Source organism: Erpetoichthys calabaricus, chromosome 9, assembly GCF_900747795.2.
Source record: "Erpetoichthys calabaricus chromosome 9, fErpCal1.3, whole genome shotgun sequence".
In the NCBI taxonomy this organism is placed as follows: Eukaryota; Metazoa; Chordata; class Cladistia; order Polypteriformes; family Polypteridae; genus Erpetoichthys; species Erpetoichthys calabaricus.
In genome coordinates this window covers 185,699,387-185,987,744 of record NC_041402.2, presented here as the reverse complement: position 1 = coordinate 185,987,744, position 288,358 = coordinate 185,699,387, and the positions used below count along the sequence as shown (strand labels likewise).

The 288,358-nt window shown below is 44.2% G+C and overlaps 1 protein-coding gene across 1 annotated transcript; it reads left to right on the top strand.

The window, feature by feature from the left end:
* Positions 1-54,221: 54,221 nt before the first annotated feature.
* On the top strand, positions 54,222-286,667 carry lamc3 (laminin, gamma 3). Its single transcript, XM_051932256.1, has 28 exons — positions 54,222-54,642; positions 137,062-137,366; positions 150,113-150,243; positions 150,834-151,000; positions 167,240-167,428; positions 168,476-168,593; positions 168,823-168,921; positions 173,530-173,666; positions 175,807-175,926; positions 188,723-188,903; positions 195,469-195,585; positions 199,708-199,922; positions 207,377-207,565; positions 215,395-215,631; positions 222,208-222,361; positions 229,299-229,441; positions 235,478-235,656; positions 242,158-242,299; positions 244,406-244,623; positions 244,741-244,817; positions 245,419-245,553; positions 252,528-252,666; positions 258,057-258,203; positions 262,889-262,991; positions 263,467-263,669; positions 266,256-266,393; positions 273,902-274,001; positions 285,966-286,667. Exons 1-28 carry the CDS (start codon positions 54,276-54,278, stop codon positions 286,214-286,216), a joined length of 4,701 nt encoding a protein of 1,566 aa, XP_051788216.1. The 5' UTR covers positions 54,222-54,275; the 3' UTR covers positions 286,217-286,667.
* The last annotated feature ends 1,691 nt before the right edge of the window (positions 286,668-288,358 follow it).

The window sequence follows — 288,358 nt, the reverse complement described above, 5'->3', positions numbered from 1 at the left end:
GCTAGGATTCCCACATGGTTACCAGCAAAGCATGCTGGGTGTTGTAGTCCCAGGAGGAGATGACGGTTTATTCGTGTTGGTTACTTCCCCAAGACCATGGATGGCAGTCTACCCAGGCTAGGATTCCCACATGTTTACCTGCAAGGCATGCTGGGTGTTGTAGTCCCAGGAGGCTGCCCAGTTGAGGTCTGTGTGGTCAGCCAGGATGAACTGTGGGAATCCCTGCTCTATGGGGCTTCAGCCTTACCCGGGAAGTGCTTCCAATCCCCAGTTTCATGTTCCCAGAAGCACTCCCGAGGGTGGGCTAAAAGGAGCAGCCTCGCTTCAGTCTGAGAGCCAGAGTTGGGAGGAGGGAGATGAAACTCGCTGGAGGAGTGGAAGAGAAATGATAGTGTTGCTGAGAGTGAGAGAGAATTGAGGTTGTGGTGTGGGGAACGATTACTGGAGTAAGAGTTTCACACAACAAAAATCCTTTGTTAATAGCAAACTTATGTCCAGTCCTGTTGTTTTGGTAGTTTGGGAAGCTGCAGCGTCCCCTAGGGGCTACATCACATAAATGTGCCTGAGTAACAACTGGCTTATCCAAGTTAAAACGTTTAAAATTAGATATTGTCAGACGTTAATAAAACAAATTATTAATCTCTATGTTAGATTTTACTCTCCATGACAGTGTTTTATTCTGCCCTTTTTTGCTAATTGTTGCTACGTTTTGTCTTAGACGTTTTAGCTGGTAATTACATTTCATTAGTTGGTGTCTATTGTTTTGTTTTAGTTCAGTTAATTATCTTTTGCATTTTTGATTTAGGTCAGCTAGTCAGTTCAGGTGACATCCTTACGGTTCAGCCAAGATGAAAACAAAGAAGGCAGCAAGCAGCATTCAGTTCTAAAAGACAAGACAAGAAGTAAAATAGAAAATAAAACAACATTGAAAAATATATGTAACTAACTGTAAATTCTCACAGTGGATGAACAGGAATGTTTTTGCAAGGTTAAAAGTAAAGCACTATGGTGATAATGTGAACACGATGGTACAAAATCAAGGGCATAAGTTTGAGATATCGGATCAGGAGTTGAAAAAATATTTCAGGGAGCATGGGGCAGCGTAGTCTGAGGCAGGTGAGGATCGATCATCTAAAATTCAAAATGTTTTAAAAAATTCATAGCGTGAAATGAAGCAACATTCCTAACCCTGAGATGATGTCTTCAGATTCACTAACTGTTAATGAGAGGAGGTTTTACAATTTTACTCAAAAGTTTGGTGTTGTGATTAGGGGTCACAGCCGTTAAAAAAATGAGTGTGATACCAGCTCAAAGGGCCATAAAGGAAGGGCCAAAACCTCAGCAGCCTGCCCAAGGAGCTAGCTTTAAAACCTTTAACTGCAGGCCCCCGACCTAGCAGACCCCAAACAAGGTGAGCTGTCAGCAGTTAGTCAAAGCCCCACAAGAGGAATGATGACCTGAAACCCTGGGCCTATGTACAAAAAGCAAACTTTCTAAATAAATCTTTGTCTCCTGAACTCCTGTCACTCCAACTAACTAACCTCCACAGAGTCAGCATCATATATGGGGGGAGCCATCCATGTCGCCACCCAATCTGTGCTACGTAACAAGGAGCATAAAGTGCTTAATCCAGCAGGGAAGGCGCAATGTACAAAGAATCTCTGCAGAACAACATTCAAAGTACAAAACATTCTTATTATGGTCCACTAATGTGCCTCTCAAATGAAAATACTGTGAGTTGTGTATCTATCTATAATGTACCATCACAGTCACTGGCATGGGGGAATGGCTCCACTACCCCCACAAAGTGGTTAAGGTCTCCGGAATCTATCTATCTGTCTATCATATAGCGCCTTTCACCTATCTATCTATCTATCTATCTATCTATCTATCTATCTATCTATCTATCTATCTATCTATCTATCTATCTATCTATCTATCTATCTATCTATCTATCTATCTATCTATCTTGCATTTGAACTGCAGACAGAAAATGAGATGGAATTAGTGACAGCGCCCCCTCTCTGCTTCAGGTGGTATCTATCATATCGAAAATAAAACCATAATAATTGTAATGCAGAAATGCAAAATCCTAAATTCTAGACAGACTTGAGATCTTCAAACTTGTGTGACATACTGCTTGTAAAGTAAACTTTTCTCTGTGCTGAGTGATGTTATGAAACATTCATTTAGCTAACGGTAATATAGTAAAACAGTATGCTTTTTAAAGTCATTTAATAGGAAGCTGAAAACATTTGTTAATTGTAAGCAAGAAAATTTAATTTTCAAGTAATCATATAATGAATTGTATTCTTCATATAATTTATTGTATTTTCCTTGTATATGATTAAATTATGGATAAGGAAAATGAATTACTGAAGATGATTTGTAGAAAAATGTATTTAGTACAATATCCTATTAAGGCTGAATATTTTTAAGAACCAAAAGAAAGAACAAAAACATTTGTTCAGACTCACAGACTGCTTACTAGGCAGATTTCTTGTTAGAAGGCTGGTGGAATGGGCTGCATTTCTGTACGGGTGATTTTCTTTTATCTTTTCTACATTAATTGTGTCATGGCGCCTTTATGTTAGACTAGCTGTACTGTTCATCTAAGACGTGTAGAAACCTAAGCAATCAAAGTAGACCTCAGCGTTAGTGTTGGCAGTGCACCATCTATTCCGAATATAGTTGGGAATGTGTGTAGTGATAAAATGCATTGCATTTGTTGTTCCAACAGATGGTGCATCAGTAACATTTGTAGTAATAAAACTGATGCACTGACTGTTGGAATGACAAATGCAATGGATACATCTCTGCTATCCGCCATTTGGTATGGGATTTGTAAAAGCAGTTTGTGATGAGCCATCTGTTGGAATGACACAACCCATGCATTTTATCACAAGAAATGTTTGTGATGTGCCATCTGTTGGAATGACACAAGCCATGCATTTTATCACAAGAAATGTTTGTGATGTGCCATCTGTTGGAATGACACAAGCCATGCATTTTATCACTAGAAATGTTTGTGATGTGCCATCTGTTGGAATGACACAAGCCATGCATTTTATCACAAGAAATGTTTGTGATGTGCCATCTGTTGGAATGTCAGAGACATAGCAGCTGGACAGATACACAGACATCCTATCCATCCATCCATTATCCAACCTGCTACATCCTAACTACAGGGTCACAAGGGTCTGCTGGAGCCAATCCCAGCCAACACAGGGTGCAAGGCAGAAACAAACCCCGGCAGGGTGCCACCCCACCGCAGACACAGACATTTATCCTTTAATTAAGGTGGTTAGGAAAGCATTGAGCTTTATCCGTGCCATGTTATGTGTAAAGCTGAATTTGCATTTGTGTGATTGTTTAGAGTGCAAGTCCACACCTTTGAATCTGTCTCCAGAATCTGTGCAGATTCCCCATGTGTACTGTGGAAGACCACAGGCTGTGTTTCATTCCAAAATTTGTCCCCTTAGGGAAATTTATTTAGTGGTCACCTATGCCTAATTCCACCCCTAGAGCACCCTGCTTACTGACATTGTGCCAAACTTGTGCCCCACCAGAATACCAAGAGTTTAGAATACACACCCCCACCCCCTAATTATGTTAGACTTGCCAGTCTTTCTGCTAAATTGGTAAACTTTTCAGATTAATGGTTTTTTCTGAGACTGCACTGTGCCTGGCCAATGTGTTGCAATTCAGAGAAAAACTGCTGTGACATTAACATATAATAATGAAACGTTTTGAGACTTCAGTGCTTTTATTAGCTTATTTTTGCTCAAAGAGTGCATATCGTTATCTCTACCTGGGTCTGCGGCTGGCAGGTCACTCAGCACATCTTCATTAAAAGCCTCAATATGTGAAATATCCCGTGGTAATGTGGGAAGTCGCGTTGGCTGAACCCTAAAATCTTACTGGGGTGCTACAGAACATACAATAAATCCGACATGGAGAATGTTCTCAGTTAAGATATGCATACTTTGCATTACAGTGGTGTGAAAAACTATTTGCCCTCTTCCTGATTTCTTATTCTTTTGCATGTTTGTCACACAAAATGTTTCTGATCATCAAACACATTTAACCATTAGTCAAATATAACACAAGTAAACTCAAAATGCAGTTTGTAAATGGTGGTTTTTATTATTTAGGGAGAAAAAAAAATCCAATTGTCCATAGATTGTGTCGTCACGACTTTATTTATGGGCAGTCCCTCAGGTGCGCTGCGAAAGAAAATTTTTGGACTTAGTGCGCCGCAACTCGAAAAAGGTTGCCTTTCGCTGAACTAGAGCCATGTAAAGAGCAAGAATCAACTGGCACTTGGTGATGGCAAACAGCACTGCAGTGTGGCACAACAGTATTTTATATTTAAGAGACCAAAACACATACGATACAACCAGAGATACACTAACATGAGCAGCACTACAGTACAACGATTGTGTTCCAAGAAAATAAAAACCAATCAAACTAAAACAAAAAACACAACCACCCACCCCCCTTCTTCTGCTACTCAAACCAGAGAGCTGAGTGGCAATGTGAGTCCCCTGGACTTTCTCATATGGATATTTGAGGAGTAAACCACTAGACAGGGCCGTCTTAACAGCAGTGCACTGAGGCCCCTACCTACAACATACATGGATTAGCAAGGGACCCCTATGCTCGTGGGGCCCCCAGGCATCTGCCCAGCATGGCCATGCATTAAGACGGCCCTGATCCAAGACAATGATTATCTTAAATATAAATGTCTACACGTGGAAGTGTGTGTGTCTGTCTGTCCGGTCCAGAAGTGAATCAGAAGTGAGACCAGCATATTGGCAAAAAGAAACCTCCGAAGAAAGAGTCACTCGCTTAGCCACAAATACAGAAGTGAGACCAGCACATTGGCAAAACGAAACCTCCGAAGAAAGAGTCACTTGCTTAGCCGCTAACACACAAGCGAGGCCAGCACATTGGCAAAACGAAACTTCCTAGGTGCTCGTTCCTTTCAATTACCTGATATCTCTACATTTCAATATTCTGACAATTTCAGTAGTTTCTAGGACCCCAGGCTTACACAGCTAGTATTTTTAAATTATGTGTATTGTCACAAACAGACACAAGAGTCATAAAAATAGGTTTGGAGCTGCCACCCGTATAATATTCTCTGGCTGCAAATGGTTAAATTGCTAGCACTGATGTGCTCAGAACGGAGCTCTTTTGAAATGCATGAGGAGACCCAAATCACACAAGTCCCACAAACACTTCCAAAAATGCCAACTAGAGGGGGAAATCCCATCAAAAAACTCTGGCTAGACACAAAAAGGGCCTTGTAGAATCTTTATAAAATAAAAGATTTATTCTTCACAAAAATTGTTCTTCAATGACAATGATTAGGTGGCCATGATGACTAGGCCATGGAGGGCAATATAGCCTGGAGATCGGGACACCCCCTACTCTTTACTGAGGATGCCCAGGGATCTATAATGACCACAGAGATTCAGGACCTTGGTTTTACGTCTCATCTGAAGGGCGGCATCATATTTACAGCACATTTCCCCCATCATTGCACTGGGGCATTGGCATTCACAGTCAGACCTCAGGGTAAGTATCCCCTGTTGGCCTCACCAACACCTCTTCCAGCAGCAACCCAAGCTTCTCCTAGATGGTCTCGCATCCAAGTCCTGGCCGGGCCTGAACCTGCTTAGTTTCAGGTGGATGACCTGTTCTGAAGGTGGTATGGCATTCTAATTAATGCTAAGAGTCAGGATCCTCGGTTTTACATCTGATCCAAAGGATGGCATCATTGTGACAGCAAAGCGTCCATGTCACTGCACTGGGGCATTGGGATCCACTCACAGACAATATGCTAAGTGCCACCTGCTGGCCTCACTATCTCCATTTCTAGCAGCAACCCCACGCTTTCCCTAGAAGTCTCCAATCTTGAAGAGCGGTGGCTAAGAGACAGGAGCAGGGCTCACGGGGTCCGGTGTTAAATACCTGGATTGGTGAAGAGGAACCTAGCTAGTTTTGTAAAGGTTGACTACACTTCTTGGTGGGCATCTCTGATTACTGAGCAGACTGGTGCAGGTGAGCAGCAGAGACATCGTTTTTAGTGGCTTGAGGATTGCTTGAGTGGACGTGATTTTAGCTTTGTTTTTACGGATGTTCTATTTGCTGCTTGGTTATTGGATTTGAACCATCTGCAGGAATTGGAATTATTTATGAACATATTTATTTATTATAATAAAAGGAGTATTGTACTATTTTGCACTTTGTGTGTTATTGAAAATTTGAAACGCTCTACTCTTGTTGTTATGTGTCCTCATAGCCCGGCTCATCCCGGTCATGACTATCAACGTTCCTGGGTTTAAGTGGGACATGGCAGCCTCTGTCACACTGATTGGCAGGCGACTTCAGAGAACACGGGGTTGCCAGGTGTCTGAAACGTGTCCAGCCTTCACTTCAGATGGGACCTGCCCCTCCGGTAAAGCCCAAATTAACACTGACCACCGTTGTCGTCGCCGCCGCGCCACCCTTCAAGCTGGCGAGTTCACAGCAGGCAATGAGGTTTCAGATCTTGGCGTGCTTCCAGCATCGATTAACGATATTTTTTATGTTAATGTATACAGAAGCCCAGAAAATTATTCATATCCTACATGATCTGCAAGTAAGAGTCGATTTAGCATGAAAATCCAGATGTACTTTGAATTTGAATAATAAGAAGCAGAAAGACGCAAAACGTTTCATCAGCCGGCGCTGGGTGTCAACCGTTGCCTCCGTTTGCTTAGTGGGTTGGGGTAGTGCCGAAAAAAAAAAAAAATCTCACCAGACATGACAGATGCATTTAGAGGATGGTGCGTGGCTCTGCTAGGAAGGAAGATACGACCCCCTTGCCCCACATGTGATGCCCACGTGGATGAGCCGCCCACTGCCCTTCCTACGCTTAACCACTTTATCTTGGCCTCAGGGTGCTTCCACCATTTAAAGTGCCTTAACAACCATCAAAATCGTTTTAGCATTATAGACGGAGATTCAAAACTTACGATATGTTAAAATGAGATTTTTTTTTTTTTTTTCCTCAGATGATCTACAGCGTTCCGCATGTCAAATCAAAAGGAACAAATTGACTATCTTTAGACTGATTGCCATCAGGGAAAAAATCCAAATTGTGGGCTGTCAGAAGGCTTCCTTCCCTCTGTAAATAGGAGGCTGTGTCTCACCTGAGTTTGTTGATGGACTCCAGCTGGAAACTCGCCTGCTCCTAATTAATTTGTAAGTAGATATATACATTACATTTCAATTTTTTTTAATATATAAAAATAAATATTTAATTTATATACATTGTGGACCACCAAGTCACCCTACCCAACACAGACAGGCAGACACAAGTTCAAGTTCAGTTGTTCATTCCCTTTGCTCCCCTCTACTCATCACAGCACAGCACAGTACACAAGTAGGACAACACAGACCTTTCTTCCTTTCTTTCTCTGCCGCCTCCACCCCTCCCTCTTCCAGCAAGCTTTGTCCACCTTCTCCCGACTCTGTGAGGTGGCCCCTTTTATAGGGCACTCGGAAGTGCTGCAGCTTCTCCCAGATCCTCTTTGGGTTGTGGTGGAACTGCTGCAACTCAGGGCTCAGAAACTGTCCAGGCGCCCCATGATGGTGGCCACGGGCCCCAGCAGGGTTAAGCTTCTAAGCTCCAAACCCATGGCCCTGCTGTAAGCTGGGGGGTGGGGGGGGGGGGTGTTGCCCTCTCATGTTTCGGAGAAGGTATTGCCCTCTTCCCTCGTCCTTCCATCACAGGGGCGTTGCCCGACCATCCGCCACATTTAATGGTGACTTGGAATCCATTAGATTATTTAATTATTAATTATTTTTAATTTATAATTTAAATAATCTAATTTACAATAGAGAAATATCTCTCTATTATAAATAAAAAAATCTTGGGAGGGAGAAGAGACGTGATCTTCTTGGAAGAAAATTTGACATACCGTGAGACAAGGCAGTGAGACAAAAGGACAGCTGCTGTACAGGCTTTTAAATGATCGACGTGCAGCGCGACAAGCAGAACACGCAGCTCGGCAGCAAGCCAGCAAATGATCCGACCACATCTCCTTAGTGTAAGTTCACCCACCGCCTTCACAATGCGAGCGGCAGAGGCGCAAAGTGGCAAAAGGACAGCTGCTGTACAGGCTTTTAAATGATCGACGTGCAGCGTGACAAGCAGAACACGCAGCTCGGCGGCAGCTGCAGCAAGACAGAAGCTGATCCGACCGCATCTCCATAGTGTGCGTTTAGCCCCACCCCACAACGTGAGCAGCATTATACATTCCGCAAGAAAGAGATTTAACCACACCCGGGGCCGGAAATAAAGTACAAAGAGTAGATGACAAAGTTGATAGTCGTAAAGAATTCAAAAATGTTGGTGCGATACACATGCAGAGCAGGTTAGAGATAATGGCAGTACAAAAATTCCAAAGTCTCCAAAAAATGAAAGTAAAGATCTCATTAGCGCAAACTAAAGGAAATTATTACTCGGTGAAATAACGGAACAGTGAAAAGACATCGAATATATTGTTCGGATTTAAACTTTAAGTCGGAGACTTGCAGATCGTCTCATTCGTGGATGCCAGCGAGAATTTAAAAATGACAAAAACATTGTTATGGTATGAAGTCCCGTGAGCCGGAGACTTTTAACATGAGATTCTTTCAAGTCACGCCCTACTTACAACCATTTTCAAACAAGACCACAGTCATCTAACCTCAGTTGTGTGAATGCTTTCGTCAGACACACTTCCTGTGCTCTCAGGTCTTATAAATTTTATCAGGACAACAACTAAGTGAACAAGAAAGAGCATGGACAAACATTTGAAAAAGTCATTTTTTTATTAGAGAGAAAGAAAACGATATTCACTCACGGGCAGTTATACGTTGCGTTGTCACGATGTAAGTCCAAACACGGAAATCAAAATTCAATGTGATCTTGAAGAAAAGTTAATTCCAAATATTGTTTTTACTAAAGTTTTAAAGTAAAAGTGAAAATAATGAATATGTAACAATTCCCATGAAAATAACAATCTCTTTAAATTGTATATCCGGTGGGCAAGCGAAGCAAGCAGGGGGCAGAGCCCCCTAGTTTTTCTAAAATAATTTCTTTTTCCAGATACTGAGAAATGTATTCATGCATTTGTTTCCAGTGGCGTTGACTACTGCAATGCGTTACTCACTGGCTGTTCAAAATGTTCTTTATGCAGCTTTCAGTTCATTCAAAATGCTGCTGCAAGATTCATTACAAGAACTACAAAGTACAAACACATAACTCCAGTTCTCAAGACCACCATGGTTCAAATCCCATTAATGACATTGCTTTCCTTTTCCGGTTCTTCTCTGGTGGCATTTTGCACTAAAAATAACAGTGGGAGGTCAAGCTTTTAGTTACAGGGCCCCTAAACTGTGGTGTGGTCTGCCTGCTACTATAAGAGATGCCCCTTCGGTCTCAGCTTTTAAATCCCGGCAGAAGACTCACAACTTCAGTTTCACACACCCTGACTAGAGCTGCTGATTAACTGTACAGACTGCATCTCTGTTGTTAGTCATTAGCCCTAAAACATAAGCAATGTGATAGTTCTAATTTGTTACTAAGCCACACTGTTCTGTTTCTCTTCTCGGTACTCAAATGTGGCACTTGGTGCCACTGCCCACCTGCCAAGTTGTTTTGCCTGCCTAAGGTAAAGTCATCCCTGATGGAGGATCACAGGAATCATGGGGTAGAGGGGTCCTTTCATCGGATTGGCTGTCTCAGCTGCGGAATGGCCAATTGGGGGAGTCAGCTTGATGGCCGATGTCTCCAGGACTCTAAACAAATCCATATCATATTATATGATATCATCTACCGTTAAATTCTGCTCCGTACTTGTAATATTTTTATTTTTATACTGTATTGAGGATTTGTTCTGGTCTGTGTATTGTATTGTATTGACCCCGATCTTTTTGACAACCACTCCACGCCCAACCTACCTGAAAAGGGGTCTCTCTTTGAATTCCCTTTCTCAAGGTTTCTTCCATTTTTTCCCTACAAGGGTTTTTTTGGGAGTTTTTCCTTGTCTTCTTAGAGAGTCAAGGCTGGGGGGCTGTCAAGAGGCAAGGTCTGTTAAAGTCCATTGCGGCACTTCTTGTGTGATTTTGGGCTATACAAAAATAAATTGTATTGTATTGTTTTGTACCTTCCACTCCTTTTCTGAGCTGTTGAGTGAGAGATCCTTTTCCCACTGTAAGACATTCATTCAGTTACTTTAAATGTCTCTGGTTAAGTCATCATTTTCTAGCTTTCTTCAGGACAGGCCACACACCTGTCTCAATATGGCTGCCGAGTTGTGCTTCTCAGTGGGGTCTTCTTTTCAGTCCATGGTGTGTGAGATTCTCCTTCAACATGACAGTGAGAGAGAGAGAAGGAGGAGTAAAGCAACTGAATTTCTACATTCTTTGTCCAGATCCTTACACCAATAGGACGTCATGCTACAGAATGGCCTCTGATTCAAACCAATCCCAAACAGCCATACTTCAGATCAGTGGGGGGCACACAGTACCTTTCACACCTGCCCCCAAAACCATTTGTTGAGCTGATGCTTGCCAGCTGGGTAGTCATGCTTTCCTGTGGGGGTTGATTGAGAGGGTCCTGCAGGGAATCAGTTACTGGCCAAACTGGTTTTAGGCACTCGACCCTGTCATAAAATGACAAAGACTTGGGCCTGAAACTACCACCACAAGGCCTGCCCATCTAAATTCCACATATTTTGGATGTAGCATCAACTTTTTTAAAGGTTTGTTCACTCCTTGGAAATTACAGTTTTTTAGTATTTTTTTTTCTTTTAATATAATTTTTAGAATTGCTGTGAAGAGGAAGGAAGGAGCCGGACATGAAACGTTAACTTTTTTATAAGTCGGGAAAATTTCAATTTTGAAATACCAGTGCTCGCCTTGAAAATGGAAAAAGTCGTCTTTGGGCAGTCTAAATGCCAAGCGTGTCATCTGCCATAATGATGAATGTGGCTCCATTGTTAAATGTTACGTCTGATTACCGAAGTCAATTAACATTTGCATGCCCGATCACACTAACGAATTGTCCATCTGAAAGAGCTGGGAAGGGCCAGCCGCCTTTGTCCGTGTCCCGTCACTGTAAGTTACGGATGATCTTCTCACTCCAGTTTGTTACTTCTGTTCATCCAAAAGACCATCCAGCATTTCCTCTTAACCCTTTGTTTTATATAGTGCCTTTCTAGGTGAACGCCATTATGGAAGTACTTGACACAAGGTAAGAACCAATCATGGGGGGGACCATCACAGAGGGTCACAAAAATAATAATAATAATAACAATAACAATAATCTCTCTATTATAAAAAAAAATCTTGAGACGAAACAAGACTTTTTTCCCTGCGACAAGACGTGATCTTTTGAAGAGAGACAGAGAAACTCATTGATGTCCCGCAAGACGTTCAAGTCACGTCATACTTACAGCCTTTGGAAACAAGTCCCGTGAGACGGTGACTTTTGCAAGTCACGCCCTTCTTACAACCATTTTCAAGCAAGACCATGGTCATCGAACCTCTCAGTTGTTGGAATGCTCTTGGCAGACACACTTCCTGCACTCTCAGCTCTTAAGTGAGATGAGACTTTGTGCTAAGAGATTTAACCATGCCGGGGCTGGAAATAAAAGACAAAGAGTAGATGACAAAGTAGAACGTTGGCGCGATACACATGCAAAGCAGGTTAGAGATAATGGAAGTACGAAAATTCGAAAGTCTCAAAAGAACTGATAGTAAAGATCACATTAGCGCAAACAAACGGAAATTATTACTTGGTTAAATAATGGAACAGCGAAAAGAGATCGAATAGTGTTTGAGGATATCTGAGGAAGAAGAGAGACAAGGCAGTGAGACAAAAGGACAGCTGCTGTCCAAGCTTTTGAACGTTCGAAGCACCGCACGAGATGAAGATCACACAGCATGGCAGCCGCAGCAGCAAGCAATCCAGCAGCTGATCGAGCAAAGAGGAGGTAAAAAAAACAACTATTTGTTTCCCGTTGTATCACCATGGCACTGGGTGGCAGTGAATAGTTGCCAGTCAGCTGGCAAACTACAGCAGATGTAGTAAGGGTGACAGCAAGAAGGGTGCTTGGCGTGACATCTGGAAAGAGGAAGGAGGAAAAGGAAACCTGGTGGTGGAATGAGGAAATACAGGAGAGTATACAGAGGAAGAGGATGGCAAAGAAGAAGCGGGATAGTCAGAGGGATGCAGAAAGTAGACAAGAGTAGAAGGAGATAAGGCGCAAGGTGAAGAGAGAGGTGGCGAAGGCTAAAGAAAAGGCGTGTGATGAGTTGTATGACAGGTTGGACACTAAGGAGGGAGAAAAGGACCTGTGGGCTAGAGGGACCAAGCTGGGAAAGATGTGCAGCAGGTTAAGGTGATAAAGGATAAAGATGGAAACATACTCACGAGAGAGGAGAGTGTGTTGAGCAGATGGAAAGAGTACTTTGAGTGGTTGATGAATGAAGAGAATGAGAGAGAGAAGAGGTTGGATGATAGTGGAGATAGTGAATCAGGAAGTGCAACGGATTAGCAAGGTGGAAGTAAGGACAGCTATGAAGAGGATGAAGAATGGAAAGGCCATTGGGCCAGATGACATAACTGTGGAAGCATGGAGGTGTTTAGGAGAGATGGCAGTGGAGTTTTTAAACCAGATTGTTTAATGGAATTTTGGAAAGTGAGAGGATGCCTGAGGAGTGGAGAAGTGGACTGGTGCAGATATTTAAGAATAAGGGGGATGTGCAGGACTGTAGTAACTACAGGGGGATAAAATTGATGAGCCACAGCATGAAGTTATGGGAAAGAGTAGTGGAAGCTCAGTTAAGAAGTGAGGTGATGATTAGTGAGCAGCGGTATGGTTTCATGCCAAGAAAGAGAACCACAGATGCAATTGTTTACTCTGAGGATGTTGATGGAGAAGTTTAGAGAAAGCCAGAAGGAGTTGCATTGCATCTTTCTGGACCTGGAGAAAGCAAATGACAGGGTGCCTTGAGAGGAGCTGTGGTATTGTATGAGGAAGTCGGGAGTGGCAGAGAAGTATGTGAGAGTGGTACAGGATATGTACGAGGGAAGTGTGACAGTGGTGAGGTCTGTAGTAGGAGTGACGGAGGTGGGATTACATCAGGGATCGGCTCTGAGGCCTTTCTTATTTGCAATGGTGATGGACAGGTTGACAGACGAGATTAGACAGGAGTCCCCGTGGACAGTGATGTTTGCTGATGACATTGTGATCTGTAGCGAAAGTAGGGAGCAGGTTAGGAGACCCTGGAGAGGTGGAGATCTGCTCAAGAGAGGAGAGGAATGAATGTCAGTAGGAACAAGACATAATACATGAGAGGGAGGTCAGTGGAATGGTGAGGATGACTGGAGTAGAGTTAAATACTTGGGATCAACAGTACAGAGTAATGGGGATTGTGTAAGAGAGGTGAAAAAGAGAGTGTAGGCAGGGTGGAGAAGAGTGTCAGGAGCGATTTGTCACAGACGAGTATCAGCAAGAGTGAAAGGGAAGGTCTACAAGACGGTAGTGAGACCAGCTATGTTATATGGGCTGGAGACGGTGGCACTGACCAGAAAGCAGGAGACAGAGCTGGAGGTGGCAGAGTTAAAGATGCTAAGATTTACATTGGGTGTGACGAGGATGGACAGGATTAGAAATGACATTAGAGGGTCAGTTCAAGTTGGACGGTTGGGAGACAAAGTCAGAGAGGCGATATTGCGTTGGTTTGGACATGTGCAGAAGAGAGATGCTGAGTATACTGGGAGAAGGGTACTAAGGATAGAGCTGCCAGGGAAGAGGAAAAGAGGAAGGCCTAAGAGAAGGTTTATGGATGAGCTGAGAGAGGACATGCAGGTGATGGGTGTAACAGAACAAGATGTACAGGACAGGAAGATATGGAAGAAGATGATCCGCTGTGGCAACCCATAACCGGAGCACATGAAAGAAGAAGTTATCAACGCTAAAGGTGGGGTTTAGGAGGAGCGACCGTGTCTCCTTGGGGTGCGTTCAGCCCCCCTCTTCACAACAGCGCATAGCACTGGCATGGGGGGAAGGGGTTGGCGAGCGAATAGCACATTTTATTTATATAGCACCTTTCCTCTGCTCACAGAAATTCACAATGAGCATCAGGGAAAAAGAACAAAGAAACATCAAATATACAGAATAATACCAGCATAATAACACTAAATAAAAATAAGTACAGAAAACACAAAGCTTTGAATGAGAATGAGAGACCATTGTTAGATATCAGCCAGAGTTCCTCCCCAGGCTTGGGTTTCAATCGTCGTTCATGTTTGAGTTATATTATTATTTATGTTCATGTTACTTTGGTGAATTATTTGCATTATGCCTTATTTTTGGGTTTTTTCTCTAAGCATTTCTTATCAGCCTTGTGTTTTATGGGTGACTCCCCAAGAGGGCGAGGCCACCTGCCCATCACTGCCAGGGACGGCCTCCATTCATTATAAATGCACAGGGTTTCCCACAGTTCCTGGCGGTTCTTTACACTTCACATTTTACATTTATTTGCTTGGCAGACGCTTTTATCCAAAGCGACTTCCTAAGGAGGTAAACATTATCGAATAACTTTAGATTAGGGCAATTGCACTGCAGTACGTAATAAGCAAGTTTGGTAAGTTGCAGTAAGTTCAGCAAATGTACAATAGGACAGATAACAAAAGTCAATGACCACAAGTGAAAAGTTGTAATAACTAATAACTTTACATACTTTGATTAACAAACTATAAATCAATTGAATTAATGTAACAACAAATTAACCAACAGTATGAAAGATCACAGAAAATGTTTTTTTCTTTCTATCAATTCATCAGATATTCCCAGAACGTCGCTTCTTAAATACATTAAGGGAGTCAGCAGTACGGAGGGAGGTGGGCGGCCCGTTCTGCCAACTGAGAACTCCACAGGAAAAGAGTCTTGATTGAGACGTGATACCACGCAGAGGTGGCATCACCAGACGCTGTTCACTGGCAGATCTGGGTGGGAGAGAAGGAGCAGAGCACCTCACCAGTGTCACCATTTATGCAGGTGCCAACCCACTGACTATTCTGTGGGCAAACATCAGGGATTTGAACTTAATGTGTGCTGCTACAGGTAGCCAATGTAGCGACCTGAAGGGAGGAACGCCATGTGCCCGTCTCAGTTGGTTAACTCTTTCAGGGCTTTTTTTTTTTTTCTTTTGCCCCAGGGCTGAATATTTTTCTAAAAAAACTCAGTTTTCTAAAAAGCACTCAAAGCAGTGGTTTCACACATAAATCAACATAAAATACTTATTAATGACAAATGTCACAGTTTTATGTTCCATGAGCCGCTACAGCAGGGGTCTCCAACACGTCTGGTACCTCGCCAAAGAGTTAATGAATCCTGCATAAATTTGAAAACTTGATTAGTCAAATTAGGGGTGGGCGATCTTTCCAAAAAATCATATCACGATCCTTTTAACACAAAATCACGATCCACAATCTGAATTGCAATCTCTCTTTTCAATGTGGCATACACTTAAGAGAATATCCGGACTCAAACTCAGCAAGACCTAAGTATCCATCCATCCATCCATCCTCTTCCGCTTATCCGAGGTCGGGTCGCGGGGGCAGCAGCTTGAGCAGAGATGCCTAGACTTCCCTCTCCCCGGCCACTTCTTCTAGCTTTTCCGGGGGAATCCCAAGGCGTTCCCAGGCTAGCCGGGAGACATAGTCCCTCCAGCGTGTCCTGGGTCTTCCCCGAGGCCTCCTCCCAGTTGGACGTGCCCGTAACACCACCAGGGAGGCATCCAGGAGGCATTCTGATCAGATGCCCGAGCGACCTCATCTGACTCCTCTCGATGCGGAGGAGCAGCAGCTCTACTCTGAGTCCCTCCCAGATGACTGAGCTTCTCACCCTATCTTTAAGGGAGAGCCCAGACACCCTGCGGAAGAAACTAATTTCAGCCGCTTGTATTCGCGATCTTGTTCTTTCGGTCACTACCCATAGCTCATGACCATAGGTGAAGGTAGGAACATAGATTGACTGGTAAATTGAGATCTTTGCCTTGCGGCTCAGCTCCTTTTTCACCACGACAGACCGATGCAGAGCCCACATGACTGCGGATGCTGCACCGATCCGCCTGTCGATCTCACGCTCCATTCTTCCCTCACTCGTGAACAAGACCCCGAGATACTTGAACTCCTCCACTTGAGGCAGGATCTCACTCCCAACCCTGAGAGGGCACTCCACCCTTTTCCGGCTGAGGACCATGGTCTCGGATTTGGAGGTGCTGATTCCCATCCCAGCCGCTTCACACTCAGCTGCGAACCGATCCAGAGAGAGCTGAAGATCACGGCCTGATGAAGCAAACAGGACAACATCATCTGCAAAAAGCAGTGACCCAATCCTGAGTCCACCAAGCCGGACCCCCTCAACACCCTGGCTGCGCCTAGAAATTCTGTCCATAAAAGTTATGAACAGAATCGGTGACAAAGGGCAGCCCTGGCGGAGTCCAACTCTCACTGGAAACGGGTTCGACTTACTGCCGGCAATGCGGACCAAGCTCTGACACCGATCGTACAGGGACCGAACAGCTCTTATCAGGGGGTCCGGTACCCCATACTCTCAGAGCACCCACCACAGGATTCCCCGAGGGACACAGTCGAACGCCTTTTCCAAGTCCACAAAACACATGTAGACTGGTTGGGCGAACTCCCATGCACCCTCCAGGACCCTGCTAAGGGTGTAGAGCTGGTCCATTGTTAAGACCTAAGTAACACTTTATTTTAAATATCAAACAAAGTTGAATTCAGTTGTTCTCTCGTTCGCTAGCTAAGCGGAGTTAAGGAACACGCCTTGAAGCTGGCGAGTGAGTGAGGAGGCCCCCCCCACCCGCTGCGTGTTTCTTGGATTTTCACAAATAAATCGGTACGGCAAGTGAACTATGATACATAGCAAAATGAGAGAAGTCGCAAAATCAACCGGAATGTTCAAGCAAATTATAGAAAAACAAAAGAAGGAGAAACCGCCCACTGCGGGAGACTGACTCCGCCCCTTCTGTTTCCTCCTCTGTAAAAGCCAAGGTTCTCCTGACATAAGGTTGTCTAATTCCGGACAGAGCAGACCGCAGAATGGCGCTCCCACCCAAATACGGACAGGACTACTACTGAGCCTTGAACCTGGCTGACTGCTTTACGTCGCTGTTTGTTTTCTAGGTGCCATCATGCACCTGCATAAATTATTCGGACTTGGTAAAAGATTAAAAGGGCTGACTCGGTTTGGCAAATTGAGCACGATCTTTGGAACGGGTGTGTGTGGGGGTGTGTGAGGGTCCGTCTTAGTGAGTCAAGTGACAAATCGGAGAGGTGCCCCCTTATCGAATTGAGTACAGTTGTCTGAGCCAATGAGGGGGGACAGGGGTGTGTGTCCCCTTTGTGAATCAAGCGACGAATCAGAGAGGGGGGGTGTCCCCCTTGGTGAAACGAGTACAGTTGTCGGAGCAGGGGGGTCCCCTTAGCAAATCAAGCCATGAATCGGACTAGGAGTAATCCCTTAGTGAATTGAGTGCAGTCATCGCAGCCAGTAAGGGAGGGGGGGGGGTTTACCCTTTAGTGAACTGAGCACTGTCATCATAGAGGGGGAGTCCCTTTTAGTAAATCGAGCAACAAATCGGAGGGTGGGGGGTGACCCCCCCCTTAGTGAATCAAGTGCAGTCATCAGAGCCGGGTGGGGTGCCCTCTTGGAGAATTGAGTGATGAATCGTTGAGAGGGGGCGCCCCCCCCATAGTAAATCGAGTGCAGTCATCAGAGTGGGGGAGTCTCCTTTTGTAAATCCTGCAAACAAATCGAAGTGGGTGGTGATTCCTTAGTGAATTAAGCGAAGTCATTACAGCCGGAGGGGGATGGGGGGGGCACCTTGGTGAATTGGACGAGGAATCGGAGAGGGGGATTGCCCCCTTAGTGAACTGAGTTGAATCTGTGGAGCTAGGGGGTTCCCCCTTGGTGAATTGAGTGATGAATCCTATGGGGGGGGGTGCCCCCTTAGTAAACTGAATGCAGTATTTGGTGCCATTGGGATGCCCCATAGTTGAACCAACAAGGACATCTGAGCCTTGCCCCCTTAGTGAATTGAGTGACATATCAGAGAGTGGGGGATGCCCCATTAGTAAATCAAGTGCAGTCGTTAGAGTAGAGGGTGAATCAAGTAATGAATCATAGATTTGGGGGGGGGGGGGTCTCCTTAATGGTTTTAATGCATTTGTCGAAGCAGTAACTCGATGTGATCCACTACCAGTACAAACAATGGCAACACGTGATCAGCCCGTGACAGAAATGTTAACAAATTTCAGATATCTGAAAAATCAGCTGCCCACCCTTGAGTTTATACAAAACAAACTGAGAGGCTGGCATAAAGGCCACACCTTCCTTGGCATGGCAAGAAAATGGGCATCTTGCAGAGTACCCTGGGTTAATAACACTGGGAGTTGGCATCACAGGCAGTTCAATGTGTTTATCTTTCAACCAAATGCTCTCTTAAATTTCTTGTGTTGTGCTTCAAAGGAAATGAACATAATAGGGCCAACATAATTACGTTTAGCTTTCATTTAAAATTCAGCAGTTGAAGCAGATGGCACAAATAGACAAATGTCTATGTTTTTATATGTAGGAAGAAACCAGGTCAGGCAGCAGAAGCACGGGTGAGAGCCTCTCACTGGGATGACACGCCAGCGCTGTTTTACATTTGAGACATTACGTTTCACCTGAACTGTCTTTTAATGGAGGCTGGCCCAGTGGCGGGGCACTCGTTTCCAAAACATAAAAAAAAAAAAAAAGTTGGGACAATTTGCAGATACAAGTAGACAATTTTAAATGAAAACAGTACAAAGGCAAGTTATGTAAAATTTAAACCAACCCACTGCACTTGTTTTGTTAAATGTACACTGAAAACGCCCCACAGGAGTGCGTTTGCTGCCCTCTCACATCACCTTTACTTATGCAGGTCTTTGAACTCCATTTCTAGATAAGTAGGGACAGCAAATAAAAACAGAAAGCAGTGATGTGTAAATGCTCTTCTCCCCGTGTTCACAGCCAAAGCCCATAGCACATGTGTGGAGAGACCCGAAGATGGCCATTTACGGACGCTTCCCATCCAATCTAATGAAGCTTGAGAGGATCTGCCAGGAAGAATGGAATAAAGTGTCCAACTCCAGGGGCATAAAGCTTGTAGAGACTTACCAGGAAGAGCAGAAGATAAAATTCCTGCCGAAGGGGCTACAAACAAGGTACCGAATTAAGAGTCTGAATGCTTTAAGCAATGAGAGATTTCAGTTTTTGATTTTTAACCATTTTGCATACCTTTCTGAAAACACGTGTTCACTTCGCCATTATGGATTATTGAGTATAAATGGGTGGGCTAAAATGCTAAATGTATCCATTTAAAACCAAATCTCCAACACAATGCAGTGTGCAGATAGTGAAGGGGTCTAAAGACTTGTATGTCAATCTTTCCTTTCAGTGGCTGGTGTGACCCCCTTGAACAGAAATCACTTCAGCTTAACTTTTCCGGTGTGTCTTTTGATCAGACCTGCACATCGGCTTGGAGGAATTTTTGCCTTGTCAACACCAACAAAGAAAAAGGTTTGGGGTAGCCGCCCCGTATATAGTAGGTAGCTGTAGCAGGAAAAGAAAGCGAGTTCAAAAACAACTGTCTTTTATAAAGCAAAATGGCAGGTTTAATGGGGAGACAGAAGAAGTGATGTCATCGGGGGGTGGAACCGGAAGTGATGTCATCGGGGCACACACACACAACCACCCCTCCCCATACAACCCCGGCCTCCTTCGGCACACACCTACAGCCGAAACAGGAAGTGATGTCATCAGGGCCTCTGGACCGGAAGTGACATCATCAGAGTCAGGAGGAATTTCCTGTAATTGGTCTGCAGAGGGCGGCACGGTGGCGCAGTGGTAGTGCTGTTGGCTCGCAGTAAGGAGACCCGGGTTCGCTTCCCGGGTCCTCCCTGCATGGAGTGTGCATGTTCTTCCCGTGTCTGCATGGGTTTCCTCCCACAGTCCAAAGACATGCAGGTTAGGTGGATTGGCGATTCTAAATTGTCCTTAGTGTGTGTGCTTGGTTTGTGGATGTGTAAAGTGCATGTGTCCTGCGGTGGACTGGCACCCTGCCCGGGATTTGTTCCTGCCTTGTGCCCTGTGTTGGCTGGGATTGGCTCCAGCAGACCCCCGTGACCCTGTGTTAGGATTCAGCGGTTTGGAAAATGGATGGATGGTCTGCAGAGGAAAGGGGAAAAGGGTTAGTACACATCGCCATCCCTTGGTCTGGCATGGAATTACTCTCCTTCAGGTTCTTTAGCTGCCTCCCATGCACGCGTGTGTGTGTGACAGCCTCTTCCTCATTGCACAAATGCTTCAATTCAGGGATGTCGGTGGGTTTCCTTTGCATGAACTGCTTGCTTCAGTTCCATTCACAATACTGTATTTATATGGGATTAAGGTCAGGGCTTTGACTCGGCCATTCCACAACATGAAGTTTCTGCAGCTTTAGCCCTTCTTAGGTAGAATGACTTGTGTGCTTAGGGTCGTTGTCTTGCTGCTTGCTGTATGACCCACTTTCTCCTGAGCTTCAGTTCACGCATGGATAGGCTAACATTTTCCTGTAGGATTTGCCAGTATAATTCAGAAGTCATTCGTTCCATCAATGAGGGCTAGACGTGCTGGTCTTGAGACAGCAAATCACTTCCAAACACCGGTGGATTGGCCACCATTTGGTTTCACAGATAAGGTTTTTATGCTGGATGGAGTGCTTGCTTTACACCAGACATAGACACTTCTCTCATTCAAGCCATGAAGTTGTTATTTGGACTCCTCCATCCACACAACAGCCTTCTAACTTTTCCACATTGTCTTAGCAAAACATGAGGGTGGGCAGCAGTGATCTTCTTTCTCTTACAGCTCTGTCATGCACCCCATTGTTATTCAGTGTTCTGATGGTATGAACAATACAAGATCTTTATACCCTTAGATGTTATCCTGGGGTTCTTTGTGACCCTCCTGGAGTATTACATGCCTTGTTCTTGAGTGTATCATTTGTTGGTCGATCATCATTGCTGTTGAATGCACCCCATTTGTACAGCCGTGTCCAAAAGATTTAAGAATGACCCAAGTATTGGTTTTTGCAAAGTTTGCAGCTTCAGTGTTTTTAGATCTTTTTTGTAAGATGTTTCTATGGCAGACTGAAGTAAGGAATTACAAGAATTTTCAGATGTTTCAAGGCTTTTATTGACAATGACATGAAGTTTATGCACATAATTTGCAGTGTTGGCCTTTCTTTCTTTTTTTCAAGACCTCTGCAATTCGCCCTGGCAGGCTGGCAGTCACTTCTGCGGCCAATCCTGACTGATGGGCAGCCCATTCTTGCAGAATCAGAATTTGTGGGTTTTTTGTTTGTCCACCCGCCTCTTGACCACAAGTTTCTCAGTGGGATTAAGGTCTGGGGGAGTTTCCTGGCAATGGACCCCTACGTTTCGATGTTTTTGGTTCCTTGAGCCTCCTAGTTCTCACTTTTGCTTTAGTGCCTGGTGCTCCCATCATGCTGTTTTGTTCATTGTCGTGGTCACCAAAATGTTGTTGGATGGTTGGGGAGAAGTTGCTCTCAGAGGATGTTTTGGTCCCATTCTTTATTTATGCTGGAAAAGCCGATGATTATCATCGGGCCCTGACGGTGGACTGGTGATTCCAAACTCTTAACAAATGTTTTGGTAACCGTTTCCATCCTGGTGAGCATCCACAGTTTTGTTTCTGAGGTATTCAGAAATCTCCTTTGCACACATAATTATGTATTGTCAGGCCAGGTTGGGGAACATGCACTGGTATAGCGTGTTGCCACACCCAGCACACAATGGAACAGCCTGGGTTCTAGGTTGGCAGCAGCAGATATGAGGTCCAGTCCCACACTCTGGAAATGACCCTCTATCTGCCACAGCCAGATGTTACATGGGTGTCCCCATGACCTGGTCCAGCCACTCGGGTCCTCAACAATGAGGATCATGCAAGGCAGATCACCCTCGGGTAATCGCACCACATGGCCACAGTGCCATAACGGATGCTACTCAAAGTGCAGGTCATGTGCATTCGATGAGCAACACAAAGTCAAACCAGCGGCACCCAAGGACTCTCCGAAGAGACACGAGTCGAGTCTTCATCTCAGGTCACTGGATAGCATCCATGTCTCACAACCATATAGCAAGACAGGATTTTAAAGACTTGGACCTTCGTCCTTTTGCAAAGATATCAGGAGCGCCACACACGCCTTTCCAGCAACATCATGACCCCCCATGCTCTCCCAATCCATCTACTGACTTCATAGAAAGAGTCACCAGAGACATGAATGTGTCTAAAATATGTAGTGTAGGTGACCCAAAATGACACACCAATGAACGTCCATTATGATAACACCCCTGTGGCCCCACAATAGCCTCAGAAAGTCAGGCCGATGTTCTGGTGAATTGTAAAAAGCCTCCCAAGGAGGACCAGCGCCTGAGCTCATTAGCATGCATCCCACAGTTCCTTGCTGCCTGAGCGCTTTAATTGTAACTCAGAAACAGTCCGAGCCCCACCGTGCCTTTGATTGGATTCACACGCTGCTAGTGGAGGCGGCTTATCAAAACTTTGCATGGCTGAGTTGCCGCCTAATTTTGAATAATGCTCTTCTCGGGCACTTCATTGGCGCCACACTTTCCGGATCCCGTCCTTCTATCGAGCGAGCTCAGATGGCTCAGATCTCTGCTGTCTAATGTGTAATTTTATGAGGCTTATTTCAAAGCAATAACTTGTACATGGGTATAATTTGTTTTCCTGTTCCTCTTGGCAACAAGAACTTACATCTCGGATGATGGAGGTTAAGGCTGCTTCCTGTGGTTAATTTAGCGCCTTCTGGTTTCTCAGGCTTGGTTTGTGTTGTGAGTTCAGGTTGAAGGTAAATAATTCTGAAAAAATAAACTATGATGAGGCAGTAGACTCCGGCTTGGCATCATCCCTGGTCTCTTCGGGTTTTACTCACATGTAGTTTGATCCTGTCGGATGTCCTGCTTTGGAGGCATCAGAGTCGCTGGGCGCCTCAACTTATATCCTGTAGGCACTGGGTGAAAGTCAGGAACAAACCCTGAATGGGACACCATTGTATCACTAATCACACACTGACATTGCCGTCTTTGGGATGTGGGACATGTGATGAGGTGCTTAGCTGGTAAGACCCGCTCTGAGGAGAGGAAAGTTGAAGTTGCTCACTCCATTTTCTTACATTTGGCCTCTACTTGATGCACCTCTGATCTTTTCTTCTAAGGGGAGATACAGTAAATCTTGGATCTCTTGCTGTTTTGTGCCCACCGTCCATTCTTTATGAGATCTCAAACTACACCTGCACTCCTCTGGAGACTGATCTTGTTAGACACCTGTCTTTTATTTCTACTCCTTTGTCGACAAATACTGTAAGAACCTTAAAATTATAATCTTAAAGACTACTAGGGAGCTTTGCTTGCCAACCCCCCACCTGTGCTACGTGCCAACCATTTCACATCTCTGCCTCTCGCGTATGTCGATTTCACTTTTATCCATCCATCCATCCATTATCCAACCCGCTATATATCCAAACTACAGGGTCATGGGGGTCTGCTGGAGCCAATCCCAGCCAACACAGGGCGCAAGGCAGGAAACAAACCCCGGACAGGGCGCCAGCCCACCACAGGGCACAAACACGCACACACCAAGCACACATTAGGGACCATTTAGAATCGCCAATGCACCTAACCTGCATGTCTTTGGACTGTGGGAGGAAACCCACGCAGACACGAGGATTTCACTTTCACCAAACAACAAATCTTTTAATTCTCATGGATAGGCCTCTTCATTGGGAAGAAACACTACTTTTCCCTGATGGCAACATGAATTAGACCAGGGGTGTCCAACTCCAGTCCTGGTGGGCTGCAGTGGCTGCAGGTTTTCATTCTAACTAACTTCTTAATTAGTGAGCTATTTTTGCTGCTGATTAACTTTGTTTTGCCCTCGTTTTAATTGATGTGACTCAGACCCCTTAGTTGTTTCTTTTTCCTTAATGAGTAGCCATGCAATAATGAGACAATAAAACAAGCCGCCACATGACCAACTAACATGAAAATAAAGAAAGGTGAAGGTCTCGGTCACGTTGGGTCCTGCTCTGGCTCACCGAAACATCTTGACGGTGGTCTTAGAAAAAAAACAGAAAATCAACAATCTGCTGTGGCAGAATGAGAGCAGCGACAAGTCCTGATATTAATTAACAGCAAGAACTGGAATCTCATTAAGAAACTGGTTGGCGTGAAACTGACTGAGTCTGACGTTCCATTTAGCTGGTCATTCTGTTGGCTTGTTTCATGTCTCATTTCTGTTTGGCGGCCATTTAATGAAGAAACAAATCAATTCAGAGGAATGAATCCTTAAAAACAGGGCTGTTAAAATAAAGGGAAAGGGAGATAATTAGCTTCCTGATTAGGAAAAGGGTTAGAATGAAAAGCTGCAGCCACTGCGGCACACCAGGACCAGAATTAGACACCCCTGAATTAGATGATCTGCAAGTCTCCGACTTAAAGTTTAAAGCCAAACAATATCTACATACTTCTGTCATATTACCTATGTTCATATATTCGATCTCTTTTCGCTGTTCCGTTATTTCACCGAGTAATAATTAGCACTAATGTGATCTTTACTATCAGTTTTTTGAGACTTTCGAATTTTAGTACTTTCGTAATCTCTAACCTGCTCTGCGTGTGTATCGCGCCAATGTTTTTGAACCTCTTTATGATGTTCTACTTTGTCTTCTACTCTTTGCCTTTTATTTCCGACCCCACTTGGAGCTGAGCATGCAGGAACTGTGTCTGACAATAGCATTCACACGAGTGAGAAGTGATTGGTCCTTGGGCGTGGTGGTAAATGTCCGAGAGGAGGGTGGTACATGTCAAAATCTCTTCTCGCGGGACCTAAAACTATTTCAGAGAAAGTCTCGTCCCAGGATTTCCTTATACAGGGTGGCGCACGAAAAGCCGAACCGTCTCCGGCCTGCTAGCTCAAGCTATTATACAGACCCCAACTGCGCATTAGTAAGGAAGCTGTGAGCCAGTGGGTACAGAGGTGTGTGAAAGAGATCCGAAAGATATAATCTCTGCAACAGAGGATTGGAATAGTGGAGGCGTATGTGTCTACTGGTTCTTTTAAGGAAACGCGGGACATTTTTCGCACAGAAGTTTCCTGGCGTAAAATTACCAGCAAAGAGCAGTATTCATGAGTTGGTGACGAAGTGGCATAAGTCTGGGTCAGTTGCAAACTGCAGAAAGAATCGGGCCCTGTCAATTCATACACCTGCAGTCATAGCAGATGTTCAGGAATGGATGGCCAGAAGCCCTAGGAAATCGACACATAAATTGGCACAACAAGCAAATGTTTCGCGCAGGTCTTGTCAACGTGTGTTGCACTCACTTCAAGTGAAGCCGTACAGAATGACTTGTGTCCCAGAACTGAAGGACGACGACAAGGAGAAATGTGTATTTTATTGCACGTGGCTCCTTCAAACAATTGTAATTGGATTTTTGTATTGCATATCTTTCGTTTCGTGTACGGGCTAAGAAACATACGCCGAGGTTGGAGGCGGTTTTTCGTGCGCCATCCGGTATAATAGAGGGATTTTTAACAAGATGTTAGGTTAGGTTTAGGTTTATGTTTATTTGTCATATATAGGTTAACACAGGGTCAACATACAATGAAATGTGTATGATGAGAAAAAAGTGTCTGCCTACACTTTCAATTCATTGGATACTCGTCCATTTAGATGTTAGCCTGTTCTGCTGTCTGCTCTTGACTGATGCCTCTCTTTTCTAATTCATCACTGTTGTAGAGTGATGTGTAGTTCCACAATTATAAAGTCTGATTATCGTATGTCAAACTGAAGGTTTACTGCACTGGAGACTTCAGTCTTGCCTGGCAACTGATGCAGTTAGACATCCACCTATCGTACTCCTCCTTCTTCCATGTAGACTGATCTTGTTAGAACATAAGGTTATGGAGTCAGTCAGTCATCGTTCAACCTGCTGTATCCTAACACAGGGTCACGGGGGTCTGCTGGAGCCTATCCCAGCCAGCACAGGGCGCAAGGCAGGAACAAATCCTGGGCAGGGCGCCAGCCCACCACAGGACAAACACACACTAAGCACAATTTAGGATTGCCAATCCACCTAACCTGCATGACTTTGGACTGTGGGAGGAAACCCATGCAGACACGGGGAGAACATGCAAACTCCACACAGGGAGGACCCGGGAAGCAAACCCAGGCCTCCTTACTGCGAGGCATCAGCACTACCCACTGTGCCACCGTGCCGCCCAAAGTTATGGAGTCCTAATACTATTTGGTTTTAGTGACATACAGTGCAAGATGTGTACACCTTTGGAGAATCATTTTACTCGGGACTGATCCTGTCAGTTATTTTTAAATTCTGTTCCCTTTTGCTGGTATTGGTAGCATGCTGTAATCAGCGCATGCTGCCAACCTTGCAGATGGATGCTGTTAGAAGTTCTAGTTCAAGTACTTCTACTATTATGAAGTCTGAAACATTCATTCTGCTGGGGACTGATTATGTTGACAATTCTGTCGATTGTCAGTTTTTTGTAATCCATATTCTTTGCGAAAGGAACCTGTCAGAACTTAGGCTTACGTGGTTCTGTTAAGAGTAATTCAGTCGCATGTCACATAGTGAGTTTACTACCATGAAGACCCCTCCTGTCTTTACTTTTGTGTTCTTTCTGTTTTAGAATGCAGGCTACTGTAGTTTTACTAATACTGACTGTAATTCAGTCATAAAACACTACTACAGGTTTATGCGTTCATAGAATCTTTGCCTTCCTTGGGGACTGAGCCTGTCACATGTCTTGTTCTAACTCTACTCCTTTGGCTTGAGATCCTTCTAGACTGGTGATTCCAAACGTGAGGCGCACACCCCATCCATCCATCCATTTTCCAACCTGCTGAATCCGAACACAGGGTCACGGGGGTCTGCTGGAGCCAATCCCAACCAACACAGGGCACAAGGCAGGGAGCCAATCCTGGGCAGGGTGCCAACCCACCGCAGGACACACACAAACACACCCACACACCAAGCACACACTCGGGCCAATTTAGAATCACCAATCCACCTAACCTGCATGTCTTTGGACTGTGGGAGGACTGCGCACACCCCACTGGGGGAAATTAGATTTTATTAGGGGGGCAATTCAATTAAACAATTTATAAAATGAAAAAACAGAAATTCACTGTTAAAACTAAATAGAAAAAAATAAACACATTTTAATTTTTTACAGAGACATTTTTATGTTTATGTAAACATAGAAGGGATGGTGAAGAACCCTTTAATTTATGATTTTACAACTGGCTTGAGTTGTTCTACTTAGAAATAATTTTTGCCATTAAAATAATATGAATTGTAACAATGATTATATAATTTTGCAATATAACAAAAATGTAAAATGATCAAAATATTACAGAAAAAGCTGTCATTAAAGTTATTTTATATTTCTGAATATCACTTCTCTTATTATATGTTTTCAAAACTGTATTTGCTGTATTTTCATATTACTTCATATTATATTATTTTTTGTAACAATTTCTTAGTGATTTCTGTGTCAGTACTTCAACTTTCTCCTTTCCTTCTTTTGTTTCCATGTTCTTTGGAAGCTTGTTTAGACGACATTAATGACATTATGGGCTTCCTCCACGTGAGTAGGAGTTCACTTTTTGAATATGTAATAATAAGAATGAGGTATATGTTACAGTAGGGGGGCATCATGATTTTAGAGAGTCCTAGGTCCTAGGGGCATGGCCAAAAAAAAAAGGTTGGGAACCACTGAGGTAGACCATAGGCTCATGTTGTTCTACTAAATTCATTCATATGCTGTACAGCAGGTTTCCTCCAACTGAGACTTTTCCTCTTAGATCTTAGCTTGTTTTGGAGACTGATCCTGTCAGGCAGTCAACTGTGCTCTTTTCTAGATGGACTGTGTCAGAATGTGTGCTCATGTCATTGTACCAACTCTAACTTCTAATTCAGTCAAATATCTTTCAGCAGGTTTACTCCACCAGAGACTCATCCTTTCAAATTTTGGTCTCATTTGGAGACTGATCCAGTCAGAAGTCTTTTTTTAAAATTCTACTCCTTTGACAATAGGTCCTGTTAGAACTCAGGGTCATATAACCATCCATCCATTATCCAACCCACTATATCCTAACTACAGGGTCACAGGGGTCTGCTGGAGCCAATCCCAGCCAACATAGGGCACAAGGCAGGAAACAAACCCCGGACAGGGCGCCAGCTCACTGCAGGGCACAGGGTCATGTACTTCTACTGAATTCATTCAATCATATGCCATGCAAAAGGTTTCCTCCAACTGAGACTTTTCCTTTTAGATCTTAGCCATTTTGGAGAGTGATCCATCAGGTAGTCAACTGTGCTCTTTTCTAGTTGGACTCTGTTATAATGTAGGCTCACGTCATTGTCCCAACACTGACTCTAATTCAGTCAAATGGCTTTTGCCAGTTTTTCTCCACTGGAGACTCATTCTCTTAGACTTTAGTCTTCTTAGTGGACTGATCCTGTCAGATGTTGATTTCTGTACTTCTGCTCCTCTCCCGACTGATGGTGTTCACATGTGGACTCAGGCGCTTCTACTAATCTTAGGCGTGATCCATGTGTCATACAGCAGGTTTACTCCACTGAGGAGACTTAACTTCTTAGATGGATTGATCTTGTCAGATATAATTTTTTATTCTATTCCTTTGACAATAGGTCCTGCTATACCATAGGTTCATGCAGTTCTACTAAATTCCTTCCTATGCCATACAATAGGTTTCCTCCTACTGAGACTTTTCCTTTTTGATCTTAGCCTGTTTTGGAGACTGATCCTGTCAGGTAGTCAACTGTGCTCTTTTCTAGTTGCACTGTGTTAGAATGTGGGCTCATGTCATTGTACCAACACTGACTACTAATTCAGTCAAATGTTTTTAACCAGGTTTCCTCCACTGGAGACTCATTCTCTTAGATTTTAGTCTTCTTCGTGGACTGATCCTTGTTGATTTCTATACTTCTGCTCCTCTGCCGACTGATGGTGTTCACATGTGTCCTCAGGTGCTTCTACTAATCTTAGGCGTGATCCATACGTGTGTCAGGTTTACTCCACTAAGGATTCAACTTCTTAGATGGACTGATCCTGTCAGATGTCAGACTTTTAGTCCTCCTGTTGGACTTCATTTTGCTGGCTGAATTTTCACAGCCCCTAATCTAAACTACAGTTTGTTATTTCAGAATGCAAGCACACCAAGCATGAATATAAATATACGAGTAAAAGCAGTGCAACATACAAATGCATATCCTGAATTCCCTTCTTGTAAGACTCCCAGGCTCTTTCCTTCTGAATATGGATGAACACGCTAAGGTTGTTTAACAGGTGTGTTTATGCTCCAGATGATTTTTCATTTCTAAACACAGTTTTGCTCATGGCTCAGCCTGGTGCCAACTGATTCCTCTCATGACAGGCGTAGAATTCACAATGAAGTCTTATTTTTTCATTTGCCAGACTGACCAAGCGGCTGCTTTACCTCTTCTCTGAAATGATGTGTGTGTGTGTGGAGTGCAAAAAAAGAGAACAAGACAACTGGGTATTGAGAGAAAACTGCAACGATAAGAAGAATACAATTTAGGGTTTAATGGAGCCAGTGCCTGTCCCAGTAGCCAGCTGAGAACTGACCCTGGACGGGGAGCCATCCATCACACACCACGCTCAGTCACACCATTTTCTTTGTTTATTTTAAAAGTAGCTGTGCTTTGTCTAGGAAATTTGCCTGGACAATGGGCATCGGTTATGGTGCCATGGGTTATCTGGGCGTATCCGAAGTCCAGCGTAACTAACTGAGCACTTTTCTGTATATCCATCCATCATCCAACCCGCTATATCCTAATTACAGGGAGTAACTAACATGGAGCCAATCCCAGGGCACAAGGCAGGAAACAAGTCAGTACGCAACCTTGGGGTGGGCATTGATGAGCGGCTACCTGTCTCTGACCACATTTCAACTCTCGTTTCTGCAGATTCAATCCGTAAATCATTTGTAAAATCAACAAGAACAAAATTTATTTCTGTAGCACATTTTCATACAAATGATATAGCTGAAGTGGCGGCATGGTGGCGCAGTGGTAGCGCTGCTGCCTCGCAGTTAGGAGACGTGGGTTTGCTTCCCGGGTCCTCCCTGCGTGGAGTTTGCATGTTCTCCCCATGTCTGCTTGGGTTTCCTCCGGGCGCTCCGGTTTCCTCCCACAGTCCAAAGACATGCAGGTTCGGTGATTTGGCGATTCTAAATTGGCCCGAGTGTGTGCTTAGTGTGTGGGTGTGTTTGTGTGTGTCCTTTGGTGGGTTGGCACCCTGCCTGGGATTGGTTCCTGCCTTGTGCCCTGTGTTGGCTGGGATTGGCTCCAGCAGACCCCCGTGACCCTGTGTTTGGATTCAGCGGGTTGGAAAATGGATGGATGGATGGATTTACAGTTTAACTACTTAAGTGGTTATCAATGTTCAGGAAATACCAGCAGGAAGGATTCTCATATAGCGCCTTTCATAATGAGAACTTTTTCAAAGCAATGTGTACTTTAATCATTTAGCTATGAATGCTCAAGAAGTAATGGCATCAAGAATTCTCATATAGTGCCTTTCATGATGAGAATTATATGAAAGCAATTTATTATTAAAGTGATTGGGCAGTTGTCAATATTCAAGAAATGCCAGCTTCAATGATTCTAATATAGCGCCATTCATAATCTCAACACTTTTTTCAAAGCAATTTAAACTTTAATTATGGCAGCTATGAGTGTTCAGGAGATGCCACCTTCAGGAATGCTGTTAAAATGAGAACTTCTGTATTTTGAAAGCAATTGGAATTACTTAGACGGTTATCAATGTTCCGGAAATACCAGCAGCAAGGATTCTCATATAGCACCTTTCATAATATGAACTTTTTCCGAAGCAGTTTACAGTTAAACTTATTAGGCAGCTGTGAATGTTCAAGAAGTAATGGCATCCAGGGTCCTAATATAGCACCTTTCATAATGAGAATTACATTAAAGCAATTTACTGTTAAACTGATCAGGGAGTTGTCAATATTCAAGAAGTGTCAGCTTCAAGGATTCTCATATAGCGCCTTTCATAGTGAGAATTGTTTCAAAGCATTTTATAATTAAACTAATTAGGCAGTTGTCAATATTCAAGAAATGCCAGCTTCAACGATTCTAATATAGCACCTTTCATAATCTGAACATTTTTTCAAAGCAATTTATAATTTAATTAGGCAGCTATGAATGTTCCGGAGATGCCACCTTTAAGAATGCTGGTAAAATGAGAACTTAGCAATTTGAACTACTTAGGCGGTTATCAATGTTCAGAAAATACCAGCAGCAAGGATTCTCATATATAGCGCCTTTCCTAATTCGACTAAAGTGGTTATCAGCTTTCAAGGAAGCCCAGCAGGAGGGGAGCTAATATAGCGCACTGCACCATGCACCCCAAACCCCCCCCACCCCATTCCATCATTATACCTTCTTATCTCAAATGATGTGAAAGACAAAAGGCAATCATTTGTTTATTTTTAGAAAACTTTCTTTGTTTTCTTTTCTAGGACAATTACTGTTACTTTTAGCTCGGCTTCAAGATGGCTATTGGATTAACGTAAAAGCCTCTATTGACAATTTCTCAAGCGTCTCTGTGAACTAAAATTATACAAGCAGCAGAATCGAAATGATGTTCGGAGTGTGAGCGAGAAGGCAAGGAAAAAAAAAAAAAAAAAAGAAAATCCAATGCAGAAGGCGGACGTGCTTAAGTGAAGAGCAATTACACACAACAAAGCTGCTTAAAATTCTCTTTAAAGTTGGGATCTGCTCTCATTCATCACACTCATTATCCGGCTTCATGAAATCGAATAACTCAGAACATTTAGCAGGCAGCGGTGGCTAGAAAGCAATCACGAAAAGCGTTAACCCATGGCAGTGCTTGAAAACACCGAGGCCTGGGGGGTCAGGGCCGCGAGGGGCCGCCCCTGTCATTACGATACGAGGTCGCGGCTCACAAAGCTCTCTGGAGACCCTGAGGAACAAGGAGGCCACGTTGGGAGGTCTGTCATGTTCACTTCTCGCCACCATCGCCCAAATGCCAGCCAGGACTTGTCGCCGATTCACTCCAGTTCAGTTTTATATTTTATAGGACCCTTCACGGAGTAGTGTAGGCAACAAGTGAAACGCAAATACAAAGTTTACAAAATGACTGGTGACATCATGAGAACACAATAAGGTGAAGGGACACTCATGGTATCGGTGACCTAACATTAGTGGTGACAACGGAGGAGAGGGAAACAAAAACTGCGGTCCGCAGCAGCCATGAGGAAAGTAGATAACATGGGGGATTTGGGACTGTTAGAGGTGACAAAGTCAGACACAGTGACAGTCCTGGAGACCTTCGGCCAACTGGCCATCCACCCATTGCTGGTCAATCTACTGTGAAGTCTGTGCTGGCTGTTATAGAAAATTGTATTCTTAAAATTGGTAATTTTCACGTACTAGAAACATATTATGAGCACATGAGAAAGTAAGCATTAAGATGGAAGAGTTAGGATTAAAAAGACTTATGCCGACTGTCACACACGTGTGCATGGGAAACAGCTAAAGGGCCTCAATGATCGTAATTCTACGCCAGACCAGAGGGCAGCAGAGTGTGCTGACTGTCTCTCTCTGTCTCTCGCAGACCATTCTTGGGAAATCCCGCTTGATTCCTGGCACCACTGAAGACATCACTTCCAGGACGGAGTGGTGGCTCTGAGGCTAAGGATCTGCGCTGATATCCAGAAGGTTGCCAGTTCGAATCCCTGTCACTGCCAAAAGAGATCCTACTCTGCTGGGCCCTTGAGCAAGACCCTTAACCTTCAATTCCTCCAGGGGCGCTGTACAATGGCTGACCCTGCGCTCTGACCCCAAGGGGTATGCGAAAACTAACAAATACCTAATACGAGAAATTGTATAAGGTGAAATAAAGAACAAAAAAAAATAAATAAAGTTTCCAGTGCCAAACGATGATGTCACTTCCGGTCACGAAGACGTCACTTCCGGGTCTGGTGGCAACAATGTTGTCACTTTTCAGTTTCCGGCGCCAGCGATGATCTCATTTCCGGTCATGAAGACGCCACTTTTCGGTTTTCCGGTGCCAGCGATGATGTCACTTCCGGCCACAAAGATGTCACTTTCGGTTCCGGCGCCATTGATGTCATTTCCCCTACTCTTGCTTAAAACAGTCATTTTGTCTCAAGGCTAGTCAGTTCTGCTGTATGCACATCATGCTTATTTCAGATCAACTTGTTGCAGCCAGGAAACAATATACGGGTGGCTGCCCCAAACCTTTATGATGTCCTTGACTCATTCTTAGGACACTACATATTCTTTACTAGTCGTCCCCCGCAGCTCCGCCCGTGTAGTAGTGAAACAGGACAAACTTTAAAAATCAATAAACAAAAAAGGTATCACTAGCTAAGTGGAGGTAAGGTACTCTCTAAAACGCAAAAGGAAGAGCGACTCCCCACTGCTGACGTCATGCTGCCCCCATCCCTCGGCCCGCGGCCTCTGTCTCTCAGATTCGCATGAATATATCGCTCCTGCAAGCGAACTATGATTCTTAGTGCGATGAGAGAAGTCACAAAATCAACCGGAATGTTCAAGCAAATTCTAGAAAAAATAATCTAAATCCGTTAAGTAGTTCTCTCGCTCGCTAGCTAAGTGGAGGTAAGGTATGCCCCAAGGCCCCGCCCCCTCCTCTTGGCCCGCCATCCCTGAAGAGAAGGCCATGATGAAGACGACACTATCTTGGCAGGCCTGTTTCAATATTCCTTTTAGTAGCCAAGCATCTTAAACTGAAGGTAAGCTGAGCGCCGTCTACAGATGCGAGATGCTCTGCTGCTTAGGCTGTAATGGTAGTTTTTTCTCACTCATTTTATTTTGCTTATACTTTGGTGCACACAAAAACACACAATTAAATCAGCAGCCCCTTTTTCTCCTGCCTGTTCTTTCACTGTAATTGTCTGAAGTCATAGATAAAGGACAGAAGGGGGTGCTAAAGTACCTGACCACAGAGTGCTAAGAGTATGGGATTGAAGTAATTTTCTTAATGTCCACACAGTTAAGTGTATAAAGGGGGTCTGCATAGGACCCTACATGACGAAACGAGCTTTAGAGGTTTTTTGCAATGCTGTTGCCTGTGAACATTAGATTAGATTAAATAAATGTTATTAATCCCAAGGTGAAATTCAGATGCATACAGCAGGAGACACATAAACAACAAGAAGACAGACTCGGAGGACAGATAATACAGCCAGTCCACCAATCAATCGATCGATAAATATGTAAATAAAAATAAACTTAATGAGTACATCAGGTGGAAGCATTGAATTGCCTGATAGCAGTGGGCAGAGTAAACTCCCAGAGACCCTTCTTAGCACACCGTGATGTTATAAGCCTGCAGCTAAAAGGGTTGTGAGACAGAGAGAGACAGAGAGCGCCTCCTAGAGGGGAAGGAGGGGATTTTTCACAATGGCATCCAATTTTGATAGTTTTAGGCCTTGGAACAGATCCAAGCACTTCAGATACTATGAGGTCTGATGAAGGAAAACGTAAACTTAAATGATTTTAGCACAAGGCTGCAATATTACAAAATGAGTGGAAGGTGAAAGGGTCTAAATACGCCATAAAGCGTCAGTAAAGGACAGAGTGTGGCTGTCTCTGTGTTTATGTGTGAGCGTCAGCGCCCCCTGGTTGGTGTGTCGAGAAGTGTCCAGCTGTGGTCAGGACAGTTTTAGGCTTCGGACAGATCTGAAGTCTTCAGACACAATGAGGCCCATAAATTGACGCCCCCTTTCTGGAGCCCCTCCCCTGTTTCGCTGGTGAACTGACGCCCTCATGACGATTTCAATTCCCTTTAGTTCCTACACTCAAAGGTATATTCAGCATTTATTAAACTTCTAAACTATAGAGGTCTTTCAGTTCTGCATCCCAAGCAGTTGTGTTGGTGTCACGTATTAGAAACAAATTGAACAAAGAATCTTCACATTTTGTATTTTCTAGTATACGCTTTATATCTGCGTTTGCCATGTCTCATTCATGAGACAGCACTTTTTAATACGTTAGTTACGTATATGCTGCACTCAACGGACTAACGGCTCTGTGGCTAAGGATCTACACTGGTAATCAGTTGGCTGACCCCATAGAAAAATGGGAAATGCTAAAGAAGAGGAATAAATGATGTGCTGCACTTGGTTACGGTTAACACGACATATTCTTAAAGACTCGGAATCGAATAAATCATATAATTTGTGTAAACAGTCAAAATATGCAATACTGCAGGCCAGATGTTTAGGAGCTCTTTAGAGTCCTGTCCTAGTGGTCCTCTCTGTGTTATATCATTAGTACTGTAGTATTACTGGTGTACAGTTAGGTCCATAAATATTTGTACAGAGACAACTTTTTTCTAATTTTGGTTCTGTACATCACCACAATGAATTTTAAATGAAACAACTCCGATGCAGTTGAAGTGCAGACTTTCAGCTTTAATTCAGTGGGGTGAACAAAACGATTGCATAAAAATGTGAGGCAACTAAAGCATTTTTTTAACACAATCCCTTCATTTCAGGGGCTCCAAAGTAATTGGACAATTGACTCAAAGACTATTTCATGGGCAGGTGTGTGCAAGTCCGTCGTTATGTCATTATCAATTAAGCAGTGTAGCAGTAGAGGCATGTGTCCACCTCTTGAACCCTCAGGTACCACTCCAAACACCAGGTGAAAGTACAAGATTCTTTTATTTTCTTCTTATACAGTGCACCAAGCACCCTCCACTCCACACTACTCATATAAACAATAAACTAATCACAAAACTCTCTCCTCCTTCTCCCAGACACTTTGCCACCCTACCTCCCAGCTCAGCTCAGTGTCTGGGCTTTCCCAGAGTCCTTTTATACCCCCTGACCCGGAGGTGTTCCTGCCCAACAGTCCACAGTTCCTTATTCCTTCCGGGTCAGGGTAAAAGTCCTTTTCTTCAACCTGGAAGTACGTCATCTCTCCTGCTCACGTGACCAGAATGTACTTCCAGGTTATAGGGCACATATGAGTCTACGGGCTTCCCGACAGCGACTCCCAGTGGTCCTCAAGGTATCCAGCAGGGCTGTGTATAAAAACTACATAGTCCATGAGGCCCTGCTGGAATTCGGGGCACGTCCATGCTGTTGGGTGAGCTCCTCCTGGCGGCCTGGGGGTGAAGGCCGGAATATGAAGCCGGCCATCCATCACAGCAGATAAAAGGCCTGGAGTTGATTTGATGTGTGGTGCTTGCATGTGGAAGATTTTTCTGTGAACAGACAACATGTGGTCAAAGGAGCTCTCCATGCAGGTGAAAGAAGCCATCCTTAAGCTGCGAAAACAGAAAAAACCCATCTGAGAAATTGCTACAATATTACGAGTGGCCAAATCTACAGTTTGGTACGTCCTGAGAAAGAAAGCAAGCACTGGTGAACTCAGCAATGCAAAAAGACCTGGACGTCCACGGAAGACAACAGTGGTGGATGATCGCAGAATCATTTCCATGGTGAAGAGAAACCCCTTCACAACAGCCAACCAAGTGAACAACACTCTCCAGGGGGTCGGCGTATCGATATCCAAGTCTACTATAAAGAGAAGACTGCATGAAAGTAAATACAGAGGGTGCACTGCAAGGTGCAAGCCACTCATAAGTCTGAAGAATAGAAAGGCTAGATTGGACTTTGCTAAAGAACATCTAAAAAAGCCAGCACAGTTCTGGAGAAACATTCTTTGGACAGATGAAACCAAGATCAACCTCAACCAGAATGATGGCAAGAAAAAAGTATGGAGAAGGCGTGGAACAGCTCATCATCCAAAGCATAGCACATCATCTGTAAAACACGGTGGAGGGAGGCACTGTGATGGCTTGGGCATGCATGGCTGCCACTGGCACTGGGACACTCGTGTTTATTGATGATGTGACACAGGACAAAAGCAGCCGAATGAATTCTGAGGTGTTCAGAGACCTACTGTCTGCTCAAATCCAGCTAAATGACATCAAATTGATTGGGCGGTGTTTCATGATACAGATGGACAATGACCCAAAACATACTGCCAAAGCAACCCAGGAGTTTATTAAAGCAAAGAAGTGGAAAATTCTTGAATGTCCAAGTCAGTCACCTGATCTTAACTCAACTGAGCAGGCATTTCACTTGTTGAAGACTAAACTTCAGACAGAAAGGCCCACAAACAAACTGCAACTGAAAGCCGCTGCAGTAAAGGCCTGGCAGAGCATTAAAAAGGAGGAAACCCAACATCTGGTGATGTCCAGGAGTTCAAGACTTCAGGCTGTCATTGCCAGCAAAGGGTTTTCAACCAAGTATTAGAAATGAACATTTGATTTCCAGTTATTTAATTTGTACAATTACTTTTGAGCCCCTGAAATGAAGGGATTGTGTTCAAAAAATGCTTTAGTTGCCTCCCATTTTTATGCAGTCGTTTTGTTCACCCCACTGAATTAAAGCTGAAAGTCTGCACTTCAACTGCATCGGAGTTGTTTCATTTCAAATTCACTGTGGTAATGTACAGAACCAAAATGAGAAAAAAGTTGTCTCTGTCCAAATATTGATGGACCTAACTGTACATGATATTTATATTAACGATGCATTAATTGTGGCGGAGTTTATGCCCCCGAGGAATGACGCACTCACCCTCAGAAGCTCAAAGAGGTATAAAGTAGTCGTTTGAGTCGCCCAGCTAAGACCTTCTCTGTTAGCCAAATGGTTTTGTCTGCCCATTATGGATGGCTCACGACCTCGCAGCGAGTACGAAGAGACGTTTATTACATTAGCATGATAGTTTATCCCGATTAAGCTTTTTTTTTTATTTATAATAAACTAGGAGGCTTTGCCCCCCTGCTCACTTCGCTCACCAACCCCCAATGCCTATGCTATGCGCTAGCCACTTTGCGGATCTGCCGCTCACGTGTGGGGATGCGGATGTCCAATTTAAACAGATTGTTATTTTCATGGAAATTGTTACATATGCATAATAGACCTAACTATTTTACATTACAACGAGTAATTAACCATAGTAAAAAAGAGTAAGATGTAATAAATTGAAAGTAAATTATATTTCATGTTGCGTTAGAGGTATGTGTTGCGTTATATCTTTTCATTCTGTTCGGCTTAGAAATTAATAAGCAAATACTTTTTAAACGTACACGTTTACTGTAAATCTTAAGTAAATACAATTTTTTGAATTAAATTTTCATCAATATCGCATTGAATTTTGACTCTGTGTTTGGACTTTCATTATGACAATACAACATATAACTGGCCGTGAGTGAATATCTTTTCTTTCTCTCTAATAAATAAAATGATGTTTTTTCGAATGTTTGTCCCTGCTCTTTCTTCTTTGCTTAGTTGTTGAGATCCTTGGCATGCCGGATCTCCACCACCAGCTCTTTTGTCCTGCTAATGTTAAGTTGCTGGTGGTTCTCCCTGCACTTTGACCTTCCTGTACTCCGACTCGTCTCCGTTATTCATGAAGGCCATCAGTGCCGTGTTAGGGCTGGGAGCGTGGCTGCTGATGCCCTGTTAGAGTTACAGATGTCTGTGGCAGTGGATGCGTTGCTCTTTTCCTTCAGGTTTTTTAAACTCACTGATAATTACGGGTGTCTGAAGTGTTACGGAGGTGCAGTTACCTTTGTATGTGATATAACTGCTCATTCTGATGATAAACGAATGGTCAAAAAGGCTTCTCATTATCGGCCGATTGCTAACATTTACTGAATTCTACTAAAAAAACAGACTCCGGATAGACCGGTGTGCAGTTTTATGATTTTTATTTTCTTATTCACTGAAATCAGTCTGGTTGATCCATTAATTTCTTTTACAAACTTCATACTGTCTTTCGTGATCTCCCACTTTTTAACCCGTCACCGCACTATCCATTATGGATACCGAACGTGGCTGTCTCTCCACCATTAACTGTTCCACAGCTGTTAAATAATTTAACATTTCTCATTTCAAGATGCTTTCCGTGCCTAAGGTGTCGTTGCTGTAATGGCGTGTTATAAAGGGGAGAAGATCCTCATTAACAATGTCAGCATAATTTGAAAAATGGATTCTGCTGCAGCCGTGAAGGAGTAATAGACTGCAGATGTCGGATTTGAGCCCAGTCACTGTGCATAGGGGGTGACTTTAGGGCTCTGGGGATTGTAATTACTCGCCGATTCAGGAGTTGGCGCTGTGCTCTGACTCCTGTTCTCTTCCTCCCTCTGCAGACCAAATGATTGCCAGCTAGAACATCTGTGACATCACTTCCGGTGTCCTTCTGTCCTGGACCCTCCTCTTCCTGCCGGTAGGACATGTAACCCGGCTGTTCGGCCATTTTGAAATCAATTCATTGTGGAACTCCCGTCTGTAAGCTTGTTTTCTCCTTTTCACTTATATGGGGTGTGAACACCAGGGGTCGCTGTTGCCCCGTTAGACCCAACAGACAGATGCTGACACAGGGTAAAAGCACCAAGAAGTATTCTTTTTATTCTTGAAAAAGTGCCTCCAAAGCACCACATCCACCAAGCACACAATAAACACCAAATCAATACAATAATTTTCCTCCTTTCCTCCCAGCAAGCTATAATACTATAATAATCACACAATACACAAAAATTCTCCCCCTCTCCTCCCAGCAGCTCCGTCACACTCCCTCCCATCTCCGGCTCGCTTGCTGTGTTCCCATCAGTCCTTTGTATAGTCCTTGACCCAGAAGTGCTTCTGTTATTCCTCCTATGTGACTTACTAGCACTTCCGGGTCAGCTGGAAAATTCAGGTTTTCAATCAGCCCGGAAGTACTTTGGCGCTTCCATTGTCATAGTCCATTAGTACTTCCAGGCTAGGTGAGAATTTGTTCTCCCACCAACTTCCCACAGTGTCCCCTGGTGGCACCCACGGTACCCAGCAGGGCTGTGCTGCCGAACTCCAAGTCCCATAGTGCCCTGCGGGCATCCAGGGCACAGCTGCAGTCCAGGGAAGCTGCCATCTATCATCTTGGGGGAGTCAGTGTCCTTGATAAGCAGCCTTTCCCCATCCTTCCATTACTGGGGTGTCCCGGCCTGGGATAAACTGCCAGCCATCCCTTACAGGGGTCACAACTCAACATAACTTTATCGTTGTCCCTCTAATCTCTTAGAGCACATTGGATAAACTTTGAGACCAGTTAGAAGAGAACCATGGCACACAAAATTAAACACAATATGTATGCGCTCCATCCAACACGTGGGAAGAACATCTCAGCCTAAATACTCTGTGTGTTCCCTGGTTTAGTTTTATTTTTCTTTTCTTTGATTTAAAAATTATCTTTCAGGTATTTATGTATGTTGTGCTCATATTGTTCTTGTAAGAGCCATTTTCCTTGTTCTATAAGATTCATGAATATTTCTTAGATGACAATGCATAAATAATGGGAGGTTCCTATAACCCCCTGTTGTGACGTGAGATTTTACATATAACTTGATGAATATTTTGTACTGTATACTGTATATCTTTCTTTGTAATTTAGACAAAGCAATGTAATTTAGTGTTTAAACCCCCCCCCCTTTAGGAATGGGTCTGTTTGAATTTTATGACAGGATTTGGGGGATGTGTGTTTTAAACCAGTTTGGCAAGTGTTTCTTTGCTAAAGTCATTTCTACCCCTGCAAATGGGCTAAGGTGTACTTTAACATATGGTTTGGGGGCAGGTGTTAAGATGTTCTATTTCCCCCATTGGTCTGAGGTATGGCTGTTTGGAATTGGCTTGTCTCAGAGGCCTTTAACCCTTTAACCGCCAACTCCCTAAATATTCCCCAAGCCAGGCGAAATCTGAACAATTTTTGTTTTTTTACTTTTTTACATTTTTTTTACATTTTTTACATTTATTCAAGCAGTATTGACCACTAAATGTTGTGCAAGTTGCCAGTGTATACACGAAATCTATAAATGTAACCTGAATTCTCAGCTAAGCAAAACATCTTGATACCAAACCGTGCCCTTTTCAATGGTAGATACTGTCGAAACTGTAAGCGGCCCTTCCACGACAATAAACTTTCATCAACTGCAACTGACGGTCCTGGCATGTAGGGCAACTGAAATGCTTCAAATAAATGATCAATCAAAGGACGTAGCTTGAACAAGCGGTCGCGGTTTGGATCTTTCTTATCTGGCTCGTTTCTGTTGTCATTCAAATGAAAGAATTTCAGCAGCAAAGAGAATCAGTTACGTGTCATGACAGCTGCAAAAATATGTGTTGCATACATAGGATCTGTAGACCAGTACATCTCAATATCTGGTTTTCTGATTATTCCCATCAACATCAAAATCCCAATGAATTTTTTCATTTCGTTTTCATCAGTGTCAAACCAAGCACGAACACGGGAATGTGGAGGTAAATTGGGATTTTTCTCAATAAACTGTGCTGCATACAGATTTGTCTGATGAACAAAATGTCTGATCAAATCAGGTGACACAAACAGCTCATAAAACTGCTCAGCAGTGTAATTATTTACATCAACAATAAAGCCACACGTTCCCTCAAACGAATGCAGAAAAGGTAGTTCACCACGGGCAGCAGCCCAGCTGAGATGCTGGGGATACACCCACTCAGCGCCGTCATCCGATGCGTCTTCATTCACAGTATCATGCAGCGCACGTTGCTGCTCATCACTGTCACTAAAATCTTCTTCAGAACTGCTACAATCATGATCAGAACTGTCCAAAATCGCCTGCAAAGCCTCACTTGAAGTCAGTTTACGTTTCGCCATATTCACAGCTGTTACATGCGAATCACGTCACATGACCGGCCAAAACAACCACAGACTTGTCGAAATACAACGTAGTAATAATACCCACGCCAAACCGTCAGTTATACTACTTGCCAGGCATTCATATAACCACAGGCAAATGTGCCGGATAATTCCGGCAGTATGGCGTTAGCATTAAAACAGCGGTGCCGGATATATCCGGCAGAGGGCGGTGAAGGGGTTAAGTACCATGATGTCCTATTGGCTCTCGGGATTGGACAGAACATCTATAAATGTATGTGTTTAACTTCAGTATCTCTCTCTTACCAACCAACATATGATGAAGAAGCATCTCTCTTGCTAACCTGAAGAGAAGACAATGAACAGCACAGCTCAGCAGCCATTTTGAACAGACATGTGGCTGAAAGCTGAGCATCAATGATGCCTTAACTAGAGACATTTAAGTAACCAGAAGACTGTGTGCCACCTGAACTACATATCATCATTTAATCAGGTTGTATGGTTGCCAATATTCAAATATACTTTGCATGTTGTTATTATTTATGAATATTATCAATAATACTAATACATTGTTTAAACTGTAACTTAACTTCTGCTTGTCTTTTACTACATCTAATTGCCTAAGGTTATAGATATAGAAGGGAAGGTGGGGATAAGTTATATACAATAATACCTTATAAACAGTGGTAAGTCTGTGAGATTAGGCATTCTAAGGCTATATATTAATAATACAATAGGGGAAAGTAGAGCAATATATATTACTCTACCAAGACAAAACACCCCCGTAAATAGAATCGTATTGGTATATTCTTACCATTTCTAACAGCTTGGAGTAAACATTATTCTTCAGTAAGTGACAGCCTTGCCTTGTATAAGGTGTAGAGGCATACGGTTTTTAACCGTGATTGCACGTCACCGTGCCTGGGCACTTGCTTATGTGCCAACCGGCTTACGAGCGTTTTGAGTGTGTGAAGTAAATATGCACTTAACAGCACTTTACTTAAGTACCGCACCATACGCTAAGGTGTACAGAAGAAGAAATTAAGAACCTTTAAGTATAGAAATAACTAAAGTCTTTCAAGCAAAGCTAAGTTTAAAGAAGATACATTTTTTCCTTTTTTTTTGCCTTTTATTCTACGTGTGTAACTATTTTTTCTTTTATTCTTGTGTGGACTATTTGCTTTTAACTTTCACTAAATACCTTTAAAACGAACTCTTGGACTCTGAGAATTCTTTTGACACGCGTCTTACCCGTGCCTGATGACACCTTATACTTCAACGGCTACAGTTCTGTTTAATGTATAATTTATTTCCTACTAGCTGTCCCCTGCAGCTCCACCGGCGTAGAAGTGAAACAGGACAAACTTTAAAAATCAATTAAAAAAATGTAACGATTCGTATTGAGAAGAATTTATATTGATAGCTTTCATATCCTTAGGGCCTCTTGATGTATAATATTTTTGTTTTTGCTATCAGAGGTGAGAATGTAGCTGTGATCTCTTTGCCAAAAAAATAAAAAGTTGGCAAGGTATCTCTGGCCAAGCAAAAGGAAGGTACACTTCAACGTCAAACATTGCCACTGTATCTGATCGTGTTCAGCTCTGATGAGGAGAACATACCCCGCATGGGCAGAAGAGCACGTGGCCGTGATATCTCTGCCAATGAGCTGCTACCCTCTAAAACACACGTAGCTCTGATCTCTCTCTCAAAAACGTTAAACGTTACTCCTTCACAATCTGTAGATGATAATGTCTGCTGAACAAACAGGTATCACTAGCTAAGCAGAGGCAAGGTGCGCTCCAACACGTGGCGACAGGTAGAGTGACTTGAACGGAGGGCCCCGCCCATCTCCCTACTCCCCTCCTCTCGGACCGCAGCCTGTCTCTCGGATTCGCGTGAATAAATCGGTACTACGATTCTTAGCGCGATGAGAGAAGTCGGGAAATCAACCGGAATGTTCAAGCAAATTATAGAAAAATACTCGGATCTAAATCCGTTAAGTAGTTCTCTCATGAGAAGCGGACAGACATACAGATGTTGGATTTTGTATATAGGGAGATGTACTTAACAGTCCTACCGGTAGTCCTGATGCAGTAAGGGGTGAAGAGATCTGGGGGAGTTTTTCCCCCCTGAGAAAGCCGATGACCTGTCCAACACTTCTCACAGGACAGGCAGGCACGAGATAGTCCATACATCTTAACGGGTTCGACGATCCAGGATATAAAACGCTAATCCACAGGTGGTACTGCATAGCCGGCTCCCTTTTTAAAGTTCCCGCCGGCCCTTCTTGTTCCCAGCAGCCCCTGCGCCCGTTGCAGACATCCAATCAGGGCAATACCCTTGGGGCAGGCTGGAAAATGGAGTCCATTGATCCGTAGCATGGCTACCGAGTGGTCAGAGTTATTGAACGTTATCAGTGGTTTATTGTACACCACAAACATATCAATCTGCACGCACAGCCAAACTTTACTTCTTACTGCCACCCCTCCTACTTCCTTAAGCTGCCAAGGTACACAAACAACAGAACGTGGTCACAGCTCTACAGAGATGATCCGCTCATTTTTACAAAATAAATCACCCTGCAGTAGTTCTCTCATGAAAAGCAGACAGACGTACAGACGTTGGATTTTCTATATATTGTGGAAGTTCAGCCCCCGTACACAGATAGACAGACACTACATGTCCAAAATCACACACGTTTAATGGTTATTCTTATATATAGCACCACACAATGCTCAATTAGCCAAACTCAGTCCCTTGTTTTCTCTCTCTTTCTCTCCCAGGTCTTCTGCCACCTCTCCTCGTAAGATCCGTCCTCTTCCACCCGACTCCGGCTCGTCTGATGGAGTGAGGCGGACCCTTTTGTACTGCCCCGGATGTGCTCAAGGTGTTTCCTGATGATCTTCTGACGGCACTTCCCGGTGTGGCGGAAGTGCCGCAGTCCAGGGCACCATAATCCTCCAGGGGGCCCCCTGGTGGTGGCCATGGGCCCCAACAGGGATGAACTTCTAAGCTCTGATCCCGTTGCCCCCATGCAGACCAGGGCGGCTGCCCTCTCGTGGCCCAGGGGAGGTATTGTCCCACTCCCGGTCCTTCCAGGCTTCCCGGCTGGGGATCCACAATATATAGAGAGATGTTGGATGTGTTCTTCTGTGTTCCTTGTGTTTTGTGGGTGAAACCTCCCAAGAGGCGGGGCCACCCTGAAGGACCGCCCCCAGCCTACATATTTTGACATATTACATAAACACTTGGAGAGTGTTGTTCTTGTGAGCATTGATCTTCTGGTATTATGATCGATGTTTATCAATAATTCTGTGCTCGGTCTGGTGATCAGATAGATAGATAGATAGATACTTTATTAATCCCAAGGGGAAATTCATTCAGGGCTATTAATTATTCTGGGGTTTCGAAGTACAAAGAATTTGAATTTGAGGTCTCTTGTCTGCCTACTGACAAAGTTAAACATTTGTTTACATTCTACCACGAAGCCATGTTGTTTCCATCACAGGCAGCACCAGTCAAAAGTGTTAACCGTTTCCATGGAAACCTATGGGAGTCTTCATACTTGACGGATGACAAATCCATCCCGTGTGATTTATCGCCACTTACCTTTTGAATTCCTAGTTCTGATCCCTGGCTCCCTTCTGGCAGTAACGGGAGGGGATCCTACTCCGTTGGGCCCTTAACCTGAAAATTGCTCCAGGATGGCATTACATAATAGGTGACCCTGCGCTCACACCTCCAAAAGGTCATACGAAAAGACCAATTACCAGTCAAAAAAATGAATGAAAATTGACTGGGGCTTTGGCAAAAGATCTCTCTCTGTGATTCCAGATTCTGTCCTCTGCCCATTTCTTGACTGTCACATCTTCCGGTCATTTTTATTTTTTTGTCCTCTGTCTCTCTTTAGACAGAACACCTGGCTTCTTGATTTTATTTTGCTTCTGTTTTTAGATTTTGATTACTGGATTGAGGATTTGGAGTTGTTGCTGTGGGTTGCAATTTTTTGGTTGTATTTCAACCCAAATGAAGGACCACTGGAGTAAGAGCTCCTCATCTATCTCTGTTCAGTGTGGCTCATTGTCACCAACACCTGCCAAGTCAGTACGCAACCTTGGGGTGGGCATTGATGAGCATTGATGAGCGGCTACCTGTCTCTGACCACATTTCAACTCTCGTTTCTACAGATTCAATCCGTAAATCATTTGTAAAATCAACAACAACATTTATTTCTATAGCACATTTTCATACAAATGATATAGCTCAAGTGGCAGCACGGTGGCACAGTGGGTAGCGCTGCTGCCTCGCAGTTGGGAGACCTGGGAACCAGGGTTCGCTTCCCGGGTCCTCCCTGCATGGAGTCTGCATGTTCTCCCCATGTCTGCGTGGGTTTCCTCCCACAGTCCAAAGACATGCAGGTTAGGTGGATTGGCAATCCTAAATTGTCCCTGGTGTGTGGGGGTGTGTGCCCTGTGGTGGGCTTGGCACCCTGCCAAGGATTTGCTCCTGCCTTGCGTCCTGTGCTGGCTGGGATTGACTTCGGCAGACCCCCATGACCCTGTGTTAGGATATAGCGGGTTGGACAATGGATGGATGGATATTATTTATGGAATAAAAAATGCTCAAGTCTCCTGCACAATTGTTGAATAAACAGCAGAAATACGCACTTGATCATCTCAGCACAATGCCACTCGGTGGACTGATTGACCAGACTGTAGTCATCCGATACCGAGTGGCAAATTCAATAACTACACCTTACTGTGCCATTGACTGACTCCAGGAATTTCTGGCTCTCCCTTTTTGTGCGCCGATTCTAAAATACTCACAAATATTCCCGTGACCCTGTTGGAGAATGACTGACTGACTGACTGATGTAGCTCAAAGTGCTTTACATAATGAAGAAAGAAGAAAAAGACAAAATAAATAAGAAAATAGAATTTGGGAACACTAATTAACATAGAATAAGAGTAAGGTCCGATGGCCAGGGAGGACAGAAAAAACAAAACAAAACTCCAGACGGCTGGAGAAAAAAAATAAAATCTGCAGGGGTTCTGAGGCCACGAGACCACCCAGCCAGCCCCCTCTAGGCATTCTACTGAACATCAGTGACCTCACAGTCAGTCCTCATGGTATTCAGGGTTCACATGGAAGAACTTGATGATGACAGTCATGTGGACTTCTGGCCTTTAACTCTTTTAGGGCGGATGTCGACTTTTGTCGACAGAAGGGGTTGAGGGCAAATGTCGACAAAAGTCGACATCCAGGGATAGAGGGTGACAATCAGCTGTTAATGGCGACAAAACTCATTGTCACGTCACAGGCATTCCCTCTGTGCTTGGACGAATGCTAGACTCGTTGACTCGGCAACTAATCCTTGCGTGTGCGTGAGTTGCGAAATTTAAACAAATGTAAACAAAGGCAAGATGGCATCGACATGTCACAAGGGAGCGAAGCGAGTGCAGAAAAGAAAACACTCGGCAGACAATGTTTTGCGCATTATCGCGGAGTCAGACTCTGATTTTTCAGAATCGGATTTTATTGACCGTGATCAGGAGATCGAGCAAGAGAGTGAGAAGCCGGCATCAGCTGATCGGACACCATCCGATGCCGCGTCAGCTGAGCGCATTCGCGCAGCCGATGCATCTACGGCAAGGTTCGCGTGGGAGGAATACACAGACATTGATCCGTGGGAGCTGAACTGGCTACCGGACTTCACAAGACGGCATGACTTGCTGTTGGACACGACAGATCACCAGCTGCTGAACTACTTCAGGCTGCTCTCTCCTGATGCTGCTTTTCAGCTACTGTCAGACAAGACAAACAGGTAGGCAGAGAAATTTTTTGAATCGCGGGCTGCGCTTGCATCGCATTCTCATTTTTCAAATTGGAAACCCACAACAAAAGACGAGATGAAGCGTGCTGTGGCATTACAAATAGAGATGGGACAGAACTGGTGATATAACTTCAGGGAGCATTGGTCCAAACATGCTTTGTCCCCTGGTGGCTTTGGACAGGTTATGCAGCGTGATGATAGGTACGTGATGCCGCAAAGTTTTATTCACTTCTGTAATAAACAGAAGCAAATCCCATGGGGTGAGCCAGGCTATATAACGCCATGCATAAAGTTCAGCCCCTGCTTGACATTGTGGAACCAACATAGAAACAATTTTATCAGCCTGGCTGTGATTTGTCTGTGCATGAATCTATGATAAAATAAAAGGGACATCTTTTTTTTCTGCAAATATATGCCAGACAAGCCCACAAAGTAGGGCATAAAGGATTTTGTACAGGCAGAAGTAAACACTGGTTTCTGCCTGAAAGTAATTACATATACAGGAAAGTATTTCTTTCAAAAAGAGAACTGTCCCTTGACAAGTCAGGTTGTGCTGGAGCTGCTTCAGGTCTATGAACATTTGGGTCATGTTGTGTACATTTGGACAATTTTTATACATGCCCAGAATTGTTCATGGAGCTACAGAGCAGAGGAATTGGAGCTTGTGGCACAGTGAGGGTGAACAGGAGACACATGCCAGACAGGCTGAAGAGGAAAAGAGGTGACAATACGGTTTCCTTGCGTGCAGAAAACTTGGTGTCAGTGGCATGGCACGATGGCAAACTGGTGACTTGTCTCTCTACAGTACACACTAACAATATATGTGAGAAAGTGCAGCAACAGACAATTGAAAAGTAGGCACCAAAGCAACACATATTGTAAGCAGTGCAATGTGGCAATGACTGAAATTGGCTGCTTTGAGCGGGATCAGACTTTGCAGGACTTTGCTGTGTAAAATGTATGTGATATGTATGTGAAATCATAGAGTATGCAGGCTCATACAACATGCAAGACAGTAACATTTGTCAAAAGGAAATATTTTTTGTTGATTTGATATGTTAAACAATTACTTTGTGTTCTTTTTTTAGTTTTTGGAAAAATATTCAGCCCTGGGAGAAAAGAAACAAAAAAAAATTAGCCCTAAATGAGTTAATTCATCAATGTAGGGACATCACGGGGCAGATCACCACCACAGAAAACCAGCAAAAGAGCAGAAGAGAAAGTAGGGGTTAGTAAGAATTATGGAGCCACCAGGAATGATAATAATAATTTAATGCATATACAGAGTATCAAGATTAAACTAAAATGAAGCTCTGAGAAAGCCATGTTACAGTAATGTGTTTTCAGCAGTGTTTTAACTCTTTCAGGGCAGATGTCGACTTTTGTCGAAATTCAGGGGTAGAGGACAGTAATCAGCCGTAAATGGCAAAAAAAACTCGCCGGTTATGTTTTAGTTCAACTATCTTTGCTGGAAGGAAAGTTAGCTTCATTGATGTCACCTCAATCACCTGTGCATGTGTGCGTAGCGAAGAGCAAACAACCTCTAAAATGGCATCGACATCTAGCGAGAGACCAATGCTTATACACAGAGCAAAACACTCCGTTGTCGACATTTTGAGTATTATCGCCGAATCGGACACTGATTTTGATGCAAGTGATCTGAAAACGAAAGTGAGGTATCGGCTTCAGCTGATTAGTGGTGCTGAACACGCTTGTGTAGCTGATGCGCCTACACATACAATGACAAGAGGTACAAAGCAGATTGTGTCGCACCGCCACGCGAAGACAGGCCAGGCAGCCAGCCAGCCAGCCCACCACGCATTCCTACCGGCCATCGAGCTGCCCCTACACAGCCACCAGAGATGCTGAACAGGCGTCGACAGCAGTCACAGCAACAGACGTTTGATTTACATGTGAAACCTTTGCTTTGTGTGCTTTTCAGAAAACTTAGTTGTGTGCAAAAAATATTCAGCCCTCAAAGAGTTATAGTGCTCCACCGTATTAGCCTGGCAAATTCCTCTCGGTCAGCCATTCCAGATTTGATGTGCCTAACAGCAGAAGGCCGCCTCACCACTTCTTTTAAGTTTAGCTCTTTGAATTCTAAGCAGACCCTCATTTGAAGATCTAAGGTTACGATTCGGAGTGTAAGGTGACAGGCATTCTGAAATATAAGATGGAGCAGATTATTGAAGGCTTTGTTAACCATTAGCAGTATTTTAAAGTCAATTCTAAATGACGCAGGTAACCAGTGCAGTGACGCTAAGACTGGTGTGATGTGCTCGGATTTTCTTTTCCTAGTTAAGATTCTAGAAGCCGTATTCTGCACTCATTGCAATCAGCTGACGGAATATGCAGCACAACTTCTGGTCCAGGCTTTGTTCTCGTCACCTCTGCATTACTGTAACTCACTGCTAGCAGAAGGACCCACATGTACTGTGAAGCCAATGCAGTGGCCCATCTTGTATTCAACCTGGCGAGGTGGGCACACGTCACTCCTCTCTTCAGGGCACTATATGATCTCCCTGTAGCAGGACACTTGAAGTTCCGATCCCTGATGCTTGTCTGCAGTGTAGTCAGTTGGTCGGCACCTCTGTATATGGAGACACTGGTGAAGTGCCAGCTCCTTCTCACCCACTAAAATCTGCCAGTGAACAGCATCTGGTGATGCCACCTCTGTGTGGCATCAAATCTCATTCCAGACTCTTTTCACAGATACCTCCTAGCTGGTGAAACAAGCTGCCCACCTCCATCCAAACCTCTCACGCCCTTAATGTGTTTGTTTAAGAAGCATTTGGCGACTCTCTTGTTCTGTACATTTATTTCAGATTTGTTCGTGAACGTTTTTGCTCTGTGCCTGTCTGTCTTGTTGTTCAATAGATCACTTGTGGTGATCAACTTTTGTAATCTGTCCTGCTCCTGACGTCCTTTGTCAGTCGCTTTGGGCAAAAGCATCGGCTAAACAAAGAGATGCAAATGTAACGTAAAGGATCCTGACTTCCGTTCTCTTTACAATACAATTTATTTTTTGTATAGCCCAAAATCACACAAGAAGTGCCGCAATGGGCTTTAACAGGCCCTGCCTCTTGACAGCCCCCCAAGCCTTGACTCTCTAAGAAGACGAGGAAAAACTCCCAAAAAAACCTACTAGGGAAAAATGGAAGAAACCAATCAAATAATAAACAGGGGCCGTATTTATACAAAAAGAAACAAAGATGGCTGCAGGAAGTGGCGTCGTGTCCGTGGGCTCAGAGGTGATGTCATCATGTAAGGGATGGAAGCTGAGAGTCGGCCATTTTGGCTCCTGGACTGTGATGCATGAGTTTTATTTCTCATCTTTGATTCTGAGAAAAAAGAGAGAGATAGACGTTAGTACCCTTCCGTAACCCTTCATCACGCGATCTTTTACTCACCGTAGGGTTTATTGACTGCCTCCGAAGCGCGCATGCGTGACAATATATAGAGTAGATTTTTGGGAAGGTGTTTACACCAAAAAATAAAAATTCTGTGGCTATCAACTAGATGGCAGCACCGTAGTACGTGACCAAGCTGGCTGTATCTATAGCGCCTGTATACTGAGATACGACTTATTAATACATTTATTTATATAGCGCCTTTCCCATGCTCAAGGCACGAGACTTCTCTTGTATGTCGCATTTTGACAGGCTTAATGAAAAACGACTTAACTCAAACCTCGTATTCAAACTCTTTAGGATTGGCAAGAAAAAGCAAGAATCTATACGGGCACTCAGTGCTGGCACAACAAATTGAGCTGCAACCCCATAAATCAGTTGGATGTTAATCAGATTAAGGTTCCTTCAATAAGTTGACTCTACAAATAAAATTCATAAAATTTAATGAAATGGAAGAGCAGTAATTATCTTCAAACATTTACTTATGAATCCCGTTTACTGTTTCCTCTTCAATGTATGTAAATAACGCAATATCACCATCCAATCTGTGCACGACTCCGGAGAGTGTTTATTTTTTCTAGCAATAGACTATTGAAATTTTTTTGAGCATGCTGGGATGGAAGAGTGGAAATAGTCAAGTCATAGATGGTGATGATTAGTAGAGGATGATACTGTACGTCAGTCCCGGATGGTCACTGTGGCTGCCGGTTTTGGTTCCAGTCTAGCTGCCTAATGGCAGGTCTATCAAAGCCTGTCATATTTAGGACTTTGTTGCATGTCCCTTGCAAGTAATGACTGCATAGGCATCAGCAGGTGCTGAGGGTCTTCTCTGGTGATGCTCTGCCAAGCCTCTACTGCAGCCATCTTCAGCTCTGGGGCTTGTTCTCCTCTTCAGCATATGGAAGGCCTGCTCAATTGGATTGAAACTGAGTGACTGGCTTGGCCATTTAAGAATTTCCCATTTTTTAGTTTTGAAAACCTCCTGTGTTGCCTCTTGGCTCATTATCTTGTTGTAGGATGAAGTGCCGGTCAGTGAGTTTGGAGGAATTTACCGGGACTTGAGCAGATGAGATGTTTCTACACACCTCAGAATTCATTGTGTGACTGCCGTCAGCAGTGCTATCATCAATGAAGAGAAGTGTGCCAGAACCTGCGGCAGCCATACATGCCCAAGCCATAACACCCCCAGCACCGCCATGTTTAGTTGATGAGGTGGTCTGCATTTGATTTCAGGCAGTTCCTTTTGGTCTCCACACTTTGCTCTTGTCATCACTCTGATGAGGTTTATCTTTCTCTCGTCTGCCCACAAGACCTTTGCCCAGAATTCTGCAGGCTCTTTGACATCCTTTTTCACAAACTGTAATCTGGCCATCCTACTTTTGTGGTCTGCATCTTGCAGTGTGGCCTCTGTGTTTCTGTTCATGACGTCTACTGCAGATAGTCGTCTCTGACACACACACATCAGCCCCCTGAAGTCTGTGTCTGATCAGTCACACAAGCGTTTGGTGCTTTTTTCTTGACCGTCGTGAGGATTCTTCAGTCATCAGCAGTGGAGGTCGTCCTTGGCCTACCAGTCCCTTTGTAATTACTGTGCCCACCAGTGTATTCTTTCTTCTTCGTGATATTCCAGTTCATTTTGGTCATCCTACGGTCTTCTTGACGTCTCTGATTGTTTTATTCTTGTTGTTCAGCCTCAGGATGGCTTCTTTGACTTTCAATGGCGCAGCTCGTGTCCTCATGTTGAACAGTGGTAACTCCAGACTCCAAAGGGTAGAAGCAGGTCAAGGTGTCTTATGAAGCCAGGAAACCCACCTGAGGAATCACAAACACCTGTGCGCGCCAATTATGGTGCCCTGAAATGGGGGGACTGTGTAGAAAAAGTATTGTGTGACCAAAAGGTCTGTAAATCCCCTTCAATGAAAGTCTGCAGTGTGTACTTTAATGGCAATGTCTGAAGTGTTTGATTTGGAATTTTAAACTGTGGAGCAGAGGGGTGACATCAAGATAAAATGTGTCTTTGTCCCAAACATTATGGACGGCACAGGGTCACATTCTGTTTTGTCACTCACATGGCCTGTTTTATGCTTTTCTTCTTTGCATTACATTGCGGTCAGTAAACTGTGTGCCATTCACCGTCGTAAGCGAGTCGATTATAAGACAGAGGGCCGGACAGCTCAGCTGACATGTTACCTCAAAGTGAGCCATGCTAAGCCATCAGTATTTGCCATTTGCGCCTGTCTATTTACGTATTTATTCTGAAGTCAAACTTTTCTCAAATCCCTCTGCACACATAGCACGAACCTCAGCTTATCAAGAACGACTGTCACACCTTGAGGACATTGCTTGCATGTCCAGATCAGATTTGATTCCTTTTCAAGTTCAAGTTTAGGTTCCTGCTTGCATATGAGCCTTTGAGAAAAATGACTTGCACCCTAAAGACATCCCGGCCAAGGCAGCGGTGCCATTTTTTCTCGCCGTAAAGCCCATGTGTCCCAGAGGCAGCTGGACAAACAAGTTCATGTCCGACTGATGACCACCTGTGGCTTAGGAAAATAAACGAAACCAGCTGACTGCTGACTCTCCTGCTCGTTCGCTCTCTCGCTCGCTCACTCACTCACTCCCTTTCTCTCTCTCCCTCGCTCGCTCTCTCTCTCTTGCTCGATCACTCACTCTCTCTTTCTTTCTCTCTCTCTCATTCGCCCCCTCCTCGGTCTCTCTTACTTGCTCACTCGCTCTCTCTCTCTCACTTGCCCTCTCGCGCTCTCTCGCTCACTTGTTCTCTCCCTCACTCGCTCTCTCTCACTCTCTCTCTTGCTCACTCACTCGCTCTCTCTCTCTCTCTCTCTCGGCTGCAATTCCAAACTTTAGCACGTGGCTTTTTTTCCCCTCAGCCTGAACCACTCAAGTGAGCAGAAAGTTGGAGACAGAATGAGAAGGCGCAGGCACTAGCAGGACAAAGACATTTCTGGAACCACTGGATGTCTTGGTTTACTTTTGCTTCTTTGTCACTATGGTCAATGCGGCATTCTGGCAGCTCCTACTCCTGCTGCTCCAGCTCTCCACTGTTTCAGGTGGCATGGAGTCCTGTGTTGATGAACGGGGTCACCCCCAGCGGTGCCTACCAAAGTTTGAGAATGCCGCTTTCAATAAAACCTTGATGGCATCCAACACCTGCGGCGCCCCTGCTGAGGACTACTGCAGGCAAACTGGACCAATCAGATCTTGTCACCGATGTGATGCCACAGAGGCTGCTCTCCACCATAATGCCACCTACCTGACCGACTTCCACAGTGATGAGGACCCCACCTGGTGGCAGAGCCAGTCCATGTTTTTTGGGGTGCAGTATCCCAATTCAGTGAACCTGACCCTGCATTTAGGTGAGTCCTGTTGTCTGTTCCATCTCCACACTTTGCTTTTATGTGATTTTATTGCCTGATCTGCAATTTACTGCTCTGAACATTTGTAATGGGTCCCAATTTAAGACTGATTCCTTCAGATTAGTGCTTGCATGCCACATAAGGAGCTATATAATAGTGTTTTTGCACTTGAAATAGAGTACAGGTAAGAGACTTTGATGTTGAGTTTAATAAGAATGGCACAGGACACAACTTCATAGACTGTTTGATTTAGGTGGCAGTGTGGGCATAGACATGAGTGTGCGCCAAGCATGCCAGGTGGGTTTGATTGCAGGCTAGGATAGCCGACACCATCCCATAAGCCAGGACAGAATAAGTGATTTTAAAATTAATGGATGAAGTGAGGTGTGATGGGCTGGTGCTCAGACCAAGCTTTGTTCTTACCTTGTACCTTATGCTGCTGGGATAGGCTCTGGCACCCTGGGACCCTAAAATGGATACACAGGTTATAAATGGATGGATGGATTGGTCATAATCAAAAATCAAACTCTGGTTCATTGTTTCATAATGTCTCGAATTGATTTACGTAATTCCCTCTTCATCAGCCTCCCTGAAAAATCAATACAGAAGCTAAAGGACATTCAGACCTCCGCAGCCACACAAAGCGTTCTGCTCACATCTCCCCTGTTCTCTCCCAACTTCACTGGTTACCGGTTCCATCAAAGATTAAATTCAAGACTCTGCTTCTCCCCTTCAAACCCCTCCATAACCTTTGCCCCCCTCTACCTCACTCCACTCCTAGCTCCGTGCACTCCTCGTCGCTCTCTCAGGTCCTCGAGCAGCAATCTCCTTACTGTCCCACACACCAGACTCTCCTCCCTGGGAGGCAGGCAGCTCATTCAGTGTTATGGCCCCTCTTCCTCAGTCTTTTCGACTTTGCTCATCTTTCTCCACCTTTAAATCTCAACTTAAAACTTTCCTCCTCAACGAACTATTATTATTATTATTATTATTATTATATTGTAAAGTATGAGAGGAGACTCATATGAAAACTGTGAAATATCATATTGTGAATCACATTATAAACAGCCTGGGTATGGAAGGCGCTATATAAATAATGATAGCTTGATATATTTTCAATGGTGAGATCACATATCACCTTAAGCCAAATTTAATTTGTTCTGACCCATATTGAGCAAGTGCTGACATGAAAGGAACTATATATATATATATATATATATATATATATATATAGTGGAAAGCAGCCCGGACACAGACAGGCAGACACCGATGGTTTCAAACCACACACACGTTTATTATACATATTCCCTATTTACAATACCACACACAACCCGCACCACACACCTTCAAGTCCAGGCTCTCAATCAATGCCTCTCTCTTGACCGCCTCCACTCCTCTCCTCCGAGCTATGTCCACTTCCTCCCGACTCCAGCTCACGAATGGAGGGAGGCGGCTCCTTTTATATTCACCCGGACATGCTCCAGGTGCCTCCCGATGAACTTCCGCTGGCACTTCCTGGTGTGGCAGAAGTGCCAGCTGAGCACCCGGAAGCTCTCCGGGTGTCCCTAGTATTCCTTCCGCCACGACCTCCGGGAAGTGCTGACATCCAGGGCTCTTCAGGCATCTGGGTGCCCTCTGGTGGTGACCACGGTCCCCTATAGGGTTGAGCTTCCATGTTCTGTTCCCGTGGTCCCCATACCAACCAGGACAGCTGCCCCCTCGTGGTCCGGAGGAGGCGTAATCCCTCTTCCGGTCCTTCCAGGCGTCCCGGCTGGGTGCCGTCCCCAGCTGCTCGCCACAATATATATGTATATATATATATATATATATATATATATATATATATATATATATATATATATATATATATATGTGCATATATGTAGGTATGGGGCTTGTAAGGCATTAACTGGCACTGCCCATAAATGTCATTAAAGTTATCTGTGATTTGTGCCACAGTAGCTCTTCTATCGGCTCATTTCAGGTGGGATGGCCTCTCACATTGATGAGTTTTGGCTGCCCAGAACCCCGTCAGCCATCCATGGTGTTTCTCTCCACTGTTGATAGTTGCTCACCACGGTGGACTCTGAGTCACCCCACAAGCCTTACAAATGCCCCGACCCCATCATCTGGCCATCAAGATTTGACCCTCATTAAAGTCCCTCTGGTCTTTACGCCTGCCCATACCAACTACAAGTACCTGAGGTCAGCTTACCATCTAATATGTCCCTGACCTCGACATACACCATTGTTACGAGGTAGTCAACGTCATTCCCTTCATGACCAGAATGTTCTGACTCATCAGTTGATGTAAATCGCTTCTTTTCTTCCTCGTGTTGTATCACACATTGAAATGTTTATAGACGGTGGCTGTTCTGAAAGGTGCCATGTTTTAATTCCTTCTGAGTACCACAGTGCATGCTGTGTCCACCTCATTATCTCGGTAGCCTGGGTTTGAACTTCGGCCATGTGGAGTGTTACAAGTTCTCCATGTCAGTCACCACTTGGGTTCTCCTCCCACGTTCCCCAAAACACACGTGTTTGATTAAGTGGGGACCACAGCACCTTCATCCCCTTCACTTTTTTCACGTTATTATGTGGCAGCCTTGTGCTGAAATCATTGAAATTCATTTTTCACACGTCAAACAACACTCAACCTGACAAAGCGAAAACAGGAGGTTAGAAATGTTTGCAAATTTGTTAAAATTAAAAAAAGAAAAAAAACCAAACTGAAATATCCCTTTTTTGCAAAAGTGTTCAGACCCTTTACTTCATTGAAGACCCTTTGGCAGCCATTCCAGCCTGGTGTCTTCTTGGTTCTGACATGACCGGCTTCCCATACTTGGATTTGGATGATTCCCTCCAATGAATGATCCCCCACAGCACACAAATCTCCAGATCTGTCAGGGTGGATGGAGACCACCAGTGGACGGCTGTTTTCAGATTTACTCCAGACTGCTGTCACCGTCCTGCTCCACTGACAGACTGAGGAGATCGTTTCTCCCCACACTATGTGACTCTTCAATTCCACCGGGGGGGTAAACGTTAACATTATTCAAAGTTATTGTCTGTTATACCTGCATTGTTATAACTATTTAATATTGTTTTTATCAGTATGCTGCTGCTGGAGTATGGGCATTTCCCCTTGGGATTAATAAAGTATCTATCTATCTATCTATCTATCTATCTATCTATCTATCTATCTATCTATCTATCTATCTATCTATCTATCTATCTATCTATCTATCTATCTATCTATCTATCTATCTATCTATCTATCTATCTATCTATCTATCTATCTATCTATCTATCGTTCTGTTACACCCATCACCTGCATGTCCTCTCTCATCACACCCATAAACCTTCTCTTAGGCCTTCCTCTTTCCCTTTTCCCTGGCAGCTCTATCCTTTGCACCCTTCTCCCAGTATACCCAGCATCTCTCCTCTGCACATGTCCAAACCAACGCAATCTCGCTTCTCTGACTTTGTCTCCCAATTGTCCCACCTGAGCTGACCCTCTAATGTCCTCATTCCTAATCCTGTCCATCCTCGTCACACCCAATGTAAATCTTAGCATCTTTAACTCTGCCACCTCCAGCTCTGTCTCCTGTGCCACCGTCTCCAGCCCATATAACATAGCTGGTCTCATTACCGTCCTGTAGACCTTCCCTTTCACTCTTGCTGATTCGGGAGCAGCTTTGACAAGTGTATGATATTACACAGGTGATGAGCGGTGGCTGGTGTCCTCCCGACATGATGCTAAGCTGGGTTTCACCACACCAGACTATCGTGTTTCTCCCAGTCTGAGAGTCCTTTCATTGTCTCTCTTTACAAACTCCGAGTGAGTGGACTTCTGGGTGTCTTTTAGTGAAGAGAGGCTTCTGTCTGGCTACTCTGCCATTAAGACCACATCGGTGGAGTATTGCAGGGATGGTTGTCCTTCTGGAAGTTTCTCCCATCTCCTCCCAGGGCTCTCTGTGGGTCACCAACTCTTATCAATAAAAGCCCATCAACCACAATTGGTTACGCAGCCAACTCTAGGAAGAGTCACTCATCCCGTTTAAGAATTATGGGGGCCACTGTGCTCTTGAGAACCTTCAAGTCTGCAGAAATGTTCGTTCTTCTAGCCTTCCCCAGATCTTCCCCACAACACAATCCTGTCTCCTAGCTCAGCAGGCGGTTCTGTTCACCTTGTGGTTAGGGTTAGGGTTATTTGTCATATTGTTAATGTTATGCTAGCTTCATAGCATCATCCTACTCCAGCAACTGCGAAATGCTACAGACCAGCGGACCTCCAACCACCGGGCCATGGATCATTTACTACCAGGCCGCACAGAATGAATAAAAAGCATTTTATTTTAATTTTATTTCCATTGATTTGACTATTGGAGTTTGCAGGGTGATTTATTTTGAGAAATGAGCAGCTCATCTCTGTAGAGCAGTGACCATGTTCTGTTGTTTGTGTATCTTGACAGCCACCATAATGTAGTTAAGGAAGTTGGTGGGGCAGCAGATTTATGAAGTAAAGTTTGGCTGTGCGTGCAGATCGATTTGTTTGTGGTGTCCAATAAACTGTTGATAACGTTTAATAACTGTGACCACCCGTCATTCGACAATCTCCCCATCACTTCCGTCTGTGCCTCCTTCCCACACTTGTCTCCGTCACAGCTTTGATGCCCAATAAGTTAAGGCTAACCCTCCCTAAAATGAGTCAAAAACCAAACGTCTCTGGACGTGCCCACAAAAGCCCTGAAGTCCCTGCTTCCATTTCCAACATTCTGTTTCTTGCAAAGCGGAGTTTTCTGCAGTGACAGCAACCAAAATGAAAAAGACGGAGTAGACTGGACATAAGGAACACACATTTCGTGTGTCACTGTCTCCCATCGGTACCTGAAATGAGACCGTCTCATTGCAGGGAAACCAGCTCAGGGCTGGTACGATGTTGCTTGAAATGTAATCTGTCGAGTTTATTTCAAATCTATTATTCTATAGATCACACCACACAATAAACTGTAAAAGAAGTGGACAGAGGCCTGTGAAGGACACACACACACACACAATGCTGATGTCTGCTTGACTGATGTGGTCATAGCAACAATCTGTAATAGCCATTGTAAGACGCTAGGGGTCGCTGTTGCCCCTTTAAACCCAACAGATAGACACACAGACACAGGGTAAAAGCTTGAAGAAGTTCTTTGAATTGTTTTCCTCATCAAACAGCGCTCCCTAAGCACCACCGACACCATAAACAATCACAATATTCTTCCTCTTTTCCTCCTCACCTCCCAGCAAGCTTTGTCCACCTCCACCCGACTCCAGCTCGCTTGCTGGGTTTTCAGCAGTCCTTTATATAAGGTCCGACCAGGAAGTGCTTCTGCTCTTCCTCCCACATGACTTGTCAGCACTTCCAGGTCAGATGGAGAAATCAAGTTTTTCGTCATACTGGAAGTACTTGTGAGCTTCCTTCCTCATGACTTGATAGTACTTCCGGGCTATGTAGAAAGTAGAAGTCCACAGGTCTTCCTGCAGTGTCTCCTGGCAGCATCCATGGTGCTCAGCAGGGCTGTGAAGCCAAACTCCAGATCCCGTGGTGCCCTGTGGGATTTCGGGGGCACCACTATGCTGTAGGGAAATCACCATCTAGCGTCTTGGGGGAGGAAGTGTCCCACAGTAGCTGCCTTCCCCCATTCTTCCACTCTTTGGGCGTCCCAGCTGTCCATCACACCATAAATGTTGAGAACAGGTGAAGGTGTAAGTCCAGAAATAGTTCAGACAGCCCATCTGGTAGTTGCCCATATCTGACAAGACTTCTATGCATATGTAAATATGTGAGGTGTGTGGACCACCAGGGGGCGTGCTGCTCCCCAACCCCGACACAGACAGGCTGAGACCCAAGTCTTTCCCAATAGCACACCTTTATTTAAGTGGGGAAGCGTTTTTCTTTTGCGTCCCACTACACAGCACAGTACAAAAGCACCAAATATATAACACAGTTCTTGTCCCTTTCCCTCTCTTTGTCTCCACTCCTCCTCCTCCTCTTTCTCACAAGCTTTGTCCCCCACCTGCCGTCTCTGGCTCTCTGACTGGTGGTGAGGCGGCTCCATTTATAGTGCACCCTGGAAGTGCTTCAGGTGTTTCTTGACCTTCTTCTAGCTGCACTTCCGGGGTGTGGCAGATGCGGTGCCACAAAGGACTCGGGTTGTACCTGCTGAACTCCCTGGTAGCTCCCATGGAACCCAAACTACAACTCTCAGCATGCCCTGCAAGGACCCATGGTGCCGTAGCAGCCCGGGGGCTGCCCTATAGTTTCCTGGGGAACATAGTGTTCGAAACAGGTTCTTGCCCTCTGTCCTTTCACCCAGCCGACGTCCCGACCGGGTAATGGCCCTGGCTATCTGTCACAGGGGTTACAATGATGAAGATCCATCATGAAGTCTGAAGCCGTCTCCCTGCTGCCGAACATTCCTGCCAGATGAACACCACCCCACATCTATTACACTACCATTTCTTATAACAGCTTTGATTTGAACAATAAATTAACTAGAACTTTTTACATCATGAAGGTGAACGTTGAGGGATTTCTTCAGTCTCCCCTCTGCATTTGGCCGACTAAGCAAGCGTGTCTTCTGTAACTGAAATCTCCACGTGGAACCGAGGCTGTGGTATTTCACTCCTTTAGGGGTGCAACTCCTGGACTCCCCACTGCAACTAAATCTGCACATTAGAGGCGTTCCACATCCACCGCCTCCAGAAGATCCTGGGCATCACTTGGGAGGACAGGGTGCCACACACTAAAATTCCAGAATGCTGCTCATCAACTAGCATTGAAGCCATGCAAATAGAAAGAAGTTGTCTCTGTGCAAATATTGATGGACCTAACTGTATGTAATATAATAGATACAGATAATACAGAAATGATCAGTGTAGGATAATAGTTGTTTAAGACGTGTAAACAATGACAGGTCAGAATGTTTCAAAGAATATCAAAGTGCAGTGTGTTAAATCCTTAAAGGTCAGTGTGAGATTTTCAGTTCTTTTCTACCTGCACACTCGTCTTTGCAGGACAGTGGCTCGCATGTATAAAAGTTCTGGTGGTTGAGGCCGTGTGGAAGGTCCCAGGGGGCAGCCTGGTGTTAAGGAGTCTAACAGCTTGGGGGTAAAAACTCTCCTGCAGCCTGGCAGATCTGGCTCTGATGCTGCAGTATCTTCTTTTGGATGGCAGAAGTGTGAAAAGTCCATGTGAGGGGTGTAAGGGGGTCCTGCACAATGCTGACACTGCGTTTGTAAAATGTGTCCTGTAGTGAAGGGAGAGGCACCCCAATAATGTCCTCTGCTGTCTTCACTATCCTTTGCAGACGCTTGCGGTCGGATGTATGGTGCAGTTGCCATACCAGACAGTGATGCAGCTGGTCAGAACACTCTCAGTGGTTTGATTGGAGAGATGTTGCACAACTGGAAGTGGTTCTGACGACCTTTTCCTCTGTCTCAGTACGAGAGAAAGTCAAGGGGAACGCACTCCTGATTTTTTTATTTTATTTTTGTATTTGTTTTATTTTATTTTATTTCTTAAACTTGTAACTAGCCAGATTTTTTTTTTGTGTGTGTGTGTGATGGATGTTCTGGATTAGTGAGAGGCCGAGACTTTGAACTTCAGATCTGCTCAGTTTTAGCTTATCATTCTGGTGGGACTGGGCTGTGTAGAAGAAGAAGATGGCCGGACTTTTCATTGTAAAGGTTTACCTTGAGCCCTGAAGCAGTGCCTGACAGGTTGAGCACTCCGAATTTGGACCCCTCTTTTCTTTTTTGCTCTCCTTTGAAATCGACATCTACGTGGGAGGAAAAACCTTTTAAGGTGAAGTTGCCCAAGCCTTCCTGTTTTCGTGGCCCAGGGGGTCTCCTCCCAACATCTTTTTCTAATTTCGGTTGCAACAACAGCTGGGATAACACGGCTCAGCCGCTGGTGTGTTCATTTTTAGCTCCTGTTACCAACTCTGGCAGTGGAAAAAAAAAATGAATGAATGAGTGCAACCAACAGCCGTGCCAGGCAGTAGCAGACAGAGCAGGGACATCAGAAGACATTATTGAGGAGCATTTTGTTTTATTGATAAATTGGCGAAGAATCAAGGCATCCATCCATCCATCCATTATCTAACCCACTGAATCCAAATACAGGGTCACGGGGGTCTGCTGGAGCCAATCCCAGCCAACACAGGGCACAAGGCAGGAACCAATCCTGGGCAGGGTGCCAACCCACCACAGAATCAAGGCATCGATATGGTATTAAACTGAACCCTTTGTGTGTCTGTTCATTGCAGTCCCTTAGTTACTTATTTATAAAACGGGGCATTCACAAGAAGAAGACGTTAGGCAGTGCCCTGTAATTCACCTCCATTATCCCTCGCTTTGCCTGACTGTGATTTTTTACATCACGTATGTTAGGCATTCATTCTCTCTTTACAATGAAACGATGAAGAAAGATCTGGAAGACTTTGCAGAATGAGAAATGAACTTCTCTTAATAATCAGGAGCTACATGAGAGTGTTCTTCTGGATGATGCATTGGCTACGTGTAAGTTCAGCCAGTCTGAGGTGCCTTGCTCTGATAACACAACCGGCCTCATTGCACAGTCGAATAGAAACCTCGGCGAGCCCCGGCGGTGAAGTGCCACATGTGGACAACTGTAATAGAAGCTCCGGCATCAACAGAAACGTCTGGCCGGCCTGCAAACGAACCAAACGTGTTTTATTGTCGGGGTCGTGCACAGCCCGTTCTGATCATGCAGTTTGAATATAAGATGCCCTGCGGCTCACACACCACCCCACGAAATTGAGAAGGCTGATGTGTGCTCGCCAGCTTAAGGTGGCAAGGGGGGCACATCTACCCTACACATGCATGGCTGTCTCCTGCTATGGATGATTGAGTGACGATGGCAGCACTTATTCGTGATTTCAGATTTTGAGATGAATTGTCTTGTGTTGCAAACCGCCGTCTGCCTGACAGTCTCTGAAGAAATGGAAATTATTCTGGAAATTTTAATACTGTTACAGAAACTGTGAGTGCGATGGGATAAACATCTCAAAGCTCTAATGGCATCAACACGCTAGCTGCTAGGGTCATCGGCTGATAAAAATCAATAATCTTATTGAAATAGACCTTGATGTCAAAGCCTAATGCACAGGGCACTAGAAAGATGGATGGATATGAAAGGCACTCTCTAAGATAAGGCACTGTATAATTTACATATAGACAGGTGTAAGGTGCTATATAATAAGCTGGTGTATAAGAGAGAGATACATAAGGCACAATAAAATAGAAAAGAAAGGAACTATATAATAGACAGACAGATCGATAAGGTGCTACATAACGGAGAGGGAGACGAGGTGATGGATATAAAGAGAAGGTGCTTTATAACAGAGAAATATTAAGCACTATATGAGAGAGAGATGGATATGAAAGGCACTATATGATAAGAAAGGAACTATATACTGTGAAAAGGCGCTATATAGGCGCCCGACCCGGCACAAAGACAGGGATGCACGTGTAAAAATAACAGAAATTTATATTTTCTTCAGCTGGGGGACACGTCTTCCCTGTGCCCCTCAGCCACAACACAGTCCCACAAAGCACAAAATAAAACAAAAGGCACGCTACTGGTCTTCACCACCACTCCTCCCGGCAAGTGTTGTTGTTGTTATTGTTGTTGTTGTCCTCCTCCTCTCGACTCTGGCTGTCGGAGTGGTGGCTGCTGGCTCCATTTATAGCCCACCCAGAAGGGCTTCAGGTGATAATTCACCTAATTCAGGCTGCACTTCCAGGTGTGGCTGCATTCCAGCCCACACAGACTCATTAAGCCATGCAGCTCCCCCTGGTGGTGGCCATGGAGCCCAACAATGCTGAGCTCCGAAGTCCCATGCCTGTGGCCCCGATGCAACCCAGGGGGGATGCCACCAAACGTTCCAGGGGAAGTAGTGTGTAGCTCATGGCAATTCCCCCGGATCAAATGTTGAAGGGGCGACCTGGCCAGTCATGGGCCCCGGCCATCCGTCACAATACACACCACATATGAAAAGGCAAAGGCCAATGTGCCCTCACTGCCCTGCACATGCATGGACATCTCATGCTGTGGACGATTGTGTGATGGTGGCAGCACCTGCTGCTGATTCAGATTTTGAGATGAACCGTCTTGTGTTGCAAACTGCTGTCTGCCTGACATTTGCTATAGGATTCTATCTGTCTGTCTTTTATATAGCCCCATTCCGTTTATTTGTCTGTGCGTTGTAAAAGATGCCCCGGACACAGACAGACACCGAGACACCCAGATGTCCACAACACACACGTTTTATTTCTCTTTTCTGCAACACAGCACTCACAGTCCACAAACCAGCACAATAATGGCTCAGTCCTTATCTCTGTCTTTTCTTCACCGCCTCCTCACCTCTCCTGCAAGCTCCGTCCTCTTCCACCCGACTCAAGCTCCTCGAGTGGAGTGAGGCGGCCTTTTTTATAGTTCACCCAGATGTGATCCAGGTGCTTCTTGATGATCTTCCAGCAGCACTTCCTGGTGTGGCAGAAGTGCTGCCCTTGCAGGGCTCCATAATTATGCAGGCGCCACCACGTGCCCCAACAAGGATGAGCCTCCAAGCTGCCCTCTCGTGGCCCGGGGGAGGCTGAATCCCCAGCCGTCCGCCGCAGTGTCTATTATATAGTGCCTGTCTGTCTGTTATATAGTGCCTCTCATGTCCTTTCTATCTATCTATCTATCTATCTATCTATCTATCTATCTATCTATCTATCTATCTATCTATCTATCTATCTATCTATCTGTTATATAGTGCCTTCCCTATCTATCTATCTATCTATCTATCTATCTATCTATCTATCTATCTATCTATCTATCTATCTATCTATCTATCTATCTATCTATCTATCTGTTACATAGTGCCTTATCTATCTATCTATCTATCTATCTATCTATCTATCTATCTATCTATCTATCTATCTATCTATCTATCTATCTATCTATCTATCTATCTATCTGTTACATAGTGCCTTTCCTATCTATCTATCTATCTATCTATCTATCTATCTATCTATCTATCTATCTATCTATCTATCTATCTATCTATCTATCTGTTACATATTGCCTTATCTATCTATCTATCTATCTATCTATCTATCTATCTATCTATCTATCTATCTATCTATCTATCTATCTATCTATCTATCTATCTATCTATCTGTTACATAGTGCCTTTCCTATCTATCTATCTATCTATCTATCTATCTATCTATCTATCTATCTATCTATCTATCTATCTATCTATCTATCTATCTATCTATCCATTATATGGTGCCTTCCCTATCTATCTATCTATCTATCTATCTATCTATCTATCTATCTATCTATCTATCTATCTATCTATCTATCTATCTATTATATAGTGCCTTTCACATCTATCTATCTATCTATCTATCTATCTATCTATCTATCTATCTATCTATCTATCTATCTATAATATAGTATCTTTCACGTGTCTATCTAATATGTAAGAGATGTATAATAGATAGATATGACAGGAATTGGATAAGCCAGCAGTGTGACGTAGTGGTTAAGGCTTTGGACTACAAACCCTAAGGTTGTGGATTCAAATCCCTCTGCTGATCCTGTGCTCCTAATGATTTGTAACCAATTGTATCTCACCAAAACAAGTTAATAATAACAGAGAGATATGAAAGGCACTATTTAATAGAAACATATATGTGAAAGGTACTTGAATGATTGATAGATACATTGGAAAAGCACTTTTTGTTTAGGTGACACGGTGGCGCAGTGGGTAGCACTGCTGCCTCGCAGTAAAGAGACCTGAGGTTCACTTCCCGAGTCCTCCCTGTGTGGAGTTTGCATGTTCTCCCCGTGTCTGCGTGGGTTTCCTCCCACAGTCCAAAGACATGCAGGTTAGGCACATTGGCGATCCTAAATTGTGTGTGTGCCCTGCAGTGGGTTGGCACCCTGCCCGGGGTTTTGTTTCCTGCCTTGTGCCCTGTGTTGGCTTTGATTGGCTCCACCAGACCCCCGTGATCCTGTGTTAGGATATAGCAGGTTGGGAAATGACTGACTGAGTTTCTGTTTAGTAGATATTTAAAAGAATCTAGGATTCAATGTTTAACAATAAAATGTGAAAACCTCCAGTAGGGTGAAGACTTTTTATAGGCTGTCTGTTATATAGTGCCTTTCACATCTACATTTTTCTATGTATCTATCCAATATGTAGTGCCTTTCACATCTGTGTAATTATCTCTTATATAGTGCCTTTCACATCTGTCTCTCTGTTTTTGCTTACACAGCCCTGAATTGGATTAAGCAGGTTCAATTATGGAAACAGTGGATGCATGAACTGAGTGCAGATGGCATGGTGGCACAGTGGTTAGCACTGCTGCCTCTCGGCTCCTTGAAGCTGCTTTCCTCCTGGTTCTCCATGTTCCTTTCTCAGCCCCTCAACATGCAGTTTTGACCGATCCCGAGTGTGCGCCGCCACTGACTGGCAATTCTGTTCAGAGCTTATTCCTGCTTGTACCCAAATCCTCCCGGATTGTCTGCGGCTCCCTGCAAGCGTGTGCTGAAATAAATGACAGACTGAAAGAGGTGAGGTGAGGTGATGAGACAAACTGAAGGAGTAAATGGAGCCTCGCCGATGAACACACAGATGGCCTTTATTGTGTTTAACACACAGCCTGGTCACCGGTTTTAATTGAATGCCATTTTCTTTATCTGACACAAATGTCATCATTTTTATGCATCCTTTTTCTTTCTCTCTAAGTTTTGAGTTCAACAAAATAGGAAAACTCGTACAAACATAATCAAATTTAATTAAAGTTTGCTTTTGTGAACAGAATTGCCTAAAAGGAAGCAGACAGCAGCAGCGAGTCCCTGACCCCGATGTCTGACTACGTTAAGTGAAATCGGCCGGAGGCCAGCGGCCATCTTCCACTTTCTTTGTTTTTTTATCTTTGGTGTTTGTTGAAATTCAAGTTCTGCACAGCGATAGACGCGTCCACCTTTGAATTTCTGCTGTTCATTTCAGTTCTTTCATTTATTTTTCTTTCTTTGTCCCTTTTTGTTTTGTCTCAATCATTCCCAGAGCCTTCTGACTTGGAGAGGCCCGTCAGTGCAGGGGTTTAACTGCTAACATGTAGCCTGAGGAGGCCGGTAATTAAAAATGGAAGGACGCATGTTGGTTGCATCCTGGAATCAAACAATGCTGTTTTGTCTTGTTAGAGGTCTCTATTTCTCTATTTTCACCTTTTTGTATTATTAACGTGCAGCCTTTGTCAGAAGGCCTCAAACCCCATAGACTTAGCAGTGATTCTAAGGTATTGTACTTTATAACATCTCCCCACCTTCCCTTCTACATTTGTAAACTCAGGCAATTACATAAAGTAAAAGACAAGCAGGATTTAAGTTACATTTTAAATAATGTATTATTGGTAATATTCATAAAATAATAACAGTAAGCAAAAGTACAAATGAATATTGGCAACCATACAGCCTGATAAATGCTGATGTGTAGTTTCAGGCGGCACACAGACGTTCAGTTACTTTAAATGTCTCCAGTTAAGTCCTCATTTTCTAGCTTTCTTCGTCTCAATATGGCTGCTGAGTTGTGCTCTTCAGTGTGTCCTTCTCTTCATGGTGATGGTGTGTGAGAGAGAGGGAGGGGTAAAGCGACCAAATTTATAGATTCTCTGTCCAAATCCTTAGGCCTTTAGGGACTCCCGGTGCAGAGCTTTAGTTACTTTAAATGTCTCTAGTTAAGTCCTCATTTTCTAGCTTTCTTCAGCATAGGCCGCATCTCAAAGAGAGTATTTTGAATGGGAGTGGGAATTGGCGTGTTATAATAATCCTTTTTTTATTTTTTTTATATTTATAATAATTCTATGAATCTTTGAGTCCTCCTCTTGGATTACAGTTATTATAAGAAATTCTGTATTGTTCCTTGGGCCAGGCGTTTATACAGTTCTCCTCTCCCATTTTGGACTTTTTCACATGTGCAGGCCAACCAAGCCTGATTTCTGAGCTTCTGTGCCAAGCCTGCTTTGAGTACTGAGGCCTTTTGAGAGTTTTATATACAGTGGTACCTCGGTATACGTCCGCTTTGGAATAAGTCCAACTTGGCATACGTCCTGTTTTAACGCGAAAAATTTTGCTTGGTATACGACCCTTGTTTGGAATACGACTTGTGTGCTAGAACACCGCGCGCTACCCTTGTTTACCTCTCTCGAGGCAAAGCCACGACTGCCCACAAGCGTCAGTACGCCAGTTGCTAGGGTGGAGTGGTGGCTCTGAGGCTAGAGATCTGCACTGGCAATCGGAAGGTTGCCGGTTCGAATCCCGTCAATGCCAATAGGGACTCTGCTCTGTTGGGCCCTTAAGCAAGGCCCTTAACCTGCAATTGCTGAGCGCTTTGAGTAGTGAGAAAAGCGCTATATAAATGCAAAAAATTATTAAAAAAAAAAATTATTATTATTATTCAGTGAACAACCCGCGCTATAACTCTCTGTGAATTTTCACATGATTTTGTGTTTTTTCACGTGGATAACAGAAAAACAGTGTGCTGGTGATAGCGTATCGGATTAGCGTAAAGGCAAAACTGATGCATGCCGATCTTTTGAAAAACAAGGCAAGAACGAGCCAAGAAAGTGAAGTGTTTAAAGCCAGCCATGGCTGGTTTGATCATTTTAAGAAGAAGACTGGCATTCACAGTGTTGTGAGGTATGGAGAGGGTGCCAGTGCTGATAAAGATGCTGCCAATGATTTCGTTACAGAGACTGGGAGAGAAAGAGAAAAAAAACACCAGAATTTCAGATTCCTGAAGTTTTATTGGAAGGGGACTCTCCTTCTAAACAACAACATCTCCTCCTCCTCCTCCTCCTCCTCCTCCCTTCTTTAGCACCATCCTAGTAGGCACTCGACTCTTCTCAGCAAGGTAAAGTGAGGTTAAATTTTCATTTATTCATCTAATTGCTTTAGTATTTATGTATTTTAGTGTTAAGCAGTGTTTAAATTATTTTATACAACCCCATCAATGTATAATATGCATTATTTTTTCATGAGAACGGATTAGTCATTTTCCCTTTATTTCTTATGGGAAAAATTCATTTGGTATATGTCCTTTTGGTATAAGTCCAAGGATCTGGAACAGATTAAGGACGTATACCGAGGCACCACTGTATATATATGTCTATATATTGTAAAAGATAGCTCGGCCACAGACAGACACGACACCGGAATACACACACGTTTATTCCACACACTATGTACAATATTATTTACAAATTACTCAGTCCTTGGTCCTTCGGCCGCCTCTCTTGCAAACTTTGCCCACATCCACCCGACCCGGCTCCTTTTATAATGACCCGGATGTGCTCCAGGTGCCTGATGATGAATTTCCGGCAGCACTCCCCTTGCACTGCCCTTGCACCCGGAAGCACTCCGGGCGTACACCATCCCTGGTACGTCAGCACTTCCTGGTGTAGTGGAAGTGCTGTCCTTCAGGGATCAAGGACCTTCCAGGTGCTCAGGGAAGAGAAGTGCCGCTCTCCCGGTCCCTCCTTCCTCTAGGCTTCCTGGCGGGGCAGGGTTTCTGGCCGTCTATCACACTCTATATATATATATATATATATATATATATATATATATATATATATATATATATATATATATATATATATATATATATATACAGTTAGGTCCATAAATATTTGGACAGAGACCGCTTTTTTCTCATTTTGGTTCTGTACATCACCACAATGAATTTTAAATGAAACAACTCTGATGCAGTTGAAGTGCAGACTTTCAGCTTTAATTCAGTGGGGTGAACAAAACGATTGCATAAAAATGTGAGGCTACTAAAACATTTTTTGAACACAATCCCTTCATTTCAGGGGCTCAAAAGTAATTGGACAAATTAAATAACTGGAAATCAAATGTTCATTTCTAATACTTGGTTGAAAACCCTTTGCTGGCAATGACAGCCTGAAGTCTTGAACTCCTGGACATCACCAGATGCTGGGTTTCCTCCTTTTTAATGCTCTGCCAGGCCTTTACTGCAGCGGCTTTCAGTTGCTGTTTGTTTGTGGGCCTTTCTGTCTGAAGTTTAGTCTTCAACAAGTGAACTGCCTGCTCAGTTGAGTTAAGATCAGGTGACTGATTTGGCCATTCAAGAATTTTCCACTTCTTTGCTTTAATAAACTCCTGGGTTGCTTTGGCTGTATGTGTTGGGTCATTGTCCATCTGTATCATGAATCAATTTGATGTCATTTAGCTGGATTCGAGCAGACAGTATGTCTCTGAACACCTCAGAATTCATTCGGCTGCTTCTGTCCTGTGTCACATCATCAATAAACACTAGTGTCCCAGTGCCACTGGCAGCCATGCACGCCCAAGCCATCACACTGCCTCCCTCCACCGTGTTTTACAGATGATGTGCTATGCTTTGGATAATGAGCCGTTCCACGCCTTCTCCATACTTTTTTCTTGCCATCATTGTGGTAGAGGTTGATCTTGGTTTCATCTGTCCAAAGAATGTTTTTCCAGAACTGTGCTGGCTTTTTTAGATGTTCTTTAGCAAAGTCCAATCTAGCCTTTCTATTCTTGAGGCTTATGAGTGGCTTGCACCTTGCAGTGTACCCTCTGTATTTACTTTCATGCAGTCTTCTCTTTATGGTAGACTTGGATATCGATACGCCGACCCCCTGGAGAGTGTTGTTCACTTGGTTGGCTGTTGTGAAGGGGTTTCTCTTCACCATGGAAATGATTCTGCGATCATCCACCACTGTTGTCTTCCGTGGACGTCCAGGTCTTTTTGCGTTGCTGAGTTCACCAGTGCTTGCTTTCTTTCTCAGGATGTACCAAACTGTAGATTTTGCCACTCGTAATATTGTAGCAATTTCTTGGATGGGTTTTTTCTGTTTTCGCAGCTTAAGGATGGCTTCTTTCACCTGCATGGAGAGCTCCTTTGACCGCATGTTGTCTGTTCACAGCAAAATCTTCCACATGCAAGCACCACACCTCAAATCAACTCCAGGCCTTTTATCTGCTTAATTGATAAGGACATAACGACGGACTTGCCCACACCTGCCCATGAAATAGCCTTTGAGTCGATTGTCCAATTACTTTGGAGCCCCTGAAATGAAGGGATTGTGTTCAAAAAATGCTTTAGTTGCCTCACATTTTTATGCAATCGTTTTGTTCACCCCACTGAATTAAAGCTGAAAGTCTGCACTTCAACTGCATCGGAGTTGTTTCATTTAAAATTCATTGTGGTAATGTACAGAACCAAAATGAGGAAAAAGTTGTCTCTGTCCAAATATTTATGGACCTAACTGTATATATAGGTCTAGTTTTGAATTTCAGGCCTTTTCTTGAGGTTCGTGGGCCTGATTTCACTACAACTGATGAACCCGAGTTTTCTATCGGGAGCCCAGGAGCCCCTCGGATTGCTTTAGAATTTATTCTCTATGTTTGCCAGTGGCAACTTTCTGAATTCAGTTGCTTTCTTTTGATTTTGTACCACTTGGGAGCTTGCAAATCGGCCCAAAGTTGCTTTGTGTGTGTCCGCACTTTGACCTTTTTGTTTCCAGTAAGAATTTAGCTTTCCTCGGTGCCCACTCTTTTTACTGGAGTCCTATCGGACAGGACTCGCAGGACTGCAGTAGCACCTTGGCTCTCATGCACCACTTTGGACCGGAGTTGGAGCCGATTCTCCCCCATTTCACCACGCCGGTGCCCTCTTGAAGACTTCACTCGGATGGCACCTTGCAGCTCTGAATGTCCCGACGGGCTCTCTGCTAGCATGAGCCACGGCCATGACAGACTGATCCAGACACATCCGCAGTCTGTAAAAGCACACGTGGGTTCAGTTTTGAACTTTGCCACCTCACACTGTACAAGACCTTCTCGAAGCTTAAATGTGACCCAGCTGGAATCAGCTTGGAAGCCAAGTTGAAAAATCTTTATATCGGTCGTCCAAGTTAAACAGTAACAGTGGGGCCGACTCCTTTGAAGAGACAGACAGCCTGAGAGAGCCGGTCAGGGTCGGCTGGTTCCCAGATGCATGCTAGGAAGTGGACATCTGGATTCAATTCTGGGACAGTTTCCTGTGTCTGATTAAAACGCAATGCACCAGCCTTTGGGGTCTGCTGGATGGTGATGCTGGCATTCCTTATAAATGGAGGGAGGCTTGAAACAGGAATTTCTACAGCAACATATAAAAAATGGGTCCGACATGATGTGCCCCCTAGGGACGGTGGCGGCCACCCATCTCCTCACTAAAGGTCATCTGTGTATACAGACTTGAAGACTGCCGACTGCCCCTATCTTCCTTGATCCCAGGCTTAATCTTCCTGTCTGTTTTACATTCCCGCCTGCTCTGAATTTGTGCTTCACCATTCTGTCTGATTTCTATAAAAGCGGACATACGGAATGGGTGACACCTGAAGTGAACCCAAAAATCAATTTATTGGTTTAGAAAGTGGGCTACAAGTAAAGGAGGCTTAGTAAAAAAGCTGAGCCCCCCCCCCCCCCCCCCCCCCCCCACTACTGGCAAGACACATCATGCCATGGGGACATATAGGTGCCCAATGGAGTTCTGAGGCTCTCCCGACTGAGCCCCTTGACTTTTGACTGTTAAGTGTGGCATTTCACAGGTCTTGTCCTGCTGCCTTTATTACAATACAATACAATTTATTTTGGTAGAGCCCAAAATCACACAAGCAGTGCCGCAATGGGCTTTAACAGGCCCTGCCTCTTGACAGCCCCCCAGTCTTGACTTTCTAAGAAGACAAGCAAAATCTCCCAAAAAAAACCCTTGTAGGGGAAAATGGAAGAAACCTCAGGAAAGGCAGTGAGACCCCAGTCCAGGTAGGTTGGGCATGCAGTAGGTGTCAAAAAGAAGGGGTAAATACAACACAATACACAGAATAGAACACAAGTCATCCTCAATATAATATAAAAATAAAAATATTACAATTACGGTGCAGAATTTAACAGTAGATCCATCATCCAACCCGCTATATCCTAACTACACGGTCACGGGGGGTCTGCTGGAGCCAATCCCAGCCTACACAGGGTGCAAGGCAGGAAACAAACCCCGGGCAGGGCGCCAGCCCACCACAATTAACAGTAGATGATATCCCATAATATGATTTGGACTTGATTAGAGTCCTGGAGACCTCAGCCATCAAGCCGCCTCCCCCTATTGGCCATTCCAGAGCTGAGACAGCCAATCCGATGAAAGGACCCATCTACCCAATGATTCCTGTGATTGTCCATCAGGGATGACTTTACTTTAGGCAGGCAAAACAACTTGGCAGGTGGGCAGTGGCACCAAGTGCCACATTTGAGTACCGAGAAGAGAAACAGAACAGGTGAGGGTCAGTAACAAATTATTACTATAATGTTACTTATGTTTTAGTGCTAATTTAATAATTGAGTTTAACAGATGATGCAAAGCTAAAATTTACAGACAAAAGAAAAACAATACAACGATGAAAATACGTCAAATATTAAAAGTTACATAAAACAAATAATAAGACAAGTCAAAATGTGAATGTCCTTTGGTGAACTGCTCTCAAAAGTCTTACTGGGTGGGTTTGGCCTGACGCTGTTAGCAATTCAATGCAACTAACTACATATGTCACTAACACCCACCGGCTACTTTATTAGGCACATCTTGCCAGTTACCTGGTCGGATCCCCGTTTGCCTTCAGACCTGCCGTAATTCTTCGTGGCACAAATTCAACAAGGTGCTGGAAACATTCCTCAAGGATTTCAGTCCATATTGACCTGACAGCATCACACAGTTGCTGCAGATTTGTTGGCTGCACATCCATGATGCGAATCTCCCAAAGGTGCTCTACTGGATTGAGATGTGGTGCCTGTGGAGACCATTTGAGTCCAGTGAACTCCTTGTCACATTCAAGAAACCAATTTGAGATGATCCGAGCTTTGTGACATGGCGTGTTATCCTGCTGGATGGAGCCATCAGTAGATGGGGACACTGCGGTCATAAAGGGCTGGACGTGGGCAGCAACAATACTCCCAGCCCCCACTAGGCCTAACCCCTAACTCAGACAGCAGGCTTTCTAACCTGCACAGGCCCAAAGTGCCTTTTAGAAAACAAATATCACAAAAGAGCAACCGTTTTAAAAATCCTCAAACCCAAAAACAAAACAAAGTTTGTTTTAATATTAAAATATTTATTAGAAAGAATAATAGAAACCATATGGAAAATGGGACACAAAAAACAGAACTGAGGTTATGGTACAGACAAAGGTGGGTTTTAAAGTTGGAAGGCAGGGGGAAATGATGTCATCTGGGGTGGAACCGGAAGTGACATCATAGGGCCCTGGCAGAATTTTTTTGATCTGCGGGTTGGTGGGGAGGGGTGGTAAGAGAAAGGGTCAGTGCACTCTGCCACCCCCTGGTCCGACAGGGAATTACCTTCCTTTGGGCCCTTAAGCTGCGTCCTTTGCCTCCCATAGTTTTATTTTTTTTGTTGAATTGTATTTTACATTTTTAGAGTTTTGACAATTACTGTTAATAAACCATTGCTTTTTAATATATCTCTTTACAAGTTTTGATAGAGTTCATTATTTATCTTGTATCCATAGACCTCTGCTGCAGAGTCAGTCAGTCATTACCCAACCCACTATATCCTAACACAGGGTTACGGGGGGTCTGCTGGAGCCAATCCCAGCCAACACAGGGCGCAAGGTAGGAAACAAATCCCCGGGCAGGACACCAGCCCACCGCAGGGCACACACACACACCAAGCACACACTAGGGACAATTTAGGATCGCCAATGCACCTAACCTGCATGTCTTTGGACTGTGGGAGGAAATCCACGCAGACACGGGGAGAACATGCCAACTCCACGAAGCGAACCTGGGTCTCCTAATTGTGAGGCAGCAGCGCTACCACTGTGCCACCATGCCACGCCTCTACTGCAGAGTTCTGGTATTAAATAATCTAGCAGTCAATATGTTAATTACCTGAGATCCCGGCATTGACAGGTTTCAGTGTTTTATTAACTCTGATGTTTAAAAAAAAAAAAAAGGGTTTTGTTTAAGAATTTTGATTTTTTGACTCGTGTTTAGGATTCATCTGAAAGATCGATTTGACTTCCAGGTTACGAATGGGGTACATTTCCTTTCCACGTTATTTTCTCCTGGGCCCTCATATATAACGCCGTGCGTAGAACTCACACTATAACATGACGTAAGCAGAAAAGCGGAAATGTTTGTACGCACAAAAAAATCCAGATGCATAAATCTGTACGAACGCCAACTTCCACATTCTTCCGCTACATAAATCCCGATAAGTGTGAAAAGTAACGTACGTGCACGCGCCTGCTGTCCCGCCCCAACTCCTCCTAGAATTACACCTCTTTGAATATGCAAATCAATATAAATAGCCCTTAAGATCAGCCTTCTGTGAAAAGACAATGGCAAAAGCATGGGGAAAATAGAAGAATTTCAATGAATACCAAGTGGAGGCAAAGAAAAACGTACTGTTTGTTGGTTTAAACAGGGATATAAACAACAAAAGGAAGTTGATCGAGTGACATAGCGTGTCGGAGAAACTCGAAAGCTCAAGTTCACAAAGTCGCACAGTGCCCAATATAAAAAAGTTGTCAGATATCAAAGTCGGCATGAAAAGGGGAGTCGTAGCCCACTGTCTGAGTGTCATATGAAAGCTTATTAGGGTACAGAGAAAAAAAAAAAAAGGCACACAGTGGGGAAAAAGCACAAAATGTTAACTTTAATCTCTAAATTTCCACTTTAATCATGTAGTTTATTTTGTCATTAAAGTAGAACATCATAAACTTCATCTTAAAATCGTTTAATTTACTAGTTTCTCAAATCCCATCATAACTAAAGTAGCACGTTAAATGCATTGTTTTGTATTTGATCTTCTATGTGCTCTGTGTGTGAATCACTACGTGCTTCCGGGGTTTCTCTTCCTCCAACAGGACACAAAATCCCTTACATTCGTGATATTACAGCTCTCTGAATGATTTAAATACTGAGATGTATACGTGATATCATTTTCATGATGAAAGGAGTTAAAGCTTGTTATTAAACATGGGAACACGGTGGCGCAGTGATTGTTCATGTCTCATGCAAGATGCTTGCTGTGCGACCTTCGATGAAATAATTTATTACCGAAGTACTGTCTCTTTCAAATGTACTAACCCCCAATTCCTGTCCTTACTTTTCTTTCTCCAAATACCCAATTGCTACACAATCCACTCTGTAATAGACGTTAAGCCATCTGTAAGCTTAGAACACCGATTCTTCACAACTTTTAAGGAACATCGAAAAATCTTTGTAGTACGTGTTGAATTATTCTATCCATCTGTCCTTCCAGTGTCGCGTCAGCAACAGTAAGAATACAACGCGAGGCAGGAACAATCACTGAACGGAGCGCCAGATCCTCGCTAGTTCTGCGGCACCGTGTCCTCACATGTTTAATTATTAACAATATAGATTATTTAAATGAAGTTAAAGTTTTATCTGTATAATATAATAAACATATTTTGCTGCATTTCATCTTAAAAATGATATCGTCATCATATGTAAATACGAGCTTTATAAAGTGGCGCAGGTTGTGCAATATTATAACTGTAGTGCAAGTTTGCAGTGAGGTGATTGTACTTATAAGTAAACAGTTCTACAAGGAGCACTTGATGGACTGATTGAGTGCGTTTAGAGTTCTTGGGATGAAACTGTTTGTGAACCATGAGGTCCGTACAGGAAAGGCTCTGAAGCGTTTGACATATGAGAGCAGTTCAAATAGACAGAATGGCTGAGGCAGAGTGTGCTTGATGCTGTATACTGATAATTCTGTTTCTGATCAGCTGCTGTACAGCTGTGATTCCCCACTCAGATACAGTGATATAAATACTCTGAGTGGTGCAGTGAGAGTAATATGGAAAAAGATGATCCACTGTGGTGACCCCTAACGGGAGCAGCTGAAAGAAGAAGAAGGTGCAGTGAGAGTAACAACGCTAAACCAGTTATGGTATTTAGAATAGTTTGACCAGTCTGTGGACCATTAAATTGTTACAGGTTAATTACAATCAGATGCAATAAACTAATAAACAATATGCGGTTAATTTCAGTGTATTTATAAAGCCGTGTCAGGGATGTGGATCTAAAAAAGAAAGGGTAACCACACAGGAACAGTAGCACTGCTTTGACGCTGGGTGCCGCCAGTCTGCAAAACTGAGCGCAGAACTTGCGTACGCCAGGGTTGAAGCTACCATGAAAATGTGCGTGGGTTTACGCCAAGTTTAGGTTTTATACATCGCGATTTGAGTGTGGAAACGGGCCGTTTATACATGAGGCCCCTGGTCTTTAGAATTGAAAAGCCCCTGTGTCCCCTGCAAACACAACAGCACCTTAAATGAAATTGCTGCCCCCCCCACCCCTTACAAAATCAAACCAAACGAAGCAATGCTGAAATTGGCGAGAGAATTTCACCTTCTCCTTAAATGCCTGCTGGGGCAGTTCACTTCTTTGACTTCATCATTTGGTGGTCCCACCTCTTTGGGATCCACATTAAGGAGACGGACTGGATTAAAACATTACATAGAAATGTACCAAGTCAAGTCAAGTCATTTCATCCATATAGAGTAGTACAGCATACAGTGAAACGAAACAATGTTCCTCCAGGACCAAGGTGCTACATAAAACACAGGACAATGAAGAATCCACGACACATAACATAAAGACACATCATATATAACAAGGTGCGTATGAGTCAGATGTGCAGACATGTGCAACCATGTGCAACACTGCAGAACAGAACACATATATCAGATATCAGACCGGTCCATGAGTGTTCAAGAGTCTGACTGCTTGGGGGAAGAAACTGTTACACATTCTGGTGGTGAGGGCCCGAATGCTTCGGTACCTTTTTCCCAATGGCAGGAGTATAAACAGTGAATGTGAGGGTTGTGTTGGATCATTTACAATGCTGGTGGCTTTGCGGATGCAGCATGTGGTGTAAATGTCCATGATGGAGGGAAGAGAGACACCGATGATCTTCTCAGCTGTCTGTTGTAGAGCTTTGCGATCCTTGACCGTGCAATTTCCAAACCAGACAGTGATGCAGTTGCTCAGGATGCTCTCTATGGTTCCTCTGTAGAATGTTGTTAGAGTAGCTGGTGGAAGATGGGCTTTCCTCAGCCTATGCAGGAAGTAGAGGCACTGCTGGGCTTTCTTGGGTAAAGAGCTGGTGTTGTGGGACCAGGTGAGGTTCTCTGCCAGGTGGACACCCAGGAATTTGGTGCTATTGACGACCTCCACAGTTGAGCCATCAATGTTCAGTGGCAGATGGTCACTCTTAGTCTTCCTACAGTCAACAATCATCTCCTTTGCTTTGTCTGCATTCAGAGACTGGTTATTGGCTTTACACCAGTCTGTTAACCGCTGCACCTCCTCTCTGTATGCTGACTCATTGTTGTTGATGATGACACCCACCACAGTCGTGTCACCGGCAAACTTTATGATGTGATTAGAGCTGTGTGTTGCTGCACAGTCATGAGTCAGTAGTGTGAACAGTAATGGACTAAGCACACAGCCTTGAGGGGCTCCAGGGCTCAGTGTGGTGGTACAAAACAGCAAAATTAAATAACACTTCTCTATATATATAAACTCCAATGTCTGTCTGTCTGTATGTCTGTCTGGTTTTCACTAGAGAACCACTTCACGGATTTAGATCTTTTTTTTTTCTAGAATTTGCTTGAACATTCCGGTTGATTTTGTGACTTCTCTCATCGCGCTAAGTATCGTAGTTCGCTTGTGGTACCGATTTATTTGCACGAATCCGAGAGAGACACAGCGGGTTGAGGGGCGGGGCCCTTCTCATTCATGCTCTGGCCTCGGGACACGAGCTAGCGAACGAGAGAACTATTTAACAGATTTAGATCAGGTTTTTTTCTAGAATTTGCTAGAACATTCTTGTTGATTTTGTGGCTTCTCTCATCGTGCTAAGAATCACAGTTTGCTTGCAGGAGTGATATATTTGTGCTAATCTGAGACAGAGGCTGTGGGCCGAGGGGAGGGGGAAGCGTGACGTCGGGATGTGGGGAGTCGGTTTACCTCTGCGTTTTGGAGCGTACCTTGCCTCCTCTTAGCTAGCGATAACTTTTTGTTTCTTGACTTTTAATGTTAGTGAAACAGGACAACTACGTGGGAAATGGCTAGTTAATAAATAAATGGATCCTCCTCGCCACCCTCTCTGGCCTTGGCATCACAATGGACTGTCCTCAGAAGGTTTTTTTAGTCCGAACTCCTGGTCTACCGTCCCGGGTATGACGTTAATCTGTACCCAGCCCTGCATGTAGAAGCTTCAGCCTACAAGGAAAAACCTGGGGGTTGGTGGCAGAATTAACACTCCAGCCACCACAAAAAAAAACTCCCACTGTCCCATTCCATCTGAACTGGTGTGGTGCTGAGATGTCACCTGTTGCATGGCTGCACTTGGGTCCTAACCTGGGATCCTGGTGGGTGTGGCAATGCGCTGTATCAGCGTGTGGTCCTAACCTCCCTCCATTTCTCTCTCTTGTTCAGGTCTCATTGTGTGTCTTCTATCAATGCCTTTGTTATGTGCCTTGTGTTTCTTGGGTGGTTCCCCAAGAGGTGGGACAACCTGTAAAGGTGAATGGTTTCCCACAATTCCTGGCAGTTCATCCGAATGCGCTAGGGAGTAGTGAGTGTTTAATTGAGATTTTCCTGTGCCTTGTGCTTATGGGATTTTGGACCATTTTGCTCTGTTTTTTGAATTTGCCATTGGATTTCCAGATTGTGGCTTTTCTGCCTTGGATTGCCTTTGCTGCCTTTTTGTGCTCCATGGAGCTTAAATCCATTCAATATTGAATATTTTGTTTATAATGGTATGTGGCCATCTATATTTACTTACCAGGGTTTTTTGATAGGATTTCCCCCTCTAGTGGGAAATGTTTGGGACTTACTTCACGTACTTGGGGACTCTTGAGTGTGACGCGCCTCAGCTAATGCCATTTCCCAGTCAATGAAGTCCTACTTCGACCATGCTGCCCTCTACTAGGGTGCCCCCCTCAGCCTACCAACCCTGTGGCCCTGCCACACCAGATGCCCTGTATCTACTTTTTTACTGCAGTCATTCAAATATGCCAGAAGTGTAACAGCAAAGCATTGGGAGTAATAGCATCAGGTGTAATAGAACTACAAATGAATATTAAGATCTTAGTGTGCAGTCCTAAATTAAGTCAGAAAGCTTATTGGGGATTAGTGGTAAAGGAAACATCAGCATTGAAAGAGGGTGTTGTCCTGGGACGGCTTGTTTATACTCGACAGGTGGACTGATGTGTGGACGCCATTTTCATTATCGAGTTCCTCCGATGAGAATGTAGTGCGTCACTCTCTGACGTCTCCTGTAGTCTCGCTCACTACCTCTCTTAGACGGGCCATCCTTTATGTCCAAAAGCAACTTTGGAGGCTCCTGATCCGGTGATGTTACACTCTCGTGACTGGCCCATTATTCTGATGACCGACAGCTCTGCCTAAAAGCTTTGATCCCGGGTGCTTTATCTGTGTAATCTCCTGCCGTCTTCCAGTTCCCTCTACTGTTAGGTCATAAGCTGTCTGGTCATTTATAAAACTTAAGATTGTACACTTAAGATAAATAAGAATTAAATTAGCCCTCCATTTAGAAAACCTACTACAGCATTAGTCCGTGTGAAGCCGTCCCGCGTCCCGAAGAGTGCAGTTACAAGTCATCCCAGTCCATCTGAGCAAAACACTTGCAGATTGCAGCTTGCTTTTAGTGCAGTGCCTGCAGTTACAAAATCTCTTATCTCTCCTTCCCCTCTGCTTTTCCTGGTGAGGATTGCGGTGGCAGCATGTCAAGGAAGTCATCCCAGAATTTCCTACCCCCAAGTACAGATTCCAGCTTTTCCTGGGGAATTCTCAAGCCAGCTGATAGATATAATCCCTCCAACATGTCCTGGATATGCCGCAGGGTCACCACCCAGTAGGACGTGTCTAGAGAACCTTTAGCTGGAGCTGATTTGGGGAGGGAGGTATGCTTATGACCTGCCCAGACCACCTCAGCTGGCTCTTCTTGATCCAACTCTACTCTGAGGCTCTCCCGAATCGCTGAGCTTCTCGCCCTATCATGGAGTGCCAGTCCTGCCACCTTGCAAACAAACCTCGATCTGCCACTTGTACCCACAATCTCCTTCTTTTACTACTGACCATAGGTGAGGAAGGGGATGTAGAGCGACCGGTACACTGGGGGCTTTGCCTTTAGGCTTAGTTTCAATTTCACTGCCACAGACTGGTACAGTGCCCGCAAAATGGCTGACGCTGCTCCAATCCGCTTATCGATCTCACATTCCCTTTTTCTGTCACTCCTGATCTCGATAAGCTCGAACTCCCTGCAGTAAGGTGGTAGTTCCACTCTCATCGGGCTCCTCATTTATTAAACTTTGTGTGGATTCAAGTGTGAAGATATGCACACGCCAAACAAAACAACAGGGAAAACTCATACGCCTATTAAAAAATAAAAATAAAATACAATCTGAATTTTTTAAACCCGGTGCTCACGGTTTACCCTGTACAGATTGCAATTATCTTATAAATGTGTGTTCATCAACGCCCCTCACTGCTAATCAACCTCAGTCACAATGTTGCACAACTTCATTGGTGGGTAGAGCAGCCCCCCCTCCTGACGCGTCAAGACCCCGGGACCTGCAATCAAGAGCATCCGCCTGTGCACGGCAACTGAGCCCCCGAGATCATGTGCAGCGTTACAGAGCCTCTCTTCTGTGTTCTGGGGGTCCGGGAAAAGCGCAAGGCACCAGCTTCTGAGTGGGTAACCTCTGTTACCTGGCACATGTAAATGACACCATTGCTGATTTAGATTTTTAGATTTAGACCGAATTTTATTTGTTCCTGGCGATGTGGGGGATTTTGGCTTTTTACAGAAGTTCTTTAAGTAAAAAAGTAAATAGATCAATAAATACATATGTCTGCACACTGTGATCTGAACACACACCAGAGTGACTAAAAAGCAAGAAAATTAAAACTTGGCAGTCCCAGTTCCAGTGAGGTGCTATACAGGTGTATTGCTGTTGGTATAAAGGACCCCCAGTTGTGTTTCTTGACCCTGCTGAGTGACTCGTTGGCTGAAAGTCCTCTGTGTTTGTGTGGCACAGAGAGGATGTACAGCGTTGGTCATAATGGCACTCAGTTTTGTGTTCATTCTCTCCTCCTCTACAGCCTCTAGCATGTGTCCTATAACTATCAATGCCCTTTTTAATTAGCTTGTTGATTCGGTGGTCCTCTCTTGAAGTGATGTCACCAGCCCAGCACACCACTCTGGCCATCACAGAGTTGCAGAAGATGTGGAGGATGTCACTACGCACATTACAGAAATGCAGTCTCCCAAGGGAAAAGAATCTGCTCTGCCCTTTCTTCTATAATTCCTCTGTGCTCCGAGACCAGCCCAACCTGTCATTGATGTGGACCCCCAAGTACTTGCAGGAGTGGACCACCTCTACATGTACTTTCTGAATAGTCACAGGATATGGTGTGATTAAAGTCAATAAGCAGTCCCTTGGTTTTGCTGATGTTGAGTTGCAGACAATTTCTCCAAGTTCTCCCCCCGACTCCTCTCCTCTGTCTCACCCCGCCTGCCCTTATCAGTGCACCCCCATAAGTGCAGAATCATCTGAGAATTTCTGCAAGTGACCTGACCTGCTGTTATATTTCTAGTCTGAGGTGTGCAGAGTCAGGAGAAGGTGACAGGCCTGGGCCTTGTGGTGCTCCAGTGTTGCTCACAAAGTCTCACAAACTGCGGTCAGCAGTCTATTATCAGGAATCCACAGGCTCATCCACCTGCATATCACTGAGGTGACCCCTTAACAGAGATGGCTGGATGGTATCGAAGGCGCTGGAGAAATCAAAGAATATCATCCTGACAGTGTGGCCAACTTTGTCCAGCTGAGAATAACCCTCGTGGAGCAGAGAGATCATCGCATCCTCCACTTCAGTCCTTGACTGACAGGCAAACTGCAGTGGATCCTGGTGGTCTACCACAAGAGGTCTCCTATAGTCCAGGACCAGCCTCTCAAAGGTCTTCATGATGTGAGACATGAGTGGCACTGGTCTGTGTGGCAAAGGCGTCGACCCGACACAGACTGACAACAGAGGCACTTAAAAATGAAACAAAAAGATTTATTTTCTTCAGCTGGGGGCCACGTCTTTCCCGTGTCCCTTGGCCCTAACACAGTCCCAAAACACACAAAAGCACAAAGCATAACACCACCACAAAACACTCTTTATTCTCCTCCACTCCTCCAAGGCAGCTTTGTTGTCCTCCTCCCGACTCTGGCGCGTGGAGTGGTGACCATCGGCTCCTTTTATAGCCCACCCAGAAGTGCTGCAGGTGCTCATTGACCTACTTCTGGGTTTGGCTGCATTCCCACCCAGATGGGCTTGTTAGGCTGTTCTCCTGGTGGTGGCCATGGAGCCCAACAGGGATGAGCTCCGGTGTTCCAAAATATTGGCCCCCGATGCAAACCAGGGGGGCTGCCACCAAGTGTTCCGGGGGAAGAAATAAGCTTCCCATAGCTGCTCTCCTGGATCCAGTGTCAAAGGGGCGTCCCGACCGGGCATGGGTCCTGGCAATCTGCCACTCTTTCAGGGCTGATGTCGACTTTTGTCGAAAGGAGTAGTTGACGATGGTAATCAAACTGTAAACGGGGACAAAACCAACCGTTATGTTTTAGTTGGACTCGCGTTGCTAGAAGGAATGTTAGCTTCATTGGTTTTAACCGAGATTTCCTGCGCTCCTGTGAGTAGCAAGGCGCACACAACGGCAAAAATGGCTCTGACACCTGGCGAGAGATGAAATCGGACGTGTAAAGCAAAATACCCCGTGGACAATGTTCTGCCTGTTCTCTCTGAACTGGACTCTGACTTGTCGGACTCTGATTTTGATACAAGCGATCGAAATCGAATGTGAGGTTCTAGCTTCAGCTGACTAGTCCCCTGCTAATCGTGGTGCTGAACAGATTCAAGGAGCTGACACGCCTACGGCACTGTTCGCCTGAGAGGACTGCCATTTAACAATGATAAGAGGTAGAAACTGTGACAGTAACTGCTGCTGCTGCCCCAGCCACACAAAGACAGCCTGGCAGTATGCCTGTCGCACATTCTTGGCAAACTGGCAGCCAATGCATGCAGCAACAGACGTTTAATGTTGATTTCTGTGTTAAACCGTTGCTCTTCAGAAAACTGTTTTTTGTAAAAAAAAAAATTCAGCCTTCAAAGAGTTAATCATGAGGTGAAGAGCCGCCTGCCTTCTTTGGAACAGGAACAAGGCAGGATGTCACTTTTCTGACGCCTTAGGGGCAGACTGAACAGGTGACAGAGGACACCACAAAGTAGGTCACCACAGGCCGCGAGGACCGACTCCATCTGGTCCTGCAGCTCTTCCTGTGTGTAGCTTCCTCAGTTTGTCTCCTTCAGTTATGGTCAGCCTGCACTGATGGTCGCTGCCCATTCCAGCTGGCACAGTAGGCGTTGTTGATGTAATAGGCATGGTAAGAAAAATGAAACGATTCAACTGTAGTGCCATTCATTGTTCAGGCACAGTGATATGTAGCTATCGTATAACCCTTGGGGTCCGAGTGCAGGGTCAGTTATTGTACAGCTAGGGTTGCCAGATTAGAAAATTAGAAATACGGGACACTCTTAAAATCTCCATCCATCCATCCATCCTCTTCCGCTTATCCGAGGTCGGGTCGCGGGGGCCAGCAGGCTTGAGCAGAGATGCCCAGACTTCCCTCTCCCCGGCCACTTCTTCTAGCTCTTCCAGGAGAATCCCAAGGCGTTCCCAGGCCAGTCGAGAGACATAGTCCCTCCAGCGTGTCCTGGGTCTTCCCCAGGGCCTCCTCCCGGTTAGACGTGCCCGGAACACCTCACCAGGGAGGCGTCCTGATCAGATACCCGAGCCACCTCATCTGACTCCTCTCGATGCGGAGGAGCAGCGGCTCTACTCTGAGTCCCCCCCCGGATGACTGAGCTTCTCACCTTATCTTTAAGGGAGAGCCCAGACACCCTGCGGAGGAAACTCATGTATTCGCGATCTCGTTCTTTCGGTCACTACCCATAGCTCATGACCATAGGTGAGGGTAGGAACATAGATCGACTGGTAAATTGAGAGCTTTGCCTTACGGCTCAGCTCCTTTTTCACCATGACAGACCGATGCAGAGCCCTCATCACTGCGGATGCCGCACCGATCCGCCTGTCGATCTCACGCTCCATTTTTCCCTCACTCGTGAACAAGACCACGAGATACTTGAACTCCTCCACTTGGGGCAGGATCTCGCTACCAACCCTGAGAGGGCACTCCACCCTTTTCCGGCTGAGGACCATGATCTCGGATTTGGAGGTGCTGATTCTCATCCCAGCCGCTTCACACTCGACTGAGAACCGATCTAGAGAGAGCTGAAGATCACGGCCTGATGAAGCAAACAGGACAACATCATCTGCAAAAAGCAGTGACCCAATCCTGAGTCCACCAAACCGGACCCCCTCAATGCCCTGGCTCTTAAAATCTCTCTCTATATTACTTGTGGCGGATCCGGGGGAGCAGCCTTGGGATGCACACTATGTCCCCCGGAACACTTGGTGGCAGCCTCCCTGGGTTGCATCGGGGAATGGTGGAACACTGGAGCTCATCCCTGTTGGGCTTCGTGCCACCACCAGGGGGAGCTGCACGGCTTAACGAGCCCATGTGGGCTGGAATGCAGCCACACCCGGAAGTGCAGCCTGAATTAGGTCAACGAGCACCTGGAGCACTTCCGGGTGGGCTATAGATAGATAGATAGTTTATTAATCCCAAGGGGAAATTCACATATAAGAGTGAATAAGAATTATAAGAGGAGCCAGCAGCCACCACTCGAGGCGCCAGAGTCGGGAGGACGACAACAAGGACAACAGCGACAAAGCTGCCTGGGAGGAGTGGAGGTGAAAGAAGAGTGTGTTTTGGGTGTTTTTGGGACTGTGTAGGGCCTGTGGGACACGGGGAAGACATGCCCCACGGCTGAAGACAAACAAAGCAATCTTTTAGTTTATTTTTATACGTGCCTCCGTTGTCAGTCTGTGTCGGGTCGACGCCTATATAGTGCCTTTGCCACATACTATATACAGGTAAAATTCCGTTACAATGAACTCACAGGGACCTAAAAAATATTTCGTTGTAACGAAAATTTTGTTGTAATGAGATTCTGTATTTCTTACTATAGTGCTTTCTTTAACTTGTATCCAGGCGTTTGCAATCATTTCAATAGCTTCTTTCGCGTAATCTCCTCCTGCCTACAAATTATGCTGACGAGAATTTTTCTCAGCATTTCCTTGCAATAATACACTTTCAGGGTGCGAATGATGCCCAAAACCAATGGCTGAAGCGCTGCCGTGCAATTGGGTGGGAGGAATTCAACGCGAACATTATCTAAATGTGGAAGCATGTTGTGGGCAGCACAATTATAAGTCAGGAGCCGAATCATTATTTCTTCTTCATATTGTGAGGTTTCTGAACTCTTTTGAGACCCCCCACCCAACGGGAACGACACGCTGAAGCGCGATTACAGCGTCTGTGGGAGATTTGTTTGTCCGTTGCTGGGGCAGGGCAATAAGAGGCTCCCATTGATGCAGTGAAGCGTCACAGAAGCAAATCATAAAAGATTGTGGTCGCGCTATAAGTCCCTGTCTTGCACCCCAAAAACACGAGGTTTAGTGTCAGTACTTTACAAAACCAGCTTTATTCAGCTTGAAACAGGAGCGGCACAGTTATTTATCGTAGCGTGATCTGCCACTCTGCTACACACAGACACAGCAGTCAGGCAGAGTCGTGGCCAGGTCAGTGATCAAGTAATCCTGTTACAGTATCAGCATTTACAATTTACGTGCTCCTAACCTTGCATCACCCCTCGAGATCTTTTCTGTTGTGATCTGGGGGGCTGATCGCACCCCTACAGGTTAAAAAAAAAGACTACCTTCACATCGCTCCCTTGCTGCTGGGCTTACTTGCGGCTGATCTATCGCGTGATCCGCGCGGTACTTCGCAGACTTAAAAGTCCAAAAGCACCTGTCAGTTGCGGATTGTTTGTTTGCCTTTCTCTATCTCTGGCCTTCCCTGCTCCTGATGCGCACTCCTTTGAAGAGGACGATATGTTTGCATTCTTTTAATTGTGAGACATATTTGTCATCACCGTCTTGTCAAGGAGCACATTTAAACTTTTTTGAAAAAGTGACATGTTTGTTTGCAGTGCTTGAATGACGTTCCTGTGTTCCTGTCTCTACAATCTTCTGTGCAAATCTGTGACCCAAGCATGACACTGTTTACTTTGGCAGAGAGACGCAGCATATCTGCTATTGCCCTGTACAGACGCGGAGATCGCAGAAAAAAAAAAAACAAAAAAAGAGTACGAGGAAAGTTCGAAGAAAGAAAAAAAAATGACAGTGTTTCTGTTTGGGGATCATTGTGCACAACTGAGCTGCGGCCACAGAACTAACTGCTCTGTGGATGATGATTCATTCAGGCATTTCAAGGTCTTTTGTGCACTTCGTTATAATGAAAGTATCTGCTGAATGTACTTCGTAGTAACGAGATTTCTATAGACTTGTGTCATATGGGGAAGCTGTCGGGACCATAAAAATACTTCGCTGTAATGAAAATTTCGTTGTAAAGATATTCGTTGTAGCGGAATTTTACCTGAAAATAAATGTATACATGCCCCCCCCCCCCCTAAACACCCAGACCGATCCTCTTTAATAAAATCCCTTTGTGCGTCCAGGTCTTCGTGTGTGTGTCTTCTGGTAAAGTGCGCATGCGCGGAGCACGGAGCACTGCGCGATATTACTGTCAGAGAAAGTTAGAGGCGTTTTACTGAAATACAAACCAGTATTACTGCGAGAGGAAATTAAAAGGTACACAATACAGTGACGCATATTACAGCCACATACAAGCCAGTATTACTGTCAGAGGAGATTAAAGGCATATTACCGACGCGCACACCTTTATTACCGCCAGAGAAAATTAAAGGTATTACCGACGTACAAGCCAGCGGACGTACAAGACGGTATCCTTCAATAAGGGCGCGCACAAAAAGGCGAGCCTCAAAAGGGCGACCTCAATTGGGCGCAGCGAATAAAGGCACGCGTAAATAAAGATCTGCACCTTTGTTGCTCTTCACATATTCTAGAGCCATTTGAACTAAATTATCTACGAACGCCTTTATTCGCCGCTCTCAATTGAGGTCACCCTTTTGAGGCTCGCGTTTTTGTGCGCGCCCTTATTGAATAGAGCCGTACAAGACAGTATTACTGTCACAGAAAATTAAAGACACACAATACACGGCGGCAGCCCACGAAGAACGGTCAGCTCAGCAAGTAAACATCAACAAAAGAAAGGCTGAAAGAAAGAAAAATACGACCAACAAAAAGAATGAGGTCAAAGTCCCTTGCCATTTAATATAGACTGTACCTACTAATGTTTATGCACTACTGTTCTAGCGCCCGTTATTGTAACGGGCTAAATGACTAGTATATTATATAAAAGTAGAGTCATAAGTTAAAAACATAAAGCAAGAATTTTAATGGGTTATGAGGAAAACAAAAGTAAAATAATTTGAAAATGATTTAATACAAGCTAAAAAAATTCTGTAGAAGTGAAATCATTTGAAAATAATTTATTTAATACAGACAACAGAGAAATATTCCATTCATCCATCCACTTTTCAAACCTGCTATATTTCTTAACTACAGGGTCAGGGTGGTCTGCTGGAGCCAATCCCAGCCAACACAGGGCGCAAGGCAGGAAACAAGCCAGCCCACCGCAGGACACACACACACACACCACACACACACTAGGGACAATTTAGGATCTCCAATGCACCTAACCTGCATGTCTTTGAACTGTGGGAGGAAACCCATGCAGACATGGGGAGAACATGCAAACTCCACACAGGGAGGACCCATGGCGCCCCAGAGAAATATTATTATTATTTAATACAGGCAGTTAGAAAAAGAGAGGGCAGTGACAAGTAGTAACAACACACTTTGTTGACAGTCGCCGTATGTTGCAATGCTGATCCAGAACTGCACAGCAGCGCGGCTGGAGAGCGAAGCGGTAAGAGTGTCACTGTCCTCCGCCAACCAGAGCAAGTTGCAAACAGGCAGCAAACACTCTTGTCCTCGTTACATTTGGGTTATTTTCATCAAGAGAGTCTGAGCAAAGAAAGTTTAATTACTTGGAAAGTTACAAGTAAGTACCATAAGAAGGTAGTAAAAATATATTTTTATTACGAAATTTGAAAATGAACTAAATACGGGACATTTGGGTGTCCCTGGAAGGTCAGTACGGGACAGGGGACATCCATCCATCCATTATCCAACCCGCTATATCCTAACTACAGGATCACGGGGGTCTGCTGGAGCCAATCCCAGCCAACACAGGGCGCAAGGCAGGAAACAAACCCCAGGCAGGGTGCCAGCCCACCGCAGAAAATATGAGACATGTCCCGTATATATAAGGGACGTCTGGCCACCCTATGTACAGCACCCCAGGAGTTATTGCAGGTTAAGGGCCTTACTCGAGGGCCCAGCGGAGTAGAATCCCTTCTGGCAGTAATGGGATTCAAACCAACTTTAGCCTCAGAGCCAGAAAATATGAAAAGCTGAGGGTTCGACCAAAGCCTCTTCCTTCCTCCCTCTTCCTCTTCCCTGTCGGCCTCTTAATTAAGAGAAGATTGCTGTTTTCCTGCCCACAGGGTTTGTTGAGGCTCCTGAGGTCGCTCCTCAATAATTACAACAACTGCAGTAAAAGTGAGACCTCGTTTGGTTGGTAAGTGGCATAAAACAAAAGAGTTGAGTTATTGTGGGTGTCGTGGTGACACCCGCATCTTTGTTAGAGCCGGTGGCAGGGAGGCCCTGTGTAGAGAATCCTATGTGGAATATTCCGGAGTGACTGGCAACTGGCACCATTTGTCCGGGTAGAATAGCTGTGTGCGTGTGAAGGAATATTGTGGGGTGACTCACAAATGACGTCACCTGAGACACGGTGTGTGTGTGTGTGTGCTAATCTTAATCTTGAGGTGTGAGAGCAGACCAAATTGAACATCCGTCTCCCAAATCCTCGGATGATACAATGGAATGGGGTGCACCTGAGACAGGTTTCAGGTGACAAAGCACAAGGTCCCACTTTTAATGTATTGAAATATAAATGTGATATTTCATTGTTTTTTTAACAAATGCACAGAAATTTCTAAACTCCGGATTTTGCTTTGCTTTGCTAAAAGAATGTAAATGATTTTCACACAAGGCTGCAGCCTAACAAAATGTGTAACAAGTGAAGGGGTCTGAGGACTTTGTGGAGTCGTCACTGGTGATGCATTGCGAAGGCCGTTTTAGGGAGGTGGGGGGGGGGGGCCTCGGACGCCGGTGCAGAGCTACTCGGTGTGTGTCTGATGTCGGATGTGATCTTCTTCCTCCCAAAGCCTTTTGAGGCCTTCTCTCCCCGAGGCTGGCACATGTATTACAGATAGGGCAGCCTGGAGCCGTCAACGCCCTCCCTCCTTGTGCTCTTGCATGTTGTCGAAATGCCAAGTCCTGTTGTGAACTAATTGGAAAACAAAAGAGTTGGTATGCAGACATGTTCAGGAATGAAGTTTTGTGATTTGTAGTTCACTCGGCCTCTGCTCATTTTGTTTGCCTCCCGCTGGGCTGTTGACTCGGCGGCCTCACTTCTGTCACGTCACTTCGATATATCTTGAGCGGTTTGGCCGCGTGCTTGGCAGCCAAGGATAATTATTTCTCAACTGCCCCGTGTCAAGTGAGAGAAGATCAATGAAGTAGTTGAAGTGTTGAATAAGATACTGTAGGAATTGGTCTGCACCCTGTGTGGTGTTGGTGTTTTTTTTTTGTGTGCGTGTGCATTGATCAGAATATTCATTGTCATCTACGCCAGTAGGCCCAACCAATTCATTCAGTTGCGTTCAGTTCATTGTTTGTATAACGCACTTTGCTGAGTGCAGCCTCAGTCTGCCTTAATAAGTTCACTGGTAAAATATAATTACAACACCCACATAAGGTCAAGGTCTTTTTATTGTCACATGTACAGTGAAATTCTTACTTGCATAATGGTCCTTGTAGACACAATTCACTGTAATAAAAGGATAAGTGTCTGTGTGTCCATCTGAGTGCTATGGCTCTGTCATTCCACAGGATGGCGCATTGCAAACATTTGTAGTAATGCATTTTAATATTACAAATCTTTGTGATGAGCCATGCTTTAGAAAATGCATTCCAACAGATGGTGCAACTTTATAGTAATGCATTTTTTACTATAAATATTTGTGATGATCTGTTGGAATGACAAATTCAGTGCATTTTAGGACAGATGTTTGTGATGACCCGTCTGTTGGAATGACAAATTCAATGCATTTTATTACTACTTGCGTTACAAAATACATTTCAAAAGATGTTGCAACATTTCTAGGAATGCATTTTTACAATAAACATTTGATGTGTCATCTGTTGCATTGCTTTAAATGTTTGTGATATGCCATCTGTTGCAATGACAAGTATAAAGCATTTCATTGTTACAAATGTTTGTGATGCACCATCTGTTGGAATGTCAAATGCAATGCATTTAATTACCACTTGCTTTACAAAGTGCATTCCAATAGTAGTAATGTGTTTTTTACTATAAATATTTATGCGTCATCTGTTGGAATGACAAATTCAGTGCATTTTAGGACAGATGTTTGTGATGCCCCATCTGTTGGAATGACAAATTCAGTGCATTTTAGGACAGATGTTTGTGATGCCCCGTCTGTTGGAATGACAAATTCAGTGCATTTTACGACAGATGTTTGTGATGCCCCTTCTGTTGGAATGACAAATTCAGTGCATTTTACGACAGATGTTTGTGATGTCCCATCTGTTGGAATGACAAATTCAATGCATTGTATTACTACTTGTATTACAAAATACATTTCAAAAGATGGTGCAACATTTCTAGGAATGCATTTTTTACAATAAACATTTGATGTGCCATCTGTTGCATTGCTTTAAATGTTTGTGATATGCCATCTGTTGCAATGACAAGTATAAAGCACTTCATTGTTACAAATGTTTGTGATGCACCATCTGTTGGAATGTCAAATGCAATGCATTTAATTACTACTTGATTTACAAAGTGCAATCCAATAGTAGTAATGTGTTTTTTTTTTACTATAAATATTTATGCGTCATCTGTTGGAATGACAAATTCAGTGCATTTTAGGACAGATGTTTGTGATGCCCCATCTGTTGCAGAGACAAGTTCAATGCATTTCATTATTACGTGCATTACAAAATACATTTCAATAGATGGTGCATCATTTATAGGAATCATTTTTTACTATAAATATTTGATGTGCCATCTGTTACATTACTATAAATATTCGTGATATGCCATTTTTGGAATGACAAATATATAAATCCATCCATCCATCCATTATCCAACCTACTATTTCCTAACTATAGGGTCACAGGGGTCTACTGGAGCCAATCCCAGCCAACACGGGGCACAAGGCATGAAATAAACCCCGGGCAGGGCACTAGCCCACCGCAGAAATATATAATTCACATTATTGCTATAAATGTTTGTGATGCACCCTCTGTTGAAATGACAAATGAAATGCATTTTATTGCTACATACATTACAAGATACATTCCAATAGATTGTGCAACATTTGTAGGTTGGGAGCATGCGCTGCCACACTGGGAAAGTGTGAGTTAGTTTTACGGTGGCTGGAGTACCAATCCTGCCACCAACCCCCAAGTTTTCCCTGTAAGTTGGAGGACCTTCTTGCAGCATTTGTAGGAATGCATTTATTACTACAAATGTTTGATGTTCTATTGTTTGCATTGCTATAAATATGTGTTATGCACCATCTGTTGGAATGACAAATACAATGCACAACATCCAAATTTCACAAAATGTATATCATGGACACTAAGTGGCGCATAACTGTAAATGGAAATATTTATTATGATTATTTTTTGGACATGTCTTTCAAACCAGAGGTTTTAATGGTTGTGACTTTTAAACTTTTGAAGCCTAATCTTTTTTTTATTTTGGTCTGCTTGTGGAGTTTGGGGGTCAGGCTGCCTGGGGTGAAGCCTATTCTAGACAGGATTTGGGAGGCCATGGCCTGATTTAGAGGTCATTTTTTGGTATTTTGAGTGTACTCATATTCTAACAAATGGCACCTGCCCATCACTCGACTCTGCTCAAATAGGCTTTAGCTCACCTAACATCCCTGAAATTGATTGAGCGGGTGTGGGAATCTTACAACATGTAGACTGGCACCCTGTCCAGGCTTGGTTCCTGCCTTTTACCCCACATATTAAGCCTCTGTGATCCTGAACTGAATTAGTTGGCTCAAAAAAACTTTAAAATTTCATTTACATTCCGAGACTTTGCTTAGAGTTTTCAAACTCGGAGCATTTTTTAATTGTTTTCGATTTACTTCATTAGAGGCGCGGATATAAATACATCTTCTGAAATAACCTCTCTCAAGGTAAATCTGAAACAGGAGATTAGTCACTAATAGAGGTCGCACAGAATGTTTCTCTGGCTTAAGACAGATGGTTTTGAAAACTCGCCAATGTGGTTTTTTTAAATGGAAGTTTTTGAAATTTCAGTAATCTGTACAGCATGATCTATTTAAGATATCTCAAAGAAAATGGAACTTTACCAACAAATCACCCTGAAGAATAAAGTGTGCCAATGGAAAATTGGTCCACCTGGGGCCTCGTTGCTTCTTGTGGACAGGCAGGTGGTGACAGCTTCTCATTTTACGCAGGCACACGTAAAAGAGAACGGATGGATGATGTTTAGGTGTTATTTATGTTTCTTACAAGTCAGAAGTTTACATACACTTAGGAAGAATTCTTTAGAACTCACAGATTTTTATACTGTAGGAGGCACATAAGATGGATGACCGGCCCAGCCGGGAGTCCAGAAGATCCCAAATAAATGGACAAGGCATCCTGACCGGACATGGACTTTATACCACGACAGAATAAGACAGGGTTGTGAAGGGTAAAGAGAGTCAGTTAGCCAATTAGAGACGTGGGATGATTAGGAGGCCAGAATGACCAGGCCGTGGTGGGCGATTCTTTATGATGGATGCCCAGGGGTCTTTTATGACTTCAGAGAGTCAGCACTATATATATATATATATATATATATATATATATATATATATATATATTATATATATATATATATATAGTAAGAGAGTGGATGCTTGGTGGCACTATTGCCCACCTTTTTCCCCAACAGAGAGACACACTGGGCACAGGTTTATAGCACTAAGAAGACTTTTAATATCTCCAACACACCAATAAACCACAATATTCTCTCCTCCTCTCCTCCCAGAAAGCTCTGTCACACTCCTCCCGACTCCAGCTCGCATGCTGGGTTTCCACCAGTCCTTTATATCGTCCTTGACCTGGAAGTGCTTCTATTCTTCCTCCCATGTGGCTTGCCAGCACTTCTGGGTCACTTGGAAAGTTCAGGTTTTAATCAGCCCGTTAGTACTTCGGGGCTTTCTTTGTCATAGTCCATTAGTACTTCCGGGCTAGGTGAGAATTTGTTCTCCCACCAACTTTCTACAGCGTCCCCTGGCGACACCCACAGTACCCAGCAGCGCTGTGCTGCCGAACTCCAAATTCCATATTGCACTGTGGGTATCCGAGGTACCACTGCAGTCCAGGGAAGCTGCCATCTATCATCTTGGGGGACGGTAGTGTTCTTGATGAGCTGCCTTCCCCCATCCTTCCATTACTGTGGCGTCCTGGCCGGGGTAAACTGCCGGCTGTCCATTACTATATATATAGTGTGTGTGTATGTGTATACTGTAAGGAGCAGATACCGGTGGGTCCTGCTGATGGGTTAAGGACCTTCTACGAGGGGCCCTGTCCAGCTCTCCTAGAGGAACTGCCTGTCTGTCTCCTGGAATCTCCTCCATGCCCTTGAGACTGTGCTGGGAGATGCAGCAAACCTGGCAGTGGCACATATTGATATGCCATCCTGGAGAAGTTGGACTAGCTGTGCCACCTCTGCAGGGTCCAGGTATCACCCACCTTATGCTACCAGTAGTGACACTGACCACAGCCAAATGCGAAACGAGTGAAAGAACAGATGAGGAGGGAAAAATGTCAGTGGCCTCCCTCCACCTGTTAAACCATTCATTCCTGTTTTGGGGGTCGTCTCATTGTTGTCCCCTTTAGTGCCCCTGTTGTTAATTTCATGAAGACCAAAGCAGCTGAAACAGATTAACAAGCCCCTCTGCTACTTAACTGACCAGATCAATAGCCCAGAAGTCTCACTGACTTGATGCTATACTCTTTTAGAACACTCTGGACGAGAACAGGCCATTCAGCCCAACAAAGCTCACCAGTCCTCTCCACTTATTTCTTCCAAAAAAACATCAAGTCGAGTTTTGAAAGTCCCTAAAGTCCTACTGTCTACCACACTACTTGGTCTCTTATTCCAAGTGTCTATCGTTCTTTGTGTAAAGAAAAACTTCCTAATGTTTGTGCGAAATTTACCCTTCACAAGTTTCCAACTGTGTCCCCGTGTTCTTGATGAACTCATTTTAAAGTCACCATCTCGATCCACTGGACTAATTCATCATTTTAAACACTCCAGTCAGGTCTCCTCTTCATCTCCTCTTCAACTCTTCTTCAGCTCTTTTAATCTTTCTTCATAATTCATCCCCTGTAGCCCTGAATCAGCCTTGTCGCTCTTCTCTGGACCTTCTGTTGTGCTGCTGTGTCCTTTTTGTAGCATGGAGACCCAAACTGCACACAGGATTCCAGATGAGGCCTCACCAGTGTGTTATAAATCTGAGCAGAACCTCCTGTGACTTGTACTCCACACATCAAGGCGCTATATAACCTTACAGTCTGTTAGCCTTCTTAATGGCTTCTGAACACTGTCGGGAAGTCAATAGCTTAGAGTCCACTACGACTCCTAAATCCTTCTCATAAGGTGTCCTCTCGATTTTCTGACCGCCCATTGTGTATTCACACCTCACATTTTTACTTCCTATGTGTAATTCTTTACATTTACTCACATTAAATTTCATCATCCACAAATCTGCCCAAGCCTGTCTTCTGTCCAAGTCCTTCTGTGATGAAATAACAGATTCCAAATTATCTGCCAATCCACCTCACTTGGTATCATCTGCAAACTTAACCAGCTTGTTCTTTATATTCCTCTCTAAATCATTTCTATATATTAAAAATAGCAATGGCCCCCACATTGCCCCCTGCTGGTCACCACACTTAACATCACCCAGTTCTGATGAGGTTCCTCGCACCATCACCCTCTGCTTCCTGTGTCTGAGCCAATTCTGCACCCATCTAAAAACATCATCCTGAACTGCCACTTCTTTTAATTTGATGCCCACCCTCTCATGTGGCACCTTATCAAATGCTTTCTGAAATTCAAGATCAATAACCTCATCTGCTCCACTCTGATCAGATCCTTTTGTTGCTTCCTCATAGAATTCCAGCCTGTTAGTAAAGCACGACCTCCCTCTTCTGACCCCATGCTGACTGTCCGGTCCTTGCCAGGTGTTGCTCAATCTTCTCCTTAATAATTCCTTCCATTAATTTTCCTGTGATGCCCGTTAAGTTTACCGGCCTACAGTTACTTAGATCTGCCCGGTCACCCTTTTTATATAAATGGATCATATTTGTCATTTTCCAGTCCTTCAGAATCTCTCCAGTGCACAGTGACTTCCTAAAAATATCTGTACTCGCTGGCCTCCTTAAGAACTCGAGGGTATATATGATCTGGTCCTGGTGATTTGTTTGATTTCAGCTTATTTATATGATATTTTCAGCAGTATACATATAAAGATTTTTCAGTATAACTCAGTAAACCCACTTCTCTGTGGGCTCCATGTGCTTGACCAACCTTCTCTCTACAGCCCAGTCTTGCACCTCCTCCCCATTCAGCTCCCTTTTTTGTTCCTGTGATCCACGAGACTTTGTTGGAGGAGAAGCCCTCCATGCCGCGTCACATTCCCACTAATTGTTTCTGGTGGTAAATTAGTGACAAGAGGCCCACGGTGCGGTCTCTGAACTCGCAATGCCAGCGTGCCACCTGCTGAGCTCTGCAGCCCATAATAGTGAACGAGGTTGGGATCATTAAGCATAGCTGAGGGTGCAGTGGTGGTGGTGGGGGGGATTCAGGGGGCTACATCAATCACTGATATATGAGCAGGAACAGAAACGTGGGTCAAGCGCTCGCGTTCCTCCTCACTCACTAAAGGTACAGGAGACGATGAAAATCGATGGGATGCCACATCCATTTGTCAGCCTACCGGCGAGCAGCCTGCTGCCGACACATTCCTTTTATTATTTTTTTTTTCATAGCAATTCCTTCAAAGTTGGCGATTTGCATTTTGTGTTTTTTTTTTGTTTTGTTTTGCATCTGGTTAACAGACAAGAAATTAGACTTTGATAATAAGACTTGAGGTTTATTTACATAAAATTTCGAAGTTAATAAAACATTCGGCTGCGGAGGTTACGTCAAGGACGGTGCTGCTTACCTATGTGGTGCTTTTACCGACTGCAATGTTTTTTTGCTTTCTGTGAAAATGCTGCAAATTGATCCCTGGAGTAAGCCTTGATAAATAGAGGCCAGCGTGTTTGTGGGCACACAGGCTATCAAACAAAGCTCTGAAAGCTCGGCGAAAAACTCGGCTTAAACAGCCAACAACAGATGGAACTGCGGATTTATTTATTTGTTTGTTTGTTTGTTTATTTATTTATTTCTCAAATGCCGTGTGCCTTTTCTTTTTTTTTTTCCTTTTTATGTATTTTTTTTTTCCAATTAGAAAGAGATAGGTATGAGAGATGAGAAGAAAAAGGCGCCACAGTGCTGCAAAAAGGAAATGTTAGTGGGTGGCTGCTTGTCTCCATTGACACTTTTTTTAATAAACGTAAGGCTTTAGTCCCCTGGCTTAGCACAGATCAGTGAAATTGGGGCTGCCTTTCTGTACTCCATCAGCAGACGTCTACTGTGCTGTCTGTATGTGGTGGTCCGGCTTGGCAGCGGCTGGCATACTCCTTAAACCCGGGATGATTGATTAGTCATGTACTGAGATGAGCCGGGCATTGAGGGCACTTAACAACAGCAGAGGCTGCATGGTGCGTTGTGCTTTTATTTACAACTAGCCAACCCGCGGCATACCATACGCCGCATAATCAGGCCGCTTTTTTAATGATTTTTAAGCACAGGGAAAAAATTAACATTTGAAAAATCTGGAGGAGAGGGGAAGGACGCCCATTACGCCCCATCCGTCATGCTAGTCTGCTGATTTCTCGTTCAGTAACCTGTGAGTAGTGATGGGCGGAGTGAAGCCTCACGAAGCATCAACACGTTTGAAGCAATTGTGTCGGAAATCGTATCGAAGCTTCGAAGCATTTGACACTCACCTCTCTCGTGACACCTCCTGGCCATTTTCATTAACGTTACAGAAACTTATGATACACTTCAATGACGTCTGTTAAAAGTCGTATTGCTTTTATTTTTTCGTAGCTACAGACTGACAACGAAGAGAGGGTTCGTCAGCAGCTTCTAGTGTGTGATGTCTAAAAAATATAAATATAACTAATGCCGACAGGCAGAATGCACTATACGATAGCAAGAGTTAAACAAAATAAGACGCCTCACCTCATGCATTCCCGGCTCTTTCAATTAGTATGTACTTTTGCACTGTATCATTATAATCGCTGCTGTTATTAGTATTATAATTAACCCTGATCTTTTCTTGAGATCACATTTAATAGCCTTAAATGTTTTCTTTGGTTTGTCTCAATTTAAACGGAGTAACAGAAAATAAAGGTTTATCCCTGTACTTTGCCATGATATAGGTAAGCACATTTGAGAAAGAAAATGTGAAATCCTTAAATCACAGATGTCATTATTCGATCAAGTATTAAAATCTGCAGTGCTTCGAAAGCTCGACACAGTGTCGAAACCTGAGTATCGAGCGGCCCATCACTACCTGTGAGTCACGTAGAGTTTTCATTGTTGTTTGCGATTCTGGCCGCTTTTCGCGTACTGAGTTGTTCCGGATTCACAGTTGAGAAACAGTTTTTTAATGTCTTTTAAGCACAGGGGAAAAAATGAACATGTGGCCCGGTGCATTCTTTAACTGCCTTGTGGCGCTGTAGTAGTACGGCTGCTTTGCAGTAAGGAGACAGTGGAAAATTGTGGGTTCGCTTCCCGGTTCCTCCCTGTGTGGATAGCAAATTATCCGCGACAAACAAACTGTTTTACACGCTGCAAACCAATCCGCGCCGCTTTTTCAATGTTTTTTAAGCAGAGGGAAAAAAATGAACATTTGCAAAATCCGTAACGCTGCTTTCAGTAAGTACAAGGCACACGCGTTTAATTTGTCAGCCACTTTTTGCCAGCTGTCTTTTCTGGTTTGGGCTGTTTTTGCAGTGTTACCTCTTGTGCATATTATATCTTGAAATCCTTCGAGTTGCTAATTAACTAACTAACACCCACCCACTCAGCTTGTGTGAAAAAAATGCACCCGTTCTTTCATCATTTTGTTGCAGCAATATACATTGTGTTTTCACTCAGCGCGGAGGCGCGCATTCATCTCGGATTATTACATCCTGCTAATCTGCTACACGACTGCGTTTGAAAAACCGACTTATCCCGGATGAGTTTCACCGGCATTAATGATTAGGAATCTGGTTGGAACAAAACACTGCAGCCACAGGGGTTCACCAGGACCGAGTTTCGGAAACACTGCTGAACACAGATGAAACCGACTCAGGTGAGGAGTTGGGGTGGGCAAAGTAGTTGCAGCTATTGATTATTCAGTGTTGTTTGCCTGGGTGTCTGATCTGCGTTGACTGACATGGCTATTTTCTGCGTATCCCATGGTTGTCTTCCGGCAGTGTGAATGCCTCGAGAGACAGGGCGTCCTTGTGTGGTGAGTTGTTGCAGTTTGTAGAGAGCGAAGGTAGACGCGGGCCGTGAAAAAAGGAGTGTTGGTAGGCGGGGAAACGTCTTCCGTGTTCCTGCAGGACCATCAAAGAAGACGCATGTTTGTCGCGGCGAATTGCTGTATGTAGCGTGTAAAACAGTTTGCTATGGTGCACACGGTCGTGCCTCGTAACCGAAAAGTCAACGTGGCTCAGAGGTGCATGTGTACTGTAGCCCAGCCGAACATAAATGATGTTGTTTTTTCAGAGTTGTCGCGTCCGAGTTGGTGGGCGTGGCTCTGCGAGTTGTCGTAGTATCCAATGGTCTTGGGCATCTTACTTGTCGGCGGCTTAGTGAATCCATGCCCCTTCCGGCGTGCTTTCCATGGGTGGCTACTTGTCTTCCGGCTTAGTGAATTATATATATAGATAGATACAATACAGTAATCCCTCGCTACTTCGTGGTTCACTTTTCATGGATTCACGACTTCGCAGGTTTTTAAATATAGTAGTAGTATTTCCTAGTCTAAGAACAACAAAACAAGTTCGGTGACTAAGTGCGTTGTAACACGGGCTGTGATTTGTTACATGGGAGGGAGACGACAAATCACAGCTTCCCGCTTTGTAATCGGGCCTGTGATTGGTGCTTTGACTGATGCCTAGATCCCACAGTATCTCCCCTTGTCATTTCGCTTCAAGCTTTCTCGCCGAGCGGTTTACTTTACACTGTGCTGTGTGTGATTTTTTTGTGGATTCTTTGTGTTGAACTTCGCTTCAATTTTCACCCCCTGCAATGGCTCCCAAATGGCTTTTCCGTCTGAAGAGACGTAAAATACAGTCATCGGCTGCTCAGTAAAAGTCATCATCACCTTCATCGTCATCATTTTTACTGTGCAGCATATTCATCACCATCATCGCGTCATATATACAGTAGCTACGTGTACTTCGCTATACAGTAAGTGTAAACTTATCTACCGATTTCATATTGCTTAGCAGTTGTCCCTGTTATTAATAGAGTAAAGGGTGGGTTGTAAACAATACAGGGAGGGTTTAAAAACGTCCAAATACACGTTAAATAATTAAATAAATATGGTGTCCCTACTTCGCGGAAATTCAGTTATCGCGGTCGGCCTTGGAACCTATCTCCCGCGATAAGTGAGGGATTACTGTACAGTTTATTTTTGTATAGCCCAAAATCACACAGGAAGTGCCGCAATGGGCTTTAACAGGCCCTGCCTCTTGACAGCCCCCCAGCCTTGACTCTCTAAGAAGACAAGGAAAAACTCCCCAAAAAAAACCTACTAGGGAAAAATGGAAGAAACCTCGGGAAAGGCAGTTCAAAGAGAGAGACCCCTTTCCAGGTAGGTTGGGCGTGCAGTGGGTGTCAAAAAGAAGGGGGTCAATACAACACAATACACAGAACAGGACATCCATCCATCCATTTTCCAACCCGCTGAATCCGAACACAGGGTCACGGGAGTCTGCTGGAGCCAAACCCAGCCAACACAGGGCACAAAGCAGGAACCAATCCCAGGCAGGGTGCCAACCCACCGCAGCAGAACAGAACAAATTCTCAATAAAAAATTAAACATTTTTTAGAAGTACAGAGCAGAATTTAACAGTAGATGATATCACATAATAAGATTTGGAAAATTTTAGACTCCTGGAGACCTCATCCATCAAGATGCCTCCCCCATTTGGCCATTCCATGGCTGAAACAGTGTTGGGCCAGCCAATCCGATGAAAGGACCCCTCTTTCTCACGATTCCTGCAATCCTCCATCAGGGATGACTTTACCTTAGGCAGGCAAAACAACTTGGCAGGTGGGCCATGGCACCAAGTGCCACATTTGAGTACCGAGAAGAGAAACAGAATAGGTGAGGGTTACTATCCAATTCTAACGATCATATTCCTTACATTTTAGTGCTAACGACTAACAACAGAGATGCAGTCTGTACAGTTAATCAGCAGCTCTAGTCAGGGTGTGCTAAACTGAAGTTGTGAGTCTTCAGCAGGGATTTGAAAGCTGAGACCGAAGGGGCATCTCTTATAGTAGCAGGAAGACCACTCCACAGTTTAAGGGCCCTGTAACTAAAAGCTGAACCTCTCGCTGTTATTTTATTAATCCTTGGAACCATTAGCAGACCAGCTTTATTTAAACTATACAAATGCAAACAATAATTTAACAAAAAATAATTGCAATAAAAACAGCTGCTCTACTGCGTACACGTTAAACGTCCAATCAATTAATAATCTGAAAGGTTAAAATCCACTTGGGAAGGTAAAATCTCTGGCCTGCCTGTTCTTTCCTGGTCCTCATCGGGACCCTCAGGTGTCTCACGGACGTGGCCCTCCGCATCCTGCACTCCGCCACCTCCTCCGGACCCAAACTGCCACCAAATCCAGTCTCTACACTCCACGGAGCTGGCCACCTCTATCAGTACCCGCAAGCTCCCTAAGGTGACGTGTCTTACTCTGGATGCTGCCATGCTCCCAACTGTCTACCTGCTCCCTTGGTCTGTTTGCAACTGCTGTGAGCTCAGCTCCTCCAGCTCTCCATTCACATTGTAGGTATGAATCTGAACCGTCAAGACGGGCAAGCAAAAAATCAGAACTGAGCAACGAGACTTGTGATGCCAACGTAGCCTTTTAAGATTGTTTTAACAAGATCTTCCTGTCATAAGCCCATGCTGACAATCCCAATGGCAGTGCTCCTCTGGGCCACCTCCAGTTTGAACACCCACAAGGCTACATGGGACCTATTTTGTTCCTTAATGGCTGTCAGGGTGCGCTGCCAGGGTCGGACATCTGTGCTCCATGCAGCTTCTGATTGACTTGGAATTGCTTTCTAGCTTCAGTGTTATGGCACCAGAAGTACATCCAGGTCAAGTATAAAAGAAGCCGGCTAACCTCTCTCGGCAGGTCGGAGTCAGTAAGGATGACGACAACGACAAATGTTGTTGGAGAGGAGTGGAGGATGGGAGGATGGAATTGTGTGTGTGTGTGTGTGTGTGTATTCAGTGTTAAACCTGGAAGAAGGTATCTGGAGTAATAACAGCGCCTTGATTTGAACCCAGGGCTGACTTACTGTAATTGTTTCTGGTGTTTGTATGTGTATGTGACTGTAGTATCGTAGTATTTCCCTCTATACTTACTAGGGTAAGTGTACTCGTCAAGTTCATTACCGGGTTGGTCTGCTGTTGCCCTTTAAGATTAACACACACATACATAGCTATATGCATACACACAGAAACTCAACAGTGTCCTATAAATGACACACACACAGCCGGTTAACCTGTGTCACTTTAAATCACACAAGTACTATAAGAATAACTCAACCTGTCACTCTCTCAGCACTTCAAGAGACTTACTTATTATCAGCACAGACAACATATGATGTTTTAAAGATATCTCTGACTTAAATATTACTTTTGGTCTCCAAGAATACATTTAATCATACAAAGACTCAGCATCCTTAACTATCGGCCATTTATCAGCCAAGGATGCCTTAATTTACGTCTTGTTCCCTACTGTTGGGTGGAGCTCTCACCCTCAGCCTTAATAAACCTCGCATCACGGAGCGTATGGCAAACCTCCAGCTGCACCAGGTGCTCAAATAAATCTACCTTATTACTTCAATCACTCTAGACATGAAGACAAAGCATAGAAAGTTAAAAGCAGCATGATATTTATTACAGGAATAATAATAATACCAGTGGAACAAAGAATAATAGAAAATAGGACTGATAGTAAAGTCTGGATGTATATAGTGTTTAGAAAAAGTTTAAGTAAAAATAAAGATGACAAGGACAAATCTCGCAGGCGGCTTGTGATCTCGCATTCATCGTTGTTTACGAGATGCTTTTCTGACGATCAGATGGAAATGGCCACACATTGCCGGCGCCCTCTTCTGTCGTCATTCTGTTCCCTTCTCCAGACGTCTTCATCCCTTCTTCTTCCTCCCTCCAGTGTTGCTCTTCGGATGAGGCATATCTCTCTATTATAGAAGGAAATCCTGAGATGAGACTTTTTGAAAAAGATAATTTCAAGTCACGCGAGAAAAACTTTTCAAGTAATTTCAAGTCCCGCCCTCCTCTCAACCGTTTCCTGTTAACGGCCTGCGGTCCTCTCACCTCTTATTTGTGTGAATGCTTTTGTCAGACACAATTCCTGTGCTCTCAGTTCTTATATATTTTTACATTTTCCTCACTTTAAGTTCCCAATAAAAGAAGGCGTATTATGTCCAAATCTTATTGAAAAATTTCACCCTAAGGGTTATTGACGTGAGTACACGGGCAATCCTAGCACCGAGAAACGATGAAGTCAAACGAATTAACGCCAGAAATGTCGATCGGTTACACGGCAAATTGGTTAAATGCGTATCAATAGACTCTGCTGAAACAGTTGGTGGTGATGGTGCTGAACATGAAAACATCAACTTACAATATCACATAGAATATCTACAACCGTTAACACCGTCTGGTCTTCCACCGGCCGAATTACTGTTGAAAGAAGGATGTATCGTAATGTTACTGCGTAATTTATATCTGAGTGATGGGCTGTGCAATAGGACAAGATTAGTTGTATTCAAAATTGGTCGAACAATTCTGACATGTAAAATTTTAACAGGCGACAAGAAAGGTAATGTAGTCCATCTTCAGCGATAACATGAGACACCAAAGGAGATCTTGATATGCCATTCGTATGAAAACGTTTACAGTTTCTCGTTAGAACAGCTTTTGCAAAGACAATTTACAAATCACAGGGACTAAAATTTGAAAAACTCGGTTTATGTATTAGAGAGAAATAAATGAAATTCACTCACATTGTGACAATGCAAAGTATAACTGCTAGTAAGTACAAAAACAGAATCAAAATTCAATGCGATTTTGACAAAAAGTTAATTCAAAAAATTGTTTTTACTGAAGTTTTACAGTAAAAGTGAAGGTTTAAAAAGTATTTGTGTGTTAATTTCAAAGCCAAACAGAACGAAAACGAATAACGCAATACATACCTCTATCACAACATGAAACATAATTTTCTTTCAAATTATTGCATTGTACTATTTTTTACTATGGTTAATTTCTCATTGTAATGTAAAACAGTTAAATTATGCATATGTAACAATTCCCATGAAAATAACGATCTGTTTTAAATTGTACATCCGCATCCCCACACGCGAGCGGCAGATCCGCGAAGTGGCCACCCCCCCTGGGGGTTGGCGAGTGAAGTGAGCAGGGGGCAGAGCCCCCTAGTAGTCTTTAGAAAAAGCTTATGAAAAGGTAAAGATGACAAGAATGAATGTCGCAGGCAGCTTGTGGTCGAGCACTCGTCGTTGTTCATGATGGAAATGGCCACACATTACTGGCGCCCTCTTCTGACATCACTCTGTTCCCTTCTCCTGACGTCTTCATCCCTTCTTCTTCCTCCATCCTGTGTCACTCTTTAGACGAGGCATATTTATTATAAAATTCTACTGGTGGGGTTTTTGCAAGATGTGATTGTTACATATTCTGATTTGCTGGCTGTCAATATGATGAATGAATTCACTCATCCGTTTTCCCAAACAATAAAACGTTTGATGTTGCTTAATACCTACTGGCATGTCTTCCTTTCCCATGCTGTAAACCAATTTGCCCAGGTTATAAACTAATCATTAGCCTTGGGCACCAGTATGCCTTCCTTTCTTTGTTGGAACGATGGTTTTAAAAGTGAGGTGCAACTGGGAAGAGGATATGCTTTGAGGTGTCCTGAATTTAGTTCATCTGTTGTTATCTTGAGCAAAATATAATGAAAATACAAAGCAAAATTTACAGATTTTGTACCCTACAACAGTGGCTCCCCATATTGGCCACATAAGCTCCTACATTTTTAATACAGTGGAACCTCGGTTTGCGAGTAACTTGGTTTACGAGTGTTTTGCAAGACAAGCAAAAATTTTTAATAGATTTTGACTTGATAAAGGAGCGAGGTCTTGCAGTACAAGTAGTATGTATACGCTTTGTCTGCTGAGCGTCATGTGATCACAACTGAGCTGATGGTTCTTCTCTCTCTCTCTCTCGCTGTGGGATTGTGGGCAATCATCTCCTATTCTCCGTCTGAGTTGGCGTGCCTCACTCATATACTCAACATCCGTATGCGCGTATAGTGTTTACTGCAGCATTAGCATTGTGACTGTGTGTGTGCGCGCGCGCATGTGTGTGTATGTCTATGTGCACGCGCGTGCTTATGTATGTGTGTGTGCTCGCGTGCGCGTGTGTATGTGTGTGTGCGCGCGTGCTGTGATATGCGAGTCCCCGTCTTGCACCCTAAAACACAAAGCTGAGTCTCAGTACTTTAGCAACACCAGCTTTATTCAGCTTGAAACAGCAACAGCATGGTTATTTATTGTAGCGGGATCTGCCGCTCTCCTATACACAGACACAGCAGTCAGGCAGGGCCCTGCACATTTATAATGTTCCTTGTTCCTTGTATCACCCATTGACCACAGGCGCTTATAGCATGTCCGCGATCTTTTCGGATTCGCTTTTACGGCGAACTGCTACAGCGGCAGGAGACTGCGATTGCTTTGGGACGCTCTTCCGTGTGTCATCCCGTTGGGTGGAATCCCACAAGAGTTTAGAAACTCACTCACACCAGCCATTATTCTTTTCAAAGGTAAAGTGCAGGTTAATTTGTTTTATGTATTTTTACTTTATATTTTGTATTAATCATTTTTATAGTTTTGGGTTGTGGAACAAATCATCTGAGTTTCCATTATTTCTTATGGGGAAATTCACTTTGATATACGAGTGCTTTGGACTACAAGCACGTTTCCGGAATGAATTATGCTCGCAAACCAAGGTTCCACTGTAAAAAAAAAAAAGATCTCTGCCCACGCTTGCTCTTTCACGTCTTTCATGGAAGTAAAACACGGGCAATGTAGCCATTTTCTTACATTGGGCATGCGCATCTGTGTGAGACGGGAATCGCAAGTGTCCTCCACGCTAGACATTGCATTTACGCACAGAGAACAGCCGAGGCAAGTTTGAAGAACAAAAAACAGTGAGGTGGAGAGTAACGCATGAGTAGAAGGCGAGCAAAGTAGTTGAGAAAACAAGTAGGGTCCAATAAAGGAAGATAAGCACAGACCAATCAGGGTACGATTTAGAATCTGTGTTTTTGAAAATGTACACTGCAACACTGAGCCCGTGTTATCGGAAGTTTACGGCTTTGGCGAGTCCATTTTCAGGGTAGTGTGGGCGAAAGGCAACAATGGAGACTACTGTCTGTCATTTTAAACGTAAGTGTTGCAGCGTCTACATAGCATCTAGTAGACCTTCTTTATCTCGTTTTGGCTGCCTTTTTGAAGTTAAACATTTTGGTTTTAGCTTTTTTGCGCTAATGTTTAGTCTGCGGTTTAAAGGTTTGGTGCTTTTGGATTTCCATTTTTTTTCGTTCTGTAGCTTCTAGAAAGGATTTCATTATGGTTTTCCAGGATTTCCCAGGCCAGGTAATCTAGCAATTTAAATTTATTTTTTACTGTGGCACCGTCTTACTTCCTTGTGATCACCGCCATGCTTGATGCGATTCTCTGTTACCGGTTATTTGGTTTCCAGATGTTGCGCATTCAAGTTTGGATTCCTGAAAGAAAAAAAAATCTTTGCATCATTTCATGGTATTAGTTTTGAATTTACGGGTTTTCGGCGATTATTTGTGTCCTCCGACTCTAAATTACGTGTTGTGTTTCTTGTTACGTGTACCGTTTCTGACTTGCGATTTATCGCGTTATTCTTGGACTGCGATTCTGGTCACACGTCTTGAGCTTTGTTTTTTTTTCTTTTTTAATTAATTGTCGACTTCCTGATTACGGACACGGCGTGAATTCTGACTTCTCCATGCTGTCTTCAGTTTCCATTCTTTCTCCTGGCATTGGCTCATCTCGTTTCCCAGCTTCCCTCCCATCACATCTCATTCTGGCTTCTCTTTTCAGATTTAGCATGAGGACCTTTTCTTAGTTTGAGTTATTTTTTCTCCTTCTTGAGTATTGATTCATAGTCTTCGGTCCCAATTAAGCCGATTTCTTCTTCACGTCTCTACTTGTTTTCATCGGATTTCCTTATTAACTTGCTCTGCCAATTATACTTAATCTTGAGCTATTTTAATGTGCTAAAAACCAATAAATGTTAATTGTTCAACTCTTTGTATCACCCTTTAGCACTAAATATTCTTAATTGCCTTCTTAGTTAATTAGAGTAAATGAGTGAAGTACCATTTAGATTTTTTTTTTTGTGGTTTTTCCTCATTTAATTATCAGGATTAAGGTTGGATGATGTGGAGATAGTGAATCGGGAAGTGCAACGGATTAGTAAGGAGGAAGTAAGGACAATGATGAAGAGGATGAAGAATGGAAAAGCCGTTGGTCCAGATGCCATACCTGTGGAAGTATAGAGGTGTTTAGGAGAGATGGCAGTGGAGTTTTTAACCAGATTGTTTAATGGAATCTTGGAAAGTGAGAGGATGCCTGAGGAGTGGAGAAGAAGTGGACTGGTGCCGATATTTAAGAATAAGGGGGATGTGCAGGACTACAGTAACTACAGGGGGATAAAATTGATGAGCCACAGCATGAAGTTATGGGAAAGAGTAGTGGAAGCTCAGTTAGGAAGTGAGGTGATGATTAGTGAGCAGCAGGATAGTTTCATGCCAAGTAAGAGCACCACAGATGCAGTGTTTGCTCTGAGAATGTTGATGGAGAAGTTTAGAGAGAAGGCCAAAGGAGTTGCATTGCATCTTTGTGGACCTGGAGAAAGCAAATGACAGGGTGACAAGAGAGGAGCTGTGGTATTGTATGAGGAAGTCGGGAGTGGCAGAGAAGTACGTAAGAGTGGTACAGGATATGTACGAGGGAAGTGTGACAGTGGTGAGGTCTGCGGTAGGAGTGACGGAGGTGGGATTACATCAGGGATCTGCTCTGAGCCCTTTCTTATATCCAATGATGATGGACAGGTGGACAGACGAGATTAGACAGGAGTCCCCGTGGACTGAGATGTTTGCTGATCTTTAGTGATAGTAGGGAGTAGGTTGAGGAAACCCTGGAGAGGTGGAGATCTGCTCTAGAGAGGAGAGGAATGAAGGTCAGTAGGAACAAAACAGAATACATGAGTGTAAATGAGAGGGAGGTCAGTGGAATGGTGAGGATGACGGGAGTAGGGTTGGCGAAGGTGGATGAGTTTAAATACTTGGGATCAACAGTACAGAGTAATGGGGATTTTGGAAGAGAGGTGAGAAAGAGAGTGCGGGCAGGGTGGAATGGGTGGAGAAGAGTGTCAGGAGTGATCTGTGACAGACGGGTATCAGCAAGAGTGAAAGGGAAGGTCTATAGGACGGTAGTGAGACCAGCTAAGTTATATTGGTTGGAGATGGTGGCACTGACCAGAAAGCAGGAGACAGAGCTGGAGGTGGCAGAGTTAAAGATGCTAAGATTTGCATTGGGGGTGACGAGTGATGGACAGGATTAGAAATGAGAACATTAGAGGGTCAGCTCAGGTAGGATAGGTGGGAGACATAGTCACAGAGGCGAGATTGCGTTGGTTTGGACATGTGCAGAGGAGAGATGAAGGGTATAATGAGAGAAGGGTACTAAGGATAGAGCTGTCAGGGAAGAGGAAAAGAGGAAGGCCTAAGAGAAGGTTTATGGATGTGGTGAGAGAGGACATGCAGGTGATGAGCCAGAGAGGGTTGCCCTCTAGTGTTCTGGGGGAGGTATTGCCCTGAATTTGCCCTCTTCCCCTGTCCTTCCATCACAGGGGTGTCCCAGCCGGGCAAGGGCCCCAGCTGTCTGCCACATGAGACAAATAGTCCAAGCACTATGCCAGACTAAAGACCAGGCACTGCTTATAATCTGCCTAACACCATCCCTGTGGTGAGGCATGGTGGTGGCAGCATCACGGTATTGTGGTGCAGGGACAGGGGGACTGGTCAGAATTGAGGGAAGGAAGAATGCATTCAAATACACAGAGGTCCTTAAAGAAAACCTGCTCCAGAGTGCAGACCACCTCAGACTGGGCCAATGGTTCACTTTTCAGCATGACAGTGGCCCAAAGAGTACAGCCAAGGCAACACTGGAGTGATTTAGTGACAAGTCTCAAAGCTTCCTTCGAGTGGCACTGCCAATGGCCTGATTTAGACCCCATAGAACATGTGTGGAGAGACCTGAAGATGGCAGTTTACAGACGCTTTCCCATCCAAATTCACTGAGCTTCAGAGGATCTGCCAGGAAGAATGGGATCAACTGTCCAAAACCAGGGTATGTGCCAAGCTTGTAGAGATTTACCAAGAACACAGAAAGCTGGGATCACTGCCAAAGTATTCAATTAAGGCTCTGAGAGGTTTTCATTTTTAAAAAATGTACGGGTTATTGAGTGTAGTTTGATTGTCAAAAATGTCAAATTTCTCAATTTAAACTAAAATCTACAGCACCAGAAAGTGAAGGGTCTGATGACTTTCTGAATCCTCTCCCTTGACCAAGTCATTTTAGTATTGGAGGGTGATGTGAAACGAACACATTTCTAGCCATGAGCGAAACAGCATATGGTTTTTGGGTAAATTACTCCTAAAATTTGTTTCCCGTGTGATATTTGCAACTGCGAAACGTGAAACTTAGTGAATTGAGATTTTGGGGCATTTTAAGGTGTTAAATATTCTGTATCTGAAGCTCCCGTCTTCATTCTCAGCTGCTCTGATCTTCCTGATCCTGATGGGACTCCTCAATGCTCTCCTGTGCCTCGCGCACTGCCTGCACATTCACGCCGCCTCACACCACTCCTTTAATGTGTCGCAGTAGAGGCCCCTATCGACCTCTTGAACCCTCAGGTACCACTCCAAACGCCAGGTAAAAATCCAATTATTATTTATTTTATAATAATAATGTGCACAAAGCACCCTCCACTCCACACTACTCATATTAATCAACAGTCAATAATAACCAATCCTCCTCTCCCAGACGCATTGCCACCCTTCCACCCAGCTCAGCTCGCCGTCTGGGATTTCCCACAGTCCTTTTATAGTCCTTGACCTGGAAGTGTTTCGCCCTCTTTGTCCACGTGACTAGGAACACTTCCAAGTCATATAACGATTCCATTTCTTCACCCGGAAGCACGTCGTTCCTTCCGGTCATGTGTTCATGACAGACTTCCGGGTTATAGGGCATGTAGCACTCTGCGAGCCTCCCTACAGTGGCTCCTGGAGGCCCCCATGGTATCCAGCAGGGCTGTGATGAAAAACTCCATTGTCCATGATGTCCTGCTGGAACTCGGGGCATCCCTATGTTGCAGGTAGGGCTCCATCCGGCGGCTTGGAGGTATTGGCCGGAATATATGGCCGGCAATCCCTCACAAATGGCAGAAGTGACACCACCTGTGCCTCGAAATCCAAGCCCAGGATCCAAGGATCCTCACTCTCTGCTGCGTTCCAAGGTCAAAGACTACATACCAGAATTAATGTTGCCGTGACTTTGCACATGGAGGGAAAAAGTGGAAGATGTGCTTATGGCATGCATTTCACTTGTGGTGAAATTTTCAGTTTCCCACAAATCGTTTCGCACATCAATATCCATTCATCCATCCAACTCTTCTTTCATCCAGTGCCCAAATCGTGTTGCTGCTAGTGGAGATTAAAAAGACATTCATTAGAAAATAAGACATTTGACAAAATGAGAAGAGACCCATCAGTCCATTTGTCACTCGTTTGCTTAGCTAATCGCCAAGCTGTCCCAGTATCTCCTCCCAGAAGCTTCTTAAAGGTTCTCAAGGTTTGTGCTTCAGCGCCATGTCTGCTCCAGATACCCAAAACCCTTAGTGCTCCCTGAGAAAAACTTGGATTGTGTCCTGGGAGAACAAGTAAAATCCAAGCAGAAGTGACCGGGAAGCATAGCTGAACATGTGAGGCAGCAGCACCAACCGCCGCAACGCCAAGGTTTAAATGATTTCCTGTGATATTTTTATTGTTACTGACAAACAAATCCATATAATCATTCCACCACGACAGATACATTTAACAAATAAAATTTTTAAAGCAGACGTTTAACTTGGAATGGAGATCTTCAGAACAGCTTTGGGAGAGAGAGAGCGGCTGTGGAGCTCCAGGGGGGCCAAATGCGGCTTGCTCCAATAAATTCTCGGAGCCCTCAACAAATCCACTTTTGAAAATTCTTCACGTCTTCATCCTTCACGCTGCTCCTCTGGAAATCGTATTTTTAGTTTTCACGGCAGTGGTGCCAGATGAATTTCTCTGGACGGGTGTGAGATGTGCAGATGGAAGTCTGCTCGCCTCAGCCTTGAATACAAATGACTGCCGAGGAGGCCAAGGAGCCGCACACATAAGCAAAAGCCATTTTACTCAGACAGGCTGGGATGGCAAACAGGAGTATGGAAATGGAGAAGACCGGGGACAAGAAGTGGGACAGAAACGGAATGTGCGCATTGTCCATTCAGAGTGATCACGTTGACATCCCAAAGGAGAAAACTCGCAAGTCAAAGGAAGGTGTGGGAAGAATTGAGAATCGACACGTATAAAAGGTTTTGGGTCAGCCTCCCGTATAATATTGGGCGCCACCATGTTCTGTTATTCAGGGTTGTAGCGTCTGTGGGGAATTTACCCAGAAGGCATTGAAATCTGTGCTGTGTGTGATGTCACTGGAGTGACCATTTTAAATGTCCCTGAAGACTTTGAATGCGAGTTCCGAGTTGACTCGTATGTCATTGAGTCTGTCAATGTATGAGATACTGTAACTTGTAGCTCCGTAGTCCGACACTGGCGTGCTGACCGTCTGTGCTGCTGAGACTCGGTTACCTACGGTATCCTTCAATAAGGGCGCGTAAATAAAGGCGAGCTTCAAAAGGGCAACCTCAATTGGGCGCCGCGAATAAAGGCAAACGCAACAAAATTATTTCAGAAAATTTATTAGATAAAGGCAATGATTGAACATATAAAAAGGCTAAAGCAAAAATATTAAAACATCCAATTAATTAATGCATGAACTTCTAACGAACTATTTCTGGAACAAATTTGTGAAGAAAATTTATTATTTAAAGGCAATGATTGAACGTATAAAAAGGCGAAAGCAAGAATATTAAAACATCCAATTAACTAATGCATGAACTTCTAACGAACTATTTCTAAAGCTCTCTATATTTCGTTGTTTTCTGCTCTTACTCATTGTTGTGTTACACTTGAAGCTGTAGATTATGTGCAATGCCACGTAGATATTCGAGATGCGGTCTATTTGCATAATCAAGGACAATTGATTTAATTACTCACCTCCAGTAGTCGTAGAATATTCAACAGGTATAGTCAAGCCGTCCAGACTAGTTGGGTTTGACACGGCGAACGCGACGGAGTTTGTTTAAGGTGACGATAAACGGGAAGTTGTCCAACGACCGCTGATGACAGACCTTGGATTGCTGTAGCCACGAGTTCCTGCGGTCCATCAGTAGAAGAAGTTGCTCGTTGTTTGATGTCCACTATTGCTTTCCTTGTTTCGATCTTCGCCACATCTGGAACATGGTTGTGCGTAGATGGTCTCTTGACGAATAATCCATTTTTGGTATGACAGCGAGACGAACATTTTCCAATCCTATATTCAGTGCATTTCCAGATGTGTTTCCCGTTGATAGTTTTCTCCTTTCTGAATGTGTAGCCTTCGACTACGAGTAGATCTGCACCTTTGTTGCTCTTCACATACTCCAGAGCCATTTGAACTAAATTATCTACGTACGCCTTTATTCACCGCGCCCAATTGAGGTCGCCTTTTTGTGCGCGCCCTTATTGAATAGAGCCGTTACCTACTGCTGTGCTGCCATCTAGTGGATGGCCAGTGAATTTTTTTTTGTGTCAACAGATATTGTCATAAATACAGTCCATAGTACTGTCATCGCAAAAAAGGTATAAAGCTACTGATGTGTTGAAATATCTAGACTTGCTGCAAGATGAATATCTTGATGATGATGGCAGTGATTGAGATGGCGACAATCAGTTAGCTGATGTAGAACCTGTAGGCTGTTGCGCCGATGCGGATCACTGCCCACAGGTGTCACGACTGTCAGGACCGCACTACGTGGACATTCTGAAATGAGGCACTAAGAGGAAACGGTCACCAGCTAGCACATGTGTTGGGTGCAGCAAGCGTGGGCAGCGTAAAACAAACTTGTTATGCTTGTGACCCTCTGCATGGTGCCACGCTTCCAGGGCTCCCATTCAAATGGAGACAAGTGTGATACATAATTGAGCCTTGACACAACAAAGAGGTTTGGGGCACAGCCTGCTGTACACTTGGAGGTACAAGCGCCAGTCCACTTCTTCTCCTCTCCTCAGGCATCCTCTCACTTTCCAAGATTCCATTAAACAATCTGGTTAAAAACTCCACTGCCATCTCTCCTAAACTCCTCCATGCTTCCACAGGTATGTCATCTGGACCAACGACCTTTCCATTCTTCATCCTCTTCATCACTGTCCTTACTTCCTCTTTGCTAATCCATTGCACTTCCTGATTCAATATCTCCACTATCATCCAACCTCTTAAACTTCATCTTGTGACCCAGTCTTCTTTATGTCTTATGCCCAGAGGGGACTGGGTGGTCTCGTGGCCTGGAACCCCTGCAGATTTTATTTTTTTCTCCAGCCGTCTGGAGTTTTTCTTTTTTTTTTTTCTGTCCACCCTGGCCATCGGACCTTACTCCTCTTCTATGTTAACTAATGTTGTCATATTTTAATTTCTTATTTTGTCTTTTATTTTTCTTTTCTTTATTATGTAAAGCACTTTGAGCTACTTTTTGTATGAAAATGTGCTATATAAATAAATGTTGTTGTTGTTGTTGAGACCCAATCCAATTCATGAAGACCCTCAGATTAGATACCCCAGGAGATCTGGCAATAGTCAAAGCAAAGCAATGTTGACCCACAACCAGGGCCGTCTTGACAGCATTACAGGCAAAGCACAACCACCGACTGGAATTAAAATGTAAATGGTCAATAAATAAATAATATTTATTGTATTGGTACTTCCAACAAAATCAGTGTTTAAACATTTAAAAAACATACCGTACAGCAGCATTTCTCAACCTTTAAGTATTTGCGACCCGAGTATTCATAACAGTTTTAATCGTGCCCCCCTAACGTTTTTTTGAAACCCTAATAAAATTTATTCCTATATTTTTTCCTGTCGATACACCGCTACAAGTTTAAAATAGTGAAATTATGCCACATATGGCAACATTCGCACCTCCTTTTTTGTTGCTTCGCTCCCTCCTAGGGGGGCGCGCCCAACAGTTTGAGAACTGCTGCTGTACAGTAAAGATTAATCAACACAAACGTTTGAACAATACAACATGAGCCTTGAAAAAACACAAAAATGTCAACATATAAATGATACTCAATTGGTAAACCATACAGCGTGGGACCCCCAGGCAACTGCCCAGTGTGCCCATGCGTTAAGACGCCCCTGCCCACAACTCTATGTGACCTAAAAGAGAAACTTCCACACAGAAACAACCAACAACAACAACATTTATTTACATAGCACATTTTCATACAAAAAAGTAGCTCAAAGTGTTTTACATAATGAAGAAAAGAAAAATATAAGACAAAATAAGAAATTAAAATAAGACAACACTAGTTAACATAGAAAAAGAGTAAGGTCCGATGGCCAGGGGGGACAGAAAAGACAAACAAAAAAAAAAAAAAAACTCCAGACGTCTGGAGAAAAAAATAAAATCTGTAGGGGTTCCAGGCCACGAGACCACCCAGTCCCTTCTGGGCATTCTACCTGACATAAATGAAATAGTCCTCTTTGTAGTTAGGGTTCTAATGGAAGGACTCGATGATGATGGTCATGCAGACTTCTGGCTATTAATTCTTCATTGTTGGAACATCACGGTGCTTTGAGTAGATGGTGGTGGAGCAAGCCACCCCCAAAAGGACACTGGAAAAGGAAACAGAAGAGAGAGTAGGGGTTAGTACAGAATTTAGAGCTACCATGGATAGTTATTATAATGAATTGGATATGCAGAGTATCAGGATTAAATTAAAGTGAAGTTATGAGAAGGCCATGTTGAAGTAATGTGTTTTCAGCAGTTTTTTAAAGTGCTCCACTGTATTAGCCTGGCGAATTCCTACTGGCAGGCTATTCCAGATTTTAGGTGCATAACAGCAGAAGGCCACCCGCCTCACCACTTCTTTTAAGTTTTTCTCTTGGAATTCTAAGGAGACACTCACTTGAGGATCTGAGATTACGATTTGGAATATAAGACGTCAGACATTCCGATATATAAGATGGGGCGAGATTATTTAAGGCTTTAAAAACCATAAGCAGAATTTTAAAGTCAATCCTGAATGACACAGGTAACCAGTGTAGTGACATCAAAACTGGAGAAATGTGCTCGGAAATTCTTTTCCTTGTTAGGATTCTAGCAGCTGCATTCTGCACTAGTTGCAAACGATTGATGTCTTTTTTGGGTATTCCTGAGAAGAGTGCGTTACAGTAATCTAGTTGACTGAAAACAAACGTGTGAACTCATTTCTCAGCATCTTTCAATGATATAAGAGGTCTAACTTTTGCTGTGTTTCTTAAGTGAAAAAATGCTGTCCTAGTGATCTGATTAATATGCGATTTAAAATTCAGATTACAGTCAACAGTTACCCCTAAGCTTTTTACCTCCGTCTTGACTTTTAATCCTAATGTATCCAGTTTATTTGTAATAGCCTCATAGTATCCATTATTGCCAAGCACTAAGATTTCAGTTTTTTCTTTATTTAATTTGAGAAAGTTACTATTCATCCATTCTGAAATACAAGTCAGACATTGTGTTAGTGAATCAAGAGAATCGGGGTCATCAGGTACTATTGATAAATACAGCTGTGTGTCATCAGCATAGCTGTGGTAGCTCACGTTGTGCCCTGAGATAATCTGACCTAACAGAAGTATGTAGATTGAGAAGAGCAGCGGACCCAAGATAGAGCCTTGTGGAACACCATATTGGATATCAGGTGTCTTTGAGTTGTAATTACCACAACTAACAAAGAATTTTTTCCCTGCCAGGTAGGATTCAAACCAATTTAAGACACTGCCAGAGAGGCCCACCCATTGACTAAGGCGATTTCTAAGAATATTATGATCAATGGTGTCAAATGCGGCACTCAGGTCTAAGAGGATGAGAACAGATAAATGGCCTCTGTCTGCATTTACCCGCAAGTCATTTACTACTTTAACGAGTGCAGTTTCTGTGCTGTGATTTGTTCTGAAACCTGACTGAAATTTATCAAGAATAGCAGGTTTATTGAGGTGCTTAAGAAAGGCAGGTTAGAGATGGGTCTAAAATTTTCAAGAGCAGAGGGGTCGAGATTATTTTTCTTAAGTAGGGGTTTAACTATAGCAGTCTTAAGACAGTCTGGGAAGACCCCTGTATCTAATGACGAATTTACTATGTCAAGAACATTATCAATTAGTATGTCCGATACTTCTTTGAAAAAATTTGTTGGTATTGGGTCAAGGACACAGGTGGAGGGTTTCAGTTGAGACAGTAGGACTAAAGTATTGATAATCAAAGGAAGAAAGACTGAAAGGGATGAGGAAAGAGAGAAGAGTACAAAATGATGAGTAACTGAGGAAAGAAAAAAAATGATAGAGGGACATGATAAATGGCCAAAGGATCGAGATCTGAAAAGTCAAGTGCGCAGTTACCAAAGCCAAAACACGAGATCAAAATCAAGGTTTGCCAAAAATACAACCAACGATCAAAGAGCCAGAGTAGTTAAACGTTATTTATAAAGCCCCATGCAAAAAGGTGTTTGTTTTGGAATCCATCAGCTCAGATAAGAAAGTGACCTTTCCAATCACCTTTCAATCCCAACGAGTAACTGGACAAAGATCGTGACCACCAAAGACAACAGCAAGGAGACACAAAGGCGGCCGTAGTACCCAGAGCACAGAATGGAGTGAGCCGTATTTTCACAATATAGTGGCAATAATGATAAGAAATAAAAATAACAAAGACCAAACCCAGGCTTAGCTACAAAAACTACTGGTGGGTTCATAATCTACAGCCCTCAAAACCCGTGTCAGACACACATGAGTAGGGGGTCATCTTTGGGGTTTCTCCAATAACTGTAATTCCACCCCAGGGTGCGGGTTGATGCTGTCGCTCAGGCCTTTCCTCCTTTTGCCCTCGGATGTGAGGATCATTGACCAGGCAGCACTATAATGTCACTTATGTCTCTCAACCAGAAGTCCCACCCTGGGAGCCATTTGAGAATTGACTTCACCAGAAGGAAGCAGTCAGTCTGTGGTAAGACACTTCGGTCTCAACCACGTGATGAATTCAAATCTTTTCATTCGCATCACTTCACACTGAGTAAGTCGTTGGCTGAAAGTCCTCCATGTTAGTGTGCCAGAGAGTGGATGTGTAGCCTTGTCCATACTCTGTTTTGTTTTAATTAGTAACCAAATCCCAAACACAAATCCAAATATAATGGTGAGAACATCCAGTAACCAGCAAAACAAGAAATAACACTTTGTACAAAAAGGCTTCTAATACAAGCCAATGGTCCACTGGCAGCGTCTCTCGCTGTGACCTGCTGGTTAAGGAAGAGGGAGGACACAGCAGCGGTGATGTCACGATGACCCCGCCTCCTGGGGCTCCACCCACTAAACACATGGAATGGAGGTACATTTAACAAGGTGGTAAATAGTTATTAAAAGACTGGAAAAATCTATGAATAATGATAACACTGGGGATAAGCAAATGAATGAAAGAAAGAAAGAAACCAGAAGAGAATTAATCAAATGCTGAAATGCAAAAAGAAGATCAAAGAGAGAAGATTTCAGACCAGTGAAGTTTCTGATGGTTTCCATCCCAATTTTTAATTAGTTTGAATTCTTTCTCTTTTTCTGCTGAGTGTTTCCATCTCTGGTGTGGTTTTTCTATGAAGACTAAAAAGCAACTTCTAGAATGAATGACAGTCTTTTTCTAACCATTCGTGTCTTTTATAAACTGAAGCCGGTGGTGTGACTTAGTGGCTCAAGGCAACAGGCCAGCAGAACCAGATCCCAGTGTAGCTCCAGGCTTCAAATATAATCCAGTTGTTGAAATCTGAGATAAATGTCACTCCACCATTGGAAACCCTCGAGGAGTTTAACTCCTTCCTCTCCACTCTCACCTCTCTCTCTCTCTTTATGAAGTGACCTCGGCCCCGCCCCTGGCCTGCTGTTACATTACAATACAATACAATACAATTTATTTTTGTAGAGCCCAAAATCACACAGGAAGTGCCACAATGGACTTTAACAGGCCCTGCCTCTTGACAGCCCCCCAAGCCTTGACTTTCTAAGAAGACAAGGAAAAACTCCCAAAAAAAACCCTTGTAGGGAAAAAATGGAAGAAACCTCAGGAAAGGCAGTTCAAAGCGAGACCCCTGTCCAGGTAGGTTGGGCGTGCAGTGGGTGTCAAAAAGAAGAAGGGGGTCAATACAATACGATACTAAGGCTGTCATTCAGTTCAACCTGCACTTCAAGATTTGAAAGAAAATTTTGGCAGCTATCAATGTGAAGCCCACATTTGAACACACTCCTGCCGACCTTATGGTGGCTCCGTGAAAGAGACATGTCTTCTTCCAGCAGGCCTTTCATTATGGCAGTCATCGGTGCCCAGTCTTTATGGTTTTACGCACTGCAATTGGTCTGGTCATCCTTTTTACCCAGGGATGCCTGCTGTCAGGCATGTAAGCATGAAGAGTGTCTGCCTGGTTCTCACAGAGGGAAAAATCACCGGAAAGATTATGGTTGTGACAAAGGAATTAGCCACTCTCCTCTTTCCTACTCTGGAATAGAGAAACATACGCAGGAAGACCTATGATGTTATGTCTGGAAGAATGCCTGTGGTTCTGTCCCTTCCATCTTCTCTGCTATATGAATGGGACCTTGGCCAGAAATCACTGTTCAGTGTAAACCCAGATACCAAAGGGGACAGACCTTAAGGTGGCCATGTCAAACCTGGCAATATTTTCCCATTTTTCTGTGATTTGGGAACTTTTTTTGGGGCCTGTTTTTTTTTTTTTGGGTCTACTGTGTTCACAATGGTGTAGTCGGCAGGATATTGCCAGGAATTGACAAAACTGTTGCACCTTTCAACCCTGGTGTAACAATAAGCAGACCAGCTCCGACAATTGCATGTGCAGATACCATACAATACAATACAATTTATTTTTTGTATAGCCCAAAATCACACAAGAAGTGCCGCAATGGGCTTTAACAGGGTTAGGGTTAGGGTTAGGGTGCCTCTTGACAGCCCCTCAGCCTTGACTCTCTAAGAAGACAAGGAAAAACTACGAAAAAAAAAAATCTTGTAGGGAAAAAAATGGCAGAAACCTCGAGAAAGGCAGTTCAAAGAGAGGTAGGCCGGGCATGGGTGTCAAAAAGAAGGGGGTTAATACAATACAATACACAGAAAAGGACAAATCCTCAATACAGTATAAAAATAAAAATATTACAAGTGCAGAGCAGAATTCAACAGTAGATGATATCACATAATATGATTTGGATTTGTTTAGAGTCCCAGAGACCTCGGCCATCAAGCTGCCTCCCCCAACTGGCCATTCCACAGCTGAGACAGCCAATCCAATGAAAGGACCCCTCTGCTCAACGATTCCTGTGATCCTCCATCAAAGATGACTTTACTTTAGGGAGGCAAAACAACTTGGCAGGTGGGCAGTGGCACCAAGTGCCACATTTGAGTACTGAGAAGAGAAACAGAACAGGTGAGGGTTAGTAACAAATTAGAACTATCATGTTACTTATGTTTTAGTACTAATGACTAACAACAGAGATGCAGTCTGTACAGTTAATCAGCAGCTCTAGTCAGGGTGTGCTAAACTGAAGTCGTGAGTCTTCAGCCGGGATTTGAAAGCTGAGACCGAAGGGGCATCTCTTATAGTAGCAGGCAGACCACTCCACAGTTTAGGGACTCTGTAACTAAAAGCTCGACCTCCCACTGTTATTTTATTAATACTTGGAATCAGCAGACCAGCATCTTGAGATCTTAATGTACGCTCAGGTTTGTAAGTCATGATAAGTTCAGACAAGTAAGCAGGACCTCGGCCATTTAAGGCTTTATATGTTAAAAGGAGGATTTTGAAGTCTGCCCTGGGAGCCAGTGTAAGGATTTAAGAACTGCAGTTATGTGTTCATACTTTCTTGTTCTTGTAATAATTCTTGCAGCTGCATTTTGGATAAACTGGAGGCTGTATAAAGAACAGTTTGAACATCCAGTGAACACCGCGTTGCAGTAGTCAATCCTCCTAGATGATGTGCGACTCCTAAATTTAACACTGGTGAGATAAGGACTGCTTTTCCTTACTGCAAATTGCCCAGAATCAACAGCGTACAGGATGTGATGGGGTTCTTGTAGGTTCATTTCTTTGTAGTAAGGAGATGATTTTTCAAGTCTGACAACTGTTACGGGTCAAAAAGAACAGAACTGATATCCATACACCAATGTTTTGATCTGAGGTATTTTTTGGGGAAAAAACAATCACAGTGATTCTCATTTCTAAGAAACATTGTCCTGCAATGCTGGGGAAGAACGCTAACTACATTACCAGCTGTGGGACTCCTAGCTACTCACCATACTTTCAGCTAAAGCAAGCATTCAGTCCCAAGTTGCAGAGAGACATGAAGCAAAGATACTTTATTGTAAAATTCTTTATCGATGCTTTATTTTGTTCACAGTGACGTAGTCGGCAGGATAATATCTAGACATGACAGAGCAGGTGGACCTTCCAGCCCTGGTGCAACATTTGGCAGTCCAGCTCCAGCAGTGGCAAGTACAGTGGGTGAAGCGGCAGGCAAACGTTGTTGAATCAGAGGCCTGGAGGAGAGCGGAAACCACACGGAAAAAGCAAAGGGCCCTTCATGGGTACTTGACTTCTATGGATAACTGACGACTATGCCACCATAAACAAAATAGACAACAAAAGATGAAACGTTTTGGTCCCTTAGGATGCCCCGTGTAACGTCCTGAAAAGAAATGCATGAAAACAGGGTGCAAAAGCACCAAAATCACAGGTAAAGCGACATAAAGCTTGCCAGGTTCAGTGCAGCCATCTTAAGATCTGGGCTCACTCTGAATGGTAATGTCCTGTCGAGTACCGATTTACATAGCGGCGAGGATGGAAGGCCCGGAGTCGTAGTCATTATTCCGGATGTGACATCAAAGGTTTCCTTTTGGGTGTTCCTAAATCTTAGTGGCAGAAACAGAAGAGTGGTTACTTCTTGTGTGACAGCCTTCTCTACAAGAACCCATTAGACCCTTCGGATGCTCACATGTCTGACACAGGCTTCACTTCTTATTGTAACCCACGCTGCATAAAAAGAGAGAAAGAAGGAAAAAACTTTCATCATTTTATGGTCATTCAGCAACTACGGTACCTTCTCACTCCATTGTTCAGATGCAGTGACTTGTGCTATTGAATACAATGAGGGTTTTTCTAAGAACACAATGATGTTTGAAACGGCCCATTAGCCGAGGTCGTAATTGCCTGACGAGGTGACAGGAATCATCAAACAAGGCGATCATGCACAATAGTTGAAATCCGATCAATAGCAGGAGACATTAACACTCCTACCAGGCCTCCGCAATGGAGCCCACTTATTACATTCAGAATGGCTTCCTCCCTCCTCGCAGAATCGGGCAGGAGTGCTCTGATTGCGGCCTCCCAGAACGACAGTGGGATACTTGCTTCACTTAAATGCATTTCGAATTTATTTTGTTTTCGATGGCAGCTTTCCTGAGATGTCTACAGATAAAGGAAATCGAAATTGACATTAAGACTTTGTCAGAACTGTCACCGCCACATCCTCCTCCTCCTCCTCCTCCTCACGATGGCCTGGAGGATTTCCTGATAAACAGGACGTCCCATCTGAGACGTTGTCAGCCTCCCTCACAAGGTCACAAGCGGAGCAAAGGCAGTTTGTCAGAAGGAGTTGGAGCGGTCAGTAAAGCTGGAGACGGCTATGGGCTTGGAATGGTCGGAGACGGCTTCTACGGGGCTATTAAATGAGAACTTCGAGCGCAGTGGCGGGCCGTCAGGGCCTTCAAGGCCTTCTCTGCTGGCCTAAAAAAATATCTGAATCACAAACTGATGTTAATTATATTTTGTCCATGAATACTTATTAAATAATTCCAAATAGTCTGCCCGCTTCCTTTCATAGCTTTTCCGATGGTTGTGCTGCTTCCAGTCATGTATTTTCGTATTAAAGCATTTAACCAATCACATTTCAGCCATCATTTGTTGCCAGGCAGGGTCAAAGTCAAAGAAGTCTGCCCGGAGGCCTTCACAATCCGTTCTGCAGGCCCTCTAACACAAAATAGATGTCAATTAAACCGTTGCTTCAACCAATCAGATTTTGAGTTGGTGTCACTAGGGCCCTCTAGCAGGCGTACAGCAACGTCACCGTATTCAGACCCATTGATTGGATAGGATGGTGTAATATAAAAATCTGAATGAGAGCATCATGGGGCAGCTGTACACATTGGTATGTTTGGCGGTGAGCATTCCCGTGGCCACTGCTTCTGTTGAGCGGACATTTTCAGCCCTAAAGCAAATTAAAACTTATGCCAGAAATACGACAGGGCAGGTTCGACTTTCAGCATTAGCTTCGATGGCGATAGAAAAGGACTTCGTGATGGAACTGAAGTGCACGAATAATCTGTACGACCGAGTAATTGAACTGTTTTTGAGGAAAGAGAGCAGGATGGATTTTGTTTTCAAATAATCCGAATTTTTGGTGAGTAAAATGTTGCGATTTTCCTAAATAATATTGCAAGTTTATGAGTTATTATTGATGTTTTTTATGTGTGTCGCGGCTGTAGCTGCAGTAGAAAGGAACTTGTTCACCCCTGGTTTGTCTATTCAATAAAGGCATTTATTGTGGCTATAGGAGTTATCTATCTACGATGCAACGGCTCTTTATACTGTATTTCTGCATATTAAGATGGTTTTTATAACCATAAATTAGTTTTTGAGGGGCGGGTTGATTCAGACAAAGCACTACTGAAGGCCTAGGTGTGAAATGCACGGTCCGCCACTGTTCGAGCGTATGCGTCAAGCCATGCATTGAAAACGGAGACAGGCTGCACACTGACTCGTGCATGGAAGTAAAAATTTCACTGTACTGTAGATACTTAAAAATATTGAACCTATGACAGACTCAGATCCAAGGAAGACCCCGTTCCCTCCATATTAGGCTTTATTGTGTAGACCTTAACAGTATCCCTCAAATCCCATATTCTTACCATCCTGTCAGGTACTGTAGTTAAGTACTTCATGTTGCATATGGTGTTTGTTCTGCTAATACGGTACATTCAAGTTTAGTGTGCCTTGGTGATCCTCATTATCATAGAATGATACACTGTACTGCGGTGGGCTGGCGCCCTGCCCGGGGTTTGTTTCCTGCCTTGTGCCCTGGGATTGGCTCCAGCAGACCCATGTGACCCTGTAGTTAGGATATAGCGGGCTGGATAATGGATGGATGGATGATACACTGTATGATAATTGCAAACTCAACTTCAGAATGAATATGCTATTCATTTAATATCCATATATTCAATGAATCTTTATATATAATACGGTACCGTGGCTGTCCGTTTGTCTGTCCAGGATTTTAAATCAGCTGTCGCTCTCAAACCGTTTGACCTATTGACCTGAAATTTGGTACTCATACACTACTGACGTCTACTGTCCGCTTTCGAGCCGATGATTGACCTCCAAGCTTATTCCTCTTCTTATTTTTATTTTATTTTATTGTAGAATCAACTCTCTGCAGCAGGGTGGTCGTGCGGCACATGTGTACGGGCGTCGTTCTCATTCCCTACCACCTTCACCGTCACTTCCCCTACTTCTTCATATCTTAAATCATTTTTGAGGCAGATTGAAGACTTGAGTGCCAGCTTAAGTGAAAAATTAAGAAAAACATTCTAAGTAATTGCAACACAATCACTGACTTAATCAGTTTTAACACAAAATGATGCCAACGAAAGAAGAGGGCCACTAGAGGGGGAGAACAAAGCTGGTCAGGAAGCAGTAAGCGCATCAACCTCTGAGCAAATGAATGCAAAACGTACAGAGAAAGAGTCTAAAGACTAGGAATGATCAAGTCAAATGGACTCACTGCATGTTATCATGCAATGTGCCGTTACTGGTATAATATAATGAATGAACATAATATTTGATTAACATATCTCTCTATTATAAAATCTTGGGAAGAGAGACGAGACGTGATTTTCTCAAAGAGACACTTTCACCTCCCGCGAGACGAGACTTTGTGCCAAGAGATTTAATCACACCCAGGGCCGGAAATAAAAGACAAAGAGTAGATGACAAAGTAGAACGTTGTAAAGAATTCAAAAACATTGGTGCGATACACATGCAGAGCAGGTTAGAGATTATGAAAGTACTAAAATTCAAAAGTCTCAAAAAAATGATAGTAAATATCGCATTTGCGCAAACAAACGGAAATTATTATTCGGTGAAATAATGGAACAGTGAAAAGATGTTGATCGGATTTAAAGTTTAAGTCAGAGACTTGTAGATCGTCTAATTCGTGTTGCCATGAAGGAAAAGTAGTGTTTCTTCCTAATAAAGAGGCGTATCCGCGAGAATTAAAACAGTTGTTGTTTGGTGAAAGTGAAATCCACATACGCTGTCACACTTGGGTCACAGAGCTGCACAGACACAACAGTAGATTAAAGAGACAGAAACGTTATTCAGACACTTCAAACAAACATAAGGAGCGAATCCATGTGTAGTCGGAGGGTACTGTTCTGTCTCTCAATTAAAAGAATAGAAAATCTTCCTGTTCATAGGGGCACGCCTCGGGAGCGGGACCCCCAACAGGAGCAAAGGATGTCTGGGGGAGAAAAGAGACAAGGCAGTGAGACAAAAGGACAGCCGCTGTACAGGCTTTTAAATGTTGAAAACGCCGCGCAGCAGCAGTGGCAGCTGATCGAGCAAAGAGGAGGTAAAAAAAACAACTGTATTTGTTTGCCATTGTATCACCGTTTAAGAGGGGGCTTTAGAGGAGCAACTGCATCCACTTGGGGTGCGTTCAGCCCCCCTCTTCACAAAGCGAACAGCAGAGATGCGAAGTGGCTGGCGCATAGTGTAGCCCGGAGGGATGGGGGTTGGCGAGCGAAATGAGCATAGGGTGACGCCCCCTAGTATCTATATATATATAATTCATTAAGCCGCCGACAAGTAAGACACCCATGGAAAGAACGCAGGACGGAGCCATGCCCACCAACTCTAAGACCATTGGATACGATGACAACTTGCTGAGCCACGCCCACCAACTCGGACGCGACGACTCAGAAAACACGGCGTCATTTATGTTCATCTGTGCATAGAGTCCACATGCATCTCTGATCCACGTTGACTGTTCATAGAGGCATGTTTCTCGCGGATGTGAATCGCTGTATGCAGCGTCTAAAACAGTTTGCGAGGGGTATCTCATGGGATCCTTAAAAAATCCTTTAAAACTGAGGTTAAAACACAATGAAGGAAGCAGTCTTTAAAAACCAATAAGCCTTGTGCCTCTTTTTCATTAGCGTCTCACCTGTTTCACCGATGCAGGCCCTGCAACAGTCGAGACGCTCTCTCAGCAGCTGACCTTCTCAGAGAGAACCGCAGGGTATGCTACGCCGCGGGTTGGCTAGTTATATATAAACGTCTACACGTGGAAGTGTGTGTATCTGTCTGTCCTGGGCAAGGTGGCCCCAAGTTAACAAGTCAGACAAAGAAGTAAGTAGCTGAAAGAAAGCGACACCGTCTCCAAAGTGAAACTACCGAGGAAAGATAAACGAGAGAGCGAAACTCACTTAGCCACTGATTGACAAGTGGGGCGAGCACATCCACAAAACGAAACCGCCGACTCTGCATTTCAGTTTATTTTTCTGACGATTTCAATAGTTTCTAGAAGCCTGGACTTTTTACAGCACAAGCTTACACAGCTAGTACTTTATATTACGTCTACAGAATCCACGGTGGTGTTCAGAACATTAACACAAGAATCCCTGAAGCCTACGAAAAAGTTTGTAATCCCAGCCCACCTTAAATCCCTTCACACCTCTCCATTAGCGTCTTTTGTTTTGTAAATGCGTCGATCAGCACAAGCAGCAAGCAGACTGCCGTCCCAATTGACGGAGCTCATCTCAGGCAAAAAGCTCAAGCCTTCCTTATCTGCGTGTGAGGTCCTTCAGTTGCATAGGGTAAATAATATATTGTTATTTGGGATACATGCATTTCATGTGTGTTCCGTGTCTACAATGATCTGGGTATGTGTAGGATGACAGGAAATGCGAGAAACGCAAGAAACGTTGAACAAATACCTAAAATAGAAACTTTTTTCATGTTATAGTACTAATGACAAAATTTTGACATTGAGTGTTTAATGTGTGCAGATCGAAGTCCAAATATTAAATAAACACTTTCACAAAAGTATAACAGAACAAGTGCACTTTTATTCAACAATATAACCGAAGAAAAAGATAACGGGTTAGGGGACGACGCTGACACGACCGCTTTAGTGGTACAGAACTGCTGACTCATAATCAATCAATTCGATCCTGGCCACTCTGCAGAATTAACGTTTTGAGTAGTGAGCTGCTCTTATTGTTACTATTGTACAATAAAAACATACATTTGATTTGAGTCTGTAACAGCCGCTGTAAACTTAAGGTGCTTGTTAAGGTTAGCGTTTTTTTCTTATTCAGTTTTATTCTCTGAGTCGCATTCACGCTCACCCCGATCTGACAGTGCTGTTTTCAATTAAAGATGTGCTATAAAAGAGGTGAACTCGGATGAGGATGAGGGTTCTACGTCGGAGAATGAGAACAGAAGAAACATCCCCTCACATATGAGAACAACGCAGCTGCACCAGGCGTAAATACAAAAGATGGCACCGTTTGGATTTGGGTTTTTATTGTACAATAGTAACAGTAAGAGCAGCTCCTACTCAAAATGGTCATTCTGCAGGGAGCCCAGATTCAATCCCGTGACCCCTGCTCGTTTCGCTCGCCAGCCCTCGGATGGGCGCTATGCGCTACCAACTTAACAGCACTGCCGCTCGCGTATGGGGAAGCGGATGTACAATTTGAACAGATAGTTATTTTCAAGGGAATTGTTATATATCCATAATAGAACTAAGTATTTTACATTACAGCGAGTAATTAACCATAGTAAAAAATAGTAAACTGTAATAAATTGAAAGAAAAGTATGTTTCATGTTGCGTTATACGATTTCGTTCTGTTTGGCTTTGAAATTAACTTCAGTAAAAAGAATATTTGGAATTAACCTTTCGTCAATCTCAGATTGAATTTTGATTCCGTGTTTGGAGTTACATCGTGACAACGCACCGTATAACTGCCCGTGAGTTAATATCGTTTCTTTCTCTCTAATAAATGAACCGATTTTTTCGAATGTTTGTCTCTGTGATTTGCTAATTGTCATAGAAAAAGCTATTCTAACGGGAAACTGTAAACGTTTTAATACGAATGGCATATCAAGATCTCCTTTGGTTTCTCATGTTATCGCTGAAGATGGACTACATTACCTTTCTTGTCGATTGTTAAACTTTTACATGTCAGAATTGTTCGATAAGTTTTGAATACAACTAATCTTGTCCAATTGCATAGCCCATCACTCAGTCATAAATTACGCAGTAACATTACGATACATCCTTCTTTCAACAGTAATTCGGCCGGTGGAAGACCAGACAGTGTTAACGGTTGTAGATATTCTACATGAGATTGTAAGTTGATGTTTTCATCTTCCGCACCATCACCACCAACTGTTTCAGCAGAGTCTATTGATATGCATTTAACCAGTTTGCCGTGTAACCGATCGAAAATTTTCGCATTCATTCACTTGACGTCATTATTTCTCGTGCTAGGATTGCCTGTGTACTCATTTCTTCTATTGATAACCCTTCGGGATGAAATTCTTCTCTAAGATTTGGATGTAGTAAGTCTTCTTTTATTGAGAACTTAAAGTGAGGAAGACGTAAAAAATTCATAAGAGCTGAGAGCGCAGGAACTGAGTTTGACAAAGCATTCACACGAATGGGAGTGAGAAGACCGCGGGCGTGGGCCGTGAACCGGAAATGGTGGAGAGGAGGGCGGGACTTGAAAAAATCTGTTGGCAATTGTCTTGTCTCGTCTCAAGATTTATTTTATAACAGAGAAATGTATTATTGATAATATTCATAAAACAATAACAATAATCAAAGTACATTTGAATATTGGCAACCATACAACCTGATAAATACTGATGTAGTTCAGGAGGCACACAGACTTATTTGTTATTTTAAATGTCTCCAGTTAAGTCCTCATGTTTGGTCAGCTTTCCGCATGCCTGTCTCAATATGGCTGCCAGAGCTGTGCTCCTCAGTGTGGTCTTCTTTTCACTCCATGGTGTGTGAGACGCTCCTTTATCAGATGGTACGAGAGAATAGAAAGGAGTAAAGCAAGCACATTTTTAGACTCTCTGTCCAAACCCTACAGCCAATAGGGTGTCGTGGTTCTTAAAGGCGTCTGATTTAAAACCAAACAGACAACTTTAGACCAATAGAATTGGGGTGCGACACAATGGTTTCACACCCGCCACCAATACCATCTGTTAAGGTGACCCTTGCCAGCCAAGTAGTTGGCCTCCATGGAGGAGCTGATTGAGAGGGTCCTGCAGAGAATCAATCACTGGCTAAACTGGTTTTAGGCACTTCACCCGACTCTGTTGTAAAATAACAAAGACTCAGTCCTAAGGTCTGGGGGGCTTTCTTAACCATCAAACCATTGCTGTTCTTATCAATGATATAACACCAATGTCTAAGTTACAAATAAAGACATACAGAATATTTATCAAGTTATATACAAAATTTCACATCACAACACACAGGCTACCTGGTCATGTATTTGGCTCATTTTGTTTCTCTTTATTGTTTGACTGACAATTAAATGAAAAAAAGAACCAATTAATAGGTCAGGTCAGGTTGGGGGGCATGCATTGGTACAGCACGCTTCTACACCCAAAACACATGACGAAACAGCTCAGGATCCTGGTTGGCAACCCCTCCAGGCAGACACGCGGTCCAGTCCCACCCTCCGGAAATGACCCTCTATCTGCCGCAGCCAGGTGTTACGTGGGCGTCCCCTTGGCCTGGTCCAGCCACTCGGGTCCCCAACAATGAGGGTCCTGTGAGCCGGATCACCCCCAGAGAATCACACCACATGGCCGTAGTGCCATAACTGACGCTCCCTCACAATGCAGGTCATGTGCCTCATTCAGGACTCCATGAACAACACAAAGTCACACCCAAGGATTCTCTGAAGAGACGACAAAGGAGTCCAGTCTTCATCTCAGGTCACTGAATAGCGTCCATGTCTCACAAACAGGGGGCACCAGGACTCTAAAGACTTGGACCTTCGTCTTTTTGCAGATATCGGGAGGGCCACACACCCCTTTCCAGTGACCTCATGACCCCCCATGCTCTCCCAATCCATCTACTGACTTCATAGGAAGAGTCACCAGAGACATGAATGTCACTGCCGAGGTAAGTAAACCTCTCGAGGAGGTCGACACACTCTCTGTAGACAGACATACTGCTGATGGCCGTGCCCAAGAGGTCATTAAAGGCCTGCATGTTGTTTTTTATCAGGACCCTCGCAAGCCCAGACCCTCAGACTCCTCACTCAGTCTCTCGAGAGCCCCCATCAGAGCCTCCATTGACTCCACAAAGATCACAGCATCATCCGCAAAGTCAGGATTACTGAATCTCTCTTCACCAATAGATGCCCCTCAGCTGCTGAACCCCACGATTCTGCCCAACACCCAGTCACGGGCAAGCATTGAACAGAGCAGGAGCAGAATACACCCATGACAGACCCCCGAATCAATTGAAGGAGAAACGCAGAGGTTCTGCCTCCACTCTGCACAGCACTCACAGTGCCAGTGCACAAGCCGGCCATGATATCCAGCAACCTCAAGAGGATCCCGCGAAGTCTCAGGATGTCCCACAGGGCGGCTCGATCAGCCGAGTCGAACACCTTATGAAAATCTACAAAGGCTGCAAAGAAAGAATTAAGGGGTCTGCATCTTAAATAGCAAGCCAGTTACAAATAAGGGAAAAGAAGTTAATTAGCAGGAGAAACTGGTCACTAATTAAGAAAATGGTTAGACGGGAAACCTGCAGCCAATGCGCCCCAAAGGATCAGAGTTGGACACCCCAGGTTTAGGCAGTTTATGGCCTTCCTGCAGGCGATGGCTTACTGGCTCCAAGTCCAAACATGGTCACCTCTGCCAGGCTGGTCTGACACTCCACCCACCACCACCACCATAAATTCCTCCTAAGTCCATCTGAAAGACTTGGGGGGGGGGGGGGGGGATTAATTAAGTAATCATCTAAGCACCCAATGAAGTTTACAAATAAAGACATACAAAATATTCATCAACTTACACAGTGCATCCGGAAAGTATTCACAGCGCATCACTTTTTCCACATTTTGTTATGTTACAGCCTTATTCCAAAATGGATTAAATTCTTTTTTCTCCTCAGAATTCTGCACACAACACCCCATAATGACAACATGAAAAAAGTTTACTTGAGGTTTTTGCAAATTTATTAAAAATAAAAAAATTGAGAAAGCACATGTACATAAGTATTCACAGCTTTTGCCATGAAGCTCAAAATTGAGCTCAAGTGCCTCCTGTCTCCCCTGATCATCCTTGAGATGTTTCTGCAGCTTCATTGGAGTCCACCTGTGGTAAATTCAGTTGACTGGACATGATTTGGAAAAGCACACACCTGTCTATAGAAGGTCCCACAGTTGACAGTTCATGTCAGAGCACAAACCAAGCATGAAGTCAAAGGAATTGTCTGTAGACCTCCGAGACAGGATTGTCTCCAGGCACAAATCTGGGGAAGGTTACAGAAAAATGTCTGCTGCTTTGAAGGTCCCAATGAGCACAGTGACCTCCATCATCCGTAAGTGGAAGAAGTTCGAAAACACCAGGACTCTTCCTAGAGCTGGCCGGCCATCTAAACTGAGCGATCGGGGGAGAAGGGCCTTAGTCAGGGAGGTGACCAAGAACCCAATGGTCACTCTGTCAGAGCTCCAGAGGTCCTCTGTGGAGAGAGGAGAACCTTCCAGAAGGACAACCATCTCTGCAGCAATCCACCAATCAGGCTTGTATGGTAGAGTGGCCAGACGGAAGCCACTCTTTAGTAAAAGGCACATGGCAGCCCGCCTGGAGTTTGCCAAAAGGCACCTAAAGGACTCTCAGACCATGAGAAAGAAAATTCTCTGGTCTGATGAGACAAAGATTGAACTCTTTGGTGTGAATGCCAGGTGTCACATTTGGAGGAAACCAGGCACCGCTCATCACCAGGCCAATACCATCCCTACAGTGAAGCATGGTGGTGGCAGCATCACGCTGTGGGGATGTTTTTCAGCGGCAGGAACTGGGAGACTAGTCAGGATAAAGGGAAAGATGACTGCAGCAATGTACAGAGACATCCTGGATGAAAACCTGCTCCAGAGCACTCTTGACCTCAGACTGGGGCAACGGTTCATCTTTCAGCAGGACAACGACCCTAAGCACACAACCAAGATATCAAAGGAGTGGCTTCAGGACAACTCTGTGAATGTACTTGAGTGGCCCAGCCAGAGCCCAGACTTGAATCTGATTGAACATCTCTGGAGAGATCTTAAAATGGCTGTGCACCGACTCTTCCCATCCAACCTGATGGAGCTTGAGAGGTGCTGCAAAGAGGAATGGGCGACACTGGCCAAGGATAGGTGTGCCAAGCTTGTGGCATCATATTCAACAAGACTTGAGGCTGGAATTGCTGCCAAAGGTGCATCGACAAAGTATTGAGCAAAGGCTGTGAATACTTATGGACATGGGATTTCTCAGTTTTTGTATTTTTAATAAATTTGCAAAAACCTCAAGTAAACTTTTTTCACGTTGTCATTATGGGATGTTGTGTATAGAATTCTGAGGGAAAAAATGAATTTAATCCATTTTGGAATAAGGCTGTAACATAACAAAATGTGGAGAAAGTGATGTGCTGTGAATACTTTCCGGATAGATAGATAGATAGATACTTTATTAATCCCAATGGGAAAGGATGCACTGTATGTTAGAAATCCATCTGCCACAATTTATTTTGAGGTAAAGTAGCTTTGGCAGATGAGATGGTGCTGTACATGATGGCTGGCTTGTTGGTAAAGGTAGTTGACTGAACCCTCAGTGTGTCGTGTGGCCCGTACCCAGGTGATCGTGGGTATCTGTTCAGAAACTGCCGCTTGTACCCCCAGAACACAGAGCAGTGGCACTACAATGCCTCCCGTGGTCATGTGTGCCATAGGATTGGATGTGTCAGGAGGGAGGCTGCTCTGGTTCTACTAGCCAATGAAGTGCAGCAGCTCTGTGATTTACATATGTATGAGGTTGATTAGCATAGTCCATATATGGTTGTTTCCAGGTGGCAGTCAGGCGGGGTTTGAGGCGCGTTACATTTACAAGAAGATTGTGATTTTTAACCGTACGTTGCATACAAATGTGCATACGCCTGTGTAAAGGCCAATCATGACACATACAGGCGTAGGACACACGTGATTTATTTTTCTTTTCTCTGGTGGGAAACGCCGTCCCCGTTCCCCACAAGTTTAACACGCCGTCCCAAAGCAGAATACACTTCTTTTCTTTCTTTTTCTTCTCTTTCTCCTTCACTCTCCCCCGGCAAGTATCGTCCTCCTCCTCCTGACTCTGGCTCCTCAAGTGGCTGCTGGCTACTTTTATAAGACACCCGGAAGTCCTCCAGGTGCTTGATGATGACACTTCCGGGTGTGGCAGATGCACTGCCCATATGGGCTCAGCAACAGCTACAGCACCTCCTGGCAGTGCCCATGGATCCCAACAGGGTTGCACCAAACTCCAACTCCCATGAAGCCCTGCACCGCTGCAACCCAGGAAGGCTGCCATCTAGCGTGCCGGGGGAGGTAACGCCCTGGATAGGCTGACTCCCCTGGTCCTCCCAGGCTGTCCGCCACACCTGATTTTATTTTATTTTTTTGCCGTATGCCTATTTCCATGCACGAATCCACACAAAGTTTTCTAAATGAGTCCACCAGATCCTCATCTGCCAACTCCACAGGGCTTCTCACCACAGGCTTCATGAAAGAACTGTCACGAGTACCTTCAGTCTTTTTTTTTTATTTTAAAAATTTGAGATGAAACCTTTTAATTAACGTGCTAGCGTCCCGTTGTGACAAGTCAAGCAGGCTCACCTGTCTTCTCTTCCAGTCGGAGTTTCAAAGCCGGCTGCCACTCACGCAGGTAGATGTGCACCTCTTTCCTCCCTGTTTATCCTTCAATGTCTTAGTTGCCTTTTCAATTTGATTTTCCCGGAAATGGGAATAAAAATGTGCCTTGTAATTTTGCCGCAGCTCCAAAACAAAACACAGCTGTCTTCTAAATACGCTCAGGTGTGGAGAAAAATATAAAAACTCGAGGTCTGTGGACGGCTCTGCTTTGAACGCAAAGGCCACCAGGCGTTCAGTGCATGTGAGCCCAAGGCCCTGAATGCTGGGCTACTGCCACTGTCCCGTGACTCTGTGTTTGTTGTTTAAACTCTTTTAACTACTAATTACTGTCATTAACACATCTTTCTGTCAACTGTGATCTTTTTTTTTAATTTGCATTATTTATAAAAGTATGCTTTAAAATTGTGTTAGTTAAGAAGTCATTAGCACCACGTCAGACTTGCCAGACTATGTAGCTGGCAGGCTAGTAAGACTCCACCATGACAAGGCGCCTCAGCTCCAAAGACCCCAATGCTGCTCCTGTGTACCAGTCGTGGCATTTCTTTTGACTTGTGGTGAGTTGGGGGGGGGGTATTGGGGGGGCAAGGGCCACCCACCTAATGATTAATGTTATCCACTGGGAGCTCAAATCTCCTACAGGCCATTTGTTCCCACAGCAAGATATTGTTTGCCAAATGATGTTGGTAAAGTCTTTCAGAAATTGTAGCGGTGTGGATCTTGTACATAATGTCCTCTTGTACTTTGAGTCCTTACCTTTAAGAGAGCAGAAAGGTCACTAGAGTTGTGACCCAGTCTGCTGCAGTACTTGGCTGCTGGGGGCTTCGCTAAGTGCTCTTGTGAGTTGGTCATGTAGATCTGTGCTCCTTATTGGTTTAGTCCTCAGGATCAAACTGGAAACAAGAGGGGCGGTCCCCAGGTGATGTGGTCGTGTGGCAGGAAGGGGCGGGTCTATGCGGACAGACAGTGGAAGTGACATCAGCGATCTGTTCTTTATAGGGAGGAGAAGAGAAGGCATTAGAATATAGCGCCAGCAATTATTGTTTTATATAGTGCCTTACATATCTAGAAATTATATAGTCTTATTTAACTATTTAGCTGTCTATCAATTATATAGTGCCTTACATTTCTATCTATTGATTATATAGTGCCTTTTCTATCTATTGATTATATAGTGTCTTATCTATTTAGCTGTTTATCAATTATATAGTGCCTTGCATTTCTGTCTATTATATAGTACCTTACATTTCTATCTATTGATTATATAGTATCTTATCTAACTATCTAGCTGTCTATCTATCAATTATATAGTGCTTTACATTTCTATTAATTATATAGTGCCTTAAATGTCTATTGATTATATATTTTCTTATCTATCTAGCTGTCTATCTATCTATCACTTATATAGTGCCTTACATTTCTATATATTGATTATATAGTTCCTTACATATCTATTTATTATATAGACAACTAGACAGATAAGAAACTGTCTTATCTATCAATTATATAATGCCTTACATTTCTTTGTATTGATTATATGTATCCTTACATATGTATCTGTATAAATTGTATAGTGCCTTACATATCTATCTATGTATTAATATTATATTGTGCTCTTCATATCTATCTATCTATCTATCTATCTATCTATCTATCTATCTATCTATCTATCTATCTATCTATCTATCTATCTATCATATAGTGCTTTTCATATCTATCTATCTATCTATCTATCTATCTATCTATCTATCTATCTATCTATCTATCTATCTATCTATCTATCTATCTATCTATCTATCTATCTATCTATCTATCTGTCTCCTTTCAGATATTCTTGAATTCCTGACTCCAAGTCAATGATCTCTGTTGTCTTTTTTTTTAGGAAAATCCTATGAAATTAGTTACATCCGGCTGAAATTTCACACGAGTCGCCCAGAGAGCTTTGCCATTTACAAGCGGACTCGTGACGGGGGTCCCTGGGTCCCCTACCAGTTCTACAGTGCCTCCTGCTTGAAGACGTATGGTAAAAGCAACCGGGGGTTCATCCAAGTCGGGGAGGACGAGCAGCAGGCCTCATGCACTGATGAGTTCAGTGACATCTCACCCCTGACCGGAGGCAATGTGGCCTTTTCGACTTTGGAAGGTCGACCAAGTGCCTACAACTTTGACCAAAGCCCGGTGCTCCAGGTAACCTTGCTTGTGGTCCGTCTCATTGATGACTTCGTTAGACGCTCACCACAGAACATAGCAGAGAGTCCTCACCAGTTCCACTTGTACAGATAGCACTAGAAGCAGACCTGAAGTGTGTTTTTCATGTATTTGGCACTCAGTCATTTCCGTTGTTCATTGTCGTCCTCTTATCAGCTATTTGCGTTTTTTCGGCACAGCTTCTGAACAGTTTACAGGATTTGAAAGGATTTTTCTTATTACTTAGATAACTAAAAACTCATTGTAGTATCTGTTTCATTTTCTGCAGCAGGTGGCTGGTCAGACCATGTCTATAGTACAAGCACCGGTCTGCCTATAAGTGAAGAATTGGGAGTGGGCAACAGGCATTGAATTTTGTTTAAGTGCCATCAGATGGATAACACTTAATGGCTTGTTTGAGACTTCACGGCCAGGTGCACATGCCTGTCTTGTCTGGGCTGTGGGAAAAAAAGGAGAGGGTACTGATAGTGACAGCGCCCCCTCTCACCCCGTGGTGGTAGTGCTTACCTTGGTCGAGGTCCATCCATTTTCTGCTGCTTATCTGGGTCCGAGTCACAGGGACAGCAATCTAAGCAACAACGCCCAGACGTTCCTTTTTCCCACCATTTCCTCCATATTCTAAAGGGGATGCCTAGCTGAGAGATCTTTCTATAGTGTCTTGGGTCTGCCCCGAGGTCTCCTCCTGGGTGGACATGCCCAAAACACCCATCCAGGAGGACGTCCAGGAGGCAATCTAATCAGATGGCCAAGCCACCTCAAATGGCTCCTTTCAATGCGGAGGAGCAGCAGCTCTGCTTTGATCTCCTCCAAATGTCTGCACTCCTCACCCTATCTGTAGGTCGGAGCCCAGACACCCTGCGAAGTAAACTCATTTCTGCCCCTTGTACCCGTGATGCAGCTCTTTTGGTCACTATCCACAGCTTTTGACCATAGGTGAGAATAAGAACGTAGATCGGCCAGTAAATCGTTTCAAGTGTGTGATTGAGCCCTGCAAAGGAGCGGCATACCGTTACGTGTGCTTCTTGCCTTACACTCAGTGCTGCTGGAATAATGACAGCGCAGGTATTCATGTTTCAATAAGATAAGCGTAGCATTACGGTTACTTGTTACTCGAAAAAGTATTCGGACTACGTAACACTCGTCACTTTTAATTTGTTACCCTACCGATCCTAAGATTGTGTTGCTGAGTTTTAGCATTGCACATTCAGCTCATCAAGCAATTCCTGAAATACTGAGACAGATGAATTCATCTGACAGAAGGAATGATGTGATCACCCAAGCATTTGCCTCAGAAAATTCCTCTTTGTGATCACTTCCACTCTCTTCTGCCCGTGGCTGCTGGATTTGTACGCAAAGCTAACAAAGTGCAGCGGATACAATACAATACAATTTATTTTTGTATACAAGAAGTGCCATAATGGGCTTGCGGATATGCGCAGACCACAAAATCCGTAACTGTAATCCCATTAAGGGTTAACATGGCTGCGTATTAGGTTGACTCGCGGAGAAACCTACTGTGTCATCCCAATTTGTCAGAGGCCAATATCTTGGTTTATCCAGCAAGTTTATGTTTCATTTTCCATCCATCCATCCATTACCCAACCTGCTATATCCTAACTACAGGGTCACGGGGGTCTGCTGGAGCCAATCCCAGCCAACACTGGGCGCAAGGCAGGAAACAAACCCCGGGCAGGGCGCCAGCCCACCGCAGATGTTTCATTTTAGAAAGCGGATTTCTTGAATAACTGGATTGTTAAAGTTCATGTACAGTGCTGTGAAAAAGTATTCACTGCTTTCCTGATTTCTTATTTTCTTGCATGTTTGTCACACTTTAAATATTTCAGATCTTCAAACAAATTTAAATATTAGACAAAGATAACCCAAGTAAACACAAAATGCAGTTTTTAAGTATTTTTTATTTATTAAGGAAGAAAAACTATCCGAAACTACATGGCCCTATGTGAAAAAGTAATTGCCCCCTAAATCTAATAACTGGTTGTTATTAGAAAACTAAAACATGATCTAATTTTTCAGCATCTTGCAATGTTAGATAGATAGATAGATAGATAGATAGATAGATAGATAGATAGATAGATAGATAGATAGATAGATAGATAGATAGATAGATAGATAGATAGATAGATATGTGAAAGGCACTATATGATAGATAGATAGATAGATAGATAGATAGATAGATAGATAGATAGATAGATAGATAGATAGATAGATAGATAGATAGATAGATAGATAGATGCGAAAGGCACTATATGATAGATAGATAGATAGATAGATAGATAGATAGATAGATAGATAGATAGATAGATAGATATTTGTCCCAAGGGGTAAATTTGGCTTTTTACAGAAGCTCTTTATATGCACAAATATACAAACACGCTGCAAGTATAGGCCTCACCCCAGGTACCCTAAACCTAAAATGACTAAAAAGGAATAAACATTTAAAAAGAAAACTACTGCTGATTTGGCAGCCCCCGCCCCAGTGAGGGCCGTATACAGGCGTATTGCCATTAGTATAAGGGAGTCCCCGTCACGTTTCATGACACCCTAATGTTGAGTGATTTGTTGGCTGAAAGTCCTCAGTGTTGCTGTATCAGAGAGAGGATGTGTAGCGTTGTTCATAATGACACTCAGTTTTGTTTTAATTCTCTCTTCCTCTACAACCTCCAGAGGGTCCAGAGTGTGCCCTTTTCATTAGCTTGTTGATTCGGTGGGCCTCTCCTGAAGTGAAGTCACCAGCCCAGCACAGCACACTGGCCATCACAGAGTTGTAGAAGATGTGAAGGATGTCACTTCGCAAGAGTACTGAGAAAAGCGCTATATAAATGTAATGAATTATTATTATTATTATTATTATTAATGGAAGAAGAGCCTGCTCTGCCATTTCTTCTCCAGTTCCTCTGCATTACGAGACCATTCTAACCTGTCATTGATGTGGACCGTCCTTGTAGGAGTGGACCACCTCTACATCCACTCTCTGAATAATGACCAGACATGGAGACTCTTTGGTGTGCTGGAAGTCAATGACCAGTTCCTTGATTTTGCTGTTGTTGAGTTGCAGACAATTTTCTTTGCACCAAGAAACAAAGTTCTCCCCCTGACTCCTCTCCTCCATCTCATCCCCTTTATCAACACACACCCCATAAGCGCAGAATCATCTGAGAGTTTCTGCCAGTGGCCTGACCTGCTGTTATATTTATGGTCTGAGGTGTCACAGAGTGAAGAGAGAAGCAGACCGGCCTGTTCCCTGTGGTGCTCCAGTGTTGCTTACATCCATAGCAGAATATGTTGGATTGAATCTTTCAAAGTAGCAGACCAAGCATGGCCAGAGATGCTCCTACTGCTCGCTCAAGAGCACATACTGTACTTAGGGGCAGCCCCGAGTGAAGCCATGGTGTTTCATAGCTTCTGCCTGCTCTCTCCATGTCCTCCCTGTGTTTCATCCCCATGTAATACTGCAGCGTTTCTCAACCTTTAAGTATTTGCGACCCGAGTTTTCATAACAGTTTTAATCGCGCCCCCCCCCCTAATGTTTTTTTGAAAGGAGCCACTAATACCAATTTGTTCTTTTTTAATTAATGATATATCATAGATGCATATTTTACTATACCTACTTAACTTTTATCGACATTTATCTAACTCTATATTTATTTTTCTAGTATCAGAATGTAGTTTAAGTTCATTTGTTTTGGTTTCAATAGATGTATTTTTCATATTTTTGATTCTTATTTTCTTTTTTTCACATTTTCACGCCCCCCCCCCCCCTTTTTGTTACTTTGCGCCCCCCTAGGGGGGCCCGCCCCACAGATTGAGAACCACTGTAACACTGCAAGGCTGATTCATCGTTCCAAACTGGTCCCATGTGGTGAATGCATAAGTATGCCATTAGAGTTACTGGCATCCATCCATTGCACCCCTTTCTGCCAGGACTGGTTTTGGCATTCCCAGGATCCTGACCCTGTAATAGAGGATGGAGGAGTAAGAAATGCTGCCATAGTGCCACTATTGCCAGTGTTCATGACTCCATATTGTTTTAAGGTAGACATTTTAGGTTTCACAATCAAGGATGGTGTTGAAGTGTCACCTAGTGGTCTTGATAAGGAGAATAGCTCCCAGTCTAAGGTTTGTGGGTAATATACAGCCTGAAATGTCATCCATCAAGCCAATATTATTTTTCACAGCATCTTTCAAAAGATGAATCCCCATAATGCACTCTAGAGAGTAATTAAAGTTCCCACTCCAGATGAATCATAGAAAAGTAAAGAATGAACAGATACGGTGGAGGCAGGGTGTTAGGAGGGTTGAGCTGATGGGAATCCATGACAAGAAAAAAAAATAATAATGAATAAGCATCCAGCTCATTATCTCGAGGAGACAAACAAAGCGGCAGCTTCCTCACTTGTAGCAGCAGCTTTTTCCATTAGCGTCGGAGGTCTTCTAATTTCATGTATTGTTTCTCACAGCTTCGCGCTCCAAGTCACAAAATGCCGCTCTCCAGACTGAGCCGCTCTATAAAGGGAAATGAAAATTGTTGGTCTGATGCTTTTTCTGCCCCCTGCTGTGGGTTTTGCTTGGGGCCTGCTGGTTGCCAAGTCTTAGAAAATGTTTAGCAGCATGTTGGCTTTTGGCTAAGAGGCCTTGTGAGAGGCCAAAAAGTGACAAATCCGAAAACTGTAATGGGCTACAGGGGCGCACGCATTTAAACCCACCTGTTCAGCTGGCTCTTGCTGCCCTCCTTCCTCTTTTTTTTTATTAGTTTTTAATTCACTCTGAAGATTAAATGGAAATCCTCTTTACTCAGATGGCACTTTGGTACCATTTGGCTTCGTCACATGTGGAGCCAGGCGTGATTTCTTTATTTGGTTCTCAGAGTTTTGCTGTTTCCAGCTCAAAACCCAACTGTCCATTTTTTTCACCAAGTACCCTAAGGGTCGTTTGGCCGCTGACTTTCATTGAACATTTGACTTAATGCATTAATGGCGGTCCCACAAGGCCCACTGGCACAATATCCAAGAAGTTTTTTGGAAAGAACATTCAGGACATTGGTTACCAGTCTTTAGGAAAGGAGGAGCCTTGGCACTATACTGCCATTATTCTGTATAAAATTGAAGATTCTACTAATAAAGAGAAATGTGTAACTCTTGCAATATGTTTCTAGGGGCTACCACCCATTATAGTCTGAGACCACTGCAATACCCTGGCAAGAGTCTGCCACCCTCCATACAATATGAGACCATACAGTGCATCCTGAAAGTATTCCCAGCACATCACTTTTTCCACATTTTCTTATGTTACAGCCTTATTCCAAAATGGACTAAATTCATTTTTTTCCTCAGAATTCTACACACAACACCCCATAATGACAACGTGAAAAAAGTTTACTTGAGGTTTTTGCAAATTTATTAAAAATAAACAAACTGAGAAATCCCATGTACATAAGTATTCACAGCTTTTGCCATGAAGCTCCAAATTGAGCTCAGGTGCATCCTGTTTCCCCTGATCATCCTTGAGATGTTTCTGCAGCTTCATTGGAGTCCACCTGTGGTAAATTCAGTTGACTGGACCTGACAGCACCTCTCAAGCTCCATCAGGTTGGATGGGAAGCGTCGGTGCACAGCCTTTTTAAGATCTCTCCAGAGATGTTCAATCAGATTCAAGTCTGGGCTCTGGCTGGGCCACTCAAGGACATTCACAGAGTTGTCCTGAAGCCACTCCTTTGATATCTTGGTTGTGTGCTTAGGGTCGTTGTCCTGCTGAAAGATGAACCGTCGCCCCAGTCTGAGGTCAAGAGCGCTCTGGAGCAGGTTTTCATCCAGGATGTCTCTGTACATTGCTGCAATCATCTTTCCCTTTATCCTGACTAGTCTCCCAGTTCCTGCCGCTGAAAAACATCCCCACAGCATGATGCTGCCACCACCATGCTTCACTGTAGGGATGGTATTGGCCTGGTGATGAGAGGTGCCTGGTTTCCTCCAAACGTGACGCCTGGCATTCACACCAAAGAGTTCAATCTTTGTCTCATTAGATCAGAGAATTTTCTTTCTCATGGTCTGAGAGTCCTTCAGGTGCCTTTTTGCAAACTCCAGGCAGGCTGCCATGTGCCTTTTACTAAGGAGTGGCTTCTGTCTGGCCACTCTGCCATACAGGCCTGATTTGTGGATTGCTGTAGAGATGGTTGTCCTTCTAGAAGGTTCTCCTCTCTCCACAGAGGACCTCTGGAGCTCTGACAGAGTGACCATCGGGTTCTTGGTCACCTCCCTGACTAAGGCCCTTCTCCTCTGATTGCTCAGTTTAGATGGCCGGCCAGCTCTAGGAAGAGTCCTGGTGGTTTCGAACTTCTTCCACTTATGGACGATGGAGGCCACTGTGCTCATTGGGACCTTCAAAGCAGCAGAAATTTTTCTGTAACTTTCCCCAGATTTGTGCCTCGAGACAATCCTGTCTCGGAGGTCTACAGACAATTCCTTTGACTTCATGCTTGGTTTGTGCTCTGACATGAACTGTCAACTGTGGGACCTTATATAGACAGGTGTGTGCCTTTCCAAATCATGTCCAGTCAACTGAATTTACCACAGGTGGACTCCAATGAAGCTGCAGAAACATCTCAAGGATGATCAGGGGAAACATGATGGACCTGAGCTCAATTTGGAGCTTCACGGCAAAGGCTGTGAATACTTATGGACATGGGATTTCTCAATTTTTTTATTTTTAATAAATTTGCAAAAACCTCAAGTAAACTTTTTTCACGTTGTCATTATGGGGTGTTGTGTGTAGAATTCTGAGGAAAAAAATGAATTTAATCCATTTTGGAATAAGGCTGTAACATAAGAAAATGTGGAAAAAGTGATGCGCTGTGAATACTTTCCGGATGCACTGTAACAATACCCTGGCAAGCGTCTGACACCCTACATAGTGTGGAAGAAAATTATTAACTTAATGTGTGTATGTGTGAGCCCCCAGAGGGCACTCCAGTCACCCAACCCCAACACAGACACAAGTCTTGCCCCACAGTGGGTTAACATTTTTCTCTCGCTCCCCACAGCAGCACAGTTCCATAAAAAGTACAAAGCACTGATACACAGTCCTTCTTACTTCCTTTTCTCTTCCTCGTTCTGCCTCCACTCCTACTCTGGAAAGCTTCGTCCTCTTCCTCCCTACTCTGGCTCCCCAAGTAAAGTGAGGCTGCTCCTGAGTGTGGTCCTGGTGGCTCCCAGGTGTGGTGAAAGCCCAATGTTAACGGGGCTCTGCAGCCTCTACAGCTCCCCCTGGTGGCATCCATGGAACTCCCATGAAGCCCTTTGGGAATCCGAGGTGGTGTCGCTGCAACCCAGGGGGCCTGCCATCTAGCGCTTCAGGGGGTTTGGGGGCAGTGCTCCCCCAGACATTCCAATATACAGTACAACCTTGGATTGCGAGCAGAATTTGTTCCTGAAACGTGCTTGTAATCCAAAGCCCTCGTATATCAAAGCGAATTTCCCCATAAAAAATAACGGAAACTCAGATGATTTGTTCCACAATCCACAACTATTCATATAAAAATGATTAATACAAAATAAATAAAGTAAAAATACATCAAGCAAATTAACCTGCACTTTACCTTTGAAAAGAATCATAACTGGTGTGATGGAGACGAGAGAGAAGAGAGGAGGAGGAGGGTTATCGTGTATGACGAGTTTCACTCTAACTAACGGAATCCCTGCTATCTTTAACAAGGAGCCTCTCCAATGACAGTTGCTTTTGCCTGAAGAGTCGCTACACTTGGGCACAAAATTAAAAAAATGCTTTACACATGTAAGGTTTCTAAACTCTTTTGGGATTCCACCCAACGGGATGACATGCGGAAGAGCATCTCGAAGCAACTGCAGGCTCCCAGGCAGTTCGCCGCAAAAGCGAATCCAAAAAGATTGCGGTCACTCTATAAGCGCCTGCCATCGATGGGTGATACGAAAAACATTATAAATGCGCAGGGCACAGGATTACTTGGCCACTAACCTGGTCACAATCCTGCCTGACTGCTGTGTCTGTGTATAGGAGAGCGGCAGATCCCGCTACAATAAATAACCACGCTGTTGCTGTTTCAAGCTGAATAAAAGGTGGTGTTGTTAAAGTACTGAGACTCAGCTTCATGTTTGGGGGTGCAAGACAGGGACTCGCATGTCACAGCGCACACACACGTGGTCACAATGCTATAGATAGATAGATAGATAGATAGATAGATAGATAGATAGATAGATAGATAGATAGATAGATAGATAGATAGATAGATAGATAGATAGATAGATAGATAGATAGATAGATAGAAAAGGCACTATATTCTATATAGATAGATAGATAGATAGAAAAGGCACTATATTCTACATAGATAGATAGATAGATAGATAGATAGATAGATAGATAGATAGATAGATAGATAGATAGATAGATAGATAGATAGATAGATAGATAGATAGATAGATAGATAGATAGATGACACTGTTTAGTGGATGCAGTGGATTCTCCATGATTGACCGGAGTCTGCTCAGCGCCCATCGCTCTGCCACGAATGTCAAACTGTCCAGCTCCGTGCCTACAATAGAGCCTGCCTTCCTCACCAGTTTGTCCAGGCGTGAGGCGTCCCTCTTCTTTATGCTGCCTCCCCTGCACACCACCATGTAGAAGAGGGCGCTCGCCACAACTGTCTGATAGAACATCTGCAGCATCTTATTATAGATGTTGAAGGACGCCAGCCTTCTAAGAAAGTATAGCCGGCTCTGTCCTCTCTTACACAGAGCATCAGTATTGACAGTCCAGTCCAATTTATCATCCAGCTGCACTCCCAGTTTGTATAATAAACAGTATTCGCTCATAAAGATGTTAACTATACGAGTGAGGCATGCCGACTGAGACCAAGAATGGGAGACGTTTACCCAGAATCCCGCAGCGAGAGAGAGAGAAGAACCATCGGCTCAGTTGTGATCACGTGATGCTCGGCAGACAAAGCGTACGCGGACTACTCGTATTGCAAGACCTCGCTCATTTATCAAGTTAACATTTATTAAAAATTTTAGCTCATCTTGCAAAACACTCCCAGACCAAGTTACTTGCAATCCAAGGTGTTACTGTAATTGCGTTCCTGCAGGAAAAAGGGCCACAGCCATCCCTCATGATATGTAACCGCTCCCCCTCTTTTACTATATATTGCTTTTGATTCCTGTATGTCTGATCATTTTCCTCTGATGAGGACATCTGTCAGGTTATCGAACACTTAGGAATAAAAAAACAATTTTAAGATCCTCAAATGGGCAATAGGGGGAGGTGGCTTGATGGCTGATGTCTCCAGGACTCTAATCAAATCCAAATCATATTATGGGATATCATCTACTGTTAACTGTGGTGGGCTGGCGCCCTGCCTGGGGTTTGTTTCCTGCCTTGCGCCCTGTGTTGGCTGGGATAGACTCCAGCAGACCCCCATGACCTTGTAGTTAGGATATAGCGGGTTGGATAATGGATGGATGAATGAATTTACTTAACTGTGTCAACTTAATACTTACATCTGACATTTACTCTGATCAGTTTGTTAGCAGACACACCTCTTACAGTATACACCTAAATAAAAGTCCTATTCTGCTATATTCTTTGTCCTTCTCAATATCTTTAAAGTTCAGTTCTTACCATTCCCATTCCTGTGTATATCTATTATATAGTGACTTTCATTATCTATCTATCTATCTATCTATCTATCTATCTATCTATCTATCTATCTATCTATCTATCTATCTATCTATCTATCTATCTATCTATCTATCTATCTATCTGTCTGTCTGTCTGTCTGTCTGTCATATAGTGCCTTTCACATCTATCTATCTATCTATCTATCTATCTATCTATCTATCTATCTATCTATCTATCTATCTATCTATCTATCTATCTATCTATCTATCTATCTACAATGGGAAACAAATGCATTTTTTGTTTTACCTCCTCTTTGCTTGATCAGCTGCTGGCTTGCTGCTGTTGCTGCCTGCCGCATGATCTGCACTTCGTCTCTCTTCTCCCCCAGACATCCTCAAACACTATTCGATCTCTTTTCGCTGTTCCGTTATTTCACCAAGTAATATTCTCAGTTTGCTTGCACAAATGCGATCTTTAGTCTCATTATTTTTGAGACTTTTGAATTTTCCTACTTCCATTATCTCTAACCTGCTCTGCATTTGTATCACGGGACCTGCTTACAAAGGTTGTAAGTATGACGTGACTTGTCCGTTTCGTGTCTCTTTGTCTCTCTTCAAAAGATCACATCTTGTCGCCGGAAAAAAATCTTGTATCGTTGCAAGATTTTTTATTTATAATAGAGATATATATTTTTTTTAATGTTTGTTGTTGTAGATTTTGTCTTTTATTTCTCCCACCAATACTGGTTTAGCATTTTTTTTTTGCAATAAACATTGGTGACTTTACATTCAAGAGACTTTGTACTTTACCTGGGTGTTGGGGTACCCTGAGCGCCATCTGGCGATGGACTACTAGCGGACACTGATCGAAGACAGTGTTTCGTGACAGAAAGCTGAGAGGTTTTGCTCTCTGGACCCACTTCTCCCATGGTGGACTCTCCCTCACCCACAGCCCAAAATCCCTTGGCAGAGTAGGTAGCTGAAATGAGGCCTCACACCAGTTTGTTGTTGGTTCTTCAGTAGTGGGTGGAGCTAAAAGACTCCTCCCCCTCTTGCATGACTAATCCGCTTCAGACTGAGTATGGCAGACATTTACGGGATGCCCACTAATAACACTGCTGACCGCTGTGACCACACTTAAAAGCCCTGTGGATCCTTCCATCTTGTCATTTTTATCATGCAGATTTTTTTTTCTTTTTTAAGTCATTCCCAGGGGTCTTCATTCTGCTTTATGGGAATGAACTTTTAATTACCACCCTGGCCACACTTAACTGCACAGCAGGCTGTGTGAAGTTACATTAAAAATGTGCTGGAAAATAACCCTGTGGTGACCAACGTTGCAAATAAAAATTATAAATGAGCAGCAATGCCTGGTCACTTGGGTTGAACGTTCTTGTCTCATTTTTTTTAGCTGACTTCCCGGGCAAAGTTATTTTACAACCAATTACACCGAGGTGTTTCTATTGGCTGCCGCTGAACGCTTTGTGCCAGGGTCCCCCCCTGAGTCAAAACTTTAGCTCTGCTGCCTGACAAACGTTCAACAACCGACAAGGGAGAGTCACGTCACTTTAATGTGGCTGAGTGACAGCCAGCCTCCGCCTAGCAAGGAGCCTTATAATTGAGAGACGCCATCATGGACATTGTGTGCCTCTTGAATATCTTTACGTTTTAGCAGTTGGAACAGAATCACCTGGCCGCAAATGTTTAAAGCAGCTGGTATGGAAAGTGGGAAGGACAAGGACAAAGGGACAGTGGTGAGCAGAGGTGACTTGGCCTTTAATTATCACAAATGAATATCTACCTATTTTTATTGCAATGAGAGCACTAATAAAACTAAGAAATAATTATTACCTAAAGACAACCCTGTCTCTTCCTCTCTTTATTTAAATATTTACCACAAGCTCTATCTATCTATCTATCTATCTATCTATCTATCTATCTATCTATCTATCTATCTATCTATCTATCTATCTATCTATCTATCTATCTATCTATCTATCTATCTATCTATCTATCTATCTATCTATCTATCTATCTGTATGTATGTATGTATGTATGTATTATATAGTGCCTTTCTATCTATCTATCTATCTATCTATCTATCTATCTATCTATCTATCTATCTATCTATCTATCTATCTATCTATCTATCTATCTATCTATCTATCTATCTATCTATCTATCTATCTATCTATCTATCTGTATGTATGTATTATATAGTGCCTATCTATCTATCTATCTATCTATCTATCTATCTATCTATCTATCTATCTATCTATCTATCTATCTATCTATCTATATGTATGAATTATATAGTGCCTTTCACTCTATCTATCTATCTATCTATCTATCTATCTATCTATCTATCTATCTATCTATCTATCTATCTATCTATCTATATGTATGAATTATATAGTGCCTTTCTATCTATCTATCTATCTATCTATCTATCTATCTATCTATCTATCTATCTATCTATCTATCTATCTATCTATCTATCTATCTATCTATCTATCTATCATATAGTGCTTTATCTATCTATCTATCTATCTATCTATCTATCTATCTATCTATCTATCTATCTATCTATCTATCTATATGTATGAATTATATAGTGCCTTTCACTCTATCTATCTATCTATCTATCTATCTATCTATCTATCTATCTATCTATCTATCTATCTATCTATCTATCTATCTATCTATCTATCTGTATGTATGTATTATATAGTGCCTTTCTATCTATCTATCTATCTATCTATCTATCTATCTATCTATCTATCTATCTATCTATCTATCTATCTATCTATCTATCTATCTATCTAATGTTGAGATCCTGCCGACTATACTAAAAATATCTATCTATCTATCTATCTATCTATCTATCTATCTATCTATCTATCTATCTATCTATCTATCTATCTATCTATCATATACTAGTAGCATTCATAGCTGTCTGTCTGTCTGTCTTTCCTTTCTATCATATCATATTTTCAATTAAGGAGTAAAGTGACCAGGTATGGAGGATTCATCTACTTTCATTCTTTTGGTCTTTTCCAGGAATGGGTGACCGCCACGGATCTCCTGGTTTCCTTGAACAGGCTCAACACCTTCGGAGACGAGTTCTTCAAAGATCCCAAAGTCCTTCAAGCCTACTATTACGCTGTGTCGGACTTCTCAGTGGGTGGCAGGTACTGCTAAGTAAATCTGAATGTGGCCTTATCCCTTAGTTTCTGTAGTGCCAGGTATACTGAGCATGATTCCCAAAATGATTATAAACATCCATCTTACATCCATCAATTCCTTGTCTGAACCTGCTTTTCCACCAGCTTTGTGTATTAGTCAGGACACTACACTGGCCTGGAGATAACACCATCACAGAACCAACTCTGACATTCACCCACACTGGTAAATTTCAAACTGCAAACCAATCTAAAGTGTGCCTCTAACTTTAAGAAAGTGCAGATATTCTGAGAAAAACCACAAGGACAAGGGAACAATGGAAAAACCATACAGAATAAAGAATAAGCCCACCCACAGACCACTCATTGGTTTATTCATTCAGTTTCTGAACCAGCTCACTAAGAGTAAATCATTAATAAACGCTGACTCTTTAAAGACATACTCCACCCATAAATTATATTTTGTTTGTTTTTACCCCATGTAGTTTGGTGATGCCTGTGAAAAAAAATGAATCTCTTCCCACTGGTACATTTTAGCATTTGCACGCCTAGTGTGGCGCGGCCCTTCATTCTGTTTGTCTCCTCTGCTTTCTTTTCAGGTGCAAATGCAACGGCCACGCGAGTGACTGTGTCCTCGATGAAAGAGGAAGGCTGGTCTGCAACTGTCAGCACAACACTGCAGGTGTAGACTGTGACAAATGTCAGCCATTCTACCACGACAGGCCCTGGGCACGGGCAACTGCTGACTCAGCTAATGAGTGCCTGGGTAAGTATGTGCTGCCCACAGTTTCTGTACAGCTGAAGCAGCTACCCATCATGAAAAACCGGACCCCCGTCCTAACACCAGCCGCTTACTAAGTCTCAGTCTGAACAAAAAGCGCAGCGGCTCGGGCAGCTGACAAATTAACCCTTTAGGTGCTGGGGAGGACAAGAAGGACAAAGTGTGTAGGCCAGTAATGGATACCACCTGCCCCGCGAACAGCATGCCTCGACAGTGCAGCTATTCTGAAGAATGTCCTAAAGCCAACTTCTACTAATCTTTACTCTGTATAGTGCCCTTCACAAAATATTTTACAAAGTAAAGATTTTAAAATGCAATTGATTCTGTCTATGCCATTGTATCCCTTTGCAGGGTGACAGGGTGCCAGTGCCAACTTCAGCTGCATCTGGTAAAAGGCAGGAAGTATCTATCTACTTATCAGATAGTGCCTTTCATATCTATCTATTATATAGTGCCTTTCACATCTATCTATCTATCTATCTATCTATCTATCTATCTATCTATCTATCTATCTATCTATCTATCTATCTATCTATCTATCTATCTATTATATAGTGTCTTTCACATCTATCTATCTATCTATCTATCTATCTATCTATCTATCTATCTATCTATCTATCTATCTATCTATCTATCTATCTATCTATTATATAGTGCCTTTCACATCTATCTATCTATCTATCTATCTATCTATCTATCTATCTATCTATCTATCTATCTATCTATCTATCTATCTATCTATCTATCTATCTATCTATCTATCTATCTATCTATCTATCTATCTATCTATCTATTATATTGTGCCTTTCCTATCTAGCAAAATGTTATAAAATATCACTTTCTTAAATTTCATCACAGCTCACACTAATGGACAGTGCCTCACTCATTCACATTGGATAATATCAGAGTTGCTCGTTAGTTTGTTGTGCACATGTTCTTTAGTTGTTTGTTCATTTATTTTTTACTCTAATAGCAGGTCATGATGGCAGGAATCTATCCTGAATTATTAGGTGTAACGCAGGTACCAGCCCTGAAGGTTGGTAAAACATTGCAGGACACACTCGCTTATAATGAGTTGTCAATTTACCTGATATTCATATATCCATTCATTCCATTTCAAATGTGCCAATTCCAGAACAAGATCATCTTCCCTAGCATTATTGTACATAGGGCACAGTAAGATGCCCATGCAGTGCAGGGCACACTCCTGCTCACTCGTACTGGGAGGTTTTAGAGTTGCCAGTTATCCTGATGTGCACATCTTCATTCATTCATTGATGACTCTAATACAATGTAACTGGGGTGGCAGTACATTGCAAGACACCCACATTCATAATGAGACACCTTAAGCGTCATCTATTAACCTGACTGGCATATATTCATTTGTTTGTTCATTCACTTCATAATTTTTTCAAACCTGCTTATTCCAATAAAACATCACTGGGTCAGGAATCTATCCCAGAATTATTGCACTTAAGGCACAATGAGATGCCCATTCTGGCACATTCCTACTGGAAGATTCTAGTGTTGCCAGTTAGCCTGATGTGCATATCCTTATTCATCCATTCGTTTCATTTCATATTCTAATACAAGGCCACTGGGGCAGCAGTTTATCCTGGCATTATCAGATGCAAATTAGGAACCAACTCTGAAGGATGGCAGTATATTGCAGAACACACTCACTCATAATGAGGCACCTTGGAGTTTTCAATTAACCTAATATCCACATTAGTCATTCATTCATTTTGTTCCTTTTTCAAATCTGCTTATTCCAATACAAAATCATTGTGTTAGGAATCTGACCCCGCATTTTTGTGCTTAAGACTGGCGTCACCCTGGAATTAGATGCCAGTTCATCACAGGGCACAATTATGGACACACTCACAATCACTCACTCACTCACTCTTTTATTCTCAAGAAACGTTTTAGACAGGTCAGCTGTCCTGATATGGACATCTTTGATTAATTGGTTGATGGATTCATTCATTCATTCATTTCTTATTCTAATAAAAGGACACTGGGACAGCACTGCATCCTGGGTTTTTTAGGTGTAAGTACATCACAGGACACACTCGCTCGTAATGAGGCTTATTATAAATGACAATTAACCTGACATGCGTTCCTTCATTCGTTCATTTTTCAAATCTGCTGACTCCAATACAAGAGCACTGGGTGAGGATTCTATCCCAGCATTACTGTGTCATGGAGCCAACCGTGAATGAAGTGCCAGTACATTGTAGGGCACACACAATTTAACAATGCCAATTCACTCGAGATGCACGTCCTAATTAGTAAATTTAATTGTTCAATCATTTTTCAAAGCTGCTTTTTTGTAGTGAAAGGTCACTGGGGTCGAGGTCAGATCTTAGTAGGATATACTGTACAGTGCCATGCAGGTGTCTGGGCACACTCTCACACTCGGGCACACTTGAAGGTTTCAGAGATGCCATTTAAGTTACTTGTTGGTTTGTTCGTTAATTTGTTTGTTCAAACCTGTAACATCAAAATGGCAAATCACTGGAGCAGAAATCTATCCTGGCAGTACCAGATGCTAGACAGGAACCAACACAACGTTGCAGGAGACGCTCGCTAATAAAAGGACAATAAAATAACCCGATGTCTTCATCAATCAATAAATCAATTCTTTCATTTTTCAAAGTTAAAGTCATCAGATGTTGGATTTGATCCTGATGGCTTTTTTTTTTCTGGCAAGGCCAAAAGCAACCCTGACTTGGATGCCAGTTCATGGCAGGGCACACTGCTGCACTCTCCCATGCTCTGTGACATTACAGACTTACAGCCCTTTAACCTGATGTTCACATCTTCATTCATCCATCCATCAATTATCCAACCTGCTATATCCTAACTACAGGGTCACGGGGGTCTGCTGGAGCCAATCCCAGCCAACACAGGGCGCAAGGCAGGAAACAAACCCCGGGCAGGGCGCCAACCCACCACAGGGCACACACACAAACACACACACACACCAAGCACAATTTAGAATTGCCAATGCACCTAACCTGCATGTCTTTGGACTGTGGGAGGAAATGGGAGCACCCGGAGGAAACTCACGCAGACACGGGGAGAACATGCAAACTCTACGCAGGGAGGACCCGGGAAGTGAACCCAGGTCTCCTTACTGCGAGGCAGGAGCGCTACCCACTGCACCACCGTGCCACCCATCTTCATTCATTCATTTTTCAAATCTGCTTATTCCAATACAAACACTGGTGTAGGAATCCATCTGCGCATTTTGAGTGCCAAGACGATGAATGAGATACCAGTACACTGCAGGGCACACTCAAGCTCACTTAGTGCTGCCAGTTAACTTGATAATGCACATCTTCATTAATTATGTTTGTCACTCACTCATTCATTCATTTTTTCTACCTGCTCATTGCAGTACAGGGTCACTAGGGCCAGAGGCATATCTTGGCAGCATAATTTGCCAGATTGGAGACAGTTCTGGATGAAATGCTAGGGCACACTCACAGTCTCTCACAGGGGGGAGATTTTAGAATTGTATTCTAATCTTACATGAATGAATGAATGAATGAACCAAGATGTGCACTTCAGACTATCGGTCAACTCTAAAACCTTCCAGTATGAGTGAGCAGGAGTGTGCCATACACTGCATGGGCATCTCATTGTGCCTTAAGCATAATAATTCTGGGATAGAATCCTGACCCATTTGATGCTTTATTGGAATAAGCAAGTTTGAAAATGGAATGATTCCTCCCACAGTCCAAAGACATGCAGATTAGGTGGATTGGCGATTCTAAATTGGCCCTAGTGTGTGCTTGGTGTGTGGGTGTGTCCTGCAGTGGGTTGGCACCCTTCCCGGGATTGGTTCCTGCCTTGTGCCCTGTGTTGGCTGGGATTGGCTCCAGCAGACCCCCATGACCCTGTGTTCGGATTCAGCGGGTTGGAAAATGGATGGAAAATGGAATGAATGAATGAATCAATCAATCAATTCATTCAACTAATTAATTAGTTAGTTAACTAATCAATTAACTAGTTAATTCATCAATTAGTTTGTTTGTGCACATCAGGTGTATTGGCATTTCTAAGGTGAGTGTGTCCTGCAGTGTACTGCCACCCAGCTTCCCTGGTGACCTTGCATCAGAGGAATGAATGAATGAATGAAGACGTGCACATCAGGCTAACTGCCAACTTCAATACCTTCCAGTATGAGTGAGCAGGAGTGTGCCATACACTGTATGGGCATCTCATTGTGCTTTAAGCACAGTAATTCTGGGATATATTCCTGACTCAGTGATGTTTTATTGAAGTAAGCGGGTTTTAATAAAACAAACAAATCAACCATTTAGTTAGGTAGGTAGGTAGGTAGGTTGGTAGGTAGGTAATATGTGCACATCAGGTGCCTCATTATGAGTGATGTCGTCCTGCATTGTGCTGCCACCCAGCTGCACCAGTGACCTTGGATTAGAGTAATGAATGAATGAATATGTGCACAGGCTAAATGGTAACTCTAAATCCTTGTGGCATGAGTGAACAGGAATGTGCCTGCTGATGCATGGGCATCTCATTAGGGGCAGGTTCCTCCCATGAGCACCTCATTCCATTCCTTCATCTTTCACATCTGCCAACTCCAAAAGAACAGCACCAGGACAGGAATGTATCCTGGCATTATTGGGTGCAAGAGAGGAGCCAGGACTAAATGGGATGGCAGTACCCTTCAGGACAGGGTCATTCATGATGGGGCAAGTTTTAATGTGCAGTCTATTGCTTCAATTTTCAAAGCCACTTATTCTAATAAAAGGTGATTTGGGATTCTCTCCTATGGAGAAGCCGATCCAGACTGGCACACTTATGCGCACTCCCATGCTAAGTCACACTGGGACATTGTTAAGTTTATGCCAGTGTACACCTCCTCATTCACTCATTTCTCAGACTGACTTATTGTAATTGAAGGTCATAAGCAGGCTACATTCTATGCTGGCAGGACCAGAGATACCCCTAATGTGATGCCAGTCCATCGCTGGGCACACTCACACACCCAAGCCTCATGCTCAGCCTTACAAAGTCATTTCAGTGTTGCAAATTGTACTTGCGTGAATTTCTTCATTCCTTCCTCTTCCAAGCCTTGCTTGATCATGGAAGACTGAGCCTGTCCTAGCAGAATCGGGTATGGTGCCATAAACACCTGCCATTTACATTTCTTTTCTATACCTGCTCACTGTCCAGACTTGAGACTTGAAGCCAGGAGTTGAAAGAGAGTGATCGGCAGCACTAACCCCTGTGCTACAATGCCACCCATCATATAGCTCTTTTGTTTTGGCTTGATAAACAATAGCTAAGGCTTAATTAAGTAATTGAATGTAAACATTTATTGTAATGTCGCATCAATCCCGTGATCTGGAATAATTACATAACTCATTTGTTTGTTTTCAATGCCTAATGTTGTTAACTAATTTGACTTCTAAATTGCACATCCACAGTATTTAAAACTGGAGCGTCGGCAAACTGAAATTACTTCCTCAGGGTCACACGGAGAGTCGGTGGTGATGGACCCTGCAGACTCGGACTTTCCAGTCCAACACACTTCAGCCCCTCAGCCTTCCATAAGGAGTGAAGGCTTCAATGAGGAGTGCGGGACGCTGCCACTGCATGGCCATTGTGACTCCCCTATCAGCTGTCACACAAAGCCATTTACATGGCAGAAAGTCCTCAACATGCTGTACGATCTGACCACTGCACTGTTATAAATGATGCCCTCCGTGTCACAGACGGTGATTTTATATAGCGCCTTTCATAAAGATCTCTGCTCCAAAGTGCTTTAAAGGTACAGGACAACTGTTCAGTGTTTCTACAATAAAGTGCCTTTAAAAAGTCTTCACTTCCTTAGACCACCCCTCAGCCCCCCAACCACATGGGCTGTAACTGGACGACCAGCCATCCCATCCCATCTCCAGCCAGCAACACTGAGAGGTGATGGGGACAGACCAGTTACACTGACTTAGGTTTGGTTGGTTGGGGTGGGGGGGGGATTATAACAGTTTGGTCTAAAAGACACCAAAAAGCAGCAATGGCCCATGGTGGTGGTAGATGAGGTCACCAGGCTGGAGCAGGGGTCTTACCACTTAAAGGCAGTATCTCAGGGGGTCTGGACCCTATTTGACCCTATGATTTGACCTGTGAGTTTGAGTCTTTGGGGTTGTTCTGTGATTCTGCTGCTGTATATAACTAAACTCCCCCTTTGAGATTAATTTAATTTATCTAATCTAATCTTCCTATATTTTTCTTTTTTAGATAGATAGATACTTTATTAATCCCAAGGGAGAGAAAAGCCAAGCAAAATGACACCTTTTATTGGCTAACTAGAAAGATTACAATATGCAAGCTTTCGAGGCAACTCAGGCCCCTTCTTCAGGCAAGATGTAGGGGCCTGAATTGCCTCGAAAGCTTGCATATTGTAATCTTTCTAGTTAGCCAATAAAAGGTGTCATTTTGCTTGGCTTTTCTCTACATTCATAATGGCTAACATGGTACAACACCCTAGTACTACTTAATCCCAAGGGGAAATTCACAATTTTTTGCTATATACTGTAAATCCTAATGCCCTTTTCTGCACAAGCCAGGGTTTTACAGTCATCCTCCCTCTTGTTTGTGGCCTTTTGCTTTCTATTGGGACTTTTCTAATTGTTTTGCTGGTTCTCCTTGTGTGGGCCCAGCTGGGCCAGAAGCCTGCAGTTAGCAGTGAGGAGCGGCCGGACTGGTGTGAGCCTCTTCTGGGCTAACCAGTGAAGGCCCTGGCCCTGCCTGTCTTGTAGCTTTATTTTGGAGGCATTGCACCCCTTAAGTTACGTCTGCGACTTCATCACATAAGAAGTACACCACCTCTTCTACTGGAGTTTGGCTATTGGGCTTTTTATGGTGCACATCATCCTGACAGGGCTTACTAAAATGTGTCCGTGTTTTCCGACTGTGTGTTGTGGTAGCACTTTGGATGGGAGACCATCTAGAAAAAAAACTTGGGGAGCTGCTGGAAGAGGTGTGGTCTGTGCAGGGACCCCAATGAGGTGATGGGGACATTGTGCTGTGAAAATGATATCATCACTCAGACAAGACGTAAAACCGAGGTCCTGACTCACTGTGGTCAAAAATATCCCTGGGCACCCTTTGCAAAGAGTAGGGAGTACTCCAACGTCTTAGCTAAATTGCCCACCGTGACCCTGTCCATTCTGGCTCCCAAATCATCCCCTATCTCCTGGTCTCTCTCTCTCTCTCTCTCCTTCATGAACTAATAGCTAATTTGTGGTGAGCAACACTGGGGCACCAATGGCTGCCATCACATCCTGGTGGTGGTTGAAGTGGCTCCCCACTCACTGTGTAAAGTGCTTTAGAAATGTAAAGAAGTCTAATTATTAAATGAGAAGCCTCACTTGGTACATCAGAGTCCAATTACTGGACGTCCTACACCTTTACCAGTAGGGGGCCTCACTATGTGCAGCCCTGTCACCTTCTGTCAGTAATGTGATTGTAGCGTTGACACCCTTGCAGTAGCTGAGGCTCACACTAGTCACAGTAATTCACTGATGGTGGGATGTCCTTCTGTTTGACCCTCACTAATAAATGTCCCATTAGTTCTGTGACCTGGAAACATCACATTACGCTTATTAATTTAGCGGATGCTTTTATCCAAATTGACTTGCATATTACACGTGCACAGAATAACTGCTTAGATATGTCAGCCAGTTCAGTGACTTCGCTTAGAGCCACACAGCAAGTCGGTGCTGAGGACTTCCGTGACAGCGGCCTTACAGTCCACGCCAGTCACCCCCACACTTCCAATAATTCTAAATAAATTATCAGATCAGAGGTCCTTTACTTTTAGAGGTGCCAGCCCTTTCCGTTTGTGTCTGTGTGTTCTTCACTTTAAAGTAACATCTGGGATGCCTTTTGCTAATTCACTTCAGAATTTTCAGCACGCCTATCGCCCGCTCTTATTCTCCATTTACTAAAAAGCTGCTCAAAGCTCACATTGCTACGTCCTCTAATCAGCCTTGTCGCCCTCCTTGGGACTTTCTCTAGTGCTGCTTTGTCTTTTCTGTGAAATTGAAACCAAAACCACATGTATTGGTCAAGGGTCCTCACTAACATGGGGTATAGCTTAAGTATAACTTCATTTGAACGGGACTTCACACATAGGGGGCGCTCTGTAGCCTAACATCTTTCTCGATCAGGCTTGCCTTACTGCCGTGATGTAGACTTGTGAGTTGAAGACTCAGATATGACAAAAAGCGTATGACTTTTTAGAAAATAAGCTGTCCGTGTTCTTTACCTGCCTGTCCAGATATGACTTTACCCTGAGCAGCCAGGCACCAACTACCACCTGCAGACCTCGGCCTACAGGATAGGAATATGGTTTAGGTTTAGGTTTATTTGTCATATATAGGTTAACACAGGGTCAACATACAATGAAATGTGTATGACGAGAAAAACAAGTCACTCAGCCTAGATCTAATAAAGCTAAAAAAAACTAATTTAAAAAAATGACAAGTTAAAAATAGACAAGCCATATAAAATAAAATATGTACATGCGCTGATTACAGCACGTTGCCACACCCACCACATGATGAACCACCCAGATTGGGGTCCGAGTGCCAGCTGTGCAACAGGTGACCCCTCAGCACCACACTAGGTCATGGTGAGGTTTTTTTTTTGCAGTGCCAGTCCTGCCACCAGCCCCCAAGTTTTCCGTATAAGTTGGGGGACCTGCTTGCAAGGCTGGATGCAGGTTAACGTCATACCGAGGACAAAGCAATTGAAGATTAAGGGCTTTGCTCAAGGGCCCAACGGAGTAGAGTCGTTTACAGGATTCGAACCGTAGATCCCTAACCTCAGAGACACGCAGCCTTTTTTTTTTTTTAATTTCGCTCTTCGTGCAGCTGACAAGTCTTTTTTTGTCTCTAAACTGCACAGATGGTTCACACTTTTTTCTTCCATCAAGAAGATAGAAACACCTTGTATATAGTAATGAAACGTTTGCTATTATTACTTCACTGGGCCTCAGAAAATGGGGAACTGGCTTCAAAAGTTCAAAGAAATGCCAAGAAATACCAAAATGCATTAAGAGAAGGGGGGGTAACCATAAACCTCTGGCAGTCATAGGGGGCAATTCATTTTTTAAATTTTTTCTGTCACCCCCCCCCCCCCCCCCCCAAGGGATTAGGCATTCTAAACGTTATTTTTTAAGGCTGTTGATTGTTTCTTTCATTCGAGTTTTTTATTTCCTTCAATTGAAACTTGCCTTTTATTGTATTAATGTATCGTTTTCACAGCCATTTTGTTTAGTTATGACCAGTGCTATCTTGCGTTTCTGTTTCGACTCGGAGAAAGAGTTGATGGATTCCAAAACCTTTTCTGTCTTATGCTTTGATCTCTTAAAAAAAAAATAATATATATATATATATATATATATGGTTGAAATAGTTTACTGTCAAATAAATGCAAAGAGTACGCGACACGTGTTTCGCCCTCATTCTGGGCTCATCAGGCGTACACACTCCACTGCACTCCCTCTCGGGAATCGAACCTCGGACGTCAGCGCCAGAGGCGATGCCCCTAATGTTGCGCCACGGCGTGTGGTTCGTTTATTTGACAGCATGTAGATCGGGGTAATTACATTCACGGCATTCGTAGTCTGTGTCACAATCTGATTGTATGGGTGGTTACCTACCAGGTAACGCTTGTGGTTGGCCAGCAATCTGCCAACATATATATATATATATAACATATATATATATATATATATATATATATATATATATATATATATATATATATATTGTGGTGAGCGACTGGGTCCCATGTCCAGCCGGGACGCTCCTTCTACTTATGTTCCGGGGGCTGCTCAGTACCTCCCCCGGGACGCTTGGTGGCAGCCTCCCTGACTCACAATGGTGCCTCAGTTTCCTGCAGGGTTCCATGGGAGATGGAGTTCTCCACAACCCTGTGGGGATCTGGGGTAGCCGCCAGAGGGTGCTGCATGGATCCAGGAGGCAGCTTGGACAACTCTACAGCCACGCCCGGAAGTGCAATCAAGAACAGGTGACCAAGCACCTGGGACACTTCGGGGTGGGCTATAAAAAAGACTAGCAACCACCACTCAGGAGCCAGAATTGGGAGGAAGAGGACATGTTTGCCTGGGAGGGTTGGTGGTGCCAGAAGAAGGGTTGTTACTTGTGTTGGTATTACTGTGCTTGGGACTGTGTTGTGGCTGGAGGATTCACGGGGAAGACGTGCCCTCCAGCTGAAGAAAAAATAAAAGTCCTTTGTGTTTTTACAAGTGCCTCAGTGTCAGTCTGTGCCGGGTCAGGCACTATAGTGGCCCATTTCACAATACTGTATATGTTATATATAAAAAGAATTTGGGTCGAGACGTGATCACCTCGAGGAGAAACTTTGAAGTCCCGCAAGACAAGGAAGTGAGACAAAAGGACAGCTGCTGTACAGGCTTTTAAATGATCGACGCGCAGCACAACGAGCAGATCACGCAGCTCGGTAGCAGCTAGCAGACAGCCAGCAGCTGATCCGTCTTGAATGTGCGTTCAGCCCCCCCCCCTTCACAACACGAGCAGCAGAGACGCAAAGTGGCTAGTGTGAAGCGCACCCCCGGGGGTGGGAGTTGTGGAGTGGGCGAGTGAAGCGAGTAGGGGGCACAGCCCCCTTGTATTTATATATATATATATGTATATATGTTGTCCTGCGGTGGGTTGGCACCCTGCCCGGGATTGGTTCCTGCCTTGTGCCCTGTGTTGGCTGGGATTGGCTCCAGCAGACCCCCGTGACCCTGTGTTCGGATTCAGCGGGTTGGATAATGGATGGATGGATGGATGTATATATGTATATGTATACAGTATATATATATGTATATATTTGTATATATATATTTATGTGTATATACAGTGGTGTGAAAAACTATTTGCCCCCTTCCTGATTTCTTATTCTTTTGCATGTTTGTCACACAAAATGTTTCTGATCATCAAACACATTTAACCATTAGTCAAATATAACACAAGTAAACACAAAATGCAGTTTTTAAATGATGGTTTTTATTATTTAGGGAGAAAAAAAATCCAAACCTACATGGCCCTGTGTGAAAAAGTAATTGCCCCCTTGTTAAAGAAATAACCTAACTGTGGTGTATCACACCTGAGTTCAATTTCCGTAGCCACCCCCAGGCCTGATTACTGCCACACCTGTTTCAATCAAGAAATCACTTAAATAGGAGCTGCCTGACACAGAGAAGTAGACCAAAAGCACCTCAAAAGCTAGACATCATGCCAAGATCCAAAGAAATTCAGGAACAAATGAGAACAGAAGTAATTGAGATCTATCAGTCTGGTAAAGGTTATAAAGCCATTTCTAAAGCTTTGGGACTCCAGCGAACCACAGTGAGAGCCATTATCCACAAATGGCAAAAACATGGAACAGTGGTGAACCTTCCCAGGAGTGGCCGGCCGACCAAAATTACCCCAAGAGTGCAGAGATGACTCATCCGAGAGGTCACAAAAGACCCCAGGACAACGTCTAAAGAACTGCAGGCCTCACTTGCCTCAATTAAGGTCAGTGTTCACGACTCCACCATAAGAAAGAGACTGGGCAAAAACGGCCTGCATGAAAGATTTCCAAGATGCAAACCACTGTTAAGCAAAAAGAACATTAGGGCTCGTCTCAATTTTGCTAAGAAACATCTCAATGATTGCCAAGACTTTTGGGAAAATACCTTGTGGACTGATGAGACAAAAGTTGAACTTTTTGGAAGGCAAATGTCCCGTTACATCTGGCGTAAAAGGAACACAGCATTTCAGAAAAAGAACATCATACCAACAGTAAAATATGGTGGTGGTAGTGTGATGGTCTGGGGTTGTTTTGCTGCTTCAGGACCTGGAAGGCTTGCTGTGATAGATGGAACCATGAATTCTACTGTCTACCAAAAAATCCTTAAGGAGAATGTCCGGCCATCTGTTCGTCAACTCAAGCTGAAGCGATCTTGGGTGCTGCAACAGGACAATGACCCAAAACACACCAGCAAATCCATCTCTGAATGGCTGAAGAAAAACAAAATGAAGACTTTGGAGTGGCCTAGTCAAAGTCCTGATCTGAATCCAATTGAGATGCTATGGCATGACCTTAAAAAGGCGGTTCATGCTAGAAAACCCTCAAATAAAGCTGAACTACAACAATTTTGCAAAGATGAATGGGCCAAAATTCCTCCAGAGCGCTGTAAAAGACTCATTGCAAGTTATCGCAAACGCTTGATTGCAGTTATTGCTGCTAAGGGTGGCCCAACCAGTTATTAGGTTCAGGGGGCAATTACTTTTTCACACAGGGCCATGTAGGTTTGGATTTTTTTTTCTCCCTAAATAATAAAAACCACCATTTACAAACTGCATTTTGTGTTTACTTGTGTTATATTTGACTAATGGTTAAATGTGTTTGATGATCAGAAACATTTTGTGTGACAAACATGCAAAAGAATAAGAAATCAGGAAGGGGGCAAATAGTTTTTCACACCACTGTATATATATATATATTTTTTTTTTTTTTTTTTTTTTTTTTTTTTTTTTTTTTTGAGTGTGAATTTTGTCTCACTTTTTTTTTGTGGTTATTAATCTTTCCGGTTTTAATCTTATTTTTTTCTTTGACTAAGTCGATGCTACTGGTCACTTCTAAAGAATATCTCTGCTAGTATTCCTAGCAGTATAGTAACTTGGATCAGGAAATAACTTTTCTGAGTGACTTTTGATTGGTTAGAAGTCACAACCTCTGAAGCCACACCTCTAGAAACATTGGAGTACCCCTAGAAACAGCCAGGGTGCCCCGGTGTTCAGATCTTTATATTTTATGCCTTCTTTTCTTTATTTTTGATTCTTCGGGTTGTATTCATTTTCTTTGTGTTTTATTTCCATTTTTCTTTCAATGCCTTTGTTACTTGCATTGAGTTTTGTAGGTGGTAACTACCCCCCCCCCCTCACCCCAAGAGGCAGGACCAGCTGCCCATCACCACCAGGGACTGCCCTTAGTCCTAATAAAGGGAGGATTTCCCAGAGTTCCTGGCGGTTCATTCAAATGTGTTAGGGAGTCAGACCTCCGCAGCTCCACTGGACAGCCAATTGGATTGCAGGTTTTTGTCTCCTGGTTTACTTGGCTTGAGTCGGATAACTCCTCCCCCAACCCTAATCTTAACCCTAGTTAGTGTAACCAGGTGTTATCACTGACATATCAAATAAAGCGACAACCTCCTCAATGGAGTGGAGCTCTGGAGGTCCGCAGCCAGTGTCTATTGGTGTTTGTGTCTCTACTTGTGCTTATTGTGTCTTCTGGATATTCAGCCTTCTGCTCTGTTTTTTGACCTTGCCTTGGATGACAGTATTGGGGCTTTTGTTCACCTTGGATTGCCTTGGCTGGCAACTCGTTTTGGCCTTGTTGTGCTCTGCAGAGCTTCATGTCATTTGTGGGCATTTTCGTTAAACATTAATCTTTTGCAGTCATGACTCGGTTAACAACAACCCAACTAACGATGTTGCACTTTTCCATAGAGATGTAATAAATGAAATCGAAAAGCATCAAGATGCCATTGAAAGTGGTCATATTACAGTATTGTTATTAATGTAATAGCTCAGGGGTTTTATAAGACTCCAGCTGGGAGGGGAGGAGCCAATTGCCCTTCGTGGGCATCTTCTCCTTGCTGTGGTTGAGAAACAAGACAATACCGCTAGCGCCAGTGCCCCCTCTTGCCCTGGAGTGGTATTACATACTTCTGATGAGCCCAGAAAGTGATCCTCATGCCAGGAAAGAAGCCCGGACTGTAACACAACAAGTTTTGGCAGCTCCATTACAACTCCCTGGACCTTCTCAAAAAGTGTGCATTTAATATTCAGACTTCCCACTGTGCCTTCACATTAAACATTTTTTACTTCCAACGCATTTTACATTTATTTACTGTACATTAAATGGCATCTGCCACCAATCCTCATAAGCCTAGATCTCATTTTCACATCACTCAAGCATTTCTCATGCAGATGAAGTAAGTCGCTCAAATTCACACAATGATCCGTGGTGGGCATCAAAGCACTTACTTGGTAGTAGTTGTGTCAGCACTATGAAGCACTGCTGGAGTGTCCTCTCCAAGGTTCAAGTCTGGGCAAAACAGTTTGAAGAACCACAGGATGCCCCTTTCTACATCACTGGTATTGCCAAACGGAATGGCACATGCCAATACAATTTGACTTCAGTAACGTCACAAAACTTATCAGAATGTACTTGCAAAGAACAACCATCTGCCTTAGGAACTCCAGCTGCAGATTTCTCTTCGGGGTTTTATTCCTGCAGCCTTTCCATATATTGGTATATAAGAAGAGAGGGTTGATATCGGCGTTTCCTTCTCCTAGATGAGCTTCGACCCAATGCTAATGGGCTCCATCTACCTGAGACACGTGGAGTGCGGGGGCCTCCATCTCCCTTACAAGTGCACTTGCTCTTGCCCACTGCCCTGCCTGCATTGAACCAGCAGTCCCAACACTAACACTAATTTAACCTTAACCCTTTGAACGCCAACCTGCAGTATAACAGAGCAGATCTGACCACATCTAACTCGCACCCGCAAGCATGTGAGTGACAGCAGCAGCTCTCTGATTCAAGCCAGAAGTTCTTATGTGTGTTTGGAGGGGTGTTTTTTATATACAGTATATGCTTTTTGTTATATAAACATATTTTTTCTTCATGTTCTGTTAAGATTTAATTCCCATTTGGTGCAAATAAAGTATATCTATCTATTATATAGTGCCTTTCATATCTATCTATCTATCTATCTATCTATCTATCTATCTATCTATCTATCTATCTATCTATCTATCTATGTAATAGTGTGATCCTGCTGACTACACTATCTATCTATCTATCTATCTATCTATCTATCTATCTATCTATCTATCTATCTATCTATCTATCTATCTATCTATCTATCTATCTATCTATCTATCTGTCTGTCTCTCATAGGGTGCCTTTCATATCTGTTGTGAAAGACAGGGAATGCTATCAAGCCCCAAACCACAGACACAACTGACATGCACACTGTCACAGGTTCAAATAACACATTTTACACCTACAAATACCTTCCAAACAATCTAGAAAGTAAATGGATGGTGAATCCTTCCTTTATCCTCTTCTTCTCCCAACTTTTCTTCCTCCCACAAGTGTTCTCCTCTGCCTCCTGACTCCAACTTTCCTGAAGTGAGGCACAGTGGCCCTCGTTAAACCAGACCCTTGGAGTACTTCAAGTGTCTGCCCACAATCTGATGGATAGTTCATCCCTGCAGCTCCCCCTGGTGGTAGGCAAGGTATACCACACAGCTATAGCATGGGACTAGACTTCCCAGCATGCCTGTGGATTTTAAAGCAGGGGCAGTGACACACTGGAGGGCAGCATTTTTGTATTGGGGGATTATGGGCTCCGGGAAGGCCAAATCCTCCGACCCCTTCACCCTTCTAGCCTCCCTATAATGTCTTTCACATCTATCTATCTATCTATCTATCTATCTATCTATCTATCTATCTATCTATCTATCTATCTATCTATCTATCTATCTATCATGGCTGGGTGCAGGAATGACACTTCAGGATGCAACAGAGAAGTTTTGGAGTGCCTACTGGATTGCCCCGTTTATTGTCCATCCCTTCAGTAGGGAATTTCAAAGAAAGACAATAATAGCAGACATCTGAGTGGAGCTTCATCCGGTGAGTTGCGCTGGCCAGTAATGATGGCTCCTTCTGGGACACCTGGGACCTTATAATGGCTAGACCGGAAGGGGAGGGGCTAAATGTCTTAATTGGGTGCCTTCTTGGCACTGTGGGAAAAGATTGAAATGATAAAGTTAGCAGCAGCGCCCCCTGTTGTCACAGTGGGTTATTACATACTTCAGCTGAGCCTATGAGAAGGTCCTCTGATGCGTGAGCATGACACTATCTATTTTATAGTGACTTTCGTTTCTATCTATTTATCTATCTATCATATGGTGCCTTTCATATATAGTGCCTTTTGTACCTGTCTATCTATTGCTTAGGAACACAGAAGTTCAGATTAAACCACTGACGATTTGAGATGAATCACCAGCTCTCACTCCAATGAAATGCTCCAGATGTTCACACACTCCCATTTATCACAATGGCCATCAAGCCTTCTTTCTGTTATTACAGCCTGCAACTGCAGTGGGAGGTCCGAGGAGTGTGTGTTTGACGCTGAACTGTACCGGAGCCAAGGACATGGTGGCCGATGTCTGAACTGCCGTGACAACACTGATGGTCCCAACTGTGAGCGCTGCCAGGATGGCTTCTTCCGTACGCACCCCGAGGACATCTGTCACCCATGTAACTGCAGCATTCTGGGTAAGATTATAAGAGTCACTAATCTGCTGTCCCGCCATCGTTGTTTCTGAAATTCAGACATGTGGCCTGTGACGTCACCTTCAATCTGACAGCCAAGTCAAGTTCTCATATTTGATGAATGAACAGAGTGACAGGCCAGTAGAGAGCTCCTCACGTGTGGCCTCCTGATGCAGACCTCCTCCAGCGGGCACTCCATATGATGACCAAATTGCTGGATCAGTGCCTGCAAAAGGTGGAAATGGGTAACTGGAGGACAGTCAATGGAAGGTAAAGTCTGAATTGTCCAAAGGAGGGATTTGGACCTGCAAGTGTAGGTTGGCAGGGTTATCCAGGAGGGTAGCTCTACCTTTAAAAGTAGGGTGGCACTTGTAGCGCGCCAATCTTAAAAGCTGCTCCTGGCAAATAACACAAGAAGTCGATCCTTGTAATTAGTTATTTTAGCCCTCCTCATCCAAGCTAAGAAGCCAAAGGTCCTGGGTTCGAGTGGCCAGAGCTGCTATGACATCAATATATCAGTAGATGTGTCTCAATGTGGGTTCACCGTGCCAGCATTTTCTGGGTTGTGTAGTGCCACCCACTGCTGACGTGCCACTTAATGTGTGGACCTTTTATTACTATTTAATATAATTTCTCCATGTTTCCATTTTCTGATCTTATGGGAGTCCCCATCCTATCCCAGTAGCACTGTGGGCAGGCATTGACCAGGTTCTGCTCCTGCATTGCACCTCCACTTGTTTGGGTGGGCTCCTGCACACCCCCCAACATTACAACAGGAAAAGCAGGTTTGGAGAGTTGGAAGGATGGAACTTCTGACCCCCATCTGAATGTTTTTGGGTTTCACTGAAGGTTGAGTTTGGCTGACAGAAGCACATGTTTGACCACCCCAGGTGTATGAGTGGCCAACATGAAATGCCCGACTTTATGGACATTTTCCCCGTCTTTAGACAACATGTGGCTCGCTCCCACTTTTCATCTTCCCCTTGAACGGCATCTTTTCTTTCCTGACACGATCTTTACAATGACAAAGTTGCTCTTCCCTTTGTGTAGGATCGACGAGCCTTCAGTGTGACAGTGACGGACGCTGTGTCTGCAAAGCCAACGTGACTGGAGAGAAATGTGACCGCTGCCAGCCAGGACATCACTCACTCTCTGCGTCCGGCTGCCGGTAACAAAATGAGTCCGCACGTGCGGGAACAGTCGGGGGTCAGGCAGGCGGCTTTAGCTGGCTTTATAAATTCAACAGGGGGAAAAGGGGGCTGGGGGAAGCATGGAAGCAAACCGCCATGGGACTCTGTAATTGACTTGATTTGCTGGCAGCCGCTGATGTGCAACAGACAGTTGGGCCATAACAGACATGTTTGTCATTAACCCAACCATTTTGTCCCCATGACCAGGCAGTGTGACTGCCACCCAGCGGGCAGCACAGGCTTCTGCAGCCCACTTAACGGACAGTGCCCCTGTAAGAAGAACGTGGAGGGCTACACCTGTGACAGGTACCATCAATCTTGAATGTTCAGATGATTGTTATGCCCGATGTGACCCTCTTGCTGATCTATTGTTTAAATTTCTCCAGCTCAGCTGAAGTGGACACCAATGACTGGGGGGGGGGGGGGGGGGGGTTTAATTATTACTAACCCTAACCCTAATAATATTATTGTATATGGGTGGGTGCCTAGTGATGGTGGGCACTATGTAATAGTAATTAGTCTCTGTCAATTAAAATGTGGATGTGTTGAGTTTTTACCCAAGTCGCCTTAAAAGATCAAGAAGAGACCATGCAGCTTCATTAATTAGAGAACAAGAACGGCTTTGTGTGTGACTTTGACCCACCAGCCCCTAGATATGATCACCCTGGATGACGTCAAACCATCTGTCCAAAGATTGAAGCTCAACCAAAAGTGGGCCTTGCAACATGACAATGGCCCTAAACCTACCAGCAGATCCACCAAGGAAAGGCTGAAAATACAGTGCATCCGGAAAGTATTCACAGCACATCACTTCTTCCACATTTTGTTATGTTACAGCCTTATTCCAAAATGGATTAAATTCATTTTTTTCCTCAGAATTCTACACACAACACCCCATAATGACAACGTGAAAAAAGTTTACTTGAGATTTTTGCAAATTTATTAAAAATACAAAAACACTGAGAAATCCCATGTACAGAAGTATTCACAGCCTTTGCCGTGAAGCTCGAAATTGAGCTCAAGTGCATCCTGTTTCCCCTGATCATCCTTGAGATGTTTCTGCAGCTTCATTGGAGTCCACCTGTGGTAAATTCAGTTGACTGGACATGATTTGGAAAGGCACACACCTGTCTATAGAAGGTCCCACAGTTGACAGTTCATGTCAGAGCACAAACCAAGCATGAAGTCAAAGGAATTGTCTGTAGATAGATAGATAGATAGATAGATAGATAGATAGATAGATAGATAGATAGATAGATAGATAGATAGATAGATAGATAGATAGATAGATAGATAGATAGATAGATACTTTATTAATCCCAATGGGAAATTCACATTCTTCAGCAGCAGCATACTGATACAATAAATAATATTAAATTAAAGAATGATAATAATACAGGTGAAAAAAAACAGACAATAACTTTGTATAATGTTAAATGTTAACGTTTACCCCCCCTGGTGGAATTAAAGAGTCGCATAGTTTGGGGGAGGAACGATCTCCTCAGTCTGTCAGTGGAGCAGGACAGTGACAGCAGTCTGTCGCTGAAGCTGCTCTTCTGTCTGGAGATGACATTATTTAGTGGATGCAGTGGATTCTCCATAATTGATAGGAGCCTGCTGAGCGCCCTTCGCTCTGCCACAGATGTTAAACTGTCCAGCTCCATGCCAACAATAGAGCCTGCCTTCCTCACCAGTTTGTCCAGGCGTGAGGCGTCTTTCCTCTTAATGCTGCCTCCCCAGCACACCACTGCGTAGAAGAGGGCGCTCGCCACAACTGTTTGATAGAACATCTGCAGCATCTTATTGCAGATGTTGAAGGAAGCCAGCCTTCTAAGGAAGTATAACCGGCTTTGTGCTTTCTTGCACAGCGCATCAGTATTGGCAGTCCAGTCTAATTTATCATCCAGCTGCACTCCCAGATATTTATAGGTCTGCACCATCTGCACACAGTCACCTTTGATGATCACTGGGTCTATGAGGGGTCTGGGCCTCCTAAAATCCACCACCAGCTCCTTGGTTTTGCTGGTGTTCAGGTGTAGGTGGTTTGAGTCGGACCATTTAACAAAGTCATTGATTAGGTCCCTATACTCCTCCTCCAGCCCATTCCTGATACAGCCCACGATAGCAGTGTCATCAGCGAACTTTTGCACATGGCAGGACTCCGAGTTGTATTGGAAGTCCGATGTATATAGGCTGAACAGGACCGGAGAAAGTACAGTCCCTTGTGGCGCTCCTGTGTTGCTGACCACAATGTCAGACGTGCAGTTCCCAAGACGCACATACTGAGGTCTGTCTTTAAGATAGTCCACGATCCATGCCACTAGGTATGAATCTAATCCCATCTCTGTCAGCTTGTCCCTAAGGAGCAGAGGTTGGATTGTGTTGAAGGCGCTAGAGAAGTCTAGAAACATAATTCTTACAGCACCACTGCCTCTGTCCAAATGGGAGAGGGATCGGTGTAGCATATAGATGATGGCATCTTCCGCTCCCACCTTCTCCTGATATGCAAACTGTAGACCTCCGAGACAGGATTGTCTCAAGGCACAAATCTGGGGAAGGTTACAGAAAAATGTCTGCTGCTTTGAAGGTCCCAATGAGCACCGTGGCCTCCATCATCCGTAAGTGGAAGAAGTTTGAAACCACCAGGACTCTTCCTAGAGCTGGCCGGCCATCTAAACTGAGCGATCGGGGGAGAAGGGCCTTAGTCAGGGAGGTGACCAAGAACCTGATGGTCACTCTGTCAGAGCTCCAGAGGTCCTCTGTGGAGAGAGGAGAACCTTCCAGAAGGACAACCATCTCTGCAGCAATCCACCAATCAGGCCTGTATGGTAGAGTGGCCAGACGGAAGCCACTCCTTAGTAAAAGGCACATGGCAGCCCGCCTGTAGTTTGCCAAAAGGCACCTGAAGGACTCTCAGACCATGAGAAATAAAATTCTCTGGTCTGATGAGACAAAGATTGAACTCTTTGGTGTGAATGCCAGGCGTCACGTTTGGAGGAAACCAGGCACCGCTCATCACCAGGCCAATACCATCCCTACAGTGAAGCATGGTGGTGGCAGCATCATGCTGTGGAGATGGGAGACTAGTCAGGATAAAGGGAAAGATGACTGCAGCAATGTACAGAGACATCCTGGATGAAAACCTGCTCCAGAGCGCTCTTGACCTCAGACTGGGGCGCCGGTTCATCTTTCAGCAGGACAATGACCCTAAGCACACAGCCAAGATATCAAAGGAGTGGCTTCAGGACAACTCTGTGAATGTCCTTGAGTGGCCCAGCCAGAGCCCAGCCTTGAATCCGATTGAACATCTCTGGAGAGATCTTAAAATGGCTGTGCACCGACGCTTCCCATCCAACCTGATGGAGCGTGAGAGGTGCTGCAAAGAGGAATGAGCGAAACTGGCCAAGGATAGGTGTGCCAAGCTTGTGGCATCATATTCAAAAAGACTTGAGGCTGGAATTGCTGCCAAAGGGGCATCGACAAAATATTGAGCAAAGGCTGTGAATACTTATGGACATGGGATTTTTTATTTTTAATAAATTTGCAAAAATCTCAAGTAAACTTTTTTCACGTTGTCATTATGGGGTGTTGTGTGTAGAATTCTGAGGAAAAAAAATGAATTTAATCCATTTTGGAATAAGGCTGTAACATAACAAAATGTGGAAATGCGCTGTGAATACTTTCCGGATGCACTGTAAATGGAGAGAATGGAGAAGTCACAAGCTAATTGAGGCCAGGAAATGAAGACGGGACCCTTCCAAACCAGTAGATGAAGTGATGGGTCAAGCACAGCCTCCAGTACACTATGACACAGGGCTAAGGTCTTGAGTTGTTGAAGGCCTCACTTAGCCCACCTGGTTTTTCATTCTCAAGTGGGATGTCAAGTCCACAATGCGATGGCCTATCTTAGCCTCTGAATATAAAATCATCATACTATCTGATATCAGTCAGTCAGTCGTGTTATTATCCAACCCACTATATCCTAACACAGGGTCACGGGGGTCAGCTGGAGCCAATCCCAGCCAACACAGGGCACAAGGCAGGAACCAATCCCGGGCAGGGTGCCAACCCACCGCAATGCACACACAAACACCAAGCACACACTAGGGCCAATTTAGAAACGCCAATCCACCTAACCTGCATGTCTTTTGGACTGTGGGAGGAAACCCACCAGATACAGGGACAACATGCAAACTCCACACAGGGAGGACCCGGGAAGCAAACCCAGGTCTCCTTACTGCAAGGCTGCAGCGCTACCCACTGCACCACCGTGCCGACCTATGTGATATCATCCATCCATCCATCCATTTTCCAACCCGCTGAATCCAAACACAGGGTCACGGGGGTCTGCTGGAGCCAATCCCAGCCAACACAGGGCACAAGGCAGGAACCAATCCCGGGCAGGGTGCCAACCCACCTCTTCGGGTTAGCAATGAAGTATTACAATGAGTGGTGATATGCAGATGTCCATTGTCAAATAAACAGACAAATGCCACAGGAAAGGTTTGGGGCAGCCACTCGTATACTTGAAATAAGGCTGCAAAGCAGGCACTTAGATGCGGCTTGTGTACAGACTCGAGTCCAAAATAGAACCGACTAGGATGAAACAAAATGGTGGTTTTATGGTCAGGCAGAGGAAGTGAGGTCAGCAGAATTGGAAGCGGAAGTGATGTCATCAGGGCCTGGACTGGAAGTGACGTCGCTGGGGACGGGCGGGACTTCCCCTAACTGTTCTGCAGAGGAAAGAGAGAAAAGGTTAGTGCACTCTGCCACCCCCTGGTCTGGCGTGGTATTGCCCTCACTTGAGCCCTTTAGCTGCCTCCCATGCGCACATGTGTGACACCATCATGAGTGATTTTAGTCATTCACTTCAAGGACACGCTCTGTTCTTTTTTTTTTTTTCCCTCTGTACAGATGCAAGCCTGGAACCTTCAGCTTGGACCCTGAGAACCTCGCGGGCTGCACAGAGTGCTTCTGTCATGGACATTCGGCCATCTGCCAGTCTGCACCGGGGTACTCCGTGTACAGGATCACTTCAAACTTCACAGAAGGTCAGTAGATAACAAGGGTTGGAGAGTTCATAGCCGTAAGAGAGGACAACACATGGAAGCCCAGGCAGTCTCAACTGCAGCCTGCCACTCCAGAGTAGCAAATCAAGAAGTGCCATTGGTTGGAGTGATCGCCCAATGAGGATGTGGAATCGGCAAAGTGTCCGGCTTGCCCCCAAAAGTGGAAAGCAAAGGTGCGGCACAGGCTGAATGTCTAACAGGGTCACGCAGAAGAGGTGTGGCCTTGGGCGATGTCACCTGACGCTCATCAAAGTGGGCAGCCCACCATTCGAGACCACTAATGGTAGAAGTTCACCATGAAACAGTAAAAACGAGTGATGTCAGCTTGTCATGGTTTACCTGGCTTTTTGTTCCTGGATCATATAACATTTTCCATAATTTATTATTTGTATTGTATATTATGTTGCATATTTTGTTATTCAAAGTACAGTCATGTGAAAAAGTAAGTCATATTTTTTTTTTACATGCAGTGTGTGGACATATTAACATTTGTTCCTCATTTAAACTGTATCTATAGATAAAGGTGATGTAATGTAACAAACATCAGGCCACATTTGCATCTCATAGTCCGTTGTATAATTTAAAAAAACGTAAATGCAAATTTAACACTTGGAAAAAAGTTAAGTCCACCCCTCCATTTATCACAACCTCAAATTAGAATCGGGTGCACCAGACCAGAGTGTCATGAGCGAGGGTCCTGTCTGATTTAAACCTCAGACATTTAGCTTGTTGTTGAGGTGAGTGTCAACTTCAGACCTTCAGAAAGAAAGTTCTGGATGCCTATGAGACTGGGAATGGGTTTAAGAAGATCTACAAGCAACTGGAAATCAACCCTCCCACTGTCTAGAAGATCATCCACAAATGGAGAAGTTTTCAAACAACTGCCAGTGTGTCCAGGCCTGGTCATCCCAGCAAGTTCAGCCTGAGAGCAGAACTTCAAGATTCTGAAAGGAGTCTCATCATGGGACCTAAGGTGTGCAAGGAGGAGACCATTGCTGTCTAGAAAGAACGTCAGGTTTGTCCATCAACACCTACACAAAGACCAGGACTTTTGGAATAATCTGCTCTGGATAGACAAGTCCAAGGTAGAGTGATTTGGCCACAGCACCAGAAGAAATGTTGGGTGAAAACCAATGACCGTATATGAGCAGAAGAGCCTGACAGCAACCATAAAACAAGGAGGTGGAAATGTACAGGTTTGGGGCTACTTTGCTACATCAGGGCCTGGGAAGCTCACCGTCACCAGAATCCACTAGGAATTCTTCATTGTACCAGAAGGTGCTCGAGATTAATGTGAAACCATCTGTCCGAAGATTGCAGCTCAACCAAAAGTGGGCCTTGCGACATGACAATGGCCCTAAACCTACCAGCAGATCCACCAAGGAAAGGCTGAAAATAAATGGAGAGAATGGAGGATTTTGGAATGGCCAAGTCACAAGCTAATCAAGACCAGAAAATGAAGACTGGACCCTTCCAAACCAGCGAATGAAGTGATGGGTCAAGCACAGCCTCCAGTACACTACGACACAGGGTGAAGGTCTTGAGTTGATGAAGGCCTAGCTTACCCCACCTCGTTTCTCATTCTCAAGTGGGATGTCAAGTCAACAATGCGATGGCCTATCTTAGCCTCTGAATATAAAACTTAACCTGAGTGAAGCCCACCTTGGAAGGTGAAGACCAGGAGAACCTGAGCAAAATCATTGACTGACCAGGTAGGTGAAGTGTGGCCTTTGGGAGGCTGAATTCATGAAATGAAGACAGAGCTGCCCAGCTCCTCCATGATTTTTCCTACATGGCCATAAATGTTTAACAAGCAGTGGTCAGGGTGGTCCCCCCCTTCACTTTACAGGCAGTTTTGGATTAGGCCTTTCTAGACCTCTCGTTTGCACAAACATTTTGTTGGCTCAATTCCTCACTGGTATCTGTTTGGTGTACAGGCAACAAGGTGGTGCTGCGGGTGAAAAGCTCTGCCCCTTCTGGACTGACATGTCATTGCACTGAATCACCAAGCTGCCAGCAGGCCCACAGTAGTCAAGTCCCAACTCCAAACATCTCTGTGAGGAGCCTGGAGGAACAAAAGCTAACTTCATTATATCCTAACTTCGATAATCTTCAATTTTAGGAGCGGATGGCTGGTTGAGCGAGTGGGCAGATGGGAGCGAATCTCTACTCGTGTGGAACGAAGGAGGCCTTCATTTAAACACAAGTGGAGAAGATAAACCTGGATTCTTCAAAGCACCAGGTATGTTACTAGGGTGGGTCGAGACACTCGGTAAGATGAATGTGAATGGGTGCAAGAGATGAAGCTGCTGGAGTTCACTACCCTGGGCCCAAAACCCTGTAATCTGGGCTAAAGACCCCCTCTTCATTTAAAGTAAGTCAGGCACAGGTGGAAGCCAGTTCAAATGAAAGGACAAAGACCTCCATGAAGTGATGATGCTCTAAATACGCTGAGGACTTTAGGATCGGAAAGAGTATGAAAGGCACTATGTGGAAAATCTGAGAAAATTTAAACACAAATAGCCAGGCTTGTCTTTCCTGCTGATATCACGAGGTTGTTGGCCTCGTCATCTCAAGGACGTGTCATTCCAGTCACTCCCATTCTTCTTCTTCTTTTGGCTGCTCCCGTTAGGGGTTGCCACAACGGATCATCTTCTTCCATATCTTTCTGTCCTCGTCATCTTGTTCTGTCACCCCCATCACCTGCATGTCCTCTCTCACCACATCCATAAACCTTCTCTTAGGCCTTCCTCTTCTCTTCTTGCCTGGCAGCTCTATCCTTAGTACCCTTCTCTCAGCATACTCAGCATCTCTCCTCTGCACATGTCCAAACCAACGCAATCTCGCATCTCTGACTTTGTCTCCAAACCTGAGCTGACCCTCTAATGTCCTCGTTTCTAATCCTGTCCATCCTCATCACACCCAATGCAAACCTTAGCATCTTTAACTCTGCCACCTCCAGCTCTGTCTCCTGTGCCACCCTCTTCCTGCCCATATAACATAGCTGGTCTCACTACCGTCCTGTAGACCTTCCCTTCCACTCTTGCTGATATCTGTCTGTCACAAATCACTCCTGACACTCTTCTTCACCCTGCCTGCACTCTCTTTTTCACTTGTCTTCCTCAGTCTCCATTACTCTGTACTGTTGACCCCAAGTATTTAAACTCATCTACCTTCGCCAACTCTACTCCTTGCATCCTCACCATTCCACTGACCTCCCTCTCATTCACACACACGTATTCTGTCTTGGTGGTCCTACTGACCTTCATTCCAGTCATTTTTTCAGCATTGCCTTTTGATCCACGTGCTTTCTGAAATTATTTTATTCTGTGTCATCTTGGGCAAGCTTGAAATCATCCAGCATGTCTAATACAGCGCCTGCATTTCTGTGGAAGTTAAACACCATTGAATCCCAGTGGGTTTAATTGGGCTCTTTTGTCACTGATCAGCAGAAATGACTTCAACGTTAAAGTGAAAGAAGATCTCTGCAAAGTGGGCTAGAGGAGCGGCCTTGTGGGCCAGCAGAAGCCTGAGAGAGGTGGAAAAATGCAATAAACTTGCTTACTTATTTACGAGGGACGTTCTACTTATTAAGACTTTCAAAAATAAATGACAACACTTTTTTTCATAGTCACCTTCCTTTGCGATGCAATCACAGGTTCGCAGCCCCGCCGTATTAACACGTCAATTGCCCGATGGATGATGCGGGGGACATTCTAACCCGGGCACCGGCCTGGCACCTGTCACTGCCTGCTTGCCCTGTCTGTGTGTATTGAACTGGTTGTTCCCATTTGAATGAACGCCCTGGCAGGTCCTGTTTTGATTGGAATAACGCTGGTTTTCTGGATGCCTCTGGACTCTTGTGCATGCTCCCCAACTTGACTTGACTTCACTGCCTCGCGTGACGTTGTAAAAACAATACTTGTCCTTTATTTCCGGCCCCAGGCATGGTTACATCTCTTTCTCGCAGGATGTATAATGCTGCTCGCGTTGTCAAGGGGGTGCAGCTGAACGCACGCTAAGGAGAAGCCGTCGGATCATCTGCTGTCTTTCTGTTGCTGTTGTGCTGCCCGTCGATCATTTTAAAGCCTGTACAGCAGCTGTCCTTTTGCCACTTTGCGTCTCTGACGCTCACGTTGTTAGGGTTGCTTGAACGCACACAAGGGGAAGCAGTCGGATCATCTGATGGGTTTCTGCTGCTGGCGAGTTGTGTGTTTTGCTTGTTTTAAGAGCTGGGAGTAAGTTAATGTGTCTCTCGCGGGACTTCAAATTGTCTTCCGAGAAGATCACATCTCAACTTTTTTTTTTATAATAGAGTTAATGTGATGCTTTTGTGAAATACTTTTTTTTTGGAGGAAGGAATAAGCTTTCTGCATGTAAGCAGTATAATGAAATGCCATTGCATCGTATAAGGCAGCTTAATCCCAAGCCAGAGCACCATCTGTCACCGCAGGTCTACACCAGCAGTTACAGGACAGAAGTCAAGGTTAGGATTTGGTTTGGTTTGTGCGTACGATGAATGGTTAAGGGTAGGGATTACTTCATGTTAGAAGTTCGTTTTGTTAAGGTTAAGGTTTGGTGCGGTTAGCCTTTCCAGCGGCTCCGTGTATGACTTTATCTTTCTAGCTTTTTCTCTATTTCACTGATCGCATTTTTATCACTCTTTAATATTGTTTGTTATCAGTATGCTGCTGCTGGAGTATGTGAATTTCCCCTTGGGATTAATAAAGTATCTATCTATTATATAGTGCCTTATCTATCTATCTATCTATCTATCTATCTATCTATCTATCTATCTATCTATCTATCTATCTATCTATCTATCTATCTATCTATCTAGTGCCTTTCACATTATCTATTTATCTATCTAACATCTACAGTGCATCCAGAAAGTATTCACAGCACATCACTTTTTCCACATTTTGTTATGTTACAGCCTTATTCCAAAATGGATTAAATTCATTTTTTTCCTCAGAATTCTACACACAACACCCCATAATGACAACGTGAAAAAAGTTTACTTGAGGTTTTTGCAAATTTATTAAAAATAAAAAAACTGAGAAATCCCATGTCCATAAGTATTCACAGCCTTTGCTCAATACTTTGTTGATGCACCTTTGGCAGCAATTCCAGCCTCAAGTCTTTTTGAATATGATGCCACAAGCTTGGCACACCTATGCTTGGCCAGTTTCTCCCATTCCTCTTTGCAGCACCTCTCAAGCTCCATCAGGTTGGATGGGAAGTGTCGGTGCACAGCCATTTTAAGATCTCTCCAGAGATGTTCAATCAGATTCAAGTCTGGGCTCTGGTTGGGCCACTCAAGGACATTCACAGAGTTGTCCTGAAGCCACTCCTTTGATATCTTGGCTGTGTGCTTAGGGTCGTTGTCCTGCTGAAAGATGAACCGTCGCCCCAGTCTGAGGTCAAGAGCACTCTGGTGCAGGTTTTCATCCAGGATGTCTCTGTACATTGCTGCAGTCATCTTTCCCTTTATCCTGACTAGTCTCCTAGTCCTTGCCGCTGAAAAACATCCCCACAGCATGATGCTGCCACCACCATGCTTCACTGTAGGGATGGTATTGGCCTGGTGATGAGCGGTGCCTGGTTTCCTCCAAACGTGATGCCTGGCATTCACACCAAAGAGTTCAATCTTTGTCTCATCAGACCAGAGAATTTTCTTTCCCATGGTCTGTGAGTCCTTCAGGTGCCTTTTGGCAAACTGCAGGTGGGCTGCCATGTGCCTTTCACTAAGGAGTGGCTTCCATCTGGCCACTCTACCATACAGGCCTGATTGGTGGATTGCTGCAGAGATGGTTGTCCTTCTGGAAGGTTCTCCTCTCTCCGCAGAGGACCTCTGGAGCTCTGACAAAGTTACCATCAGGTTCTTGGTCACCTCCCTGATTAAGGCCCTTGTCCCCCGATCGCTCAGTTTAGATGGCCGGCCAGCTCTAAGAAGAGTCCTGGTGGTTTCAAACTTCTTCCACTTACGGATGATGGAGGCCATTGTGCTCATTGGGACCTTCAAAGCAGCAGAAATTTTTCTGTAACCTTCCCCAGATTTGTGCCTGGAGACAATCCTGTCTCGGAGGTCTACAGACAATTCCTTTGACTTCATGCTTGGTTTGTGCTCTGACATGAAGTGTCAACTGTGGGACCTTCTATAGACAGGTGTGTGCCTTTCCAAATCCTGTCCAGTCAACTGAATTTACCACAGGTGGACTCCAATGAAGCTGCAGAAACATCTCAAGGATGATCAGGGGAAACAGGATGCACCTGAGCTCAATTTTGAGCTTCATGGCAAAGGCTGTGAATACTTATGTACATGTGCTTTCTCAATTTTTTATTTTTAATAAATTTGCAAAAATCTCAAGTAAACTTTTTTTCACGTTGTCATTATGGGGTGTTGTGTGTAGAACTCTGAGGAAAAAAATGAATTGAATCAATTTTGGAATAAGGCTGTGACATAACAAAATGTGGAAAAAGTGATGTGCTGGGAATACTTTCTGGATGCACTCTATCTATCTATCTATCTATCTATCTATCTATCTATCTATCTATCTATCTATCTATCTATCTATCTATCTATCTATCTATCTATCTATCTATCTATTGTCATCCTTCCCCCTTAAGAGAATCACTGCCAATTGTTGTCCTTCCCCCTGCCGTCCTTTCGCCTTAGAGAATCGCCACTAATCATCATCCTTCCCACTTGGACAATTGATTTGACTTGTGACGACCTATAAACGTCGGTTACCAAACTGCTGGTCCAGACATGCAGTGATGTCACTTCTGCCCTGAAACTGCTGACTGCTGCTCTGTAGATCGATACATCTTATCCTGACCAGGGTTGCGAGGGAGCTGGAGCCCATCCCAGAAAGCATTGGGAATAGAGCAGGAACAATCTCTGAGCAGGGTGCCAGTCCATCGCAGGTTGAGAACACAGACATATGCAGGGTACGTAAGGTGGTCCAGATCTAATTATGCAACTTTTAATGCAATGCAGGAAAGCAATGCAAGACAAAAGAATTGTTCGAAATATCTTGTAACCAGCAAACCCGTGATTCTCGAAAGAATCACAAATCCAAGAATGGCAATCACTTTCTGTTCCCTCCGATATTTGGAGAGAAGAAAAATCATGGAGGGTGGGTGCGTCCTGGGAAAGTTTTCATTTAATTAAATAAACATATTTGTACTAAAGCGGTTTCTTTTTGGAGCCGTGACTCATCTGGTTCTGGTGTTTCAGAAACGCGTTGTAGGTGCCTTCGTTTAATGTTTTTATCCAAGCGGTGTCGTTTTTGTTTTTCTATGGCTGTGTCGTTAGCTAAAAGTCGTTTGCTAACAGAGGAGGATTCGCGTGCTGAAGTGACGAAGGCAGCGGATCCGGGCTTGGAGGGGTACATTACTAAACGAAGGTGGTATATGCGGTGGTGTGGGCGGTTGCGTTCGTGCAGCAGTTTTACTATGTACGGTTTGCTTGTGGCCTCTGGCATCTGTGCATATATACAACCTGGTGTGCACACTTTACCTCAAGTTTAGTTTACAGGTCGTGTTGTGTTGTTTGGGCGCCACTTGCTGACTCTGGGAAGCCGCTGGGTTTGACTTGGGGGCGCTGAGGCGCAGTGCGCATGCGCTGTCGGTGCTTCTAGCCTCTGCAATCTTTGCATATATACAAACATTACTAAACGAAGGTTGTATATGTGGTGGTGTGCGCGTTCGGGCGGCGGTTGTATTGTGACCTAAAGTTTAGTTTACAGGTCATGTTGTGTTGTTTGGGTGCCACCTACTGAATTCTGGGAAACCTCTGGGTTTGATTCGGGGGTGCTGAGGCGCAGTGCGCGTGCGCCTTTCGGTGCGTCTGGCATCCGTGCGTATATACAACCTTCGTTTAGTAATATAGATAAACGAATGCAGGACAGGTGCTGCCATCTATCGGCAACAAAAATAATTTTTTTGTGAACTCTCTATGTAATAAACTTAATAAGTTATAGCGTAATGAAAATTGCATAATTAGATCTGGACCACCCTGTATAGCGCTACCATTGCACCACCGGGCAAGAAGCAAAAGAAAAATTGTCGCACACAGCCAGTCATCGATCACTCTCTTATCTCCTCGTCTCAGATACTCGCCCGTCCAGTCCAGGAGTTCCTAGAGAGTGACAAGTGCGCCACGCCGCGCGACTCCTTCCCATTAAACAGAGTAAACTAATCGAAGGAGAGCGCGACACGTCTGCCACATGCGCTCGCAGATCAATCGCTGCCTGCCTTGAATTAGCCGAGTGGCTGAATCCATTTCCTCCTGAAACCCCGTGCGCCTTTAAAAGTTACATTTCGGGAAGACGCTCTATAAATTTTAAACGATGTTGTAGGTAATACGAATTATTTATAGAGCAGAATGGACTTTTTGACATTTGAAATGGAAAGAAAGAAATTGCCGCGATCCGAGTCCAGGCTTTCCTCTTTTTATTCTTTTTTATTTATTTATTTCTTTTTCAATACCCCGGACCGTGAAAGCTTAATAGCGAAGTGAGAAAAGCATCCGCCGAAACGAGTATGCCTGCTGGCTGGCTGCTCGGCCTCATGCCGGTCCATTTTCTTTTTCTGTTTGATGGCTACCTGATTTTGCTCACAACTTCTCGGATTCAATCTCTGCAGAAGCATCAAGTCGGCTCCCTTTTTTTTTTTTTAATAACTCCGACAGTAAATAAAAAGCGGCGCCCCTTCTTGTTTTCTACAAGATAAAACAAAACGGAATCGATCAGTTCTGCTTCACTCTGTCCCCCGCGCAGTGTAACTTTAAAGCAGATTGAAAAATTGCACTTTTATTGCAAAACGGTGCACTCTTGGAAAATGCAGAGATTTAGGAAAATGCACGTTTTTTTGATTTTTTTTTTCCCGTTACAGCCACATCAGGTACCACTCCTGTCAGCCAAAAACAGAGAACCGTTCCCTGTCTCAACCAGGGGGTTGGCATGGCATGCCAGTATAGATGGACTGGCATCCTGATGGAGTTGGACAGAAAACCCTTACCCGATATACAGTGGATTCGAAATGTTATGGTGGCTGTGTCCCTTGGACTGGTACACCCAGACACACACCCGCAGGGCATACTGGGAATGGCTGAATTCCATGGGTGCCACCAGGGGGAGCTGCAGCATGGGATTGTCCCTATTTTTGGAAGCTTCCACCCGAACCCGGAACTTCTTCCTTTCGGGGGATGTCCTGACACTGGACGTACTCCCGGGTGCAGGAGAAAAAGGGCGTCCTCACCTCACTCGGAAGTCAGAGTCGGCTGGAAGAGGACAATGCTTACCTCAGGGGTGTAGAACTCCGGGCCTGGTGGGCCGCAGTGGCTGCTGGTTTTCATTCTCACCCTTTTCCTAATCAGTGATCAGTTTTCACTGCTAATTAAATTCTTTTTCCCTTCATTTTAATTGCCCTGTTTTTTGTGAATTTCCCCTTGGGATTAATAAAGTATCTATCTATCTATCTATCTATCTATCTATCTATCTATCTATCTATCTATCTATCTATCTATCTATCTATCTATCTAAAGATTCAGTCCTTTGAATTAATTTGTTTCTTCATTAAATGGCAGCCAAACAGAAATGAGATGTGAAACAATCCAACAGATGATCAGCTAAATTGGGGCTTCAAACTCCAACCAATTTCACTCCAACCAATTTCTTAATGAGAAGCTGATGGTAATTAAATTCATTATTCAATGGTTTGTTGTTGCTCTCATTCTGCCACAGCAGACATTTCCAAAACTGTTGATTTTCTGTTTTTTCTATGAACACCGTCAAGGTGGCGGCTCATTTTGTGTCTCACTATTGTTTGGCTGCTAATTAAGGAAAAAGAAACAACAAAGGGGCCTGAGTCAAGTTAATTAAAATGAAGGCAAAAGAAGTTAATTAGCAGCAAGAAGTGGTCACTAACTAAGAAGATGGTTAGAATGAAAACCTGCAGCTACTGCGGCCCTCCAGGACTGGAAATTGACACCCGTGGCTTACCTAGCAGGGTGAGGAAAGGAACAGAAAAAAGAAAAAATAAAGATAAGAAAGAGAGTCCGTTATCATTGTGAGACAAAATAAAAAATTGGACAGGACTGGGATTGGTGCAGTTGTGTCTGGCGTTTTGGGGGTCAATGACGCCCCTTAGTGACCACAATAGACAGACAGATAATGCATTGTATTCTAGCTGCTCTAACAAGATTTTTTTTAAGTGGTATGTATATAAATGGAGACAGAGCATTTACGGGCATAAAGATGCACTACGCTGGTCACAATGGCACCGTGTCATTGTCTTATTGTCCTGCTGTCTCTGTCCATGTTAGATCAACAGACAGATTCCTTCAGTGTTTAGCCATAATAAGGATAGGCAGCTAAACAGAAAAATAGGTGCAGTCACGCGATACCCGAAATCTGTCTAGTGAGATGGTGAGAGATATAAAGGCACTATAATCAGTATAGGTGGGTAACTACTGAAGACCCCCCCCAAAAAAAAATAAGACAAGGTGTCAACTATCCAGAAAAACATGGAATGCTTACTCTTTGAGACGAATCAATAAAAAAGTGAGGAGAGAGGTCTTGAAATTAGTGTAGCAGAAATTAAAGAGACTGGCGTCTGCAAAACAGATGCCAGACAATCCGACGGAGAGCTCAGCTGTGGGCTGCATATTAAAAACACATTAAAGAAAAGAAATTCCTTGCATTCACATCTTCTGGCTGCAAAAGTAAAAAAAAAAAAAAAAAGAAATGGCACTAAATAAAAGACAATCTGCTCCGGACGCTACAGGAGTCAGTCTGGACAGTTGAAACATTGTGGTAATGGTGAAGTCTGCAACAAAAAACGGACCCAAAAAACAACAACAAGCAGGCTTCTAAATGTAGAAAAACGTGACCCTGAAACAGGCACCATCTTGGGCACCCTGGCACCAAAATCAAGAGGTAGGCTGAAAATGGGGCTCAGGCTTCTAAACACTGAGAACTCTCAAAATGCTTAAAATGCCCAAAAAAGAAGCCCTTCAAGTGGAGAGGATAACCGTAAACCTCTGGCTTGATATCTCTCTATTATTAAAAAAAAAAAAAATCCTGTGGGAGGGAATGACTAGGAGACGATACGTGATCTTCACGTTAAGATCACGGGAGACAAATAAAAGACCCGTGAGACGAAAGAGAATGGCCACGGAGCGTCTCGCGGGGATATAGAACATGAGATTCCTGCGAGACACATCCTACTTACAAGCGATATCGGAGCACGGCCAGCAAAAATATCAGTAGTGTAAAAGGCACGCGGCGTTTAAAGGACAATACGTTATAACGACTAAAAGATCGCATTAGTGCAAACAAAACGTTTAATTCCATCCATCCATCCTCTTCCGCTTATCCGAGGTCGGGTCACGGACCTCGGATTAAACATTTAATTGCCAGGTGTAATTGAAAAAATAGCAGGACAGAGTGAGGTCAGAAATAAAAGACAAAGAGCAGAAAACAAAGTCTTCACCTTACATCATCCATCCATCCATTTTCCAACCTGCTGAATCCAAACACTGGGTCACGGGGGTCTGCTGGAGCCAATCCCAGCCAACACAGGGCACAAGGCAGGAACCAATCCCGGGCAGGGTGCCAACCCACCGCAGGACACCTTCACATCATTGAATGCACAAAACGTAGATTTACACAATAATGGACCATACGCCATGAGAATCTGTTGTCCCGCAACAGTTAAAGCAACGACAAGTTTAATTTCAAAGCAAACACAATTCGGTCAGGTGTATATTGATGATCACAGAGAAGCGATCACAATGCAAGCAGCAGAGACACGAAGTGGCAAAAAGGACAGCGGCTGTTCAGGCTTTAAAATGATCGACGGGCAGCGCGACAGCAGTTGCCCCCCACTTCACAACGCAAGCAGCGTTATACGTCCTGAGATTTAACCACGGCCCGGGGCCGGAAATAAAGGACAAGTATTGTTTTTACAACATCACACGAGACCAGGCAGTGAGCCATCATTTAAAACAAGTCCACAGACATCTAACCTAGCAGTTGTTGGATTGCTGTTGGCAGACACGCGTCATGTGCTCCCAGCTCTTAAAACAATATCTGGTAAACCAAACAAGAAGCGAGCAGAGGGCAGAGCCCCCTAGATTTCTTTATATAAAACACTGGGGATAAAATAGTAAAGTAAGGCAAAAGAGGCTTTCCTAAAACGGTAACCCAAGGCTAACAAGACGAAATCTTCAATCCAGTAATGAGAATCCAAGAAAAAAAAAAGCCATTCATCAGAAAAAAATTAATCAAAGCGCTCCACAAACCACAACTGTCACCTTGAACCTCTGAGCCTAAGATATAAAGGGTTGGGGGTCCCTCAGTAGTGACAGCATGGTGGCCTCACCTCCTGATGGTTCCACTCTCAGAAGACAAGAAGCATTGGCAAACATAAATACACAGTACATACATCCATCCATCTTCCAACCCACTGAATCCGAACACAGGGTCACGGGGGTCTGCTGGAGCCAATCCCAGCCAACAAGCCAGGGACCAATCCCGGGCAGGGTGCCAACCCACCGCAGGACACACACAAACACACCCACACACCAAGCACACACTAGGGCCAATTTAGAATCACCAGTCCACCTAACCTGCATGTCTTTGGGAGGAAACCGGAGCGCCCGGAGGAAACCCACGCAGACACGGGGAGAACATGCAAACTCCACGCAGGGAGGACCCGGGAAGCGAACCCAGGTCCCCAGGTCTCCCAACTGCGAGGCAGCAGCGCTACCCACTGCACCACCGTGCCGGCCCACTACATACATATTAAATAAAAAACAACATATAACAATATTAACAAAAATGACATAAGAAAAACAAACTCATGGAAAATAATCATTCATAAGAAATAAACATAACCCATTGACAAGGCTTGATCCATAAGTAAAGCCACCAAGCTAAAGGCCCTGATTCAAAAGAAAGCTTGTAACACCCCCCGATCCCCCCAATCGCCCGATGTTAGTGCTGCACTTCTGTCTGATCTCTCATTCCATCTATCCATCTTCTAGCTGTAAATCCAGTCCAGAGTCCAGGGGACCACCGCCCGTTCTGGTGGTACTGGGTGTAGGGTAAGAACCGTCTGTGGATGGGACTCCAGTTTTGTTCCAGTCATCACTTTATATTACTTTATTGAGTACATCTCAAGTGGTTATTATGCCACCTCACAAATGCAAATTGAGGGGGAAATTCAGTCAAAAACCCCGGCTAGACAAAAAAGGGCTTTGTAGACTCTTTATGAAATATGATTTATTCTTCACAAAAAATGCTCTCCAATAACAATGAAGCTCCATGGAGTACAAAGGCAATTGGAGTGACCCAGAAAATAAGGTGATCCACTACAACCAAAAGTCCCAATACGAAATAACCCCCAACAAAACACATGTATACATAGATAAAGCCAAAAATAAAGAAAGATGCACATAATAAATAAAAGAATCAAAAATGAACAAAAGAGACATAAAACACGAATTAGAACCCCAGCCAGAGGAGGATTCCTGTCTGAGATATGACAGTCCATCAATCAAAACATTTCTATAAAGTGTCTTTTAAGGAGCATTAAGTCATCTCACAGCTATTCTATCAATCAACCTTTCTTTATTTCATTTAGCACTAACTGTGGGCCCATCTAAAGTGGTCTGAAATCTAAATAATTAACGTAGACCTCAGCATTAACATTTGCAGTGCACCATTTACTGGAAATTATTCTGTACTGCATGTAGAAATAAAATGCATTGTATTTGTCACTCCAACAGATCACAAAAATTTTTAGAATAAAATTCATTATTACAAAAGTTTGTGATGTGCCATTTATTGGAGTGGCAAATGCAATTTATATGTTTCTGTTATATGCCATTTGGAATGGGACTTGTAAAAGCAGAATTAATGATTCTGATGCACCATCTGTTGGAAAGACAAGTACAATGCATTTTACTACTCCAAATGTTTCTGATGCTCCATCTGTTGGAATTGCAAAATGCAATAAATGTTACTGCTACAAATGTTTGTGATGCTCCATTTGTTGAAATGACAGAATCCAATGCATTTTACAACTCCAAATGTTTGTGATGCTCAATCTGTTGCAATGACAAAATCCAATGTATTTTACTACTCCAAATGTTTATGATGCTCCATCTGTTGGAATGACAAAATGCAATAAATGTTACTGCTACAAATGTTTGTGATGCTCCATCTTTTGGAATGACATAATGCAAAGCATTTTATAACTCCAAATGTTTGTGATGCTCCATCTGTTCGAATGACAAAGACATAACAACTGGATGGACATACAAATACGCAGACACACAGATGGTTTTATATATACTTAAAAAACTTACGAACCAGTAGGCCGTGGACCTTAGTCTTGATCTCAGTTGAGAGCTTATGCATAATACGACCCATGAAATGGATGTGCAGGCTGCCACCGCCACTAAATTGCTCTTTGTGTCCATCTAATGGCAAGTAGCAGCATGGATATGTGCAGGGAATGACAGGAAATGAAGAGCAGTGTATGCATGTGGCATTACTTTCAGGAAAGCCCCATGGTGACCTCTGCCAACAGTGAAGCGCATTGCACAGGCCAATTATTTTCATTGCAAGTGCCACTCATACATTACACGCACAGCAGAAACTCATACAAGACCTAAATATCGAAGGTGTGGGCTTCCTTCATCATGTTATTGAGTTTCAGGTCCTTGGCACGGTGAGCGGCAGCGCGGCCACATGACATGGGTGACAAGACAAGAAAGGCCTCAAGAGAACATGGCGTGCCTCTTAGGAAAAGCACCACAGCAATATTGGGGTAGCAGTGAAGGACACTGCAGCGCCCTCCGCGGTGGGCTGTGATTCGTGAGAGGCGTATGGACCGCCTTTTGTCGGGGACTGAAGATCCAAGCGTTACTAGTTTGAACATAACACTTGCCGCTTATTATTAGGACTCTGTCTTTTGCTCCAAGGCACTCCATTCCTAATTCTTTGTCATCCGCTTCACAGAAAAGTTTCTGGGGGACCAGCAGCTGAGCTACGGGCAGCCCTTCACCATCACATTCAGTGGGAATGGTGGGCACCTCCTCCCCAGAAATGTGATGCTGGTCATCGCGGGCCCGGCAGCAATGGTGACAGCACATCTTCCCAGGCCAGAGAGTGTCCACTCTGCAGGGACCTTTGTCTTCAGGTAAGCGTCTTTATTGACCCCTTGTTTAGCCTACCCGCCAGCAGTAAATGGTCTGGATTTTGGGTAGACGGGAATCACGGAGTCACTCTTAATGCACTCTTAAGCACATGCAGGACTGGTACGTTAACTGGCAGAGGGTGAAAGTCTGCATCCCACCCAGAATCAGTTCCAACTTCCTGAGATGATGAAATAGGAAAAAAATAAAAGAATGTGTTAGATGCCCATGAGGCTTAACTTGCAGGTTTCAGATGGGAAGGTGTTTTGTCATGTGGGACTCTATTCTCACTTTCAGACTCTTTGTTACGTAGACGTGAACAGAGGACCCCAAAGCCCAACTCTAGCCCTCATATCTTGACATGCACCAGTCTGTCACAAAGATGAGGCTGCAATCTGCACCTCCACTTATGGTGACCATCAGGGCCGACTGCTGCCTTCCTCTTCAATCTGTAACTGCAAGCAACAAGAGAGAACATCAAAAACAAAAAAGCAGGAGAGAAGGTTCACACTTTTATTCCTGCATTATAAATGAACAATCCTTAATGAGCCCAAAACAGAAGCAAAGTAATGAGTGTGACGCGATGACACCAATACAACCTGGATGGATAGCAGCACTTCTTACTAGAAGCTTAGGCATCCGATATGTCCAGACCACCAAGTGGCTCTCCATCTTAGTAAGCCGACTGTTCTCGGATCCACCAAAGTCCTTGGAATGACGGAGAGGGAGACTCTTGGCCTCTGATCCAGCATACAGTGCATCCGGAAAGTATTCACAGCGCATCACCTTTTCCACATTTTGTTCTGTCACAGCCTTATTCCAAAATGGATTAAATTCATTTTTTTCCTCAGAATTCTACACACAACACCCCATAATGACAACGTGAAAAAAGTTTCCTTGAGGTTTTTGCAAATTTATTAAAAATAAACAAATTGAGAAAGCACAAGTACATAAGTATTCACAGCTCTTTGCCATGAAGCTCACAATCGAGCTCAGGTGCATCCTGTTTCCCCTGATCATCCTTGAGATGTTTCTGCAGCTTCATTGTTCAAGTTCAAGTTCAAGTAGGCTTTATTGTCACTTCAACCATATACAGTTAGTACACAGTGAAACGAAACAACGTTCCTCCAGGACCAAGGTGCTACATGCAACATAAATTTACAACATAAATTAACAGAAAAACTAAACTAGCTAACTAAGAGGCCTAGTTAGCTGGCTAGCAGAGACAAGACAGATTGACCTAACATAAATTACCTAACATGAATTACAACATAAATCAACAAAAACTAACTAACTATCTAAGGAAGACTTTACCTGTGGTAAATTCAGTTGACTGGACCTGATTTGGAAAGGCACACACCTGTCTATAGAAGGTCCCACAGCTGACAGTTCATGTCAGAGCACAAACCAAGCATGAAGTCAAAGGAATTGTCTGTAGACCTCTGAGACAGGATTGTCTCGAGGCACAAATCAGGGGAAGGTTACAGAAACATTTCTGCTGCTTTGAAAGTCCCAGTGAGCACAGTGACCTCCATCATCCGTAAGTGGAAGAAGTTCGAAACCACCAGGACTCTTCCTAGAGCTGGCCGGCCATCTAAACTGAGCGATCGGGGGAGAAGGGCCTTAGTCAGGGAGGTGACCAAGAACCCGATGGTCACTCTGTCAGAGCTCCAGAGGTCCTCTGTGGAGAGAGGAGAACCTTCCAGAAGGACAACCATCTCTGCAGCAATCCACCAATCAGGCCTGTATGGTAGAGTGGCCAGACGGAAGCCACTCCTTAGTAAAAGGCACATAGCAGCCCACCTGGAGTTTGCCAAAAGGCACCTGAAGAACTCTCAGACCATGAGAAAGAAAATTCTCTGGTCTGATGAGACAAAGATTGAACTCTTTGGTGTGAATGCCAGGCATCACGTTTGGAAGAAACCAGGCACCGCTCATCACCAGGCCAATACCATCCCTACAGTGAAGCATGGAGGTGGCAGCATCATGCTGTGGGGATGTTTTTCAGCGGCAGGAACTGGGAGACTAGTCAGGATAAAGGGAAAGATGACTGCAGCAATGTACAGCGACATCCTGGATGAAAACCTGCTCCAGAGCGCTCTTGACCTCAGACTGGGGCGACGGTTCATCTTTCAGCAGGACAACGACCCTAAGCACACAGCGAAGATATCAAAGGAGTGGCTTCAGGACAACTCTGTGAATGTCCTTGAGTGGCCCAGCCAGAGCCCAGACTTGAATCTGATTGAACATCTCTGGAGAGATCTTAAAATGGCAGTGCACCGACGCTTCCCATCCAACCTGATGGAGCTTGAGAGGTGCTGCCAAGAGGAATGGGCGAAACTGGCCAAGGATAGGTGTGCCAAGCTTATGGCATCATATTCAAAAAGACTTCAGGCTGGAATTGCTGCCAAAGGGGCATCGACAAAGTATTGAGCAAAGGCTGTGAATACTTATGGACATGGGATTTCTCAGTTTTTTTACTTTTAATAAATTTGCAGGAACCTCAAGTAAACTTCAACTTATTCATGTTGTCATTATGGGGTGTTGTGTGTAGAATTCTGAGGAAAAAAATGAATTTAATCCATTTTGGAATAAGGCTGTAACATAACAAAATGTGGAAAAAGTGATGTGCTGTGAATACTTTCAGGATGCACTGTAGGGCCATCTTAACATATGGGCACTGGCCAGGGGCCCTCAGGAGCAAAGGGGCTCACAATGTTTCTGATGTCTAATTAAGTTTCTGTTTAGCGATCAAAACTGAGGCCCCAGCACACTACTCAGCCCAGGGAGTCCTATGATGCTGTTAAGATGACCCTGAGATTCCAGCATAGCTTCTGGATGGATGGGATGATGGGAGGGTTTGAGCTTTTTTTATTTCCTGGACGTCTGCTGTTCTTGTTCTTCCTCAATGTACCTCTTGGACCAACGGGACGAGGAAGTGTGATGTCATGTCCAGGTCTCTCTTTGACCCATCATGTTAGGCACGACTTGTATCCTTGAAAGTTCTACCAAGTGGGCTTTTTGCTGTCACCTTTGGGTGGGTCACACTTGTCTTTAGTCCTTGTATGTCTATAATTTGTATATTGAGGGTCCCTATTTTGTAGTTTATGCTGGTGCTGATCTGGTCTTCTCGGAGTAGAACCACAGACACTTGGAATGAGCTACCAAGTAGTGTGGTAGGCAGTAAGACTTTAGGGACTTTCAAAACTCAACTTGATGCTTTTTTAGAAGAATGAAGTGGACAGGACTAGCGCGCTTTGGGGGGCTGAATGGCCTCTTCTTGTGCTCATTACAAGATCTTTAAAGTGGATTCTGAAAGTATGGAGACCCCTTTACTTTCTGCACTCTTCATTGTGTTGCACATTTAATATTAAGTGGATAAATTTGCCATTTTTGCCCATCGGTCTACACTCAATAACCCATAGTTACAAAGTGAAGACATGATTCCAGAAATTTTTGCAAATGTATTAAAAATCAAACAGTGAAATGTAGCATTCCTGTTCAAGGCCTTGGCTGTGGCACTCCTGATTGTACTCGGGTGCCTCCTGTTTGCTTGAGAAGTTTCTAGAACTTGATTGGAGTCCACCTGTGGCAAACTGCATGGTGTCACACCAACAAAGGAAAAAGAGACAAAAATAAGGTTTGGGGAAGCCCCCCCTCCGGTGGGTTGGCACCCTGCCCGGGATTGATTCCTGCCTTGTGCCCTTTGTTGGCTGGGATTGGCTCCAGCAGACCCCCGTGACCCTGTGTTCGGATTCAGCGGGTTGGAAAATGGATGGATGGAAGCCCCCCCCCCACCCCCCCATTTATAGTAGGTTGTTCTGGCAAGGCAAAGAAATTAGTCTTTTGAGTTCAAAACAAAAAACTGTTGCAGACGAGACAAAACGGTGGATGTAAAGCTAAACCAAGGAAATGAGGTCATCAGGCCCGGAACTGGAAGTGATGTCATCAGGGCCAGGTGGGATTTCCCGTGACTGGTCTGCAGAAATAAGGAAAAAAAAAGGGTTAATGCACTCCGCCCTCCTCTGGTCTGGCATGGAATTACCCACATTTGAGCCCTTTGGCTGCCTCCCATGCACACATGTGTGACATTGTTTAGAAAGGCCCACGTAGACCTGTGTATAGAAAGGTCCACAATTCACACTGCATGTCAGGACAAAAACAAGCAATGATCTCCAGGGGGCTCTCTGTAGACCTCCAGGTTAACATTTTGGTGAGATATGGAACAGGGCAAAGGGATCACCGCACCTGTAAAGCATTGAGTGTTCCCAGGAGCACAACGGCCTCAAGAATTGTGACATAATAGAAGTGTGGAACTGTCAGGACTCTTACTAAAGTTGGCCGTCTGGACAAATTGAATAACCCAGCAAGTAGGGCCATGGTCAGTAAGGTGATCAAGAATACAACAGTTACTCCAACTGAGCTTTAGAAGATGTCTGCTGAGAGGGGAGAACATGTTGGAAGGGGGGCCATATCAACAGCACTTTTGGTAGAGTGGCTAACTTCTGCTTGGAGTTTGCCAAATGGCATTTGAAGGACTCTGAAACTATGAGGGGCACGAATCTCTGGTCTGATGAGTCCAAGCACTATATCTGGTGTGATTATCCGACCGGGACGCCTCTGTACTAGAAGGACAAGGTGAGATGACTTATGACAGGTGCTATCTCCCCTGAATTGCTATTTGGCAGCCACCCTGGGGTGTAAGAGCCCCTTGGAGTCCCACAGGGCTATATGGGACTTGGTATTGGTCGGCTCAGCCCAACAGGGATGCCGACATGGGGAGCTGCAGAGCCCTACATTGGGCTTCCGCCACACCTGGGAGTAATTCCAGACCTTCCAAACGAGCCACCTGGACTTCCCCCAGGTGCAGCTTAAAAGGAGCTAGCTACCTCACAGACGTTAGAGGAGGTGGATGAAGCTCACCTACAAAGTGTGGAGAAGGAAAGGGGCTGCAAAGCCCTGAAAGATGGGGACAGTGTTATTACAGTGCTTGTGACTGTGGGTGTCAGTCCTTGGAGACTGCTCTGGGTTCCTTTCCCTAAATAAAGGGGGCTTTTGTTAGACGGAAATGGTGTCTCTGCCAGTTTGTGTCAGGCTGGGGTGGCAGGTGTGCCCCTGGTTTCCACACTGGTGAAGACCAGGTGCTGCTAATCCCCTGCCTATTACTATCCCTAAAGTGAAGCGTGGTGATAGCATCATGCTATGGGGATGCAGGGACAGGTAGACAAGTCAGAATTGCGGGCAGCCAGTTACAGAGAGGACCCTGAAGTGCATGCCACCTGAGACTTGGGGCAATGGCTCACCTTTCAGCATGTCATTGACCAGAAGCATACAGCCAAGACAACACTGGAGGGGCTTCAGGATAAATCTCTGAATATCCTTGAGTGACCCAGCCTTAAACCCCATAAAACATGTGTGGAGAAACCTGAAGATGGCCGTTCACGGACGCTTCTCATCCAATCTAACGGAACTTGAGAGTATCTGCCAGGAAGAATGGGATCAACTGCCCAAATCCAGGAGTGCAAAGCTTGTAGAAACTTACCAAGAATACTCAAAGCTGGAACTGCTGCTAAAGGGACTTCTACAAAGAAGTAAATTAGGGATCTGAATACTTTTAGGAATAAGAGATTTCAGTTTTAGATTTTTCCATCAATTTGAAAACCTTTTTGAAAACACATTTTCTTTTTGTCATTATGGGTTATTGAGTCTAGATTCTTCTTCTTTTGGCTGCTCCCGTTAGGGGTCTCCACAGCAGATCATCTTTTTCCATTTCTTCCTGTCCTCATCATCTTGCTCTGTCACTCTCATCACCTTCATGTCTTCTCTCAGCTCATCCATAAACCTTCTCTTAGGCCTTCCCTGGCAGCTCTATCCTTAGTACCCTTCTCTCATTACACTCATCATCTCTCCTCTGCACATGTCCAAACCAATGCAATCTCGCCTCTCTGACTTTGTCTCTAAACCGTCCAACTTGAGCTGACCCTCTAACATCCTCATTTCTAATCCTGTCCATCCTCGTCACATCCAATGCAAATCTTCACATCTTTAACTCTGCCACCTCCAGCTCGGTCTCCTGCTTTCTGGTCAGTGCCACCGTCTCCAACCCATATAACACAGCTGGTCTCACCACCGTTCTGTAGACTTTCCCTTTCACTCTTGCTGATACCCGTCTGTCACAAATCACTCCTGACACTCTTCTCCACCCACTCCACCCTGCCTGCACTCTCTTCTTCACTTCTCTTCCAGACGCCCCGTTATACTGTACTGTTAATTCCATTGAATCAACATCTTCTAACAAGGTTATTGAGCGCAGATTAACGAGCAAAAATAACAAATTTCTCCATCTACAATGAAATCTGCAGCAGAATGAAGTGAGCAGAAAGTGAATTGGTCTGAAGACTTTCTGAATCCACAGAGTCTATCTGACCTGACGTGTGGTGCGTTTTTCCAAGTACTTACTTTGTCATAATATTCAAATCACACCAATCAATTTTTTTAAATGTCCACCCTCAAGTCGGCAGGAAAGTGAAAAGCTAATCACTGGTGGTTTCCTTTTTTTTTTTTTGATAGACTTCATGAGGATGAAGTTGGCATACAGGAGGCTCCTTTATCACCTCAGGAATTTCGTCAGATCCTGTCCAACCTCACAGCCATAAAAATAAGTGGCACCGGAGGAAGCAATGGTAGGTAATGCCTGGCACACCTAAGGGAGCGTCTTCTGTTCTGCACCCTTCTGTACATCTCTGTTAGTTTGGCCTTCATGGGTTATTTCACCCCATGATTGATCGTCTTTGGAAGCAAGCTAATTTTTTTTTAATTTGTAATAATGGTTCACTGCAGTGGGCTGGTGCCCAGGGGTTTGTTTCCTGCCTAGCGCCCTGTGTTGGCTGGGATTGGCTCCAGCAGACCCCCGTGACCCTGTAGTTAGGATATAGCGGGTTAGATAATGGATGGATGGATGGTTCCATGAATCATTCCAGTTGCAGAGAAGCCAACTCTGAAACCGAAGGGGGGAATGATAAAGTGACGCACCAGAGTGAGGACCTGTGGCTAAGGCACATCGGGTGACTTCATTCCTATTGCTGCAGCATCTGAGGAACTCGGCTGTGTGAATTTTTGAACTCGGATGCTTTGTGGTATGAGACCAAAGTAATTCACATGGTGGCGAGGATGGGACAGGTGGAGTGTAGTGGTGACACTGCACAGAAAAGGTGACCAGAGACGGAGAGAGAGTTGCAGTGACGTCACCAGGATGTGTCCAGAGCTGGGTTTGGTGTGGCTGACTCTGACAAGGAGGCTGATTCTGAGGGCCATTAGAATTCGGTGCTCGTCGGTTCACAGCAAAGCTGCCAGCAGTTACCTCAGTACAAATCTGCAACCATTAGAGGGCTTATGGCACCTGTAGGTGAGCCCATGGCAGGACATCGGTTAACTGGAGACTCTAGCCCCCTTATTAAGAAACATGAGCAAGAGAAAGTCTGCTTTGGGGTTGTGTGAGACATGCAGAACCAAACAGGAGATATACTCAAGCCAGAAGCCCTGATACCCTTTATTCCAAAACTATTATTTTTTAACTCTGACATAACTATTAAACAGTCTCAAATAACTCTAACAAGAACTCTCCAGATTGGTAAGAACAAAGGAGAATATTTTATTAACTCTGGAAGGAAAGGGAGGAGCTGAAATCACAATTAAGAGCTTGCAAATGGGGCTCTGTGAAGACTTTAATGGTCCCCTCAGGTGACTGCAGTATTTGCCCCTCTTTTCTTTTTCCTCTTAAGTTCTCCATATTTTGGTCAACCCCACCACTCCCCGGTGTGTTGCTTTCTTTCTTTTTCATTATCCTTATGCTCACCATAGTCCTGTCACTCAAGTATTGACACCTCTTTATTTCATTAAGCTCTCTGAGGTGACCAGTCAATCAAATAGGTGACATACAATCGTGGCCAAAAGTTTTGAGAATGACCCAAGTATTGGTTTTCACAAAGTTTGCAGCTTCAGTGTTTTTAGATCTTTTTGTCAGATGTTTCTATGGTAGACAGAAGTAGAATTATAAGCATTTCAGATGTTTCAAAGGCTTTTATTGATAATTACATGACATTTATGCAGAGTCCATATTTGCAGTTGTTGGACCTTTTTTCTTTTTCAAGACCTCTGCAATTCACCCTGGCAGGCTGGCAATCAACTTCTGGGCCCAATCCTGACTGATGGCAGCTCATTCTTGCATCATCAATGCTCGGAGTTTGTGAGAATTTGTGGGTTTTTGTTTGTCCACCCGCCTTTTGACCACAAGTTCTCAATGGGATTAAGGTCTGGGGAGTTTCCTGGCTATGGACCCCACATTTCGATGTTTTGTTCCCCAAGCCACTTAGTTCTCACTTTTGCCTTATGACCCAGTGCTCCATCATGTTGGTCACCAAACTGTTCTTGGATGGTTGGGAGAAGTTGCTCTCAGGATGTTTTGGGCCCATTCTTTATTCATGGATCGGGAATGGCAGCAGGCGGGTGTGAGTTAGGCGAAGACTTTTGGACTGCTAAGGACTGCGGGGCTCAAGTCATTTTCTCGGATGAATCCCCTTTCTGAATGTTTGGAACATCTGGAAAAAAGAAAAGGTGAGCAGCGCCACCATCAGTCCTGTGTCATGGCAACAGTAAAGGATCCTGAGACCATTCATGTCACGTGAGGTTGCTTCTCAGCCAAGGCAATGGGCTCACTCACAATTTGGCCTAAGAACACAGCCATGAATAAAGAAAGGGACCAAAATATCCTTGAGAGCGACTTCTCCCAACCATCCAAGAACAGTTTGAACAATCAGAAAGGGGATTCATCCGAGAAAATGACTTGAGCCCAGCAGTTCTTAGCAGTCCAATCCCAGAATATCTGTCTGTCCCTGACGTTTTTCTTGGCTTCTTTGCCACCCACCAGGCCATCCTCCAAACGTCTTCGCCTAACTCACACCCGCCTGCTGCCATTCCTAGTGAGCTCTGCACTGCTTGTGCCCTGATCCCGATCCGTGAATAAAGAATGGGCCCAAAACATCCTCCGAGAGCAACTTCTCCCAACCATCCAAGAACAGTTTGGTGACCAACATGATGGAGCACCGGGTCATAAGGCAAAAGTGAGAACTAAGTGGCTCGGGGAACAAAGCATTGAAATTTGGGGTCCATGGCCAGGAAACTCCCCAGACCTGAATCCCACTGAGAATCCTCAAGAGGCAGGTGGACAAACAAAAACACACAAATTCTGATTCTGCAAGAATGGGTTTCCATCAGTCAGGATTGGGCCCAGAAGTTAATTGACAGCCTGCCAGGGCAAATTGCAGAGGTCTTGAAAAAGAAAGAAGGGCCAACACTGCAAATATGGACTCTGTGCATAAACGTAATGTAATTGTCAGTAAGGAAGTCAGTAGATGGATTGGGAGAGCATGGGGGGGGGTGTCATGAGGTCGCTGGAAAGGGGTGTGTGACACTCCCAATGTCTCAGCAAAAGGACGAAGGTCCAAGTCTGTGGAGTCCTGGTGTTTTCTGTTTGTGAGACATGGATGCTATCCAGTGACCTGAGACGAAGACTGGACTCCTTTGGTGTCTCTTCATGGAATCCTTGAGTCCCGCTGGTTTGACTTTGTGTTGTTCATGGAGTCCCGATTGAGGCACATGACCTGCATTGTGAAGGAGCGTCAGTTACGGCACTGTGGCCATGTGGCGTGTTTCCCCGAGGACGATCCGGCTCGTAAGATCCTCATTGTTGGGGACCCAAGTGGCTGGACCAGGCCAAGGAGTCGCCCATGTAACACGTGGCTGTGGCAGATAGAGGGTCATTTCCGGAGGGTGGAATTGGACCGCGTGTCTGCCTGGGGGGTTACCAACCGGGATCCTGAGTTGTTTTGTCGTGTGGTGGGTGCAGCAATGCACTGTACCAGTGCCTGCTCCCCAACTTGACTGATTGTCATTAAAAGCCTTTGAAACTTCTGAAATGCTTGTAATTGTACTTCAGTACACCATAGAAACAAACATCTGACACAAAGATGTTAAAACACTGAAGCAGCAGACTTTGTGAAAACGAACACTTCTATCATTCTGAAAACTTTTGGCCACGACTGTAGGTGGTCTCCTAGGGAGCCGTCATCTGAGGGATGGCGTTTATCAAGCTCCCCCCCTCTCCCACCACACTATGAACACTGAGGATTGCTGTTTTAATAACTCAAGAGGTGTGTGCTGCTGACACCGAGGACCCCCGAAGGTCCTTGAATTCTAATAATCCTTTTTGGCCACCGGGGGGCAGCAGTTATGTAACTGAAGTGGGGCTACGGACCGTTCCACCCCTCCACCCGCCCTGTGGAGTCGTTTTGGTAACTCAAGGGGTGCGCACAGCAGTCACATGATACCAACTCCGACTCCTTCCATTGTTCTTCTGTTCTTCATACTTTGCCCACCATAATATTGACTCTTCTCCCTGCTTATCGTTCTTATCTTCAACAAAGTGTCTCAGTTTCATTTTGACTTCCCTCTCATTTCTTGTCCTTTCACTCTCTCAGTGTCTGTGACCGTAATTCTGATTCCTCTTGTGCTCTCCGCCGTTTTGTCACCTCAGTGTTGACCCTTTTATTATGTCTTGCTCTTACAGGGTGTGCTTGGTTCTTCATGGTTCTGCCATCATCCTAATCTTAAATCTCTGTGTCCCAGTCACACTAAGGCAAGCTGCCTGAAATCTGGGACCCACATATTGCCCCCATCTCTCTCTCTGTCCACTAATACCCGCTCATGCAGACGTTCATTCTCAATGAATCCTCTTTCCTCACCTGCAGGTAGTACCTGGCTTTCTGAAGTGAGCCTGCTCTCCGCCACCCCTGGTCACTTTCCTCCAGCCCTGTGGGTAGAGGAGTGCACTTGTCCCCAGGAGTACACTGGCCGGCTTTGTGAAAAGTGCGCACCTGGGTATAAACGGGAGATCCTGAATGGCGGACCTTCTGGCCTCTGCGTGCCATGTACCTGCCACCAGCATGGGATCTGCGACCCTGACACCGGTAAGTCTTGCCAGCTGCTTCTTCTTCTTCTTCCTCTGTCAGTTAACATGTTGGAAACGTAGAAAGGAAAGAAAACTCCAACCTGGTTTTGGAATAAGTGGCAAATTAATTAATTAAGGGTGGGATACTCAAAAGGGATAACATAGAAGACCTAGCAGATGAACCTCCTCAGTGGGTCTTAAACACCTGTCCACCTGCTGGGATGGTTTGCTCCCTCAAACATCGCCATAAAGCACCTAAGACCACAGCATCTCCCACTTCCTAATTTTTGTGAATTTTCCCTTGGGATTAATAAAGTATCTATGTATCTATCTATCCTCCCTCTGCTATTCTCTCTCTCTTTCTCTCCCAAACTCCCCACTCCCCCCATTACATTTTTTCTGTCCCGCTCTGCACTCCGTAAACCTAATTTTGGGACTAAACCTCAGAATCTGTGACACATTTGTGGCTAAACCTCAGAATCCCTTCTGGAGTCAGGGGCTGCCTCTTATTTGATCCTGGGACACAAAGTTAGACTTCAGAAATGGACAGAAAGTCCTTACTGTTGCTTTCTCTATTCCAGCAACAGCGCATTCCTATTCAATAAAACCCCTTCTGCGATTCTCTGCCCCTGGCACTGCTGTCCTGGCCTCGCCCTGCTCAGTCTCTGTTCAGTCAGCGCACCCAACAACCCTGGCATCGTCTGAAATACCTGCCCTCTAGTGACATACTGAGGCATTGCATATTTCAACTGGCATCACCTCTGTCAGACTCATGCTGGCACAGAACACATACAGGGCATAAAACCAAATGAACCCTCCCCATGCCAGTCCAGCTGTGGTACCTTGTCTGTTATATAGTGCCTTTCCTATCTATCTATCTATCTATCTATCTATCTATCTATCTATCTATCTATCTATCTAATAGCGCCTTTCACATATCTATCTCTCTGTCTATTAATCTATATATACATCTCTCTGTCTGTCTTTCTTGATGTTTATCCATTTATTATATAGAGCCTTTCAAAGTTGTATATTATCTATCCATCTATCTGTGAAGCTACTATAAAATAGATGGACAGACAGGAAAGGCACTATAGTTAAATAGCTAGATGTGACAGGCGCTATAAAATAGATACACAGATAGACAGAAATATGCTATATAATAGATAGTTAGAAAATGTACTATATAATAGATGTATGGAAGGATAAGGATAGATAAGTATGAAAGGAACTATATAATAAATGCATTGATAGAAGCAATAGTATATAAAAAATAGATGTACTGTATGGTTAAATACCAAGATTTGAAAGGTACTATATAATTGAATGATAGTAAAGGTGCTATATAACAGATATGAAAGACACTATATAATAGATATTGTGAAGCCACTATAAAAGATACTGTACATAGATGCGAAAATATTATACAATAGATATGAAAGTTAAGTGGATATTATTACATACTGTAGTACCTTTCATATCGATTATATACAACCGTTTATATCTATTTATCTACAGTACCGCTGATATTTATTATATAGTGACTTTCTTATCTACCTAGCTCTAATATAGTGCCTTTCAAATCTGTTATGCATAGTGCCTTTCCTATCTATCTGTCTCGACGTCTGAGACAGCTATGGAGACTCCTGCTGTACTTTTTAAGTAAGGAATTTTTTTATTACCTTCAACCCATTATTTCCATCCCATTAAATTTATTAGTCAAGGCGCTAAGAAGGGGCGGCACGGTGGCGCAGTGGGTATCGCTGCTGCCTCGCAGTTGGGAGACCTGGGGACCTGTGGTTCGCTTCTCGGGTCCTCCCTGCGTGGAGTTTGCTTGTTCTCCCCGTGTCTGTGTGGGTTTCCTCCCACAGTCCAAAAACATGCTGGTTAGGTGGATTGGCGATTCTAAATTGGCCCTAGTGTGTGTGTGGGTTTGTGTGTGTCCTGCGGTGGGTTGGCACCCTGCCCGGGATTGGTTCCTGCCTTGTGCCCTGTGTTGGCTGGGTTTGGCTCCAGCAGACCCCCGTGACCCTGTGTTCGGATTCAGCGGGTTGGAAAATGGATGGATGGATGGATGGCGCTAAGATGTGAGACATTCCCTTTTTTTTACTTTACACACCGTACACGCCGTCCACTCTTTTTCCACGCGCCCCTTCTCGCTGCAGTCTGTTTCATGAGCCCTGTAGGTGGCGCTATCCATTTGTGTGTACACAAGCTCTTCTAATCGGTGTCACATAGGAGTTTGAAATGATGTACCTGGACATTGAGGAGTCTATTAAGGGGGGGCGGGGGCCATGCAGTCTCCACTTAGAAGGCGCCCCTGTTCCAAAGCAGCAAGGTGTACGAAACGTGAGTTGTGGTGAAGCACTCTATGTTCAATAAACCGGGCCTTTATATAGCGCCTTTCTTCCTCTTCAGAAGTATTGTACAGGGAAAACAAAAGAACTGCATCGAGGTTAGCATTTCCTTCCTTCTTTGTTTTCTCGGTTTTCCAAGTCCCGCATCTTCTTTGGGAAGGCCCGCCATGTAACAACACGGCAAACTGATGAAGGCAGTCAAGTGACAAATCACACGGCCGCTGACTTCAGCCATATCGCCACGGTGGGCGTTGTAAACGGTGATCGCCGAAGAAACCCCAATTCCTCTGTTCATCCAGAGCGTCCTAGACAGGCGCAAAACAAGAAGGAAAAAGGCGCTGGCTGCCATCAAATGTGACCTAGTTAGGCTGACAGCTCTTCAAAAGTCACCCAAGACGTGCTGCTGAAGACGAGAGCCGCGCGGCTGTCAGCCTCAAACCCGCTGCGGCCACTTATTATTGCTGAGGCTCATTGTTTTCTATTGTGTTGGGGGTACAAATTTAAGAGAAAATGTCAAGCAGTTCTCCTGTCTCGCTGACAGCTCGACGCTGCTGCAATGCGCCTTTTCTCATTTAACCATTTTCACATGAAAAGTGACACGCTGGCTTTTTATCTGGTGATACCTGAAAACCTTACGGAGTGGTAGCGCCGCAAAAAAAACAGAAGAAGGTCAGTAAAGTCTCCAGCTTGGCGCCTTGAAACTTTAATACAATGTTTATCTCGGCTGCTTTAAGAGCGCTTTGATTGAGTGCTCTTCGGTATCCTCCGCATTTCTTAGTGAGACCGTAAACAGGGCAAATGGCTTGGTGTGCACTGCCCCCTGCTGGGCACTTGAGGTACTGCGGCAAAGTGAGCGCAGTTGGAGTCGTGAACACTGACCTTAATTGAGGCAAGTGAGGCCTGCAGTTCTTTAGACGTTGTCCTGGGGTCTTTTGTGACCTCTCGGATGAGTCGTCTCTGCGCTCTTGGGGTAATTTTGGTCGGCCGGCCACTCCTGGGAAGGTTCACCACTGTTCCATGTTTTTGCCATTTGTGGATAATGGCTCTCACTGTGGTTCACTGGAGTCCCAAAGCTTTAGAAATGGCTTTATAACCTTTACCAGACTGATAGATCTCAATTACTTCTGTTCTCATTTGTTCCTGAATTTCTTTGGATCTTGGCATGATGTCTAGCTTTTGAGGTGCTTTTGGTCTACTTCTCTGTGTCAGGCAGCTCCTATTTAAGTGATTTCTTGATTGAAACAGGTGTGGCAGTAATCAGGCCTGGGGGTGGCTACGGAAATTGAACTCAGGTGTGATACACCACAGTAAGGTTATTTTTTAACAAGGGGGCAATTACTTTTTCACACAGGGCCATGTAGGTTTGGATTTTTTTTCTCCCTAAATAATAAACACCATCATTTAAAAACTGCATTTTGTGTTTACTTGTGTTATATTTGACTAATGGTTAAATGTGTTTGATGATCAGAAACATTTTGTGTGACAAACATGCAAAAGAATAAGAAATCAGGAAGGAGGCAAATAGTTTTTCACACCACTGTAGAACCCAATAGGCGGGGGTTCACGCGCGCCCCTCGAGAAACGCCCTCTGTTTTGCTTGTCGCGGAACGTGAGTTACATACTCTGTGTGTCTAGGGGGATTTCAAGGGGGTCGAGGGAGGCTCCCTTTGGCGTCTGGAGTGCGGTCCCCTTGAATTACCAAAACGGCGTCCCTCGCTGCCCGTAGCGCACGTATAGCGGAAAGCTGAGGCGCGCACGTTGCTGAAGTTACATAAACGCCGACCTCCCCAACTTGCCCCCCCACAGTTGTCCCTTAAATGTCATCTTGGATTTTGAGGTCGGGGGTTGCTGAGACTCTCCCGACTTAGCGATTCTGACAAGTGGGGCATTCTAGTTGAAACTTCCTCCTTGGAATTCGGAAATTCCGACTTCCCAGTTCAAATTGAACGCAGCATTAATGGTGAGCTAGTCTGCACAGCTGGTCTTATTTTAAAATATTATAATATTGATTTTTTTTCTTTTTTTTTTGCTCAGAAATGGCATCTATAAGCTATTTTACAATGTGTGCGTATTCGCAAGACATGACTCAATACTCAGCAACTGTGTTGACTTGGAAAATGGACGTGTTCAGTACAATTTAATGCTTTTGTTAAGGCTTTACTATAAAATTAAAGGACTGCTTATATTTTTTGTAAAATATATAGAAAATGGCCAACTTTAGAACATAATTTTGCGTGGCAAATGCATAGATGGCGTGATTGTGAAGAAGTAACTTCGATTTGAAAAATACGATCATATCGTGTAGTGATTACATCTTGCCTGAAGGGGGGGGGGGGGGGGCTGAATTGCCTCGAAAGCTTGCATATTGTAATCTGTAACTTCTCACCACATCCATAACGGGTAACGCGGTACAACACCTTAGTACTACGAACCTTATCGTGCAGAACGGCATTCCAAATGAGCCAATACTCCCACCTGCTGGCAGGCACCGGAATAGCGCGACACGGCCCTACCTAATTAAAACCAATTAGCCCTTCACTGAGCTTTTATTGCACGTTTTAAAATTTCCATAACAGTATTAAAGATGAATTTTTATGAAACAATCCAATAAAAAACATTTAAAAAAAGATTGCTCTGTTGTTTAGATTCACAATAACTCTCCCCGAGTGTAAAGAGGCACATCAAATAAATTCGTACAAATTAAAATACAATTCGGCATAAGGAGCGGGATGTTAATCAACCACACGCGGCTCATAAATAACTCAAGTGAAGATCACCCCTGCATGCCCGAGGATCTATGTACTGTATAACTGATTAGGAGCGTAAACGTTAAAAATACACGTGTAAAAAACAAAAGGCATTTAAGGACAGCACTTCGCGGAGTCACCAGCCCTACTGTGGTAATCACAGACTGCACGCACAATGGCGGCCCGTGGCAGGCTTGCCATTTTCAGATGGCTGTTTAAGTGGGTTGCTCAGCATGCTGGTTGGTCCTTCATGTAGGGGCTGCAAAAACATCCCTCCGTGCTGAGCTGTCAGCGTCGCTCCCAGAAAACACACTGGAGCCATAAAAATAAATGTCTTCATTGTAATGCGCTGTCTTTATTAACTTCCACACCTAATTGAAAATGACTTAGAAGTCAGGCAAACTCTCCTTCTGTGATGCCCGGCTTGCCCGCAGCTGGCACACTCCCTCTTAAAACCCGGGACATCGATAGTCGTAAACCGAGTTGGACTGAGCCATGAGGACACAAAACAGCAAGAGTAGGTGTAACAAAAGTACTCAGTGCTTTTATTATTCAATCAATGCCAAATAAGTCAAAAGTGCAGTGCCGATTGTTTCACGGAAAAATGAATTCATAATCCCAAATGAAAACCGTGTCCATGTGGAGGTTAAAATCAACAAAGGAATCCAATAAATTAGGTAAAGCACGTGGTTTAAACAGACTCGGGATCTCTCATGAGCCACGGTGCTTCCTTCTCAGACTGACGTCGCCTGTTCTCACCTTTATTGTCCGCTGGCACAGAGCTGTCCTCACGTATGGGCACAATGGGCACTGGCCGGGGGCCCACGATGTTTCTGATGCCTATGTATGTTTCTGTTTTGCTATCGAAACAGGGGCCACAATGCACTCATTTGCCTGGGGGTCTATGAAACTGTTAAGATGGCTCTGACTTCTACAAAGAAGTGAATTAGGGGTGTGAATTCTTTTAGGAATAAGAGATTTCAGTTTTAGATTTTTCCATCAATTTGAAAACCTTTTTGAAAACATGTTTTCTCTTTGTCATTATGGGTTATTGAGTATAGATTCTTCTTCTTCTTCTTTCGGCTGCTCCCGTTAGGGGTCTCCACAGCAGTCACCCTTTAAATTGGCTGGTGTCCTCACCTGCTATCCCTCAGTGCCCACCGAGGACCCCACGAGCGTTGCTCCTTCCTCCTGCCACCATCCCTCAGCCTTCAGCAGAAGGAGCCCACTAGGAGGGGTTTGTCGTTCCCGCTCCTTGGTTGGAGTGACCCTGCCCTTCCCCAACGTTTCCACACCACCTCTGTCATGGCCCTGCTCTTCCTCTTCTTCCTCTTTAACCTCCCGCTTTTCATTTTTTCCTGATCTCTCTCTTTCTCCTCTCTGTCCTACTTGGGCTCCTTTCTGGGCTTCAGTGGGCACCTCACCCCAGCGAGCTAATGAGGTGATCAGCTGAATCGCACATGTCAACATGAGAACGTGGGCACTGCCAGTTCTCCCATCAACACCCCAGGGCCACTTGCCCACACTACCACATGCACCTAAGCCCACCCAAAACCTGAGCTCACTCCTTTCACTAAAGACCTGCGCACTGCCACGGACCACCAAACTGGCATCACCACAACCTCACGCAGTTGGTTCTGACAACCTGGACAAAGAAGATTCCATACCTGGCAATTGAAGAGCAGTGCTATCTGCTGTGCCCATGTGCCACCCGCTAATCTTAGTTAAAAACGTGCTTAAAGTCTCATTTCTAATATTCTCATTTTTCATATATATGGTGGAAAGTCTTCACTTTCGGCACATGTTATTGTGTTGTAGATTTCATTTTAAATGGAGAAGTTGGCCATTCACGCCCTTCAATTTAAACCCGATAACCCATCATGACAAAGTGGAAACATCTTTTCAGAAAAGTTGGCAAATTCGTTATTGCGGCGTCCAACACTCGTGATGATTTGAGCCGCAGCAGCCTCGTGCGGACCCTGAAAACCGCAATCGCGAAACTGAAGTGTTGTAGTTGAGTGGTGGTGAGACCCCAAATCTATACATGCGTACTACTTTTGTAAATCTGCTCTTTTACTCTTATGGGGGGCCTCTTCTCAGTTATGAATTAGAACTGCCAGGCAGGCCCGGCCTTAGGCATAGGCGAAGTAGGCGACCGCCTCCTTGGTCTAATTTTCACACATTTCACAGAGCTTCCAGGGGGGCTCCGCCCCCCTCAGGGGGCCCCTGGACCCCCTTTTCGCCTAGGGCCCCATAATACCTAAGACCGGGCCTGTGCCAGGGTGGGCCGCACTTGCAGAGCTGGCTTTATTAAATACATGGAGATGCACAGCCATCCATTACTTTCTTCTTCTTCTTCTCAATTTCAGGAGTCTGCCAGTGCTGGGACAACACCACCGGGCCTGATTGTGAGCGCTGCTTAGACGGCTTCTATGGTGACCCTTCGGCGGGAAAGCCCTCGGACTGCCAGCTGTGCCCATGTCCAGGCCAGTCCAGCTGTGCCATTATACCTGTGAGTGGGGAACTGGTCTGCACCAACTGCCCTTTGGGACAGCGAGGTAGGCCTTTAGCACATGTCATTGAGTTTGTTAAATGAATTTGCCTTCATTTTCAACAGCACTTGGCATCATCAGAAGATTCTAGAAATGGATGTGGCGCTATTTCTTACCAATGACATGCACTCCACTCCAAACGTATGGACCACCTAGATCTGAAGAGTTTCGCAAGGCAAAATACTGACCTCAGGTCTTTGCTCCTGTGAGACCCTTAGCAATATGGCAGTTGTGATTGTGTTAAAGTTTTAAAAGACAAATGGTGGACTGCCATGGACTCGCACCGCAAACCATCTCAGTTCAAAGATCTGCACTGTGGTGAGCGGCTGGTGCTCAGTCGCAATCCCTCAAAATCGGAGAACTAGTCAGCAGCTCACCTATAGCTTCTGGGCATTGTGAGTGGGGCACTTCCTGGAGACGTCAGTTGACCGCTCTCTGTGCCAGCCCCCCACTTTTTCTGCCCGCCATCACCATTACGCTTCACCCATCCACATCACCAAGTGAATTTCCATTCAGTCACGCCATGAAACATCTCAATTGGAAGATTCGGTGGTCAGTCGAAAACATCTGGCTCAAAAGTGTCTCCTTGACAAGTGAGCCAATAAGAGAAGTCCTTCCTTTAGTCAGCCAGGCAGAGAACATTTTGGAGCAGATATACTGTATATAAAATATATCTACTCTTTGTCTTTTATTTCTGGCCCCGGGCATGGTTAAATCTCTTGGCACAAAGTCTCGTCTCGCGGGATGTAAAAGTGTCTCTCTGAAAAAGTCACGTCTCGTCCCAGGATTGTGTTATTATAATAGAGAGAAATTAATTTTAGCCCAGAATCAGCCAATCAAGTGGAAGCCATAGTAGCGGTAAAATGTTTTGGGCCTTGACACAAATGTTGTGTTTTGCAAACTTTGCTGCTTCAGCATTTTCAGATTTATATTGTAACAAGGGTGCTATATAGGCGCCTGACCTGACACCTGACATCTTCCCCGTGACCCCCACAGGCACAACACAGTCCCAAGTACACCAACCCAAAACCAAAGAAATATCCTCCACTCCTCCCAGGCAGCTTCGTCGTCGTCGTCCTCCTCCTCCTCCCGACTCTTCCGCCTTGATTAGTAGCTGGAGGATTCCTTTATAGCCCACCCGGAAGCGCTCCAGGTGGTAATTGGCCTAATCAGACTGCACTTCTAGGTGTGGCTGCTTTCTAGCCCACACGGGCTGCCATGCAGCTCCCCCTGGCGGTGGCCACGGAGCCCAACAGGGATGAGCTGCAGTGTAACATAATTGTGGCCCCGATGCACCCCAGGGGGGCTGCTACCAAGAGTTCTGGGGGGGATGTAATGTGCATCCCATGGCTGCTCCCCCGGATCCAGTGCCAAGGGGGCATCCTGGCCGGGCATGGGTCCCGGCCGTCAGCCACAATATATAAATTCACCTTTCATTTGATTCTTTGAGGACTTGATTCTCAAGCCAAGTGTTTTTTGTTTGCTTTTCATTATTTTCCTTCACCTTGAGAGGCGTTGTCTGCGCTGTTCAGAAGCAGCATTCACTCAACCAAGGTTTAGGCGCCTCATTTAGCAAAAGCTATGAAGAAGATACTTCTTCTTCTTCTTCTTTCGGCTGCTCCCGTTAGGGGTTGCCACAGCGGGTCATCTTCTCCCATATCTTTCTGTCCTCTGCATCTTGTTCTGTTATATGAAGGAGATACTGTTAAGGGCCTTTGTAATCCAGATGTTGCCAGCTTACAGCTGGCCAATGGCAGTTACGAGGGTGTGTAAATCTGAGAACTGAGATGGCTTGTGATGTGTGTGAGTCTATGACAAAACACTTGGTGTAGTCAGCAGGATTTTGCACTGTGAAGGGGTGAAGTATGGAAGAAGTGGTGCTGTGGAGGACAGTGATGTGAGTGAGTGAGAGCAAGAGCTCAGCTGACAGCACCAGTAGTCACTCCGATTGCAGTGTACTGAAGCTGTATCTACTCAACCAAGGCCAGAAGTCTTCCTTTAGCTAAATCTATAAAGAAGCAGTTTCTGATGACCATTGTAATCCAGATGTTGCAGGTTTGCAGTTGACATCAGAAGTTACCATGGTGTAAATCTGAGAAATGAGATGGTGTTTGGTGTGTGTGTGAGTCTATGACATAACAATTTGGCGTAGTCGGCAGGATTTTGCATTGTGAAGGGGTGGAGTGTGGTGGCAGAGGTGCTGTGCAGGACAGTGCTGGGTGAGTGTGTGTGTGTCTGAGACACAGAGAGAGAGAGAGAACTCACGTGACATCACCAGGGAGCGCGCCACTCACAGTATTCAAATGCAAGGCTGGGAGTCCTCAGCAGCTTCTTATGACCATTATAATCTAGATGTCACGGTTTTGCAGTTGCAGTTACCCATGTATAAATATGAGAACTGAGATGGCTTATGGTGCTTGTTATTGTGTGTGTGTCTATGACATAACACTTGGCGTAGTCGGCAGGATTTTGCACAGTGAAGGGATGGAATATGGAGGAATACAGAGGGGCTGTGTGTGTGAGAGAGAGTAACAGAGAAAATGAGAGATCTCAGCTGACATCACCTGGAAGCACTCCAGTCACATTACTCAAAAGCAGTATCTGCTCAACCAAGACTGGGAGTCCTCAGCAGCTTCTTATGACCATTGTATTTCAGATGTCACAGTTGTGCAGTTGGCCACCAGCAGTTACCAATGTGTAAATCTGAGAAAATGAAATGGTTTGTGGTGTGTGTGTGTGTGTGTGTATGTGTGTGTGTGTGTGTGTGTGTGTGTGTGTGTGTGTGTGAGTCTATGACATAACACTTGGCGTAGTCGGCAAAATTTTGCACTGTGAAGGGATGGAATATGGAGGAATATAGAGGGGCTGTGTAGGACACTGGGGGCTGCGTCGGATAAATCATATTATGTGATATCATCCATCCATCCATTTTCCAACCCGCTGAATCCGAACACAGGGTCACGGGGGTCTGCTGGAGCCAGTCCCAGCCAACACAGGGCACAAGGCAGGAACCAATCTCGGGCAGGGTGCCAACCCACCGCAGGACAAACACAAACACACCCACACAACAAGCATACACTAGGGCCAATTTAGAATCGCCAATCCACCTAACCAGCATGTCTTTGGACTGTGGGAGGAAACCCACGCAGACATGGGGAGAACATGCAAACTCCATGCAGAAAGGACCCAGGAAGCAAACCCAGGTCCCCAGGTCTCCCAACTGCGAGGCAGCAGCACTACCACTGCGCCACCGTGCCACCCATTATGTGATATCATCTACTGTTAAATTCTGCTCCATACTTGTAATATTTCTATTGTACTATCATATTGTATGGAGGATGACTTGTGTTCTGTTCTGTGTATTGTATTGTATTGACCCCCTTCCTTTTGACACATCACTGCACACCCAACCTACCTGGAAAGGGGTCTCTTTTTGAACTGCCTTTCCCGAGGTTTCTTCCATTTTTATTCCCTACTAGAGCTTTTTGTGGGAGTTTTTCCTTGTCTTCTTAGAGAGTCAAGGATGGGGGTCTGTCAAGAGGCAGGGCCTGTTAAAGCCTATTGCGGCACTTCTTATGTGATTTTGGGCTCTACCAAAATAAACTGTATTGCATTGCATTGTGTGTGAGAGAGAGTGAGAGAGCTCAGCTGGCATCACCTGGAAGCACTCCACTCGCAGTGTTCAAAAGCAACATCTGCTCAACCGAGGCCGGGAGTCCTTCTTTAGCTAACGTTATAAAGAAGCAGCTCCTGTGGACTGTTGTAATCCAGACATTGTGTTCTGGATGGCCACCAGCAGTTAGTACAGAGCAAATCACAAACCGAGATAGCTTGTGGTGTGTGTGAGTCTACAGCAATACACCATGAAGAGAGTATCAACAAAAATGCAAATGACTTTTAAACTACTAAAAAATGAAACCAATTTAAAAACTATCATTGGAGATGGATTCCAAGAAGCATAATAACCATATTTTTTAATTGCAGGAATCTCTTTAGAAAATTAGATCGATTTTAGAAACAAAACATAATCACAATGTTGTGCAGATCTCGTTGCCATCGTGTGACATCAGGAAGTTGTGTGTTGTGACCTTTTCACCCAGAATGTATTTAAGACTACGATGTCCCCCTACTGGACTTCTTATAAGATAACTTTGTGGCAGTAGAGTTTGTCTTCTTCCCGATTTCTATCAGGGCTGAGGGACTTTTTGTATCTTTACTTTGACTGATATTTCTGCTTTGTTGTTTTGGTTTCATTTTGACTTCCCTGCTTTTTTTTTTGTCCATGCTTGTCTCCTGGGGCCTCATGTATAAACGGTGCGTACGCACAGAAATGTTGCGTACGAACCTTTCCACGCTCAAATCGCGATGTATAAAACCTAAACTTGGCGTAAAGCCACGCACATTTCCACGGTAACTCATTCCTTGGCGTACGCAATTTCTCCGCCCGGTTTTGCAGACTGGCGGCACCCAGTGTCAAAGCAGTGCTACTGTTCCTGTGTGATCACCCTTTCATTCTTAAATCCACATTCCTAGCGCGGCTTTATAAATACACTGAAATTAACTGCATATTGTTTATTAGTGTAATGCATCTGATTGTAATTAACCTGCAGCAATATAATGGTCCAGGGAATAGCCATAGTATTCCAAATACCATAACTGCTTTAGCGTTGTAACTCTCACTGCATCTTCTTTCAGCTGATCCCGTTAAGGGTTGCCACAGCAGATCATCTTTTTCCATGTTACTCTCATTGCACCACTCGGAGTATTTATGTCACTGTATCTGAGTGGGAAATCGCAGCAGCAGCTGATTGGAAAGAGAATTATCGGTATACAGAATGAAGCAGATGCTGCCTGAGCCACAGCAAACGCTTTAGTCCCTGTACGGACTTCGCGGTTTAGAAACAGTTTCATCCCAAGAACTCTAAACACATTAAATCAGTCCATCAAGTGCTCCTTGTAGAAATGTTTGGACTTATAAGTACAATTACCTCACTGTAAACTTGCACTACAGTTATAATATTGCACAACCTGCGCCACTTTATAAAGGGCGTATTTACATGTGATGACGGTATTCATTTCTAAGACGAAATGCAGCAAAACATGTTGATTATATTATACAGATAAAACTTTAACTTCATTTAAATAATCTGTATTGTTTATAATTAAACATGTGAGTACACGGTGCCGCAGCGCTAGCTAGTTCAGTAATTGTTCCTGACTTGCGCTGTATTCTTGCTGGTGCTGACGCGACACTGGAAAGATAGACGGATATAATAATTAAACACGTACTACTAAGATATTTCAATGTTCCTTAAAAGTTTTGAAGAATCGAAGTTCTAAGCTTACAGATGGCTTCACGTCTATTACATAGCTTATTGTGTGGCGATTGAGTTTTTGGAGAAAGAAAAGTAAGGACAGGAATTGGAGGTTAGTACGTTTGAAAGAGACAGTACTGCTGTGATAAATTATTTCATTGAAGGTCGCACATGGCGCAGCAAGCCTCTTGCGTGAGACATGAACAAGCACTGCGCCACCGTGTTCCCATGTTTAATAACATGCTTTCATTCCTATCATCATGAAAAAGATATCACGTATACATCTCAGTATTTTAATTTTTCAGAGAGCTGTAATATCACGAATGTAATGGAGTCTGTGTCCTGTCGGAGAAAGAGAAAGCCCGTTTAAAAAGCAGGTAGTGATTCACACACACAGAGCACATAGAAGATCAAATACAGAACAAAGCATTTAACATACCACTTTAGTTACAATGGGATTTGAGAAACTAGTAAATTAAACGATTTTAAGATGAAGTTTATGATGTTCTACTTTAATGGCAAAATAAACTACGTGATTAAAGTGGAAATTTCGAGATTAAAGTTGACATTTCGTGCTTTTTTCCCCACTGTGTGCCTTTTTTTGTCTGTACCCTAACAAGCATTCATATGACACTCAGACGGTGGGCTACGACTCGCTTTTTCACGGCGACTTTGATATGTGATTTCTTTTTTATTTCGGGCACTGTGTGACTTTGTGAAGTTGAGCCTTCGAGTTTCTCCGACACTCTGTCACTCGATCAGCTTCCTTTTGTTGATTATACCACTGTTTAAACCAACAAATAGTACGTTTTTCCTTTGCCTCCACTTGGTATTCGCTGAAATTCTTATATTTTCTCCCGTGCTTTTCCCATTGTCTTTTCACAGAAGGCTGTTTATATTTATTTGCATATTCAAAGAGGCGTAATTCTGGGAGGAGTTGGGGCGGGACAGAAGGCGCGTGCACGTGCGTTACTTTTCACGCAAATCGGGATTTATGTAGTGGAAGAACGTGAAAGTATGCGTGCGCACAGATTCCTGCATCTGGATTTTTCTGTGCGTACGCACAATCCCGCTTTTGTGCTTACGCCATGTTATAGTGTGAGTTCTACGCACGGCGTTATACATGAGGCCCCTGGTCCTTACCAAATTGCTTTTCTATGCCTTTTGTCCTCTCCAAGGCAGAACAGTAATAATGGCCCCGCCCCATGGGTAGTGATGTCATCCTCATGGCAGCATCACTACCAACTCTTCAACCAATCAGCTCCGAGTTCAGCAGTCTTACTCAGAAATAAAGGATGTCCCCACTCCTAGCCAATCAGTAAATACCAAAGATTAAAGTATGAAATTGTCATTGGATCACACAGGTTTTGTTTGTCACTGTTGTGATGTGAAATTTTGCATACAAGTTGATAAATATTTTGTATGTCTTTATTTGTAACTTAGACAAAGATAGATAGATAGATAGATAGATAGATAGATAGATAGATAGATAGATAGATAGATAGATAGATAGATCTGAAAGGCACTATATAATAGATAGATAGATAGATAGATAGATAGATAGATAGATAGATAGATAGATAGATAGATAGATAGATAGATAGATAGATAGATAGATAGATAGATACTTTATTGATCCCAGGGGGAAATTCACAAAGTAATGTAATATTAGTGTTACATTATTGATAAGAACAGCAATGGTTTAAGAACCCCTTTCCCCCTTTTAGGAATGAGTCTCTTTGTAATTTTATGACAGGGTTGGGGTGAAGTGCCTCACACAAGTTTGGCAAATGATTCCCTGCAGGACTCCCAGTTAACCCCCACAGGAATGCCAGGCTGCCTAACTGCCAAGCGTCACCATAACACACGGTTTGGAGGGCAGGTGTGACCCCATTGGCCTGAAGTATGGCTGTCTTGTATCAGAAGCCTTTAAGTACCACGATGCTCTATTGGCTGTAGGGGTTGGACAGAAAATCTATAAATTTGCTTGATTACCCCCCTCTCTCTTACCAACTGATGAAACACCATCTCACACACCATGAACTGGAAAGGCCAACACAATGAAGAGCACAGCTCGGCAGCCATATTGAGACAGGCATGCGGCTGTTCTGAAGTAAGCTGACCACAAATGAGGACTTAACTAGAGACACTTCAAGTAACTAACAAGTCTGTGTGCCACCTGAAACTACACATCAGCATTTATTAGGTTGTATGGTTGCCAATATTCAACCAGATATTATTTATGAATTTTATCAATAATACATTATTTAAATTGTAACATAACTCCTGCATGTCTTTTACTACACCTAATTGCCTGAGGTTATAAATGTAGAAGGGAAGGTGGGGATAAGTTATATACTATAATACTTTATAAACTGTGAGATTTGAGGTATTCTGACAAAGGCTACATATTAATAATACAAAAGGAGAAAGCAGAGTAATATAATACTTTACCAAGACAAAACAGTCACCAATCACACCCAGCTTAACGTTTTCAAATCTCCCTTTTTACCGTGGCAGGTGTTCGTTGTCAGCTGTGTGATGACGGTTTCTATGGTGATCCACTGGGAATCCATGGTGTGGCCAGGCCTTGCCAGCAGTGCCAGTGCAATGGGAATGTGGACCCAAATGCTGTCGGAGTGTGTGACCACATGACTGGCCGCTGCCTCAAGTGTTTGCACAACACTGAGGGCACGCGCTGTGAGCGCTGTCGAGAAGGCCACTACGGGAACGCGCTACACTTCTACAAGTGCAAACGTAAGTAGAGGACCTTTGTGTGGCACAGGCTCCAGTTTAAATCAGCAGGTTGGCCCTTTAATCCTTTATTGATCTCAAAGTTACAGTGCAATCAATTTCATCCTAAAGATGCTCACATTGTTTTTATCATTCCAACAGATGGTGCATCAGAAACATGTTTGTGATGCGCCATCTGTTGAAATGATGAATGCAATACATTTGATCACTACATGCATTACATAGTACATTCCAATAGATCCATCTATCTATTTTCCAACCCGCTGAATCCGAACACAGGGTCACGGGGGTCCACCGGAGCCAATCCCAGCCAACACAGGGCACAAGGCAGGAACCAACCCCGGGCAGGGTGCCAACCAACCGCAGGACACACACAAACACACCCACACACCAAGCACACACTAGGGCCAATTTAGGATCGCCAATCCACCTAACCTGCATGTCTTTGGACTGTGGGAGGAAACCCACGCAGACACGGGGAGAACATGCAAACTCCACGCCGGGAGGACCCGGGAAGTGAACCCAGGTCCCCAGATCTCCCAACTGTGAGGCAGCAGCGCTACCCACTGCGCCAGATGCCAAAGTTAATTACTTAGATTTCAACCAGTCTTATTTAACAGCGCAGCTAGTTAAATAAATAAAAACACAATGATATGTGACAATAAATAATTAAATATGTCATGAAATGTGTTTTGTGTTGTTTACTTCTGTATTGTCCAGAAAGTGAAATGACAGCTAAACTTTTTGAGTAGCACCAGCAGTTGCATGTAAGAGAACAAAAAAACAAAAATCACAATAAATCGAGTTTGGGAGAACAAACAAGAGGTCAAAACCGAATGAGAAATGCGAGAGTATTCAGAGCAAGGCTTTTTGATAGAGCTGTGGTATCCGCAGATCAAACCCCAAGCTGTCCTTTTATTCTATCGTGTCACGACTTCTGAGGCCACACCCCTAGAAATATGGGAACGCGAACCTAACAAGGTGGAGAGAAGAACCTAAATGGCCATCCAAGGTGTTGTGAAAACAAAACCCCCTCTCCCAGTCCTTCCCTTCTCCAGGCGTCCCGGTGGGGCAAGGTCCCCAGTCATCTGCCACAGTATGTATGTATGTATATATATATATGTGTGTGTTTGTGTATGTATGTATGTATATATATATATATATGGTTGAAATAGTTTACTGTCAAATAATGCAAAGAGTACGCGACACGTGTTTTGCCCTAATTCTGGGCTCATCAGGCGTACACACTCACTGCACTCCCTTATGGGAATCGAACCTCGGACGTCAGCGCTAGAGGCGAAGCCCCTAACATTGCGCCACGGCGTGTGGTTCGTTCATTTGACAGCATGTAGATCGGGGTAATTACATTCATATATATATATATACAGTTAGGTCCATAACTATTTGGACAGAGACAACTTTTTTCTAATTTTGGTTCTGTACATTACCACAATGAATTTTAAATGAAACAACTCCGATGCAGTTGAAGTGCAGACTTTCAGCTTTAATTCAGTGGGGTGAACAAAACGATTGCATAAAAATGTGAGGCCACTAAAGCATTTTATGAACACAATCCCTTCATTTCAGGGGCTCAAAAGTAATTGGACAATTGACTCTTTGGCTATTTCATGGGCAGGTGTGGTCAAGTCCGTCGTTATGTCCTTATCAATTAAGCAGATAAAAGGCCTGGAGTTGATTTGAGGTGTGGTGCTTGCATGTGGAAGATTTTGCTGTGAGCAGACAACATGCGGTCAAAGGAGCTCTCCATGCAGGTGAAAGAAGCCATCCTTAAGCTGCAAAAACAGAAACAACCCATCCGAGAAATTGCAACAATATTACGAGTGGCAAAATCTACAGTTTGGTACATCCTGAGAAAGAAAGCAAGCACTGGTGAACTCAGCAACGCAGAAAGACCTGGACGTCCACGGAAGACAACAGTGGTGGATGATCGCAGAATCACTTCCATGGTAAAGAGAAACCCCTTCACAACAGCCAACCAAGTGAACAACACTCTCCAGGGGGTAGGCGTATCGATATCCAAGTCTACCATAAAGATAAGACTGCATGAAAGTAAATACAGAGGGTGCACTGCAAGGTGCAAGCCACTCATAAGCCTCAAGAATAGAAAGGCTAGATTGGACTTTGCTAAAGAACATCTAAAAAAGCCAGCACAGTTCTGGAAAAACATTCTTTGGACAGATGAAACCAAGATCAACCTCTACCAGAATGATGGCAAGAAAAAAGTATGGAGAAGGCGTGGAACAGCTCATTATCCAAAGCATACCACATCATCTGTAAAACACGGTGGAGGCAGTGTGATGGCTTGGGCGTGCATGGCTGCCAGTGGCACTGGGACACTAGTGTTTATTAATGATGTGACACAGGACAGAAGCAGCCGAATGAATTCTGAGGTGTTCAGAGACATCCTGTCTGCTCAAATCCAGCTAAATGACGTCAAATTGATTCATGATACAGATGGACAATGACCCAAAACATACAGCCAAAGCAACCCAGGAGTTTATTAAAGCAAAGAAGTGGAAAATTCTTGAATGGCCAAGTCAGTCACCTGATCTTAACCCAACTGAGCAGGCATTTCACTTGTTGAAGACTAAACTTCAGACAGAAAGGCCCACAAACAAACAGCAACTGAAAGCCGCTGCAGTAAAGGCCTGGCAGAGCATTAAAAAGGAGGAAACCCAACATCTGGTGATGTCCAGGAGTTCAAGACTTCAGGCTGTCATTGCCAGCAAAGAGTTTTCATCCAAGTATTAGAAATGAACATTTTATTTCCAGTTATTTCATTTGTCCAATTACTTTTGAGCCCCTGAAATGAAGGGATTGTGTTACAAAAAATGCTTTAGTTGCCTCACATTTTTATGCAATCGTTTTGTTCACCCCACTGAATTAAAGCTGAAAGTCTGCAGTTCAACTGCATCGGAGTTGTTTCATTTCAAATTCATTGTGGTAATGTACAGAACCAAAAGTAGAAAAAAGTGATCTCTGTCCAAATATTTATGGACCTAACTGTAAATACACACATATGTATGTATACTGTAAAAGCTGGCCTGGCCACAGGCAGACACGACACCAATGTCCACAACACCCAGTTTTTGGTTCCAGTGAGTCACACACTATTGCTCAGTCCTTCATCTCTCTTCGGCTGCCTCCACTCCTCCCTCACAAGCTCTGTCTTCCTCCTCCAGACTCCGGCTCCTCATAAGGAGAGAGGTGGCCCCATTTATCATGCCCCGGATGTGCTCCAGGTGCTTGGTGATGATCTTCAGGCAGCACTTCCTAGTGTGGCGGAAGTGCTGCCCTTGCACCCCGAAGAACTCTGGGCGTACACAGTTCCTGGAGCGGCAGCACTTCTTGGTGTGATGGAAGTGCTGTCCTCCAGGTCTCAGGAACCATCCAGGCAGCCCCTTGTCTGGGCCACGGACCCCCACCAGATTGAGCTTCCAAGCTCTGTATCTGTGGCCCTTGTTGGAAACCAGGGGAGCTGCCCTCGTGCATCCGGGATAGATATTGCCCCTCTCCCGGGGTATCCTTGATCCAGGTTTCCCGGTGGGGCAAGATCCCTGGCCGTCTGCCACAATACATATAATCCAGTACACTGAATACGCCATCTGTAATCAAAGAAATCAAATGAATCAAAAGAATCGATTCCCCTAAATGGGTAGTTTGAAAGAATCGAATCAGTAAGGTAAATGTAAGTGCCCATCATTACTTTACTAATTTAAATAAATATTCCTGGAAGAGTGCAAGAGGAAGTCAGCCACAACTACTGCTCAACACAGCCACCATAAGTCAAGATTCGACCCTGTAAGGCGTCTGCGTCTGCCGTGTGGTGTTTGTCTGTCACATTAGCACCCGATGGTCGAAGAGTTACACCCCCTCCACCGACGATTCACCAATCAAATTGCAGCACTCACTAGAGCCCACCCTCTCAAACGTGACAGATGTAAACGACGGTTTTCACTTCAGGCAATATTTAATGTTGTGTGCGGTGTCACTGAAATAAAAATATTAAGAAATAAGCAATGGAAAGCACTTATTTCATGACAGACTGAATGATTTAAGCTCACATATCATGTTGTTCTTATTTATGTACTGTTACATTTCACAGTGCATTTATTTATTTGCGTATTTATTTAATTTGGTCCTAAATATTCCTCAGTGCTTTCATCAGTACAACAATCAATTAGTCACACACCAATAAATCCACAAATGCATCAGTCAGCCGGCCAGCCAAACAACCAGTAAGTCACCTCACAGTTTTCCTTCATTTTAAATCCTGGCTTTACAAAGAAAAGATGAATGCAACACAAACAAGGATAAGCGAATACAGTGGGCTGTGTAAAGATAGATAGATAGATAGATAGATAGATACTTTATTAATCCCAATGGGAAATTCACATTCTCCAACAGCAGCACACTGATACAAAAAACAACATTAAATTAAAGATTGATAATAATGCAGGTAAAAACAGACAATATCTTTGTATAATGTTAACGTTTCCCCCCCCCCCCGGGTGGAATTGAAGAGTCGCATAGTGTGATGGATGAACGATCTCCTCAGTCTGTCAGTGGAGCAGGATGGTGACAGCAGTCTGTCGCTGAAGCTGCTCTTCTGTCTGGAGATGATCCTGTTCAGTGGATGCAGTGGATTCTCCATGATTGACAGGAGTCTGCTCAGCGCCCGTCGCTCTGCCACAGATGTCAAACTGTCCAGCTCCGTGCCTACAATACAGCCTGCCTTCCTCACCAGTTTGTCCAGGCGTGAGGCGTCCCTCTTCTTAATGCTGCCTCCCCAGCACGCCACCGCGTAGAAGAGGGCGCTCGCCACAACCGTCTGATAGAACATCTGCAGCATCTTATTGCAGATGTTGAAGGACGCCAGCCTTCTAAGGAAGTATAGTCGGCTCTGTCCTCTCTTGCACAGAGCATCAGTATTGGCAGTCCAGTCCAGTTTATCATCCAGCTGCACTCCCAGGTATTTATAGGTCTGCACCCTCTGCACACAGTCACCTCTGATGATCACGGGGTCCATGAGGGGTCTGGTCCTCCTAAAATCCACCACCAGCTCCTTGGTTTTGCTGGTGTTCAGGTGTAGGTGGTTTGAGTCGCACCATTTAACAAAGTCCTTGATTAGGTCCCTATACTCCTCCTCCTGCCCACTCCTGATGCAGCCCACAATAGCAGTGTTGTCAGCAAACTTTTGCACATGACAGGACTCCAAGTTGTATTGGAAGTCCGATGTATATCGGCTGAACAGGACTGGAGAAAGTACAGTCCCCTGCGGCGCTCCTGTGTTGTTGACCACAATGTCAGACCTGCAGTTCCCGAGACGCACATACTGAGGTCTGTCTTTAAGATAGTCCACGATCCATGCCACCAGGTATGAATCTATTCCCATCTCTGTCAGCTTGTCCCTAAGGAGCAGAGGTTGGATTGTGTTGAAGGCGCTAGAGAAGTCCAGAAACATAATTCTTACAGCACCACTGCCTCTGTCCAAGTGGGAGAGGGATCGGTGTAGCATATAGATGATGGCATCCTCCACTCCCACCTTCTCCTGATATGTAAACTCCAGAGGGTCGAGGGCGTGTTGAACCTGTGGCCTCAGGTGGTGAAGCAGCAGCCTCTCAATGGTCTTCATCACATGTGATGTCAGAGCAACAGGCCGGAAGTCATTCAGCTCACTAGGACATGATACCCTTGGGACTGGGGTGATGCAAGATGTTTTCCAAAGCCTCGGGACTCTCCCCTGTTCCAGGCTCAGGTTGAAGATGCGCTGTAGAGGACCCCCCAGCTCCGTTGCACAGACCTTCAGCAGTAGTGGCGATACTCCATCTGGACCTGCTGCTTTGCTGGCACGAAGTCTCCTCAGCTCTCTACTCACTTGCGCTGTTGTAATTATGGGTGGGGATGTCTCTCCTATGCTGGCATCAGCAGAAGGATGTGTGGAGGGTGCAGTACTCTGAGGTGAGAGTGGGTTATGGTGGTCAAACCTGTTAAAGAAGTTGTTCATTTGGTTTGCTCTCTTCATGTCTCTCTCGATGGTGGTACCCCGCTTCGAGCTGCAGCCAGTGATGATCTTCATTCCATCCCACACTTCCTTCATGCTGTAATTCTGCAACTTCTGCTCCAGCTTTCTCCTGTACTGCTCCTTCGCCTCCCTGAGTTGGATCTCGGAGTTCCTTCTGCACGCACTTGAGCTCAAGCTGATCACCGCCTTTAAAAGCTCTGTTCTTCTGGTTCAAAAGGCCCTTGATGTCACTTGTAATCTATGGCTTGTTGTTAGCATAGCAGCATACAGTTCTTACTGGAACTACAATGTCCATACAGAAGTTGATGTAGTCAGTAGTGCAATCAACAACCTCCTCAATGTTCTCACTATGTGATCCCTGCAGGATATCCCAGTCTGTAGTTCCAAAACATTAAAAAACATAAAACATAAAGGTGCTATATGTAAGTGTGATATCAGTTCATCCCCGATTACCAAGGTTCTGGACAGGGAGATGTTTGTGTCTCTCTGACTTTGTAACTTATATAGCGCCTTTCTCCTTTCTCTCTCTCCAGCTTGTAACTGCAGCTCAGCGGGGTCCATCACTTTGCAAAGAGGCTGCCACCCAGAGACAGGACAGTGCCCTTGCCTGAATCTGGTGGCCGGACGAGACTGTGGTCAGTGTGAGATGGGCTCCTTCAACCTGCAGCCTGGGATCGGCTGCCAGAGGTGGGCTACAAAGTGTTATGTTGGGGTCAACGAGCTGCGGTCGCTCCACAAAGGCCATAGTGTAGTACACGTTACATAGAGAGCTGTGGAAAACATCTAGAAATGAGGAATTGGTAAAATGAAGTCCATCACGTTATATAGCAGAGCCGAGCCCAGTGATAAGGTGAAACAGCCATGAGGACAGAACAAACAAACAAACAAAAAACAAAATCTGCAGGGGTTCCAATGCCAAAAGACCACCCGGCCCCCACTGGGAGTTCTACCTAACATTCAAGTTCTTACATCTTTCCTCGTTGTTTCTGGGCTTCGTCTGAGAGGATTCAACGCAGTGGGTCTCATGGACAGCTGGGGTACCAACTTCATTCCAGCCTCACAGGTGGCTGGGCTGCACAGGACGTTGATCGGGTGGTGGTGGTGGTGGCGCAAATCGCCACCACAGAAGAACCAGTAAAGACAGCAGAGAAAAGTGGAGGTTAGTAAAGATAGCAAACCCCAGAAGAATACGCCTATATAGTCTATTATGAGCAGAACTAAAATGTAGCAACGAAAAAGCCAAATTAAACTAAAAGGGTTTGAACAGTTTTTAAAAAAATGTTCCACAGTGTTAGCCTGGTGAATTTCTACTGGTAAAGTATTCCAGATATTAGGTGTATAACAGCACAAGGCCACCCCACTACTTCTTTTATACTTAGGAATGATAAACAGACCACCATTAGAAGATCCAAGCAGGGCCGCCGAGAGAAAATCCGGGCCCCGGTGCAAAGAAGGTGTGTGGGCCCTTATACAAAATTCTACACTCATCCATCCATCCATTATCCAACCTGCTATATCCTAACTACAGGGTCACAGGGGTCTGCTGGAGTCAATCCCAGCCAATCCCAGGGCACAAGGCAGGAAACAAACCCCGGGCAGGGCGCCAGCCCACCGCAGTCTACACTTATGTATGTATGTATATTATTATTCATTTCTAACAATCATAGATTACATTGTGTAGCAGTAGAAGTGTGTGTCCACCTCTTGAACCCTCAGGTACCACTCCAAACACCAGGTGAAAGTACAAGACTCTTTTATTTTCTTCTTATACAGTGCACCAAGCACCCTCCACTCCACACTAGTCATATAAACAATAAACTAATCACAAAACCAATCCTCCTTCTCCCAGACACTTAGCCACCCTACCTCCCAGCTCAGCTCAGTGTCTGGGCTTTCCCAGAGTCCTTTTATACCCCCTGACCCGGAGGTGTTCCTGCCCAACAGTCCACAATTCCTTATTCCTTCCGGGTCAGGGTAAACAGTCCTTATCTTCAACCTGGAAGCACGTCATCTCTCCTGCTCACGTGACCAGAACGTACTTCCAGGTTATAGGGCACATATGAGTCCACGGGCTTCCCGACAGCGACTCCCAGTGGTCCCCAAGGTATCCAGCAGGGCTGTGTATAAAAACTACATAGTCCATGAGGCCCTGCTGGAACTCGGGGCACGTCCATGCTGTTGGGAGAGCTCCTCCTGGCGCACTGGGGGTGAGGGCCAGAATAGGAAGCTGGCAATCCACCACAATTGATACATTTAGATAAGTATGTACTGTTTAGGCCTTCTTCTATTGCTTTGCGCTCACTCAACGCTTTGCAATCTTGTACGTGAAAGTTCTTGCGTGGTTCTTTGTCTCAGTTTGTAAGGACGTCTCCCTCTCGAGATAACGACACGTTTCGGATTTCGTGATGTTTCTTTGTATTATGATCCTTCGGCACTTGTTTAGTTTCTCCACTGTTCACAACGGTTCACTTAGTCCGCTTTCCCGAATGTCTCAGAACGCGGCGACTACGTGATGTACTTGTTTGCTGGCTGATGACTTTTTTCTCACTGCGCCCGGAACCCCCTCCTCCTCGTCACTTCCCATCAAGCAGGGAATACACTTGTAGACCACGTGACTTCACTCCCAGGATGGCCTTCATGAATGTCTCTTACGTTGTAAACTGTTGACCACTGCTAAGTGCCCTGTGACCCACGTTCTTTTTTAATTTTGAAACTAAACAGACTTGCAAATTTTTAAAAAATATAATAAAAATAAAGTGAATTAAATAAATAAATGTTCAAATTATAATAAAAATTATGGGACGTGTTGGGCTTCATGGGCCCCCTTGAGCTTCATAGGCCCCGGAGCGATGTAACAGCTGCACTCCCCTCTCCTCGGGCCTAGATCCAAGGTTACGATTTGGGGTGTAAGGGGACAGGCATTCCCATATATAGAAAGGAGCAAAAGAGTCTAAGGCTTTATACACCATTAGTAGTATTTTAAATTAAATTCTGAAGGACACGGGTAACCAGTGTAATGACGCCAGGACTGGTGTGATGTGCTCACATTTTCTTTTTCTAGTTAAGATTTTGGCTGCTGTATGCTGCACTAATTGCAACCAATTGACGTCTGTCTTAGGTGGTCCTGTTAGGAGTGCATTACAGTAGTCTAGCCAACTAAAATCCAAAGTGTGAACTCAGTTTTCAGCATCTTGTAACATTATAAGAGGTCTAACTTTTGCTCTGTTTCTTATGGGAAAAAATGCAGTCTTAGTATTCTGGTTGCTATATGACTTAAAAGTTAGGTCAGAGTCCATGATTACCCCTAAATTCTACATTCAGATCCCACATGGGCAGTGCTAGGCTGGCGCTTGAACCCCAGACTCTTGTCAGAATGAATGTTTTCTGTTAGATACATTTGAACAAACTGGCCATTCAACCCAATAAAACTCACCACTGTGCCACCATCCTGCCCACATTTAAGACCACCTGAATTTGATTCCCTCCAAGTTATACAAAATTAAAAAATTATAATTACAGAAATTACAAAATGAAATGAAGAGCAGAAATTGAAATATGTTCAGCTGAGGATTAAATTGCATTTAATTCCAATAAACTGAGTACATTTAAATAATAAAATGCAGGCATAAATTACATTTTTATTCATTGCTGTTGCATAACATGAGCCATGAGGTTAAGTGAATGAAACAAGTTAAAGTTAAGAAAATTTAAATTGAATTTGTTTTACTTGTAATAATTATAAAGTTAGCCATAATGACAGAAAATAACTCAATTTAATTTTATAAATGCCCTGAAATAAAACTAAATTAATCTTCTGTAATTGAACTTAATTGAAACTGCACAATGTGAGCCAATGCAACAAGTCCTTTGAGAGCATTTCAACGAACCGAGTTCAAATGAAAGAAATGACCTGCAGAGAGCTGACTTGAACTCTTGCTCATCTGCATTTAAGATACAGTGCATCCGGAAAGTATTCACAGCACATCACTTTCTCCACATTTTGTTATGTTACAGCCTTATTCCATAATGGATTAAATTCATTTTTTTCCTCAGAATTCTACACACAACACCCCATAATGACAACGTGAAAAAAGTTTACTTGAGGTTTTTGCAAATTTATTAAAAATAAAAAAACTGAGAAATCACATGTCCATAAGTATTCACAGCCTTTGCTCAATACTTTGTCGATGAACCTTTGGCAGCAATTACAGCCTCAAGTCTTTTTGAATATGATGCCACAAGCTTGGCACACCTATCCTTGGCCAGTTTCGCCCATTCCTCTTTGCAGCACCCCTCAAGCTCCATCAGGTTGGATGGGAAGCGTCGGTGCACAGCCATTTTAAGATCTCTCCAGAGATGTTCAATCAGATTCAAGTCTGGGCTCTGCCTGGGCCACTCAAGGACATTCACAGAGTTGTCCTGAAGCCACTCCTTTGATATCTTGGCTGTGTGCTTAGGGTCGTTGTCCTGCTGAAAGATGAACCGTCGCCCCAGTCTGAGGTCAAGAGCGCTCTGGAGCAGGTTTTCATCCAGGATGTCTCTGTACATTGCTGCAGTCACCTTTCCCTTTATCCTGACTAGTCTCCCAGTTCCTGCCGCTGAAAAACATCCCCACAGCATGATGCTGCCACCTCCATGCTTCACTGTAGGGTTGGTATTGGCCTGGTGATGAGCAGTGCCAGTTTTTCCCCAAATGTGATGCCTGACATTCACACCAAAGAGTTCAATCTTTGTCTCATCAGACCAGAGAATTTTCTTTCTCATGGTCTGAGAGTCCTTCAGGTGCCTTTTGGCAAACTCCAGGTGGGCTGCCATGTGCCTTTTACTAAGGAGTGGCTTCCGTCTGGCCACTCTACCATACAGGCCTGATTGGTGGATTGCTGCAGAGATGGTTGTCCTTATGGAAGGTTCTCCTCTCTCCACAGAGGACCTCTGGAGCTCTGACAGAGTGACCATTGTGTTCTTGGTCACCTCCCTGACTAAGGCACTTCTCCCCCGATCGCTCAGTTTAGATGGCCGGCCAGCTCTAAGAAGAGTCCTGGTGGTTTTGAACTTCTTCCACTTACGGATGATGGAGGCCACTGTGCTCATTGGGACCTTCAAAGCAGCCGAATTTTTTCTGTAACCTTTCCCAGATTTGTGCCTCGAGACAATCCTGTCTTGGAGGTCTACAGACAATTCCTTTGACTTCATGTTTGGTTTGTGCTCTGACATGAAGTGTCAACTGTGGGACCTTCTATAGACAGGTGTGTGCCTTTCCAAATCAGGTCCAGTCAACTGAATTTACCACAGGTGGACTCCAATGAAGCTGCAGAAACATCTCAAGGATGATCAGGGGAAACAGGAGGCACCTGAGCTCAATTTGGAGCTTCATGGCAAAGGCTGTGAATACTTATGGACATGTGCTTTCTCAATTTTTTTATTTTTAATAAATTTGCAAAAACCTCAAGTAAACTTTTTTCATGTTGTCATTATGGGGTGTTGTGTGTAGAATTCTGAGGAAAAAAATGAATTTAATTTGGAATAAGGCTGTAACATCACAAAATGTGGAAAAAGTGATGCGCTGGGAATACTTTCTGGATGCACTGTATATACCTGCGGTGGGCTGGCGCCCTGCCCAGGGTTTGTTTCCTGCCTTGCGCCCTGTGTTGACTGGGATTGGCTCCAGCAGACCCCCATGACCCTGTAGTTAGATTATAGCGGGTTGGATAATGGATGGATAGATGGATGGATATATATATATATATATATAGTGATGAAAGGTGCTATATTGCGTCCGCCTCAACACAGACTCACACTGAGGCACATGTAAAAACAGAAAAAGACTTTATTTTCTTCAGCTGGAGGGCATGTCTTCCCCGTGAACCCCCCAGCCACAACACAGTCCAAGTAAGCACAGTAAGCACAAATCACAACCCTTTTTTCTGGCACCACCACTCCTCCCTGGCAACCTCGTCCTCTTCCTCCTGATTCTGGCTCCTGAGTGGTGGTTACTGGCCCTTTTTATAGCCCACCCGGTGCTTGATCACCTGCCTCTGATTGCTGTAGAGTTGTCCAGGCCGGCTCAGGGATCCATGCAGCACCCTCTGGCGGCCACCCCAGATCCCAACAGGGCTGTAGAGAACTCCATTTCCCATGAAGCCCTGCAGGAAACTGAGGCACCATCCTCATCCAGGGAGGCTGCCACCAAGCGTCCCGGGGGAGGTATTGGGTTGCCCATGGTTGCTCCCCTGGAACATATGCAGCAGGGGCGTCCCGGCCCTTTATATATATATATACAGTATGACACTGAAAATCACTAAGCATGTCACATTCAGTGTTGGCACTCTGACTTTCTGGCACAGTCGTTAGGATGGCCCACAGTGTGCTGCCTGACAGAGCCAGCGCTGTATGAAGCGTTAACAGGTTCGCCGAGTTTTGTCGTTTTTCCATTCTCTCTTGGCATGTAAAACAGAAGACTTCAGACAGATGAGTGTCTCTTCTGTTTGTGAGGTTCTTTATTCCTCGTCATTGCACTATATACTGTACACTTTATGTCCAGATGGGCACTCATTGGCTGTCAGCCCTCATCCACACAGAGACGTCACTACGACTAACCCTGCTTGAGGGGTGAGTCCCTGGCCATGTCACATTACATGTCACAGACTCTCTAAGATTATTAAAATGCATTATTATTATTATTATTATTATGTAAATGAAGGCTGCGACTGAAAATGGCTGGAAACGTCTCATAATGAGCCATAGTCTTAAGGTCGTCTCATTGTGCAAGGACACCTTCAAGACAGGGCAGCCGAGGTCAAAATGGCATTCTTCATGATGTTTAACAGATGAGGTGAGGGGTGTGCCATTAGTGACCTGCAGCTTCCACTTCAGGACAGAGCAGGTGGTGCCAGCTGATATTCTGTTGAAAACCCACCAGGGTGGGCTACTATAAATCAGCCCCTTGGCCGTGTGTGTGAATGTGCCCTACAATGGCCTGCCTTGTGCCCAGTGCCTCTGTGACACTGAATTCATGGGTTTGTAAAGGTCACTCTGCATGTGTTTTGTTTTTGGTTGAAAGGCTCAATATAACTTGTTTAATTTTAACTCTATAAATATTATACTGTGCATTGAAGTGTTTATTATGAAAGGTGCTATAAATCTTTTTTTAAGGGGGAAAAGAACTGCAGTTTTAATGTGGCGCCGAGCTTCCTGCATCCTGAATTCACATCCTGTGCCCACAGCTGTTGTCCATGTGGGGTCTGCATGTTCTCTCATGACCGGTGGCTTCAGGTTTAGTCCCACATCCCAAAGATACTTGGCGACTTCAAATTTGCCTCTCGTCAAATGATGGACTGGCACATAAAGGAATGTTTTCTGCCTTGTGCCCCGGTGCTGCCATGATTGGCTCAGCCCTCCCTGCTGCTAAATTAAATTAAGCGAGTTTGAGGAGGTGATTGTTATGGGCACATAGAGATTCACAAAATTATCATGGGCTGGAATAAACCAGGCGATAATATTTATTTAACACTTTAAGTAGTTACTAAGATTGGTACAGTCAGCCTGGCATCTACATCTATAGATTTTTTTTTAACCCAAGGCCACCCTGCCTGCTTAAATCACTCGACGTGTGTCCTCCCCACAGGTGTAACTGCAGTCTGATTGGCTCCTTGTCACCCGCCTGCCATCCCATCTCTGGGCAGTGCCAGTGCCAGCCAGGAGTTGAAGGCCTGAAGTGCACAGTTTGCCGGAGAGGATTCTTCAGCTTCTCTTCTCGGGGCTGCAGAGGTGAGTCTGTGCAGGATGTGCAGGAGGCTCCACTCTCGTGAGTTCTGATTTACTTTGGGAAGACTTCATTAAGGTGGCATGGTGGCGCAGTGGGTAGCGTTGATGCCTCACAGTTAGGAGACCCGGGTTCGCTTCCCGGGTCCTCCCTGCGTGGAGTTTGCATGTTCTCCCCGTGTCTGCGTGGGTTTCCTCCCACAGTCCAAAGACATGCAGGTTGGGTGCATTGGCGATCCTAAATTGTCCATAGTGTGTGTGTTCTGTGGTGGGCTGGTGCCCTGCCCGGTGTTTGTTTCTGCCTTGCACCCTACGTTGCCTGGGATTGGCTTCAGCAGATCCCCGTGACCCTGTGATAGGATACATCGGGTTGGATGATTGATGGATGGATAGATTTTCATACATATCAAAGTCCTTTAGTCCTAATTCTTTGATTAGTAACAAAGAATAAAGTGAGGCCTGATGGCCAGGAGGACAGAAAAAACAAAAAAAACTCCAGAGGGCTGGAGGAAAAAAAAAAACAAAATCTGCAGGGGTTTCAAGGCCATGAGACCATAATGCCATAATGTTACCCCTAACATTAATGATCTCAGTCAGTCCTCATGGTTTTCAGGCTTCACTTGAAAGAATTTGATGATGATGATGGTCATGTGGACCTCTGGCCTTCAACCCATCAGTGTAGGGACTGCATGGTGCCCTGATCAGGTGGTGAAGGCGCAGATCGCCAACCATAGGAAACTGGTAAAAGAACAGCAGACTTCCACATTCATGTCCTGCAGCTCAAACTCTGGCAACACAAAGGTGACAGATGTCCAACCATTGATATGGTCGTTGTGCTGCTACAGCAGCCTGTTTGAATATTGTTATTAGACTGTTTGGTACATTCCCAAAATCCCCCCCCCCCCCACACACATATTGGTATATCCGTAGCTCCCTTCTTGCTACTGGCGCTGCTTTAGTCTTAGCTTCACCTGCCGCCATATTGTATTTTAGGTTAAGCAAATTATCATCCTTTTACCTTCCTACAACTGAACACCAGCAAAACCAAGGAGCTGGTGGTGGATTTTAGGAGGCCCAGGCCACTCCTGGACCCCGTGATCATCAGAGGTGACTGTGTGCAGAGGGTGCAGACCTATAAATACCTGGGAGTGCAGCTGGATGATAAATTGGACTGGACTGCCAATACTGATGCTCTGTGCAAGAGAGGACAGAGCCGGTTATACTTCCTTAGAAGGCTGGCGTCCTTCAACATCTGCAATAAGATGCTGCAGATGTTCTATCAGACGGTTGTGGCGAGCACCCTCTTCTATGTGGTGGTGTGCTGGGGAGGCAGCATAAAGAAGAGGGACGCCTCACGCCTGGACAAACTGGTGAGGAAGGCCGGCTCTATTGTAGGCACGGAGCTGGACAGTCTGACATCTGTGACAGAGCGACGGGCGCTGAGCAGACTCCTGTCAATCATGGAGAATCCACTGCATCCACTGAACAGGATCATCTCCAGACAGAGGAGCAGCTTCAGCGACAGACTGCTGTCACCGTCCTGCTCCACTGACAGACTGAGGAGATCGTTCCTCCACCACACTATGCGACTCTTCAATACCACCCAGGGGGTGGGGGGGGGTAAACGTTAACATTATTAAAAGTTATTGTCTGTTATACCTGCATTGTTATCACTCATTAATGAAAAACAATATTAATTAAAATGCTGCTGCTGGAGTATGGGAATTTTCCCTTGGGATTAATAAAGTATCTATCTATCTATCTATCTATCTATCTATCTATCTATCTATCTATCTATCTATCTATCTATCTATCTATCTGTTGTGACAGATAGGGGGCACTGTCGTCCCCTTGAACCCTCAAACAACACGTTCTGACACCAGGTAAAAGTCCAATATTTAAATTTATTATAATAACTGTGCACAAAGCACCTCCACTCCACAATACTCAATAATAACTCAATAATCAATAACACAATACACTAATCCTCCACTCCCAGCAGCTCATTCACCCTTCCTCCCAACTCGGCTCACTGCTGGGATCTCCCACAGTCTTTTTAAACTCCTTGACCCAGAAGTGCTTCTGTCCCTCAGTCCACGTGACTTCCTAGCACTTCCGGGTCAGATCAAAACTCTTCTTTTCTTCTGCCCGGAAGTATATCATTTCTTCCATTCCCGGGACTGGGAAGTACTTCCGGGCTATAGGGAAAGTGCCACTCCCTGTTCTTCCCTGCAGCATCCCTTGGCAGCCCCCACGGTATCCAGCAGGGCTGTGAATTAAAACTCCATGGTCCATGGAGTTTGCATGTTCTCCCCGTGTCTGCGTGGGTTTCCTCCGGGCGCTCCGGTTTCCTCCCACAGTCCAAAGACATGCAGGTTAGGTGGATTGGTGATTCTAAATTGGCCCTAGTGTGTGCTTGGTGTTTGTGTGTGTCCTGCGGTGGGTTGGCACCCTGCCCAGGATTGGTTCCCTGCCTTGTGCCCTGTGTTGGCTGGGATTGGCTCCAGCAGACCCCCGTGACCCTGTGTTCGGATTCAGCGGGTTGGAAAATGGATGGATGGATGGTCCATGATTCCCTGCTGGAATTCGGGGCACCTCCATGTTGCAGGGAGGCAGAGGTGGCCTTAGGAGTACGCGGGGCCTTGGGCGAGTGTCATATGCGGGGCCGAGAGCCATAAGTGTAGGCTATATACCGTATCACCACGCTCACGGGCTTGTCCGCCTCTAATGCTGTACGCCTTATTATTGTTAAAAAACACGGTGCCTTATTTAGGTACCATTGGCCGTTTGATTACATTACGTATTGTAATTGTTCTTATATTGGTTTAGTGGCCTTTAACCAACTTAATTAATGATTCAGAAACATTTTGCACGCAAAATTAACAAACTAGATAACAGTTGTTTCTGCCGAACCTGCTGGAGTGGGCAAATTTATTTAATTACGGAGAACCAGAACACTTGTTATAAAACGAACACTTACCAAACAGCTGCTTTGACAGTCACAGACGAAAGTCCACTTTTCTGGCTTTTCGCTGAGCAAAATCGTTGATAAGATCCTCGTAGTCCAATGTTGAGGCAAGTTCCTTTTCGATTGACAAAATAGCTAAACTGCACAGTCTGTTTTGCGACATTGTTGATCGTAGATAATTTTTGATAAGTTTCAACTTTGAAAAGCTTCTTTCCGCGCTCGCAACGGTCACAGGAATTAGAAGAAATCCACCATGTACCGTATTTCAGTTGTGGGAGATGGCCGGCTCTTCATCCCGGTCAATACCCCCAGGCCGCTAGAGGGAGCCCTCCTTGGGAGTGCCCCGAAGACCAGCAGGGAATTATGGACAATGGAGTTTTTATTCCCAACCCCGCTGGACACCGTGGGGCCCACCAGAGGACGCTACAGGGAGGCTCAAGGACTTATACGTGCCCTATAACCCGGAAGTGCGTCCTGATCACATGACCAGAAGGAACGACGTGCTTCTGGGATGAAGAAAAGGACTTTTAATCTGACCCGGAAGGGATAACGAATCATGGACTACAGGGTTGGAATCACTTCCGGGTCAGGAGATATAAAAGGACTGTGGGAAAGCCAACACTGAGCTAAGCTGGGAGGAAGGGTGGCTAAGTGTCTGGTAGTGGAGGAATTGTGATTATTGATTGTTTATTTGATTATATGAGTAGTGTGGAGTGGAGGGTGCTTTGTGCACTTTGTTATTATAAAAATAAAAAGTCTTGGACTTTTACCTGGTGTTTGGCATGGTACCTGAGGGTTCAAGGGAGCACTAGCGGCCCCTGCTGTTACACAGTTTATAACGGATTTGAATGTCTTGCAGAGGCCCCGCATATTTGTATGATGAGCTGACGGTGCCAAAATAATCTTCTATCGTGGGGCCCCCCTCAGGCGTGGGGCCTGGGGTGATTGCCCTAGTCGCCACCCCCAAAGGCCGCCTTTGAGGGAGGGCTCCATCTGGTGGCTTGGGGGTATTGGCCAGGATAAACTGTCGGCCATATATCACACTATCTATCTATCTATCTATCTATCTATCTATCTATCTATCTATCTATCTATCTATCTATCATATAGCGCCTTTCACCTATCTATCTATCTATCTATCTATCTATCATATAGTGCCTTTTCTGTCTATCTATCTATCTATCTATCTATCTATCTATCTATCTATAATATAGTGCCTTTTCTGTCTATCTATCTATCTATCTATCTATCATATAGCGCCTTTCACCTATCTATCTATCTATCTATCTATCATATAGTGCCTTTTCTGTCTATCTATCTATCTATCTATCTATCTATCTATCTATCTATCTATCTATCTGTAATATAGTGCCTTTTCTGTCTATCTATCTATCTATCTATCTATCTATCTATCTATCATATAGCGCCTTTCACCTATCTATCTATCTATCTATCATATAGTGCCTTTTCTGTCTATCTATCTATCTATCTATAATATAGTGCCTTTTCTGTCTATCTATCTATCTATCTATCTATCTATCTATAATATAGTGCCTTTTCTGTCTATCTATCTATCTATCTATCTATTTATCTATCTATCTATCTATCTATCTATCTATCTATCTATCATATAGCACCTTTCACCTATCTATCTATCTATCTATCTATCTATCTATCTATCTATCTATCTATCTATCATATAGCGCCTTTCAGCTATCTATCTATCTATCTATCTATCTATCTATCTATCTATCTATCTATCTATCATATAGCGCCTTTCACCTTTCTATCTATCTATCATATAGTGCCTTTCACCTATCTATCTAACTATCTATCAATCTATCTATCTATCTATCATATAGCGCCTTTCACCTATCTATCTATCTATCTATCTATCTATCTATCTATCTATCTATCTATCTATCTATCTATCTATCTATCATATAGCGCCTTTCACCTATCTATCTATTTATCTTATAGCGCCTTTCACCTATCTATTTATCTATCTATCTATCTATCTATCTATCTATCTATCTATCTATCTATCTATCTATCATATAGCACCTTTCACCTATCTATCTATCTATCTATCTATCATATAGCGCCTTTCACCTATCTATCTATCTATTGTGGTGCCCGGCGGGCGTCCATGCCCGGCCGGGACGCCCAGGAGGAGTGGAGGAGGGCTTGTGCCTCCTCCAGGACACGAGGGGGCGTCCTCCCTGGTTGTATTGGGGGCCACGGGTACAGAGCTTGGAAGCTCTACCCTGTAGGGGCCCATGGCCACCACCAGGGGGTGCCCTGATGCCTTGGGGACCCTGGACCCCAGCGCTTCTGCCACACCAGGAAGTGCTGGGGGGAAGAGAAGAGGGGACACCCGGAGTGCTTCCGGGTACACAGCCAACACTTCCGCCACACTGGGGAGTGTCTGTGGAAGATTGCCGGGGAGCACCTGGAGCACATCCGGGTGGGTATAAAAGGGGCCGCCTCCCACCAGTCAAGGACAAGAGTTGGGAGGAAGAAGGATGACGTCAGGAGGAGGACAAGGAGGCGGCCTGAAGAAGGCATTGTGTTGTGGCCAGGACTTTGGGGTTTGTAAGCACAAAATGGAGTTTGTAAATAATGTAAATAAACGTGTGTTGGGTGACAAGAGCGTGTGTGCCTGTCTGTGTCCGGGCCAGTCTCCACACTATCTATCTATCTATCTATCTATCTATCTATCTATCTATCTATCTATCTATCTATCTATCTATCTATCTATCTATCTATCTATCTATCTATCTATCTATCTATCTATCTATCTATCTTCAAGTTGTCAATGGTTTTCACGTCCTAATACTTTGTAGGACTTCTTGCCAGAAATCTACATTAAAGTATATGGATTCTCAGCCTTGACTTTCTGGGTGAGTAAAGCTACCTGTCCACGTTCAGTACAACCAACTCAGTATGGACTGGGTCTTAGGAGAGAAGCCTCGCTAATTCAGTGTTCGGGAATGAAATAGACATTTATTTATGTATTAGATTATTGTATCTTTGTGTATTTATTCATTTCGTTCATTCTCGTCTCTCCTCAGCTTGTAACTGCTCTCCCATGGGCTCCGTCATCATGCAGTGCCACAACAATGGAACCTGCATGTGTCGCCAGGGCTTCACGGGATACAAGTGCGACCAGTGCAAGGTCAACTTCTTCAACGACAGAACAACTCACCAGTGTGAAGAGTGTCCTGTGTGTTATGGCCTGGTTCTCCGTGAAGTAAGTGATGGTTTTGGAGGGGTCGGGGAGTGGACCCCCATTCTGTTCATGGGTTACGCTAGCTTCATTACTTATTAGGGGCTTAGTCTACCTTCTCTGTTAATGTCATTACCTCAACATACAGTATGTGTTTGTGTTTGACATAAGCATGGAGGTGGTGGTGGGGCAGGGGGGTGTTGTGTCTCATGTAGTGTTCATGATGTCAAGGAGCTGGGGAGGTTTCAGTTGGTTACCCTGTGGAGTTTTCATGCAGTCAATGAGGACTGGTAGATCTGCAGTTGGACTGGATGCCTGAGATCAGGGGTTAAGGCACAGAAGACCCCCACCTTCTAGCAAAGCCACTGGTTCTGCTTCTGTTTCAGTTGGGTTTAGGTCCTGATGACAGTAAGGTCTTCTTGGAAAAGGATGGCAAAATGACATCTGGTACAGTGACACGCGTGACAAAACAGTCCTGTTGAGAGACTGAAATAACCTTCAATGGGGGACGCAGATGGACAGCCACCCACACATTCACACCAGCCACTTCCGGCTGGCCAGTTGCACAAAATTACTGGTCAGGTGGCGAGACAAAAGTACAAGATAAAGGGTGTGGGGCACCCAGAGGTAAACCCCTTATATTAAAGGGGCACAAAAGGTGTAAAATAAAACACATGCCACAGCACTAAGATGAGACGTCTTGAAGCAATCAATCGGTCTGCCCAAGATGGCATTGTTTCCTCTTAAGATGGATTCTGGGAGGAAGAAGTGTGTCCTGGTGGTCTGACCCCAGAAATGATGTCAAAGTTGGAGAGGAGAAGAGAGAATGTTATTACACAGTGCCCCCTCATGTCTCTGTGGTAAATTACACTCACACAAGCCTTTAGGTTGTTCCCCAAGCGCACGTGTGTGACAGCGGTTAGCACTGCGCTCTCACAGATCCACAGACCCAAGTGCAGTAACTGGACTGGCCACTGTCATCTTGAAATCCGCATGTTCTCCTCTTGACATTTGTCTGCCACATAGCAATGATGTGCCAGCTGGGTTCATTTTGTGGTACTTTAATATGAGTGGGGTCCAGCAGCTGTGGGGTATCTGTTGGTTAAGAGAGATCCACTGATCTTGACTTTGCTGATGAAGCTGTGATCTTCAATGGAGGCTCTGATGGGGGCTCTAGACGGACTGAGTGAGGAGTCTGAGTGTCTGGGCTTGTGAGGGTCCTGATAAAAACTAAGATGACCTCTTGGGCATGGCCTTCAGCAGTGTGTCTGTCTGCGGAGAGAGTGTCGACCTCGTCGAGAGGTTTACTTACCTCGGCGGTGACATTCATGTCTCTGGTGACTCTTCCTATGAAGTCAGTGGACGGATTGGGAGAGCATGGGGGCTCATGAGGTCCCCGGAAAGGGATGTGTGGCGCTTCTGATATCTCTGGAAAAGGACGTAGGTCCAAGTCTTTAGAGTCCTGGTGCTTCCTGTTTGTGAGATGCTATCCAGTGACCTGAGGTGAAGACTGGACTCTTTTAGTGTCTCTTCAGAGAATCCTTGGGTGCCGCTGGTGTGACTTTGTGTTCCTCTAGGAGTCCCGAATGAGGCACATGACCTGCACTGTGAGGGAGCGTCAGTTACGGCACTATGGCCATGTGGCGCGATTACCCGAGGGTGATCCGGCTCACGGGACCCTCATTGTTGAGGACCAGAGTGGCTGGACCAGGCCAAGAGGACGCCTACATAACACCTGGCTGCGGCAGATAGAGGGTCATTTCCAGAGGGTGGGAGACCGCATGTCTGCCTGGGGGGCTGCCAACCGGGATCCTGAGCTGTTTCGTCATGTGGTGGGTGCGTCCACGCGTTGTACCAGTGCATGCCCCCCAACCTGACCTGACCTAGGTGCCCCAGTGACAGAGGTCCTCATTTTATGGATTACAATAGGACCTTCCTTTTTTTTTTGTTTGAATGTAACAAACTAACTGATGAGTGCAGCATCACATCTGCAGCAAGTTCACTTTCTTCTGCAGTGCAGGTAACGACCATCAATGAAATGTTTTTTTTTTTTAAAAAGCCTAAGCGACTTTGTGTCAAAATGGTGGTACGTCATTTCAGATCAGCCACAACATTAAAAACCACCTGCCTAATATTGTGGACGTTCCTCTTGTGCTACCAAAACACTTCTGACCCATTAGAGTCTGGACCTCACAAGACCTCTGAAGCCGTCCTGTGGTCTCAGGCACCAGGACGTTAGCAGCAGATCCCTTAAGTCCTGTAAGTTGGGGGGGCTGGGGTTTGACCTCCATGGGTCAGCCTTATTTTTCCAGCACATCCCACTGATGCTCAATCAGATTGATGGCGTCGTTGCTCGTTCATTGCACTGACCTTGAATGGCACTTTATATATACAGTAAGAATCGTCTGACGTCTTAGTGTCGCCATGCTCTCCTGTAAGTTGTTTTACTCCCCTTTACTTACAACTCTTGTTGCTTTATATCTCGTATGTTTGATTTTGACCATCATTAAAGCACTAACGCTCTATGATGAACTGGTTTCCTCATTCCCTGAATTGCATCAGCATATTTGAAAGTGTTACGTTAAAGACACTATATAAAGTTAATGCGTTGCCAGATTAGAAAATTAGAAATATGGGACACTCTTAAAATCTCTCTCTATATTACTATACTAGGGGGCTCTGCCCCCTGCTCGCTTCGCTCGCCAACCCCCATGTTCAGTTTACCGGATATACAATACAATTTATTTTTTTGTATAGCCCAAAATCACACAAGAAGTGCCACAATGGGCTTTAACAGACCCTGCTTCTTGACAGCACCCCCCAGCCTTGACTCTCTAAGAAGAAAAGGAAAAACTCACAAAAAAAAACCCTTGTACGGAAACCTTGGGAAAGGCAGTTCAAAGAGAGACCCCTTTCCAGGCAGGTTGGGTGTGCAGTGGGTGTCAAAAGAAGGGGGTCAATACAATACAATACACAGAACAGAAGAAATCCTCAATACAGTATAAAAATAAAAATTCCAGAAGTACGGAGTAGAATTTCACATTAGATGATATCACATAATATGATTTGGATTTGTTTTAAGTCCTGGAGACCTCATTCATCAAGCTGCCTCCACCATTTTGCCATTCCACATCTGAAATAGCGCTACTCCGATGAAAGGACCCCTCATTCCCACGTCCCCAGTCATCAGGGATGACTTTACCTTAGGCAGGCAATCTACAATTTAAAGAGATTGTTATTTTCTTGGGAATTGTTACATATTCATTATTTTCACTTTTACTTTAAAAACTTTTGTAAAGACAATACTTGTTTCTTTATTTCCTGCCCCACCCGAGGTTACATCTCTTTCTTCCCAGACGTATAATGCTGCTCGTGTTGTGAAGGGTGTTGCGGCTGAACGTACGCTAAGGATATGTCTTTAGATCATTTGCTGTCTTTTTGCTGCTTGCGAGCTGTCTCTTCTACTTGTCGCATGTCGTTGTTTTAAGAGCTCTGAGCACATGATGCTTGTCTGCCAAAAGCAATCCAACATCTGCTAGCTTAGAGGGCTGTGGACTTGTTTTAAATGATGGCACACTACCTGGGCTCACGTGACGTTGTAAAAGCAATACCTGTCTTTTATTTCTGGCCCCGAGCGTGTTTGAATTCTTTCTTGCAGGATGTATAATGCTGCTCGCGTTTGTCGGGGGGGGGGGGGGGGGGGTAATAGCTGCTGTTGCGCTGCCCTTCGATCTTTTTAAAGCCTGTACAGCCACTGTCCTTTTTGCTACGACCCTGGGACAATCTCTTAGATAGATAGATAGATAGATAGATAGATAGATAGATAGATAGATAGATAGATAGATAGATAGATAGATAGATAGATAGATAGATAGATAGATAGATAGATAGATAGATAGATAGATAGATAGATATGAAAGGCACTATATGATAGATAGATAGATAGATAGATAGATAGATAGATAGATATGAAAGGCGCTATATGATAGATAGATAGATAGATAGATAGATAGATATGAAAGGCACTATATGATAGATAGATAGATAGATATGAAAGGCACTATATGATAGATAGATAGATAGATAGATAGATAGATTAGATAGATAGATAGATAGATATGAAAGGCACTATATGATAGATAGATAGATAGATAGATATGAAAGGCACTATATGATAGATAGATAGATAGATAGATAGATAGATAGATAGATAGATAGATATGAAAGGCACTATATGATAGATAGATAGATAGATAGATAGATAGATAGATAGATAGATAGATAGATAGATATGAAAGGCGCTATATGATAGATAGATAGATAGATAGATATGAAAGGCACTATATGATAGATAGATAGATAGATAGATAGATAGATAGATAGATATGAAAGGCACTATATGATAGATAGATAGATAGATAGATAGATATGAAAGGCACTATATGATAGATAGATAGATAGATAGATAGATATGAAAGGCACTATATGATAGATAGATAGATAGATAGATAGATAGATATGAAAGGCACTATATGATAGATAGATAGATAGATAGATAGATAGATATGAAAGGCACTATATGATAGATAGATAGATAGATAGATAGATAGATAGATAGATAGATAGATAGATATGAAAGGCACTATATGATAGATAGATAGATAGATAGATATGAAAGGCACTATATGATAGATAGATAGATATGAAAGGCACTATATGATAGATAGATAGATAGATAGATATGAAAGGCACTATATGATAGATAGATAGATATGAAAGGCACTATATGATAGATAGATAGATAGATATGAAAGGCACTATATGATTGATAGATAGAGAGATAGATAGATAGATAGATATGAAAGGCACTATATGATAGATAGATAGATAGATAGATATGAAAGGCACTATATGATAGATAGATAGATATGAAAGGCACTATAAGATAGATAGATAGATAGATAGATAGATAGATAGATAGATAGATAGATAGATAGATAGATAGATAGATAGATAGATAGATAGATAGATACTTTATTAATCCCAAGGGGAAATTCCAATACTCCAGCAGCAGCATACTGATAAAGAACAATATTAAATTAAAGAGTGATAACAATGCAGGTATACAGACAGACAATAACTTTTTATAATGTTAATGTTTACCCCCACGGTGGAACTGAAGAGTCACATAGTGTGATGGAGGAACGATCTCCTCAGTCTGTCAGTGGAGCAGGACGGTGACAGCAGTCTGTCACTGAAGCTGCTCCTCTGTCTGGAGATGATCCTGTTCAGTGGATGCAGTGGATTCTCCATGATTGACAGGAGTCTGCTCAGCGCCCGTCGCTCTGCCACAGATGTCAAACTGTCCAGCTCCATGCCTACAATAGAGCCTGCCTTCCTCACCAGTTTGTCCAGATGTGAGGCGTCTCTCTTCTTTATGCTGCCTCCCCAGCACACCACCGCGTAGAAGAGGGCGCTCGCCACAACCGTCTGATAGAACATCTGCAGCATCTTATTGCAGATGTTGCAATTTATTTATTACATTATATATATTATATTTATTAATAGTAACTTGGCACCAAGTCTCATGTGTACGGTCCCCGCGAGATGCACCATGGTAAGTCTCTTTGGTCTCGCGGGTTTTTAAAATGTCTTTCGAGATTATCACGTATCGTAGCCTTGCATTTGCTTTCCATTCCAGGATTTTCTTTTATATATATATATATATATATATAGAGAGAGAGAGAGATATACATTTATACATGCCCCCCCCCCCACACACACACACACACACCCAGACCAATATATTATATAAAAGTAGAGACATAAGTTAAAAACATAAAGCAAGGATTTTAATGGGTTATGAGGAAAACAAAAGTAAAATCATTTGAAAATTATTTAATGCAAGCTAAAAAAAATTCTGCAAAAGTGAAATCATTTGAACATATTTATTTAATACAGACAACAGAGAAATATTATTATTTAATACTGGCAGTTAGAAAATAAGTGGGCCGTGGTAATAGTAACAACACACTTTGTTGACAGTCGCCGTATGTTGCAATGCTGATCCAGAACTGCACAGCAGCGCGGCTGGAGAGCGAAGCGGTAAGAGTGTCACTGTCCTCAGCCAACCAGAGCAACTGAACAAGTTGCAAACAGGCAGCAAACACTCGTGTCCTCGTTACATCTGGGTTATTTTCATCAAGAGAATCTGAGAAAAGAAAGTTTAATTACTTAGAAAGTTACAAGTACCGTAAGAAGGTAATAAAAATATGTTTTTATTAGAGAAATTTGAAAATGAACTAAATACGGGAGTTTGGGTGACCCTGAAATGTCAGTATGGGACAGGGGACAAAAATATGGGACATGTCCCGTATATAAGGGACGTCTGGCCACCCTGTGCAAGAGGACTCTAAAAGCAGGGGTTTGGATAGAAAGATGGCTGTCGGGTCGCCTCTGGGTATTCTTCATGGCTACGGACACCACCCCGCACCCTAATGGCCGGCCTTGGTTTTCTGTTCACAGGCAGATAAGCTGAAAGGCAAACTGCAGCGAGTGGAGCGGCTGCTGCAGACCTACGAGTGCCGACACTGGAGAGGCTTCGACGAGCGCCCCGTGCAGGGGGATTCACCGCAGAGCGATTCGCTGGAGGAGCTGGCGGTTCAAGGTGATGAGCGAGCGAGCAGCCTATAATTTGGTTTTGCAAGCTTCTCTTAAACATCTGCTGACAGATTTGACTAAATGATGTTGTCAAAGCTTTCATCTCTAAGGGTTTTTTTTTCTTTTGCAATAGGTGCAAAAAATTTAATTGCAATGCAGAGCATTAAATAAGGCAAAATAAAAGAATGAGAACAGGATTTCTTTTTTCATTCAAGCATCACAAACCTTGCCAGAGCCTTTCATGATAATAAACCAGGGAGTTAAAGCAGGGAGCAGCACAAAGTCTTCTGAGTACGGACCACCTCTGCATCTCCTAACAACAGCATGCCACAGTTTGAGCCCACGTGTGTGTGTGTGTGAGTTAGTGAGTGTGCCCTGCGAAGTACTGGCACCCCATGCATGGAAACCTGGCACCCACTACACTGTAAAAAATAACGCGTTAAAAGTACTTAAAAAAATAAGGCAACAAATTACAAGCAATATTTTTGAGTAGATTTAATATACTGCACTATTGAGTAAAGTTAATTTATTAATTTACTCAAATTTACCTAAAATAAATGAGTTTGATTAAATATAAGTAGTGGCAAAAATGGTTTATTTTACTCTGATTTTCATTTGAATTATAGTACTCAAAAAAATGAGTAATAATGCAACGCTGGACAGTAATGACTGTATAACAAATACATGCTAAAATTCCATATATCTTTATTTATTTGAACATACACAGATAGTCACAACAACGGAGTTACATTTTCAAAGGAGAATTAAATCAAATGTCTGAGGATAATTTTTACTGAATTATTGACATTCAAATGTTAATGTTAATTTTCTTTTCTTTTTTTAAACTTTCTTCAAAAAGTATATCTCAGTCAAATAACGTCCCAGGAATGAGTGCTAAACGGGAAGGAAACAGAGAGCGAAATCCTGAGGCAGATGGCGCTCTTCAAACACGTCCTGCATTTACGCCAACATATTCGCTTAAATGAATGGCCGCCTTTTCCACTACTTCTCAGTATGCGATAGCGAAAATCCTGAAATAAAATAGGACGTAGGAAATCAAACATCGCTAAATAAATCACAGTATTATAAATTAACCAGAAAATACATTACCTATGTAGAACACTAATTAAATAAGAGGTCAAATAATACCGTGACAGTTAGGAAAACATCTTTTTATGTTGTTTACAGGTTGTAGTTTAGGACAAACGCCATTGCGTTCTCAAACTTATCTCAAAGTGTCATTTTCTTTTTCTGTGTAGTTTTTAAAAAGTTTTAAACGATAAAAACAAATATGAACATACGTAACTATCCGAGAAATGTGCTTGCTTTTTCAAGCAAACCAACGAGGTAGGTTGTTAGAAAGACGCTACCTTGCCGCCATGTTTCCCACATGAAGGGAAAGGTTTCGTGAAAATAGCAAATGCTTACGTCTGTGACTATACGAAATGAAATACTAGTTATTAATTACGGAATTAATATGCTTTATACTTACACATTCGTAGTAAAATAGCTCTTATTATGGATAAGCATTACAGCTGAATGCGTTGTTGTAAAGACCAAGAAATCGATGTGAGATGAAGTGCCGTGTCATTAAATTTAACTTAACTTAAATGTGTTCAATTCACAGCATAGTTTTTTTACTTAGAAAAAGTTATAAAAAATGTTTACGTTTTAAGAAAAATAATAAATTAACATTATTCTTAATTTTTTTATTGAATTAGAATTAAATAATCAATAAAAAGGGTAAACCCCATTTTTATTAATTAAAGTAATGATTATTTTGTGTATAGTTAGCTATTTTTTATTATTATTTTTCACACATTCAAGATTTATTTTTTACAGTTTAATAAGTGACCAGGCTCTGACTGCACAAATGAACTGAACCCGCTGCTCTTGGTTAACACAAGTTAAGCGGAGCCCATCCTTGGCATTGGCTAAGTGGGTCACACACTCCCCCTGCGTTTACGGGTTGTATGATTCTCAAAACGAATCAATGTGGCCTTATGTCCCTCAGCCTGATTTCTTTCTAGAGGTTCTCGCTCAGTTTTGTGCCCATTGAATCAAATCAGCCACACTTGTAAGGTCACCATTTTGATTCTCTGTCGCCTTTAACTTTCTATTCCAGATGCCAGGGATGCTTTTGTGCTGCAGTTTACAAGCCTGCAGGGGGCAGTACTGAGTGTGCAGACTCGGCTGCAGATGATCCACCTGAAAGTGAACTGCAGCCTGGGAGGAAGAGGTGGGCTCTGCAGCTCTCTGGAGGTGGTCAGCAGAGCTCTGGGTGCCACCCAACAAGAGCTGGAGAAAGCAGTGGAGACTCTGGGTGGCATGGTATGGTACAATACTCACTTTCAGTAGGGGATGGGCATGGTGGGCAAGGTCCTTCAGTTGAAGTAACTCCTGTGATGGTCGCCCTTCTAACTAAACATCTGGTTGTTTTGCTCGCAGGTGATGAGTGGGGGTCTTCCCGATGAGTCTGAGCCAGGGGCTGCATATGCAGATGAATCCCGCCTGTTAGCTGCCAGGTAGACGATCTTCATCTGGGCTTGTGTGCGAGTTTTCTTGCGTTTGCATTTGTATGCTGAGTGTGTGTGTTCTCACATATGTGCCTGTGTGTTGCTGTGTGAAGGGGCGTTTTGCTAAATGGGTGGGAGACTTTGCTCTTTGAGTGTGGGTGGCATTTACTTGTCACTTTTCCCCCACACAAACACTTTCAGCTCCAGTGCTGGCCAAAGCCCATATAGAGCTGGCTGCTGGGAGGGTTAGGGGGGTCTGGAGTGTAGACCACTTACTTACTTGCACCTTGGAGTAGCATGGACAGGAGGGTGCGCAGTTACAGTTACATAAGTGGTGCCCTTTGGTGCTCATAGCACACATTCACTATTACTAGACTTTGAGGCCCCTCCACTCAATGTTCAGAGTGCCCGCTCCTACAGTTACATAAACGGTGCCCCTGAAAGTCCAGAGCCTACATCTCTTTGATGATGGTGCTCTAAATGGCCACTTACGTCACCTAATAGATTGGCAAGCTCTCCTCAATTCCAATATGGTGCCCCCTGAAATGCCGCCTTCTCCCTATGCCAGCTCTCTTGTTTAATTTTTCCCTTTTTTCTCTCCTCATTGCAGCCACCGTCAAACTGCAGAATCCATTGAACTTGTAGCCAGAACGGCTCTTAGGACATCGAACGAGACCTTCGTCCTGCTGGCAGAGACCCTGGAGGACAACTCAAGTACGGAATGCTTCAGGGAGATGAGCCAACGGTGAGCTTAACTGTGGTCTGCAGCACACTCGGAAACCTTTAAAGGGGGAATTGGGTGGTCTGCTTGTGCCACCACAGCCATGTGAGGACCTCAGTGCTCTGCTGCACCCTCAGAGACGCTGTAAACAAAATGGTAACCGGCGCCAGTCAGAAGCGGAGAACAAAAAGAAATCCCTTCCCGCCGTGAAATCGATGGAGTCGCATTCCATGAATCCGTTCGTTTTCTAATCGCTGATTCAGCTTAGGGAGTGACGAGCCAATGCATGTTGTATTGAAGCCATCTCTGGGTGGACTGGCCGGTCATTGCAGAGCATAATTCACAAACGCTAATTAAACCAAATCAACTGGAATGTTCAAGTAAATTATAGAAAAAAAAAACAGATCTAAATCCGTTAAGTAGTTCTCTCATGAAAAGTGAACAGACAGACACACATTGGATTTTATTCTGTATATACAGTATATATAAAAGCCAAATACCACTGACTCACACATCACAAAATCTCCCGAACCATGAGGACTTGGGACTTGAAATTTGGAATGTAGGTTACCTTTGGCCCATAGGTGCTCGCTAAGAAACAGTTTTAAAAGTTTCATGCTCCAACCGCAAAATTTCTTATAGTTCTTTAGACCTGTTTGTGTGTCTGTCCGCTTATCAAGAGATACTACAGTAATCCCTCCTCCATCGCGGGGGTTGCGTTCCAGAGCCACCCGCGAAATAAGAAAATCTGCGAAGTAGAAACCATATGTTTATATGGTTATTTTTATATATTTTAAGCCCTTATAAACTCTCCCACACTATTATAAACATTTCACGCACAGTTATACAGCATAAACCCTTTGTATTCTCTTAGATATTAGGTAAGATTCGTTGAAATTATGTATGTAAACACAGTTTACATACAGTAAAACCTAAATATTATTTTAAAGATATCAAGCGTCTCCAATATCACATATGTTACAGCCATTACGACAGGCAGGCCACCAGCAATAAATACGTACAATACAAGAAAAATTGTATACAGTAAAATGTGTGTACAGCGACACTAAACTATGTACATGTAATAAGTACTGTACGTAAATAATTAATTATGGTTACTCACCAACAATGACACGACGACTTGTCCGATAACGATGAGTTTAATTTTACTGCACAACAAAGGATAGCGTTACAGCTCTTCTAAAGGAGCCTCTTCAGGCGACTGTTTAGCACCGCCGTTGTTCTTCTTCCATCACTCTTCAATCCAAATCCCTAAAGCAGATTCCATCCAGACTACTGCCTTATCACGTCCACTTGCAACTCGTTTTGCGCCCTGGTTAAAGGACACTGCGGCCGTAGATCTTATATGCTTTTCCTCCTTTTTAAATAAAAAGAATCGTGGACTCATTGATGCTGTAATTGTGTCCTGCAGCGGTGTAGCTGTTTCCTTCCTTCAACATATCCAAAACTTTTACCTTTTCTGCAATCCTGAAGCATTAGCAGTAACGTGCATTAATTCTGAATGAGTGAGATGAGACTTCCTGGTTAATGCAGCACTCCGTTGCTGAGCCAATCAGCAGCACACAGGAACTTAACTGCGTGCTCTGATTGGGTAGCTTCTCAGCCATCCGCCAATAGCGTCCCTTGTTTGAATTCAAATGCGTCCCTTGTTTGAATTCAAATGGGCAAATCAACTGAGGAAGCACACGTACTGTAGACCGCAGACATCCGCGAAGCAGTGAAAAATCCGCGATATATATTCACATATGCTTACATTTAAAATCCGCGATGGAGTGAAGCCGCGAAAGACGAAGCGCGATATAGCGAGGGATCACTGTACTACTTAACGGATTTAGATCAGATTATTTTTCTATAATTTGCTTGAATATTTCGTTGATTTTGTGACTTTCTCATCCCCCTGAGTATCAGAGTTCACCTGCAGGAGCGATTTATTAGGGCGGGGCCCTCCTCACTCTGCCTCGGGGCGTAATCTTAACTCCGCTTAGTTAGCGAACAACAGAACTACTTAACGGATTTAGATCTTTTTGTCTAGAATTTGCTTGAACATTCCGGTTGATTTTGTGACTTCTTTCATTGCGCAAAGAATCATAGTTCGTTTTCAGGAGCGATTTATTTGCGCTAATCCGAGACTAAGGGGAGGAAGAAGAGTGACGTCAGGAGTAGAGAGCTGGGCGGGGCCCTCCTCACTGTCCTGTTTCACTAAGGACCCGCTTATACTTCACGCTCAGAATGCGTACGCGCACGCATCATAGCTGCCACACGTTCATTTGATGCGTCCTCTGAGCAGTGCGCGAGTTGCAGTACCTGTAAAAAGTCGGGTTTCACAGTATGATAAAAGTTGGAATGTGACGTCAGCGTGTCTGTTTACTCTCTACACGTGACAGAAAGCTCCGTGTTAATTTTGCTTTGAGGGTCCTACGGGATCGATGTGCGCACTTCGCTGTTTGATGAATGGTTCGATGGGTGAAGCAAAATGTTAACATACAGATGCATTTGTGCTGCTTTTATATTCAAGCGTCGCATATTCCCCATCGTAATGACACGATACATTTTAAAAGTCTCACATACCGTCTTCTGTGCCGTCTTATTTTTTTCTTCTTTGTTTTCTTTTTTTTCCGTCTTTTTTTCCTGACTTGACAGCAGCGGAAAACAGCAATAGATCACCACACAGAACACATTACATGTATGATATTCCAACTCTCTGCACACTTAGAATCCTTACACTTATACTTGTTATCACTTTCATGATAGTACTAGGGTGTTGTACCGTGTTAGCCATTATGAATGTAGCGAAAAGCCAAGCAAAATGACACCTTTTATTGGCTAACTAAAAAGATTACAATATGCAAGCTTTCGAGGCAACTCAGGCCCCTTCTCCAGGCAAGCCTCGAAAGCTTGCATATTGTAATCTTTTTAGTTAGCCAATAAAAGGTGTCATTTTGCTTGGCTTTTCTCCACTTTCATGATGAAATGCATTAAAGTATGTACAGTATGTTACATTTTACAGATAAATCGTTAATTTCGTTTAAATAATGAATACTGTTAATGATTACACACATGGGGTTACACGGTGGAGGAGCGGTAGCACTGCTGTCTCTCAGGGAGTCACGTCGCTGGTATTCCCTGCCTGGAGTTGACATGTTTTCCTGCTGGGTTTCCACACTGTGCTCCGGTTTCCTTACAAAGACATGCAGTTTTGGTGACACTAAAATGATGCTAGTGTATGTGAGTGCTTGTATTCACCTTGCGATGCGCTGATGTCCCTTCTAGGGATTGTTTCTGTCTCGTGCCCAATGCTTGCTGGAATGGACACATCCCTGGATTGATGGATTTAATCATTAAATATCCTTTTCAGAGATTTTGTGGCATGGTGTCATCGGAATTGTATGGGTGATTCAGAGAATTGAACACTGCGAAGACGAACCTGTTTTCATCGTGATGATATCTTGCACTGCCACCTGGTGGATTCTTCCAGATTTACGTAAAGTGCGCGCGCAAGTTTTAACAGTACAACGCTTGCATAGTAGGAGAGTCCGCTGGAGCCTGCGTCACGTCGTTTGAAGTATAAACCTGGCCTAATACTCGGGTGAAGCCGCGGTGGATGGCTAGTGTATATGTTACCGGCAATGTATGAAATGCAGGCATTGTATAGAATGCCTAGGCAATATTTAGAATGCCTGGCGTTTTTGGGCAAAGTATGAAATACCCGAATTATTTTAATATTATATATATTATATATTATATTTTGGTGGACTCAGGATTGGGTCACTGCTTTTTGCAGATGATGTTGTCCTGTTTGCTTCATCAGGCCGTGATCTTCAGCTCTCTCTGGATCGGTTTGCAGCTGAGTGTGAAGCGGCTGGGATGGGAATCAGCACCTCCAAATCCGAGACCATGGTCCTCAGCCGTAAAAGGGTGGAGTGCCCTCTCAGGTTTGGGAGCGAGATCCTGCCCCAAGTGGAGGAGCTCAAGTATCTCGGGGTCTTGTTCACGAGTGAGGGAAGAATGGAGCGTGAGATCGACAGGCGGATCGGTGCGGCATCCGCAGTAATGCGGGCTCTGCATCGGTCTGTCGTGGTGAAAAAGGAGCTGAGCCGCAAGGCGAAGCTCTCAATTTACCAGTCGATCTATGTTCCTACCCTCACCTATGGTCATGAGCTATGGGTAGTGACCGAAAGAACGAGATCGCGAATACAAGCGGCTGAAATGAGTTTCCTCCACAGGGTCTCTGGACTCTCCCTTAAAGATAGGGTGAGAAGCTCAGTCATCCGGGAGGGGATCAGAGTAGAGCCGCTGCTCCTCCGCATCGAGAGGAGTCAGATGAGGTGGCTCGGGCGTCTGATCAGGATGCCTCCTGGACGCCTCCCTGGTGAGGTGTTCCGGGCACGTCTAACCAGGAGGAGGCCCCGGGGAAGACCCAGGACATGCTGGAGGGACTATGTCTCACGGCTGGTCTGGGAACGCCTTGGGATTCCCCTGGAAGAGCTAGAAGTAGTGGCCGGGGAGAGGGAAGTCTGGGCATCTCTGCTCAAGCTGCTGCCCCCGCGACCCGACCTCAGATAAGCGGAAGAGGATGGATGGATGGATTTTAATATTATATATACTTTCTCTAGGCATTATATAGAATGACAAATGCTATTTAGGAAAAGTATTAAAAGAGAGTCATGAAAAGTCCATCCATCCATCCATTATCCACCCCACTATATCCGAACTACAGGATCACGGGGGTCTGCCGGAGCCAATTCCAGCCAACACAGGGCGCAAGGCAGGAAACAAACCGTGGGCAGGGCGCCAGCCCACAGCAGGGCACATGCACACCACACACCAAGCACAACTTGCATGTCTTTGGACTGTGGGAGGAAACCCACGCAGACACGGGGAGAACATGCAAACTCCACGCAGGAAGGACCCAGGACCCACTGCGCCACCGTGCCGCCCGTCATGAAAAGTCTTTTATTGAAAAGATGTATATGAAACAAGAAAGAAATGCAAAATAAAGTATAGGACTTTCTTATTGAGGAAAACAAGAGAAAATAAAATATGAACCTACTTGTTGCAACAAGGAAGGAAAAATTTTTATTGTAAATCGCACTGAAATGCAAATGGGGAATTCTCCGTCTGAGGCGAGCGTTGAAAGTCACGTGACATTAGAAACGTCATTAGTGGGAGTATTTTATACTTTTGCATAGAATGACTGATGACTCAGGCGCCGCCGAGAGTGGCAGCCTTTTCAGCAGCTCCGTGTACGACCTTATTTTTCTACCTTTTATTTTTCTCTTTATTATTTTTTATTGATCACTCCTATCACTTTCTTTTATGTGGATTCGTTCCGTGGACACTTTTACTTTTACAACATGGACATGGATTTTTACACACCGACACTCGTCTATTGTGAATTTCCCCTTGGGATTAATAAAGTATCTATCTATCTATCTATCTATCTATCTATCTATCTATCTATCTATCTAGAATGCCTAGGAAATGTGTGGAATGTTAATCATTTCATACTTTGACGTCCAATTTTCGGCATTCTGTATATGGCCTGGCGGCACGGTTACGCAGTGGTAGCGCTGCTGCCTCGCAGTTAGGAGACCCGAGTTCGCTTCCCGGGTCCTCCCTGCGTGGAGTTTGTATGTTCTCCCAACTCCGGTTTCCTCCCGCCGTCCAAAGACATGCAGGTTAGGTGGATTGGCGATTCTAAATTGGCCCTAGTGTGTGCTTGGTGTGTGGGTGTGCTTGTGTGTGTCCTGCGGTGGGTTGGCACCCTGCCCGGGATTGGTTCCTGCCTTGTGCCCTGTGTTGGCTGGGATTGGCTCCAGCAGACCCCCGTGTCCCTGTGTTCGGATTCAGCGGGTTGGAAAATGGATGGATGGATGTATATGGCCTAGGCATTCTATACAATCCCTGCATTTCTCTCTCTCTCTCTCTATATATATATATATATATATATATATATATATAGAGAGAGAGAGAGAGAGAGAGGTGTTTCTTTGTATCACATCTTGCCTGAAGAAGGGGCCTGAGTTGCCTCGAAAGCTTGCATATTGTAATCTTTTTAGTTAGCCAATAAAAGGTGTCATTTTGCTTGGCTTTTCTCTACATTCATAATGGCTAACACGGTACAACACCCTAGTGCTACTTATTTCTAAGCATATGTATCCTAAGCTTCGCACCTACTATTATCTAAAGCACACTCTTATTGTAAGGCATATCGGAGTAATAAAACAGTTTTGTTTTTCTTCAGTGCAACACATGGAAATGAAAACTTCAAATGTTCGAAAACGACCGAAATGGTGTCTCCCTGTGTGTATGCAAGCTGACCCGGGAAATTAAGGCGTCTTTATAAGTACGTTGTGGCCACAAGAGGGTGCGGTTTACGATCGTTCGAGAAACAATTATGGTGTGTGAGGTGCGCCAGACTTAGAGGTGTCTGGTGGCTCAGCAGTTAGCTGTTGTTGTTACGGCTCCGGAGAACCAAAAACAGCGCCTGAGATTTTTGGTTTTTTTCCCGGAGGAGTTGCATTTATAGCGTGGGCTGAAACAGAATCCAGTTTTTGTTTATTTTATTAGGCAGCTAATCCCTTTTCCTGAACTGAAAGACACTGAATAAACATCAGGCTAAGAGGCTTTATTTTGTTGTATGCACTCTATTATTTTTTTCTTTTCTTTCTCACAGTAAGAACAATTTTAACTATGCACTATATTCTTTTTTGCTGTTTAGTGCAAACATTTACATCAACAATATATATATTTTTTGCTATTGTGGAATTAAAACCTACCTTTTTTCTTGTACATCTGCCTCTCATATTATCCCCTCAGTCCTGGTTGGTCCCAAACTCCTAGTGGGCCATCTGCTTCAGTAGATGGCTTGTGACAACTCATAAACATGTGAAAATCTTTTATTTTAAAATCAAAATCATGCAGAGTCCTAATGGTGTCAGTTTGAGGTGATGTTCTGTCATGATCGTCTTTTCTAGACTTCTCAAGATGCAAGCAGCTAAGAGGAACATCTCAAACGCCATCGGGGACCTTCAGTCTGAAGCCACAAGCGTCCATGAAGAAGTGCAGGAGAAGATCAGCAATGGACTCCATAATGTCACCAGCAGGGAAACTGAGGTAACAGCAGAGGCTGAATTATCTTATGTCAAAATATGACTGCATGTGACACTACGTGGAAGTGTCCTATGAAATTTCAGGAACCCGGTTGATGAAACGCATAGATAGTCGACTTAATCCAAGGCGCCTTGTAACATTTGAGGTTCGGTTGCTTCCATTTCTTTTTGTTTCTCAGACTGGCACACAGGCAGGTGAAGTGACTTGCTCAGGGTGGCACAGTGGTGTCAGTAGTAGATAACACAAAGCGTCAGGGGTTGAAATTCAAAGTCTTAACCACTACGCCACACTTACCTCAGAGGTGACCTGGGGTGAGCTAGCAAACTCATAATGGTGGCGAGAGTGTGGAAGACAATTTCAAAGACAGACCTCCATCTCTGAAGCTTTTGGGGAACACGCAAGTTGAGTTTTGAAGGCCGTGATCTGTATTGGCCACTCTTCATCCTAATCCTATCAACTTCAGTTAAGGTCCAACAGTATTTATTCTTCACAAATCCCTTTACCAAACTCTTTCTTCAGAATTCCTAATGCAAGCTTCTGAAATCCAATGGCTCCTTCTTTAATTGTTATTGTGCCCAAAAGCTGAGGGGACAAACAGAAAGAGCTGTTAGGATCAGGACATGAGTCTTATTCAAAGTGAAAAAATTCGGACGTGAGGCTTTGCGCCCTACAAACCAAGTTACCCAAACTATTCTATAACATTTCAGCAATTTTTTACCACTCTGATCTTTCTGGTCATAAAATAAGTCATTATGATCGCAATTGATGAGAAAAATTCATAATTAATTGCAGAATTACAGTATTTGAGGGTTTTTCTAGAGCGTAGCTTTTTCTTGCACTATTCGGCTCAAATACTAATCAGAACATCGTCCTCTCATAACAGACTTCAGTTTCGAGTTTGGTATTTTTTCCATCCAGCTGTTTTAGCACTGGACCGTCCTCAAGACACAAAAAGACAGACAGACACACACACACACACCCATCATCGAGATATCAATGTTTTCGGTATCGGAGGACCCTAAAACGTCGAGATCCATCGAAAACCAGAGATCGAAATTTTGGACGAATGCAAAGCTTTCGCTCCTCCCCCACAGATGATAGGTTCCTCCCCCAAAAAATCAAAAATTTCAATTCATTAAGTCTATCTACAAGTCGTAAAAACCACCAGAATTCAAAAAGAAACGCGACCAAAGTTTCTACTTTTTTTTTTCTTTTTTAAGAAGGCTTCTCTGCGGTGGGCTGGCGCCCTGCCCGGGGTTTGCTTCCTGCCTTGTGCCCTGTGTTGGCTGGGATTGGCTCCAGCAGACCCCCGTGACCCTGTAGTTAGGATATAGCGGGCTGGATAGAAGAAGGCTTCTTAATCATGGATACTCACGGTATTTAAAATGTCACGCTGCTGCCGACAGACCAGGGGCCTCATGTATAACGGCGTGCGTAGAATTCGCACTATAACATGACGTAAGCACAAAAGCCGAAATGTGCTTACGCACAGAAAAATCCAGATGCAGGAATCTGTGCGTTCGCCAACTTCCGCGTTCTTCCGCTACATAAATCCCACTCAGCGTGGAAATAAACGCACGCGCCTGCTGTCCCGCCCCAAATCCTCCCAGAATTACGCCTCTTTGAATATGCAAATCAATATAAATAGCCCTTAAGCCCAGCGTTCTGTGAAAAGGCAATGGCAAAAGTACGAGGAAAAATAGAAGAATTTTAGCGAATACCAAATGGAGGCAAAGAAAAACGTACTATTTGTTGGTTTAAACAGTTATATAAGCAACAAAAGGAAGTTGATCAAGTGACATAGCGTGTTGGAGAAACTCGAAAGCTCAAGTTCACAAAGTCGCACAGTGCTTGAAATAAAAAAGTTGTCAGATATCAAAGTCGGCGTGAGAAGGTGACTCGTAGCCCACCGTCTGAGTGTCACATAAACGCTTATTAGGATACAGTGAAAAAAAATAGGCACACAGTGGGAAAAAAGCACGAAATGTCAACTTTAATCTCGAAATTTCCACTTTAATCACGTAGTTTTTGTCATTAAAGTAGAACATCATAAACTTCATCTTAAAATCGTTTAATTTACTAGTTTCTCAAATCCCATTGTAACTAAAGTAGCACATTAAATGGTTTGTTGTGTATTTGATCTTCTATGTACCTGAATCACTACGTGCTCTTCCTCCGACGTACACAGAATCCCTTACGTTCGTAATATTACAGCTCTCTGAGTAATTAAAACACTGAGAAGTATACGCGATATCATTTTCATGATGATACGAGTTAAAGCATGTTATTAAACATGGGAACACGGTGGCGCAGTGCTTGTTCATGTTTTACAGCAAGATGCTTGCTGCGCCATGCGCGACCTTCAATGAAATGCTTTATTACAGAAGTACTGTCCTTTTCAAACGTAGTAACCCCCAATTCCTGTCCTTACTTTTCTTTCTCCAAATACCCAATCGCCACACAATCAGCTCTGTAATAGACGTTAAGCCATCTGTAAGCTTAGAACGCAGATTCTTCAAAACTTTTAAGGAACATCGAAATATCTTCGTAATGTTTAATTATTCTATCCATCTATCCTTCCAGTGTTGCGCCAGCCACAGCATGAATAAAGCCCGAGGCAGGAACAAACCGTGAACGGAGAGCAAGCTCGCTAGTGGATGTGGATCTAAGAAAGGGTAACCACACAGGAATAGTAGCACTGCTTTAACGCTGGGTGCCGCCAGTCTGCAAAACCGAGCGCAGAACTTGCGTACGACAGGGTATGAGGTACCGTGGAAAAGTGCGTGGCTTTACTCCAAGTGTAGGTTTTATGCATCGCGATTTGAATGTGGAAACGTTCTTACGCAACATTTCTGTGCGTACGCACCGTTTATACATGAGGCCCCAGGTGACATCCGAAACCACGAATCCCTGTAAGAAAATGCATCGCTTAGTCTAACAGCAAAATACAGCGCCTACCGTGTCACCATTTTGTGCTCATAAAGGATCCCTGGGCAAAGAGTAGGATGTACCCTGATGTCCAGGGTAAATTACCCATCATGGCCTCGTCATTCTGGACCCCTGATGACCCCCTATCTCTAACTGGCTGTCTATCTCACCAAGTGTGGTGAGCATACTGGTGCAAAAGTGGCTGCATAGCCTATCACTCCTCAGTACTCCATATAGGGACTTACTGGCTTCATCAAGAACAAAACTCGGGTGTTAGGATATACGGTGGCAAGGAAAAGTATGGGAACCTTTGGAAATAATCACAGTTTTGTAAAAGTTTGTCTTAAAATATGGCCTGATCATCATCTATGCTTCAATAATGAACAAAGACAGCCTGATTTAATTAGTCAGTCATTTTCCAACCCACTATATCCTAACTGGGTCTGCTGGTGCCAATCCCAGGGCGCAAGGCAGGAAAAAATCCCGGGCAGGGTGCCAGCCCACCGCAGGGTGCACACACACACACACCAAGCACACACTAGGGACAATTTAGGATCACCAATGCACCTAACCTACATGTCTTTGGACTGTGGGAGGAAACCTACGCAGGCACGGGGAGAACATGCAAACTCCACTCAGGGAGGACCCGGGAAGCGAACCACAGGTCTCCTAACTGTGAGGCAGCAGCGCTACCATTGCGCCACTGTGCTGCCCCTGATTTAATTAATGACACACAGATCATTATTCAGACAGTCACAGTGTGTGAGACCCTAGGGTGATAATAATAATAATTCCATCCATCCATCCATTTTCCAACCCACTGAATCCGAACACAGGGTCGCGGGGGTCTGCTGGGGCCAATCCCAGCCAACACAGGGCGCAAGGCAGGAAACCAATCCCGGGCATGGCGCCAACCCACCACAAGACACACACACACACACCAAGCACACACTAGGGACAATTTAGGATCACCAATGCACCTAACCTGCATGTCTTTGGACTGTGGGAGGAAACCCACACAGACACGGGGAGAACACGCAAACTCCATAATAATTCTTTCCATTTATTTAGTGATTTTCTCACTACTCAAAGAGATTCACATAGTGAGTGGGGAGCCAGTTCCTCAACCTGGATGAAGTGACTGCAGCCACTTTTGCACCAGTATGCTCGCCACACTTGAGTTATTAACTGGTGAGATAGACAGCCAGTTAGAGACAGGGGGTCATCAGGGGTCCAGAATGACAAGGCCATGATGGGTAATTTACCCTGGATTTACCCTGGACACCCTACTCTTTATGAAGGATGCCCAGGGATCCTATATGGCCACAAAATGGTGCCACGGTAGGCGCTGTATTTTGCTGTTAGACTATGTATCCATCCATTTTCCAACCCGCTGAATCTGAACACAGGGTCACGGGGGTCTGCTGGAGCCAATCCCAGCCAACACAGGGCACAAGGCAGGAACCAATCCCGGGCAGGGTGCCAACCCACCGCAGGACACACACAAACACCCCAATGTAGAATCACCAATCCACCTAACTTGCATGTCTTTGGACTGTGGGAAGAAACTGGAGCGCCCAGAGGAAACCCACACAGACATGGGGAGAACATGCAAACTCCCCGCAGGGAGGACCTGGGAAGCGAACCCGGGTCTCCTAACTGCAAGGCAGCAGCGCCACCACTGTGCCACCGTGCCGCCTGCTGTTAGACTAAGCGATGCATTTTCTTGCAGTCATTGCTAAGTTTATACGAAGCAGCAGCATCTTGAGATCTTAATGTGCGCTCAGGTTTGTAAGTCATGAAAAGTTCAGATAAGTAAGCCGGACCTCGGCCATTTAATGCTTTATATGTTAAAAGGAGGATTTTGAAATCTGCCCTAAACTTAACCGGGAGCCAGTGTAAGGATTTAAGAACTGGAGTTATGTGTTCGTATTTTCTTTTTTTTGTAATAATTCTTGCAGCAGCATTTTGGATTAACTGGAGGTTGTGTAAAGAACAATTTGAACATCCAGTGAACACCGCATTGCAGTAGTCAGTCTTACTAGAAATAAATGCAGGAATTAATTTCTCCGAATCCCGCTTATTTAGATAACGCCTTAATTCCCCAATATTTTTAAGATTGGATGTTTTTAGTAAAACATAAAATTCTCAAACCTGCTTGAGTCTGAGTGCTTCCCAGCATCAATGGGCGCAAGCTAGAAAACCACCCAGGATGGCACACCAATCCATTAATTAACATGAAGTGCCAGGGGCTTCTTTTTAGCAGTAGCTGAAATCCCAGTAGTGTTCCAGTGAAGACACATGTGAGACCCAAATAGAAGCTCCTCAGATCTCCTGTATTTTTTTTTTGTCTTTTATGTAATATAAAAACACATGTCATTCTTTTCATGAGCATGGAATTCCTGCGTGGTTTGGTCCCTTTGAGGATTTTCATTTTTCTTTTTTCTGTTCTCTTTATCTCTCAGGAATTACCCCGTTCTGATCACTTGAGAAACGAGACGCTCGAGCTGGAGGAGCTCCTTCGATCCAAAAATGAGCTCATCAATCAAGCACTGCGGGATATCGAGCCGCACGCAGACCTGCTCTCCACAGAGAGGCGCCGTCACGCACAGGTATGCGGGTATACCGGGGGTCATCACTGGAAAGACTTTCTATAATGTGGAGGGAACGTGACATCACACTCTGCCCCATTGCCTCACCTTTTGCTGGTCTTATGAAGCCTTCCGTTGTCACGATTGGTTATTTTACGTTGTTATCTTGTCACAATTTCTCGGAATTTTGTTTGTTTTTACTTTTTGAGGTCAATTAAGTCATTTCTGACGTTTTTATTTGTTTAGCAGCAATGTGAGAAGTCACAAATAACGTGACGTCACGGGTATAAAGGTCGATCCCTAAGGGTTATTTCCTTGTCCGAGTTTGTGGATTCTTCAAGAATATAACAAAAGTTTGTTTGTGTACTTCACATTTGTCAAGACCTTTAATTAATAATCTTCTGGTTGTGAATTTTGCTTTGCACATGACTTTCGTTTATCTCCTGGTCATTTCTTTTGCCCACTGTGTACCACTAGAGGGTGCTGCAGCACCCCAAACCCCAGACACAACTGCATGATTCCAATAAAGAGATTTGTTGCAAGAGATGCCTTAATGTATTCCACAGCTCCAGCAATATGACTCTTCCCTTCTCCATTCCACTCCACTCCACCCAGATGAGCTCCGTCCCGCTGCTGTCCTGACTCTGACTTCCAGGGTGAAGCGGAGCAGCTTCCTTTATCCTGTAACTGGAAGTCCTTTCTGGTTCTTTGACGTTACATCCCGGAAGCCCTTCTGGGTTTGGTGGATCCTCCCTGTTATTGGAGAGTCTCCCTCCAGCAGCACTCAAGGACCCTAACAGGTCTGCCCACTAAAACTGCAACTCCACATGCAGACCTGCGGGCATCTAAATGGGATGAACGCCAGAGGGGTGTCACCACCCAATGGCCCTGGGACACAGTCTCCCCCAGTTCATCCATTTTAATGGCCTACCAAACAGGAAAGGTACAACTAACCAACCTGGTGAGGATGCCCATCTGCCAACATCCTTCCATTAAAAGGGCCAGTAAGAAACCATCCATCACAGCTGGGATGCCAGCCAAGCCATGTTGCCCATTACACCACGTAGGATAACATAACATCTGTTGCTGTTTAAATCACAGGTTTAGTGAAGATAGATAGATAGATAGATAGATAGATAGATAGATAGATAGATAGATAGATAGATAGATAGATAGATAGATAGATAGATAGATAGATAGATAGATAGATAGATAGATAGATAGATAGATACTTTATTAATCCCCAAGGGGAAATTCACATACTCCAGCAGCAGCATATTGATAAAAAACAATATTAATTAAAGAGTGATAAAAACACAGTGCAAGTTAAAAAGTGCAATGTGGAGAGTACAAGGCAAGTATAACAGTCAATAACTTTGTATAATGTTAACGTTTAACCCCCCGGGTGGAACTGAAGAGTCGCATAGTGTGGTGGAGGAACGATCTGCTCAGTCTGTTGCTGAAGCTGCTTCTCTGTCTGGAGATGATCCTCTTTAGTGGATGCAGTGGATTCTCCATGATTGACAGGAGTCTGCTCAGTGCCCGTCACTCCACCACAGATGTCAAACTGTCCAGCTCCGTGCCTACAATAGAGCCTGCCTTCCTCACCAGTTTGTCCAGGCGTGAGGCGTCCTTCTTCTTTATGCTGCCTCCCCAGCACACCACTGTGTAGAAGAGGGCACTCGCCACAACTGTCTGATAGAACATCTGCAGCATCTTATTGCAGATGTTGATGGATGCCAGCCTTCTAAGGAAGTATAGTCGGCTCTGTCCTTTCTCACACATCAGTATTGGCAGTCCAGTCCAATTTATCATCCAGCTGCACTCCCAGGTATTTATAGGTCTGCACCCTCTGCACACAGTCACCTCTGATGATCACAGGGTCCAGGAGGGGCCTAGTCCTCCTAAAATCCACCACCAGCTCCTTGGTTTTGCTGGTGTTCAGGTGTAGGTGGTTTGAGTCGCACCATTTAACAAAGTCCTTGATGAGGTTCCTATACTCCTCCTCCTGCCCACTCCTGATGCAGCCCACGATAGCAGTGTCATCAGCGAACTTTTGCACGTGGCAGGACTCTGAGTTGTATTGGAAGTCTGATGTATATCGGCTGAACAGGACTGGAGAAAGTACAGTCCCTTATGGTGCTGCTGACCACAATGTCATACCTGCAGTTCCTGAGACGCACATACTGAGGTCTGTTTGTAAGATAGTCCACGATCCATGCTACCAGGTATGAATCTACTCCCATCTCTGTCAGCTTGTCCCGAAGGAGCAGAGGTTGGATGGTGTTGAAGGTGCTAGAGAAGTTCAGAAACATAATTCTTACTGCACCACTGCCTCTGTCCAAGTGGGAGAGGGATCGGTGTAGCATGTAGATGATGGCATCCTCCGCTCCCACCTTCTCCTGGTATGCGAACTGCAGAGGGTCGAGGGCGTGGCGGACCTGTGGCCTCAGGTGGTGAAGCAGCAGCCGCTCCATGTCTTCATCACATGTGACGTCACGGCGACAGGCCAGAAGTCGTTCAGCTCACTAGGACGTAATATCTTTGGGACTGGGGTGATGCAAGATGTTTTCCAAAGCCTCGGGACTCTCCCCTGTTCCAGGCTCAGGTTGAAGATGCACTGTAGAGGACTCCCCAGCTCCAGCGCACAGACCTTCAGCAGTTGTGGCGATACTCCATCTGGACCAACTGCTTTGCTGGCCCGAAGTCTCTTCAGCTCTCTGCTTACCTGGGCTGCTGTAATTATGGGTGGGGGGGAACTCTCTCCTAGGCTGGTATCAGCAGAAGGATGGGTGGAGGATGCAGTACTCTGAGATGAGAGTGGGTTAGTGTGGTCAAACCTGTTAAAGAAGTTGTTCATCAGGTTTGCTCTCTCCACGTCTCTCTTGATGGTGGCACCCCGCTTCGAGCTGCAGCCAGTGATGATCTTCATCCCATCCCACACTTCCTTCATGCTGTTATTCTGCAACCTCTGCTCCAGCTTTCTCCTGTACTGCTCCTTCGCCGCCCTGAGCTGGACTCGGAGTTCCTTCTGCACGAGTTTGAGCTCATGCTGATCACCGCCTTTAAAAGCCCTTTTATTGAAACCACAATATGAGGTGCTGCACAGAGAGAAACTTCTCCTGGCACTGGTTTTTCTCCTCAGCAGAGACAGGAGCAATGGAGATGCCAAGTATGAACATAAATCAAAAGTAAAGGCAATTTGAAAATGATGTGGTAAGTGCAGTGGATTAAAGCTGACGCAGTGCAACACGTTCGCAGTGGCTTATGGGTAGTCTGAACACGCACCGCACAGTGCCCTGCTGTTAGTCTACCTGAAGCCACCATTGTTGAACCAGGCGCCGTAGTGAGATTCCTTTAGGCGGAGCAATCCTTTTTAATTTTTTGTATTTGTGCACAAAAGGAGATAACAACATTTCTGATAGAACAGACATCTATGGCAACCAACGCTAAACGACAGCAATTAGCACCGAAACATCCATGAAAAAATCCAGCATTACTCACGTTGCATAATCCGCATGTTAACTCCTCCAATCGTAAGCACACGACGTCCCAAACACATCTATTTTTTTATTTTTTACTAAATTATTGTGTAATGGATGGCATGCATGGGTTGGCATCCCAGTAGGGAGACCTGCACAATGGAGGGATTGGGGGGATAATGCAATGGCTTGTGAATACTTTCTCCCCGACACACTAGATGGCAGTGTCCCTAGGCTTTGGGACTCATTCGGATACCCACAGAGCATGCTGGGAATTGGAGTCCCAGGTCTGTTTGTTGGGTTCCGTGGGTGCTGCCAGGGGGTGCTGCAGGAATTCTCAATTCCTGCTTCATGGGACACAGAAGTGCTTGCAGTGGAGCACTGGGAGTACTCTTAGATAAATGGAGTCGCTCTGGGGGACAGAGGGGGGTCAAAGCTCTCCTGGGTGGAGCTGAGGAAGGATAGAAGAGAGAAGAGCATCAGGTTGTCTGTGTATTTTTCTTGTAATAAATTATTTTTTTGAACCCGGGACTTGTGTTTGTGAGGTTGTGTCTTGGGTTTGGGGTTCTGGTACACCCCCTACAGGTCACATGGTGAATCACAAGCAGAGCTGGAGATCCCCAGGGGTGGATCTACCATCAGTTCCAGGTGCACAACCAGGTTCATGAGATGGCAAGGGGCCTTCTCACCCAACCCAAACCCCCAAATGCTCAATGAAATGATGGAGACTCTGTGTGCCAAATTTGACCAAGGGGGGACAACTCCATGATACAATCGAATCTTCACATGCATAAATGAGCAAGGGGACCCCCAATATGACAAGATTGAGTCAGAAGAGTGGGAAATACGGTGCTGCATGGAACTACCAACTGTCTGGGTGTTGCATTATTAGAAGTATGCCCAACTCTCTGTTTAAGTGCAAAGACGCCCAGGGGGCTTGTGGGTATCTTAATCCGGGCATGGAGACCCCTGATTTACGCCATCCTTCTTATCTGTGAAGCAGGCATTTGAGCAGCAAGATGTGGTGGGCCAGCTTACTTTCAGTCAGTCCCTGCCCCTCAGCCCCTGTATATGTCTTTCACCTCTGCCAAGGTCTACACCTGGCATCAGTGCCCATTGCTCTGCTGCGGTACCTTACCCAGAATTGCCGTTTCAAACTGAGGTTAATAAGACCTCAGGCTGGCACTCTCTACTTATATGTCATTTGCTCTTTTTCCAATGAAGCTGTCCCACAATGCCCAGCAGGCTCAAGGCAAAGCAGAGGGCACGCTGCTGAAGGCCAGAGAGGTGGAAACAGAAGCTCAAAGCTTGGTGAAGGAGCTGCAAGGTGAGTGCTGCCAGGCCACTTAAATAAAGGAATAGGAAGTAGAGAATCTAACATCAGGGCGTTCTGAGTGTGTGCCTAGGTTCCTGTGATGGCAAGGGGCCTCTTCACATCCCACCAACTGGGGTAACAGTGCCAGGGACCCTCAGTGTTATGGATGTTAAGCCAATCATCTAAAGGTTCAAATCTAAAAGCCTGAGCTGTCCGGATATTTCCAGATGGACTATGGCACCACCCTAGTGGCGTAAGTAAGCCCCCAGCTGCTGATCCCATCACAGTTTAACTTTGACAGTCTCATAGGACCAATCATAAACTAAACACAGGTGACTGCTCACAAAAGGCGCTATATACGTTTTAAAAGCTTGACTGATAGAATAAGTGACGGTGGTTTCTTCTCTGATGTTGAATTAACAACCTCAAGTGTTTTTGGACTTACCTTCCGCAGGCTAATTTTCTGTATCTTCATGGTTGACTTTAGAAATGAAGAAAGGATGGAACCAGAAGAAAACACAGACAAAAATGGCCCTGAAGAAGGTGCAAGTGGTGAAGGACAAAATCCTGGCGGACACAACAAGGAAGACCAGGCTGGTCAAGCGGCAGCTCCTGATTACTGGCGGCAACTCCACAGCTGCCAATGTGACAGCGCAGGGGGCTCAGGGCACAGCCATCCAGGCGGCATCTGTACGTGAACCTCAGCAGCCAGGAGTGGGGGGTGGGAGATTGGGGGGAATGCGATTGGGTTGGGGGGATTCAGGATTGGTGGTAAGTTAGTAGGCAGCAGGGGGGGTGTATCCATGTTCTACTGGTACATGAGCCCAGGTAGCTAGGAGGGTGTTTGGGGTGCCAGGTTTGTCATTGGGTGGTTGGGAGAATTCATTCCTTCTGCCGTGACCATCTCGTTGTCTATTTTTTGGATTTTTTTTACTTTTTAGTCCATTATTTCATTTTTAATCATCCAAATGTGATTCTAAGCAGCAAATCCATAATATAGACAGCGGGCTTTTGGATATGCCACTTGGAGGTCTTCACTTTTGGGTATCTCCTCCACGAGATATGAATATGAGCACCACAGTTTTTAGGTCCAGGATGTCAGCCTTCTCACCTCAATGATAGGAGTCTCAAGGGGCTCACAATAATCTTAGACCTGTGGGCATCAGAGCAGGGTATCTCAATGTGAGGGGTGTTACATCCAATTGGAGAAACGGTGCCAGGGGTTCTCCGTATCATGAATCTTAAGCCAACCATGCCAGCCTTCTCAGCGCCAGAGCTGTCAGTGGCAGGTGTACCAGCTCTCCATGGTCTCCATGTTAAATGTCTACAACTCCAGCACCCCCAGAATGTCAGTGCCAGGGATATCAAATCCCTGAGGTCCGCTATAACACATCACATCAGGCACAGGTGCATCCCAGTCTACTGATCACCATTGAGATGTTTCTACACCTTGCTTGTAGTCCACCTGTGGTCAATTCAATCGAATGGACTCATTAGGGACATCACACACCTGTCTATAGAAGGTCCCAAAGTTGAGTAAAACCCAAGCCAAGAGGTGCAAGGAAGTGCCGACAGAGCTTGGAGATGGGATTGTGTTGAGTTGGGGAAGTTTGCCAAGTGGACCTTCATAATTCTTAAATGGAAGAACAACCACATCTCTTCCTAGGGCTGGCCAAACTGAGCAAAAACTCAAAACTTTACTAGGAGTTCACTTCTTCTTCTTCTCCTTCTTTCGGCTGCTCCCGTTAGGGGTCGCCACAGCAGATCATCTTTTTCCATATCTTCCTGTCCTCGTCATCTTGTTCTGTCACCCCTATCACCTGCATGTCCTTTCTTACCACAATCCATAAACCTTCTGTTAGGCCTTCCTCTTCTCCTCTTCCCTGGCAGCTCTATCCTTAGCATCCTTCTCCCAATATACCCAGCATCTTTCCTCTACACATGTCCAAACCAACACCATCTCGCCTCTCTGACTTTGTCTCCAAACCTGAGCTGACCCTCTAATATCCTCATTTCTAATCCTGTCCTTCCTCATCACACCCAATGCAAATCTTAGCATCTTTAACTCTGCCACCTCCAGCTCTGTCTCCTGCTTTTTGGTCAGTGCCACCGTCTCCAACCCATATAACAAAACATAAAAACTTAGTGCTCTCTGGGCTATGGGGTCTCAGCCATAATGATATCCCTTCTATTAGATGGCAGTGCCAGGGTCTTGTTAACTCTGCATCGCCTCAGCTCCAAGGTCCATAAGTGCCTGAAGGATTACCAGCAGTAAGGATCAAACTGCCTCTGGCATTACCTTATGGGGTCCACAGTTCTCATCACTGGAGTCCCTCAATCTCAGAGCGCTCAGCTGTTAAGGTTAATCAGTGACTAGGCTGTCACTTCCACACAATGTCAAGGGGTGGTCTTAACCTGGTGTCACATTCACCATAATGACCACTCTAAATGGAATGAACCCAAACCCAGTTAACCCCAAAGTACCCCTGACTGATGAACTCTTACTTGTTATGACTTCGGTGTGACTTTGTGAATTTTTCTCCTATATGTTATAGATTTTGTTAGATGATACAAGATGAAGTGTTGGGGTCTCCTGGAGAACTCCATTTAAAAGCAACAATCCTTTGCAAAATTAAACAGAAACAAAAAAGGTGGAATTGAAAATAAAGTCATTCTGCGCTCTTTGGAGGGAAAGCTTCTGCAGGCTATTGTGCCTTCCACGGGTTCTGATAATGAATGTGAAAGTGACCAGAAGGTGGAGGGCTTCCAGAATGGTCCAGAAGTGAGGTTGGTGCTCTTCTGTGGGCTCCTATGTTCTAGGGCTGGAAGAGGAAGAGACGTCAGTAACTGTCCTGTCCTCCATCCAAACTCGTCCGCAGTTTCAACTCCTTTATCATGCGAGTGCATGGCTGTCTCTACGGCTCCATTTTGTTAGATGAAGATGATGTCGGATGGGATCACAATGATCCTGTTGTCTTAGTGATTTTTTTTGTAACGTGAAAGGTGTGTGAACTTGCGAGTCTCACTAATAATTAGCGGAAGTTCATGTCTACATCAGAGATGACTGCACACATGCAGGATAATCATAGGATGGCCCCACCACAATCTGCATGCCAGAAATGCCACCTATCATCGCCAGGTGACCTCAGTGCTCTGGGCACCTCATGCCTATGATTGTCATTCCTTAAAGGACCGAGTCACGAGTAACGAGTCAGTCATTGTCCCTTCTAGAGGACACCTGACAGTTTTGTCTTTTGTTTCTTTTTCTTTCTCAAGGATGCACAGGAACTTCTCTCTCAAGCAAAGAAAATCAAGAGAGAGACGAGCGAGATGAACTCGGCCATCCTGGAGGATCTGGGAGCCCAGGAGATGATAAGAGCAGAGCTGAGGAGAGCAATGGAGGAGAAGGACGAGGTGTGTGTGTGTGAGTGTGACACAGTGCCTGTGGGTGTGTGTGAGTGTGAATGTGACACAATGCATGTGTGTGTGTGTGAGTGTGAAACACTGCCTGGGTGTGTGTGTTAGTGTGTGTGAGTGTGACACAGTGCCTGTGTGTGTCTGTGAGTGTGAATGTGACACAATGCCTTTGTGTGTGTGTGTGTGTGTGTGAGTGTGAAACAGTGCCTGTGTGTGTGTGAGTGTGAATGTGACACAATGCCTGTGTGTGTGTGTGTGTGTGTGTGTGTGTGTGTGACACAGTGCCTGTGCGTGTCTGAGTGTGAATGTGACACAATGCTTGTGTGTGTGAGTGTGAAAAAGTGCCTGTGTGTGTGTGTGTGTGTGTGAGTGTGACACAGTGCCTGTGTGTGTCTGTGAGTGTGACACAGTGCCTGTGTGTGTGTGTGTGTGAGTGTGAATATGACACAATGCATGTGTGTGTGTGTGTGAGTGTGAAACACTGCCTGTGTGTGTGTGTTAGTGTGTGTATGTGTGTGTGTGAGTGTGACACAGTGCCTGTGTGTGTCTGTGAGTGTGACACAGTGCCTGTGTGTGTGTGTGTGACACAGTGCCTGTATGTGTCTGTGAGTGTGAATGTGACACAATGCCTGTGTGTGTGTGTGTTAGTTAGTGTGTGTGTGTGTGTGTGTGTGTGAGTGTGGCACAGTGCCTGTGTGTGTCTGTGAGTGTGAATGTGACACAATGCCTGTGTGTGTGAGTGTGAAACAGTCCCTGTGTGTGTGTGTGTATGTGTATGACACAGTGCCTCTGTGTGTGTGTATGAGTGTGACTCAGTGCCTCTGTTTGCGTGCGTGTGTGTGTGTGAGAGTGTGACACAGTGCCTCTATGTTTGTGTTTGTGTGAGAGAGAGTGTGACACAGTGCCTCTGTTTGCGTGTGTGTGTGTGAGAGAGAGAGAGTGTGACACAGTACCTACGTGCGTGTGTGTGTGTGAGTGTGACACAGTGCCTCTATGTGTGTGTTTGTGTGTCAGTGTGACACAATGCCTCTGTGTGTGTGTGTGTGTGTGTGAGAGAGAGTGTGACACAGTGCCTCTGTTTGCGTGTGTGTGTGTGTGTGTGTGAGTGTGACACAATGCCTCTATGTGTTTTTGCGGCCCAAATGTCCGTGTGCATGCAGCCATGTTCATGTAACACCTGACACCAATGTGCGTGTGGGGTCTGTGTTTGTGTAGCTGCGTCTGGGTGGGCTCCGTCTGCACTGTCTCAGTATGTGTGTGTATTGTGGGTTCAGAAAGACCCCCCTTCACTTTCTGCACACTTTACTGTGTTGCAGATTTCATCTTAAATGGAGGAATTTGCCATTTTGCTTTGCGCCCTCGGTCACCATAACCCGTCGTCTATGGGGGAGGAGCGAAGGCTTTAGATTCATCAAAAATTTCACTCTCAGGTTTTCGACGGATCTCGACATTTTCGGGTCCCCTGATATCTCGATGACGCCCGCCAACTCACAGAGCCCTGCCCACCAACTCTAAGACCATGGGATATGCACGACAGAGCCACGCCCACCAACTCACGGAGCCACGGCCACCAACTCTAAGACCATGGGATACGCACGACAGAGCCCCGCCCGCCAACTCACAGAGCCCCGCCCACCAACTCTAAGACCATGGGATACGCACGACAGAGCCACGTCCGCCAACTCACAGAGCCCCGCCCACCAACTCTAAGACCATGGGATACGCACGACAGAGCCCCGCCCGCCAACTCTAAGACCATGGGATACGCACGACAGAGCCCCGCCCGCCAACTCACAGAGCCACGCCCACCAACTCTAAGACCATGGGATATGCACGACAGAGCCACGCCCGCCAATTCACAGAGCCTCGGCCACCAACTCTAAGACCGTGGGATACGCACGACAGAGTCACGCCCGCCAACTCTAAGACCATGGGATACGCACGACAGAGTCACGCCCGCCAACTCTAAGACCATGGGATACGCACGACAGAGCCCCGCCCGCCAACTCTAAAACCATGGGATACTCACGACAGAGCCCCGCCCGCCAACTCACAGAGCCACGCCCACCAACTCTAAGACCATGGGATACGCACGACAGAGCCCCGCCCGCCAACTCTAAGACCATGGGATACGCACGACAGAGCCCCGCCCGCCAACTCACAGAGCCACGCCCACCAACTCTAAGACCATGGGATATGCACGACAGAGCCACGGCCACCAACTCTAAGACCATGGGATATGCACGACAGAGTCACGCCCGCCAACTCACAGAGCCACGCCCACCAACTCTAAGACCATGGGATACGCACGACAGAGTCACGCCCGCCAACTCACAGAGCCCCGCCCGCCAACTCTAACCCTTCTCCCAGAACACTACGACAAACTCAACATAGAACAGAAACACGCTGTTGACACTGTTTTACACGCTGCATACAGCGATTCCCATCCCCGACAAACATGCTTCCTCTTAGATGGTCCTGCAGGACCAGGGAAAACCTTTGTCTACAAAACCCTGATTCATACCATCAGAGCTAGAGGAGACATTCCTACAATCGTAGCATCTACAGGAATAGCTGCAACATTGTTACCGGGTGGACGAACTGCACATTCTGTTTTTAAAATACCGTTGAGGCTGAATACTACTTCCGCATGCAACATCAAAGCTACCTCGCCACACACTCAACATCTTCTGCAATCCAAATTGATAATATGGGACGAGGTGCTAATGACACATGCATATGCATTCCAGGCAGTTGACAGGTTATTACATGACCTCACGGGTGACAAAACAATACTATTGGGTCCCGCCCACCAACTCTAATCCTCCTCCTGCGTCCACCCTCGCTCTCGAGGCAGGAGCAGGCAGTGCGTGGGGTGCACACGACAGAGCCCCGCCCACCAACTCTAAGACCATGGAGTACGCACGACAGAGCGTTGGTCTTAGTCACGGAAGCATAGTCATACAGTCTGCTCAGCAATATGCTGACTACATGAATTCTTCCTGAGTTTATGGTGGCGAGGCAGAAATTGTGGCCATGTCCCAAGTGCTTCCAGCTACTATCACCATTCACTTCCAAGATATCCCTGATCCCATCAGATTCAAATTTGCCTTTTACTTTTACACGCTGACAATTTCCTGTTAGATTGGCCCTTGCAATGACAATTAATAAGGCACAGGGCCAAACTTTCAGAAAGATATGCCTGTATCTGCCAAAACCAGTTTTCAGTCACGGACAATTGTATGTTGCTCTCTCCAGAGTTCCATCTTTTCATTCACTCACAGTCGTATCCTCAAACCCACCACTTCAGGAAGTGTTCACCCATCAATAAATAATTATGCGGCATATGCTACGCCGCGGGTTGGCTAGTTGTTCTTATTTAACAAGGGACAGCGAAAAAGATTTTAATTATATTATATGGAGAAAAAACATTGTCAAAATTACAAGCCGGGGGTCGATACCAAAGAAAGACAAACTTATCGTTCACCTCGACGAGAATCCAAAAACGGTGCAAGAAAAGCAAGTCAGACCAACGAGAACAGCAAGGCACAGAGAGAGAGACGCACGTCAGGTTAAACTGATGATATGCGTCACACTCTCCAGTGGAACTCTGGGAAAGAGGCCTAGGCAATGGCTGACCTTCCTGCCACAAAAACAGCAGAGCCTTGTGAACAATCCACATTGAAGGTTCCCAAGAGCACCGTGGCCTCCATTATTCTTGAATGGAAGAAGTTTAGAACAAACCTGACCCTTCCTAGAGTTGGCCACCCGGGAAGAAGGACAAGAGAGTTGACCAAGGAACCACTGTGGCTGAGATCCAGGGAACCTGTGTGGAGATGGGTGAGATGTCCAGAAGGACAGCCATCACTGCGACACTCCACCGATCTGGGTGGGCTTTATGAAAGAGGGGCCAGACATAAAGACATAAAAGACACGTGGAAGACCACTTGGAGTTTGCAGAAACGACACCTCAGGGACTCTCAGACTGTGAGAAATAAGATCTGAACTGTTTAGCCTCAGTTTTAAGTGTCATATGTGGATGAAACTGAACACAGCTTACCCCAGTGGTCTCAAACTCCTGTCCTGGAGGGCCGCAGTAGCTGCAGGTTTTCATTCTAACCCTTTCCTTAATTAGTACTGCTAATTAACTTCTTATGAATTAATTTTAATTGACTTGCTCTTGAAGACTCAGACCCCTCAATTGTTTTTTTTCCCTTAATTAGCAGCCAAACAATAATGAGATATAAAATGAGCCAAAACAACTGGCGTCCATCATACGATATCTGAAAATAAAGAAAGGTGAAGGTCTCAGGAATGCTGATCTACTCAGGTCCCCAAAACATTTGACCAGAGCTCTAAGAAAAGAGAAAGTAAATAATTTCAGAAATGTCTGCCATTGCACAATGAGAGCAGCAACAAGCCGTGGGATTAAAGGACAGGTTTAATTAACAACAAGACTTGGCGCCTGATTAAGCAACTGGTTGGAATGAAATTGGTTGGAGTTTGAGGCCCTGACTGAGTTGGTCTTCTGTTGGCTGCCTCACTTCGCATTTCATTTCTGTTTGGGTGCCATTTAAGGAAAGAAATGAAGCAACTGAGGGGAACGATGAAGCAATTTAGGGGAACAAATCTTAGAAATCAAGTCATGAAAGGAAAAGGAGTTAATTAGCAGCAAAAACAGGTCACCAATTAAGAAAAGGGTTAGAATGAAAACCTGCAGCCAATGTGGCCCTCCAGGACTGGTGTTTGAGACCACTGGCTTTACCCCCTGTGTCAGGCCATCCCAACAGTGAAGCATGGAGCTGGTAGCACCCCGCTGTGGGGTTGTTCTGCAGCAGCAAAGTTCTGGGAGACTAGTCAGGGTGGAGGACAAGCTGAATGGACAGAGATAACAATTTACAAAAACCTGCTGCAGAGCACTCGAGACCTCAGCCGAAGCTAAGACAACACCTGAGTGGCAATGCTGTGAATGTCCTTGCGTCGCCAGACTTGGACCCAATCAAACCTCTCTGGAGGGAACTGACAACAGCCGTCCACTGGTGGTCTCCATTTACCCTAAAAGCGCTGGAGAAGATCCAGGTGTGTGAAGCTCGTCTTGTCAAACCCAAATCTCGTTGTTTCTTCCTAAAAATCCACCACCAATTTCTTTCAGTCCTTGCACTTTAAATGTTTGGGGTTGCAGTTAGTAAATGTCACGTTGATTCACAGTCTTGAGTCGCTGCCTGGTAGGGCTTCATATTTTGTCCGGGTCTGAATACTTGTGTCAGTGGGATATTTCAATTGTTTTTTTAATAATTTATCAACAAATTCCCACAATCCTTTTTCCACTTTGTCATTATGGGTATTGAGTTTCATTTGATGAAGGAAAACATAAACTTAAATGATTTTAGGACAAGGCTGCATCATAACAAAATGTGTGGAAGGTGAAGGGGTCTAAATACGCCATAAAGCGTCAGTAAAGGACAGAGTGTGGCTGTTTCTGTGTTTATGTGTGAGCGTCAGCGCCCCCTGGCTGGTGTGCCGAGAAGTGTCCAGCTGCGGTCAGGACAGTTTTAGGCCTCGGACAGATCTGAGGCCCATAAATCGATGCCCCCTTTCTGGAGCCCCTCCCCTGTTTCGCTGGTGAACTGACGCCCCTCATGAGGATTTCAATTCCCTTTAGTTCCTACACTCAAAGGTGTATTCAGCATTTATTAAACTTAAACTTCTAAACTATCGAGGTCTTTCAGTTCTGCATCCCAAGCAGTTGTTTTGGTGTCACGTATTAGAAACAAACTGAACAAAAAATATTCACATTTTGTATTTTCTAGTATTCGTTTTATATCTGCGTTTGCCACGTGTCATTCATGAGACTGCACTGTTTAATACGTTAGTTATATGCTGCACTCAACGGACTAACGGCTCTGTGGCTAAGGATCTACACTGGTAATCAGTAGGTTGACCCCATAGAAAAATGGGAAATGCTAAGGAAGAAGAATCCATATTACTAACCAAGAATGGTAAACCGGATGGCATGGACGCAGGTACACGGCGATGGGACCATGAGACGTACTGCGCAGGCGCATACAGCGCACGTCTCATACACTGCAAGAGAAGTCATATCCACCGCGCACGAAGGAGTCAAGGCCCAAAAACGAAAGAGCTCAACTGACGTGAATGAGAAATGAAGCAACAACGCGCCCATAGCTAATGACTACCGACACGGCCACACAAAGAAGAGGATTCTGTGCTGCAGCCCAGATTCAAACAGAAGAGGCTACGGAGGCCCCACAGGTCCACAAAGATAGTAAAGGCAAAGGCGCCTACACAGCATAGTGAAACCCGACATGGTACGGAAGGCGCAAGCGTCACCGCCATATTGTGAGTGGCACTACTGCAGAGTGAAGTTAGGAATAATGTGCTGCTGGGTTTGTACAAACTGCTGAACGCTTTACACCAAATTCAAACACAATACAGCTCAACGATACAAACACGAACCCACCTGGATAAGATCAATGAACGCAGGCGACTACAACGCGTGTCTGAGACTGCGGAAGCAAAGCAGGCACGGGTTCAAAACGAACGCGGAAGCAAAGCAGGCATAGGTTCAAAACGAACGAGCTCGACTGACGGATATACAAACACGAGCCCGCCTGGATAAAATCAATGAATGCAGGCGCCTACAACGCGCGTCTGAAATGCCGCGGGCAAAGCGGGCACGGCTCCAAAACGAACGAGCTCGACTAATGTATTTCGGGATACCCAACGCCAGGGGTAGGCGAGCAGGCGGCAGAGCCCCCTTGTAAATGATATGCTGCACTCGGCTATGGTTAACACGACATATTCTTATAGACTCGGAGTTGAATAAATCATATAATTTGTGTAAACAGTCAAAATATGCAATACTACAGGCCAGACGTTTAGGAGCTCTTTAGAGTCCTGTCCTAGTGGTCCTCTCTGTGTTATATCATTAGTACTGTAGGATTACTGGTGTACATGACGTTAATATTTATATTAATTGTGCATTAACTGGGGTGGAGTTTATGCCCCAGAGGAATGACGCACTCACCCTCAGAAGCTCGAAGACGTATAAAGTAGTCGTTTGAGTCGCCCAGCTGAGACCTTCTCTGTTAGCCGAGTGGCTTTGCGCGCCCATTTGGGGATGACGGCTCATGACCTCGCAGCGAGTACGAAGAGACGTTTATTATATCAGCACGGTACTTTATCCTGGTGAAGCTTTTTTTATTTATAATAAATATTTTTTCGCACACATGTTCAGTTTTCCATCATTACTATAATAATATATTTAGCACAAAAGTGTACCACAAACACGCAGGTGGGGTCAAAAGAGAGATGCAGCTGAACAGGGGCCTCAGAGTGTCCCGGGTCGTTGAATCTGTCCGAGGCCTAAAACTGCAGCTGGACTCGATTGGGTGTGCCAGTGCCAGTTGGGTTCACTTCTGTGTATGTCTGTAAGGTAACGTCGCCCACACGCTGGCCTTCTCATGGCGTTGTCTGTCTCTCAGATTGCAGGAGCTGTGCTGCAGGCCCAGGACAGCATGAGATTGGCGGCGCTCTCCTTGGAGCAGCAATCCCGAGTGCTCAGGGAGCTCCTGCTACAAATAAGTACGGAGAAGTATAGCTTTGGTTTTTTTATTTAGTTTTGTTTCTTTGAAGGCGGAAAAAGCAAACCTGTGACTTTGTATTTCAGAATACTATGGGCATGTCTTCAGACACCAATAGCTAGCAGACATAGCCCTGCCACCCCTGGTGCAGTAGTAGCCTCGCATGGTAAGACGTCATTCTCAGTGCGAAAATACACGTCTGGGGACAACTCGCCAAAAATGTTGTAGTAAAAAGGGGCGAAATCCACCAGTGATAAGGTAGCAGTCTTGTTTCTTCCTAAAAAGTCCACCACCAATTTCCTCCGGTCCACGCACTTTAAATGTTTGGGGTTGCAGTTAGCGAAGGTCGTATTGATTCACTTTCTGGATTTGACTGCTTCAAATTACACATTTAAATGAATAATTTCATTCATGTGCTTCGTCTAGTTTATCAATAGGATCCGAGACTGGCAGCAGAACAGATAAACCTTTCTCTGTTGACAGAGAGGTGATCCCCTCTGAATGAGTCCCATCAAAAATATACAACCAAATAACTCATACATACTGTAATTAAAATGTATAAATGATGTAATATATTAAACATATAGTTAGGTCCATAAATATTTGGACAGAGACCACTTTTTTCTAATTTTGGTTCTGTACATTACCACAATGAATTTTAAATGAAACAACTCAGATGCAGTTGAAGTGCAGACTTTCAGCTTTAATTCAGTGGGGTGAACAAAACGATTGCATAAAAATGTGAGGCAACTAAAGCATTTTTTGAACACAATCCTTCATTTCAGGGGCTGAAAAGTAATTGGACAATTGACTCTTTGGCTATTTCATGGGCAGGTGTGGTCAAGTCCATCGTTATGTCCTTATCAATTAAGCAGATAAAAGGCCTGGAGTTGATTTGAGGTGTGGTACTTGCATGTGAAAGATTTTGCTGTGAACAGACAACATGCGGTCAAAGGAGCTCTCCATGCAGGTGACAGAAGCCATCCTTAAGCTGCGAAAACAGAAAAAACTCATCTGAGAAATTACTACAATATTACGAGTGGCAAAATCTACAGTTTGGTACATCCTGAGAAAGAAAGCAAGCACTGGTGAACTCAGCAATGCAAAAAGACCTGGACGTCCACAGAAGACAAAAGTGGTGGATGATCGCAGAATCATTTCCATGGTGAAGAGAAACCCCTTCACAACAGCCAACCAAGTGAACAACACTCTCCAGGGGGTCGGCGTATCGATATCCAAGTCTACCATAAAGAGAAGACTGCATGAATGTAAATACAGAGGGTGCACTGCAAGGTGTAAGCCACTCATAAGCCTCAAGAATAGAAAGGCTAGATTGGACTTTGGTAAAGAACATCTAAAAAAGCCAGCACAGTTCTGGAAAAACATTCTTTGGACAGATGAAACCAAGATCAACCTCTACCAGAATGATGGCAAGAACAAAGTATGGAGAAGGCGTGGAACAGCTCATTATCCAAAGCATAGCACATCATCTGTAAAACACGGTGGAGGGAGGCAGTGTGATGGCTTGGGCGTGCATGGCTGCCAGTGGCACTGGGACACTAGTGTTTATTGATGATGTGACACAGGACAGAAGCAGCCGAATGAATTCTGAGGTGTTCAGAGACATACTGTCTGCTCAAATCCAGCTAAATGACGTCAAATTGATTCATGATACAGATGGACAATGACCCAAAACATACAGCCAAAGCAACCCAGGAGTTTATTAAAGCAAAGAAGTGGAAAATTCTTGAATGGCCAAGTCAGTCACCTGATCTTAACCCAACTCAGCAGGCATTTCACTTGTTGAAGACTAAAGTTCAGATAAAAAGGCCCACAAACAAACAGCAACTGAAAGCCGCTGCAGTAAAGGCCTGGCAGAGAATTAAAAAGGAGGAAACCCAACATCTGGTGATGTCCAGGAGGTCAAGACTTCAGGCTGTCATTGCCAGCAAAGGGTTTTCAACCAAGTATTAGAAATGAACATTTGATTTCCAGTTATTTAATTTGTCCAATTACTTTTGAGCCCCTGAAATGAAGGGATTGTGTTCAAAAAATGCTTTAGTTGCCTCACATTTTTATGCAATCGTTTTGTTCACCCCACTGAATTAAAGCTGAAAGTCTGCACTTCAACTGCATCGGAGTTGTTTCATTTAAAATTCATTGTGGTCATGTACAGAACCAAAATTAGAAAAAAGTTGTCTCTGTCTAAATATTTATGGACCTAACTATATGAGCATCAGAAAGATTTTGATGAGAACGGGCCATTCAACCCTCCAGTCCACCCAACTGCACAAAAACAACATCACGTTGAGGTCTGCAGGTCCCTAAACTCCCACTCTCCACCACACTACTTGGCCACTTATTCCGTGTCTCTATACAGTGGATACAAGAAGTCGACACGCCCCTGCCAAAATGGCAGATTTTGTGTAATAAAAAATTAAACCAAGTGAAATCCGGTCAGAACTCAGTCCATCTTTATTTCAATACTAGCCGTCCAGGACAAAGTTTAAAAATCAATAAACAAACAGCTATCACTAGCTAAGCGGAGGCAAGGTGCGCTCCAACACGTGGCGACAGGCCACACCTAATCTCCTACTCCCGGCGTCCTGCTTCCTCGTCCCCTCGGCTTGCAGCTGCTCTCTTGGATTAGCGTGAATATATCACTCCTGCAAGCAAACTATGATTCTTAGCAAGATGAGAGAAGTCGCAAAACCAACAGGAATGTTCAAGCACATTCTAGAAAAAAACCTGATCTAAATCTGTTAAATATCTTTCTCATTTGCTAGCTAAGCAGAGGTAAGGTACACCCCCGAGGCACCCACCCCCCTCCCCTCGGCCCGCTGCGTGTCTCTCAGATTCATACACATAAATCGATACCACAAGCGAACTTTTAATACTTAGCGCAATGAGAGAAGTCGCAAAATCAACCGGAATGTTCAAGCAAATTCTAGAAAAAAACCTGATCTAAATCCGTTAAGTAGTTCTTTCGTGAAAAGCGGACAGACAGACAGACAGACTTTGGATTTTATATATATATATATAGAGAGAGATTTTTATCTATACCAGTGGTTCTCAAACTGTGGGGTGGGACCCCCTAGGGGGGCATGAAGTATCAAAAAGAGGGGGGCGTGAAGATGTGAAAAAAAGAAAACAAGAATTGAAAATATGAAAAATACATCTGAAACCAAAACAAATGAACTTAAACTACACTCTGATACTAGAAACATAAATATAAAGTTAGATAAATGTCGATAAAAGGTATAATAAAATATGCATCTATGATATATCATTAATTAAAAAAGAATAAATTGGTATTAGTGGGCTCCTTTCAAAAAAACGTTATGGGGGGTGCGATTAAAACTGTTATGAAAACTCGGGTCGCAAATACTTAAAGGTTGAGAAACGCTGATCTACACAAAGAAGGTGAAAACAAATCATAAACTGTTTAGTGAAAAAAGGGAGAAACATTCCTATAATTCTATCATTTTCTTTCACACAAAGCCTGCTATTTTGGCTGGGGTGTGTAGTTCTTTCCTACAATTTCTGCAGAATCTGCCCTTGACAAGTTTCTCACCATGTGACGGCGTTCTTATTGACGAATTTATTTTATAGTAACGGCTGCGATCCACTGGATTAATTCCTTTAATAATTTTAAACACTTTAGTCATGTCCCCTCTTAATCTCAGTGTGCTTTAACTGAAAAGGTTCAACTCCTTCAATCTCTCCTCATATCCTCAATCCTGGAATCAGCCTCGTCACTCTTCTCTGGACCTTCTCTTGTGCTGCTATGTCCTTTTTGTAGCCTGGTGACCCAAACTGCACACAGAACTCCAGATGAGGCCTCACCAGTGTGTTATAAAGCTTGAGCAGACCCTCCTGTGACTTGTACTCCTACACATCAAGGCGCTATATAACCTGACATTCTGTTAGCCTTCTTATTGGCTTCTGAACACTGTCTGGAAGTCGATAGCTTGGAGTCCACTATGACTCCTAAATCCTTCTCATAAGGTGGACTCTCGATTTTCAGACCTCCCATTGTGTATTCACACCTCACATTTTTATTTCCTATGTGTAACACTTTACATTTACTGACACTCAGTTTCATCGTCCACCAATCTACCCAAGCCTGTCTGCTGTCCAAGCCCCTCTGTGATGATATAATGGATTCTCAATTATCTGCCAGTCCACCTCACTTGGTATCATCTGTAAACTTCACCAGCCTGTTATTTATATTCCTATCCAAATCATTTATATATATTAGAAATAGCAACGACCCCAGCACTGCCCCCTGCTGGTCACCACTCTTAACATCAACCAGTTTTGATGAGGTTCCTCACACCATCACCTTCAGCTTCCTTTGTCTGAGCCAATTCTGCACCCATCCACACACTGAACTTGCACTTCTTTCAGTTTCTGGCACTTTCTCAAAGGCTTTCTCAAAGTCACAATAAATAATCTCACATGCGCCACTCTGGTCGTATCTTTTTGTTGCTTTCTCATAGAATTCCAGCATGTTAGTAAAACACGACCTCCCTCTTCTGACCCCATGCTGACTGTTCAGTTAAACTCCTGTTCTTGCCAGGTGTTGCTCCATCTTCTCCTTAATAATTCCTTCCATTATTTTACCTGCGATGCACTTAAGCTTACTGACCTATAGCTGCTTAGATCTGCCTGGTCACCCTTTTTATATGATGAGATCATTGTTGCCATTTTCCAGTCTTTAGGAATCTCCCCAGTGTGCAGTGACTTTCTAACAATATGCATCAAGGTTACTCACTGACCTGTTTATGAATTCTGTGGTAAATATGATCTGTTCCTGGTGACTCGTTTGATTTCAGCTTATTTAATCACAGCAGCTCTTCGCTCTCTACAATTTCCAAATCCCTCAGTACCTCCTTAGTAGTCCCTGTTACTGCTGGAGGTTATCCACATCCTCACATGTGAAGCTTTTTCTGTTTTACTGTCAGTATATGTTAAACCTCCTTTACTATTCTTGATACTCTTCATCTCCTCCTTGACTGTACTGTTACTACTAAAATACCCAAAGAATCTCTTCAGGTCATCTTTCACCTTTTCTGAACTTTTGTTTCTAAATACCATTTAGCTTCCCTGATATCCTTTTTAATGGCTGCTCTTACATGCCCCACAGTTATTAGTCTTGTACGCTTATTCATCTATTTTTCCTTTGTTGGTTCTTTTTTATAACCTGTAAACTAGGGGGGCTTTGCCCCCTGCTTGCCTCACTCACCAACCCTTGGCCAGGCACTACTCACTAGCCTCTTTGAGAATCTGCTGCTTGCGTATGGGGATGCGGATGTACAATTTAAACAGTGTGAATAAGGTGCTATATACGTGCCCGACCCAGCACAGATTCACACTGAGGCACGTTTCAAACACACCAGACTTTTATTGTTCTTCACCTGTGGGGCACGTCTTCCCCGTGAACCCCACAGGCAATACACAATCCAAAAAGCACTCACAGTAACCAAAAACCCTTCTTCAGGCACCACCACCACCACCACTCCCACTCCTCCTCCTCCCAGACCACCTTGTCCTCTTCCTCCAGATTTTGGCCCTGAGTAGTGGCTGCCGGCTCTTTCTGTAGCCCTCCCGGAAGTGCTCCAGGTGGTAATTGGCCTAATTAGGTTGCACTTCTAGGTGTGGCTGCCTTCCGGCCCACAGAGGCTCATTAAGCCATGCAGCTCCTCTGGGTGGTGGCCACAGAGCCCAACAGGTCTGAGTCCTGAAGTCCCACCTCTTAGGCCCCGATGTAACCCAGGAGGACTGCCACCAAGCATTCCGGTGGGATGTGGAGTGCATCCCATGGCTGCTAACCCCGGATCCAGTGTTGAAGTGGCGTCCCGGCCAGGCATGGGACCCGGCCACCCGTCACACCAAATTGTTATTTTCATGGGAATTGTTAGATATGCATAATAGAACTAACTATTTTACATTGCAGCGAGTAATTAACCATAGTAAAAAATAGTAAAACGTAATAAATTGAAAGTTAATTGTGTTTCATGTTGCGTTAGAGGTATTTGTTGCGTAATACATTTTATTCTGTTTGGCTTTAAAATTAACACGCAAATACTTTTTAAACTTACACTTTTACTGTAAAACTTCAGTAATAAACATTTTTTTCATTAAATTTTCGTCAATATCGCATTGAATTTTGATTCTGTGTTTGGACTTTCATCGTGACAACACAACGTATAACTGCCCGTGAGTAAATTTCGTTTTTTTCTCTTTATTAAATAAACCGACGTTTTCGAATGTTTGTCCCTGTGATTTGTTAATTGTCTTAGCAAAGCTATTCTAACGGGAAACTGTAAATGTTTTAATATGATTGGCATATCAAGATCTCCTTTGGTGTCTCATGTTATCCCCTGATGATGTACTACATTACCTTTCTTGGATACATCCTTCTTTCTACAGTAATTTGTGCGGTGGAAAACCAGACGGTGTTAATGGTTGTAGATATTCTACATGATATTGTAAGTTGATGTTTTCATCTTCCGCACCATCACCACCAACTGTTTCAGTCTATTGATACACATTTAACCAATTTGCCGTGTAACCGATCGACAATTTTCGCATTAGTTTGTCTGACTTCATCGTTTCTCGGTACTAGGATTGTCAGGTATACTCATTTTTTCTGTTGATTTCCCTTCATGATGAAATTCATCAATAAGATTTGGACTTAATAAGTCTTCTTTAATTGGGAACTTAAATTGAGGAAAATGGAAAAATTTAAAAGAGTTGAAAGAGCAGGAAGTGTGTCTGACAAAAGTATTCACACCAATGTGAGGTGAGAGGACAGCAAGTGTGGGCCGTGAACCGGAAATGGCTGAGAGGAGGGCGGGACTTGAAAAAATCTTCCAAAAAGTCGTGTCACGGGATTTTTTTATATAATAGAGAGATGTTTTTTTTTTCTATTTTTTATTTCTTACTACAGTGGTACCTCAGTATACATCCGCTTTGGAATAAGTCCAACTTGGTATACGTCCTGTTTGGACGCGAAAAATGTTGCTTGGCATATGACCTTTGTTTGGAATACGACTCGCGTGCTAGAACACCTCATGTGGTATAGCGGGTCCGCGGCTTCAAAAAAAGGGCCAGGTTTTAACCCGTATAGTCGTGTCGTTCTCCGTGGCCGCAATTGCACAACCGCGGGGATGTTAATGAAGTAGTTGGAGTGACTCGCACCTGCACAGGTGGGCTGTGATCGGAAAGAGTGAGACTGCATTTTTAACCTCGGATTTTATCAGATTTATTTATTGTTGTTTTTATCCCCACAGAACACTTGTTTTATGGATATTTATTAAATAACTAGACATTAAGCCCATTACAATAACGGACGCTAGAACAGTAGTGCATAAACATTAGTAGGAACAGTCTATATTAAATGGCAGGGGACTTTGACCTCATTCTGTTTCTTGTCTTAATTTTTTTTTGTCAAAAATATTTTTGCAAGAAGCCTTAAGTAAAATAATAATAAAAATAAAATAGAAACGTATATGACAATACAGTAAGTATAATTAATATTACATTTATCCTCTCCTCTGTGGCTGCTGATTGATGTGTTGTGTCTCCTATCCTGCCTCTCTTTATTTTAGCTTGCTGTGGCGTCTCTCCAGCAAGTACTGTGCAGTTGCCCAGCAAGTATTTTAATCTGTGCTGGCATGCAGCTGATTATTGTATGTGTGGCGTCTCCCCAGCAATGGATTTTATGTGCGCGAAAATCAAATCTACTTTTAAAAGTAATCCTATTGTAATATCATGAAAATTCGTTTATTTAGGAAAACCCCTTCAACGACTGACACTTTACACTTTACTGGGCCAGGCTTCTTAATCGTAAATCTGACATCCTCAGAGTGAACACTCGCACAACAACAAACACTAATCCCACCTCTTTGGGGAAGCTGGTCTCTGCGTCTCAGTACCCGAGTGGATTTTTAGTGCCTTTTGTTTTAGGTCTTACCTCATTTACCGAAATCCGATTGGATCGGCCATGCGATATTTTATAGGTCCCGCCCACTCTGTCTTGTGTGATGCGTCAGGCGGCCTTTGAAGCATCTGCATTGAAGCGTCGCACCGTGCCCCGCACATGTGCACTTCACCAGAAGACACACACGGACACATGGACGCACACAGGGATTTTATTAAAAAGGATTATTTATTGAAACCAGATGCACTGCACTTTTTGTTTGGACACTTCTTTTTGTCTTAAATAAAAACACTTGGCATTCTTGCACTATCCCCTGGCTCCATTTGAGAATTGTCCTCATTTGTCAGCTCATCTCGGTGACATTACCAACGCTGTCGGGTTCAGGGCTTCCCGTAAGGACGTATGGGAGCGTGGAGCGGACCTGCATCGTCACACCGCGTGCTACCCTACTCTGCCCACGAGCGTCAGTGCGCCAGTTGCTAGCATTCAGTGAACGACCCGCACTATAACTCTCTGTGAATTTTCACGTGATTTTGTGTTTTTTCGCGTAAATTTGAAGTGATTGTTGAAAAGTATGAAGGTGGCATATGTATCCGGGACATGTCTGCTGCATACCGTATGCTGAGAACAACGGTATCTACGATTGTGAAAAACAAAGACGTTATTAAAAAGTAAAGTGAGGTTAAATTTTAATTTATTTCATCTAATTGCTTTTGTATTTTATGTATTTTAGTATTAAGCAGTGTTTAAATTATTTTATACAACCCCATCAATGTATAATATACCAATAACAATAGGATTTTTTTCAGATAGATAGATATGAAAGGTGCTATATGATAGATAGATAGATAGATAGATAGATAGATAGATAGATAGATAGATAGATAGATAGATAGATGTGAAAGGCACTATATCATAGATAGATAGATAGATAGATAGATAGATAGATAGATAGATAGATAGATAGATAGATAGATAGATAGATAGATAGATAGATAGATATGAAAGCACAGGAGTCTGCTCAGCGCCCGTCGCTCTGCCATGGATGTCAAACTGTCCAGCTCCATGCCAACAATAGAGCCTGCCTTCCTCACCAGTTTGTCCAGACGTGAGGCGTCTTTCTTCTTAATGCTGCCTCCCCAGCACACCAAGAAGGATGACTGTTCATGGGAATGGATTAATCATTTTCCCTTTATTTCTTATGGGAAAAATTTGTTTGGTATACGTCCTGTTTGGTATAAGTCCGAGGATCTAGAAACGGATTAAGGATGTATACCGAGGCACCACTGTAATTCCAAATATTACTCTAAGCGTGTCCTGTTTGTTAAACCTCCTCCACTGCCCCTCGACTGGCTCCCTGCCTAAACGTTTTTGCCAGTTTATCCCTTTCAGACTCTGCCCCATCTGCTCCAAGTTTGCCCAACCAAACTTGAACTTTTGCTCTCTGCTCAGACACTGAGAGCTCTGTAATGTTACGGACGCTGGCCGCTGGTCGTTCAGTCGCCGCTGATTCATATATCATGTGGCATTTCAGTGCACGAAGCCTGAAGGCGAGGGGGTGGATGTTATGGAGGACTAAACGTATTTATAAAACAGGAAAACTCTCACAGGTTTTATGATTTATTTTTTTTCTGATGATGATGACGACTTTTAACTTTTTAATTTTTTTTTTGCACAGTTTAATGACATCTGAGCATTTATCCAGAATTCTGTTAAGAGGAGTCGTGTATGTAAATAATAATAATAATTAATAATAATAATGGGGTGGCACGGTGGCACAGTGGGTAGCGCTGCTGCCTCGCAGTTGGGAGACCTGGGGACCTGAGGTTTGCTTCCTGGGTCCTCCCTGCGTGGAGTTCGCATGTTCTCCCCGTGTCTGCGTGGGTTTCCTCCCACAGTCCAAAGACATGCAGGTTAGGTGGATTGGTGATCCTAAATTGTCCCTAGTGTGTGCTTGGTGTGTGTGTGTGCATGTGCCCTGCGGTGGGTTGGCACCCTGCCCGGGATTGGTTCCTGCCTTGTGCCCTGTGTTGGCTGGGATTGGCTCCAGCAGACTCCCGTGACCCTGTGTTCGGATTCAGCGGGTTGGGAAAAGGATGTGTGAATGGATAATAATAATAGTGATACATTTTATTTTTATAGCGCCTTTCCCATGCTCAAGGCGCTTCACAGAGTCTCATAAAGAGACAGCAGGTGTATGTAACACTGGATACGGGTGTTTCCTGAATAGAACACTTAAACAGGTTGATACAGTATACACAAAGGCATTAAACAGAATAAAAGACAATAAACCAGAGAAAAATACTAAACACTATACTAAAAGAAAAGCCGAGCAGATAACATCATATGTGATACGACACAACACGCACAGATTATCCAGGGCATCTGGACAGAAAGTTAAACTGAAAGAAGGGGCAGAATGTCAGGTTGAATTCGACGCCATCCTGAACAGAGGAGTGTTTATAAAAGAATGAATGGAGTCAGCTGCTTCTTCATCTTCATTCGGCTGCTCCCGTTTGGTGTCACCACAGCAGATCATCTTTTTCCATCTCTTCCTGTCCTTGTCATCCTGCTCTGTCACACCCATCACCTCACCACATCCATAAACCTTCTCTTAGGCCTTCCTCTTCTCCTTTTCCCTGGCAGCTCTATCTTTAACATCCTTCTCCCAATATCCCCAGCATCTCTCCTCTGCACATGTCCAAACCAACACAATCTCGCCTCTCTGACTTTGTCTTCAAACCTGCAGCTGACCTTCTAATGTCCTCATTTCTAATCCTGTCCATCCTCATCACACCCAATGCAAATCTTTACATCTTTACCTCTGCCACCTCCAGCTCTGTCTCCTGCTTTCTGGTCAGTGCCACCGTCTCCAGCCCATATAACACAGCTGGTCTCACTACCGTCCTGTAGACCTTCCCTTTCACTCTTGCTGATGTCTCAAATCATTCCTGACACTCTTCTCCACCCTGCCTGCACTCTCTTCTTCACTTCTCTTCCACACTCCCCATTACTCCCAAGTATTTAAACTTGTTCACCTTTGCCAGCTCTACTCCCTCCATCCTCTCCATTCCACCGACCTTCCTCTCATTCACACACATGTATTCTGTCGTGGTGGTCCTACTGACCTTCATTCCTCTCTGATCTCATTAATTTCGGGAGGACACTATATACAGCTGAAGGCCCCGCTGTCACCCACAGAGTGCAGGTCACGGTGGGGCACAGCAAGATGGCCAGAATCAGAGGACCTTAGCGGGCGAGCAGGAGCAGAGTGGTGGAGCAGGTCACTGATGTAGTCCTCTTCGAGGCCATTTAAAGCTTTGGAGGTTAATAATTGAAGTTTAGACTCAATCCTGTAATGGAGGAGTTTATGAAGCCAGGTTTCTGTGTGTGTGTGTGTTGGAGGTTTGGGGTGGGGTGATGGACTGGCACCCCATCCAGGGATTTGTCCCTGCCTTGTACCCTATGAAGCCCCCTAGAAGCCACACAGCACAAGTGTGTGCAAGTTGATTAAAAAAATGGAACACTGGGCAAGTTTATTAAAGTCTCCTTACTTTGTATTTCACAGGGTGCCCACTATAAAGAGCTTGGATTATATGAAGTTTGATCGGCTAAGCTTTTAATAAGCATCTCTGTCGGTTTGGGTGGGCTCTTTGAATGTGTACTGTAAAATCAGTCTGTTTATCCATCCATCCAGTCTCTAACCCGCTGAATCCGAACACAGGGTCACGGGGGTCTGCTGGAGCCAATCCCAGCCAACACAGGGCACAAGGCAGGAACCAATCAAGGGCAGGGTGCCAACCCACCGCAGTCATTCTGTTTAGGGCTGTGATAATTCAGCAGTTCGTGTGATTACGTTTCACCCTAATCAAGTTTTTAATGTGAAGAAAACGTCAGTCAGAACTTCTATGGCGGCAGGTTTATTTTGTTCCCAGTTTTTGTTCCATTTTTTACTTTTGGTGATTGATTCTTTCTCTCTTTCTGTTTGCCTCCGTCGCCACTTCCCGAAAAACAAAGACTCGAGCCAGGAAAGCGCAGATCTGGAGAGCCTCCTGAATGAAACCGCCAGCCAGCTGAAGGTCCTGCGGCAAAAAGTGCAGAGCGAGCCGCTGGGGTTGAAGATCACCGCGCTGGAGGAGGCGGCGCGGCGGCAGGACGTGCAGATAAGACAAGTCGAGCAGGACATCGTAGAGATCCTGGAGGAGAAGCTCAGCCTGGAGGACATCGTCCGAAATGTGCCGTCAGGCTGCACCAAGACGCCCCAATGAGCGGCCACGTGCGCGCTCCTCCCCTCCCGCTCGCTCGAGTCACAGCGCGCGACCCTTGTGACGTCTGCAGCAGACTCTCGAATGTCAATCACAGCTCCGAGGGGGCATCTCAGCCTTTTTTGGCCCCTCTTGTAAAGCTGCTTTGCGGTGGCAGAAGGAACCGAAAAACCGGCGGTTTCTTACGACTGATGGGAGCGCGTCCTGCTGCGAGAGAACGGCCATCGAAATAAAAGTACAAGACGCTATGCTTGTTTACCTGAGAAAACTTCTGTTAAAATTTCAAGTTTTAAATTACTTTAAGATGGATATTTAATACATGTAAGTAGTCAAAGTATGGCGATTTTTTTATCAGATATATTTTTTAATGCCTACAGCAAGCTTTAGGCAGACAGGCAAATATAGAAGGCGTGCATCAAAGATTTCTAAATTTAGGATCGAGCAGGCAGGCAGACAGAAGGACAACTGTGAAGGATGTAGAGAGACAGATATGAAAGACACTATTAGATAGATAGATAGTGAAAGGCACTATATGATAGATAGATAGATAGATAGTGAAAGGCACTATATGATAGATAGATAGATAGATATGAAAGACCTACAGGGCTCATGAAACAGACTGCAGCGAGAAAGGGGCGCGTGGAAAAAGAGTGGACGGCGTGTACGGTGTTTAAAATAAAAAAAGGGAATGTCTCACATCTTAGCGCCTTGACTAATAAATTCAATGGGATGGAAATAAGGGGTTGAAGGTAATAAAAAAATTAATTACTTAAAAAGTACAGCAGGAGTCTCCATAGCTGTCTCAGACGTCGAGACAGATAGATAGGAAAGGCACTATGCATAACAGATTTGAAAGGCACTATATTAGAGCTAGGTAGATAAGAAAGTCACTTTGTAATAAATATCAGCGGTACTGTAGATAAATAGATAGATATAAACGGTTGTATATAATCGATATGAAAGGTACTATGTAATAATATCCACTTAACTTTCATATCTATTGTATAATACTTTCATATGTATTTTTTTATTTATTATGCAGTGCCTTTCGCATCTATGTACAGTATCTTTTATAGTGGCTTCACAATATCTATTATATAGTGTCTTTCATATCTATTATATAGCACCTTTACTATCATTCAATTATATAGTACCTTTCAAATCTTGGTATTTAACCATACAGTACATCTATTTTTTATATACTATTGCTTCCATCAATGCATTTATCATATAGTGCCTTTCATACTTATCTATCTTTATCCTTCCATACATCTATTATATAGTACATTTTCTAACTATCTATTATATAGCACATTTCTGTCTATCTGTGTATCTATTTTATAGCGCCTGTCACATCTAGCTATTTAACTATAGTGCCTTTCCTGTCTGTCCATCTATTTTATAGTAGCTTCACAGATAGGTGGATAGATAATATACAACTTTGAAAGGCTCTATATAACAAATGGATAAACATCAAGAAAGACAGACAGAGAGATATATAGATAGATTAATAGACAGAGAGATAGATATGTGAAAGGCGCTATTAGATAGATAGATAGATAGATAGATAGATAGATAGATAGATATGAAAGCACTATATAATAAACTGATACGAAATGTACTTTATAATTGACAAACAGTCAATTCTGATATGCTCGGTATAATGGATATATAGGATGATATGAAAGGCACCATATAATGCACAGATACATATGAGAGGCACCATATAACAGATAGATGTACAAGGTACTATAGAATTGAGAAACACGTATGAAAGGCACTGTACAATAGATGCATTAACATATAAGAGAATCACTGAATAAAAGACAGACATGAAACATGAGACATGTACTATACAACAGATATGAATGCCGCTATATGATAGCGACAGATAGATGTGAAACTCACTATATAATATATATGACAGACACATTATAATGCATGGGCGGCACGGTGGCGCAGTGGGTAGCGCTGCTGCCTTGTAGTTAGTTCGCTCCTCCCTGTGTGGAGTTTGCATGTTCTCCCCGTGTCCCACAGGCCAAAGACATGCAGGTTAGGTGCATTGGCGATCCTAAATTGTCCCTAGTGTGTGCTTGGTGTGTGTGTGTGTGTGCCCTGTGGTGGGCTGGCGCCCTACCCGGGGTT

Excerpts from the sequence above, each read along its gene's own strand:
- lamc3 (XM_051932256.1), top strand. The coding sequence starts at position 54,276 with ATGGTCAATGCGGCATTCTGGCAGCTCCTACTCCTGCTGCTCCAGCTC. Across the intron at positions 188,904-195,468 it reads GCAGGGACCTTTGTCTTCAG|ACTTCATGAGGATGAAGTTG; the intron begins GTAAGCGTCTTT and ends TTTTTTTGATAG. Across the intron at positions 266,394-273,901 it reads CAATGGAGGAGAAGGACGAG|ATTGCAGGAGCTGTGCTGCA; the intron begins GTGTGTGTGTGT and ends TCTGTCTCTCAG.